The sequence below is a fragment of the Tenebrio molitor genome, chromosome 7 (genome assembly GCF_963966145.1).
Source record: "Tenebrio molitor chromosome 7, icTenMoli1.1, whole genome shotgun sequence".
Taxonomy (NCBI): Eukaryota; Metazoa; Arthropoda; class Insecta; order Coleoptera; family Tenebrionidae; genus Tenebrio; species Tenebrio molitor.
The window spans coordinates 5013508-5216718 of record NC_091052.1 but is presented as its reverse complement, the minus strand read 5'-3'; the positions used below and the strand labels follow the sequence as shown (position 1 = coordinate 5216718).

General features: G+C 36.7%; 7 protein-coding genes and 1 long non-coding RNA gene across 15 annotated transcripts; 5 read left to right on the top strand and 3 right to left on the bottom strand.

Annotated features, from left to right (window-relative positions):
• The first annotated feature begins 1569 nt into the window (after positions 1–1569).
• On the top strand, positions 1570–15683 carry LOC138134568 (putative uncharacterized protein DDB_G0271606). Of its 2 annotated transcripts, XM_069052911.1 has the most exons (8): positions 1570–1755; positions 1805–1918; positions 1971–2175; positions 4777–4850; positions 5155–5450; positions 5501–5585; positions 5758–5920; positions 13716–13851. In XM_069052911.1, the coding sequence occupies exons 1-7, from the start codon at positions 1630–1632 to the stop codon at positions 5914–5916; spliced, it is 1059 nt and encodes a 352-aa protein (XP_068909012.1). In that variant the 5' UTR covers positions 1570–1629; the 3' UTR covers positions 5917–5920; positions 13716–13851. The 2 variants fall into 2 exon arrangements, with proteins under 2 accessions (XP_068909012.1, XP_068909011.1); XM_069052910.1 differs by lacking the exons at positions 1570–1755; positions 1805–1918; positions 1971–2175; ... (2 more) ...; positions 5501–5585; positions 5758–5920 and adding an exon at positions 8062–8218 and having other exon boundaries at positions 13716–15683.
• Positions 15684–16692: 1009 nt separating this feature from the next.
• LOC138135005 (uncharacterized) lies at positions 16693–23903 on the bottom strand. The gene is made up of 16 exons (XM_069053634.1): positions 23745–23903; positions 23447–23695; positions 23228–23397; positions 22911–23177; positions 22762–22864; positions 22529–22709; positions 22215–22477; positions 21964–22136; positions 18676–18802; positions 18375–18623; positions 18160–18329; positions 17837–18103; positions 17685–17787; positions 17441–17621; positions 17132–17391; positions 16693–17079 (listed from the first exon to the last, which is right to left on the bottom strand). Exons 1-16 carry the CDS (start codon positions 23839–23841, stop codon positions 16904–16906), a joined length of 3036 nt encoding a protein of 1011 aa, XP_068909735.1. The 5' UTR covers positions 23842–23903; the 3' UTR covers positions 16693–16903.
• Positions 23904–25897: 1994 nt separating this feature from the next.
• Abi (tyrosine kinase Abl) lies at positions 25898–28839 on the top strand. Of its 2 annotated transcripts, none has more exons than XM_069054308.1 (6): positions 25898–26142; positions 26196–26672; positions 27372–27542; positions 27596–27925; positions 28058–28360; positions 28416–28839. In XM_069054308.1, exons 1-6 carry the CDS (start codon positions 26118–26120, stop codon positions 28577–28579), a joined length of 1470 nt encoding a protein of 489 aa, XP_068910409.1. In that variant the 5' UTR covers positions 25898–26117; the 3' UTR covers positions 28580–28839. The 2 variants fall into 2 exon arrangements, with proteins under 2 accessions (XP_068910409.1, XP_068910408.1); XM_069054307.1 differs by having other exon boundaries at positions 25899–26142; positions 27372–27548.
• A 2190-nt stretch (positions 28840–31029) lies between these two features.
• Positions 31030–116108, top strand: Kul (Kuzbanian-like). Its single transcript, XM_069054304.1, has 12 exons — positions 31030–31330; positions 51666–51810; positions 65175–65293; positions 90290–90904; positions 93172–93312; positions 105492–105616; positions 108100–108228; positions 112388–112556; positions 112733–112902; positions 112959–113126; positions 113178–113555; positions 113928–116108. Exons 1-12 carry the CDS (start codon positions 31231–31233, stop codon positions 114981–114983), a joined length of 3315 nt encoding a protein of 1104 aa, XP_068910405.1. The 5' UTR covers positions 31030–31230; the 3' UTR covers positions 114984–116108.
• Positions 93306–144470, bottom strand: LOC138135555 (glutamate receptor 1-like). Its single transcript, XM_069054309.1, has 8 exons — positions 144317–144470; positions 97693–97890; positions 97544–97638; positions 97360–97497; positions 94674–94894; positions 94037–94254; positions 93677–93939; positions 93306–93617 (listed from the first exon to the last, which is right to left on the bottom strand). Exons 1-8 carry the CDS (start codon positions 144380–144382, stop codon positions 93383–93385), a joined length of 1434 nt encoding a protein of 477 aa, XP_068910410.1. The 5' UTR covers positions 144383–144470; the 3' UTR covers positions 93306–93382.
• Positions 116767–119435, top strand: LOC138135552 (uncharacterized). The gene is made up of 4 exons (XM_069054305.1): positions 116767–116943; positions 117140–117332; positions 117386–117590; positions 118052–119435. Exons 2-4 carry the CDS (start codon positions 117156–117158, stop codon positions 119326–119328), a joined length of 1659 nt encoding a protein of 552 aa, XP_068910406.1. The 5' UTR covers positions 116767–116943; positions 117140–117155; the 3' UTR covers positions 119329–119435.
• LOC138135558 (uncharacterized) lies at positions 125538–127549 on the bottom strand. The gene is made up of 3 exons (XR_011161012.1): positions 127417–127549; positions 127225–127364; positions 125538–127116 (listed from the first exon to the last, which is right to left on the bottom strand). It is a non-coding gene; the product is annotated as an uncharacterized lncRNA (long non-coding RNA).
• On the top strand, positions 128326–197305 carry LOC138135556 (uncharacterized). Of its 6 annotated transcripts, none has more exons than XM_069054310.1 (6): positions 128326–128560; positions 162304–162366; positions 169928–169957; positions 189029–189122; positions 195326–195533; positions 196297–197305. In XM_069054310.1, the coding sequence occupies exons 1-6, from the start codon at positions 128464–128466 to the stop codon at positions 196462–196464; spliced, it is 660 nt and encodes a 219-aa protein (XP_068910411.1). In that variant the 5' UTR covers positions 128326–128463; the 3' UTR covers positions 196465–197305. The 6 variants fall into 6 exon arrangements, with proteins under 6 accessions (XP_068910411.1, XP_068910412.1, XP_068910413.1 ...); XM_069054312.1 differs by lacking the exon at positions 128326–128560 and adding an exon at positions 144459–144958; XM_069054313.1 differs by lacking the exon at positions 128326–128560 and adding an exon at positions 161677–161742.
• Positions 197306–203211: the final 5906 nt, after the last annotated feature.

The following is a 203211-nucleotide window of genomic DNA, read 5'->3' as shown; positions in this document are numbered from 1 at the left end:
TATCAATGTTATTTTTATTCAAAACAGAGTCAAGTATTGACGGTGTTGTCTTTTGTTTCCGTTTACGACAACATACATTCTGACATTTTCATCATTCGAAAGAGAAAAATTAATTAACCAGTAAATACCTCTGTCGAATCCAATTTCGGGACAGGTGTCGATTTGTGGACCGATGCCTCTTCCACGCCGGAGTAACTCTGAAAAGAGCTCTCGAGATGCAGGTCGTCTCGAAGAAGAGCGTCGTCTTTTTGTCCAGCTCGTTTTTACGGAACCGCAGCCTTTTTTGTAGAGGGAGAGGCGAGGAGTGAACGAAACGAACACGTTTAGAGCGTGAACGAAAGTGGACCGATTTTCGGCCGGCGTCTCCTATTTATTGGAAAGTTGGGACGACACGTGGCGCGAACGGAGCTCGCTCATTGGTCGACCAATGAGCGGGCAAAGAACTCTGACAAAACCGGAACGCGAACGATGCCCCGGTTCACTAGATAATTTTTTAATTTATTTTCAACGAAAATTATCTTGTCAGATACAATAAAAAAATAATTCACAGTTAATAGTTATTTGTCAGTCAATTATTTAACACATGAGCGATAAAACATAAATTCAGTGTCGTGGTGTTCTTTTTTTTTTTTGACATCACGAATTTGCAATATAATTTAATATTAAAATAGGTAATGTACAGTAAAGTTAGGCAACAGACATTGACCACCTTCCTTGGGAAAGAATAATCATTTGCCGACTATTAAAAATGTATTAACAATAATATGCAACCAAATTTACACAAAATAGTCACTAAACGATATTTCACTGCCGATTTCGTTTTACGTTTTTACTGTTTCTCTTACTTTACTAACGATTTCAGAAAAATATATTCGCTTGACAAAGTTTTCATTTAATTGAATTAATTAACAATAAGAAAGACGGGTTAATTTTCAATTACATAATGTTAACTTAAAATTCTAGAGGAAATTTAGAATGTCTTCAGATGTTTAAATTGTCAAGAGATTAGAAAAAGAATGTGTTTTCGTCCTTCAGTCTCAAGAACTAAAATTTTGTGACGTGATTTGCGAATGTTTTATGTAATTTTCTCTAAAAATAAACAAATTAATTGTCTTATTTCGGCTAAAAGACCAACACGTCCCCGTTTCCGTGCAACTTTTTCATTCCAATTTATAATGTTGACGGACTCCAAGCTCTCTTTAAGTCACAGTCATCTTCGTGTACTTCGTGTTCTATCAAACGTCAGATCTAGACGTAAAAAATATTTTCGCATTATTCATAACGATCGAATAAATATCTGCAGTTTACCTGGCATATCTAATTTACTTATAATTTATTGCGAACTATTTTTACTTACCATCCCGATTAGAATCGTAGGTCCTCACGAACGGTTCCAATATTTGAATGACTGTCTGACAGGGGACGGGGTTGGGGATTCCGCCACATGAATTCCAGGGGTTTTGAAATCGGTGCCCGTCACGAACAGATCGTATTCTACATTTCATCTTCCCGAAGTTGATTTCCTTTGTTGCTTTCATTAACAATTTTGCGACGATAGAGCACACCGATTTCACGCACACCAATAACATAATTGTATTTCTAGTAAAACGTGGCAGGAAATTATAAAACATGTTAGTTGACGGATCGACATCGAACAAGAAAGCTTTAGGCGAACGGATTTTCAGGGAAGGTATACAATTATGGAAGAAGCAACAAGAATTTGCACGACTGAAGAAATTGCAAGAACAACAAGAGGTAATTTGTTTGTTTTTTGTGTAGTGACAGTGGTAGTGAAGCTTTTTAGATGCGAGAGATGTTGGAGAAGTATTGTCCTTTCGGTCATGCCACCGACATGAAACCGAGGGGTTTCAGGAATTTACGATTGCAAGGCTTATTCCCTAACACGGATTACATGAACGTAGGTTGCTTTCAAGCTTTGGAGTATTGATTGTGACAATTGTGTGATTAAGGCGAAACGATTTGTGGGCACTCTGGACCTAGGTAGAGGCGGGGGAGGCGCTCCTATGGTGTCAAACACAGGGAAGAAAGTCACAAGGATGCACGAAGATCCTATGCTGCGATTTCAGTTTGGTCACGACTTGAGGAGGTGTGTGGACAACACTCTGAGGTATAAGACGACCAAGCGGGCTCAAGAGGAATACAAAAAGGAACTAGGTCAGATGTCAAGAATTACACACGTTATGTTTGCTCAAAGTGAGATCTTTTAATTACCAGAAACATAATTAGCTCGAATTAATTAACTTTCCTTATTAATTACCTCCACTGAAAAAGTGTGGGCGTAAATGTGAATAATGATTATCTCGAATTGATTTTCGGAGGTACTTGAGGAAACATAATTAGTCTGAGTTCAAAGGAACTCTAATTTGCGGTTCCTCTATTCTACTAAATGTACGTTGGCAGTTTTTGCAACGTCTACCATGTTGAGCTATTTACGTAACAAATCGTTGCCCCAAAGGGTAGAAAATATATCCACCTACGACTCCACGAGCCTAATTTGCTTCAGTGAGAAAGAACGTGACCACAAAATTTCCAATAGTTCACCTGGAGGCGGTGGGAAATATTATTACTTCATAAATATTAGTTCGGCATACATTGTTTCAATTTTGCCGAGACTGATTGCAAATTTGGATGCAGCGATACCATCTCATTATTTTCTTTTGGGAAAGTTAGAGACAACTTTTTTAATGTGAAATGCAGGTTTTCGGTTATGTTTGGCGTACAATAAAATTTATCGTTTCGAAAATACGTGCACAAATATTTTATGTTCGTCGCATTACGCATAATCTTGATGTAGGTAATGAAAGGTTCGTGTCATTTTCACGCGCCATTTTATTACTTCCCTGTTAATTAGCGTATTGAATCGTGATTTAACTATTCATTGATTTTCAGATCAATAGTGTGCAAACACAAGTTATATTCTAATGGTAGACAGACAGGAAATCACAATGTTGATTCACATCTTGTTTACACACATTTCCAACGTATAAAAAAGAACAGCATTCACGATTGTTTTAAATTCGGACTGTCTATGAAAATCTGACATTTTAGTTGGCAATATTGTGATTTGGCATAATAAATCTATTTTAGGTTATAATTGAATTGCACTAAATCAATTACGGAATTGACAATAAGACGAATATTTAACAATGAAACGTCATATGACAGGACCTGACGCCAACCTAACAAAAAATATCTTGGTCTGCTGCGTGTTTAAAACAATCGTGAACGGCTAATATTTTGCGTTCATAAAATGTTCTCTAATTTTAAAAATGAAATACTACATATTTACAATTCATATAAAATTAAATACCTATAAATGAAAACTGAAAATGTGACATAACGCTTTAACAATTGGTTTGTATTTACTAAATCCAAAATCATTCAGGCACCAATTAGTTGTATGATTTAGACAATTTTCAACATTTTCGTTCCACCTAGACCCACTTTTGAAAATTATTAAAAAATGTGGTACGCCAAATTTGGAATGTTGCGGACTTACAGTTTAATTGCTTAACAAAGACATCGAAGGGAGGTGTAAATCAGCACACATTAAGAAATACAATAGATTCCAGAGATATTTAGCAACTACGGGCAGTGTTTACCTTCGTAATAACTTTGCATAAGTGTGCCTCATAAAATCTGTTTTATGGTATTTTTTCTTTCTTAATCCCAGGTTTAATATTCTTTTTATTTAAATTAATTATTTGTTAACGGATTCACAAGCGATCGTAAATTTTCCGTAAGTTAAGCTTTTACTGAAGGACATCATTGTCCATAACGGGATGTGATCATTAGACCAGCCATGATTTCGATTTAAACAAAAAAGACAACAGTCAATAATAATAATCATTATCGACACCCACTTTTACTAATGATCAACATTAACACCTGTGCAATCCAAAAAATATTTGTTTTGAAGAAAGTGACACTGTCCAAATTTCACGCACATGACATTACGCAGTTCTTCATTCATAGATCACGTCCCGCAGCATTCAAATAAGCCACACCACATCCTGTGGAGAAAGCTAATCTCATCAGAAATGTAAACAAGTTGACTCGATATATTTTTATTTTATGAGACACGCACAAGTCGTTTTTTCAAATTTTCCATATTCAGGACAACTTGTTTCACTTCTGGTCATCGCTAAATTCGTGTCAAAATGGGTTCAATTGGTTTCTTGGTTCTTGGAAACTGGTTACGCAAGGTGGAATTTGCACTTCCCATTTCACCGGAATCGGAGAGAACATCTCAATTAAGTATCTGCTTCAAATGCCATCTCATTTCTTCGATTCCTGTGTGGTTCACTACACTGTGAACCGGTTTCTGTTAGCATTAATAACAGATTTGACATTAACACGTTGATTGATGATTTTTTTAATGCGTTGAGTTACGATAAAATGATGAAGATGATAAAGAAACCTATCACTGGAGGGTTTGCAGAACTGAGTACCTCCTGCTCGGCACCACAATATGTTTCTGTCATCTTGTCTTTATACGTGATAAATAAAAATCTCTTGATTGAAGCTTAACAAGAGATTACGCCACAAACATTGAGTTACACGTATTTATTGTGGTAACTACCTAATAATTTAACTGATACGGCTTTGTTAGACGTCAATAGAGATTAATTATTGACTTAAGACAATCATAGCATTATTTCAAAATAAACAGACACGGTGTTAATGCCATGTTAACTTTCTCGTTTTTGCCAGTTGTGCAAACAATTTTTAGCAAACACTTTTTTGTTTTTCAAGACAAACAGGTCGAAGAAAAACGGAGAAATGAGGAAAGACAGAGTTTTGAAGATGAAGAAATCCTCCAAAAACAAGTAAGTCTGTCAACGGCGCTATAACCGAATTTTGACACATTTTGAAGTTTTCGAAAACACCTCCCTGGGGCAAGCAAGGACCAGGTGGTTTTAATTGGAGAAAACCTAACACAATCGGATTGAATTTTTTAAAATCTTTGGTAAGCTACACACTGTCATGTGTAGCTTGCTGACATTTTTTTTTATTTGGAAAGTGTGCCAAGCGCTAGCAATAAATTTAATTTTTATTAGTAATAGACATAAAAGTACAAATGCCACCCACAGCGATTCGAGGATATGTGACATTTGTCGGTTTCAATTGTAGGGTTGGTCGACCGAAAAGAGACTGAAACAACTAGATATCGAACTGAGTGAGGCGAATAAGACGCAAAAAGAATTAGAGAAAACTAAAAGTAACGTAAAGAATAAAGCAAGGAAGTTTGATCCCATTTTTTACCCCTGTAAGAACGTGTATGTTGGTTCAAAGAACAGAAAACTCTCTCCCTTACCGAACGGTAAGGAAAACGGAATTGAGTTAGTGCCAATTTTGGCGAAACAGAGACGCAACCCTGTGAAAATCCCCCTCGACACTACAGACGTTACCAACCTGAAGAAAATAAAGTAAGTTTGTCTGGTAAGCTTGCACGCGAATTAAATAACGGCCGTTGCAGTCTGTCAACGCTCTGGAACAGGCAAGGCTCCTCGTATTTGCGGGAATTAACACAGCAAATGGATTACAAACAACAAAAACTTAAGGTAAAATCCATTCGTGATAAGGCGCAACTTGTTACCAACCGCCACGAATCCACGGATTTATGGCTTTATGCAAATACGGTGCAATGACAGATTTATTTTCGCTTTATCTGACAGCGCACGTGGCTGCATTTCTTGCATTCGTGCATTATCGATTACTGTACTGATTTTCCAGGAAATGAAAGTGGAAGACGACGAAACCGGCCGCCACCATTTCGACACTTGTAACGGGTTCTGGGGACGGCCAGGCCACGGCGCCCCGAAATCCGCCGTGAAGAAGCAAAAGTTGGATCGACTGCTTTATCCGCAGATGGTTCCCATCAGCGTGCACTAGCGAGGTATGTGGCAACATTTAAAAGGCGAAATTTATAAATTAGCCTCATCAATCTTTAGAGCATTTCTTTGTGATTACAGTTCCTGGTAGCTGTCGCTCCTAGCTCGAGCACCCCCAAAGTCTTTCGCTCTTTTACGGTGTTATAAAGTGACGACGTTTACGAGCAATTTTCCAGACTTGTTAGTTCAACGCTAAACTGATAATTGGTTTCAATTTAATCTCGTCCAAGTGCGCTCATCACGAATACAACGGTATGCTAAGTACACTCGCAACGTTTTAAATTTCACTCGTGACCTTAATAAGGTGAAATAGACACAAAAATTACAAACACGAGAAAAAATTGGTTTGTTGCAGTTTAGACTGTTCGGTGGTTCATTTCGGCATTGTTTGCAAAAATAGAGAGAGTTTCAAGATTAACACGACATTTTTTATGGCGCTCAATAGGAATTTCAGAGGCGAAAACTCAAATTGATTTCCCGACAGTTGCTGTCTATTTTTATCCTATCAATTTTTCAGTGATGTGTTAATAGCCCATCGGACAATTAATCAAATGATGATACAACGAACATGAGGTCAGAGGACAAATCTCTTTTAATACTACATCACTTATCGTCATTGCTAATTCATTGTTTATCCAGCCTTTACGAGAACTACACCAATTTACAACTACCTTATCAACATTTCATGCATTATTTAAGACATTTTTGTAGTAATTTATGACCGAATGGATCGTAAAACATCAGATTTATTTAAGTTTGATAAAGTAGCCGCTGACATAACCTCACAATTTCAACCTTTAGAAATATCATCGGAATAAATATCTTCATAAGGAAATTTGAACCTACATGAGTCGCTTCTGAAATAATTTTATCGCACCACTTTCAATTTTAACAATTTGCCATTTACAGATAATTTATTTATGCTTTATTGTGAACCTAGCCAAACAAATGTTTAGGAGTAAATTATAAAAACTAAAAAGTCAGCACTGTAGCTTGAAATATTTTTATCTCTCACCATTTGGTCGATAGTTTCCTTCAAGCCTTGCCCATAAACTCCTTTATATTACATGTCTTTAAACAGCTGTTATGTTATACTGCTGGTTTTACTGCCTTCATATAAAGCAAGTAAAGTTGTAGTGGTATAATAACAAAACACTTTTCCACTTTTAGACGGTATAAAGAAAATTGGATGAAAGTTTAGAAATTGTTCGCCATTTATTATTTTATTCTTCGGTATATCAAAATTTTATAGTTCGAAAGAATGGTTTCTAAAATTTGTAACAGTACGAGACGGTAGGAATCGATTCATGAAAGTTTCATAACGAATAAATTATTTTTTCATTGTTAAATAAATTCGTAATGGAATGAAATAACACCTTATCTGTGTACAGTTTAGATATATAGCCACTTGGCCAACCTCCTGTCAGTGAGTTATAATACTACAACTATAAACAATAATAATAGTAATAACTAATGACAGTTTAGAAATATAATAGGTGGATGTGCAAGGTTCTGAATGACGAGGAGTGGGTCGAGACAAATAGCAGAACATTTCACTATTTTTACTTTCTAAAAAGGAAGACTCGTAAAATGACATAATTTGAAACGAGAATAAAATAGGGCAAGGATTTTATCAGCAGGATAGCTGCTCCAGTTAATGTTTGTGTGACAAAGTCGTGATACCGTATCTGTTTTTCGATCGTATGGGAAAAGAAAGAAAGCAAAATGATTTTTTAATAGGAATAAAATTAAGTGGGAAACTAGATTTAATTTTGTATTGTTCTGGTTCAAGGGTCTGAGCAATATCGTTAAGTATACTTTCAGTAGTTTAAGCTTGTCATTGAGAACTACCGGATACTTCCCACCAGTTTGGAATTGCCAATTGGTACAAGAAAATTTGAAATTGTTCTGTTGGACCAGATTGCGAAGTGTCTACATCGAAAAGCTCTTCAAAATTAGGCAAAATTTTACATAAGACATTATTTAATCGAAAATCGATTTCCAATCGGCACGGAATATGTACCCTAATTTCTCCGGAGAAAATCTTATTAACGCAATTTAAAAGGCGCATCAGTGGACACAGTCTTGAATACGAATTTAGCAGGTAGGTGTGCCCATCACACTCTTTTAAAATAATAAGGGGGTCAGTCGCGAAGATGCGTATACCCCGGTATAGTGCTGATCTTCACCGGTGAAATCTCGCTGAATATCACTTCTTCTTCAGTCTTTGACCGACAGTGTTGGTGGGTGCTCCACAGTGTCTTCCTTGGATCATTTCTATTCACTGCACCGCAATGCGTTGGGTAATTATGAGTCTTTAATTAACATTCCCGTTCTAAACGATCACTCATTAAAACTAACCACATTAACGGATGGATTGTTTAAGTTTAATTGCGACCGATACAGAAGACTTTGTGGCGGTTAGTTTTGTTTAATCAGAATGAAGCAGTCGGAGGGAAAAGTTGAGTGTACAATGTAGGCAAATGTTTGATGAATTTCCACGATTATGGACGGGGGTGGATATCAATAAAAGAATTAATTTTTCGGTGGTTTCTGAATAGCCCACCAAGCTTTGGGTTTAATTTGACTAGAATTTACTACCGATGTGTGATTACCTGACGATCGTGAGGCTTTGAGTGGAAAACAATAATTAGAAAATTGGGAGGGTCCAATAACGACCACCTCACGAGTACTACTCGGAATGCGAATCTAAGTACGGCAAATGTATCAAACTTAGAAATTTATTTGCTATTGTAGTCAATGATGTGTACTCGCTAGAAGCTAGAGAAAGCACTTAATTTTATTATTATTATTAAATAGAGATTTCATTCTCATTTCCCTTTTCTCATGAGCGGCGCCTAATTAGCCCATTATCCACACAAACCGACCCCCAAAAGCTGCATATTTAACACCTTTAAGAAATCCAGCGCACCGGTGCATAATAGCATTGTCTTGTCACTCAGTGACACGAATAATAACTTTGGTGGTAATTAAAAAGGGTGTTGCAAGCTCTGGGTCAACCCGACAGGATGCTTTCGTACATTTTTACCTTCAACACTAATACAATCGCTTGCTGTGACACTTTCCGCTCCCAGAAATACTCAGTTCTGCAGGATGAGAACCAACTTCTTGAAAATCGAGCTTTTGACGGGTTCTATTGTAGTAGATTAGTTGAGACGTTGGTCGGAAGACTCGGACCGTGACGGATAAAATAAACGTGCCAAATTGTGCGCGATGGGTCTCAACGCCTGACGCAAGAACTATTGTCTTCGGCCGATCGAAAGTCCATAACTTTTGTTTGTGCGCAATAAATATTTACAAAATGCGGACGCATGACATTTGAGAAAAATCGCACTTGTCTGTTTGGGAGCCGCCGGTTCCCAATTTGTTCGAAGATGAGCGCAGAGAAAGTGATGGTTATACATTTAAATGCATTTCTTTATAGTTTCTCTTGTACACATATGTCATTTAGGGTCAATTTCCGAGGTGCGACTCGCGATTTTCACAATTTACTCGTAAATATGTAATTAGCGGTTTCTAAAAATGTTTGACAACAGCAACGGCACCCTAGGGCAACCTTGAGGTGCGCCGGTGTGCGAAGGTACTTTTCTCAGATGAAGAGATCTGCGACCGGAGTTGTATTCAAATGTTTTATTTTTTGATGAGACAAAGGAATTCCAGGAAACGATACCATCATGCAAATTAACTGAAGACCAGGTTTTCCACCTTTTGTTTCATCAGAGTCGGCCGCAAGAGCCGCAACATGTTTAGTAACTTTTTATCACTGTTGGCCGTGTTGTGAAAATGGAGTAGGAAATCTGGGTGATGATATGAAGCTACCGAATTTTAGTGCGGTCCGAGCATAAAAAAGTTACGGGCGATTTATGGGGATCTAGATGGGGGATTAAAAAATAAATCAATATGACGCCCACGAGAAAAGAAAAAGTGGGCTATCGATGCTGCGAACTGGACTTGGAAAATTTCGCGTGATATATTCCTAACTGGAGGATCATATTTCATTTGGCGATTTATTTTTATTATGACATTATAACAAATGATGTTTGCCTCAGGTGGTAATGTTAAATTGGGCGTTCACATGTCCGAGGACCGATTTTGTGCAAAAATCGACTGACTGTTGTTGAAATAAGTCCGGTAAAGAGCGAGGGTTCAAGCAGAGGTCAGACGTGCACCGAATGAGAGTGAAAAGAAATAAATACGTGAGTAGGCTTCGGGAACGGAATGTACGAGGTTTGTTCGAATTTGCCATTTTCACTACCACTTTCCCGGTACCGCCGCTTATAAATATTCATTGTTTTGTCACCGCCTGCGATAAATCACCGATGACATTTCCGAGATCGTTGATCTCTATGATAAGGACAATTGCAGGACTTGAGCGTTTCTTACCGCACCTGAACATCCTACGAATCGATTCCTGCTGGCTCCGCTGTCCTGCAAACCTCACTAAAATTTGATAATAATCACCTATGAACTACTTTTCGTCGTTGTGATATACCTCTTCGCATTTTTTGTCGCCTTAAAGTGTCACAATCCAAGACTAACAATACAATCACCTTTTCAAATTTACACTTTTTGCGCCACAGCTTACACAAGTTCACAAGGACAGGGGACAAAAAATAGATCTGATGAAATGAAACAAAATGCTTGTTGGAAAACTAATTCACACTGTATACACGAGTCCAACAAGCAACGAGTGTTCAGATAAATTTGTGGTCCAGCAGTTCGTGGTTTTTCTTTTTTACAAACGTAGGTCATCTTTTAAGTTGACATATCCTTCAGATACATAACCTCATTTTGGTCTATCTTGATTTGTTGTGATAAATGACAGATTGAAGTTTTCAATTCATTTCATATTATTTTCTTAACTCTTTCGACTATTTATGATATTCGTTTTGCTACTCGTCCACTTCCTCTCTTTATTTGACAGTTTATGAAGCTGCACTGTACATAATGGAAACAAAAGCAAACACCAGACAACTTGACCACAAATATTTTTGAATACACATTAGTTAAGCGGAATTCTTCCAAAACCTAATGCTCAATTGTTTTGTTGTCTTTACATTGACAATTACTGGAAAGCAGGTACAAAGAATTGTCATGATCACTTTGAGTGCAAATCTCGAAAGTTATTTTTACATTTAAAAAAAATATAAATGTCGGTTAAATTTTAGATCTAACAGATTTGGTTCAACATTGAAACCAGCGTATTTGTTAAAAAAAATAGAAAGCGAGAATTTATCACTGCGGAGAGAATTTGAACATCTGGAAGATTATCTGTATCGTCTAATTGATTTGGTGAATTAACGAACTCACCTGTTACTTGAACATCAGAATTTTAATTGAATCTGTGCTAATTGTTTAGAAATCGATGTGACATCGTAGTGGTCAATCAATTTCAACAGATTGTTCCTCTAGACATGCTTTCAACTTAATCTTTATTAATCATCGATTCGTTGACAATATCTTGAACGTGTCAGATAAGCAAACTTTCTATTACTTATTCATATTGTCTTAAAAATTATTGTACCTTAAATTGATGGTGACGAGCTGACGAGTAAGGTCATGAAAGTTGAGGACGCTTTATTGCGTTATTATTATTATTACCAAAAAATTGTCTGAAGGTAATCATAATCTCTACACGAGGATGCACGCGAGCAAAACTGAACTACAATAAATTCTCTTGAAGATATTACTGTTTGAACTTTTTCTGGCAAAACTCGTTTCCATTTCTTTTCCAAACTGTAGGAAAAAACTGTTTCTATTTTCTCACATGTCCCGTGCACATTGGCATTTTGGAAAACTAGAGGGAAGTGCTTCAAGACATTTGCCCCCAACTCATTTACTAATCAATGACGCTCGTCGAGTGAAACGACGCGGTACGATGTCATAAAGGGTACGAAATCTAGGACTTCAGTGTTACAGGAATCGATGCAAGAACACCCACTCTATCCATTTGTAAAAACACATAAATGTCGACCATTTTTGGGTGCCACTGTAGAAAACGACAAGAAACGCGGTATCCAACAGGATGCACCGCTTTCTAACAAGTCCAAACAATAAAAAATTGTTTTCTTCGAACTTTGAACTTTAGCTTAATAAAAGGAAAAGGCGTTGTCTTCACTCAGTAAACACAATTTTATTTTAATTTAAATTAAGCAAGCTTTCGAGTGAGTCGTCCGTTCTGCTGATTCCGTTGATTCCTAAAAAAAGAAAAGTAAAAAGAACCGTACGTGGCATCATAATTTCAGTAATTAAGTAAATAACACATTTTATCACAGTAAACATCAGTTTTAATACTTACACTTGCAAATTAGTTATGCACTGCACACTGCTTTATATTTGAATAATTGCTGCTCGTATTCTGACTCCAGCAACGAGATTCAAATCAAAACGAATTTAAAAATGGTTGTTAGATTTTTGCAATATTTTGCCGGCTGCACCTGCTACGTTAGTAGTTGAACGATTTATATTCAAAGTGTGTCAGTTCAGTTTACATTCAGGAAAGGGGAAAAAGACAATTAACGTATCTTGTAACGGACAGTGGAGGCGGCATTGTTAACCGGAATGTAAATAAGCAAACTATAGGTTTCGTGTTATTCATTAAAACTTCACGAAGTTTACGGGATTTATTCAAGTTGCGAAACTAAGATCCGGTTCAATTAAGAATTTCCTCTTTTCGTAAATTGCAAATATTGAATGATCGTTGCAAAATCGCGTTTTTTTGTAATTAAGGAAGTAGAGGTTCTGTCTCGGTCGAGATGAAGGCATCTCCATGCTCACAATTAATCTTTCATACAAAACGTGTGAGTTATTAACGCTAATGATTTTAGTTGAAATATGTTGCAATTTGTCAACGCCAGCGCTACATTTCAGAGATTAATTCCGTTTCATAAAAGTGCATAAGATTATGATGCAGTCGTTGAAAATTGCCATTAATTCGGGGATTATTAACGGTAATTTGCAGACGAAACTCGCATAAATTAGCGCTTTGTTGTGGAACTTTCTTCGATTTCATTACCAACAATGCGAGGACTGCCTAGAGCTCCTCGACCCTGAGAGATCAGCTCGACACGGCATTTTCAGCATACCTTAACGCATTGAAACTTCACACAAAACTTCTTAATTACACTTAGTGGGTCCTCCCATTGCCTTGTTCACGTTCATAATATGTCAATCCGGCAGAAACAACAAAGTGATGATGACACTTGTTCGTCGGATATCCGGATGTGGGTCAATGGGGCCCTCGGGTGTAGTTATGCAGTAGCAAAGTGCGTTATGGGGCTTTTAGTATCGCTTTCACTCGAATCGGAAACTCTCTTCGACCTCAGACAAACGGAATGCTTGCTTTTTATTGATATATGGATATTTTCCGTTTTCGTATTTCGTCCATGTGTTCCTCGAATATGAACGAACTTTCTTTTCACTTTGGTTCGATTTCTGCACCGTTCCATTGATATTTTAATCAACACAACTTCCACACTAATTTATATAACCATATTGTTACCCAAAATTTATTCACAAATAAGCGTCTTGACGAAACCGGACACTTTTCTCCTCAAGCATTTCTAATACAGATTTGATAACTGTCTTACGCAACGCAAGCAAATAAATTCTTCTCTATCTATTTAATTTTTTTAACTATGTAACAGTGCGACTTCATTAAGTCTAAACTTTCCCACATTGTGCTGAACTTTCCTTGAAATTTACAACTCTTGTCACGAAGTCGCTAATGTGTAACTAAAACGAATAGACATTCTTGTTTTCACTCGCTCTTTGTTTCAGGCACATTTCTTCATTCTCGTCTTGGCCACGACTTACGCCAAAGAAGAAGAAACAAACGAAGTCAAGCCACCTGGCAAGCAGTCACCTAATTTAGACGCAAACCTGCGAAGAGCACTGCTAAAAGCTTTGACCGAATTAGAAAACGAAGAAAACGAGAAGAAACAGCGCTTGTCACAGGAAAACTTGCCACATTTAGATTTAAGTGATAAAGTCGTCGAAAAAGCTTCAGCATCTGCACTTTCATTTTTCGCAAGCACTGACTCAACACCTACTACATCAAAGTCGTCAAGTACCACAGAAGAAGCAACCGCAAAACCGATAGTAGTAGTCCAGAGAAGCCACGGTTTGCAGCACAAACCCATCATAACGCTTGACAAATACAAAACGGACTCGTCGAACGAAGCCGAACAAATTCTCACTAGCGCCAGTAGCAGTTTTACTTCGGCTTCTAACAAATTGTACAGTAAAGTCGAGAGCCAGAGTCCAAATTTAGTTTCAAACGAGGTGAAAGCCACGACAAAATTTTTCAGGCTTCCAAAAGTAGAATCCACAACTGTCACGACGACCACATCGACTGAGGAAAGCGAAGCCAAAGTTGAAGACGTCCAGTTCTTCTCTGCCCCTTTGGTCGCAGCCTTCACTGTTCATCAAGACGAGCGGGGTTTGCCTAAAAGTGTGGAACCGATCTATCGTTCAAATGTTCAGAAAGTCGAGCAGAAGACGAAGGAGCCCAAATTCACGACACTGCCCAAGCAAGAATCATTGACCCAACAACACCAAGAACAGTTACGGACGCAGTTGGCGCTGCAGGAGAAGCAGAGAGCTCTGGAGGCGGAGATTTTACGACTGAAGCAGCAGCAGCAACAACAGAATTATTTGATTCGGCAACAGCAGATTTTGCATCAGCAACAGTTGCAGCTTCAGAAGCAGAAGATTTTAGAAGAGCAGACTCGCATCCTTCACAGTCAACCGTTTGTTCCCGTCACCAATCCGAATTTTAGTGTCCAGCCGACGACGCAAAGAAACGAGTTCGACGGGAACAAGCCGAGGGTTAAAGGAAGTTTAGTTTCGTTCCAGCCGAGTCTAAGTTTTACTTCTAATCAACATCCGACAGGAGTTTTGCCGCTAAACGCCCAACAACTTCCAGTTAAAAATGCGATCGATTTTCGCTCGCCCTTTTCCACTGCCGACAATTTTCATCAGTTTAACTACTTGAGTCACCAACAACCTCCACTGGAGGGTAGTGTTTCTAGTTTTAATTTAGTGCCTACGATACAACCCCAGCTGTCGCTAACTGCACCTAAACATCATCGCGTATTTAGGCAAGAGGGTAGTACTGGAAACTTCTTTTCTAACGGTTTTAACAACTTTAATAATTATTACAATCAAGTTCCGTCGCAGCAGCAAAATAACAATAGGTTCTTCAGATCGAACATCGAATCCGCCACGTCACCACCATTTACGTTCAATCGAATCCAACCCCCCGTTGTGAATCAACAATTAAATCATTTGTTGTATAATTCAGGCTTGATCCGAGGGAAGCAACAAGAGGATTTAAATATTGTTTCGAAAGTTCTTTCTTTAAATCACTACGGGGGAGATTACAAATTCAGTAGTTCTAACGTTAACGAGCAGCGAGTTTCTGCACCGCTAATCAAAAAAGTTTGAGATTTTTTTGAAAAACACTAATGGAATTTCATAGTCATACACCAGTGGCAAAATACGATAAACTGTTAAAGTTGTACGTTTATTCGGACATAGTACAATCTAATATTAAGTTATTTTGTAAATAATCTTTACTGCAACTATCTATAAAAAACTGATGACTGATTTCAACAATTAGATAGTTTGAAGAGTTTCCAGTTCTGCCAACGGCTCTATTATTTATAAAGTTATCTGTAATTTATGTTAACGATGAATCAAGTTAAATAGTTATTTGTACCTACTAATAAAAAATGATTATTGTTATGATGTTTTTCAGTGCCCTTTTTATAACTTAGTTAGACGTGTGCAGGTTTCACCGACTGAAACATTTTTACAAAAAACAAGTGTGATGGACGGAGGTCTCCAAATTAGGCATTCAGATTTCGAAAACGTTAGTGCTGCTTTGCCATACTGTGCTAAATAATGATGCTTGAAACGTGTCGATGCTGAGACTGATAATATGATGTTGATATTTGTACCATAAAAGACATCTGGTACCTAAACGTGACCTTTGCTTTTACGCATATTCTGTTGGAAAAGCGTGTCAAAATGTTAACCATTGACAGTTAAAATTATTTATTAAATGGTGTTTTTAGTGTTACTTTTAAGAAAATTAATTACCAGGAGGAAAATTTTGTGGCCTTTCTTTGAAAGTAAAATGAGTAATATTATTAATAGCATTGACGTAAAACCCATCATAACTGTGAATGCACGGATGTTTTTTATTGAATGTTGCATAAAAGATAAGAAAACGAACTGGCATGGAAAGTCACGAAAAACATCACAAGTTGATATGACGCTTATAATAACATAACTGAAAAATATTTCAAACCAAGAACTAAAGGTCTTGCAAAATATACAGGGTAGCCCAACGAAAACGAAACAAGCTTGTCGTCTGACACTAGATATTTAATTCGAATTAAATTTTAATGCGCGATTAATCCATGAATCCGAAACTTCGAGCATCGTCTTTTTGTCCAGGTTGTTTTTACGGAGCCCCAGTCTTTTTTGTAGAGGGAGAGGAGGACCGAAACGAGCAGGTTTAGAGCGTGAACGAAAGTGGGCCGTCTTTCGGCCGGCGTCACCTATTTATGGGAAAGTTAACGCGGCACGAACGGAACCCGCTCATTGGTCGGCCAATGAGAGTACAGAGTGCCCAGAAGAAATCCGGGACGCAAACGACGCCCGGGTGACACAAACAAAAAGTTTCTGGATCGTTAAAAAATTGAAAACCGTGAAGGACTTTTGGTGATACAACAACAACAAAACAATGTAAACTGTAATGGTTATAGATATGTTTTAATATGGTTTCAATGTGGTGATAATCCTTATTACCACAATTATTTACATAAACAATTAGATTGTTTCAACAGTAGTCACTGCTGTCTATATTATTTACAAAGTTATCTATAATTTATGTTAATGACGATTTAAATGACAATAATTTCTAATTGCCATCGAAGAATTATAATTCTGCGTCTTCACTATCTGGGTTCTGCCAAAATCCAAGTTTCTTTCAGCGATAATGTAACTCCAGGTATCACATCTATACAGATGGGTTTACCATTGGGCGATTTAAAGGTAAAATTTTGTAAAAGTCCAGACAAGATCAAAAACATGGTTTGACGTGCAAACGTTTCACCAGCGCATAATCTTTTTCCTAGAACCAAAAACACTTAAGGTTACTTTCAAATCGACATAAAAAAAATTACCGGCGCCAAATCCTATAGTATGGTCCTTCTTCAACAAGTTGCCATCTTCATCTAAAAACCGTTCAGGCCGGAACTCTTCTGGATCTTTCCAGATGGTTTCGTCACGATGTGCGCTCCAGATATTCGCCCACATAATTGTATTTTCTGGTATGAAATAACCCCCCAACGTTGTGTCTTGTACGCATCGTCTTGGAAGTCCCAGAGGTGTTACGGGTAATATTCTAAGACATTCTCTGAGGCTCGCTTCAACATAAGGCATGCTATTTAAAATATATTAAAATCTGCAGGTGTATTTTTGTGAAGACATACTTCTTCCGGTCGTCTAAATGCGGTAAACGTGATTGTCCAACTACTCTATCAATTTCTTCGTGAACCTTAGCTTGAACGTCGGGATTGTTTATAATGTAGGCAAAGTAAAAACTCAAGGTGTGTCCAAGTCCAATTGGGGACGGAAACATGTAGTCCAACACTACCATCAAAAGCTGAGTGTCTGGAAGTGACGTTGTTCTTAATTCTTAATCTGGATTTTATCACATTTACCTAAACCACTTACGGTCAAGGTCTACACCTTGTCTGAGAGTTTCACTGATGAATACGTCAACAAAGTCTCGATGGTGGTCATCTGAGAAGGTTTTCAAGTGATCTTCTATTATTTCCTAAAAGCATAAAACTGTCTACTTGCTACACCGACTTTGCAAGGATTACCGTCAAAAACTTTTGTATGAAGCGATTGTCTCTTACGGCTGAAGTATACCCAAAGTAATCTGGGGCCAGAAATCTTAACCATGGAGTCATACAAATTGCCCCTCCTGTTGCGTCTTCACATTTCATAAATTTTAGGGCAGCTTTCGCATATTGTCTTACTTCGTGATGGTCAAAACGCGTCGATGTTAAGACCGACAAAATAGTGTTGATAAGAGAACCATAAAAAACATCTGGTACCAAGACGTGACCTTTGCTTTTACATACATTCTGTTGTAAACAACAATATCAAGACTCCAAATTACAACACTTTAAAACCTACTTACCAAATCTTTTTCCTTGGGTTCATTTTTAAGGAAATCTATTAAATATGTTATTTCTTCTGAAATAAAATTCTCCATCACATCTGAGCGACGACCAAAACCAAAATCTCTCATATGACGCAGAGAAAATCTTCGATGTTCTTTCCATACCGGACCATCGGCGAAGAATATTCCTGGAGTGACGTTAGTAACAAACGTTTAAAAATTAAAACACGTACCTTTCAGATCACCAAAACTCCTAGTTCTCACTAGAATGGTGTCGACTCTACCTATAAATTCTTCTCTCGTTAATAATTCTTTGGATAATTCGATATTCAGTGTGACTACTGCAGGGAAGTTGCCTAGAAACAAGCCTAGGATATCAGTTTTATATTTTTTGCCAAGAGCAGCCATGGCTAGGTGAGATAGATTGTAATTTTCTTTTAATAAGAACCAGTAGCTCCCCCAAAGTGGTAGTTTTGGTGGACCTAATAAATACTTGGCGTCAAGTGTTTTCAAAAATTTCCTTTTACAACATACCTGGAGGAAAATTTTTCGGTCTCTGTTTGGAACATTTGTACACAAATAGAGTGAGCAAGAGTAATAATATTACAAGAAGTATTGATGTAAAACCCAACATGTTTCCTCGGCGTCTTGTCGACAAATACTAGCAAATTGTTTGTCTTAACGTTGTATGAAAGATAAGAAAACGGAATGGTATGCAAGCCATAGGATTAATTTTGCTTATAATTGAAAAATGTTTTAAAAGAGATATAAAAGGTGACTTTTTAAATCATCGCTGACCTATATCTGTTTTTAAATTAGTGATAAATGCAATTTTTATTTTTCAACATTATGACACTAAAATTGCATCACTCTGAAAGTTATATTTTAAAAAAATTGCACTTTTTAAAAACGATTTTTTAAAAATAATAATTAGATCGTAGCAATTATATTATTTTGTGGGCAACATATTTAAGCTAAAGTTTTTTCGATTTGTATGACTATCCGGCTTCTTATCATAAGGAATTGTAAGTATTTAAAAAAAATCTAGCACATTTCTGTGGGAGGTTAATGCACCAATATCAGAACGTAAATAATGATAAGTACTGATTCTTTATTAATTATTATTTATTAAAAAAAAAATGGTCACTTAAAGAAATCCCAGTGTTCAGTTTGACACGAATTTATTTTGCGGTTTATCAAGTAAACAAGGTTACTTGCTGATTCTAAGAAGTACATATTAAAAAACATGAAAAACAACAAGTGTTATTTTGAAATTATCAAACATTAGTAATATGTTTTAAATTGAGGATAAAATATTGACAAAAACGTCTTTATTAGTTTAGAAAAGCAAACGCATAATTTCGACATTGACTAAATTTTAGTATCAGTTTATCGTTGTATTCGCAAATATTTTAATTTATTACTGTAATCAAATCAATGCGGTCACGTTAATTGCAAAATTCTCTAATTATACGAAAGTTATTAAAAACCTTTTTAATCTTGATTGTTTGTTTTATACATACATATTTTGATAAATTCAAAATTTATTTTGCGTTTAGAATAAGTATTAGTCTGTTCTAGCACCCAAATGACGTCATTTGAGTGCTTTAATAGGTCGCTGGCGTGTTAGAATAGACTAGTAAAATTTACTGTATTGATGTTGGTAGCGTAAAGTGTCAACTGACAGACGTCAAAAAATAAATCTCGCAGAGAACAAAGCAAATTAATAAATAACAATGAATAAAACATTTAATTTTCATTCTGGGATTTGGACTTCTCCGGCTATAAATTTTCTAAAGTCTTTTGTGCAATTTGCCTAATTTTCGGCGGCGTTAGTGATAAAACTTTCTTCAGCATTCATTTTTAAACATCAAATGCGAAAATAAAAAATTCTGACGTTTTAAATTAATTTTTTTCACAGCCAGCTAAAATTATGCCACATAAAAAATGTCACCAACCACAGCAAAATTCCCTACATTTAAAATTTTAATTTTTTTATTTATAAAATGGTATAAAGCGGCAAAATAGAAAAAAATAGTATAAAAGATTCGTTGCAGAAGGTCCTTCAAGCACTCATTTCAGCCAATTTTTAAGGTATTTAAAGTTAAAATTCGCTTCAGTCTGTTTGTGTAAAAATAGTTAGTTTACGTACCGAGTTGGGAAAAATAATTTCTCTTGAGCTATGAAAATGAAAATTTATTTTATTTGAACAAATCAATATTTTTTTTACACATTTGACAATTACATGACATTAATCTAATTTGACAATTGACTAAAAGAAGACCATAATCCACTATCAGTGGTAGAACTGCTTGAACCAGATTTATCAGAATCGGAGCTGCAAAAATATTTGGTTTGGTTTTTGATGGTTCTTACATGGACACGTTTTCTATGGTGCTCATAAAATGTTGTTTTTGCTCCGCAGTATCGAACTTTAAAAAAAATCTTAGTAAAATGTATCATTGTCTCTTTCCCTTCGAATAGCACCTCTGTATCCGTTTGTGTGATGGTGTCAACATGATTTTTCAAATGAAAAACTCTAAAGGCCTCACTCGACAACATCCCTCGATGGGCCGTTATGTTAAATTTCACAGGTGGTTTATTGTTGATGCCTATCAAACACTGTCCACAGAACGGCGTTTTAAAAGTTCTTTTCTTGTTCTGAAACTCTTCTAAACTTTTTAAGGCTGATAAGTTTAGATCCGAATAAAGATTTCAATTTCAATATTATTGAAAAACAATTTAAATTTGAAAAACCTTCACATTTATTATCATTGGACATAGGAAATCGAAATGCAAAAATTGATACAACGACACTCGAAATATCAGCTAAATTGAAATCGTCAAATGCACACAGTACAAACGCAAAGAAAGCACAATAACAAGAAAAAATAAATAATTTACAATATGTCTATTCACAGTTAAGGAAATATAATAATGTTTTAGCAGATATTCGAAAAATTTCTTCTTTCTATGAAAAATCAGCGAAGCCTCATATCGGAATCAAAGATTCCGAATCTCGTGAACAGGGACAAACAGTTAGCGGTATACGTATTAACGTATTTTCTCAGATCCGAATGAAATGGTAGAACGTCTTGATCTATTAATTGCGTCAAAAAATGTTGGAAATGATTCAATTGAAGTATATAATGAATGCGTAGAAATACTTGATAAATTGTTAAAAATGAAATTAATAAAAAAGTTAGATCACAAAAGCATATTCTCGACTTTGGGCTAATTTCTTCAGACTTTTTTAAACTGAATAAATGAGTCTAATACACATTAGACCTAAAGAAAATGATTTTGAAATGAGTTATTCTGAAAACCCTATTAATTTATCTGGATTAAAAAGAGAAGTTGCTTTAAAAACAGCAAGTCTCTGGTACTTATAGTGGGGATAACATTACCGAAGAGTATAAAAATAATTAAATAAAATAGAGGTCTAAAGGTCCTCGTGAGCATAGCGAACTCAAAAATAACGAAATCAAGAAAGAAAGTATTAAATTGGTGTGGAAAATATTAAAATTACCGAGGTCTCTATCAATTTTCTTTTAAAATCGTTATTTACATAAGTTTGTATAGTAGGTATGCCTTCTACCTTAAAAAACAGGGTAGAATTCTTAATATTTTAACTGTTGTGCTGAACAGGCCCATGAGCCGAAGGCTTTTTTAATATGCTTTAAAAACAGGGTAGGATTCTTAAAAAAGTGTTATGTGCTGAAGAGGCCTTATTAGTAGTTAACATCTGCAAGGTACAAAAAATTTTCATAATAATGTAACACTAATTGAAATATAACATTTACGTACATTTTTGACTTATTCTCGTGGTTCTACCAGAATCCAGTTTTCTTTCAACGACATATTAATTCCAGGTACCACATCTAGGACTACTGGTTTACCATTCGGCGATTTGATTGTGAAACTTTGTAGGATATTGGAAACAATTAAGAACATGTTTTGGCGTGCAAATGTTTCTCCCGCGCACAGTCTTTTGCCTGCAATTAATCAAAATTTCCAATTTGTAATCGTTTACATTGAGACAAAAATTATAGACCATATGCCCAAAAACTAACCTGCTCCAAACCCTAACGTATTGTCTTTTTTCAATAAGTTACCATCCTTATCTAAAAACCTTTCAGGTTGAAATTCTTCCGGATTATCCCCCCATACACTCTTGTCCTTATGAGCTGTCCATATGCACGGTAACATGATTGTATCTTTTGGTATAAAATATCCAGCCAAATGTGTATCCTCCATGCACCGACGAGGGATACCTAATGGATTGAGTGAAAAAATTCTAACACTTTCTCTGATGCTTGCTTCCAAATAAGGCATACTATCAATGAGTCAAATTTAATTTATTGTCAGTATCCTCTAACGGACATACTCTTTTCTGTCATCTACGTTTGGCAGACGCGATCGTCCAACCACTCTGTCTATTTCCTCTTGAATCTTAACTTGCACGTGAGGATTATTTATCAGGAAGACAAAATAGAAACTTAAAGTATGTCCTATCGCAATCGGGGAAGGAAACATGTAGTCCAGCACGGTCAGCAGGAGTTGCTTGTCTAACGTTTAGTATCGCGTTAGTTTGGGTTTAAGAAACTTGTGAAAACTTACAGTCAAGCTCGACGCCTTGTTTAATACTTTCGCCGATGTAAACATCTATAAAATCGCGGTGATGATCGTCGGAGAAGGTTTCCAGATGTTCGTCGACAACTCCCTAATATTGGATTTTATTGAGTTTACAAAAAATATGTATTTGTTACCCGTAAAAACTCTAAGAGGTGTCCGTTGTCGACGACCGCTGATGTGAACCCAAAGAAATCCGGCGCCAAAAATCTCAACCACGGCGTCATTGAAATCGCTGAACCCGTTGCATCTCCACTCCTCTGGAATCTCAAACCTGCCCTTGCGCATTCTCGTAATTTGTAATTGTCAAAGCGACTGGATGCCAAAATTAGCATTATAGTGTTGATGAGGGGGCCATACAGAAAATCCGGCATCAAGACTTGACCTTTGCCTCTACAAATATCCTATCGGTCGACTTTACGATAGAGTTGAGACCAGATAATGTTTCAATTACCCGATCTTCTTTGTCCGGTTCCTTGGCTAGGAAATTTAATATTTGCTTTATTTCATCAGTCAGAAAATTTTCCACGACTTCTGAACGTCGTCCAAATCCATAATCTCTCATGTGACGCAGCGAGAAACGTCTTTGACCTTTCCAAAATGGGCCATCAATAAAAAATATGCCTGCATAAATAGATGTAATCACAAGTGCATAAAAAAATTCAGATGATACCCTTTAGTTCTCCTAAGCCTCTTTTTCGAATTATTATGGAGTCATTTCTGCCAATAAATTCGTCTCTGGTTAGCACTTCTTTGCATAATTCGTGACTGAACACGACCACTGCCGGCCCTTTCCCTAAAAACAACCCTAAAATGTCAGTCTTGTACCGTTTGCCTAAGGTTTCGAACGCTAAGTGTGCAAATTTATAGTTTTCCTTTAGCATGAACCAGTAACTGCCCCAGAATGGTAATTTTGGCGGACCTGATACATTTTTTCAATTAGACATATAAATTAAATCTTTTAATCATACCTGGAGGAAAATTGTGCGGTCTTTCATTTGCAAACTTGTACAAATATAAAATTAACAGCACTGTGAACAGAATGAGTAGCGTCGCGAAGACGAACATTGTGCTTTTGTTTACTGATTTAACTCAGTCCTTTCTTTTAATAAAATAATTGCTAAGTAGATTAATGAAAATAAATATAATTAATTAAATAATTATTATCAACACTCAAATTATCTTTTCAGATAGATTTTAGGTTTGTATGTTGTAAACAGTTACGAATCTTAGCTTCCTGATTGCAAAATGTTGCACAATTGATACGAAGTGCACTTTTCAAACATTTTTCAAAGTATTTCCTTCTATAGTTGACTCAAGTTGCAAAAAACCACTTGTCATTTGCAAGAGCATTTTTTCAATATTTTTGAAACAAAATATATTCAATATTTTCGTGATCGTAGCCGTAGAACATGTATGATATAGGGTATTGCCAGAGGTATTGTACGAGTGATAATGAGCCTGACGCAACCCACAATACATAGTTAACCTTGTTATTTATTTTATGATTTAAAAAACATAAAAAAAAATTAGCTATGCAGTTTCATAAATTTTGACATAAAGGTCATTCTCTTGGTTAAATGAAATTGTGAAAAAATGAAGAATTTTTGGGAAAATGTCTGCATATATGCCCAACCGCAAAAGCATTTTTATTATACCGTGCGATCAAATAAAAAAAAATTAAAGTAGGCGAAAATGGTGGTTTGAACCAATCAAAGCATCAGAATAACCTTTGATTTTATATTAAATATTTATATAAAATCAAAGGAATAACACAATCCAGGTAACTCGATTTTTTTTTAATTGATCGCACGTTAGCAGCTATATTGGGTAGACATAAGATTCGTCCAAACGGTCGAAATACTTGAAATTCGCACCTGGATTCTCGAGCTCGTCATGCAGAGACGGATTACTTTATATTTATTCTTTGAAGCTTTGAACTAACAAATTTAACAACAGACGCTTATGTACAACAATTGTACATAACTACATACCTAACAATTTTAAAAAATTCATTACTAAATACATCTCTGTGTAAAGCGTGCCACAATGATGTCATGACTCGTATGTCGACGCGTGTCGACGTCGCTTCTCTTTGACTCGTTTTTATAACATTTTTTTCTCTCGTGATATGCGAATTTCGTCCGTTTCGACGAATCTTATGTCTACCCAATGTACCTACTATACAAATCAGGATCATGTCTGTTTTCTTATCGTTGAAATACATTTTAATCGTATTTTAACTTTTTCGTAAATGTCAATTGTGATAAATAAAATTATTGGAAGTGGAAGCTAAGCCATCATGGATTCATAATTTCTTTTAAAAACAATACGATGTTTAAAATAGCTACGTGAACTTTGGAAACGTATTATGGGTTACATTTTCAATTCTGCCGGGTATTATGATCACTCATGAAATACCCTGCATTGTATTTTTCGCAAATTTTAACAACAAATAATACAATTGCGGTTACTTACGGAATTTTGGTCGTCACTTTCATGTCAATTAAAACAATGATGTAGTCCATGCTTTATTGTCATTATGATTGACTTTTGGAATTGAAATCCAAAAATTTCATGCAAGTTAGTCAGTGTCAAAGCGACAAGTCTTGTAAACGCAGAAAATGAGGTTACGAATACGTAACGGCCGCTTTACGTCTCATTTTAATGGAATGACAAATGACGGTCAAAATTCCGTGACCGGAACTGTACATTTTACCTAATGTTTAATTGCACTCAAATTTTGAAATTCGTTGTGGCGAGATTTGATTTAATTACTACGACGCTATTTAATGTGGCTACTGTAGAATTGTAGTTGAAAATATTATTGTGTACCCATGGGTTAAAGCCGCTAGAGTTTGTCGATGGGCAAGATTGTGCTTATTTTATTTAATTATATCATATAGGATTTCGGTATACTGAAATTTAAATGCATTAATGCTAAATGTGAATATTATTATTATTCAAACATGTGCACAAAACATCATCATTTTAAGTTGTTCGTTTGCAACAGGTAGAGCTAGATGAGTAGATGCGCTGGATTGTATGTATAGTCACCTAATTATAATTATATAATTATGATTTTGGTGTGGCGAGATTTCGGTGTAATACGCATGCGTCAATTGATTTGCGTTGCGGGTTGCCGGACTCCATTTTATGTTGGTTTTGCTTGTCAGTGGTGTGGTTTAATGAATTCGTAAAGAATTAAAATTCCATGCAATACCGTGTGTTTGTTAACTGAAGACAGCCTTAATTAAAGTCATATTACATTTAAATAAACGTGTCGTAATAAAGTCTTATCGTAGTATGTTATTTTCCGAACGCGTGTCAGCATCCTGTTTGTTATGAATGTTGGATACTACGCCCACGGTAAATAATTCGTCGTTAAGAGTAAATTATAAATTAACGAATCAACATTTCAGGCAGCCCCAGTAGAGAATCTGGAGTTGTAAGCGATTGCGACACAATGGCTGAGTTAGCAGCGTTGCTGCGCTCTGAGATTCCAGAGGGGCGCAGCAATCTAACTGATAACCACACCAATCTAGAAAGAGTAGCTGAATATTGCGAGGCCAATTACTTTCAGTCGAGTAATAAGCGCGTAGCTTTAGAAGAAACGAAGAATTACACCACTCAGTCATTAGCAAGTGTTGCATATCAAATCAACACTCTTGCTTACAATTTCTTGCAATTGTTGGAATTACAAACAGCACAATTGGCGGAAATGGAAAGTCAGATGAATCACATCTCACAAACTGTGATGATACACAAGGAAAAAGTGGCCAGACGGGAAATTGGAGTTTTGACAGCAAATAAATCAACTAGTCGACAGTATAAAATTATTGCACCTGCAAACCCTGAAAAACCCATAAAATACTTGAGGAAACCGATTGATTATAACAGTAAGTGTAAAAGTATTGTTGGGGTGACTTAAGTGCATAAGGCATTCACGATCTTTTTGGGACCGAGTTGGCTATGACCATCTAGTGATTTTGTTGGCAGTACCTCGGTGATAACTAAATTCCCTAAAGGAAATTAACACTTTTTGTGTTAGGTTAGCTTGTTTTCAGTTTAGGACTATATTTTCTGAATAGGTACATTGTTGCCAGATCTCTTAAATCTGGTCTGTACTTTTTAAATTAAATTAAATCGTTTAATAGAAATTTTTTATCGTAATAAGTGAATGATTTTATTGGACGCGACGTGAAAATTGTCCCAAGAGCCGCAGGCGAGTGGGACAACACGCCAAGTGCAATAACACTTTTTGCACGTGTTGCATACATTTTTTCTACGATCGAACAAAAAAACAACGATAAACAACAGTTCTGTCCTGTGCGTCTTGTGTGAAAAATGCAATAAACACTCACTTTTTGCACGATCGTAGAAAAGATTTCTACACACTTAACAAATCGTTTAGTTTCTTACGAATATTAAAATAATAAATCTGGCAGTGCGGTGGCAAGAAAATGTTGAACAGACAGTGACAGAAAAAAAACATTGCATCCGTTGCATCCCTGAATCAGTTAGTCCAACATGAAAAGAAAAAATCATATCCAACTCGGTCCCAAAAAGATCATGAATACCTAATAAGTAAATTTTAGTTTTTGATGAAATCGGGCATGGAGTAAGGAGCAGTGGGACTCCTAGGCAAAAGCAGAGAGGCTCTAGCCAGGGCAGCATCCAGTCCATAAGTGCCATGTCCGCAAATTCGATGGTGGGGCCTGCGCCAACAACCAAACCCCCAACACCTCCTCAAGTCTCGAGAACATCAAGTAAAGGTAAATTGGTTGTTGGAAGCACTCATTTAAATATTTGTGTGTTGTAGTTTCTGTTTCAGGGGGTACGTTGAGTAAAGGCAGTCGCGAGTACCGCACGCCCCCAGCAGTGGCCCCTCCGCAAGTCCCTAGTCATTACGCCCCCAATTACCCCATCGGTCACGCAAGACGTTCAGTTGAAAGGGGGCCAGGTTACAGCACTTTACCAATGGCCCCCAATCAACATCAGGCGATGTCGCCGCCGCAAATCGGAATGGTGCACCCCATGAACGTCAATCAGCAACAACTGCAAAATCAGCATCCTCAAACTCCGCCCCCACCACCGCCTCCGGGCAATATGGGGAGTTACATTGGGTCCGACCATCACATGAGCATGCCGCGTGAGTACACCAGATGGCGCCCTCAAAATATTTTCGACAGTAGATTGTCACAGCACCGAATATCTGATATTTAATTGATTGTCTCTTGCAGAAAACTAGAAAACTCAAATTGGATTTTTATCATTTTTGTAGCGCCGCCTTCCCCTTTGATAAATACCCAAGAAGTTCAACTATCGTCAAATCAACACCATCCGATGATGATGACCCAGCACGCGCCAGTACCGCATGGAAGTTTGGGAATGCACACCTTGTCTCATGCCCACGGACAGCGATTAGCCAGAAGTAGCGGGGCGCACTCGCCACCACTACCGCCCCCACCGCCACCGGAAGATGAGCACGAGTCTTTCGGCAGACCGCGTACTAGCGGCGTCATGCCGATAGTACCTGATGAAGAAGATTTGCCTGGATGGGTTCCCAAAAATTACATAGAGAAAGGTAATGTCCGTGAGTTTGTCTCTAAACGTATTTTATGGGATTCCCACGTTTGCAGTTGTTGCAATTTATGATTATTACGCCGACAAAGATGACGAACTCAGTTTTCAAGAAAGTGCAGTTATCTATGTTCTTAAGAAGAACGACGACGGTTGGTGGGAGGGCGTCATGGATGGAATAACTGGATTATTCCCTGGAAACTATGTGGAACCTTGTGTCTAATTTAATGTTAGGTTTCCACCATAAGCTTTATTAAAGACATATTGCAAATTAAGTTGTTACATTTAATTTAAAGTTAAAAGGAAGTACCCTGGAATCGTTATATCGATAAGATCGGGATTCTAAAATGTCTAGAATTAAAATTAAATATTTGTGTAAGCTGCATGATTTTCTTCTACTGTAGATGTAATTCCATTATTTATTAAATCATTTTGTTCGTGCATTTGTAATACATTTATAAATAATAAAATTATATAATCTTATTCGTTTGTTTTCATTTATAATCACATAAGAGCATTAATTCTTTCCGGAATTTTTTTTGTGCGTTTCAACGACGTACGCGAGGGCAAATTAGGACGTTATTGAAATGCACGAAAAATAATTTCCGAATATGAATTAATGCTCGAATGCACATTCGGTAAGAAAATCGTAACGACACAAACCCTGAAATTAATAATAAAATTTGACATCTTTGACAGCAAAAAATTTCCACTAATTAATCAGTTAGGTTGGTCTGCCTACAAAAAGTTCCCAAGAAATGTTTTTGTTGTCTTGGTTATGGCTCTTGAACTAATTTTTCTATTGGTCATTAATGAGTGTCGTACGATTTTTTATTTAACAAGTTCCAGTTGTCGACTGTCAAGTCAACGCGGAGCGACTTTTCATTTCTCTTATTGTATAGTTGGTTGCCTGCAGCATACCATAAACTAATTACAATTGGTAATTATTCCTAATTTAGACGTAACGAATGTTAATGATCTGGAAATTATTTACATTTATGATTTGTCAAGTTCGCATGTTGAACCTGGCGAAAACGGCTTGGTTCATTGTGTTTTCAATTTCCCCTTGAGGCCCTATCTTTATTAGCATAGTTGACTAGCCTCTACACCTACTCACAATAAATTTTCAGTTGGGCGAAATAAAACGCGAAAATGCTTAATCATTAAATTTTATTGCGCAATTTGGTTTTATTTCAACACAAGAATTTCCAGATCTGGTCCATCTTGCAATTGCGCATCCACGTCCGCCATAATAATCATCGTATATTGGTTCTCGTAACGACGACTAGATTGTACAAAACTTTGTGCTGATCTGTTGCATTTAAATTATTAAAAGAATATTGAAATAGCAAGAACGAGTAAACTTAACATAGGCTGGTCATGGATTGTGCCGCAACTACTGATTTAGGGTAAAGTCCAAGCTAGCAACAGCATTTTGCAATTTCCATCTGATTATTCATGCTATCACATTTTTTAACTACTTTTTATCGTGCAAGAGTATCATTGGTTGAAACGTACAGTGCCTGTTCACTTGTACTAAGCTACCTACCTTAACGCACGCTCTTTCGTCTAGACAACTTATCGATCTTCATTTTAAACGCTCCTTCAATATGAAATTTCAAATTTATTATTATAGTTATTACAAAGTTTAAGTGAAACTTCTGTTCCTCCTAACAAACTCCGATACCGAAGCTACAACTTTTAAATGTGATCATATTGAATTCCAGTTTTACTAAAAAGATAAATTTTAAAACAGTTTTCTTGTATGATGCATGCAAACTGTGGACTTAAACGATTTTGTCTCTTTATAAAACTTGCACATCCTGAATACTCTTTGCATTTCTATGAGCTAACGCACCGTGTTGCGATCACATGCCAACCAAAGAGTCGAATGAAATTCTACAGAATCAAAAAGATACCCTTTCATAAATCATAATAATCTTTCTTTCACAATTTTTACAAATCGTTTAAGAATGTTAAAAGCCTGGATAAACCCGGAGATCTGTGATTTATGGCGTGCGATTTATTTCCTGCCTTGTTGCTTGCAATATTGATCTTGAGAGGAACATTACAGTCACAGAAATGCATCGCCATAAAGCATTAACTCTCAAAATATGAAAAATTAAGTTCTTTTAAAATACAAGAAAGCGTGCGGTGGTCACAGAGTAGTGGTTTTCTTGTGACATAACAGCCATTTTGTGTGTTTGGTGTATTGTGGGTTGCGCGATTATAATTTTTTTTTTTTTTTGAAATGTGAAGATGAAAAGATTTCGTCTTTGCGAAGTGGTTTAAGAAATGGGGTACGAGTTAATCGTGCATCAAAATTTCGTCTAGTCCAACGAGTAAACACATTAAGATTTCGATTATTTGAATGGCAAATTTGTAAATTGCGTGGGCCCCTCATTTGGCGTGATTGCGTCCGTGGGTAGTCGGAGGAATTCCAGGACCGGAGTTGGACCTCATCGGTCTATAATGAAAAGAAAACGTTCTCTAGTGGAGTATCGCGCGTCGGTGTGACACAACAAAGCGAACAAAACTCTTACATTCCCTTGAATGATAATAGAAAGAACGAAATTCACCGGATTTTCCTCAATTTTGCGCAAGTACAAACAATCGTCGTCTGTCGTGCGAATCCGCCGGATCCGCATGCTACCCGTTAAACAGCAATGCAACGTGAAACAGAAATCAGTCGTTGGTGAGAGTGTCGTTGCGGAGGTGTTCCCGTCTGTACAAGAAATGCTCGCAAACTCGCGTCGGCACGGAGCGATGTCGATGCGGCCGCAACTCTTCGCCGAAGAAACAAACGAGTTATAAAATGCCGCTGACGACGGCCCCCAAGTCTCGTGAACTGAGTCGGTGTCGTCGGGAGGGACAATGTTGATGCAAGAAGTTCTGTGCGGTGTTGTGCTGGTGTTCACCTTTGCTATTGTATACCTGTCGGCTTCACCGTTAGACCCTGCACGCCACACCAGAGGTGAGTTACCCAAAATACACGTGTTCCAGAGGGCACACACACTGTCCCCCGGAAAAAACGTTGTCACGAAACGGGCTGCGTGACCAACGGAAATTCATTCCAACCAGGAAGGCCTCCGGGTCTTATTTATTACGCGATGATAGTCTCAGGTACAAATGATCGCCAGATTTGAAGAAACACCGTCACTCCGTCGACTTTTCCAATGATTTTTTCGTGCGGTCGTCCGAAGGCTAACAGCTTTATAATTATTGCTTTTACCGTATCAAAAAATGTCCGATGATGTGTGGGATGGTAAATAAAAATGCTTGGCCACATACTCATGCGGCTTCCAGGTATGTACAGTCCGAGGCAAAACACTGTCAGCATCTGTTAATTAAACCTTCTCCGTTCTCACACATAATCATCATTGTTGCGTTATTCAGGTTTGAGAACTCTTCTGTGTCGATTAATGTTGTGTGAGAGTCGTTTTGGATGTTTTTTTGCCAATTTGATAAACAAGCGACAACAGGACGTTGTTCAATGGCGACTTGCCAGAAAAATTCGTTCTCGAATTTCTAGGTCAAAATTGTTTAAATGTAAGAGGTTGTCATTCAAGTTTTGCGTTAACAGTTGAAATAATGAGCGTAATCTAATATGGCGCTCACAAGTCCACGTGTTTGTCCTAGAAAACTGAAAACAATTTGTGTATCTTGAACAATAACACAACGCAACCATTTTTGTGCAGCCACAAGAACAAAAGATTTTTAATGAAGTTTCCTACCTTTATAAAATGTTTTGTAAAGGTGAACATCATTTTGCGTCTATATGTTTGTTTTTTTTTTGAACACGAGTTGTGAAAAAAGAATTTCTGACGTATATACCTTACAAATTTTAGAATGTAAAAGTTGTTTCTGTATTTGTTACAGGAAGTTTGTTTATTGTTGGTATGTTTTCATTGCACCGAATATTTCAGGTGTTGTTAGACCATACCAGACTTTTCAGAACTATGCTGTGACATTTACTTTTTTTGTCGAGTGATGCATTGATTGATCTTATCGTTTAATTGAGATTTTATCAGTGAATATTATTTCGTTTTTTAAATGACGTATGTGAAGAAAATAGGCATAAAAAAATATAGTATCGCACAAACTAAAGTAATAGGTTGGAAACCACGGTAGTGCGTTAAAATATCACCTTACCACATTAGTGTGGTAACGTATGTCATGATGATATTAATTTGAATGTCATAAACTTTGATATTAAGTATTGACTGTAGATAGAAATATTTACGGCAACATAACGTTCGCTTAACGAGTGTTAAAGTTTTTGTAAATGTTTGAAGTCGATTAAAAAGAAATTATCAATTTTTTTGTTTAGTCAGATGAAGAGGTGTTTGTTTTATGTTTGAACAGTGTAAACAGTGACTTACACTGGCGATTTATTTTAACGAACCTAATTTTTTCTTTGTTCATTTCCAACGAGTTAATCACTTTGTATAAGGATTTTGATGTAACGTTGAAGTTTTGCTATAGATTATTTAGATAATTATGATTATGTAAATAATATTCATTCATTATTTGAAAAATGATTTGTATGACAATGGAAAATGTTTAGATAAGATAAGCGTACAGGATTATGTATTGTCCATTCCGGTTAATGTGTAAAGACTAAGATAAATACCGTTCAGGAAGATAATAGATTAAACTCTTTTGTTTTTTCCGGTTAATCTTTGCGAAAATAGGTTTAAGTATAAAAATATGTTGCTTGTACTATGTCAGTAGATCGAGATCTTAATCTACTTATGGAAAGAGAATTAAAAAGTGGAACAGTAAAGCGAGTGCGGTAGGTAATCTCTCCCATGAATGCAAGAGTTCGATACAATATTTTTTCTACAACTATCAGCAAAGAAAAACAACCAACATCAAAAGGTAAATCTAAAATTTGACGTTTCTGATCGTGGGATAACTTCAATTCAATCTTATGATTTACATAACCTAAAATTTTATTAAACGGTAAATGTTACAATGTTTCATTAATGTATGATTTTCTTTAATAAAATAATGTTTGATACCATTGTTTGAATAATTAAACCAACCGTTGCTTGGCAGATTTTTGACAGATCTGTGCCATAAAGGCCAATTTATGCCCTCATTTGGGGGCGTATAAAGACGATTATTGACTAAAATAGAATAAAATCACTTTAATGGAAGAAAATTGGATGAAGTTCATGACGCAAAGGACATTTTCTAAATGTCACAATTCATCATACCTAATACATTTTTGACTTTTGCTGGTCTAAAAAGGGCAGCGAATAAATTGGAAAAGAAATTTTTCTATGACTAGTATTTCTCGCGTTGAGGTTTATTTTCTTTGTATGAATAGAACTCAAGATACGAGCCATCATATAAAGAAAAGTGCAAAAATATCGAGGTATCAAGAAATATAAAGGCATCTTTTGTCAGTTTAGAGATGTCTGCGGTCAAGTTGATACAGTGGAAGTAAATCGTGGAAACACCAAACGACGCAAGAAATCGAAGGGTCCTCTGATGATCGAATGGTGTCATCAAGCTTAAATTATCCAGCAACAAGTATCTTCATTTTTCATTTGTAAAAGATGACGTTGGCTTGATTTTAACGAATGATTTCTTAAATACTTTCTCGCAGGCTGTGGCAATCAAACCTTCCGCTTGCAATGCATCCTGATTTTGAAAGTTTCCAAGCGAGGAATTGCTTAAATGCTGTCCATTGGAAGTTAATGAATTCAATTTTTTTTAAAACATAAAATCGCGTTTTATTTGGATTCTCACAATCAATCAAACGGAAGAGAACTTTATTTTGCTTTTTACATATTTTTAGATGTAGCTGAGACGGACGCGACTTTTTAATAATTCGTCGTTATAGTTAGATATGCATTTGGTAACCCATCAGTGAGGCATGTCTACCCTGTGGGTGCTCGATAATTTATAACCCATTGAATAATTTACGGTTTGCAACTCCGAATAGTGTCAAAATTTCGATTAAGTAATGTTCGAATAAGATAAGGGTTAATTGTATGAGAGATGTAGGTATTAGAGTCTTCTAAGATATAAGGGGACCAGCAGAATAGCTAGGATAAGATTCGTCTTTGAATGCGCTCTCCGGATTTCCTGTACATTATACATTCCAAATGTTGTTCCCGATTTCGACGCAATTTTGCGAAACGCTTCCAGTTTCTGATACATATTTCACAAGAAACTTGCTCCGCAGGAAACGTTTAATTCCCAAAATCAACAGATTCCAAGTTTTCATGTTGCATGTTCTTAGGGCATTTAAGATGCCTGCATACGTGTGCGCTCCTGCGTCGTAAATTCTATCAGAGAACCGGCTCTTGGTCGAATGCACGTTGGCTCAATTTTCAGGCAGGATGCAAAATTTACTTTTTGAATTATTAATCGCCTACACTGAACCAGTGTACAGCAGGAGGTAGCGAGGTGCGTGTTCTACACTGACATCTTTCAAGCGTTAATAGTTAAGCAACATTACAACCCACACCAAACGCAAATGATTGGTTTATTGAATATCGGAGACCATTTTGCATTTTTCAACAAGTTGTATTCAATTTTTTAACTCTGCTAAAAACCTTCCAAGTACGAAAATATTTTCGCAGACAACCGTGATACTCGTATTTCATGATTGAAACCGATGAATGTCTGCTGCAGAAAGTAAAATGAATTTGTTCGATAAAGATGTGTGTCTGTATTAAAATGTCTACAAAAACAGTATTTTGCGTTGGTTGGAATTATTTTGATTATTTGGTCTTTTGATGTCGCAGGATTCTCTTAGAATGTTTTTTTCCCATCATTTCTACCGAAAACAAAATCGAGCACATTTGAAATAAATAATACATTTAGGGATGTTTGTTTGATAAATTACGGTATCGAGGGGCGTGCTTTTAAGTCGAATCGGTATTAATTGTGTTTGCTTCCGTATTAAGCTTTTTAAATTTGGACCGGAAAATTTGATGTCGGTAAATAAAAACACTCTGCAAGATATACCACATTTTTTTCTGGGATAGGATGAAATGAAGAAGACGTTGATTTTTTAATTAATTTCGTTATGTAAAAATAAATAACACAAAAAATCGCGGATTAAACTTGAGGGTATCTGGAATTCAATATCTAAACAAAATTTACTTCAAGGAAGGAAATGTATTGCTGTTAGGGGTTCTTCTGTGGAGGAGTTTCTTTTGATAATGTCTGGCAACTGTCGTATTATTGCCCATTCATTCTTCGTTAAATGATATCGGTATTCCTGTGAATAATTTCCAGTTATGACGGTTATTTAGTTTCAAACATAAAGCGTTGGTAAATTTATGAAAAGCTTTCTTGCGATTTACTTACTTATTATTTTAGTTTCGTGATTTTTTATTTGATAAAAATATTCACATACGTCCACGCAGGAACGAAGAATTTTTTTAGTGCTTTATAGTCGGACGTAGGTTTTGCTTATTAAAACCTTCATTCCGAAATTTTATTCTCGCAAAAACCGATCATGCGAACGAATCCAATTACCTGATGTACATTTTTCAATTACTCACTAAAAGAGAAGAGTGAAGTAGATGCAGACAAATTTCACTCAATAAAGTAAAAGCTTTTGAATATTGTCGTATTTTAAAGTTCTGACGAAGTTAAAACTTTTCTGTCTCACTTATTATGTGCGGAATACTAAAGAACTTTTTTGCTCGAAAGAAACTAACAAAGCTAAAATTCCGTATTACATTGTGGGATCTAGAATTTAAAAATAATAACTGTAATTACTGTCACAAGCGATATTTCTTGTTCTCTTTAATTATTTACGAATATTATTGGGTTCGAATGATATACGCCAAGCTACAAACATTGTTGTGATCGTTGTTTTAAGTGACTTATTGTTGTGTCTTGTAAGTATACAAGTGGAAAATTTTGTTTCTAAGGAATCGACTTGTTTCTAAACCAAACTCTTGCATATTTATATTTTACAAAAGAAGTAATTTAGATCTTGTCGCATAAAGAAATATGTTTTAGTCTTATCTACCTGTGACTATCTGCTACTTTTAAGTTTTGTATATTCATGTTGGTACACGTGTGTAATGTGCAACCAAGAATGCATTTTGTTTCTGTTAATACAACACAAAATTAAGTCGTTAAGTAGAAGAATATGTAACACCGTTGTAAATGAAATAAAAAATTTACCGCTAGGTACATAAAGTTTGCAAGACGCAAACAACAAAAAAATTGTATATTTTTAACAAAACACGAATTTGCAATTCAACGATTTAATTGACATTTCCGACAGATCCTTCTAAAATATTCAAACTTTGCACTTGTAATAAATTAATGTGGCGAGAAGCAATTAAAAAAATGCAAAACGTTTCGTTTTAGTGAGATATAAATTACCAGTTTTCGAGTTCGAATTGGAAAAAATCGTAAATGTGGAAATTCGTATGGTTTATTTTATTTACTTTAAATAAATTTCGTATAAACCACCGTGAGTCACAAATATATATTTTTAAAAATTGTGAACAGAGTTGATGTCATTTCGTGTTTAATCGAATGGATTTTTGTATAAGCAAGGACAAATTTAGTGGAACATCCGGCACTGCGTCCTTAGCCTTAATGACCCACATATTAATTTAACGGTATTGGATTTCCTACCTAACAAATCAAGATTGGTAGACAAATGATACGCACTCTTAATTAAATAATTGTTGTGAATTCGTTCCATCTCGCTTCCACAATTACTTCATCGAGTGTTGTAACATCACCTTGTGTTCTTGTAATCTCTTACCAAAACAAACTACTTTCCCTTCTTGTGTCGACGCGCGAACACGATTTTAGCAATAATTAAACTGCGTGTTACTTCGTTGTTTGGCTTCGTATTCGGCAGTTTTTCATGAAATAAAAGTATATTTTCTAAAATTAGCATTTGTGGCTCGGAAATATTCTGCCCCCGGTTCGATTTATTAGGGTTTATGTGAAATTTTAATTTCAAGCAAAATCTACGAGAGAGTGGGGAGCAGGGACGATTTTAATAAAAGTGGGAATCAATAACGAAATTCCTGATTATTACCCTTATGTAAATTGGTCGGAATAATTTTTTATCATGGAGGGGTATCAGAACCGCGCGTGTTTCTCTCCAGATCCGTATTTGGCACTATTTACGTTTGGGATTAGTCTGCATGGTTTATGTTTATTAACTAGAAATAGAGTGTATGAAAACGGCCGCCGGGGACCAAATTTATCTTTGATAAACTGGTACCGTCCTAAGCCACCACGAGCAAGGCTTATTTCATTCAGAGTGCGAGTTTGACCCCATATGGACCCGGGGGTACAAATCCAAATATCGAACTGTTGATTTCTCGTGCCTACCTACTTCGAAGATAGTAGGTACGGTAGCCATGGCAACTCGTGAGAGGGTGAAATATACAGCACAATCTTGGGAAGTCGAGTTTCCGCCGACGGCATTTTCCATATATTAACTACTAATTGACGTTAATTGTAACTCTTTCGAAGTGCAGTTGTTGTGTCTGCAGGCGGCACATACGACCTGTCAAAACCGGCGCTGTTGCCGACAGCGGAGGAGTTCCCGTCCCGGAATGGGACACGAGATTATCCTTTGAAATTGGGAAATTCAAACGCGTCCGCAATTAATTCGGACAAGACGGGACGAGAAGAGATTCTTTGTCTGTCGGAGGCGAGCGTCGTTTCGGTGTCGGGAAATTTGAGGACGATGTAATGAGTAACAGGATATCCCCCTTATTTGCCTTATTTTTAAAAATGTACTCAACAAACCTCATTTGTTTCAAAGTAGGACAAGATAAAGTACTTACTGGTGTAATTTGTTCCCGTAAACTGTATTTTCCGGGAGTAAGGGATTTATAAACAGCATTTTATCTTCATGAAATCTTTATGGAATTTTACCACATTGCGACCGCTATATTCAGGATTATTCCTAATTGCACTATTTTAATAGAAACTTTTCCTCCGACCTTTCGCCGACTCGTTTTTCCAATTATTCTTGTTTTTGCAATAAAATCGTCTTGAGCATTTAACAAGCCACCCACACACACCTATCAGACTTTTATTCATGAGGCAGAAACACGTGGAAGGGTGCTTAGTTTTCGTGACGTGACAAAACGAAATTTGACAGTTCGTTGCAGGTTTTTGCAGTCTTGTACGCACGGGTGTATTGAGGGTTGCATCATCGCATCCGGAAATAGTAATTTTTCTCTTCGTGTTTGATAATAATAAAAATGCATATTTACACCGTAAACAGAATAAAAAATTATCATTTCTGCGACACTCATTAAAACTTAAATTAAAGACGAGTTCTTATGCAACGGAATTTCTTTTGATGGATCAAGAGTCGCCCTTAAATAATTAAAAACTGGGGAGAAAGAAATGGTCGGAATACATCAAGCCAGTTGAAAGGCTTTTGCATGCGTTGCGTTTTGGTCAGTAAAATGGGAGTGCTTTCAGAGTGGCGGATTTCATGAATTATATTATAAGTTCGGCTCGGAGAAGACAATTTTTTAGACGTTTAACTGTCACATACATTGTTCCGAATGTCAGAGTCGGTGTGATTGTTTCTACAAATAAATTCTGGTTTTCTAGTGTGGCGTTTCGCATCGTTTCATTGAAACTGACATCTTGTGTGGTTTTTTAAAGCTCTCTCTCTCTAAATTCTTTACGGCTTCCTTATATAGCCTAAGCGTGATTCAATTAATCACGCGACGTGACATGTTGACACTGTGCCTTCAATTGGTAATAAAATATCCGATATTTCTGGGGTTTTTAATCAAGGATGAAGACATTTCGTCATTGTGACACTTGCAAATATCCGCTGCGTGTTGCGCCAAGACTGTCTTAGTTTTTCGCAACTGTAATGGTGGAAAATTTTCTAACGGATCACCGGCGGTGTAAGTTTGCGACTTTGGGGGAACCCCCAAGCCCGCGGAGGGGCTCAGAATTATGCGATACAAATGAGCGCATCGAGATGCGCCTCGTGTTCTCAGGTGGCTCATTAATCATGGTAAAACTTAACCTTTACTTTTAAGCCGTTCCTTTTCACCATCTTTTATCTTCCCTTAAGGCAGTTCATCTTTCAGCTGAAGCGTGAACTGGCGAACAAAACATAGCGGGCGCCCATTATTCCGAACGACCTCAGCACTCCCTCTCATGGCTTCGATCAATGCATATTTTATGCTGACAAGTTGCAATCAGTTTCGCACTCTCGTGGATCTATGGATAAACTTGATTGATCTCTTCTCGTTTCGCAACTTATCAAGAAAAATTGATCTAATTAAGAAATTATTCCCGTCCAGAAGGCGAACGGTTTGACGGCGGCGAATTAATTACGGGACCGCATCAAATAAGCGCCATCGATCGTCACAAGTGCAAGAAGTCGAGCGGATAGGGCGGCCGGCGGTGTTTGCCTTTAATCAGAAAAGAAGCGAATGGTGCGGGAATTTTGACGGGGTCGCGATCATTCGTTTGATTTGGCGAGGGGACGTGGAGCAAGTGTAATGAACAACGGGGGAAGTCCCGAGAAGAGAAAACGAGCTAATTTACGCGAGATATGAGACCGTGTTGTCATATCAGCCATCGTCTCTAGGTGGTGTATATGAAAATTGAATTTAATGTCTCACTAGAATAGTGTTCAAGATTTCCTTTGGGAATCTGTCAATCAATGTTTCAAATCTGTGCTCGTCTGCCTTTATAAAACCGGAACATCCTCTAGTGGATTCTGAAAGAAAACGAAATAACTGTATCAGAAATACATTACTGATAGATTGAACAGAAATGTAGTGTGGAGTAGTTGTATTTTTCTGGAGGGAAGTTGTGCCCCCACCGAGATTAGTCCGTGGAGGGTGTAAATTGTTGAATTGTGCTTCTCCACTCGTTTTGCATCATTTCGTCTTAATTAACTGTCAAAACGAAACATTACCTGTAAACTGAGCTCACCATTCAGTGTCTTGTTTAGAGAATAAACTATTCCGATTCTTGGGGTTCGTGTTAGCTACCCGTAATTATAACCACTAACAAAGTTTCAGTTGTCGGAACGGTTGTGCTTTCTTCGTCGTTCTTTCAGTCCTATTTTTACGTTCACAGTCGTTAGATTTTAACGGTGGGGTCCAAGGAGGAGATAACTCCGCAAACTCAAAAAATTATACAAACTGATGTCGTAAAGATGAGCTCGTCCGATAGAGCTTTCCTGTTTTATAATTACACGAACAACCGTCGACTTCCTTTCTTGGTAATGGTGAGCTTTATTATCCGCTCGATGTAATAATAGAGCGCACACTTGCCGAGTCGTTTGAGTTTTACAATCAGGAGGAATCGCGGAAGGAATCGTTGCTTGTTTTCCACAGTTTGCAGTTGTCTTTGGAGGGCGCATTAAAAATTAATTGATTAGATGTGGAGTTGGAATAATTTGGCAACCGAAGACTCCACTTTCGGCCTACTTTACAGTACGAGTGTGGCCACGGAATGCTGCAAATGTAGACGCACAAAGTCCCCACGGTAATTGGGGCGAATTTTGGAGTGACATGACCCGAAATAATTCCCGAGATAACCAAGTTAAGTTTAAAAGTAGGTACAGTTGGAATGAGAATTAATGTCCATTTAGGGTAGTTACGTGTGTTTATATTTAAACAAGCTTCTTAGGCTCGAGTAACAACGATGCAAGGGACGAGTCGCTCATGATTAATTGCTCCAAAGGTGCTTTAAACACGATGCCTTTGTGGCATAACGCGATTTTGTTCGTACTTATTTGGTGTAAGAGTAGATAGTAGCGTTTTTTTTTTGGGAACAAAGCGAATCAAAACGTCATACAGAGTAGGCCCGCTCGATCGATACCTTTAAATTAGTTTAATGTTCCATGCAGGCCATTCTGAATGAGTAAGTAGCATGTTTTGAGTAGGGGTGTGTTCCATCAGCCCCGAATTATAAATTATTGTTTTAAGCTCGCAAACAATCCCAAAAAAAAACGTACTCATTAGGCGTCGCGTGCTCAAATTGGATTCACCCGTTTCGACTATTTCAATTTAATTAGCGCGTTCTGTTGTGGCAGCCGTCGTTACAAATTATCAGTTCTTGAAAATGAACTGTTGAACGTGTGCGCCAACTCTATTAAATCTCGCAGGCTCGTAAATTAAAATCGGACTGAATGATGGCGAGAACCTGGTCCCACTTTTGTTATTATGTAAGGACCACGCCTCGGGCACTCCGCGATATCAAGCCGATAAAATTTTATTGCAATAATAAGTTTAAATGTAAAATTATTTTCTCGATCGTGGAAAATATCGAGTGCAAGCCCGGGGCGGGTTTTGGGTTTTCTCCTTGTTTCGGCGATGTTTGGCGATAAATCCATTAAGTCGGAACAAAAGTTGTTGGTTTTGCTGAACTTCCATTTTGAAATTGGCCCAACTGACACAAACTTCGGAGGGATGCAATTATTTCTCGTTATGTTCCAGTTGTGTCATGTAACGTGCATTACCGAGCTAAAAATGAAACCGTCTAATTTTCAGCACGCAACTGCGCTTACCGTTTCTACTCGTTTACAATGTGATCGTGTGTTACTTAATTAAATTTCGCAATTATATAGTTCATTCATGGTTCGGATTGACCCGAAATATAGAGCTTCCACAGAAAAGCTCAACAACGTGACTTACACGAAATCTATCAAACCGGGGCAACACAGTGGTCGCTTTTACCATCATCGATTATTCGTAGCTGAAGGTTTGTACGACTGCTAATTTGATTTAGGTGGATTTTTACAAACAGATTACGCCAGTCAGTTGATAAATATTTAACCGACATACCGGACCAGAGTGGAATGCCGATCAGTTATCTTTCTCATTCATCAAATGCTACTCTAGATTTTTTTTGCCGAATTATTCCGTTTCTCTTTTGGTTCTTCTTTTACCTAAAGAATTCATGCCGCATCGGAATCTTGTTTTCACAAACCTTCAGTAATACCATCCTTCCGTCAGTTTTAGTAGATGGGCATTCAGTTTTACCACCGCTAATGCCACAGTTTATTTTACTAGAACAAGCAACACGACGCGGTTCCGTGTGCATGATTTAAAATTCTCGTCCTGCAAGTCGGTCGAGGTCATCTAGAGTGCACTGTAGTCGTTGCACTTTTTCTTTGTCGGATTAATTTTTGGTAGAGAAGGAAGATCGATGGTTCTAAAGTAGCGGCGTCACCTTCTGAAAGGGTATTAAGGCAAAGAAAATAACGTAACAAGTGGCAGTCGAATTTTTGCGCTGTTAAAAAAGCAATTTAGGGGTGCTTGTCGAATCGATTAAGCGCCAGCTTTTAATTGTGCGAATCAAATTCCGGCCCTTTCTCATGTTAATTGTAACTGTAATCGGCTCGAATCAGTTGAATAAAATCAAAAAAATTTTCACTCGGCGATTTCCATTAATTAAAGGGTCTCGGTAACCTGCGATAAGAAGGTTCGTTTTTCGTCTCCGAGGGGGAAACATTTTTCGTGGGGCGTAGACGAGAGGTGTTATGTCGCATCACATCGTATGGCATTTCATCAAGCGAATTCATTTCAATTCAAGTATATCGTGGGGATGATGTTGCTAGACTTGATTACAAACGGCTTGTCCCTCTTATTCTCTTCTGATTGCGGTGTTTCGCTCTTACTTGAAAGTGTCACCACCACGTGTCGCTCAAAAACTAATTAGCTTTCGACGCGAGGGGATTCTGCAAAAAGCTATTTCTATTTATGGAAGAATCTCCTCTGTCACCCTTCGTATTGCACTTGAAGTGAATTTATCATAATTATTAATTATTGCCCTTTTCGCCGGAACTGTTTTTTTGAGGCGATACGCCACGCTCGAAATCTATTATTTTACGAAGCAGGAATGAGCAGGGGATGTTTAATTTTGTTCATTATTAAAATTCCCACCGTCATAAATAACGTTTAGAAATGTCATGCAATTTCTTTATCACGCAACCACGTTTTGTCTACATCCAAAACGGAGTTCATTTCACTTCTTTTCGTAATGTGTTTTTCAAATCCTTCGATATTTCATCTGCGATTTTGTAATGTATTAAAGAGGCCGTGCTGTTTTAAGAAGGCGCCATTCTTCTGTCAACAGTTATTGATTGTGTGATGTTGACTTTGCTCTTTTCGCTTCCTGCCATACAACAGGAAGGAAGTGATGATTTGCCCGACCGTCTCTTTCGGAATGAAAACTTCACTGCTAGACCGTTCATAAATTTGTGCAAAAATCTCGTACCGGCGCGATCCATTCGCAAACAATTAAACGCAAATCTGACCCCTTCCTTGCAGATTTCTTAGTGGGATTGCAGGAAAAACGTAATTGAAAATGTTTTCTCCACCGCAGACGGTATTTCAAGCGTAATCCGTCAGATTTGCCAGGAATGCATTCGATCTAAGATAAAATAAATTTATAGGTATGTTCTGATGCAGACGAGGAACTGTTCTTTCGTAATGTGTTGGATAAAGAAGAACATGCCATAAATTTTTGTAAATGTTTGTCGGACCCTCCTCGGTTACGTCGGGGCCGCATGCATACACAGTTTTGGAATTCAATTCGCACCAACTGCGCGGACGTTAATTAATCTAAGCGACCGGGGCTGTTGAGGTTATATTTTATTTGTCGGTTTTTGTTGAATATTTTCCCCTAGGAACGGGGAGCTGGTATCGCTATGCTTTATTTAGGAGCATCCGACGATTTGTTTGTTTAACATTGACGTATGATGCTGGCAGCCTTCAATTTTGTGCCGATGGGCTCTTCTCACTCTCTTTTTTATTTTCTTCCATTTTATTGTTGTCAGTCATAAAGAGACATGATGGCGTTGTTTAATTGCGGTCCTGGCAATTTTCTCTGGACACGAACCAGCCTTCGAAACTTCGCTGCGTAATAAATTTTTTCGCAAGTCGGTATACTTTTACCGAGTGGTCTAGTTAATTGCATTAATAGAGCGGCAGTAATTGCCATCGATTACAAGACATCTAGAACACATCGTTTTTCCTGCTAATGAGGCTTGAAGTTTTTTTCACTCGCGCATAACCATATTTTGACGATGTGGATGCTAAACATCTCTTAGTTGATTCTTATGGTTGGGCGTAATACATCTCCTGGGAGAGGAACTTGGGTTCACTTGTGTCGCTATACAGAAAAATGGGCAACACCCACACACCTCGCTCTCCATACTTAGGTATATTTGCATAATTTTCCACTAAAATCGGTAAAACTGAAACTCGATCTTTAGTATCCGGACATTGCTGTCATAATATGTAGGTAGCTGTATTGTATATTAGCAAAACATAATAGCTAGGCTTTGGTAGTTAGGCTATTTACATTACAGCTATGTGCTTATTTTCTCTAGTTGCACAATACTCTCCAACTGAAAAGGTATTTACGATAACCGAACAGTAATTATCTATCCTTCGGGAAGTTAAACTGATACTTGATAATTTGTTGTTGGATTCAACAACGATTATAATATTCGTCGTAGTAACATTACTTGCAAGGCTGATACTGACGCAGGGAAGCTTAATTAATAATTCCACAATTATTATTAAAATGGAATTTTATTATACCTATTTTTAAAAACTGTGGCAGTGACGAAACTACCTGGAAAACCAATATAGAAATTACTATTTTTGATGAATAGGTGTTTATGCAACATTATTACCTCTGCAAAGTAAAATCATTACGAAAAAAGTAACATAGGTCGACAAAATGTGACTTCGTGAATAGGGTTTTAAAAAATGTTTGTTAGAATATTTTATAAAGGCTCTCATATAAACGTTTCTAACATCGTAGTTTGCTGTGATTTATGGTGTACGTGTGGATTTGCTGTCTCTTCTGGATTTGTAAATTTGACATTTGACGGTTGAGACTTGTCACTTTGAGATTCTGAGTCAGTTGTCTTGTGGAAGACATCACTTACTGTAATTAGTAATAAACATTTTTTGTTCGACACTGTCAGAATTTGAGAATTTTCTCCTGTGTGAACGGATTTTGATAAATGTCACAACTTGTCAAAACGAAACGTCAAACTAATTTTAAAGATTTAAGCGATTATGGAGCCTTTAAGGGGCTCGTCGAACAAAAAAACGTCGTATTCAAATCGTTCTTGTGTAACGAGCGTTTTACAGGTCTACAAGTGTCATAAAGAGCCCAATTTACACACGAACTCGTTGAATAATATACTATTTCTTGACACTTTAACATAAACACTTTCTCACTTCAGCAACAGTGAAAATGGTTTGTTCTCTGAAACAGGATACATTTATTGTAATGATTTAAAATATTCGATAATGACGAGTGGACAATTTCAGTGTTGGTCTGCAAGAATAAATACCTTCCAAAATATTCCAACCAGAAAACGTTTTTGGTGGTTCATATTAGAGATTTGTTCAGGATAAAAGTCTAAATAAAAGAAAATCACCTGGAAGAATTCCAGAATCTAAGGAAGCTGTCGAGGATTAAAAGAATGACGTTTTGCAATATTTGAACATTTTAAATACGAAGTGCTTAAATGACAGTGTGAAGACAGAGAAAGTAATTATACGTCACTGACGGAATATTGGTCAGACAATGTGCCAAAACATTTTTGAAAATAGGTGAAGAAAAATAAATGTCTAGGGCCTAGCAGCGAACACTTTTGCTCATTTGTTTTATGTGATGTTTTTTTTATTTTTCAATAAAATTTTAATCAATGAAACATTTTTTTATTTTATTTTAAACCCATCGCATTTAGGCAACCAACTGAGCACATCAATCTACGTTTAATATAGTACAGTCACGCTATGTACATACATATGTCGGCGAGATATTTCACAGGCAACTACGATGTAAGATTTTATAATTTAGATTTATAATAACCCTGTAGCTGCCCACAGAATGTCTAGGTATATTTTTTCCACCACGCAATGATCGAAAATAACCATATAAAAAAGCAAAAATACCTCAATACCTACAATATTTTTTTTTTAGAAAAAAATTCGTCCTTGACAACTACGAGTGAATGTTGTGTAATACCTTTTTGATACACGTTTTCTTTTTTCTTGAAAGGAGCGTTTTAACCCACGTTCATTTTTAGATTCCAACACTAATCTGTCGTCATATACAGAATGTCCCAAAAATGGCGTTCCAAGGTAATGATGTACGAATATATCTTTGTTTACATTGTATTACCGTTAACAATAATAATAAAAATAATTAATTTTTTGTTGGAAACATTTTTTCCATATTTTTTTCATGTACATTTAAACATCCTCGATAAGGAAGTTAGTAGTTTGTACGCCAATTTTGGGACACCTGTATGTACTGTTTGAAACTAGATCTTACTACATTACATGAGGAAAAGAATTGAAAACATGAACATAACTTCTTTCAAATTTAATCCTTGTTTGCCAGGATGTACGTTTAAGAAGGAGTGGAATAAATCCCGGAAGTTTTGTTGTTCTTCATCCTGTTGAATTGAAAATTTAACGTTAGTCGAAATTTACTGGTCTTGCACCATCCTAAGTAATTGTGTGTACAGTTTTGTCAGTAAACTTGTATTTGCACACCAAAGACATTTCCAGTTCTCCATGTTAATGTTTCAGGTTAAATAACCGTAAGGATTATGTCAAACACAAGTAAGTAGCACTTACGTCGGAGTACTTACCGTAACGTTTCAGATATTGCTCCGACCAGTCTAAGATAAAGCACAATTCACTATCGCAGGCGAGTCTAGCCTTTATATTTACAAGATACACAAACGCGCACCCCGTTTTAATGGTGAGGCGGCTTAAATTTTCTAGGCTCAGCCTTAAGAGTCAATTAAAGTAGGTGTGGAATGGCGTCGCTCGGTGATACAGTTACGCTGATTCGGAATCGGATACAGGTTCAAGAACTGTTGTAAAATGCTTATGGTATCAGTTGACAATATGTAAAGTGGAAGGCGTTTCGCTTTCACAGTGACATTTCGCCCATACATTGGCTATTATATTGTTATTGCCATTAGAAACTTCAAAGACAACAGTAATGAACTAATAAAGCATAATGCAGCCGCAACATTAAACGCCAAACTTCACGTAGCTGTGTCGAGAGCCGTTTCAAATTTTAATAGTCGCTTCCGGCGCTAATACATTTTCGTTGCAATATGAACCCGAAGTGGTGTGTAAATTCAAGGAGTATTGTCTTGGGTTTGTGTACGCGAGTATGTTAATGGTTTAATGTTCCTTCGGAAAATTTCTTTCGTCCTTCTGAATTAGCACTTCGTTCTTCACCAGCACACTTTTTAACGAGTTCAGGAAAAAAGAGAAGGAGTGAATTAAAAGATACATTTTTCATAAGTCCGCAGCTTTCTTTTTTTATTTTAATTCTGTGTGAACACTCTTTCCCTGATCGTTAATTTTACAGAGTTGTGCATGCATGAGAGGGAGAATTTGCGCTTTATAACTTGGCAGACATGTTCTACTGCAATAAATTTCCTCAATCCAAGTGTTGTAATTCTGCAATTGCCTTAACTGCAACAAATGTGCCGTACCTACTGGGTTGTCCTGTGCTGGTTTCCCGTGGGAAATGGATAACCGGTTTATTTCATAACGACCACGTTGTTTTTCCAAGCTTTCCGGGAAAAAGTGTTGCAAAATTGTCTTTGGTTGTCTGGATCAATACAAATTATCGGATTCGTTGTGATTTTATTAATTGACTGATGATTGGAGTGGGATTAGAGATTTTGGTATTCTCGATTCGTAAAAAAGTTGGGCCAACTTTGCAAGTCTCTTGAGCGGTCCGGATTATGTTTCCGGGCGAAGCTGTCCCACAGAATAATAGATACACATTACGTGCAGATTGTCCGTTTCCATTAAATCAATGGACGAGCCAAACGAAATATTCATCGAAGATATCGAACGCGCCAAGGATTCTCGTTGGGAACACACCTCTTCCAGTAAACAGACTTGATTGTATGCAAATTTAACACTTGGATGTGTATTGTAAAACATAAATAATGCAGGAGGGCCGTCTTGGAAATAATTTTGCGCCGGACTGACACTTTTAGATGTGCATCACGTGTGATACGGGGCCACTACAACCGCCTAATCTTTTATTTACGAGAAACGTTTGATCCGTGTACCGTAAAACAACCACAGGTTTCCGGAATATACGGTTTATTACTATGTCACCGGTGTTTCACGAAGACCTGAATTCTAATTTAATTATGATCACTTTACTTTGTATGGTGGAGGAGGTACAAAAGCCGCCATTAATTTAACAATGCCGCGAAAGTCACATTCTATTATTAATACGTAAGTAGGGGAAGTCGAGGGGGTTCATCTTCTCTTATTGGATAGTTAAGTAACGCCATGTCGTTATCGGAATTGCTGGAACTCCATAATTCCATTATGGTATATAGCCCAAGTTGTGCTAATCACCATTCGAAACATCGATCACAATTTGGGAACCGCGTTTACAACAAGTGTGAAGCCGCTCTTAACCGAGAAAGTTTCACCAGTAACTAATACCTCTTCGCCTTCCCCCCCAATCAACAATTTCATTCATTGTCAGTTAAAATCGCGTCTTCGGTGCAGCTTTTATTCATTTGCTTAATAAAAGATTTACAAATAGTGCCGCCCTGCTTGAACCAACTAAATTACCCCCATTAGTGCAGGTAATCTCGCTACATACGCGTATAATGTACGGAATATTAAATTTCTTGCATTGTGATGTAAACCCATCCGCAGTGTGTTTAACCGTATCAGTTTTTTTCGTCCCTAATGAATTCGCCACTAACTCTTTTCATACGGTATTTCTGGTGCATTTTGGTAAAAACTAGTATTCGTTCGGCGTGACGAGCTATTGATTTCTCGTCCGCTGGGTATACAGAAACATGTCCGTTAAAATGTACTAACGGAAGTGACAACCGGGATCAAATGTATCATCATTTTTATAAAATGAGAGACTGCTGGGATATAAAAGTAACAACATATATTACACTGTCGTGAACCGATGAACGAGGATGGATAAAGTGAAAGGACCATAATCCATCACAATTCATTACGTTCCGGTTAAAAACTAATTAAATTCTTCGTTTTTGTTTACATGAAATTTTTACTCATTTTTCGGGTGATGGAGGTCCATTTATCAAGTAAAAGATAAAAACAACTTTCAAAATTATGTACCACTAAGGAAACTTTCAGCTATACTCGTATAAAAGTTTAAACTAGTTTAGTAGATCCCGAGACGTTACTTTGTTTGCAGAAATACATAGTTTTTATTTAAAAATTCACCAATATACACGATTCATTTTTAACTAAGCGATCGATAGCATAAAGTGGTGTCAGTAGACATTATTATTAAACCTTCCTTCGATAGGTATTTTCCAGCTCTTGTAAAGAAAAAAATAAATTGTACAAGTTTACATTGTAAGGTGAGACTTAGTAAGAGTAAAAAAAAACAGACGTTGTGCGGAGGCGCTTGTGTTACCACCAGAGAGGACATTTGTTGCAAACGTCTTTGATTTACTTATACAGTGTGTCCAAAAAGTCTGGAAACACCCAAATGAAAACGTAACGCGTAAGTTTTGAAAAAAATTTAAAGACAGGCAATTAATGTTTTAAAAAGCTTTCTGCTGATAGTATCTGTTCGGTCTTTTCGATGACCTTGAAAAAGTTATGTTATAAAAAAAAAATTGGTTTTGCAGGAAATTTCTTATGTAAATTGAAATTTTTTTAAACAATTAAAAGATCTATCAAAAACGGTAGTAAAAATGCGATGTTGCTGTTTTAAAAAACCTCTGATGACATTATAACTCTTTCAAGTTCATCAAAAATAGTAAACAGATACCATCAACAGAAAGCTTTTTGAAAACGCTAGTTCACCTGTTTTTGAGTTTTTCTCGAAAATCATTCGTTTCTATTTTATTGGGGTGTTTCCAGACTTTTTGAACGCACTGTATGCCACGCAGTGCAGACGCAAACTTGAAGACTATAGAAGTTAGGTCAAATTTGAGAAAACACATAAACTGTTTCCCCAAAAAACAGTAATTTGTCATTTTTTTTTAGTTAAATTTATTGACGGCTCACGAAAATCATTTACCTTCAAAAAATAAAATTCAAAATATCTATTAAGGACATTTTCTCCTTTCATTTTTTTCTTAGTGTTGGGTAAGAAATCAAGAGTATTCAAGGCGAGGGGGTAAGAAATCAAGAGTATTCAAGGCGAGGGTAACTCTTGCAAATCCTACCATTGTATGATGGAGAAGAAACTCAGCAAGTGGGAACATCTTACACAACGCTGTGGCATTAATATTATATTATTCAATGAACGGATGATGATGCCTATTACTCGTGAGGATGATTTTGTATCACGAGCCGCAGGCGAGTGGCGTAATTCATCCGAGCGAGTAATAGTCATTATCCGCGAATAGAATACTATACGTTTTGTACGACTATGAAGAGCAATTGATAAATAAGTTTCATTATTTTATTAGACACTCTGACACTGACGTTTTAAAATTATTACTTCGTACACTACTCTGCTACTCTAAAATACAGGATTATTACAAATGTTTATTACATCGTAGTTGGCTGTGATTTACGGCATAACGGTATACGTATGGATTTCCCGCTTGTTCTGGATTTGTAATTTGACATTTGAGAGCTCACACTGGTCGCTTTACAGTTTTCGTTATTTATCGTTTTCAAAGTGCTAATTAAGGTATTCTGAGTTCGTTAGGACAGTAAAAGCGGTTTTTCAAGACTCATTCATTCGTTCATTCAATAAAGCATTAATTAATTTAATGTTTTTTTTTCCTTTATGACACTTGTGCAAAAAGCGTCGTTTTTCATGTTTGTGTCCGTTCATTAATTAAAATACGTTCATTCAAGAAAACATTAATTAATTCGACTATTTTTTCGTCTACGAAACTCGTGCAGAAAAACGTTGTTGCCTCGTCCTCATTTTATTATTACTTCATCTTCTGCAAAATTCCATGGTTCAGGAAAATTCAACGATTAGAATTTATAAATATCCAAAAATTGCTACAGCTATGTGTCTATCTGAATATAATGATTCCGACAAAACGCAGTTGCCTTTTTACATTTTGCTCTTAATGCACAAAATTTTAAAAAAGAACTGTGTACTGCTGATTTCAGGAATAAAGTCAATTCTTTTATGTACGTTTTTAATTTGGCGACTTTTTCTTCACTTCATCTTAAATAAATAGAAGTTGTGTCTTGAATTCTGCAATGCGTCTCCAGTCGAAGACTGAAGTTTCCGCCGAGGAGTTTCAGTTTTTGTAATCAACAGAATGGTTCTATTGTGTCTAACAGTTGCAATTGTCATTGTTTCAGATTTCGATTTGAACTCGTGGATAAGATATTACGAGCCAGCCCATTACGACCCCAGTTCTTTGGTCGTCCAACACAACCGTATCCGGAGAAGTGTCGGTCAGCAACGACCACACCACGTTCAATTGGACATTAAAGGACAGGACCGGTGAGTCCTTAAGCCCTAGGAAAACCAATAATGAACATGTGTCACCAGAGACGTGTCACCTAATATAGCGTCAAGCGGCATTTAACGATTTTAATATTCGACGTTGTTCTGATGTTGTTCGATTTGTTCTCGAAGTTAACCGCAACGGTTTCATATTTTGCCGCAAAGTGAAAGTTTATTACTTTTGCATTGAACCACGACCGAATCGATTGTGCCACAAAGAAGTTGGGATGGTTTTGAATAATGTAAAAAAATGAGACGTTTAAAATTCCGTTTGTTTTCCTACGTGTTGGTTTATTTTGAGCGAGGGGGTTTTCTATTGAAAACTTAATAAATTGCTCTTTTCACGATTGTTTCCATTTGTTTACCATTTACGTCGTAATTATAATTAATGACACGCCTAACGAGACCCATTTTGTTATGAATTTCTGAACAGAAGTTGAGTCGAGGGTGAAAAAACTGGAGACCGTAACAAAGATGAAGATGTTCCTGTTGGATATTTATATTCAGGCTTCATTAAAATAGGTTCTAGAATAAACTTCTTGTGACAGGTTAAAAAATGTTCTTACTTTCATTGGTCTAACCTATATCTCTGACGACGGCGACTTAAATCAATTCGGAACTTCTGGGGATAATTATGAACTTTTTTCGCTCAACTTAATTTGCTCCGACGAACTAAAGTCTTGATTCGATTAAGGAAAGCAGCGGTATTATGTCATTAACAATCGTGAAACGGCGGCTGTAATTTGTTGTTGATAATAATCAAACAAAGGACTTGCAATAAGACAAACCGTGCAAATAAATTTCTATGAAATTTAAATTAACTGGCTTCGTTTTAATTTAAATTCAATTTTAACAACGCGAACTTTGTCTTGGTGTTTGTTCGTTATTAAACGTTTTTGTTAGATTCCAAATTGAAATAAAATGTTTGTTAAACGAGCTTTATTAAATACCTACCGCCACTCGAACAACTAATTCGCTCTGCATAGAATTTAATTTTAGTTGATGGCAGAACTACTTTTGTTTTTGACAACCACGTTCTGTGGTTGTTTTACTCGAGCAAATGTGGTCCTCACGATTCTAGGACAAAACGCTACTGTTCAATATTGAAGATGTGATTTATCCATTCGGATACCGCCGAAAAATGTATCGTATTTGATGTGATAGTTTCCAGCAGGTCCGTCATCGCTCAACAGAATTCACCAGGTTTAAACTGCCAATAATTAATACAGAAACTATGTTTCATAATTCGTTATAACACTGTTTGACAGCCCTCTCAATAATTTGCCCTCTAAGTGATTGATTATGTGAGTGATGAATGCGATATTTTAACATTTACAAAGATGAAAATGTTCCACAACAAACTCATCCCTGAATATTTATCGGTAGTGACACCGACATTAGTTAAAGCAAAATTTAAATACGTGAGTCAATTCACGTTAAAATCCAGTATTTTACTGTGGTGCGCTGTAAATTATTCGGAGCGAGCTGAAACGTTGAATAAAATTGTAGTACCAACATGAAACATTTCAATAAATGTTTTTATATGTGAACGTACAGGGTTATTATAAATATTTTTTATATCGTGGTTGGCTGTGAAATTGGCCACGTAACTATACTACATTAAACGTAAATTGATGTAATTACTTGGTTGCCTAAAAACAAGGGGTTTTAAGATAATGTAATTTAATGTAGAAAATAATGGAACAAATAAGTAAAATCAAATCACCTCACAAATTTCGTATGTCTAATTGATTAAAATTAAAAAATGATAAAAACCCAAAACAAATTTTTTGTTTTAAAGAAAAATTATTTACAGCGAGGCGTCAGACACTTGGTTATTCTCCTTTTACTTATTTTCAAAAATGTTTTGCCACCATTACTATACAAGGTAACTTTCCGAGATCTACGCCGAATGGATGCAACTCAATATTCAGTAGTCACAAAATGCTAGATACCAAAAAATACAATTTAATTATCATTAATTATCGTTAATGAAAGTTATAGTTATAAATGAAAGAAGTATTACTGGTTGTATTTAAAGTTCGTCAGGGTCGGAAAATTACGCAAAACACCTTGTATTTTGCCATATTGCGGCAGGAAACACAGTATGTATCCAAATATTTTAAAATGTTTGTGGGTTTTGCTTTAGTCATTTCTTAATTCTGAACAGCTTCTCTAGATTCTGAAAGCCTTCCAGTGGTTTTTTTTCTTTATGTACACTTCCAGTCTGAAAATAATCTGTTGATTACATCTCTAATATCTGCCACCAAAGACGTTTCCCGGTTTATTATTGGAATATTTTACAAGATGTTCATTCTTGCAGGCCAACACTGAATAAGCCCGCTCGTCATTGTTGAATATTTCATTTCAATAATCAGAAATCACTTACAATAAATGTAATCCTATTTCAAGGAATAAACCATTTTTATATTGTTACTACACAAAGAAAGCATTTATGTTTAACTGAAGGTACACAAAATGTTTGTTACTCACTACAGTAACTAATGTTCTGGAGGAAATTAATAGTCTTGAATAAACACTTTTGCTGTCCTAACTAACTCAAGAAACTTTAATGTTAATTAATATTAACAATTAGTAGTGACAACTGCAAAGTATGAGGTATGAGCTGTCAAATTTCAAATTTATAATCCAGAAGAGACGGCAAATCTATGCCGTAAATCACAGCCAACTAGGATGTAATCAATCACAATAAATCATTTATAAGTGTCTTGTAATAAACAAACTAGAATTTTTGTGCTCTTAAATCCAAAGTGTGTTTAGGTTTTCCTTTTATGTAATAGATTTTCTTTTTCTGCAGGAATTAACTTGAATCTTTGTTTTTTTTTCTCTCTTTAGAACAAATAGAAAATAGGGCAATCTAGACTTTACTTACTTTGTCTGTTTTTTTGTTTTTCTACTGCTGAATAAAGGCGTTATTATTATCATGAATAAACGTTTATTTTAACCCTGTATATATCCTATGTACGACATGTCAAATATGGGTAACAATCAATAGACAGTAGTGTCAAATTGCATAAAATTAGAGGTAACTTAGGGAGGGTTAATCGAATCTGATGAAAGGGATTGGATTATATGAGTTGCGGTGTTTGGTGACCTTATCAGTACAACAAGCTTAGGAAAATGAATATATTTTCCGTTATCTGCCTGTAGAATGCTTTGCTTTAGATTCTTTGTACAATGTTTGAAAAAAAAGTCAGATTTCGAGTTTCTACCTTCAGAAGGTGAGAAATTCATTGTAGTGTTTATAATATTCCAGGAACCGTAATAGTTATTTATGTGACGAGCTTAGTAAATTAATCTTTACGGGCGCGCTGGCACTTGTTGGACGAGTGACGTAAGGAACGAGTCTCCATAAGCCAGTAAGCCCAGTAAAGATTAATTGCTAAGCGAGTTGCATACAAACTTTTATTTCCACCTTCAGCCTTTAAATTTCGTTTTTTAATTGTTATTTATGTTTATAAAAATTTTGTAATGAAAGGCGGTGGGGCAATTATACCTACGTCGTCATGGTATTGAGATAAACAACAAAAATACTGTCAGAAGTTTTGTGAAATTTGTTGCAAAAAGGAAGAAAAGAAAAAATGGCTTTAATGCCCGATGAAGACTTTCAAGGCGATTTTGTTGAAATGCAAGAAAATAACCACGGAATTACCAACGCTGCAAGTGCGGTTCTCTACTGATTCGATCCCAGGAGCGATATGAAAATGACTTTCGAAACTGATCAAAATGCATTATTAACGTATGTAATTGCAACAATTGATAGTTAGATTTGTTTGTGTTTGTAATAAACTTAAAAAAAATCATTTAATTAGTTTTGATTATTTATTTTTTGATGAGCCTTGTAAAGTCTTTACAGGTCTGTTCTACGTGCCTGTTAAATATTACAGGGCTCTGCCTGTAATTACCCATTTACTTAGTTACCACAAATACCTATAAAGTGTCATTTACTTAGAAGGTGGAAATAAAACTACTTTTACAGTTATTAGAAACTGATAAATTGAGCTTTCCCTGCAGAACTAAGGATTGTTTGACGTGGAGGTCATGATCACCCACTTGCATTTTCCATTACACTAAATGCGAACTAAAAATGAGACAATTTGTTGAGTTGTTGATACGATTTAATTTGATTACTGTGTCTTTTATCATTTTCCTCGGATCTTTCGAATTATTTTCACACTCAAGAGATCGGTAATACTCGACTTGACAGTCTTCAGCAGTAGATTTATTTATATCGCAATATACTGAAGAGCTTCGTCAAACTGTGGATTGAAGTCGGTACTTTAGTCTACATTTTAATGATGACGTTCACAGTCTGGAAGCGTCGAAGTTTTGGAAATGTATAATGTTTCGATAGGAACGTCGAGTGCTGGTTATTGGATTTTATAGAAAAATTCAATTTGTCGGCGACTTTCCGCATCGGTCATCTACGAAACAAAAACGTTGATCATCGTCCAAATATTTGAACGATCAATTATTTTTAACGAATTTGAGGACAGGAGCCGAAAGCTTGACATTAAACCGGCGCATCCACCAATTTAACGATAACTTCCTTATTACAATAACGAACGAGAGTAACTGAACGCTTGATGAAAACTCGTTCGATCAAGTTTGTCTTCGCAATTTGTGACAAGCGTGACCTTCTGATCCGTAACGAAACATGGAGGCTTGGTGGCCGATATGTTTTACCGAATTAAAGATCTAAAGGGAAAACTGACGATTTCATTAGAGGGGGCGAGAAAGTCCGCGAAATAATGAATCGTTGCGTTAGCGTAGAAATAAATGGCCACCATACACGGAAAGTTATAGCTTCGTTTTAATTTTTATTTGTTGTTTTAATAGTGTTGGGTGCGGCGTGTCGGTCTGTTGGCGTGTTTCACCACCGTTATCTGTGAAACACTAGTTTTCAGCCGATGTCCGGTCCGCAACACTAAATAAAAATATTCATGAATCTGGAACTCTCACGACCACTGTCCGCTTGATTTAGTGTCACTTGAGTCGCACCACTTGACCAAAGTCAAAGAGCGACTTTTATAAATTTCCGCTTTTGTGACTCCTCCACAGTTGTTGTCTGGTGATTATTTGCTCGTTTCGGGTCACAAACTGGCTGTAAATTGGCTTCCGAGGCCTACGCCATCAGCTGCAAGACCCAGGATATGTAAATAGCGACGAGACGACTGGGAGATATTAGATTTTGAACTCTTTCCTCTGATTAAATTGGTTTTTTTCGGGGCTTTGCCAAGATGGCTCGGCTTTCAACCGGGGATTAAGTTTGAATGGCAGTGCACGAAATTTTCCAAAGTAGCGTTATTCACGGTGTCGAAATCCGGTGTAGTGCAGCGTCATGGTACATGAGTCAGTGGTTCAACCTTCACATGACCGCTTGTACCGGTGACTGACTCCCGAGGGCCTTCACACTTGGTGTAAAATAATGCGTGTGTTGAAACGCTTAGTTCCATCATTTCGACTCGTCTCATCGCAATTTCCTATCGTTCCAGCTGGTCTGGTGGATCCGGAAAAATCGTCGACAGAGCTGGAACCGTCCCATCCATCCAGCAATTCGTTATCTGGATTCGCTAATTGAATTATAGGCCTGGATCGGACGCGATTTTTCATTCGGCACAAAAATTGTCATCGTTAATTGCGCTAATTGATGACGTGGAGCTTTTACCGCCACCCACCACGCTCCGGTGAACTAGTTCGTGATAATTTAATTAGGCATAACATGCTAATCCAACAGTGTGTGGACTCGGACAAAGAAGTGCCCACTACATGTGTTTATGGATCCACAAAATTTCGTGGAAATTCCACCTACCGTCTTTGTTGACACATTTCCACAATATCATATTCATGGAATAAACACGTGGGCCCACGAACAACACGTAAGCGGGAAACAAAATAAAGTTGGTGACCCCGAAAGCGCGGAAAATGCGAAATCGTATAGAAGATATCATCGGTAATTAAAAAATCATTTTGGCTCGGGCGTCGCGTTGAGCAACAAAGAAGTGAAATCAAATTGTTTCGGTTTGACCTCAGTTTCGACGGTTTTTAAGTGAAAATCGGTTTGCTGTCATTTCCGGAGCAAGTGAAAACTTGCCTATTAAAATATGCTTTCGCCAAAAAATTGCGAAAGTGGTTTCTTCCTACGGGCAGGAATGATTATTCTTGCAAAAACCGAGAGTACAAGAAAATTAATGTGCAAACGTAATTATTTTTCTTTTCGTATCAAGCCGCGAGTTCTAGCCAAGGTTTTGCTCAGCAGAGCATTAAAGCAAAATATTATATCTCGTATGATAAAGTTTTAGTTCACGCAACACCTCTTTTGTTGTCTTTTTTCTCGCCTTGAAGGACATTTTAACGCGGTTTTTTCTATTTAATTATTCACCTTCCGTTCCGTTCTTAAGAGATTTCTTTTAAACCATCAAACACGATTACGTTTACTTCTGGTGCGACGAATTTCATTATTACTTCGTTCATGTATTCATAAAATCTCATTTCCTTCTTAATTAATTTCACTTCTTGAAAAGTTGAAGATGATAAGTAAAGTTGACACAATGTCATTGTCTACTTCGCTAAACTACTCAACGCAGACGAGAATATTCCACAAATGAGAAATGATACAATCACTGTGAATTATTTCTGACTTCGAATCAACGTTTGTGTTAAGTTGGAGGTAATCTGTACCGAAGTTGCAATTGTTCACCTCGCTTAATGCTTATTGATGGAATGGATCCCATTTCTGCCAAGAATTAAAGACGAAACAAATCAAATTAGAACTCACGCACTGGAGTCATATAATTTAAGTTCAAGGGGGGATGTTCTCGAATTAATTATAAATTTCGTGATTTTGTTGAGCTTTGATACGAGCTTGCGCCTGTAATTAGCGAAGGAGCGGAATGTTTGTCGTTAGTTCGAAATACACAACGGCGACGGGGAGAAACAGTTTCAGTTAATTTATAAACCATGTTTGCAAGAACCGTGATACGGTGTGCTAAATTTTTCGGATTTTTTAACCAATAGAACAGTAGCAACCGGGGAATGTAGAAAAACGTAATTAAATTTTCAACCCTCGCATGCCGAAGTGAGGGCTGCCAAATCAGATTTAAACGTAGACAGCTGTACCTCTTCTCGTCCAGATAATCTAACGATTTGTTTCGGTGTGGAAGCACTCCGTTGCGTTTTTATCTGATTTACTTTTCTGCAGAATTTATAGGGGTGGGCCATAACCGGTTTCTTAACATCCACGAAGAGCATTTCGATCAAGCAGACTTACATTTTTCGACGAGCATCACCTCGATCTCGACAAATGAAATTTTACGTTGTTGCAGGATTAAGTACTTTATCAGTGGAAAATTTTCAATTTTATGGCATCGGCATCGACCGTATAAATAACTTTTTTGGTAGGTCACGCTGCCACGGTTGCCAGATAAATCTCCCATAAACTTTACACTCTTTGCTTTATACTTAATACGTGTTTGCCATCGCCATTTTTCAAATTAAGCTCCCGGTTAACATTCGTTTAACTTTGTTAATTTGGCTTTTAAGCAATTTACATCACTTCCGTGACCTTCGGCAGAAAATATGGTCGCAAAGAAATCTTTGTCTCCTGCAGTGCCCGAGTTAGGCAACCATTTATACAGGCCTGTAATAATATCTAATAAGTACCTCCTCCAATGGCGCCTTTTATTACGTCGTCGAAGTATTTCATTTTGGTTTAGCGCATATTTGTGTCGTAATTTTGCGACAATAACTTATTTGAAGCACGCCAGAGTTATTTTGATATTGGATTATTGTGTCGCTAAGGTTATTGAAAAGTCATTAATGTGTGGGAAGTAGTCGATCGATGTTGAATCTCCTAGGCGTCGTGTGTTGAGATTGCCACGCTCTATTTACTACATGGAATATTTCAGCGCATAGATGCTCCATTACGATGCACTCTCCTCGTCCAAGAATTCGACGTTTTTCCGGCATCGTCACCAAGATCTCGAAACAGTCGAAACAAACATGGGTGTAGATTTCGCAGTGTGTCGCAGTCTTGCGTGCTAAAAGAAGTATAAGTGCATGCACACATCCCATTCTCCTAAAGCCCCCTCCTGCATCGACGCGGAGGGTAACAAGTTGATAAAAAACATGTTTTATTAGGCTAGGCCTCTTAATAGCTCCTCCGAAAGTTACAAAGTTTTCAAGACTAATTGTTGCTGCCGGCAGAAGTTGCGCCCTTCAATCTTGGTACACTTCATCTTGAAACTGTAAATTTAATCTCTAACAAATTTAAGCCCCTAACGCGACGATTTACTGGCTGTTAGCCGGCCGAAAAATATTTTAGGACACATCTTATTCTTCCGATTCAATTTAGCTCGTCGTAAATCACACCTTTCGTTCGCCATCTACCACAAAAATGCGGCTACATCTCGCGTATTCAAATTCAAATCCTTAAAATAAATCCGTTCAAAACTTTAAAAGCTTATGAAAGTTTAAAGTGAGACAAGTATTTCTCCAAGAATGAAAAATTCCCGAACAAATGTTCTTTGGAGAACTTAAAGTCTGTCGGGAAATATGCTAGCGCTGTGATGTTTGAATATCGCATCGCGTTATGCGAATGTATGAATAATGTCGGCATTATGTCAGACTCGATGTTCGATTGTGGAGAAATCGAATAAAACTTTTATTAATTTGGATTCGGCCTGGTATTAATGCGAGGGATGTGTGTTGTTTACAGGAAGTTTCCATTAACGTCATAAAATTTGCACGAGCAGGATATGATATTTCAATGGAACGGCCTTATTCACCTGGCTCCCCCTGAAACGTTGATGGCGACACATTAATGCCCAAACCCAATCTTAAAATAACATTTTTGAAGTGAAAACTTCTTTAGGCGCGCCACATACATTTTATTCCCGGGCAGTGAATTAGTTCCATGCGACACGGTAAAATCGTTCGCAGCACAAGCTAAAATCGTTCGCAGCACGACACGGCAAGCTAAAATCAAGGGAGTCGAGTTTTTTAGCGGAGCGAGCGAAAAACAATCAACTGTGCGTCACTTGTCAATTTTAAATTTTCATTGTACGTTGTGTTGTGACCTGACTGACCTCAGTGCAGAGCTGCAGGAGTAACTGTATATATATACAGGATATTTCACGAGTGATAATGAGCCTGACGTAATTTAAAATGCAACCCATACTATATTTCCGAAAAAAACTGGCTACTGAAATTAAAATGGCCGGCTTTTTTTGAAAATGTATTGTGGGTTGAATTTATTATTCCATCAGGCTCATTATCACTCGTGAAATAGCCTGTATAGTTTTATATAATATAAACGATAAAGACACGACAAATATTGTAAGTTTACAGATGAATGTAGGATTTAATACGTAATTCTCAATTATATGGCTTCAACAATTCATCTATTGGAAAAATTTGTGTAGCGAAATGTGAAGAGGAAAATGGACAAATTATCATAATACAGAGTATTGGTATTGCTATGAAAACTTGTGTTGTGTTCAATAACATCCTTAAAAAAATAAAACTTAAACATCCAAACCTAACCTCACAAATTGGATTTAAATAATATTAATTATTTATGCCTTGCTCCTTATTCCTCCAAGTATTATCATCCATAATTATATATTTTTTATAGAATAGGTACCTACATATTACTTAAAATCAGTAACGAGCATCATAGAAGTTTTCACTTCTGTCGTTCGGTCTTAAGCACACACTCTTTTTTTTTAATTTTGTCTTTCAAACCAAAAATGGAAATGTAATGGACTGATGAACGGTTTTTTGTTGGCTGTAGCAATAACCAACCTTTCCAAATTGTCTAAAGTTCATCAGATACATATGTGGATTGTTTTTGCCGTAATTATTCGTCTAGACCTGCAATCAAACCAGTCAGATATCGGAGCGTAATCTGTTTTTCGTAATCTGACATTTCAAATTTGCTTTGTCGGATTCCAATAGAGTTCGTGGCGTCGAGATACAATAAAAAACTTGGGTTTTGTTCCACTTTTTCCTTGAAGAGCAAGCTGTAGGAAATCGTCATTTTAGTTTATTACAAAATTTATATTTGTCCTTTCAGATCCGTGTTTCATCCAGAAGATGAATTTGTTTGATGTTCGGATGCACAGAGAAAAGATTGTTGCGACTTTTATAAATTTTTCATTCATTTGGAATCTTGACGGAAGCGTAGAATTCACCCGACGAGTGAAAATGACTAATACAATAAAGAACCCCAAACAAGGAAAAAAAAGTGGCGGGTATTGATTTAATTGATTGGGTCTCCTTTGGAGCTTTAATTCGCAGTTCATTTAATCTTTACGATTGAGATTGAGAGATATCCGTTATTTTTAAAAGAATAAATCTCGGCGGGAAGAGTCCGCACCGACAGCTAATAGAATCTTGCAAAGAAGGGAAACGTTGACTTGGCAAACAATTTGGAACTGCGACTCAGGTTTCTTTTGAGGACGCTGGTGATTAAAATCGAGAGTGGCCGTTGTGGAGACGAGCCTCAACAAGAATTCTAATCTATGTTGGGAATTTTATTTGACTCGTAATCCCATGCTGATGGGCTAAATTGGTGGGATAGGAGCGAACCGTGAGAAGTGGCGCATTGTTCGTGGTGGCATCAAATAGTTGAGCGCTAACAACACGGACAAATTATTATTAACCTGCTTGATATCCAGGTAGATAGAGCTAATATGAAATAATAAACGGTCTCCATCATGCCCGTATTATCCGCATTATATGCGTTAGCTCGAGGGCGAAGATAACCGGAGGATCTCCTAGACATGGAATATAACGACAAAGAGAAACTGGGACGACATGACGGCCTACGTCCAATGGGCTCTGTTATTCCTGGCGCGCCTCAGCTTTACGTCAAACGTTGTTGCTTTCGTTCTCTTCGACATATTGAGCTTTTTCTGTAACACGTCTCTGTAGATATATCATCTACTCTAATCCTGGATATAAATCGGAGGACGGCGAATGCTAATACCTGCGTGTTTACATACTCCTGTCGATTCGAGAGCTTCGGATGTCTTAATTTACCTCGGCGTAAAAAGGAAGCCGGATCTTCGCTCTTTCTCGCGATATTTCATTCTACTGCAGTGCCATAATAAGGCGGTGGCAACATCCACGTTATTGACTTCGTAACGTTTGTATACAAAACGGTTTGCCACTCTATCGACTTGTAAATATTTCGTTTTTCTGTTACTTCGCTTGATGAAATTGCTTCGGGATTCGAATCTAGTGCTAATCTTTGATTGGAAGTGGGCTTTTTGCCGTTCGCTATTTTCCCGTTTTCCTAAAGGTCCATAACGTTCGCATTTTTTCCGGGATACGTCATCCTTTTTGAAACCGATAGCGGGAATTTTGCCGGCGCTTGTTGTGCTCTTCTTCACCGTGAAATTATTAGCCAGCCAGTTTAATATTCCGGATACGCTTTTCCGTGGCCGTTTCGGTATCGACGATGGCTAATTTGTTTTTGAAAAATATAAGTGTGTTGTAAAAATTGGACTTTTGCAGGCGTGCATCGTGAATACAGAATGACTCGGAGCAGTGGCGGGTAATTTAGCCGCCGCAAATGCCCGTCTACTCGGCCAATTTATATAACGGCCAGCTCGGCTCGTAATTATTTAGCAGACTGTAGCAATCAATTTCGCATTTTATGATGTTACTACCCCTTCCTGAATCTCAAAGCCTTTCAGTTTTATGTTATTCCTGGGAAGCTCTATTTTATTCTCCCCTGTCCAATGAAAAGTTCGTTTTTTCGCGAGCAGGTGCGAGCATACCTACATAAAACACCACGAAGTAGGTACGTTATGGAATATTATGTAATATAAGATTTTAAGGCTCGAATTTTCATTATCTCCTGTCTAGGAACGTAAATGTATAGGCAACCAGCATTACGCGGATTAACGTGGAATCTCGTGATAAGCTGCCGTCAAATTAAGAACCTTCACTTTTTTAAATTAATAACTCTAAACTTTAATGATCCGTGTACAAGTTCCTCAATCAAGTTATTATTCGCGAATTTTGTAGCTTTCGTCGTCGCTAGAATGTTTTATTCATTCGTCCGTCCCTTATAATTTACGCCCAAACATTAAAATATGCAAATATTTCTAAAAATATGCAAAGTAAGCAGCATGAACAAATTTTAATACATGAATACGGCAGAGAAAGTAATCGGTATAAAGAATGGAGTCGCTATTTAGGCGCGTAAAAAGGCGTCGGATAGGATTGTCAGCAGTTCCACATGCGAATTCCCGTTTATGACGTCACGCCACATGACAATGGCTTTCAAGGGGTTTCAGAAATAAGAAGCCAAACAATGTCGCATATACAGGTTAGCGTCGCTGTGCGGTCTTTCCGGGGTCAACTAGGATACCTTATCAGTAAATTGCTTTGGGCAATTTGATCCGAAAACCGACGACGTAACTTCCCGTAAACGTGTTTGTTTTCAACGACGCTTCTTTCATTCGCATTCATATCGGAGACCGTTGACAGAACAAGGTTGATGTCTTCATTCGGGTTAATTCTTCTTGGTGGCGGCGTCGTCGTCTCCAGTTGTGTCGTTCTACTCGACCGAAAAAATGTCGCTGTTGTTAAAATAAAATTTCAGGGGCAGACGTAACTGGAGAGTTCTCATCGTGACGGGATAATGCCACTAAAAACTGGAGGCCATCCTCTCGCCGAGGATAATTCCACTAAAAACTTGAGGCCATTACATTTCTGTTTTCTACTCGCACGAAAAAGGTTTTTAGCTTAATTTTTGCCCGCTTCAATTATTTTAACGGCACGTCCTCTAGCATTTTAATAACCGAGGGTCGACTGCTTCCGGAATTAATTACGGGATATGAACAATTTCTTCTTTATTGTGTGTTATGCGGATCCGGTTGCAGCGCGTTCCGGGCTCGGACCACTTAGCGTCGTGATTTATTTACCTCCAAGTTCGGGAAAGTGACTAACTTTTATTTTGTGCCGCGCTTGGAGGCCTCCACGCTTTTGTCGTCACTTTTCGACATTAAGGCTTGAAGCTGTAAAGCCATAAATACGGTTAAGTTGACGCATATTTTCGAAAGAAACTCACAAACTCATGAATACCTAATATATTCCGGCAACACAGATGAACATTGCACCAAGCTGTAAAGGACTCACACGACAATTTAAAATAGTTTACTTTGGAAAAATCCTCAAGACAACAAGTAAATATTTGTCATCTGCACAAAATTGTCTCGTGTCAGTTTTTGCTTTAGCGTTTAGCCAACGTAAGTCCCACGTCGCTTGCATTTCCAGATTTATTTTTAAAAATCCCATCTCTATTAAGGTTTTATTTTTCTTTTCAGGTTGTTCAAGATAAGACTGACTCCGGATAAGGACGTGTTCGCTGAAGACGTAACGTTTGAATCCACGAGGGGGCCCATTCGTTTCGATCCGAGATTCGTTTACACTGGGACTTTAGAAGGTAAAAATGTAAAATTAAACATTTTTGGCGACAAAGTGCCGCGCACTCTCATTTTCGCAAACTTGCCAAGTAACCAACTTCATAATGTAATGTTGCGCTAGAGGACTCTCGGTCAAACTCCTCGATCGTAGTTTTTCGATGGTCAATACAGTAATTACAAAGTTTCGGAAGCACTTAGGTCGAGACCATATAATTGTTTTGTTGTTGTTGCTCGTGGCTGTTGCGACCAATTGTCGACAACTTAATTGTATTCGTTATGACCGGTCTCTTGGAAGTTTCAGGGAGAATTTAATCGAGAGACCCATTTAGATTTACGACAACTTATTTTGTTGTCTCCCGATTTGTGGTAAATATTTTTTGGCCTTGGTTGATGAATATTGAAACGTTCTTTGTAGTTGGCGCTAAAGAGATGATAAACATGATATTTACATTTACGTCTGGTGCTTTTTCGCCATATGTTTTGGATCGTTAAACGCAAGGGAACGTTCACCGTAAGCGATTACATCGAAAGACGTTCCGAGGTATTTTCGTGTCGGAGGCATAAGGCAATAAATAAATTTGCATTAGAGACGTATTACCGTGTTTATGGAATCTGCGATTCTCTCAAGCACGTAACTAGAAAGGAATTAGTGAATAGTAAAGGGAATCACAAGAATTAAGAGGCAGTTACAATGTTGAAAGTTTCAATCTCTTTGAAATAGAAAATTACTGTAAACCTCGCAAAACGGAAACTTAAGAATAATCCGCATTAAGTTTGTTGGGAAACGTCGCTTTTTTAATTTCATTTAGTGCTAGTCAGCCGTATTCTCTGTCCTCGATAAATATTCCCCCCATAAGGTTAGGACTTAATTTTATTCTTCCGCTTATATGAAACTACGTGCTTAAAATTATTATGTTCCTGTGTTTCCTTTCTCGTATTTGTTCTTTTTGTGTCCCGAATTGCACGCCGGGAATATATGAATTTTAGTCTACTACACGACCGAGGATGTTTTTTATTTATAATTTATCCGAACAGAGTTGGTACAGTTGGGGAGGTTTTAATTAAAAGTGCCCTCTCTGAACCGTGGAATTGGAGTTATCATTCGTTAGTGATTCTTACAGGACTTGATAAAAACTTAGGTATCTGATAAAGTATGAATTGGGGGACGGTATAATTAAACTCTTTCCAAGTCTCTTAATTTAGATTTTCGTATTAAAATTGTCGGAGTAGATTTAGAGCGTCTTTCTTTCTGGCCATCTGTTATCATCCCGTCTGACACTAGTCGCTTTGTAAACGTCCAAATTTTCCAAATACAACACTTTAATACTTTTAATTTATCGTTGGAGCTTTTAAACTTTGACCCGGCCGCGAGTTAAGTTCGCGTTGATCGGTGTTAATATGCGGGGGTGGTCCTTTTTTCACTAGAATTTTAATTTTTTCCGTAAATTCTCCATCTTTTATGCAAACTCCGGTCGGTTTTATGCATATTGAAACGGCTGAAACATCCCAGGGGCGACTCCAGCTTTTTATATTTCCTTCGTTTACATCAAACGTCTGTCAAAGTTATAAAGCATGTTTTACGGTGGAACGCCGGTACTACCTCGTAATTCGGCTTTCTCCGGAGTGTGTAATTGCCCCGGTTGCGACTCTCCGGAGATCGAAGTTGCATTTGCATTTCTGCTCTTTGATCGATTTTATTCAAATTTATGGCACTCCGACGACGTTCGATGACGGAATTCGAAACCTTCCCGCAATTAAAATAAATTATTGCCCCGTTGTTGCCGAGTTTTAATCGTGTTTTCTCTCGCCACATGAGAATTTATGATGAAGTGGGAGACGATTCGATTATCGGGAAATTGGGAGAATTTAAGAACTGGAGAGGTTAAGTCGGGACCAACGGACGATTCCGTTTCGGTGATGAATATTTTATGGACGGCTGTAGGGGCGATCGTGGCTTTTGCGTCCTCTTTTTGTGTGAAGAAATATTTTCGAGGAAAAGCTCTCGACGATCTTCACCCGGCTAATTATTCATTTAACTGAATAATCAACTCGGAAATTTACGCTTACGCCATTGATTAACGTTCTGAAAGGTCGCTTTGATTTATCGGTTCGTGGCTGCGAGATCCGTGTTATGAGCTCATTAACTTCATGATCTCTCCGTTGAGAAATAACCGACAGACGTAAAAATCCCATTCGATTTAATTGGCTTGGGCAACATCCTTGAGAAAAATGCCGTGGAATTGTCAAGCGATGAATAGGGATTTTACGACATGAAAAACGACAAATGGCATCACCATGAAAGAGACGCTTTCATTTTTCATTATGACGGAAAACGAATACATCGCGCTTTACTTGCATTGCATGAGACTGATAAATAACGGAAGCCAACCTGTGCAACCCACCGTTCTTTTTTCTCTTTTTTGGATTGTTGGTAACATCAGCAGTTTGTATTTCCCGACATGTACAAGAGAAACTGATATAAGTCTTCATCCCTCTTGCACAAAAATGACACAATGGCTCACCGCTCGATGTATAATTTATTTAATTTCACTTGTATGTGCGTGGAAATTTTTTAACAGGGTCGAGAGAACCATCCCCAAATGCTCTTCGCATTCAGATTGAAAGGGCTATTGTTCATCAAAACACAACGGACTTAACTTTTGTTCGGGTTAAACGAGTGAAGTAACTGTTTTGTTTTATTGTTAGCTTTAGAAGATTGAGATTCGCTTAACCCAGCGAGCTTTTAATTACCGAAATTTTGCATAAAAGGAATATCAATTTGCTGTAAAAGCTTCCATTTGCATACACAATCGTACTTGTCTATTGATTTGCGCATAAATTACCGACTTTTAACAGAATTAACGTATCACAAAGACAAACTTTATTAAATCACCGACGAGTTGAACTGCAATAAACCAGCATTTTCTCCATTGCTAATTGTGTATTGTATGCAGCGTAAGTCCTCTGTTAATGTAGACAACACGTATTGCTAGCTTAGGCTTAACCAGTCTGAGAACTAGTTAATTAATCATCGTAACTAATACGCGGATAATAATTATCCTTCCGTCTTGGGAGAAGCAAAGAGAATGAAAAGTGGGAGGAACGTTTGATAAGAGCAAAACGAGGAAAACATTTTGTATCTGCAACGGAGTCTCAGTTTCGTTAAACACCGCATTTACATAGAAGGCACTCATCGTTTCGGCATGGGAGGTGTTATTTATGCAGAACTCGAAAGAAACTTTTTCGATTATACACAGCCATTATAAATATCAGACGATCGAACCGTTGGGAAAGATAATGTTAAAAACTTATGAAGTTGCCACTAACTGTCCGTGACTGCTGCCCCCGGGAAGCGTTTTAAATGATCGACGGTGGCCAGAGCTCTAATTGTTCCCGCCAGTTTTGCCTTCCGGCATCACGGGTGACGTCGGATAAAGCGGAAATGCTACTTTCTATGTAGGAGATAACCGGAACCAGATTTCTGTTGATTTGCGTTAGAGTTGGATGCTCAGTTTGACTTTGAATCTCCTTTGAAGTGTAAAACGGTTTAATTCAATGATGTTTTTTGTTAAGCGCCGTTTTGTGTACCGAGAGTTAAAGCAAAATTTGTATTAAGGCACCCCTAACGTGCGCCCCACTCTTTCGAGTTGCAACAGAAAGAGATTCAATTTTTAACCGCGATTGTAATTTTAATTATAATTCTGTAATTCTCAGCTCAGATTTTTCAGACAAATTATTTTAAATGCTTCAATTTGCTTTTTCAGTATTCATTTTACTTATCAACAAACAAACGAAAGGACGTGTTGTATTAGACGGACAACTGTTTAAAGTTCACGTTGCTTTGATTTAATTCTATATCTTCGCAAGTTTGAACTTTTGGAGAATTTCTCTTTCTTTCACCTTCAACACTTTTATTCCTTCCTCGGCAAAAAGGTATAAATGTTCTAATTCAATTATTTTAAATTTTGACAACACTACAATAAACTAAGAATTTTCTGTCAAACGTTAAAGCTTTATATGGCCGCAACGTTATAGATGTGGATTGGGGACATTAAGTTGGCATTACCAAGAAAAGTAACTAGGCGCGCTTATAAGGTATGTATTTGGAATTTATGACAGATTTCAAACTAACGTACAGTTCAATCACAAGTTAAAGCGACCTTGAGTTTGACAATTCACATCTAAAACGTTTTTAGTATGATACAGGATTATTCACGAGTGATAATGAGCCCGACGGAATTGAAAATGCAACCCACAATACATTGTCGAAAAAAGATGGATATTTTAATTTCATAGCCAACTTTTTTCAGAAATGTAGTGTGGGTTGCATTTTCAATTCCGTCGGGCTCATTATCACTCGTGAATTACCCTGTATATTTCTTCTTCATGATTTTTTTTTTGTTCTATTTTCCAGGAATTAAAGTTGTAATATTTGATCGCTTAAGAGTTACTACGTATTACTAATCTTTAAAAATATTATTAAATGTAATATGGATAACCGTATTAGATGTTCCCCTTTTCAACTATTTTGAACACAGTTTTTATAGTGTTTTTGATCCTTTGTTGGAAAGAATGTCAGTCTGCTGTTGATGTGTTGAAACATTAAATTCTTAGGTAGGTATTTCTAATTAGTTTCCTCGGAAAATTCACCATTTCGGAAACAAAAGATAAAATCGTCAGATCAATAGATTTTGTGATTGTCAAATGAACATAATGGGTTCGGTTGAAATAGAGTACATTATGGACTATAATAGAGCAGCAGAATTGAAATTAAGACCATAGTATCTTTGCGTGTCTTCCGACCGTAAAAAGTAAAATTGTTAGTGTATCTGAGAAAACATTTCTGGTTCCCATTATATGATTAATAAAAAATAAGGAAGCTGTCAAGTTTAATTTTTAAAAAATTCAGTTGTCGCAAAATTGCTTATTTAGTACCGGTGCTCTTTTACCTTTTGGAAGTCGGCGATTTTATTTATTTACATTTGTAAATAGTGTTTTTGTAGCAATCGCTGTTTGTGGTTGACTGTAAATATTTGACAATGAAAAAATCAATATTCGCTTCGGTTTTGTTTACCATTATTGCACTGTTTCGTTAAATGTCATTGAATTAGTTTTGTTTTATGCAGAAATGAAAATTTTATATCGCATCATTAGAGAATATGAAATGTTCGTTGCTGTCACTCAAGTGCGTTGGCGTTAACATCGTTTATGCCCAACTATTTCAGCGTTTAAATTTATACTACTACAAATTCGTGCTTTTAATGATTTTTGGATGTTTGCTTTTCAACAGAATCTGATGAAAAATTAATGTGATGTGTTGTCGGCCTCACATCTGTTTAAATTTGTTTCCAATCTTCTGCCAACTGCTTGTTCAAGTTCAAATTAAACAGGGATTGTGTTTCCTCCACCTTTAATATTTACCCATTACCCTCTAAAAAACTGGTTTGTGGTGTACACGTACCCCGGCGCATCCACCATTTTCATAGGAAGTAAAGAAAAACTATAATTCGCCACTCATTTAGTTTAAAAATTCTCACTACTTTTGATGATTCTCTGGTCATAAACTTGTCTATTTCGTGTTTTTATTAAATCTTTTATCACGAGCAAGATTTCAATTACACAAACAACGCAGTGCAAAGTTGGAATAGTATCCCGGCGCATCCACCATTTTTACTCGTCGCAGTGAAAAAATAGAGGTGTCAGATGCGCTTTATGCCGCGTTCACGTGTCAGTTTTCCGTTACACGACTTTCTAGTGGTTATTAGGTATACAAAGATAAGATTGTGGTGAAATATGATTCGTTTAAAGTTGTCTAGGCCGGCTCCGGCAATTTATCTACATTTCAAAATTCGTCGGAAAGTGGGAGCCGGAGCAATAAAGATTAATCTGCTGACAAGGCGAAGATATGTTGTTCGGGACGTGACAGAGTTGCCGGAATAACTCCGGGTCGGTAAAATAATAATAAAACACTCACTACTTCTAATCTAATAAAATAAAATGGTCGAGTCCGGCGCGGTGTGACAACGCCGGTACAAAAATAAGCTTTTAGTGTAACAATTGTGAAAGGCGTTGATGACCATTTTGGTTCGGATCTCGCCACCGGAAATGAGCTAAGCCGTAATTTACGACCGCGGCAGCGCCACCGACGCCTACTACGACCGTGCGGTCGGCTTCCGGTGAAGTCCCGGCGACAATCGCCGAATTTAACGACTGCGAGAGGCGAGTTTTACCGACGATTTTTTCCGGGGTAACATCTAAAAAAGAAAATATATTTATATTGTAATGTCGATTTATGGAGCGAGTTTGCAAAAAATGCAATATAGACTAATCATTGTTTATAGAATTGCTCCGGCGCTTGTTTGCATACATAAATTGGAGTTTTCAGCGCGTCCGGAATTCTTCCCGGATTTTTCCAGAAACCCCACTTTTGCGTCCAGAAGTCATAATAGAATTATAAGTGAGTGGAATTTAATTTCAATAAATTAAATGGTTCACTAACGGCTTTCATGTAACATTTGTTCATAATTTAATTAAATTTCGCATAAATGCCGCTTTCTGGATCTGATTTTATAATTTTATGCCTCGTTTGGAGGAGTATGTTGTAATTAATGAAAGTTGTCCGGGGAGAATAAATTCTACTGCCGCCTTTATGGTCCGTTAAATGAAACGTTTTTAAAATGGCGCCGCACGTATATCGACGTTTTGTTTTGTTGGAAGTTGCATTAATTGGGTGTTTTCGAAGACCAATAAGCAAAAGCTTGCGCCAATAAAGGAATAAAGTTAATCGTCTATGTGCGTTCAACAAATCTGTGCTGTGTGCACCCTCCATGACTTTAGATTACTTCCGCGGCATATTGTGCTCCACTAGTTATCATTCTTGTTGAAATCTTAACATATATATAGTGTAAGACGTCGCCCGAAAATGTGCTTTCATAATTTATTGTGGTTTTTGCAGCGGCGGCGCAGAACACAATTATTGCATATAGTGGAGAAGAAAAAATTCCGAGCCATAAAAGTTTAATCAGAAACACTACCGAAGTGTGTTTTTGCTAGGGTGTTCCGCCTGATGAATTGTTTTCTTTTCGTTTTTGCCGCTATAATCGCCACGGTTTGCCGTTTTGGCACAAGTCACGAGTCCTTCCACTACAAAAACAAAATAATTTTTAAACGTTAAGACACACATTGTGGACGTACGAATCTCATCGGCATTAACTCAACGTGCGAGACATAGAAAACTTTAAACGAAGTTTTCGATCTGACATGAGTTTAGTTTACTCGCTGTCGCTTAATCGAGAATTAAATGAGAAGCTCTGAAATGTAGAAAGTCTCATTATCTTGAGATTCTCGTCGAGTTCTCTTCCTTCTCATTTAAAATATCACTTTAGTTGTGATTAATTTTCGCAAAAACGATTTCCTCATATGTTGTCAAATTTGTGTATCGTGACCATTTCTCCCTTTTCAGCGAAACCATTCTGCAGCTGAAATGCCACCCCACTTTCAGATAAGACGCGCCAGTATGCCGCGGAGATCCATTTGTATCTAAGATCCCCTTTTGCTCGCTACCTTAACAACTCCACTGCAATTGTGTTTTTACCTCCTTCATTTACTCCATTGGATGGCTTCTTTTCCCATTTAGGAACCCGGAGAGCCCTCTTCGAAGCTTTGACCGAGGAGTAAACAAAATTTTAATTATTCATTCCGCCGTTTTCATTAATTGAAGTGTACTACGCGCTTACGTTGTTTTCATTTTCTCGTTTATCGAAAAGTGTGCCGTTCTGTGAAATCGCATTTAGTGCCACGTAGACGTTTGCTTTTCCACCGGAGCAATTCGGATCTAATGGGGGCTATTAGCCACATAAATCTGTGGTCGCCAACAAAGGAGACGCCTTCTTGCTTTCGCAAATTGGCGCTCTTGCTTTCTTCGATGAATACATTTCGATCGCGAGGGGAGGCCGAAAAATGCTCCAATTTTGGAATTGTCTCAGTTAAAAGCTAGCTTTTTCTGTCCTTTTTCTGGAATATTTCTACAGATATATAATCAAACTAAATCGCAAATATGTATATGACCAAAACAAAAATGTAGTAATAACAGTACCGAAACATTTCTCTTACTCCAAAGCGATGATACTTTAAATTCCATTAGCAACAAATTATGGTCATGTGCTCTTGTGAGATCAACATGATGCATTTTAAAATACAAATATATATTTAAGAAATCTCGTTAGATAAAACAAGAGTAGAAAATAATGCCTTCAAGCATCCAACATCCATGAAGAACCTGCCCTTAGGGCCAATAAAACCAAGTGCTAATAGAACTCCCGTCAAAATGAAGGAAAACATTCTCTATCGAAGTACACCCCTATATCTTTAACAGTTTGCTCACTCAAAACATTAGCACTGCCAATCGTGTAATCAAAATTTCTCACTACTATGAAATGCGACTTTACATTTTGTAATTGTGTTGTGTAATTTTAATTTGTGTCACCAAGAGTTAAAATAATTGACTTGACTGCAAATTATATCATCAACAAAATTAACGCACTATAAAATAAAAGTAATCAAAATTAGAGGACCTAAAATGAATCTCTGTGGAACATCACAACTTGCAGATCTAAAACCATTGTACTAAAGAAATTGAAGACGAAATGTGAACGAAAAAAGTGTAATAATTTGTTGCTAAAGTCAAAGGGCCGGATCACGACACTGTTATTAAACTTGCCGATAACTAAAGTTGTGATTAAAATAAACATAAAACGATATAGATTTATGCAATTATAACGTGCCAGAAAGAGATGAATGCGTCACTATCGTAATTTGAGTCATGATTAAATTTAATAAGGGTGTCGTGATACGGTCCTAAGTTTTTAAGTAATACTACACGGGGTTATTATAGATAGATGCTTTTTACGTACTATTCCGGACACGGAATCTTGGCTAAATTTTTTTAGACATTTCGAAAAACAATGGTGTAAACCAAACATTAGTGTCATTAATAAATGACAGTTATTAAAAATCACTTTGAAGTTTTTCTTGTAACATCAAAAGAGCAGGGAAATGGCATTATCGAGTCAAAAGTTGGGTTATATTCAAAAAGGCCAGTTCAACATATTTGTCAGCTAAATGTCAGTTGTGGCCAAAATTCCGTGTCCGGAATAGTACGTTTAGATTTGCCACCTCTTCTGGATTTGTAAATTTTACATTTGACAGTTCGCACTTTCATTTTTTATCAAGTGTCAATTAAGGCCTTCTTTAGCAACAATAAAAATGATTTATTTCCTGAAACGGGATACATTTATTGTAATGTTTTATTATTGAAATGGAATATGCAACAATGATGAACGGACGTAGTCAGTGTTGACCGGCAATAATGAATAACTTACAAAATATCCCAAGAAGCGTTTTCGGTGGCCCGTATTAAAGATGTAATAAACATATTTGTTCAGGCTGGAAGTGCAAATAAACCGAAAAACCAATGGAAAGCTCTCAGAATCTGAGGAAGCTCTTGAAGATTAAAGGAATGATTAGGCACAACCCACACATATTTTACAATATTTGGATGTTTTAAAGATCAAATGTTTAAACGATGGTCAGACAATAGATTTTTGGAAATAGATACCAGGAACATCGCAATTAAAATGTTTGTTTGGAAACACTACATTTATTAGGCAAAATTTGTTGTGGAGTGATTTGACTTTAATTATTTGTGACTTTTTTAAATTTAAAGTTATATTGTCATAAAACCCCTTGTTTTTAGGCAACCAAGTAATCACATCAACTTAGCTTTAGTTAGTATACAGGGTATTTCACGAGTAATAGTGAGCCCGGGGAATCGAAAATACAACCCACAATACATCAGGAGGAAGAGCCGGATATTTATCGCCTCCATGTCCAGATTCCAATGTTTTGTAGATGGCACATTGCATAACCAACTAGGATATAAGAAACATGCAGAATAACCTTGTATTGTGGTTAATAAAAAAAGTAAAATCAGTATAAATAGAATCTACCTTTAGCTGCTTATCTAGTTTGTACTTCTTACGAAGAGAGCGAAAATACAAAATGTTTTGCAGATGTAAAATATTGTGTTATAAAATGGTTATGAATTTAATAAACTCTAATACATTCACCGTTTTTGAATTTTGGCGAGATATTTATATTTGCCTGCGGCGCCCCAACAGGCGTTTTTTCGCCACATTACTAATTCCATATTATTAAACATGAAGTTGGCATAAAGCAAGATAAAGTAAGACAATAGCTCATGTCAGCGCGATACCGCTGTTGGGATGTGAATCTTAAGTTGAGGGGAACAGAGAAGTACATGACATGTCTGAAATTTGTTTAAAGATATAACTCTAATGCGTGACTCAGGATTTGTCATCAGGGCGGCCTCGCCGCCGAGAGCTTAATCTTTGCTCGAGTGTCCTCGATGTCAATGACAAGGAACCAACGAGGGGCGCGTATAAATTTTGCAAACGGCTAAATCGAGGTGTGGAATTTCAGGGGTCGCTTATTTAGGTCGGCCTCCTGAAAGTTTTTAAGGAGCGACTCGATATACAGGCGGACTAAAAACGAGTAAAGCTATGATCCTGAATATAAAAGGCCGAGTATAAATGTCGCGGTGCGGTTTTAATAGGGCATAAACCCAAACATTCAATCTCAGCATTGGACGTGCTTTAGCTTCGCGGCGCCCCATAAAATGTTTCATACCGCATTTCAGACCATGCATCTACAGGCCGTCGCTTTATAGCCGATATTAAATTCAGATAGTTGGACTACGATGTACCCATATCTGCCCCACCTGACAGTAAAAACTAACATCACAGTTGTTAATTCCGTATTAATGCCGGATTTGTATGCAATGGACCTGCCGGCGATATAGAATATAAAGCGAAAATAACGTATTTAAATATTGGACTCCGTTTTGCAACCCCATTTAATACGTTACTTCCAATATTGTCACTCCATTCGATTGGTGTCCCAGTACTCTTTGATGGAACCTTTTATTTCTCATCCGAACTGGGTTGCACCTCGCTTAATCTATTCCAGTACTAATTTATTTTTTATACCTCCCTGGTTTACTCGGCGATCCCTTAAATCTAGATGGGCTTAATCGATTGTTAAAAGCTCCCCATCGTGCCTGATACGCACGGTAAAAACGTGAAAATTTCTTTCATAAATATTAAATATGATTATTATTATTCGATACTCGGAGTTTACTCGATATATTCGCGATAATGATTCGGGGATGAACGTAAATCTTCACTGGAACCTTGAGACGGTAGTCATCGCATGTCCATTAATCTTTTATATCGTATATTTTTAGTTGATAAAAAACGTAAAAGTAATAGGAACTCATAAAAGTTAAACTTCCACTAAAATGTCTACGTGTCGGCTAGATTCCCTAATGCCTCCTGATATTCTCATTTTACGTTCAATATTATTGCTGTTGTGCTTTTATCAGTGTTCATAAACTATTATGTTTTCATTTAATGCTGAAAGCACGTACTGGAGTATTAAAAGATCGCACTAATACAGCTTTTTGTACACGCGCATGAAACCGTTACGGCATTATAACAGCCAACGTAGCAGGAATTATTTTGACAAGTTTGATTTAGTGAAGCCTCCCAATCTCGAGTGTTGCGAATTTAATTTATGTAAGCTAAACACTGGAAAGTGAAAAAACATTGTATAAATTTAAAGTAGGCCAATTAACATTAGTTATACTTTATTTCTTCTAAATAATGAACCCTTGGGAAATTTAAAGTTTGAACCATTGAGATTACTTCATTTAATTAAGTTGTACAAGGTAAGCTCTCATTAAATATAAATTTCGGCTGTATACACCCGACGTTTTTATATACAGCATTTGTTACATGTTTTAAAGTGTCAGCGCTTTAAACTTCGCCAAAATAAAGCTTCCTTGGAGCCTAGGCCATCTGAAAATTCCTCGTCTGATTTACTAAAGTAAGGTCGCCGTAAATAAACATGAATTACTCTCGCTTTTAATGAAGTATTTATATTGACTCGATCGATTTAGGATTTTTAAAAGGATTTAAAATTAACTGTACAAATATTAAAAATTCGAAGGGCCGCTGATATGAAAAAGGGTGATGTTTATTTAGCCTAACTGTTTTTCTGTTGTCTGTGGAGAAATTAAAAATCGAGGATTGTGCTACCGTCCGCTGTTGTTTCAACTTTCTTCACTTCCGAAAAAGCGAAATGAATGATTGTTTGAAAGTTTCCGTACAAAAAGTAATAACACAGAAAATTGCTTTTTCGTCGGCACCACAATTAATGAATGCAATTAATTTGGCCGTGAACAAAATCGCGAGAATGTGTCTCAAGCCTGCATACTCTCACCAAACCTAATTAAATTTGTTTCAGGGGTATCTCAGGTTTTGGTTTATTTTCTAACTGTATATGAAATAAACTCGGTCGAGTTTATCATACGGAATTCGACTCCAATATCGAATTCGGTCTCGCATAGGAATCAAGCAATATACTCTATCTTTTGGTGAATTATTACCTTTGTTCTCTCGCCGGAAGATTTTGCCTCTACTTTCCCTTACGCAGGATTCAGGTTTACCATCTCGTTCGTATCTCGAGCCGCGATTCCGACATTTGTAATATGTCCGTTCGGTATCCGAGCGGTGGGTTTTTTCTGAAAAAGCGATACCGTAACGGTTTGGGTTTCAGGATGACTGGTCCCACCCAGAAACTCAGACTTTTCGTGGAAATTTAAATTATAAAGTAGTACACTGCTCTATATTTATTATTCTATTTCTGTTTGGGACCGAGATGATGCTCGAACAAGTTTTGAATACGTGCAGCTAGGAGCCGGATGTTGGAAAAGTACTGAAAATTATACGATATTTTTGCATAAATCAGTGGAAAATCAAAAATCAGAGTCAACCGACGCTCTCCGTGGAAATTTCAAACAGGAAAGAAATTAGTGTCCGGAATTAAAAATTTCATTAACGAGGTTTTTTTAGCAGTGTGGAGGGTGCGATGTGGGAATTGTGACAAGTAGTTAATGTTTGTAGGGTCAAAGGGTGGCTGCAACGATTTGGAATAATAGATTATTGTGGTAAGTTAGTTCGAATTTCCCCCCAGTTATTTTGTGTGTGAACGACGTTGAGTTTGACAAATAATGAAGCAATTCTTTCCGACAAAAAATTCTCGTTAAAGCGTTTTATGGGAACTTTTTTCCCACAGGATTCCCCGGTTTATACATGAATAATCGCCGGATCAATCAGGGGTTTATAGTAATTGAAAACTCGTAGAAACAAATTGACAAATGCGGAATGTGGCAGATGTAAAAAGTTACAAAAGGTTTTTTTTTAACCGGAATTATAGGGAATGAAACCGTTGTGGCTCCAGCGACGAGACTTTTGATTAGTTTGCATCGAGTCGATTATTGATTTTTTGATCAACTGTTTAATAATGCAGGGGAAACGAGAAGATTATTAAAGTGCATTCGACGACGGGATTATCTAACTGTGCAGGTTTAATTTTTGATGGCATTGCGGTCCGTCCGTTCCCGATTTTTCCTCTTCCTGAAATTCATTAGTCTTTTTTTGAGTAAAAGCCTTTGTTTTTGCTCTTAATGCGCCGCATTACACGCATCTAAGTGGCTTAAATTCCAGGTGGCGTGAGCTCTCGCATTTTTATTCCATCCTGCGAATTACTCGAAATTAAAATGGTAATTTCGGTGTTATCGGATTAATCATTTTTGTGCTGTACCCTGTTGAATACAAAGCGACTTGAAATGAACAAAATGCGTCGCCGAGACTCTCCCCTTCTATCTATTGTCGCCGTTTTCTTCCTGCACTAGCATACGATCCCGTCCCCGTTCGCCGCCCCTCTCAGATAACTACGGCCAGATACACGAGTGCTGAACGGCGTTTAGACTCCTGAAATATTTCAATTTTGTAATTTTCCCAAAACAACAACTAGCGAATTGCGTAATTTTGTTTCTTCTTTTGCAAACCGTTCTTCTTTAACTCGCTTGATTCGCTTTTAATACACTTACCGGCGAACCTCCAATTTGAATTTGAGGCCTCACCTCCGTTGCAATCTGATAAATCGAATCTACCAACACCGGAAGCGGATCTTGAACGGAAGTGAGGGATTCCGCTTGCGGTCCCTAAAGGACTTCATCCACTAAGGCCAGGACAAACTGATAGCTAATCCTTTATACAGCGACCGGCTTTTTTGCCTCGAGTTATTTAGGCACTTTTCAAAATTGCCTGGCTTCTTAATCGATTTATGCACCGATAGAGATTTATTTTGTCTTCTCGGTTATTACGTATTCCACCAGCGTGGGCGCTCCTGTTTTGGTTAATTAACCTCGACCAAGATCTTTCACTTGTGGCACTGACCATAAATTCCACGGAATGAATGAGCTTAGTAGTGGTCAAGACACACTTGCATGTTTCCCAGTGATTAGTTCCCAGTTTGCAGTTAGTTACTCTTCCGAGTTGTTAATATGCTTCCAGGGAACTTCGTGACTTTTCTTTTTCATACCAATTAATTAAGACGTTGGGTAATTTAATGCCGTTTTATTGTAATTGGCGGAACTGCGTAACAAGGTGTGGTCTGATAAAGGAAGCCTATTATGTGGAAACGGTGAATTTTTTTCTTCCTGTAACGTTATGTTCCAGAAACTCTTTCTTTCTCCCAAATTTTCGCCACTTTTTCCTCTTAAAGAGTACTCCTTCGGATAATTATTTTACTTATGCGATGCCCCCAGTTAATTACACACGCAGTACATGTTTTCTAATTTAGATAACAAACCACTTAGTTTTATGCAAGTTTTTAAGAGCGGCTGTATCTCGTGAAAATTCTGTACCGTTATTTCATTTTATGGCCGAGGTAAAAACAATTTCAACTTTTTATGGATAGGGGGGATGTTTTGACGGGTCTATTTACAACAAACAAATTTAATGGCATCCAGCTCTACCTGTTGGTTAAATTACCGACACTTGCTTACAAAATAACAAACCGCAAATTGTATCAGCCGGTTAATATAGTTTGATAAGACTTTATCGTAGTTTAAATTAACCCCGGCTCCACGTACGGACGTGTTACATAAAGTTTGCGCGTTAGGGGTGGATTAACCCAGTTGCATAATTATTTCTGGACGTCATTTATTCGTATTAGTGTCGGAAGACCTCCAGGCTGCTCGTTATTCGTAGAAATATCTCTCGAAAAGAATCGTAATTAATGCTTCCGTCTAATTGGAAAATGTTTTACGTCAGCGTCGTGACCGAGAATTGTTGTGCTTTTTGCCGGAGCCATCCGCTTGTTTTGATGGAACCCTTTGAGCTACCTTGTCTAATCAACTCTTTTTGTTTGGGTGTTGTTGCGGTCTAAGTAATCCTTGTTTTACAGGTTCGGTCGGGATCTCTGGTAACGCCCTTGCAATTGCTAAATCTCATCGAATTACGCCGAAATAAACCCGAGGTTTTGTGTACGCAGCGTGCGGAAACTAAAACCGGACACGGTTTTAATTTATTGTCTTCCGTGTTGCGTATTTTAGTTCTGAATATGGCCGATGCAACAAAAGTAAAGTTTCTTGAAAATTGTGGGTGGCTTAGGTTTGTCAAGACAATTCTTGTAATTGTGCTTTTTCAACGACGTTCAGCTGGGGAGATCAGTTTTAAGAGTAAACGTGATTTATCATGCAAGGATAAAGAATTTATAGAGGGGTTATGCGGGGCAGTTTTGTTTTTAGAGTGAATTATTTGACAGTGCCGTTTTATTGTATTACTTTCAATAAATTTCCTTTGACGACACGAGTTATCAAAATACGGAGGGTACAAGGAGGCCACACAGAAAAACACAGGAAAAAATGTTTGAGCTCAAGTATTTACGTCTTGTAAATCTATTTTCACGTTGTCAGTGAGTACGGAAAGAAATAAAAGTTGTTCTTTTACTATTTTTATTGCGTATTTTATTTGTTTTGTGTAGCAGTTAGAAAAATGGTGGATGCGCCGGGTTGCCTCAAGATGAATTATTTTCAATTTCGTTTGTTTTAATATCTAAAATTAATTTTGCTTAAGAGGTCGTCGGGACAAGAAATTCATTACATTTTACATAAATTTAGTAGATGAGTTGAGCCGGAAAAGGCTTTGGGGCTGATCATTTCACACTTGTGTTTATTTAACAATTTGTTGTGAGTTTCTATTTAAAAAAAAACAAGGCCTTTAAAAATTGGTTGAATATAGTTTGATTAGTTTTGTTTTGTTTTGTTCCGGTCCCGGAATATGACTCACATACGCTACAGAATGATGAGAAACTTAATTTAAATTACGTTCCCATTTATATTCAAATTCACTTGTATTTTAATGTCGTGTTTCCCCTATCTAGAGAATACCTTCAATTACGATTGCCTTTCACCGTTTGCATAATGCGAGTATCCTTATTTTAAAAGAATGGAAGGAAAAATTGCCCGTTTTTATTAAAATGTCGTTACTTGATAGCCGGATGGATTTAAGGCAGCGCATAAGTTCTTTTATCGCCTGAGAATATCTGATTAAAGTTTTCGGAAAACCTTTTCTCCGAATGAAGAAAACATTTTGGTAATTTTCTCTTGATTACCGCGTTATGTACCACCGAACTATCGATCCACCGAATATTGTTTGCTCACTTTTATTTAAACGGCAAAAACTTTATTGTTTTATAATAAACTTCCACCTAATTATGTTATCGGATGAATGGTTTTCTATACAGAACCTTCAACGATGGTTGTGAACATTGTTAAACCGGGAAATAACATTATCTACAAAATACAATATTATGAAAATATTTGAAGCCCATGTTTTAGTTTGACCAATTAGTGCGTAATAAAATACGATAGTAACCCAATTAACGCGAAATTATTTCACCATAAATTCCCACCATAGCTGCATAATGCGATCAAGTGCATTCATGTAAGCTGGCAAAAACTCAACACTCGCTATATCAACTCAACTTTTTCCGTTATGCATGTAAATTTCGTTGTTTTTGTGTGGCGCTCCTCCACTTTGCATTTAAAAGCTCACTATGCATTTTCCTCCACTTGACGAATTGGTGACGTTCTTCAAATACGCTACATCATTCTCAAGCGGCGCTATTTTTAAAGCTTTACAAAATTGCCCGCCTTTCACGGGGAAAACTTGACGTAGCTCTAACGGCGAGTGTTTGTTTTACTTTTTTTTTCACTGAAATGACTTCCATAAACACATTAATGTAACGGACTGGAAGCGACTGTTCTTTTGGGACTGAACTGGAAGTGTGTCTTTTTGGATATGCGATGTCTGATGGTTATAATAAGAATCGAGAAAATATGGATGCAACGCATTCGATTTTCTCCAGAATGCGAAAGTTCACTTCGACGTATTCAGGTGCAGATATAGAACTAAATAAACACAATTTTCTCATAAATTTTCAAATAATCGATAGTAGGTCGATAGGGCAACGGAAATAAATATATCAGCGCAAAAGGACAAGTTTTATATTTTACGGTTCGTATCGTAAGTTATAGTGGCGTGGCATTTAAATCAACAGAGAAAGAATGAGTTATGGAGAAGATTTAAACAACTCCGAGTTCTCCAATAAACTAGTGAACCAATAAAGAAGTATTTTCCGCCAGTAAAAATTGAACTTAAAAACATTGAGACCCATGAATACCAGAATAATAAGCTCTACAATCGAGGGACGGTGTTGAAAACAGGCAACACTCCATGACTCAATGCTCTTCTGCGTCCTGCTTTCAATTATATTTTTAACATAACCTCATTTTTAAGTGTTTTTAATGGTGTTTGTACTGTTTGTAGAAAAAATAGTGTATGATATTCGCGTTAAAAGTGATTTTATTTTGTTCGAAGGGTTTCTCCACTCGCTACGCTCTTTCCGAAATCTTCCCTTCTCTCAAAATAAAATCTTACTTTTAACACTTATGTCATAAATAACTATTGTATGCTTTTAAGTTTTAAAATACTATCTGTGTTACATTTTGCTACTTTTAGAATGTGTTATTTGCAATATACGTATAGCAAGGCAGTCAAACTCGTCTCACAAATGGACCTGTTAATCACAATAGATCTTTTTGAAGCCGGTTACGTAATGTAATTTTTGGTAGCTGTCAAGACCTGTCATATACAGCAGTGGACACAAAGATATTAGAAGCGTATGCCTGGAGTGTGTTTAACTTCACTAACTTTGCAGGATTATTCCTATCTATTCCCATTTCTGCTCTATTCATACAAGTGTATAGGTAGAAACTTGAAACAGGTTAATTTTTCAATAATTCATAAAAAGGAAATCAAGGGCGGCTCTGTTAGGCTTTGTGTTAGGCTTTAAGAATATTTTTTGGCGATGTTTTGGTGCACTTGTTACAGTGAAAGTGGGTGATTACATACATTACATACATTGAAGTAAATTTTGTTTAACATACGTTCACTAGTGATTTTATAGAATCACCAACTGTTATTAGTTAAAGTTAAGAATTTTCAAAATCGATAAAAATACACAATTTTTCCGAGTGAAATATTTCCAAATCTTTCCTTTGTGATTTATTACTTTTTTTACACAGACGTACCACAAAGATGTCCTCGTTCTTGGCCCGTTATTAAAAATGTAGAACGTTATTTAAAATTTTAAAGTAGGAGTACCTGGAGGCGGACTAATAAGAGATTTACATCTTCCTATGCACTGACTCATATTCTAAAGGTTCACCTTAGCAACCTTAACCAGACTAAAGATAAACCCATCTGAATTTTTCTCACGGACACTCGGTATTAAGGGAATAATTTTGTATCGATAAATTTGACACGTTGGTTGTTACATTAGACGCACAACAATAATTTAGAGCTCTCTAGGTTTACTTTCTTTGGTTTCTTTGCAATTTGACAATTTTTTATTTTACCGCTGGCGCTGTTCCAAAGTTATTATTACTAGACATTTGTCTAAATGAAATGTAATTTTGGCGAATCACAAGCCTGTTCTTTGCTGAAAAATTGACAATAAAGCTTGCCTTCTTTCAGGGTCAATAAAATTTCTCGGCGCATAGACTATCTAAGTTAGTGAAGAACGCTTTCGAATCAGTTTTAATAATAGTCCCACGGTTCTTTTTCACGTCAGTTATTATCAGATAATTAGGCTTGGCCAATAAAATTTAGTACCGACATTTTTAAATTTACTGCTTGTCGAGCAATTTCGCTTAAAGCCCAATAAACTGTGTAACCACCGGATGTCAAGCAAGTTTGATTGCAGAATCAATTTATCAAACAAGCACTTCTGTTATACGTCATGTTCCACTAAGTTCTAAAGTAAAGTACCTTTTCATCCTTGGTATAATTATTGCCCTCGCTGCCCTCGTGCACTTACATTTCGTGTTATACGTTTCAACTTACTCAAAATAAATCCGTACCAACCGAATTAAAGTTCATTCCGCTTTGATTGCTATTCGGCATTAGAACATTGTTTTTTAGTAGGAGCAATTTAGCATCTTATCCGCTTTTGGCTTCTTGAACTTTACATTACCCTGTTAATCGTAGTTACATTTGCAGTCCGTTTGTTTGACTTACGCGAACAAATATTCGCACAATGTGGAGTTTGATGTAAGTTTTACCCGAGGGTGCAATGAGGTTACCCTTGTGTACTTTTGCAAGTGTTCTAACACGGCTAATATAGAAACACTGCGAGACCCTGAGAGAGGACTTGCAAAAACTAAGACCTCGGGGAGCTATCGCTGCTGGCCCTTTGATTTATCGGACGGTTCCTAACGTTGACACTAACTTTTGATTTGTTTTTACCTAAACAACAAAGAACTGAGCTCTTCCTCGACCGTGTATCGCTATACGTGTTTCAGTTGAGCTGTGTCATTCGTCCTGAGATATATCGTCCTGAAGGAGGAACGGAAACGTGTACATTAGCGGAGATGGTTTATTTCCGAAGATATTACATCATCGAATTTATTTTCATACAAGTTTTGAATTTCAACTCGCTTTAAGTGCGAATAATATTATCGATCACATGCGAAATCAAACTTTCTTTATCCGGGGTCTCAGTGCAGATCTTCTCCTATAAAATGTTTGTGTGTTGCCGCACCCAAACCGAATATGTTTTGATCGGATTTTTCCACCCTATTGCCACTTCTTCTTGTTTAGATCAAGAGTCGCTTTTATGTTTTTCCGGATCGCGAACGTGCCAATAGCTTAAAATATATCACACTTACCCCGACTTAATTCCGATCTGGCTCCCGAAATTTTCAATCTAATGTTATAGTTCTTTCGACAATTTGTGCCGAGACGCATATCGAATCGATGTGTTTTTGTTGTCGTGTCGTCCCTTCGCATTCTGACCTTCATTGTATGGATGTTTGGCATTCCTTGCAGCAAGCGACGAGAATATTGCTCGAGTAATCTCTTATGTGCTTAGAGCGATTCAGAAAATGACTTACATGCTGTTACACGATGTTATTTTAGGTACACGCCAAATATATTAACCTTTGTCTTGTTTTAATTTAATTAATAAACAACGCATGTGTAAATTTGTGTTGTGTTCGCGGTTAACCGCCAGAGCATAGCGGATCAGCCGAAAAATGCATTACATTTAATTTACCGCATTTTGTTACACAACAAACTCGGTTACTTATTCATATCTCGGCTCCGAGCGAGCTGCAACAATATTAAACTAAACAGATTTTAAATATTCACTCTAACATGTTTAATCAAATCTATTTCCTGCACCACCTTCAACTGCACGTCTTCACCTCGATTTCCTACAAAATTTGAATGCTTTCCTTTTCCACAGATCATGGCTCTTCCAATGCTACATCTCTCGTGAACTCTTAGGGAACTGCATTTTCCTTCTCCCATTGTTATTTTCTAAACTGTACCACTTACAAAACCATTGCTATTCTAGATCATTAAATATGTATCTACAATAATAGTTTTTGCAGATGTGATTACAGTGCGTTTTTTTTTTTTTAACTCTTGCCATGCCCCCTGTTAACTTTTGTTTTGTAGCTTTGTCCACTATTGATTTCTTATACATATATTCCATTTGTTTGCTTTTAATGTTGAATTTATCATAGATATAGTTCGTTAACTTTTAATTTACCAGTAAGGTACATATGCCGATCCTTTTTACGTCTATGAATTTTTCAGAGGGTTATTCCCATTTTTGTAGATTTTGCTGAACATAATGTATATCAATGTTTTATTATTATTAAAAGTAATACAGTAATATTTTATAATACTAAATGGCATTAATAAAATCGTTACTACTGTTACCACCGGCCCTCTGGAGTGGTCGAACTGTCAAATCCATCTTCAGGGCCGGTGTCGATATGTGGACCGATGCCTCTTCCACTTTGGAAGTCTTTTTTGTAGAGGGAGAGGAGAGGAGTGAACGAAACGAACACGTTTAGAGCGTGAACGAAAGTGCGAGGAATTTCGGTCGGCGTCACCTACTTATCGGAAAGTTGGTACCAAATACGGCGCGAACGGAGCCCACTTATTGGCCGACCAATGAACGGGCAGAGAACCCTGACCAAACCGGTATCACATACAAATTTATTGTATTCTTGGTTGCATAATTAAGAAAATTACTAGAAAAGTATTTCGGGTTGATTTTAAAACATGCAACCGGACATTGTTGCATTGTTGTATTGTTTTACGATTTCACGATGAAAAGGGACATTTCCTCTCTAATTTTCGTGTTGGGACCTTTTCCAAAGCGTGGGCATTAAGCATTAAGGTTCGCTCACAGATCTAGAATTATCTATCTATGAGAAGAAAAATCTACCTCCTCGAGTCGAATTTAATAATAAATAATTCATTTATTACTGTTTTTTTTTTAAATAAACCATTATTTACACGCTTCCGTAGATTTTTATTTACTGGCACCTAACTCTTTCCTCTTCTATCGCAGCTAGGAACTAAGAACTCGCTCTCCCACAACGCCAGAGCACCGGAGCGGACAAATAAAACGTTACGAATGTTATCTTCGAACGAGCATTTTAATTATCATGGTGGAAAACGAGTCATTACTGTTACAAAGTGAAATATCGCTAGAAAATTATACCGAGAGATTATCTAAATCTGAACTTATGTACTCATTAGTTGAATTGACGGCTGAAGTTCCGGTAACTCGTCTAGTTCCTCTGGTACCCAAAAGACCGTCGTCTTCATTTCCTTATTATTCCACATCAACATCCTATCCCAGCGGCTCTCGTTTAACTAGCCAATCTTCTCGCTTTAGCAGTGGAGGATTTAGGTACCTTTGATTTGTTTTTTCGTATTTTTTAAGTGCGTCAAGAGGGCTAGAATGTAGTTAAAAGGGCGGGAAAGTTTGTACAAATCTATTTGAAGTTAACAGTTAAAAAAACTGAAATGCATAAGCACATATAATTTATTTAGTTATAAGAAACTAAAAAAATTACCGAACTGCTTTTATTTTATTTAACAAAAAACCCTATAAATGTAGGTACTTGATAAATATGGTATAATTGGCCATTTTGTTTTAACGTTCGCGTAGAATAAATGTTCCACGAGCCATATTTCTTATGTAAACAAACTGTAGGTTATTTAGTACTTTGGCTTTAAATAAATATTTAATGCTTGCTTTTCCAGTCTTGGAGATTCTTAAACACAATTAAACAACGTTAAACCGAGGACCAGACCAGCAAAAAATTAACCGGCCAGCCTATTTGACGGGTTAAATTTAGCCTTATATGATTTAACCGGTTCAGGGCTTAACCTGGTTAATTAGCTGATGATTGATATAATATTTGACTGTTTAGTTCAACAAGAGTAATTTGTTAATTTTTTTCTGATTCAGTTGATTAATAAATAAATTTAACCTGCTAAATACTTTAACCGGTTAAGTTCTCTAGTTGACTCTTTAATTGGTTTCACTTTTTAACTGGTTTAACCATCATATAATTAACTAAGTTAACTGCTTTAATTAGTTAAACCAGTCAATCCTTACAATCCTAATCTTTGCATTCTCTTTCTCGAACATTTTTCTTTAGTTTGAGCGGTTGAAAATGATTTTTATAAATTCGAATTTAGCAAAATTTTCGATTTAGCAAAATTTTCTCTTCTACTTGTAATGCACCTATTTTATATTGTGAAAGGTGTGTTGAATTTATGTTTTAATCATAATGGTACATTTTCCGTTCAAAATTTAATTTCCCTTATATAATATTTTTTCCAGGCACGTATTGGGTTCCTGAATTTACCTCCGAATTCACTTTGTAAGCTTCTTACGGCATCTTTTTGTTGGCTTTTATTTTGACTTTTAATTAAAGTCAGAGGTTTAGCTTTTACAGGATTTAAAATCCACATTTTTTATTTGTCTCAACCTTGACCCCCAACAAGCTCTCGTCTTTAGGTAAAGAATTTATGTTTCATGTGCCTAAAGCCATTGAATCGAAAAATATTAGCTTCAACAAATATGCAAAAATATTTGTGATCTGGTATTCTGAACATTTTTGTTTCTGAACAAGCAAATCTTTTATAACGACGCTCGTTTCCATCTGAGACCATTCTTCACTCTGTCGCGCATTTCCTGTTTACATTTTATAGATTAATAATTTTTGTAGGCGTATTTTGAAGCAGGATTGTCCTTTCATGTCTTCGTTCAGCTGGGAGATGCATAAATACACTCTTGCGCTCCACAGAAACAGATAAACCTGACGTTCACAGTTTCAAAAATGTATTACTAAGAGCCAGCCTTTTGCATATTAAATGTCGTCAGTTTATTCGCTCTGTAGCCAGTGCCTGTTTACCATCAGGACTATCAGTTACAATTTTGCAAATTGCAAATTTTGCGACCCAAATTTAAAAAATCTTATTAGCTTGATGAATACAAATTGCAGCACATATGAACAATACGTAAACAGCGTTGTAGACAAAGCAATGGGCATAATCAACACCAGTGTAAATACACATGACATGTAATTTGAACCCGTGACATGCAGACGCAGCCGTCGCTTTATTATCGCCACCGCCGGCACTTTAATAACACCGCCCCTCTTCAAGCCGACGGTCGGTAAAGCTCCCAACCTATGTCATCGAATTAAATATTTCAGCCGTTTCGAACAATGTTTGAATTTCAATCAGTAAAGGCGGCGGGAATTTTTCAGATTGTATTTAACACCCCCGCAAAAAACGCCCTTCGTTTTAAGTAAAATTAAGGCCTTTCAACAATTTCCATCGAGTTTCTGTTTATGGTAGAGCTTTAATTCTTGTTTATTCTATTGATGTTTGGTGACGCCTCAGGGTTGTTTTGATTGTAGAATTTACATAATAGGGTTGCAGGGACGAGTAATTTATTCTCTGTTACTAGATTTTTAAACATATGGCGGACGCACATCTGAAAACAAAATAATACTGGGAAAAATAATACCAAGCTAAATGCATCAAGTTCGGATTTTTCCAGCGGTGAAATATTTTATGCGCTATAAGTTTTATAAATCAAAAAGTAGAAGTATCAATTTCTGTGGAGTTTTTGGAGTCGCTGGTAAGGGCACATTTGGGCTGAGCTTGCTCAATCGATAGATGCGAAAGTATTCCGGCGGCATTTTCTATAAATAGCTTAAAAGTTTTCATGTGAAATATTAATAAAGGCGGAGGGTTTTTTGACAGCCCCGTGTCGCAGCATACAGTGTGATGAGGACAATTGGGGGCTGCGAAGAGTCCTCGAGTGGAGAGGGCAGAAGTGTTGAAGGGAATTTAGTTGTTGATTTATCAAATAGATCACAATAAGAGAGAAATGTGTATAATTCAATTGATTCAGAAATACGGCCGCCATTTCATTCGTGCAGTGGTATTTATCAAAACAATTTCAATCCGAACTATTCTCTCCCGGCTCATGTGCTATTTCTGATAGGCCACTGAATAGAAATATTCCCATCGTCCCGGATGCACATTGTTCCATTTAAAACTGACATTCGATGAAAGCCGACGCATAGCTCACGAAAAGGAAAAAATCCCAAATTCTCATTGATTGTTTTGTTGCAGATGACGAATCGGCGTCGGTCCACGGCATCGTCACCAAAGAGGGACTCTTCGAAGGCACGATTTCGACGGCCATCGAGGATTACTACGTGGAGCCCGTCGGTCGTTACCTCCGACCGAACGAAACGAACCAACCCTCTCCATTTCACTCCATCGTGTACAAATCGTCCGACGTTCGAGACCTCCGCAAAGGTGCACCCTGCGCCTCCCACCGCTTGCATTTATACAATTTGGGGCAAAACACACTCGATAGAGAAAATCGCTCGGAAAAGAGGAGTAAAAGATGGCTGCTGGAGGCCGAGGCGAAGTTGCCGTACGATGATTCGACGTTCTGGCATTTGAACAAAACGAAACATTCTTTCTCGCCACCGTTCGACCTAAATCAGCCGATTGATGAAGAACTCGACTTGATCACCGCCAACAGGACTAATGTCGACGTTTCCGGTCTTATTTTTCGAAATGTCAATAAGCGAGCGACCATCGATCCGAAGAAAACAACATGCATGCTTTATCTTCAGGCAGACCATCAGTTTTTTCAGAAGTACGGGACCGAGGAAGCTTGCATCGAGGTGATGACGAGACACGTGCAGAGGGTCAACGCCATCTACAAAGCCACCGGTGAGGATCCACGTTTTTGCCTCGCTCTCGAGATAACAAATATTTTCCCAAGCAAATCCGACAGGATATCAGAAAGTGAACCGATGCCGAAGTTATTAATATTTTAAACTGCTTTAAAAGAAAATTACTGGAATTACTAACGCGGAAGGACAATAGAAAAGTTTTCCTTAGAGGAGTTTTAAAAAACTTGGCAGGCAAACGATGTTGTCTTAGCCCGCCCAATTATTTTCTCTTTAAATGCGTTCGTCGCACAGTTTTCTCTTGAACTGCGGAATAGTTTCAAATTAAAATGACTTTAGTTTCCAGATTGAAAGAAAATATTTTTCTCTTTTTTTAACCTTAGGGCCGGTGGTAAAAAATCCGGCTTAGTGTCCTGTCGTATTTCCCTCAGGTAGCATTTTCGAATTCATGTTTATGGGAACTCTTGTTTCGAAGTTCACGGAGTCTGCATTATAAAACAGTCCTCGGAGCATCTGCATAGCTTGATGCTTGCGTTATTAGACTATTTTTGCTTTTTTGCTATTGTTTACGAGAGAATAAATAAAAATGTATGTCTGTGCTCAATTTTGCGCGGAATTTTCTGCTGCTTTGTGCAAACAAATAAGACCGAGTCAACTGTATAGGTAGGAAAATTGAAGGAAATCAAATTTAAGTGGGCAAATACTGTTTGTGAAAGATTTCCGTTAATAATCTTTAACGTTGCAGGAATCGGTATGAAATTGAGTTTTTGTTTAACTCCGGTCCCAATTCGTTCGTTTAGCTTTCAATTTTCCCAAATTGCTGGTAGTTGATTAAAATACTGATAACGTTATGGTGGACTGAATCGGGGTCCGATCGAATTGCCAGTCTTAATTATTGTGTGTGTCAAAGAACAACAACGTAATAACTCCGAGTTTCCATTTAAAATGCTCTCGCACGAGCCGCTTTTCCGCGCTGCCATTCAAACCGAATTTCCTTAATGCTACCATATAAAGGCTGAAAATACAACTGTATAAATCATCCCTGCGAATAAAACACACAAAAAAGACACTGTATATGCAAATGGGATTAAAGTAATTTTATGAAATAGTATCTTTTTGTTGCAATAATGAAATGTCGTTAAAATGGGAGATGTCTCGTCGGTGGGCGCTCAGTGTCGGGATTTTCGTTTGATGTTTAGATAACGTCAATTCAGGCGATCTAAAAATCGGGATAAACTTAAACCGGGACAGAAAATGGAGATGTAATCTATTCCATAAAACGAATCAGGTAGTTAATCGGAATTTTTCGTGAAACGTATCCTCCAAGAGATAAGATAAAATATTTACTCGGCAAGAGACAATTGTGATTTTAGATTGGGCGAACTGAACACGGATACGCTTTCAGGCGAGAATTTCAAAGCTGCACTGTCCGACAAAACCCGAGTTAATATTGTTTGTTTCATACTTCACCCGCAAACGACACTTTTCTCCGTCTTTACCTCGTCGTACTATTTTTATTAAATTTTTTCACCGACTTTGAGAATTTCGCCCTAAAATGAGACGCCGCAACGATTCCGCTTGATTTTATTATCGTCCTCTCGAACAATAAATTCATATATTTCTATAGTCTATAAATTTTTATTTGCTCAGTTATGAAAGTACAGAAATAAATTTGCTCGGGCGCGATTTAAATAACGACAGAAAAAACACGTTCTTGTCACTACCACATTATAATAAATCACAATTTTAATTCCCTCGGATGCTACAATTTATCAGCGCCGTATATTTTACACTTAACAAGAGTTGGCTTAAATCGAAACACGAACATGATTCATATGCACAAAACAAAAGCTCTTCGAAAAAAACGTCTGATTTCATTTTTAAAGGCTCCAAAGTGTCAGCCGACGCCGACTCTCCTCTTCAGAAAAAATCCATTATTAAAATTGGATTTATTCACGAGGGAGACCGACACTTTTTCAGGATTTGTTGTAACATGTTTGCTTTGATACGTGATAATATAGCGTGGTCATTTCGGGAATGCGCTGATAAAAGCCCTTTCGGCGCTTATTATGCATAAGGTTCGCCTCGCCCGGCAAAGAAGAGATAAATTGTGCAGCATTTCGAAAATTAGATGTCGTAAAATAAGTACATGTCATTCTTTTTCCGGCTTAAATGGCCGGCTCTCGTTTAAAAATTCCTGACGGCAACTCTGAATAAAATTTACACTTGCACCAGTTATGCAACCAGTAATACAACCAAGTTACTTTTATTCCGGATTAGATTGTACAAGATCCAACTTTGTTGCAGATTTCAACCAGGACGGCAAAGCGGATAATATAACTTTCATGGTGAAGCGAATTAAAGTGCATACGACTGACGCCCTCAGGGATCCCCTCTACAGATTTCCCAACAATTATGGCGTCGAGAAATTCCTGGAACTTTTCTCAGGTAAGTGCTCATAAATAATTTACAGAAACAACAATCTCGGTACACACGTCCTTTACGAACCGGCAAAATTCTACTTTGTGCAAACAATGAGTTCACCTGGGCGCGTGTACCGAAAGTAGGAAGTCTCAAAGGCGAGCACCAAAAGACTAATTAACATCAAGCCGAAATACATGACCAAGAGACCCCCGATATGATCCAGGGTAACTTGAGGTGATTGTGGCAGATTTATGTTGACTAATTTCTCTCGCCGGATCCATATATACTCCAGTCGTTGAAGAATCCCCGTGCTCCTCATTTTCTGCACCCTGGGACAGACCACAGTGTTTTTACCGACTCGCTGTGTGCGAAGATATCGACAACTCACATATTGTTTATCAGCTCTTTATACTCGAAACTTTTCAGCAACAAAAACGAATTTCCCGTTTCGAATAATCTCTCCTGGCTGCTTATTATTTTACACGGGAGGTCATAATTTTTCAATATCATATCCATCACCGCTCGATTTTCCAGTATTACCAGTTTCTCGTTACACAAAATTGAAGCTAAATTCTCCGGAGAGGTTATATCTACGCAGTGGGGTCCGTTCAATATACCTCGCCAACGCGGAAGTATTTCTTTATTTTTGTTCTGCAATAATTAAAAGGCATTAGACGTCGTAAATAGCGGATTCAATTACGTTTCAATTAGCTGACAACCGAGAACGATTCATTCCAACGATACTCACTGTGAAGTTATTGTAGACGAAACTATTTGATCGCAGACAAAGTGAATGTGTGTGCTTGTTGGCGATGTCATCCAGTGATTTGAATGGAAAGGGAATGTCAAAAACAGCCAGTTGAGCAACTAAAACGGCATTCATGGCGGAGTATAACACCACCCCCAGGATTAAAGCAAACATCACTTGCATTCTCCCCGAATAACTTGACAATTTTAGGTCGAAACCTGGCAAGCATATTAATTATTGTGAATGGGGAATTTCATCAAACGTCTAGTTCTAGGAGCCATTATTGCAAGCGGAGACAGCAAAACGCCCCCTTCAAACCGAGGGTCAGACTAAATAAATTATAATCTGACGACTGAAGGTTTTTCTTATTTTTTACCCCCGGATCTCACAATATCGTACAATACGTTTGAGCAGTTGTGCTTTAACGAGAAATTGTTTTATTCATAAATTAAATTACGTCTGTGCGTTTCGAATCCGCCTCAAATGAAAAACGCTAAACGATTCGGATTGAAATAATTTTTGTTGTAGAATTTTTTAAATTCTCGCTGGTGAAAGCGGACCGTTTAGGACGCCACGTATTGCAATAATGCTCTTCGAGAGCTCTTCTTCAATCAATAGCAGAAGTAATAGGTCAGACCTTGGTTTATGAAGCCCGAAATTATCCCCAAGAAGCAGGATGGCGCTGAGACGGTCGGTTCGATTCGACAAACTGAGTTTAAAAACTTCGTCGTCAACCAAACCGCCACGGTCAGAATGGTAAACATGATGAGAGTTACAAACCAAAGTTGGGCGTCGAAAGTCTTTAAGTAAGATGATGATGAAGCTCGCGCCTCGGGCATTTTTGCAAACAGCTGGTACCTACAAGCAGAAAATTACCATATTAAAATTTTATCGGGATCATAAACAGCCGAATTGCACTCGAGTGAAGCACCGCCAAAACGAAAAAAGCGGAGTTTTTGCAGTCGTGACGCAAAAATGTCTAATAGAATTAAACTTGGCCAAGAAGTAACTCAAATTAAAGAATTAGGTTAATGGCGAATTTATCCCCTCGTGGCAGCTAAATCAATACCATTAATTCCAACTTATCAAGCGTTCAGGCGTTATGAAATATTAAGTCGACTTTTTACGTCCGAGGTTGTTATGATGAGAATGCATCGACCTTAAACTCTAACGATCAATTTGAATACTAAATGAAAACTGTTAAAAATACAAGCTTTGTGACCTGAAAGTATCATTTCTCGCTCCCTTTTATTCGAAATGGGTTGTTATTATGTTATTTCAATATAACAATCATTTTTCTCGATTAAAATTGTCTTTTTGATTGTCGATAAATTACCTAAATTTCAGTTTCATGCTTCAAACGGTTTAGGGTTCGTTTATGGTGGATAATTCACAAGATCAACGATAAAAGCATGACGACAATAATCCCCATGTTATAGCCAATATATAACAGTACCACTGAGTATAACATAGCGATTGTCATTGTCCTCCTCTAACGTTTATCATTGCTTAACCTCTAAACCAAGACAAGTTTATTGTAGTAGCTAGGGGATGTTGTATAATTTTATAACTTAAAGGGGACCACGGCTTAAACATGATGCAGTGGTAAAAGTCGGTGATCTCGTGTTTCCAACGAAACCACTGAAATTCAAAGTAGAACTCCATTTTTAAATTTAAAAAAATCGCTTTGATGTAAAACGTAAAAGTGGACAGTCGCGGCGAGCTTTTAAACAGCTCTCAGGCCTAATTTATAATAACTACAGGGTGATTCAAGTTTTACCGCCCGAGCGAAAACACACACTTTTAATCGATTTAAAATTCTCAAAAAATTCAAGGAATGATTGTGTGACGCTGTAGAACATTCTGTAAAAATTTAATTTTTTAATGGAACGAGTAAATATTTCGTTTTAATTCAATAACCGCTACATTGATTTACATTATTTTTCACTGAGAGTCCTTTCAAACATTTAGGAAAAATTTGATGTCATTGAAATCATGAAAGCATCACCGGTTTTTTAAATAAATGGAATTCGATATTAAAGTGCAAAATTTAGCTATGATTTATTATTAAATTTTGCGGTCACTTCAACAATATAGGTTTACATGGGTACATGGTACCCTTAAGAGACTAAAGAATTACTAGAAAAGTTCTCAACAGATGTTTCCCAACAAAGAGGTATTTATTTATGACACTGCAGTTGTAAATCTTCAAAAACTAATCCTTTTCTTTTGATGCGAATTTCATAAATATGTTCTTTGAATTAATTGTGAATTATGAGCGTGCACGGAAAAAAACATTTTTTTGTCAAAATAGATTTTTTTTAATTTTATGGCTCTGAATGAAGTGATACGGGAAAATTGATTGCACACGTTTGAAGCCTTACATGAAGGGAATGTAACCCTAAAGTTTCGTAATTTTTACTAATTTTTTAATAGGGTTAATCGTGCGGGCGGTAAAACTTGAATACCGGTCATCCATGACTTTTGTAGGAAATTTTCTGATCTATAAAAAGGTTCTATACAATTTTGCTGTATCTGTCGTAGTTTTCAATACGAAGACGACTGAATGTCCAAAAACCTAATTTTAAGAATTCAAAATAAAAGTGAAATCTTGGAAAATTGGATATGATAATGATTTATGTAATAGGTGCATAAAGTAGTGCTTTTTTCATGAATGGGAAGTTTTACCGTGCGAGTCATAGGCGAGTGCGGTAATTCCATGAGTGAAAATAATCACTTTATGCATGAATTCTATACAATATTTTTTCTATGACTGCTAAAACATTTGTTTGTGGTAATAGTGAAAACATAAATAAGTGCTCTTTTTTCACAGTCTTTATTTAAAAAAATAGAGACAGTTTATTAAAAGTTTTTATGTCGAGGTCAACCTTTTCCAAGTAAGCAAATATCTGAATTAGGTTGAAAACTTCATAATCATATCAAAGAGTTGAAAATGTTTCAATTATGGAACACCACGCCTTCTTATTATGACATCCAGCTTACTAAATTCAATCTCAAAATAGGAAAGTTTTAAATTAGAGTAATATGAATTACGTGATGGTGATTCTTAACTTAAGTGGTTATGGATGTTACAAGAAAAATCGAAATACATTTTTGTTCAACTAGAGTAAATCCAAGAATCTCGTCTTTTAGAAGCAGCTATTCGAAACGTTTGGATAAGTGGTAAGTAATAATGTCTGTAGGACAACCTGACTCTTCAATGGCCTTCTGCTCTTGCAACTTCTCTTTAAAGCACTTAAAAGTTAATTCTGCCGAAGCGAGTTGGAAAATCTAGTTAAATTGGTTGTAACTATACCTCGTACCAGTTGTAAAAATAGGGTTGCGAATACTTGACATTTAGGAGACCCCTCTTGCTCACCACCGCCGCCAGCATGACATCAGCTCGCCCAGAAGTAATTATCTCTAACCCGGTGTCGTAGTAGATGGAGGACACGCGACTCCTAAAACCCACCTGAGATCAAAATTAATTTTTCTTTAACGACTCACGTAAATCCGAGTGTACTTTCGATCATTTGCCACACTTCCCCTAAAAACCCCCCGAGCGTTTGTGAGTAATTGCTGGACGTGATGTACGGTAACATCTGCAATGAAAATAATTCGCATCTTCGGCATCGCCCTCCGACTCTTATACTTACATTATCGGCTACGACTCGGACGGTTTTGTCGCGAATTGAGTCTGAATTATGGGTGTAATTATTCAGTAGAGTCACGTTGAACAAAGATATAAAGTTGGAGCGGTCTTTATTCCACAGGAAAATGCTCTCGCAGTTGGATTTCACGTATTTCTGACCTTTTTTGCAGATGTTGTAGGGGACTCCCACACTTCCGTCTATCTGAAATAACATGTAACTTTTATTCAAAGGGAAACTTCGGGAAAGTACAAGTACTATGGCAAACAGAAGTTCCACGTAAAGAAACATTTTTTGAGCGCGTCGAACGAACGCTTCCTTCAGAATGCGCCACAGAAATTTTCGTTCAGTGATGATTGATAAGAACAGCTGCGGAACTTCACACGTTTTAATGTAAATTGAATGAGGTGTACTTGATTGACAACTCGTTGTGAATGATTTATGTCTGGTAAATAATTTTTGTTGTGTTTATTTTTTTCCTGGAGTTTTCCAGAATTATCTGTTTTTGTTTACAAATGGAAATTAAGAAACTTGCAGGCGCAGGTGCAACGTCGAGGTTTTGCGCAACGAAAGCTAATGGATAAGACGAGGGCCTTTAAAATTAAATTTGAGGAAGTGGATCATATCCGTATCACAGCATACAGAAATTTAATATACTAGTCTTTTATCTTCGGTAGATACCCGGCTTACTTTTTACTCAATATATCAAATGGTTCGTTCCTCATAAATTCAAAAGTAAATATTGAATTGGAGTGGCGCATTCCGATAAACTAATAATGGAGAGATAATAAATTGACGTAAATGTCAATAGGGTATGTTCTTTTAAACTAAGTCGGCCAGCATATGCAAGTAAACATGTCAGAATTAGGAAATTTTATGGCTTCCAGCTTGTGCATGGACTTGAACGTACGGATTTTATTTGATTTTGATCAAATAACTCCCAGAGTTTATTGGTTTGAGCAATTGTAATTGACTTAGCCGTTTACATAGCCTTGTTGGAAAATAATGTTGCTTCTTGTGTTTTCCATTCCTCGGTTTATTAAATCCAGAGGCGATTTGAGTTGCGAGGAAATTTATATAATAGAGATGAAAATTTTTGTAGCCAGGATGTACATCGAAAATGAAGGGTCTTCATAATTTCCGCACATTTTTCCTAAAAATGTGTATACCAAAATAAATTGGTAAATGCTGTTTTAGTCGCATAAGAATGCTACGAAAAATTTGATTACGAAGAGTTTTGGTGTTTTCGTTGGGCTTAAAATTAAAGGACGTTACTTTTCAAACAGTAGTTTTAGTAAAATTATTCGTCCGCTTTAATTAGGACTACATGAAATGCAAATAATAATGCATTAATATTTAACTGTAATTAGCAAAGAGCAGTGGAAATAACTCAGTAACTGAAAGGAAATGTAAACAATGGGTTTAATAATAAATGACATTTCAAAATTGTGTATTCAAATATTATTATAAAATATTCATCTGTTAGCAGTTTATTGTTGACACTAATTTATATTTAGGTCAAACCGGCTAAAAATTTCGATGAAATTCGGTGGATGCGCCGGGTCTTACTTCTGGAAAATATAATCTGAAGAAAGAATAAACGTGACTGCAGTTTTTATCATTTTTTTTTAAATAAAAAACGACAATTCATTACAATTCTAGGATTATGTAGTCGCAGCTACCAACCGGTTAGGTACTTTTACAAAACAATTCTTGTTGTTCATTCCAATTAAATCAAAATGAAATATTTGTAATGCTAAGATCGACATTGGAAAATTTTGTGAAAAAAGCTTTTTCGCTTGAACAAAGCTATTCACATGAAACTTATAATAAAAGCGCAAACTCATGAACAGAGCTGACTTAAAGTAGAGGTCTTGGAAAGGCATCACATGTCAAAAAATACACAGTGCTTACTTTAAATGCGAGGGTGAAAAATTAATGCAACACACCTACGAAACCACATTCAAACGACCGGAACTCCAGAACAAATCGATGGAATGAAAAATTAAACCACTGTTGGATAGAGGATTGAAACACCTTTCAAATGATGATGCATCACACGACTTGGAAATGTTTGAAATCTTTACAAATTCACGCTTTAGTTTACGTTAAAAAGCTCGATACCATTTCACTCAAATGGGGAAGGACTATTTACACTCACACCGTATATTATGTATACATCTGCCACACATGCAAAATCTGGATTTGAGTGCTTCAACATGGGATAAAGAAATATATTTGTCAATTTTGACTGATCTAGTACCGTGCCATCGAATAAAAAAAAGTCAGAGTAGGCGAAAATGGTGGTTTGAACCAATCAAAGCATCAGAATACCACAATCCTGGGCGTTGGAAACCGTCAATTGTTGTGTTTTTTTAAAGCGTAGATTAATTGGAGCATGTTGACAGCTAACCTAAAATTTAGAGCCAAAAAAATCTTTTTTTTCTTTCTTTGCAATGTTTTACATTAAAACTAGAATAACTTAACGATTCCTATTCTCAAAGCAAATATCTAAGGCCCCCTTTGCTGAAAACAAACATGTTCAATTATGTTCTGATAAAACATGAACAAATGTCATTCGTGTTAAACGGCGGGAAATTCAAACTTTACACTGTTCTAAATGGTTTAATTTTTCCAACGCCTACTCACTTATTTTGGCTATTTGGGAATATACTGCTCTTATTATGGTCACTGATGGGCAAAAAGTTGGTTTCATTAATCAGCGCGTCAAGTTTTTACCATTCTAAAAAAAATAAAATTTCCTTCTTTGAAGGTTTCGATTGCTACCAGATATATTTTTGCTCGCTACAAGTCAAAGTGAGAATAGAAATTATTTTTTTAACTCAGAAAAACAGCCTCTATGTACTTTGTTTTGTCATTTTGCAGCGGCAGCTCTGCGAGGATTAATTTTTGGATAATGCCGCAATTTCAGCACATTTCCAACAGACCAATAGAGCATCTGCTAATTCAATCGGTATTTTTTTGCAATCCGCGGCACGCATTTGTGATTACCTCAGTCAGTCGTGAATCTGAATTTGAGATAATAATAAGAACTGATTACTCGTGTCCAAAATAAATCTTCTTATCGGGGCTAGCCTTCATTCAGTCGAGAGTCTAGACTGAATGGTGGTTTACGGAACGGGGCTAATTACCTGGCATACAATCCGCATAAATAAAATACCATACAGGGCGAAGCAAGGTTCGCAATGGAAATGACGTAATATCCAGTGGAGTAATGGCGGTCATAAATTGATCCAACTATCTGTCCATGGCACGGTCTGCACCTGTCACCTCTCGTGTTCTAATGTGTCCGTCGCGTCCGGCCGGCATTAACCCCTGTTATACACGTTCGCTGAATTATGGCCGTTAGGACCTATGCGTTATAGGGGATTGAATATTAAATGGGGCGCTCTCGCCGTGTTAGCGCGAGATAACGGTCTCCAAGTTGCTCCCTAATAGCTTTATGCATTCACGGAAATGTCTGAATACGTGATAAATACACTGGCTGTATCATTCGCCGCGTGAATATTTAAACATAGGTTTGCACAGCTTGATGAAGGGATGATAAGAGACAATGCGACCGCGCGAATAGTTCCAATCCGGCCGATTCGACGCTATTTTATGGAAATGGACGGCCGGCTTTCTAAACCTCTGATTCATTGACACGTATCGATTTGCTTCTGGGGGTTTTATGGACGCATTAGAGCAAATTCCGTAATCCTCGGATCACGTTTAATCACAATAATAGTCAACCATCTGTAATAACACATCTCAATAATCTGGATCGCTCCAGTTGCGACTTCCTCCACTTGCAACATCTGCCGGGATTTTAATTGCAGCCCTGCACAGAAATAACACCTTCATTACTAAGCGGACCAACAGCGCGCCGGGTTTGAAATTGGAGAAGTCTTGAGAAGTTGTCTTTACTGTATTAAAAACTAGAACGAACTGAGTAAATACTCAAACGAACTGAAAGAGTTTAAGAGACTTTAATTTGTTTAGATCAAAGTGTTTCAACTCAATTCAGAACCCGGGTTCGACGTTTCACCTTTCTTGCACTAATTACTTTTCAATGGCATCAACTGTGAAGTGAATAAAAAACGTTGGCCAGAAATGTGTAATGAAGAGAGGTTTCAATACCAAAACCTTACCATTGATTAAACAAATTTAGTTGTTTTTCATGTGTGAAAATAAAAATGTATGTCTTGGTGGTTTATTGTAAAGTGGCTGTTGAAAAAGATATACAATGTGATCAAAAAGAAAACAAATCTGAGCAGACGTTGCACATTAGCGGTCATCTCGTAGCGGAATTCTATGCAAGTAAACTATCCTAGACATAGTTTATTTGTGAGCTGTAGAAAAAAGACAATGATAATTTCAATTTTATCTCACTTAAACTAAAAACTCTTGTTTTCTCTCCAAAGACTACTGTAAATTCTACTGATTCCTCTGACAATCAATATCCCTGAATGTTTCTTCTGCTTAGTAGTACTATTTTTAGTATGGTTTAGTACAAAGCTTCTTTATAGTTATTTTCATATGCGTAAAGCTGTCACATTACTTTTCAAGTATGTGGCCGAAATTTGAAGCACGAGGCGTTAGCCGAGTGATACAAAACAGGCCGAGTACCTGAAAAGTGACAGCGCACGTCACACTTTTCATGTTTGTTTGGGCAAAGTCGTAAAGGTATTTACGTCACCATGCATGAAACTTGGCTTCATTGAATCATCAACAATAAAGACAGCCTACAAGCAGCTGAGATGAACTTCTTGAAGGGCGAGAGGTGCACAAAAATGGATTTGTTAGGAATGAAGACGTTGACAAAAAGAAAACTCCAGGATGAGGTTGCAGAGGCGTTTAAATATCTGATAAGATTTCCAATTTCCATCTGACAGAAATGAGAGTCAAAGAAACAGTGCTTGTTAAAACTTCTAAAATACAGAGATATCCGCCTGTAAAAGGGAGTTGGTAATTAACAGAAAATGACCGGTTTTGTGATTTGACGATATTATTTACAAATAATGAATTCTATAGAATTTGGGGTCCGATATTGCTGTCAGTCATTTTTTTTTATAAAAAAAACAAAACGAACAAATAAAAGCGTAATTGGAGAACATGAAGCTGCCAACGATTTGAAAGGCTGGAATGCAGTGTACTGAAGTTGTGTCTTTATGCTAGAGCTTTTGTGTTTGTAAAGGAAACATGTCCAGATAAATTTTATTTAGTGCACTGATCGCCTCGGAATTTTATACCCACTGGCTTCATTACGCAACAGAGACTCCTTACATAACGATAACTCTCGCCCCACATTTAACACCTTTTGTCTCGGTAACCAGCTAATATAATTTATATTTTTAAACATAGCGGCACTCGTCGGTTAAAAGCCCCCCGAGGTAATTTAAATCCTCTTAATTCCTCCTCTTCCTCGAGTTCGCACTGCGTCGAGACGAGGACACTTCCATTGACTCGTCCACTTCCGCAGAGTTCGTTGATTCAGGGCGAAATGCCACGTATGGAGGACCAATTACAATATTTCAAATCCTAATCTCTAATGAGCTCGTTAATTCAGTGGCAAACTTAATTTGTCATACCCCTCGGCGTTCACGCTGATCCCGACCTGTTAATATATAACGCGGAACAGGTCGATTAATCACTCGAGGAATAGTTGCACTCGCAAATCGCCCATGTTTACCCTTGCAAATCTTCCATTAATAACTTCGTTACGACCGTACGGATCGAATAGTGACAATAAAACTAAAGTTGGGTGCTGGGAGGCGAGCCGAGTGCCCCTCGGAGTTTTAGTTCGATGGAGAAGGCAAGTAATTGCCTAATTTCCCCCAGGACTATCTTCTGTGAACTTCAAACAACCCCAATCTTATTTTCATGCTTACCATACTTGCAGCCAAATGGATTCTATTATTTTATTGCACGTTTTCAAAACTCGACAGGTGAAATTTATCCTTGTCGAAGTTGTGCTGTTTGAACAGGTTCAAGTTTACTCACACGACGCATATTTCACCGCAATCGGATTCCTCCGCCAAACCATCAAGTCCTCACTCTCGAGCAGCCATCGTGAAATTTACTTCCACCTGTAATCATCAGACCAACTAATTGTTGGCTCAAGATGGGCACCGGCGCGCTCTTTGAAGTTGAATCGAGTCGCTGCCATCTTCCAAGATGGTGGCGGCGCGCCATCTTGGGAGCGGACTCGTTTTGGTCACGTTTAACGACGTCGCCAGTTATGTTAAAAAATAAAAAGTGAAAGTGCGGGGACCTGATGAAAATTTCAAAAATATATTTCTGCTGTCCTGACGGCTTAATGTACGGACAAGTTTAATGTTTTATTCAGAAAGTAAGAGTGGCGATTTCCCGGGGCAAAGTGCTGCCTACGTTGGCTTATTTATTTTATGAGAGCTGACAGAAGTGCATTTGAGAGTGCGTGATTCCTGGGATCCCCCAAATAAGTTAAATCAATTACGCGAAATGGATGATCTCTTCCCTTCGGCGTAGGCATTTGTTCCTAAGCTAGATGCGGCAGTCGGAGGCACCGCCTTGCTTACAAGCAATTCATATAAGGAAGCCACAGCAGAGTAATTCCCGGATTTATGCAGCTACTTATTATTCCGGTCGCAATCTATCTGCTGTCGGAAAAGTAAAAGTAGCCAAAATAGCCCGGAATGATGTTGTTTAACTGCACAACTTTCCGAGGGAAATGTTTTTATATTGTAATAAGAGATATTTAGGTTTATTACCTAGAAACTTTTATAAATTGCTGCCTTTATTTGAAGGGTTTAAAGTTGTTCAGGCGGAACTTGCCACAATTGCTTCAGACATTTTCCGTAATTAAAGTTTTGTTCAGGTAAACTATTCTCTGCCCGCACAATACAAATTCGCATCAAACTTAAAACCGTCATCTTTTTTCCAAGAATATTTGTTATTTGATTCTGTACTCCCACAAGGGGATTCAAATTGGTTCGGATTTAAATTTCAGGGCGTGCTCTGACGGCGAATTGCTTTTCCTACGTCATTTTCGAAAAATCTCGCCTCCATAATCTCGTGATTTAATCAAATGTACAGATTTGTCACCCTAATAAATACCTTCGTTTAATATTTAAGACATCGCTAATCGAATTTGAAGATTTCCAAAGCTTAATCACGCTTCGCTTCGCTCGACCTGATTAACAGTAAAATTTTAGGGACAATTCTTATAATGAGGACGAGACGACTTCATTCAATTATCGATCCCGTGATTGCACATGACAGTGTTTGTCGTGCCCTAAACTGTGTTTAACACATATGAATGGCGAAATTTCGTTTGCATAACAAGCGGCGAGGGAAGCGGAAACGACTGATAAAACGCAACCATGGAAAATTTAGGCGCCAATTCTCCCACCAATTTTTCTACCATCCATCGTTATTTTCACGAGATGAAAAAACACTCGCGTCAAAGCAATACAAGCTAATTCCACTCTTCAACATAATTTAATAGGAAATTCTTAAATTTCTTTAAGGCGCTCGTAAATTTCTCCTGAAAATTGTGTCTCATATTCGAGTGATGAACGGCGGACGATGCAATCTTCTAATGAGTTCTTTCCGGTTCCAGTTTCACCCTCTCCGATGGAATCCTGTGCTTTCGTTTCGTGCCGAACTATATCGAAATGTGGGTTGACTTTTGTTAATCTCGTTAGCCGAATTAATTAGGAATTCACTCTTTTAATCGTTGTTTATGCGCCGGAAAATTATGCATTCAAATCGATGTAAGGGCTTCGATAATATTTACTTTATAAATACCGTTATTGTTCCAGAGGAAGACTACGATGCATTCTGCTTAGCCTACATGTTTACTTACCGAGATTTCGAAATGGGAACGCTGGGATTGGCCTGGACCGGCGATCTGAAGAATGCTGGGGGCGTCTGCGAGAAGAACGGGGTAAGGTCTCTCGCTACACCACCTGAACGACGTTTAAATTCATATTTACGTGAATTAATTTAATCCTATTATGCCACGGATTAAACTAAGAGTATTAGAGTAACGTTGGCCCTTTTATGGGTTAATATGGTTAAGTATTATCCTCAACTAACAAGTCTAACGTGCAGGCGATGTACCAGATGAGTGAATTTTTTTTTGCCGGCTCATATGTTGAGTAGCTTTGTTTGTTTTTTGTCCGCATAAGCTGCTCGAAAGTTGGAGCCAGGACGACTCATCAAAATTTACCGGTTGGTATGAAGCCAAGCGTCCTCTTGTCGGGCAAGAAACAGGGCGGCATGTGTGCAGTCAAAACCCGTCTAAATTGGTACATTAATAGATTACACAGTGTCTGTACCTCTACGTGTGTATGTACAAGATTACTCCATTATAATGTTATTAGCCGAGCCATGCCAGAACAAGAGAATCATTTCCAATAACACGTTCTGGTGTGCATGCAACATCCATTGAACACTCTCCATGTGACAATAGCCAGTCGAATGGTTGTAATAAATTACTTTACAGGTGTTTATTTTTGGCTTATTATCTAACTTCGGTCACCCTGTTTCGTTGTTGTAGCCAACAATCGAACATTCAATACGCAGCGAACATCGGGACGGTTTGATGTGGGGACTTCCCTTTGTCACAGTTTCACGGTTTTTCGGCACAATAATGGAAAACCAGATTCGAATTAGATAAGGGTTGATAAGTTAAATTTTAATTAGAAAGTTGAGAGGAGTCCTGGATCGATTTGATTGATGTTGGTTGCTATTCCGCACCCAAACAGACATGGTAATTTGACAATTTTCAAAGGGAAATTGGCCGGTAACATTGTTTTAAGACAAATTTTATTACGCCGACGAACGTGAGCAGTAAAATCGAACAGTAAAACGTGGTACTCGGAGGACCACGAGGAACCACCATTCGATGATCGATAACGTAAGTTTGGGACGGCGCCAATTAACCTGAGCTTTTTTAAAGCTCAATCAATAAACACCGTTCGTATTTAAAGCGCTTTACGAGCGCTTAACGCTTAATCTGGCACACCGAGAGAAATGAAATTTATATTATGGCTTTAAATATTTACATATTCATCCACACTGCATCTGTAAATTGCAAAATTAACTATTTAAATGCAACTGGGGGCCATTCGCACGCTGACAAATGTTTGTTATTTTTATGTCATCATTATTTCGGATTTAATTAATAATGTAATATTTGTTCGTGAAAATTTTATCGTGTGGGTTCAGAAAGCTTCACTCCGGTCGATAATTAATTTATCTATAATAGCTTTGCTGCAGTATCGACGATCACTAATGACAAACATGTTTACGGTGAAGCGACTAAAATTGGAATTGTAGGCCTTGTCAAGGGCGCAGTAGACGTTTCTCTTCTACAAAATGATAATGCAGTAATCAACCTAATTTAGACGAAAATATGAGATTGGAAAGGAGGCAGAGAATTTGCAGATAGTGAAGCCTTTCTCTCTAAAAATAAATACTCGGCGTTATCGAGCACTGTGCTGGCACAGCCCCAGATGTTTTTTTCTTTAATACAGATTTCTGTATTTGCTGATCAGCAATATGCGACGGTTCACTGCATGCATATGAACTGATTATGATTCATGCGGATAATAAAAATAAACGGAAAATGGTGTCGTCAGGAATTTGAGGATCGTGTTGAAATTTGCGATGAGCGAAGGAGTTGTTAAAATGCCCCAATTCGCGGCGAAGATAATTGACTGCTTCAGGACGCGACTTAAATCACGGACAGCGAAGAGAGCGGTTTTACTTCGGCTGTGACAAGTAGATTGGTTTTCGGATAAAAATTAGGTGTTTGTCTGGAATAAATTCATGAATATAAAGGAAAACACGTCAAGCGTTTTCACATATTTTCAGAATATCGTTTGCTGAATTTTCCTCTTCCAGCGCATACTTTCGGTGTTGTTTTATCGTACAATTTGTTCAGTTCAACTTGTGTCAGTATTGAATTGTTTCCAGTGGAACAAGATTATTCGATGTATTACTCACGTATCGATGTATGAAAACACTCCAAATCATAATAGTTATTTGTATCATGAGGACGTTTGCGAGCATGAGTATGGTTTGCAGTACGAGGCGTGGCCGAGTCTTGCAAGTATGAATGCTGTCAAAAACATTTAACGATCTCGATTTTGTTGTGATATGTTTTAATTTTTGCCTCAGTCGATTATGGTACTGCAAACAGGAGACAAAACATCTATCAGAGATATTACGTTCACAATTATGCGTCAATTTCCCATCTCGAGATTAATGTGTCAGCTAATAATCGCTGCAGAATCTATCAGAGCTTTGCTTTTGTACGTTTTTTTACATTGTCCCGGGCAAAGAACGAGGATAATACTTGGGCTGGTGTGATTTCATGATTTAGCAGGAAGAGCGATTATCAATCACAGATTTCAATTTCAGCATTACAGAGGCAGCATGAAATCGCTAAATACAGGAATCGTTACGTTATTGAACTACGGCAAGCACGTTCCGCCTGCGGTGTCCCATGTAACACTGGCTCACGAGATTGGACATAATTTTGGATCACCGGTGAGTATCTTATCTTGTCATTTTGTCCCGGTCTGAATCAAACTCTTTTAAATTTGGTCGTAGAGAACTAAATGAGAAACGACGCGACAGAACTGGCCGGTTTGAATAATATTTCGTTTGATTGTGAGATGACTCGTTCACTAGCGCATAATCTTATTGTATTTTCTTCGGATTTGATCGCAGTAAAAGGCATTTTCACAGCTCGAAATTACGTTTCTATGCAAAAGAGCGTTCGTTCAATCTGCGTTTGTTTTTACATTTTGGACGCTTCGGCGGCGGTAATCTTTTAACAAAAACTCGACTGGAAACTCCAACTCATTACCATTCTGCCTGTCTTCGACGTCCCGTAGAAAATTCCAATTGAACTAATTTCATCCGGATTTATTAAATCCGGACAATAAACGGACGCAATCGATGGCAGAACTTAATTTGTTCTAGGTTTGCCATGTCTGTACAGTGCTTGGACAGAATTCATAACAAAACCAAACCTCTAATCTTCGACCAGTACGTGCAGTTCCAAAACTGTTTCCACCCTTTAAAGTAAACGACGATCAATAAGTACAGTTATAACATTATTCTAAAACACACATTTTTATGCACCCGTAAGATGCACTGGTTAACAAAGTTTTTGTCACGTGAAAAATGCACTATGACCCTGACGCTTTTTGTTACGTGTGTGGCGAAGTAACTCTTAAAGCTCAAAAACTTTATTACAACGTCCATTAAACAGTCTTCCCATCTTTATTTGGTTAAAACATGGGTGACCAAGGCAAGAGTTGGGCCCGTCTCATCTGCTCTTCAACATGTGTTGGTTTTCCTACAGGATGGGCAAATAGTTCTCGTCATATGCCCTTTGCAGGTCCAATGGTTTGGAGAGAACAAAAACATCACTCAACAGACCGTTACTTCTGACAGACAAACACAACAAGGATCGTATTTAAATCCAAGGAATATCCGGACTTACCTCCGGTAATGAGGTCAGGAAAAATTATGACGAGCAATGATGACTCAGACATTAATGGCGTCAATCTATCAGAATGATCCTAATATCGAAGCACTTTTTCGCGTGAGAATCATTTATTGACACAAGAACTTGGTGCGTGATTTAACTTTGTCCATAAAGTAGGCGGAATTTCTAGAATTTAGGTTAAAAGTCTGGAATCTTCTCTATGGTAATACAAGAGTATGCTACTTTCGGGGTCACTTCGTCAGAACGAATTTAATTTTTTTTTCGCAAGAAGGAAATTTAGTATATTGTAATGATTTCTGCTCTGTAATGAAGGTACTGGATCATGAACATGATACAAAAGAGTGGCTTTTGTTCGTAGACTCTTCTAAAGTTAGCTTGAAAGCTGTACTGCTTCGTAACGGAAATAAATTTCCTTCCGTATAGTTCCTACAGTTGGCTTCAAAAAAAACGGGAATTGAAATCTGACCTAATGTGAATTGGAAATTTAATTTGTCAATTTATGTCAATTTGTGTCCGTTTGACAGTAGTATTTCTGACACATAAGTGCAGTTTTTTAACCTAAACTCTAAGAGGCCGTTTCAAACTATAAAAATTTAATAAAATCTGACAGTTCCCGTTTTTTTTTAAGCCAACCGTACTATGAGCGACAGATTGCACGTTTTTATAAATCCTAGTTCCAAAACATAACGCAGTGAAAAATACTAAACTCTCCATCTCAATTGTTTCACTTGCCTCTGTGTCTGTCTTCTGTCAAAAAATGTGCAATTTATCAGGGTACGGCGTATACCACCCAATGCGACTTATATGGAAGAGTTATATGAAAATATGTTTCGTTCTTACATTTTTGGAAAAGATCCAGTATGAAAATTGTGCCGAGACTCGAAAATCATTGCTATTTTGGTTGGATTGCAGCTTATACAGGGTGTTTCTGAAATAAGTGGATTAATTTTAACTGGTAATAGAACTCATCAAAAGAAACAATTTTTCTCTCTGCCATTTTGGCGAAAAACGTTGCGTAATGGCTTAAAAAACTAGGAAAGATTTTCCTAAAACCGTTCATATCTCCAAAACTAAGCTACCTAAAAGCGTGAAACAACCAGATTCTTACGAAGTGGATTTTTTGCTATACGGGTAGATTTGTTTGAATTTCGATTTCGGCGTTAAAACACGTTTTCTGGATGAAAATGGACGTTTTTTTCATATTAGCGCTGATCTCAATTAGCCATTGCAGTATTTAGTGGCGTAGGGCTATTTTAATGAAAAATTTTTCCAATTTTTTTTTGGAATTAAACATCGTTTTTCGGCAAAATGGTAAATAGAAAAGTTGTTCCTTTTGACGAGTTCTATTACCAGTTAAAATTAATGCACCTATTTCTGTTACACCCTGTATATGAAATTTTGTTGTTTCATGTGTGAGTGAGATAGCAAACATAGAAAAAGCCATTAGGTAATAAAGGGGTAAGTAACTTACTCCAGTAAAGAAAAGTGTGTTAAATTCTCCATTAGTTCTTACATTTTTCATTAGTTAAACCTGAAAATGTCTATTTACCCACGTTACACATTACTAGGTCTTACGGAATATTTTGTTCAGATAATGGACTTAAACAACATTGGATTTTTATGTGTGATCGTTCCTAGAGTTAGTGACGCTAAAATAAAAGCGGGGATATTATTTATAGGTCCTCAAATGAGAGAACTGATGAAAGACGAAATTTTCAATATTCGAGCAGAAATTGAACCCACTTGAAAAAGTTGCTTGGGAATCTTTTCCTAAAAGCAAGGCAAAAAACTGTCGAGACTTAAGTGCATGAACTACTGAACTCCCACAAAGCTTTGGCATACAACATGTCCCTTAAAATCTATTATGTATGTACTGCCACCGACGATCACAGCGAGAGATTTCACCAGGAGATATCGAACATAGAAGGGCAGTATCGGGGCAATTGGAGTTCTAATATGCTGGCTGACAACTCCTGTACTGTCAAGAGCATATAAATATACAGTGTGGAATAAAATGATTGACATCTAGTTACCTTTGCATTACCCTTGTAAATGCCGCTCTACAAAAGAAAAGAAAGCCTAACCTCAAAATATTCCAAATGTGATTTATTGCGAAGGGATGATATGAATGCAAAGTAGAGATTGAAATTAAAAAGGAGCTAACAAAAGCAAGTCACAGCTAGTGTTGAAAGTGGCCACCAACGTTTGTTAATTCAATTTAGTAAATTGTAACAATTGTGCAAAAATTCCGAAGCTAACTAGATGTAAATCATTTTATTCCACACTGTATTATATTTAATACGTAGCAAAAAACATTTTGCAATTTTCGACAATTAAATATTTTATCAATTTTTGAGTGCACGTTTTAAGGTCAACCGCTTTTAACCTGACGTAAAAGTGCTCTTTGGAGTCTGTCAGGCGATGATAAATTCTGACCAACACTGTACCTACGTCTAGATTTCCCATATGTTCGTAAATTTAAATATCCATGCAACAACTCATGTAAAATTGACAGCTTTGATAAATCTCCGGGAGCATTTATCACTCTCCCTCGTATGTGCATGTATGGAATATTTCAATTTAGAGTGGCGCAAAAATGTTGCGGAATATCCTCCAAAGCGTATTATAGTATCGTGCAGTGTGGTCATTAAACCGGAAATGGAAGGTTTAATTTCAGGACTTTGAAATAGCCCTAATTGTTTTGTTTCACAGAGTGGATCGAGTTTTTCATCCAAGTCCAACTGTTGATAACATTCATTTTCTTGACAAGCCGAACATCGCGCTGCCTTTTTATTGCGGAGACAATGAATAAAAACATAAATCAGGAGCACGTCAGCTCTATTAGAGCGTGCAAAGGTTTGAATATTTCCATTTTTGTGCGGCATGTGTGCGTATAAGTGACGAAATTCCCTTTTTATTCGTCCATAAAAAGCCGCGGAAACCCGGTGATACCCGCCCATCGTAAATTTCGCCGTAAATTTTAAAAGGGTATCCTTGTTAATTGTGCAAATTTATCATCGAAAGAAGCTTGAAAAAATATTTTACGTTCGACAATAAAATAACAATCCAGAGTCACCCGTATTGGCTGACTTCGACCGCCGGTTCATTATTCCGCATCAGCGCTCATCTAGTTCATTAAACTATCGAGTTAAAGAGACCGATTAATGTTGACTTTTTCATTGCATAAAGCACGACCCGGAACAGTGCACCCCCGGAGGCGAAGATGGTAACTTCATTATGTTCGCGAGGGCGACGTCTGGTGACAAGAAAAACAATAATCAGTTTTCCCCTTGCAGCCTGAAAAGCATTAACCCAGTACTTAATTTTAAAGCGCGCTCACCAAAAGGATGTTTTACAGGTAAATCACTACGCTCTTCCGCAACTTTGTTTCATTAAAACTTTTCGTTTCCAATTTAACTTTATGCTTTTGATACATATTTTCACTGTTGCTCTTGACTCCATGTCAGTTCCACTTGCCGACGTCGCTTTTTAATGACTTATTGTTTAATCCCGATTGATATCGAAAAATTGCAGAACCGCAAGCTTCCCTTTGCGGAAACGGCGTCGTCGAAGAAGGGGAAGAGTGCGACTGCGGCTGGGAGGAGGACTGCCGGGACCAGTGCTGTTACCCCCAAAGAAGATACCCCCCGATAGACGAGCCGCCCTGTCGTCTCACCCCCAGAAGCATCTGCAGCCCGTCACAGGTGCTCTTAGTTTTTTTCCGCAACCCCCACAGATTGTAAATCTAATCTGTTCTCAGGGCCCCTGCTGTACGTCCGAATGTCAAGTGAAATTCGGCGACAAATGCAGAGATGACAACGGTTGCAGGGACGAAAGTTTCTGCAACGGGCGCAACCCACAGTGTCCTCCTTCAGTCAACAAACCGAACAAGACCATCTGCAATAAAGAGTTTGTTTGTTTCATGGGGGTACGCCGTAACCATTGCAACTTTTACAAGTTAAAAACTGAATTATTTCAGGAATGCACGGGCTCAATTTGTTTGGCGTACGGTCTGGAATCTTGCCAATGTATCCCGAAAAAGGGCGACCCAAAAACTAAAGCGTGCGAGTTGTGCTGTAAACTTCCAGGGGATAATCAACCGTGTCTTTCGTCGTTTGACTGGAACGACATGCCCTATGATATACCAGACATGTATTCGAAACCGGGAACCCCCTGTAACGACTACAGCGGGTACTGCGACGTGTTCCAGATGTGCAGAGAAGTAGACCCCTCAGGACCCTTGGCCACACTCAGGAAGTTACTTTTGTCCGAAGAAAGCTTCGCGAGCTTCAAGAAGTGGATGATGGACTATTGGTACGCGGTAGCGGCGATTGTCGCATTAGTAATTGCCCTGCTGGTAAGTCCGTCGTTTTATTTTCGCAATGATAACAATGAAGAGATTATTTTTTGTTAAGATTAAAATAATGATTGAAATTCGTTGTTGGCAAATACGTGAGTGATAAAGTATCTTGAATGTAAATCCCTTGAGAGGCCCTCTGATGTATAATTTAGTCACTTAAGTCGCTGGTTCTTGATGCTAATATTTGTTTTTAATTCGTAAGCCAGTATTGTAATTCGCTTTTGTGTTTCGTTTCGTATACATAATGTTGGGATGTTCGTCTGAACCCCAGTTTTCCGTGGTTTTAGCCTTCTTCGGCAGCTCTCATGAATTTGGTCCGTGAGAGCACATTTGTCTTTGTTAACTGTATCGATTGTGAATTTGTTTTAGGTCTTAAGCACGAAATATCTCAGTAAGAAGCCAAATCTGAAACTGAAGTCGATCACGATAATGCACAGTTCGCCGACGGAGGCGGTCAGACTGCCCCCCGACGGAGAGAACGGCCAAGTAACGGTGCATCCCGCGGTCAGGTCGAAACTACCTCTGAAGCGTAAGGTGCGAAACGGGAAAGTGAAGCGAAAGCGGAAGAGCAAGGAGTCAGTCAACAACAATTTGAACAGTCCCAGCAGGAGCAAGAATTCCCCGAAGAAAAAGAAGCGAGTGTCGGCGCCGGTGGGGGCGGAAGAGAGCAGAAAGAAACCGGCAGTGGTGGACGCCGCAGTCATCGAGATACCGCACAGCAAGGTGAAGAAGTCGCCGCAAATCGCCGTCGCGAACAACAACAAGAAGAAAAAGAAGAAGAAGGAAATCATCGATTACAGCAACGTTCAAGCGGATGTTGACGGTAAAAAAGGGTTAATTAGCGCTGAGGTGCTTCATAACCCGTTGACGCCCGAGGCGGATCCGGTCGGGAAGGTCCAGAATTGGCTGCTGAAGTCCCAATACGCTTTACCCAAATCGAAGTCGACTCCTGCAGGATTGACCGATAAGTCCCGCAGGAGTCCCCACAAGCGTCCCACCATCCGGCCCCGCACCGACAAGAGCAAGTCGCACAGCGTCGGCAACATACCTAACGAGAAAGAAAAAGTTAGGTTGCAAGTGGTGTACAAACCACCGTTTAAATTTAGTGTTAAGTTGCGTAAACCGGAAAAAACTAGTGTCGTGATTGAACGTGTGGCCGATGCCAACAAGAAGACTGAAAAAAGTAAGGTCCCCAGGACAGGTGTGCTTGTGCGTACTGTGAAACAGCGTGAGCCGAAGCAGAACAGCAAGACGAGTGTTGATAATCCCGCTGTTGCGATAGACGCAGCCCCTATAGCTAGTCCGTTGCAGGTTGTTGATTCTCCCGCTACTAAACCTGATGATATTGATTCCAATATTCATACCGTCCAGTCTGATTTAGAAGTATTGTTATCTGAAAGCGAATTTCTATTTTCAGATGACTGATATAACTTTACGCGATGACCCAAATTGACTTGTTTAAGGCTGTGGAAACAAACATTCCGCACTCTCAGAGCTGCTTAACATTAAGTTTGATTCAGGTCGATGTCGCCTTCACGAAAATTTACCCCACCGAAATGCAGTGACCATCCTCGCTTAGCTGACAAGTGCCTTTATTTGAACTTTCAACACTCAAATCGACGATCTTTTGCGAAACTGCGGGCACCGAAATTTTGAGCGAAACGATTGTGCACAAATTTATTTTGCAAACACCGACACGAGTCGTCACAAAATTACGTTTTGTTACGAAAGGTATTTTGTTTTTATTACTGGGAGTTTTTGTGAAGGCGACGTGGAACGTTTTAATTAACAGTGATCACTAGGTTAAATAATTTTTACTTAATCTCTCATCCGAGTGTAAAATGAAAAAAAAACTAAAATATATATTTATTTACAAAACACCGTAACTTGATGAAACTGCTGCTTGTATGGTATTTTTACAGTGCCATTTTTGTACTGTGAATTTCGTGGTACAAATAGGACGTAGTTTACAATCGTCTCATTTGGTACAGCCACATTTCGTAAGATACTATTGTGTCAAGCAAAAAAAAAAAACTTTTAAAAATTCGAGTAATTTAGCGTGCCAAATAATTGCTTTCATATTTAAATAGTTGAAATTTATACACGCTGAAAGTGTTCTGAACCTACTATTTTGTGTACCCTTGTTGAAAAAAATGTTTCATTGTATAGTCGCATGCCACTTTCACACTAAATAAATCATTGTGACATGTGAAACAGACTACTGTCGTGTGAAGTCTGGTTCGCACCTCGCTCTAGCTTTACCTTGTGTGAAAGACGTACTTCCATTATGTTATCTAATTAAGTTAAATTAAATTAAAACAAATAAATTACCTTAAATTGTAAAATGATCACGTATATTTTGATTTTTGATAAATCTTATGGTTTAGATGTTTTTACTTTTTGTCTTTTATGTTTTATTAACTTTATTATAATTTACTGATCCATGAAGTATTTTTCTAATTAACGTAATTCGTTTATTAAAACTAAATTATTTAATTAATTACACAATTATGTAATTTACCTTTTTATACAATAAATTTCTAAAACTGGTCCAGAGCCTGAAAATTGATAATCTGAACCTTATTGACACCATTAGAGTATCTCCAGTCAAAAATACAACAACCAAGATTCCTATGTTTATTTTAGCTGCAGAAGAAGAGAAAGATAATCAATCTGCATTAAAGACCGAATTTTAAGGGAATATGTTCGAATATTTTATGCAGAATGTTTAGTAAAATAATAAGAGCAACATTGTCATAGAAAGGTGTGGCGTTATTCAATTCGTAGAAAAATTGCACCCATTTTATTACATCATTTTTAAGCTTTTATAAAGTGAAATTTGTGACAGCGTATCACAGGCTTGAACATTGGAATTCTGAAGTACATTAAGTACAATATTTGTGTGAACAGTAGTAGCAACTTAATTTTGTTACTAGAATCGAAGTGGATTCACTGAATAACTTTTTTTACGAAATAATTTATCGCAAAGATAAATAAATCTGCCCCTTTTCAATAACGTGTCTGTATTACTGGTTGCCTACCGCATGCCTTTTTTTAACAAGAATAAAAACATGAAGAAGTTATTTCCAATTAAGCAAAAAATTTAGTAAATTTACGGACATTACACTAAAGAAATCATTACGTATGGTAAGTTCTCTAATCCACCATGTGAATTATTTTACCTATTTTAGTACAAGGATGAAAATTAACTAGCTAAATGCATACTGAACTTCGGTTTTTTCTTAAAATGATAATTTTGAAATGAGAATATTATTGCCACTTGATACATGATGATAGTTCGGTTCCAAGTTGTAATATCTTTCCAAGATTATTTAAATTTTGTTTTTGTTAGGTTGGCAGTAGTTTTTCACAACCTATGAAGTAGGTACGCATTTTCAAATTTTTACATTAGTTAAGCAAGCAATTAGTTAATGTAGTTTCTGTTAATCGTGAATTCTTAACTTTGTCTTCTTGCGGAGCATCATTTCTTTCTTTGAACTGCTAGAAGCGCCGTAATTATAATGCCGACAACATTGAGGTTATGTCGACGAGAAGGGATTTAAATTCAAATTTATTTCCAGCGCTTTTCAAACAAAAATGGAGAAAACCGGTGGAAAATTTGTTTTGGAATGGGAATCACACTCAAAACAAATCACTAGAGGTTTATGCATGCTGATGGAAAGACAATGTTTAGTTGATATTGCAGTTTGTTGTGGTAGTAACACTTTGCATGCACACAAGTGTGTTTTGGCAGCAAGTAGCAGCTATTTTAAAGTAAATCGTGTAAATTCTTGTTTCAAAGTGCGACCCCAATATTACTCTTATAGGAACATCTAGAAAATAAAGCTATTGAACAGGTAGTAATAAATGGATTAGATTTTGCTGTGATGAAATCCCTGATTGAATTTATGTACTGTGGGGAGTGTGCTTTTGGTGAAGATCATCTGAAACATTTTATCGCTGCGGTAAAATTTTTCAAAATTGCTGCACTAGAAAATGTTTTTGCAGAGAATGAGTATCAGAATATCTCAGGTAAGTTACAAAATTTTATAGGAAATGAGAGGTACCAATTTCAGCACTTGTAAAATCGCACATCAAAAACGCGTTCGCAACGCAATTTTTTGCGTTGTTTTTGTTTATTTTCGTGATAATAATAAGCTCAGGGCTCACAGTAACGAGTCCATAATGTTCATAATAACGAAATTAGAATCAATATCGGAGATATCAATGTAATCAACAAATCAAATCGCCAGCCAAGGATCCATAAATCATGTAGATACTAATACATTATCATCGTTTGACATTTACCATATTAGATTACAAAATCGAAGTTATGTGTGGGGAGTCTGGTAACATAAAAATGCTCGTCAAAAAAAGGGGAGTAAAAAGTGTGCGGGAAGAATTTTTCAATATCCGGTTTGCAACAGACGAACATTTGCTTGATTAGATTTTGAACGAGAGCATTTGATTTTAACTGTGTGAACTGTTTTTAGCTGACGAAGTGTGTATTCCTCCTCCGCAATTTATATGCAAACCCCCAAAGTATCCAACAGTTTACAAACCTTTTACCAACGCTTCCTTGCCCCCAAAAATAAATTATGCCCTAAGTAATGCGTACGGCCAGCATAAATTTAAGCGAAAATGCCTTGGGAGCGAAGCCGAAAAAGCGTGTGCCAAAGAGGCCCAAGCAAGTCGAATCGCCCTGGCCAATTTACGTAAAGTAATGGCGAGCACACCGCAAGTTCACTCTTTCATCGTCGAGGAGTCCTTCAACGAAACAACCGTTGAAAATTTCATTCCCAACGTGGACGAGAATTACGTCGACAACATACACGACGTGCAGTTTGTTAATGGGAATCCGCCCCAAGTGGCCGCGAACGGTAAATCTCTAAATGTGATCCCTGTTTCCAACACTCAGGGTCTCACCGCTGATAAGATTAAACATATCTTGGGGAACGACGAGGTGGAAATTATGTTTCAAACGAGCGATGGAAATTTCGTGAACGTGTCTGATGAGGTTCTGTTGAACTTATCGAAAGGAGGTCTTCAGTATCAAGTGGTGGATGAAAACGGGCACATCGGGGAAATTCAGGAGTTGAAAACTCTGGACAACGAAGCTATTGCCAACAAAGCGGCAAACGTGGAGTCTTTCCCGGATGACCCCAGCCTGAAAAGGGAAGAGTCCTTTGATTTGAAAATAATCAAGAACCCAGACGAAATCGATAAAATAGCCAAAGCCATGCCGGAAGAATACATCGATCCTAACTTTTCCAGCGCCGCTTGCAACAAAACCAACTTGGAGTCTCTGCAACTGCACACAACTTTTAATGAAGACCTGTACGAAAATAGTTTCCACATGCAAAACGCGGAGATGTTCGAGCCGGAAAATCTGAGTATGCATTCGGATCTGATGGCGGACAACCCGATCGAGTTCGAGACCGTCAGCGATTTGAAATATAAATATTTAACGTCGAAGATGAACGCTCTCAAACACGGCAACGACACTATCAATTTGGACCCGGATGATTCATCATGTTTCAAAAAGGCCATAATGGCCGACGACATCATAACGAAAATCGGCGACAGTGCGAACGAAGATCCTCTACGCGAGACTAATGAAGTCTTGGTTATGGAGACGGATGCGCTGAAAACCACTCAGAATAAATCATCTTTGAAGTTCACACCGGACATGTTTTTTGCCGAGCTTCCAGGTAATGCGTGTACTGAAGACAAATCCAAGATTCCTGCTGCGAATGATGCTGCAAAATAAATTGTTTTTTTTAGCTTAATGAAATTTTTTATAGTTTTCGTTTGCCGCTTCAAGTTCCCACAGTTTGTTTTTAATTTAAATAATTAATAAAGAATGACTTTTTTGTACTTTTTGGTGTACGCCAATTTTTTAACAATGCAGTGTTCCAGTTAATATTACATCATCGGGGACATTAAACATTTAAGTAGTACTCATTGACATTTGTAGTAGTCGCGGTTGCTTGCCCTGTTTTTAGTACATTATTGTTATTTTTTTGTACGACGGTAAAGTTGCGTTTGCAGAGATTTCTCCTTAAAACCGCATATTTATTTAGGTGCATGATGCATATGGCAATGTCTTTACTGAAACATAAAAATCGCCACGATTCCATATATGGTAAATGCCTCAAGATTTTTTTTAACTTGGCTTCTCAATTTAAGTACATACATAGTTAAAAATTTCAAGTGACCATTTATTAAATTTAACAACTTTGCTGTACAATTGAAAATAATGAAAACAATTAAGGTGGCAGTTGTGTTGCCTTTTATAAACATTAAAAGTTGTTGAATAAAATGTCGCATTAATTATTTATTAATCACAGGAACGAGAAGTCGGCCCGAATGCTGTGCCGTGTAGTTAGTACAGGCAACAATTTTAATGATAAAATCCGCATTTTGCAAAAACTTGTCCTCTATTGAAGATTTTTATGATGAAAATCAAGACCGTAAAGGATTTTGCTAATACAATGCTCAATGTGGCTTTTAACGAGTTCAATGTCTAACGAATCAGAGACGTTTTTCTACGGTTAATTGTCTTTTTTGACATTGATTAGACTTAGTAAGGTATATTAAATCAATCGTAGAAAAATAATACGATGATATTAAAATCTCTTCATGCTCAATGAAATTTTGCGGTTTGCTAAATCCATGCGAAACGTAATTACAAGGTGAAATGTGCCTTATTTTATTTTAAAATTGGGTGCAAATGAAAAAGCGAATACATTTTATTATTTCATTAAACGAAATTAAACATGAATCAAGAGTAGCGATAGAGTCGTAGTTTTTTTCATAGTGTGGAGGTTTTTTGTCTTGAACACATAATCGAGAAACAAATCTTCCGGATTAAGCGAGAAAGTGTGAAACAGAATGACATCTTTATGGATGTTTTTATTGTTTTTGAATACCAGTAGCCAAATGTTCGATGATTGCGTTAGAGATTTTGCCCAAGATTAATTATTTTAAATCAACGAGAGAAAGCCACGGAAATGTAATTAGTTTTCTTTTTTTGTATTAATTTAGCGGTCATTATAATTCGATATATCATGTTAACCACCACACCCCGTACGCTCAGTTTTTGTAAGTGCTCTTCTAGTATTTAATTGGATTAGTCAAGACCGAGTGTGAATTCACACTTCAAGGATTACTGCCAAAATTTTCAGGTCAGTCTTGTGATATTCACGGGTTATTAACCTTTATAGTGCAAATCGTGATAATAGATGTTGAAATTAATAATAGCAATTAAGAATATTTTTCCAACGTGTTCGCTGCTAATTTTAACATTACATTTACAAGGTGGCAGTTTCGCAATTTTGGACAATCATACAATAATTCCAGGATTGCCAATGAAAATCTCAAACCGGTCGACTTTTCATTATCAATTTGGAATAATTGCAATTCCAACACAAAGTATTACACCTTCCAGCTAGCTTGTTAACATTTATTGGTCGCTTATTTTTATATAAATACAACCATGATTATCTTGTTGCAAAATTAGATCACTTGATAGATTTTGTAACGCAATTATGTATCGCTAACCGGTTGTCATTGGTGTTTGATTTGATGTTTTTTCTCCCTTTGCATTTAACACTCGGAACGTTTTTAGCAACATGCGAATCTCAGTTTTTCCATTCGGATGATTGCAAGACTTTTACATTTTTTTTTCGCAATTTGAAGACTCCGCATTTAGTCATTATAATTATATCTTTTGATCCAACATAATTGCTGCAATGTACCAAATTCGCATGTAAAGAATGTATTGGAGGTTAAACGCAACACGCGTAGGTTTATCTGCCATATCGTTTGATTTTTTCAAAAGTCATAATTTAAGCAAAAAATAGGGTCAAAGTTGATGAATGGCATTATTTATTGATGACATCAGGAGTAGTTGCCTTGGAGACCACCAAACTTATCAGAATAAAATGGCAAAATTACGCAATGATAATAATTATAAGAGCGCCCCTAGCGCCAGGACAACCCCATTTGCCACATAATATGACATCACCCAACGAACAACGAGTCATAATTTTATAAATTATTGTTAGAACAAATAATTATAATTTCATAAATTAACATTGAGCCTGTTGGCAATGTTGTGCGTGACAGATACATTCATTTCACCTAGTTAACCAGGACTGAATTGTAATTTAATCTATTTTTCATACTCACGTATGTTCTTGATAAGACATAACATTTTCATATGATAAATTTGTCGGCAGTGTCCAAATTATAAAGAAAGTTTTAATATTATGGGGTTCGGCCGTTTATATAATATGTACATCCAAATTTGTTCGTAAATTGCATGTTCTAAGTGGTAGCGGTTTTCTAAACTGTTCATTTTGTTCCTGATTCGCCCGAGCGGAAATGCTTTCAGTTACGGTCATCTTGGCCGACCAGTATGGATAACTTGGAAAATACATGTCGAAAGGATAGATCAGTGCCAGCTTTTTGCCATTTAATTACTTCTTATTTGAAAATAATCAACGGTGCTGCTGGAGTCACTCAAGCGGAAAATCATGTCTTTATTTCATTAATTGCCTCAATACAGTATTCAGCAGTGAACTTGAGCAGGTTAGGATTTAATCATCATTAGTACGTAATCGTACCACGAGTCCGCTTAGTATACTCGTGAGGAAATCGTCTACATGACGATGGAAATTGTGAAAACAACGAAACTGGACGTGAGTGTTTTATATGTAAATGCCAATACCATCTCGAATCATTAGATAATAGAACTACAGAAAAGAACCATTAGCAATAGAGAATACGATTACGTCACTACATTGTCTCTGGTGTCGCCTAGATAATTAAGTAAACATAACCTTCCTCACTTTTTAACTTTCCTTTTTTTCTTTGATCATCACATCACACCTACAGCAAGAATTTTTTCACCTTCTTGATAATTTATTTTCGTAGAAAAGTGGTGGGTGTACCGGCGAAATTTGCATAATTGTTATTATTGTAATTATTGTTGTTCATTTCCTCGTTTATTGCCTTGTTAAAATTGGGTCAATGTCTACACAAGGCTGTTATCACCATCTTTTAAATAGAGGCTCCAAATGTGAGAGGGAGCGAGACGACGAAGATCATCACTAGACAACTAGTCGCCGGTGCGTCATTTTGTATCGGGAAATGTAAAAATTGACCAGTTATCCTTTCGGCGTCCATTTCATTGAGCAAGGCAATGTACATAATGATTGGACATCCATATTTAATGAATTTGGTCCGAATCACTACACTTGGAATTCGTAGGCGACCATTCATGACACGTTCGCCGTTTAGGCAAATGAAGTAATAAAGTCTTTACCGAGACCAAAGACTTCAACGATCGGACATGGTGTCGGATTTGGTTTGCGCAAGTCACACGTGTCTGCTATCTTGACTCGTTTTTCGAAATTAAGTACACACCCAGCGGACAAAGGTTAAAGCATGTTAAGAATTCATAACGCATCCTAATATTGACAAAACAGAATAACAACTTTTAAGGCTATAACTTGGGTTAGACAATAAGTTTGCTTGCCCTTAACCTATAATGGCTCTTAAACTGATTTAATTATAAAGTTTCTTGGCATTATAAAATATGTTTACCCACTTTCTTGTTATCTTTGGAAATAATGCATATTCATAGTTGTCTATTTAATTTAGGTTAATTTTAACAAGCGTTTGAAGCTGACGATTAAGTTGATGAACAATTAAACAGTTCTCATCAAATTCTTGGAAACGGTAGCGATGTCTTATCTGTACTTCTATGAACCATTTGAAATTAACAGATGCGATGTTAATTATTGTGTCCCAATTAAAACTATTGATACTGTTTTCATAAATAATAAATAATCGATTTTTAATTATTCATAATCACAACATAACAGGTGATATATCATTAAAATTAGAAAAAAATCTTTATTAATGTCAAAGTCAGTTAATGATTATGATTGCCATACGAGTTTGTCATACCTCGAAGACGGAGGTCACTTCCAGAGGAAATATATTGTGTGATATCCAGTTAAATTTATAGGATGGACCTAACGGTGGAGTAACTGGAGGTCCATTGACGTGATATTCAAATAAACAACGGAAAGCTCTGGATGGTCATAAGTATGCAAGTTGGTCTACCAGTGGGTAATCCCATAAACGTGCTCTTGTAAATAAAAACGTAACATAGTTTATGGCACGATTACGACAATTTCTACAATTTATATGCAGTTGTTGGAAGTTGTTCTGTAAAAAGTATTTTCTCAAAATCTTCGTAAGCTGATGATAAACGGAATATTCTTTGGTAAATATTCAAAACATGCAAGATCATGATAATTACTGGAAACGTATTCGCTTTCTTGGTGTTGCAAGTATTTTGAGTGGGCAGCACACTGCATTTAAAATAATTGGGATACTTTTGTGGCAGTTTTATGAAAAAATATTGTCTTTAACATACCGAACAAATGTATAAAATTAATGTACGGAATCATATTCGGAAAGCAAAAAAGGTCCAATAACTGGGCCATGGTTACCAGCTCGAATTATTATCATACAAATGGCTCATCAATTAAATTGTACAAAGAGTGCGAAATTACCATCGATTGCTAGTACCGCATTGCAAAACTTTTGCTTGGCAGTTAAAATTCTCGAATCTGGATTGACACTTTTGTATAGAGGCGAAACCCAGACCAGAATTTTACTTTCAGTACAATAGAGAGATTGTGGTCTAGAGAAAATCTGTGGACTACTTCACCAGTTGACTACATTTTGAAAGATTTCATAATCTTGACGCTGAAGATGTTAACTAGACGGTAGTGAATCAAAAGATCGTCTTGGATTTCACTTCTTGCAGATTAATAAATGCAATTACTGCACTGGTGTTATTTTAGGTGGCATTTCATAGCCTCCACTTTCACTCTATGGGAATTTTACCTGATTTCAGGATGGACTTAATCAACATCCTGTCGACGATTAATAATTGATCGATTGTCGTCATTAGACTTTCCTTCGTACTTTTTGTTATATTTTGAAACAGTTCCTTGCCACAAACACGGAGATAAGGCGCAGTTTTACACTTTACTGCCACTTGAAAGGGCAGATAATTAATATATTATAGTGTGGAAGACAACTAAAGTTCAAGGAATTTCAGTATAGAGTTTGTAACATTTGATCTTACTCTGAGCGCCCTAAACCTTGAATTTTGCCTTCAACATGTAAAAATATTGGTTTAATCAACTGCGCCGCGGCGATTATAAAACGTAGTACACAAGGCTCGTGTTAATGCTCTTCTTGTGATTAGTCAAATGGTTTTCCTGAAAGTTAAATTTATTTCAATCGCTCTGTAAAGTTGTTTCCGGTTTAATAATTGAAAATGATAAACTGCAGAACTTGGCAGAACTGGAATGCAACAAAAACATTCCGCAGGACCTTCTCGGATTTCATATATTTTATTGGAATAAAACATGGTTAACTGTCTCCGCCTTAATATTATAATTGTAATTTATTGCAGTAAAATTAATAAAGGATTAGCTATATCTTTTAGTGACTAATAGACTTACTAACGATATGAAAGTGTGACATGATATTTTACAAGTTTTCGTATCTACATCTTCAGAACAATACTACCGTATCTGCTCTACTTTCATGTGACTATTTAAAACAATGTTTTTGTTCACATTAATTAACAACACCTTCAAGCACGTGCTAGATGATTCATTAGATATTTAAACTGTTTTTATATAACTAGTAGCACGTGTTCTTAGTTTAGTAGGTTCAATATTGAAAATTTAAGTACTTAAAAGTAGCTCATTATTAAATTTGATAATAATTAAGTCGGAATCTGTGTGCGAATTAACCAGTTTAATTAGGTGCATGCATGATTTATGATTGATGTAATCAGATAAATTAAGCAACAACACAAAACGTCTGATTCCAAGAAGCATATTATTACAAGACGAAAATGTCGACGATTAAAGACTCACGTCTGTTTCGTCGCGAATAAAAATTATATAATTTCAGTTGTATGACCCAGATTGGCAGATATCTTTAATTTTAAACTTTCTGCAGTGGATTAATTTGGAAAATAACATCCAAAGTCGATACTGTGATTGAATTTTGTCGTCATTTAATGTTTTTACTATTAGTTTGTGTTTTGTGTAAACTGTGTTTTTAAATGTTCAATGTTGCTTAGTCAGTGTTGTCGGTAATAAATATTTATAACCAAACCACTTTCAGTCTACAATACGAGCTGCAATTTCTGCTATTACATAAGATTCAGTCATTTGTAAGTTTTAATGTATTAGTGTAATGAATGGTAGCAAATCAACCGGCAGCACCTAATTGGTAGAGTCTCGTAGAAAAGAGAAATTTCTTTTGAGCACTACATCTGCATATTTATAGCCACAAGGTATAACAACCTGCCTTCTAGTACACATACCGCCACGTGATTTTTCTTACATCTGTGTTCCATGACAACTGTCAATCAGATTGGTTTTATTTAGAGCTGCACCTATTAGCCACGTTGAAAGCATTTCTTTTTGGTTGGCTTCGTCTAAAATGAAATCCCGTATTTTACTCTTTACTCTTCACTTTTCCTTTATAATTAATCCACTTGCATTCTTCACCTGTTAAATAAAATTAAAAGTATTGATTAAATATAAATTAACCTAGAAATTATTCAGCCATCGAAAGCTCGCATTCCGTTGTTTTCCCTGTTTTACTTTTTCAAACAGAATATTGTAATGTTGTTTGTTGTTGTTATATTTAACAGAAATTATTCAGTTATCGAAAGCTCGGGCTTCATTATGGTATTTTTTTCCACATTTTCAGAGAAAATATTGTTAATTATCGTACACATTTTTGTCACATTAAAAAAAAATAACTACACGAGTTCGTTTTTGCTAAGCCTTAATGAGAAGAGCTCAGTGTGAACGACAGCCGACAAACAAATTAAATCCGTGGATTTTTTTACTACATATCTTCTCCAAAAAACGAAGATTAAATATTAATTAATGCTGGAAGATAATAAAATGATTTTTTACTGTGTTGACGATAGTACAATCAATGACGAGGTTCGTTACAATATAACAAGTTAAAGTTTTTTGTTCACTTGTTGATCCACTTATATCCATCCAAAAAAAGGAGTATAATTTCGGCAGACAACTTATCGAAATGGTCTTCTCATTCGATTAGGTTTAGTAAGTTGTTTTTGTCCGATATAATTACTGTTGAAATGCGAAGAGCACCCTCATAAATAATCTAAATGGGAGAGTGCATAAGAATATTTTAATAGCTTGAGAGCAAAATCGCCCCGAGAGTGGCTATTCGCTATTGTAAATTGTAAGGGACGAGGTGGAACATAAATCATTATTTATTTACCGCTGGTCGTTATAAGCTAAAGAATTTAGTAGCTTTTAACCAACCTAGTTTAGGGGATCTTATTTAAAGCATTTAATTGCGACGTTTATGGTCCTTTCTTCTACTATTCCGTTAAGTTCCGTGTAATCCTTGGCTTGCACGACTCATTATTGCTCCAGATGGTTGTCAGGCGGGAGGTCAGTATCTGGATTGTCAAGAGAATTTTATCGAATTAATATATTTTTGACAAAGGCTTTTATGGTTGTTATAAAATAATTGAACAATTATTTGAGCCGTGAAATGAAGTACTTACCTCCCAGTTATAAAATACGTTGCTGCCATAAAGAGAGTAGATGAAACCAGAAATTATCAGCATTACTCATAAATGCTTCCTCATGAATTTGTAATAAATAATAAGCACATTGATTGCCTCTAATCTCTTAATACCTTAATCTTGAAGTAACTACATATTAATAACACAAATTTCTAATAATTACCTAATTACATTTAAATCCTGTTATCAAGTTCTAGTAATACTTTAGTAGTTCGATAAAAAGTGCTACAGTGCGACCATCACTTCATTGTAGGTGTAAAAAGCATTCTATGCACCTGTTTAGGAGAGGCAGGTAGGTATAATAAAATGTAATAATCATATTGACCTGAATAATCGATTTCGATTTCGCAGAATCCTTGGGAATCAAGATCGTCCGACCAGTAGCGGAAAAGTCAAAATTGCGAAAATGCACTCCGTTAAAGACTCCAATGGAAGGTTGTTCCTCTCATCAAGTGCAACTTGCGTTTTAATTGTGTGGTGACAGTAGAGGGGCTGCACATACCTAGAAAGTTGCCCCTCTCCAGCAGGCTTGCAGCTATCCATTCCATTCCTTGCACCGTCGATGTCTTGTTTGCGTTAACCTTCTATCTCACATGAATCGAGCTGTAATATAGTCGGTCAAACGTGTAACGTGTGTGGAGAACGGTGTGTGAACGGGGATTCCTCCGTTGTGCGCGTTTAACCTAGCCTGTGACCCACTACTAGCTGTCGACAATCACAACCACTATGAACATGAAGGCATTTGACTTGTAGCACTCTCGAAGGCAGTGTCTAGTGTCTTGCGGAAGACTGGACAAGTGAGCACGAGTTGAGAACGGTTGCCCTCGCAGTGATAATCGGCATTTCTTGTGAACCTTGACCTTACCCAAAACAGCGACCGTGTTCGAGGAACGGTGGAAAAGTACGAGTCCAACGGTGTTCAAAAATTTTCCCGACGAGTTTTCCGAAATCGGCGGTCACCATGGCAACCGATAAGCCGTTCAGGTGATGTGTGCAGATTTGCTTTCGCTTAAGAACAGTTTAATGTAAATAGCGTTAATGTTTGTTAATAATCCTTGTATGTAAGACCTCGTTGCGGTGTAGTGACATAAACACGCGTGTGTGGCAATACGAACCGAAAACATTAATACCTAATAATGGGATAAAATCAAGTATTCCGGCAGTTCTTCTGGTGGTACCTCCGTTATCAAATTTCACAGTCAGAAACGCTGTGTGAAAATGTTAAATTGCACCGATCTAGAGTGTATTCTTCATCATCACCACTACTATGCCCACCTGCATCATCTCAAACATGGAACTCATGTGGAAGAAGGAGGTAAGTACCGATTAGACCAAATTAAATCCTTGATAGTAAGAGTACTTCACCTTGAACAGAAGGTAAATCGGTTAAGATTTCCCTATTTGATCGATACTTTTGCGTCCGATCTGGTTGCGACAGAAGGCTCTAGAACCGAACTCATCATTCTTGATAAGACTCAAATTTCGCCACTTGTTTCGTTTGACGTCCGGAGGATTACGAAGTTTTGTCGTAGCAATTATTTTTTAAAGAATCTGTTATTATTTCTTCATCATTATTTGCTTGCATCAATCTACATTTGGCAATAGAGATGGACTGATTCCCGCAATTATACCTCATGTTATTCACCCGTAGTGATAAAATACTAAAAACCCCGTTTCTGTTTTCCTTGAAGTGATAAAAAAATTACTTAACATATTTTCAGTTTAATAATGTCAGTCGGTCCAAGTTGTTTTATCTTAATATTTACAAAACACCTACAAATAAGTGAAACCTTATGTTTTATTTCTATACTTTCAAAAAATTATTCGCATTTTATACTAATTAGTATACCACGTGCAATTATTATTAACGCTCTATTAAAAGCAAATTTTCAAGAGCGCCGTGTTATTATTCATACACCTAATGATACAAAATTAACTTTTTTTACAATCTTGGAGATCATCGAAGACCTACATCGGTTCAAGGTACTACTTGAAACTTTACATTTTGTGTTATAATTCAAGTCATCTTGTCAATATTGACTCTTGAGAGATATTCGGCAGCTTATCGCCATGATTGTTTAAAGAATTAAACGATGACTCTTTAGTGGCATAATAAAATTCATAACAATTGAGACATTCTTTGTTTTAATTAATGTTGAAATGAATCAGTACGTTACACTTAAACCCGTATAAAAACAGTCATATTCTTGGTTGAATTGTCGTTTCCACAAAACGAAACTAAAACAATCGGCCTTCGCTTACCTGAGTTGCAATTGTTGATATATACCTACGTCCAGGACTGTTGCTTAGTTAACTAAAGATAAGTGGTGTAAAAATGTTAATGACCTTGACGCGATAATGTTCAGTTATTTTTAAACAATTTTAAATACAAATGCGGTTTTACTAATGCAACGTTCTTATACATATTATAATTACGTACCGGACTGAGAGACAATGCCTCCATCCAAATTTTCATAAAAGCGGTTTGGAAATTTGAACCGCATCCTTTGGTTACTTAAAAAAATTTCAACGTCTTTAAATTACGTCATCCGTTTTGATGGACGTTTATTTTGGTTCAGAGGAATGACAAAATTTCCATGAAAATCAAAAACAAGTTGGACAAAGTCATAAATTACGATTTTATTTATAATAATTCCATATTATTAATGTTTATTCAAGATGTTTATTTCCGCGACACTACTTTTTCAAGTTTCGTTTGCAACATAATAAGCATGCAATGCAGTGATACCAACATTGCAGCACTTTCATGATATTTTTGTTTCTTCTGTATATTTATTCACCCCAAATCTATTCCCCACTTGTGTATTCTTTTCTCGTTTCGAATACATTTTTGTTTTTGTTTTTCGAATATGTATTTTAATGTCTTTGTTATCTCTCATGGTTGCACATGTCAAGGATCAAATTTTACCTTTTCTTCTTGTACCCCTCCAATTGGTTTCGTCAAACTTTCTCACATAGACGATAATTTCATTACATCACCTAAGTAAATTGATTTTAAGAGCACATGTCGCAAATATCGAGAGCATCTGTTAAATCAAGTTTTATTAAACCGAATCTGTGAATTGTTGCAAATTTTAATTCTTAACCGTGATCTCATGCTTTTTGTGGAAGTATAAACTCAAAGCTTTGATATTTGGTGAATCAGTTGCCAGGAACAATTAAAAAATAAATTATATATTCTTGCACTCTTCTTTTGTGAAGACTGCACCTGTAAATTTGACTGGTTTTCAGAAAGTGGAATCAAACAAATAAATCACCTCGTTCAAGGTTAAATTTGCAACTTTTTTGCATAATTTATTTCTTATAATACATAATTAATATTATATGAAGTTCGCAATTTACACATCAGATTTCTACTTCATTTAATTTTCGAATCCGGATGTTTATTTTCCTCTGGAGAACCTGTCCATCTAGAAGTAATTTTTGCTTCAGATTATGTACATTTCCGTATCAAAAATGCGAAAACAACTTTAATTTAGACATTTACTTAACACGGAAATGCAATTTTATTTTCTAATAATAATTAGTAATGCCGACATAGGTTCTGAATGATGCAATCTAAAACCAAATAGCTTCTGTGATTTGAAGTTTCTATTGGTTGTTGTGTTAAATTGTTTTTGAGTAATTCTTGTGTTCTTGTTGAATAATGTTTTTGTGGTTATTCGCAGAAATTAAAATCCACGTCCGATCGGTTATCTGATTAGACACACCTTGACTTAACATTGTTTTTTATGTTATTGATGACCGTCTGATACTGACCGGAATAAAATCCTATCACAGAAGGACATCCGGTGGACGACAAAATAAATATCACTACCTGCATTAATATTTCGATCACGTGCATTTTATGACTTAATATTACTGGAAACTCCTTGATAACGATGATAATTAAGCAGCAATAAAAGTGCTAAACCGATGGGCACAAGGAAACACCACGTACATTGTGACTCATTAATTAGTCCGTTTCAGAAAAGGCGAAGAAAGTTTTGTCATTTTGGTTGCTTAACATCTCTTAAATTAAAATGTACAATATACTGATTATATTGATGATTATCGCAATTAAGCTTGTTCATCAGGAGAAAGTGTCAATCTTTGTGGATCGGTGTTTGAAGTGGAACAAAATTAAACGCCTCATGTGTACCTACCCGAAGTGAGGCATTCTTCAAGCAAAACTTCTATAAAAAACTCAAGTAATTAAAACACACATAACACACAAGCAATTAATTTTATTATTAGCACGAACAAGACGGTGTATACATATTTTCTCGGCAGCTGTAGTCGATCATGATTTTTATCTAATTAAATTCAGTTGTAAAGTGATGACCAATTTGTTCGTACAGTGATTATATGTTTATTTGGTAAATCGAAACATGCATAAATATGGAAAATTTAACCTTTATGTTATATCAGATGCCTATTAATTAATTTTGAGAAGTCAAGGTCAATTGACCACAAACGTTCTTCGGTGACCTTCGCGGGGGTAGGCATCTTCAAATCTAACGTGTAAATTACGAACAATACGAGTGTGGGTAGTCATTGATGTTTTCCTACCGAGATAGCATAGGTCCGCAAGCGTCTACTTGCGAAGTTAAATTCATATTGGTCTTATTTTGTACTTTCTATAAACTGGATGTGAGGAAATTTTTGTTGAAGTATATCTACCCAAATTGCGTGAATTTTTCGTTATCACATTGTTTTTTACTAAAAATTTTCTAACTTTTTATGTACCTAGGGTGTATATGTAAATACATATTACCATCATTTCAGATAAGTTTCAAGTGAAATATCAAATTTTACTCCTAAAGTAAACCTGATATGCGTATTGTTTACTTTTTAAAACAAAGTTTCTGTGTTATTTGTTGCCAATATTTTTATTATTTGAGTAAAACTTTATAGGTGTTTTAATACCCTTACAGTACATTAAACGGATGTCGAAATGGTTCCAAGAAAAAAGTAAATGTTCACAACATCGTTATCGCTTCTGTAGTTTTTTAAAAAACAATTATGCTAGTTTTGAATATTTATGTGTTGTTGTTGGTAAAAACAATTAACAAGAAGAGAATCATGATGGATTCTTGCAATAGGTGCTGGGATTTACTTTTTTCCGTCACCAAAACAGGTGTAATTTTTTGAAACTAGTTTTTAAAATGATAAAATCGGGTCATTAGAATTAATAGTCAGTTTGTAACATTTTTAGTCCACCCACAGTGTTGGTTAATCAATTGGAAATTTTATGGTGGTACAGATAGATATACACAGTGAAATTTTCGTTATCTCCAGTTCCCAATGTATTTATATTTGTTTGAAGATGACTGCAAATTATTTGGAAACCAGATTGTCCGAAATATGATAAATTTGTTTCTGAAACAGTCTAAAATTGCGACATTTTGTTCGAGATGTTTCCAGTTAATTAATTGATCAGTTGTTTATTCTGTAGTTTTTTTTCCCGAGATAATACGAAATCAAACGTGTACGAATGTTGCGATTAATAAAACTAAGTACACACCATGATTGCAGTAAAACTGCAGTGTTTTAATTAAATAAAAACGCACAGATAATTACTTTCCCATTTTAATATTTACATAACAGTTCTGTGAAAAGAAAACAAGAGTTCAATATACATTTTCAGTTTTAAGTGCAGAATTACTCGTACCTAATTTCTCTTCGGTATAATGGATATATACTTGTTTGGAAACAACAAAGTGTTTGTAGTTTCGATAACGTCTCCTCAATAACCAGTTAAATATTTTTTAGAAAGTAAACATTCTCTCTTTAATTTTAGTCTTTTGTTTAAAAACTCTGGCAAAAGTTTTAATGAGAATTGAACTAGGACGTCACTCCAGTAACTATGTAGATTTCAATACACATTCATACACACTTGTTACAAAGTGAAGTACATATTTCTTGATGAGCGAAAGCTATTTTTGTAGCACCGACTTCCAAGAGCAATTAAATGACACCATTCGTACCAAATTAAGAGTATATTTAATGTTAATTAAGTTACTTTTATTGCTTCGTGAACAATGTTGTCGAGAGAGATAATTTCAGGTTATTTTCTCGTTTATCCAGATAGTACTAGTTCGAACCGTCATTCAATTAGTTACGTTTGTTGTAAATTTATTCATTTTTGACTTTTATTTGCTTTTCAAGATTTTTTTTTAAGTATGTAGAGCTCCAAGGCTGTTTAACTAATATAACAATATTTTTTTTTGTGATGGCACAATGAATTATGAATGTTATATGACTGCTGTCACATAGATAATGCCGGTCATTAAATACACATTATTGCAGCCAGGTTACATCTTTTCCCCGGTAAAATTAGGTAGATAAAACAGCCCGCCACAAAGGATCAAAAGAAGGCAAGGTTAATATCTTGGAAAGGCATCGATTAAACCAAACACCGTCTCGAAGAAAACCGTATTTTCTGCGACAAATTTACAAATACAATAACATAACCTTGTGGTTTGCGCATCCGAGGACTTCCAACAGGTGAGTACCGCGAGTACCATAAATAATTCCGATGCGGTACAGAAGAATGACCATAGCGTAGCATGCATTCAACTAACGGTAACCCTGATTTACGATGTCATACGAGGGAATGCCGAGTATTTCACCTGCGGAACGTCCGCAATTGCACTATGGTCGGTGGCAATTGTCGAAAGATGCACACTAAGTGGCGAAATTGCACCGCTAGACCATTTCGCTGGAAGATCCCTCTCGAGACTTGAGTTGCGAGCTATCATTGGATGATTGTACTAGCAATTGGCGGTAATTCAACGTATCCTCATTGCCACTCAAATTGTCGAAATCATTAACCTTCAACATATAATTCACTTGTTTTCTATTGGTACAATTGCCATATATCTCATTCGTGCAATTCATTTATTATTATTTATTTTAGTATTCTTGTAAGTACCTATGATCTTAAAAGGGTGAATTACGGGTCTGTGATTACTCTTGACGTATTTAGTTCACGGCTTGGCGAAGCACAAAAACAACGTCCAGAGACTATTTTCAGCAGATTTTATTATCATTCGCAAGGAAACTTTTTGATTAGCGTTACGTTTGATTTATTTATGGAAATGCTAGAGTACTGCCAAGTTTACAACACAAATTAATGTGACATTACAGATGCGCCAGAAACGCAAAAATCGATGCCTTCGGAAAAATATTACTTGTTTGGCCATAAATATGTTTGTCTGGATGTCAAGGTGATAATATGCTTGGTGTCACATTAAGTTTGATGGATTTTATTTAAATGTAAAAATAGGAAATCATGTTCGTCGTTGTGCGACAAAGTACAATAAAAACATTGACATTTAAAAGTCTCAGTGATAAGTGACCCTAGACACAATGCAGATAATGACAGTATATAAAAGCCATGACATTTGATGAAAACACAAAAAATCGAATCGCAATACCACAGTTGCATACCAAAGAGTAATTTAGTAAACGACGAAATCGCATTTACGACTGGTCGGATGGAAAAATACGTGTTTATTTTTCATTAAACTTTATAGAGAATGTCTTCTTCGGAAGAAAATGATCGGTGTCACTTTCATTCAAGTAGCTTGAGAGACCTGAGTAGCGTGGAAAGTTAGCATAATGAAATGCTCGATTTAGCATTAGTTTGTAGAGAGTTTGATACCTAATCGTGGTGCTAAACGTTGATACTTTACCACAGAAACATAAAATGTCTTTCAATAATATGATAAAGTCGTTTGAAGTATCCATTAAAGCTTGTTTGCCTGAGCATTTCTATTTCCGGTTCGAACGGAAGTTGATGTCGTGTGTGCTTTTTACTCACATTGATTGTATTCAAGATGTGAGACTCACATTAGATTTAGTTTCCTGACATTTTTTTATTTAGAAACGAGACTTTTCACTAGGAAGAATATTTGAAGAGAATACATATATCTCTTCTTTTTATGTGCATAATCAATTCAATGAAGAGCAAAAAATATTTCTGCTTGTTTTCTAAACTTGAGTCCAACTGGTAATTTATAACTTAAGTTTAATAAGTGTACACCATAATTAAATTGTAATTGCTGTAATATTGGCTTCAGTTTGTGAATTATGAAATTAAGAGAATAGAGGACAAAAATACATAAATAGAATACAATTATGATACGAGTTTATAAGGAAACCTTTACAGCACGCGCGACGAGTTTAAGAGCACACCGCGTAGCGGAGTGCTTTTAACGTTGCAAGTGCTTTAAATGCCCTTGTACACGTGTATCATAGGCTATTTTTTATTATATCTGCACTACAATCTGAAAATTATAATAAAAAAAGTACTTATCCGAAGTAATGTGTCATTAATCGTTGACATAGAAATGGTCAATTGTTGTTTCATAGCCATGTATATTTATTATAAATGTCTATTATCATTGTTCAAAATGTAGGTGAATTTGTTGCTATCTAAGCAACTTTAAAGCTTTAGTACTTTAAAGGGCCGATTTTGCACTCATTTTAGTATCAAAAACAGAGATTATGATTGAGATATACTCGTAATAAAAAAGAACGTAGAAATGAAAACGTCAAGGCTTTGTTTGTTTCGTCATTGGGTATATTGTTTGATGTTCAGTTTGAACATAAATGGAACAGCTAGAGTAGGTATTTAACTTTAAATACATATTACAAAAAAAACCCAGAAAGTTTTCAAAAGTGATAACGTTATTACTTTGGATTTTCTTTAATGTTTTTAAACTTTCATGGTTACAAAATATTTACAAAATAAACGTCACTATTACTGTTAAAGCGTACCAAAATCTATACCTATGGAGTAAATTTGCGTTATATCATTGTCGCGTAGGCATAGAAAATTTTGCCATATTATGTAAAAATATCTGTGTCTCTGAAATATTTGAAAGTTGCTCTCCTAGTCTAAAACTAGAGTAATCGATCTGAATTATTTATTATTATCTATTTGATATTATCTTTGATACATCTTCTAGGTGCGTAACCTAGATTGAATTTTTTTTGTCGTCGCCATATCAAGCTGCGTGATGTTTTCTAGTTGTGTTTATCGCGAACGGTTACTAGTTAACAAATTTCATTAGTAAAGGATTGTTGGCACTAGTTAGAGTTTCGCAAAATTTATCTAACAATTTTCGATTCACCGATAGAGTCATAATTTACATATTTAAATGACGAGTTAACACTACGTATATAAATATTCCAACAAGTATTTGCCTAAATTGAACGTTCGTAACTCTAGGATTGACACAATGTGGTCTCAAACCAAAAAGCCTGAAAGCAAAAGTGAAGGCAACCTAAAAGTTGACAACCTCTCGAAGTATGTTAGATTTCACACGACACATAGTTGATATTTAATTAATAAGATGATTTGTGCGTGAATCCGCTAGGAAGAGACCGATGAAGTGGAGAAAGTCCAGCAATTTCAATTTTAATCGGTAGCATGCACTTATTTATCAGAAGGACAAATGTTTTCACTGAAACGTTCTATTGTTCAGTCTTTTTTCCGGATGTGCTAATTATGTGACATAAACATGAACCTGAGAGAATGTTTCCTGTAATAACGTTACGTTTGAAGCAAGAAACGTGCTTTTCAATTGCATTTTACTGTATGCGGTCACGTTTATTCCATCTTTTAATATTAATTAGGTGTATTATGGGTGCATTGTTTGTCTGACCACAATAAAAATGTTTCGAAAGGATTGTAATTTTAGCTTTGGCTAACCAGATACTGGCCTACCAATTAAATGTTTTGAAGGATGTGTCGGGTAAAGCAGGGTGAGTCACCTGTTCATATGATTTTCTAAGGACGTATTCAGGAGTCATTCTCTCTTAATTAGATTGGTTCATCATTTTTTAACCTTACTTCACCACTACCAACTTGACACAGTATTGAAAGTACCAATTCATTTTTTGTTCAGTTAAATATTTTATGTGAACGTTAAGTGAATTGGTTTTTCAATTAAGCAACAATAACCTTCATCCATTTGTGGCAAAAAGTTGTGTTATTTTCCAAAAATTCAACTGGTTGTCATTTGTTTTCGAAACTTCCTGCATTTTCGTAATAAAGCCCTCTGGCCGTACCGGATAATTAGATATTGATTGCTAATTCCGTTGTTGCTGGAGACAGACAGCATTAACTTCCATGTCGCAAACAGGAAAACTAACGAAAGTCACATTCTCCAAATTCACAAATAATGAACGTATGTGCGTAACCGCTTTCCAAAAAAACGATTTGCTAAAATGTTATTTAACATTCGGCAGTCATTTTAAGCCAAATCATGTGAATCTCCCACTATGCAAAGTAAACTAGGCAAAAATGAATAGGGAATTCCACAATTTTTCTTGGAAAGCAAAATAATTGCCCCAATCCTCCCACATATTCTTAAACACAAGATAAATTTAAAATGTTACAAGTACTTGAAACATTACATTTAATGTGTATATTAATATACTTGTAACACGTTTCATTACAAATTTTAAACGGTATTTATGAAAAATTCAAAAAAGGATTCATTCATTTTTGCCTAGTTTATGTAAACACTGATCACGTTGTTTTGGCATAATGGGAGTCCATGATTAATTTTTTTAACGTTGGACGCACTGTTTGATTTCCGTCACTAAAGTGACATGCGAACCTATCAAAATGAACATAATATGTTGCTGAATTTCCCGCGATGTCTGAGTATTTTTCTATTGCAAACTAGTAAAACTAACAACAATGCACTTGACATTGACGCTATTTATAACCTCAAACTTAGAAAAACATAACTTAATTCAACAGACAGCTTTACTGCCAAATTAAATGCAAAATTTCTTCCCATTATGCCAAAATAACGTGAATGCATTTTACTTACCTACAGTAGTGTGCAAATTATTTAAGTAGACTTACCTACAGTTTCATTAAATGTTTACTTATGCTCTAGAGACGAACTGATTAAAATCATCATCTTCATAAAAATTTCCGTTTTTCCGTCGTTTGTTATTGATTTGTACTGCAAAATTTAAATTGTACGTATCATATTATTGCGTATTTTGATTTCATCTTCGATTTTAGAACTGATTAGATAGTGATGATTGAAGTTTTAAGCCACAGAACAAGAATTTCGCTGTTATCTTTACCACGAAACCATCGACTTATTTGTAGTATTTTTGTATTCTAACTGCCTTATTGTATGAAATTTTGAAAAAAAAAATCAAAATGTTAGGGTGATTGATTGAAGTTCGTGTCACATTTGATAGTGATGGACACAACGTGAAATTTTTATCCCAGTGTCATGGAAAAACACGAAATCTACATAATTTGTGCATATTTATGCATAATAATTTGTTCATATGGAAATTACATATCAAATGAATATTTTATCTTACAACAATTTTTCGTTTCATCAATTTCTTGCTCTTTTTATACAACTATTTTCCTTCACATACATCAACTAATCATAAGATTTATGTAATTTTTATGAATAATTAGGGACACATTACAATACAATTATGATGTAGGATTATAGATTCTCTGTAATCCAGATTATCTGCTTCACTGGAACGTAAACAACACCGAGTTGTTTTTATTGATTTTTTGAATAGTTCATCATATTTCTTTGAAGTAGGTACATACATAGTTGCCAAATTAATTACAAAATGCAATACGATAACAGATGTTCTTAATTGTAAATTGTTTACATCGAGAAAAATAATCTATCTATGTCAGTTTGAATGTGTGAATTTACAATAATCATCTGATGGATTCATTCTTGTAACTCGTTTGTCCAATGATGTTTACAATTTTTTGGTAAATTCCTCTAAGGGTCATTGTCAAGTACAATTAGTACCAACTATTTAACAACTAAGTATTAATTATACTTGACAATGACCGCATCGTAGATCGCAGCCTGATGTCTGGCTGATTTTTCAGAAAGTAAATGTCTTCGGAAATCCATTTTTTTTTCTCCCATGTTCATGACCTCTTTGTATTTAACAATTAAAGCAAATAATCATGTGATTTTTTTTCATACAAATTAAAATGAATGGTTTCGGATAATATTGATATTGAATGCTAATGGATGAATGTGTGTACACAATAAATTCAAGAAGAATGTTGAGGTGCTTCACCAAAAGAGAATATGACAATTTAAAAACAAGGTATGTTTGTTTTGCGCTGTAATTTATTTTGATTTAATTACGTGTTTTGCAACACAATTTGTGCACAAATAAAGTGTGATGATAATTTTATTTCATTATGTCTGGAGATAAGCAACTAACATATTCGTCGTGGAACAAGTCTATCGACTTTATATTCTTGCAGACGCTTCATTCCAATACGTAGTGTTCGTAGGAATCTTTCAAAAAATAAAAGTAACGGAAAACAATTAGGAGTGATGAAAGTATGATAATATAATTGTTTCGATGTTGTTTTGGAGTTAAGGACATACATACTTGTATTAGATATTTCATCAGTGACTACACAAGAAAAAATCTAGAGAACATTATCAGTGAGATAATACTGTAAAAATTATTGTAAAACGACGAACAATAGGTAATTTGTACGTGCTGCTCTACAAGAATTGGATGTTTACATTTAATTGGGTTTAAAATTTTCCTCAAAATTATAATTCGTGACCCAGACATTATTCAGGGAAAACAACAAAACAAAAACAAAAAGTTCCATAAAAAGTGATTAATGGCGTTGTAAAATCAGACAACTAGAAGAATTTCTCTTAATTAATACCATTCAAAATTATAGTCACACCACTAATGACATTGCCTTGTCTATATGTGACTCTGTATGGTCGAGGAAGTTTCAGCAATGACCTTTCTTTAGGCGTAACGGCCTCGACCTTTCAAGTGGATGATATATTCTTATCAGAACTAAAAGGTTCACGCAATTATAGCCAAATCGTGCCGAAACACCCCCATCGCATGCTCGACCCCATTCGCGATGGCTAATTAAAGAGCAAATATTTATATACAGGTAGGCAGCCATATGTAATATTAATTTCAATAATAATCAAATCGAATGTGGCGGTGTAGCTGTACTTTAACGATGTTTGTTGAATAACAAAAACGCAATTATCTTTGGAGTAACTAATAAACAAGTTAATCTCAAGTCATTGTCCTAAATTGTCACCTGTTAATGTCCAACTTAAACATAACGTATTGTCATCGGGATAGAAGTGCAGCTCGAACAATTACGGTTGTAAATCATTCCAATTGTTAAACCGCGTGCATTGATGTTTCGATGAGTATTTCCCCTTAATTAAAACCGAATTGGACGTCATGAAAATGAATGATGATAGTGACACGCATGGCGTGATTATCGAAAGTCACTGTCTGGACCAAAAAATGTGCACACAGTATAATGTAGGTACAGTGACAGGTGGTTATACGGGTAATGTTATATAATTTACAATGCTGGTCATAAAAGTCTGCAAGCAGGTTAGCTATCGACAAAAAAAATAATCAATGTCTTACATTTTAATATTAATGTTCAGTGCGCGATGGTTTTTAAATTGAACCGGTTAAGACGTCTTCCAAGAACTTGCCTCGTTACTATTTCGTATTAAAAACTAGTTACATAATTTTCCATAATATATCTATTATGAATGGATTAGTTATGATAATTTATGGCAAAAGGTGCAAATCGCTTTTGCCGGTTTTCAAGAAATTACGCAAATTATTGTAAACGTCTGTGGAGGTTCCCCTGTCAGACAGGCACATTCATCTTCCCACCGTTCCTCCAGGTAGAAAAAGTATCTAGAATGCGATTGTTTCGTTGCCTTATAATTACGTAAATTATTTGGAGAGAAATGTGGGTTCGAGGTTCATCCTGCACGGGTTCAAAAATGTTTGCAAGGTCCTGGAGGGGCGGTTCGCGAACAAGAAACGATGACGTGAATTTGAACACTACAGAAATGCGGTTCAAAGTACAGAGAGTGAACTTTGGATGGCCATTCCTTGGAAAGATTACACCGCACCAAGAAGTAGCAGGTATCATCTGCGTCACGAGCCACTCAAGTATGAATGCAAAATGTTGAAAAGTAACCGCCCACAGTACGTACATACTCCCACACTTTTTATTCAAGAAGGGATAATTTAAACAAGTGTAAGAAGCGGCAAGTACTGTCAATATAATTTACAAGAATGTAACGTTTTTTTTGCATCTTGTTCGTGGTCCAAAATAATTATAATTATTATCAGTTATGCAATTCCTTTATAGTAGTAGATGTCAGAAATGTCAACAAATTTCCCCAAAAATTGACGCAAAGATAACTCATTAATTAATGGTAGCAGGTTACTGCTCTGTAAGCTTGCGTCAATGAAAGTTGGAATCTTTGGGATTGATTCTCGTAAGGCATAAAACATCGGGTTTTAAGATCCCCTGGAGCTAAATAACACGGAAACTTGTTGCTCTAATTTTCCACATTAAGAAAAACCCATTCTGATACTCGGAAAATATATAAAAGTGAGTCGCTGGCCTACACTTTTGCGCATACATTTTTAAACCGAACAGAATACAAACAGGTTTAGTCTTGATCGGTCTGCATACTTTTGAAAGTCGGGGAGTTCCAGTGGTCAGAGTTTAAAAATTGGGAATTCATACAGCGAACGCTTTTAAAAAATAGGTGGAGGTCAGGGAATTAATTTAATCTGTTTGTCTACGAGACGATCGTCGTGTCGTAATATTTTATTTATTAGGTGATCAGATTGACGATGATTGGTGTACGCGAGAGGTTTTGCAAACGTTGAACAATTTTGCAATAACAAGTGGGATCTTCTCAAAGGACGAATTTCGCTACCAAGCCGACAACACATAAATAAAGATTGTAAAATGAACCAGAGATGATTAAAAGCGTTCACCATTTTCGCAACACTGGATCCGCATAATCTGTGTGTTTCTGAAATCTTACTTATAAATCTGTACCAATAATTCGGTTAATTTACAAAATAAGAATATTGGTTTTATGTTGCCACACATTTAAATGCCAAACAAGTAATTAAAATACTCGGTAAAAATAATAATATTTTGCATGTTGTTGCTGTATCAAATTGCATATCTTTGAACATACACTACTCAAGTTTTGTGTTATTTTATCAACACGTGCTTTTTTAGCGGCGTTTTATTGCTATATTTTTATTCAACACAATAACGATAAAAAGTACACATACATGTTACACCACTCAAACAACTGTCCGTGCCAATTATTTATCGTTAAAATCGGTTTAACGTAGCTGATAACACTTTGCGAGTTAAATTTGAAAAAGTAATTTGACAATGTAAGTTCGAATTAAGGAAGGCATAGCCAAGGACCTTCAAAATATTAATCGTAATTAATCACGCATAGTTGCTATTAATTAAATTCATTGGTTATTATTAGTTTTTTATGGCATAATGTTGCAAATCCATACAAGGAACTGATTTATAAATAGTCGCATATTATTTAAAAATAAATCACAGGTTATTTACGTCGTCGAACAAAATTTGTTTTGCAAGAATTGAATTATCAAAAAAGAAATTATCCAGCCTCCAATAATTAAATTAGTTATTATTACGATCATTATTACTTATTCTACTGCTAAATCGTATCTTTTGTGTGTAAATGGTGTAAAAATACGTCATGGAACTGTACAAACAGAACTTTAAAAATTGATCAAGTGATTCAAAGGCGACGGTGTTTGTTACTGGCGTGTTAAGAGACGTTTAATTTTATTACACGTCCTAATAAAAATATTTATCACGGTTAGAATAGGAACGATAAATATTATTGGTCCAGGATTTGATTAAATTTAAATCCTAATGAAAAACAAACTGTTTGTTTCTTATTAAATAATACTCCCACCATAAAAATGTAATGCTCGAGTTTGTTATTTTGAAACAATGAAAAATCTGTTTTTTAAATCGTCTGCGTTTGCACACCAACTTACCTTATCATTCTATTGACGTTAATTATAAAAATATATTTTCATAAAAAAACCGCTTCCTCATTTTTATGTCTAGTGTCATTGAATCTGATTCTCCGTGTTAATTAAAGATTGATTTCTTTTATTGCAAAATCTGTTTTACGTAGTGTCCAGACAGCGTTGTCGAGGAAGGAACATAAAAGAAAAAGTTTAAAATGCCAAAATACATATTCCTGAAATTGAAGGGTAATTTACGAGTCAGGTCGTGTGAAGCAATGACAAATGTTTTCCAAATGTTATCACTATCAGCTGATCAGCTCGCTTACCTCATGTGCTTATTTTACAGCCAAAAGAGTTATTTTATGAAAAAATTGCTTCCTCATTTCGATGTTGAGAGTCATTTATTGTAACGTTTATTCTGTTCTTGACTTTATACAAATTTTTAAAACGAATTACATATTTTACTAAACTCTGGATTTGTCTACTAAACTTGTAGTGGTTCTCACGGAACTTCTGGAAAAATGCCAGAATTTAGATTTTTTTAACACACTCTGAACACTACTATGCATGTAATAGAGCTCACTTTAAGTTAAAATGGAAAATAAGTCAATTTCTCATTTTTTATGTCAGCTTTTTTTACCTGTGGGAAGGTACGAGAAAGGGAGCATGATCGACATCGTATTTTTTTCTTTTTTTTTATAATGAAGAACGCCGCTGTAATTGCCAATTTGTGAGTTCGTTCCTGAAGCGGCTGTAGCTTTTCGACGCTGGGTTTCAGTCAGAGTTTCAGTCGTGGGTCGTACCCTAAACCGACCACCGGATGCGTGCAGCAAATTAAGGCAAAAAAATATATATTCGACAAGGCGGTTTTTGCAAATAAGTATAAGGCAGGACAAGGAAACGCTAAGAGGTCAGCCGCCAGCGAGAATAACAATAATTAATCCGGGGTCCGGTACCCGCGGTGAATTCCTGAAAGCTCGTCCTGCGTCCGTACAAGACGCCCCGACCTCAGCCGTTCTTGTTTGTCGCCTAACCTTAAAGGGTGTTAATTCACTTAGCACGTCTTAATTTTCCTGGTGGTACACGTCTAATTTTGCACAAACAATGTCAACAACGAGCCGATATGTAAACACTGACCTCGCGTTATGAAGATACACGCGACTGCGCCACTCACCTGTTCGAGAACGCCCCAGCATTCGTGAAGTTGCCGGTAAGCGAGGTGGTCACAGCCTAACTTCATCTCGTTAACTGGTTAACCCGAGTACTCATTTATTAACCGGCTACCTGGCCGCGACACTTCAGTACTCCACAACCTGGTCGCGAGTTACCGTAACCGCCTGTCACGTGCCGACGAAACTTGTTTATCAAATAAAAAAATATTTGAATTTCGCCGAGACCACGTGCTGTTTTTCGCTTATAAGAAGTGGAGGCTCCTGATGACAGTGATAGTGTCTTCCGCAATTCCCATGTGCAATTATCATCAACCTCGCGTCTAATCGCTGGTCGCTAAACTAACTCATCTTTTCCGTTTTCGTCGTTCCTCAATCAAGATTCCAATTTTGAGGTCTCCGGGTCCGGATCGAATCCCGGATTTATCGCGCCAATGAAACACTATCTGATATGCGTGATTGATGGCTTTTCACAATAGTTGTGCAGTTTTCCCGCGAAATATCCGCCTAATTATTACCGGCTTAGAAATCAGAAAATTCTTCGACAGTTTGGGGTAGTGCTTTTTATTTATCTAGTGTAAATAAATTCAACACCACCATGTGCACCTCGACCAGTTGTACGCCGTCTTACTACGAATACAATCCCGGTGAGTCTAATTTCTTTCGTAGCCTCGAGACTAACTCGCTATTAATTATGTAATTTTTTTCATCTGTTAATGACACATGTAGGCAGCCTGCTAAAAATAACGAAACACATGCACGCGGCAATAACGGTTTTACAATTTTCATCCATTTATTACCCAAAAAATCACCGTGTAATGCTTATCTTATCGAATGCATTCCGAGATTTAATTCACTGATAATAACTATGCCACATTGGAAGAACAGAAAATCTAACAACGCGTCTTTAAAGCGATTCTTCAAAAAAGAAGTCTGTTCTTAACTATCCAATTTGTGGAGCGTGGTACCTGATCTGAAACGTCGACATTGTAAAATCATTGACTATTCCATCTAAAAAAGTTTCTGAAATATAAAATTACTGCAAGGTCGTCATATCCGCGGAACGATTGGTTTCCTGCGATTTAAATTTTTTTCATCCATTCCGTACACTACATGCATTTAGTTAAATCCACAACTACAATATGTATTTAAAAAAAAAACAAAACCGTTACATAATGTTTGGTCAACTTTCAGATGATGCTGTGACTGATAAGATAATTTTCACATAAAACACTGTCTACATATAAATTTGTTGATAGTATAATCAAATTGTTAATGTAAATGTTTAATTACTTGGTAATTACTCATTGTCAGAACCTACATTATATCTCCAACAATACTCAACCCATCGAATTAAATTAACTATGAATCGAACGTAATAATATTGTCCATTAATTTCTATAAATAATTTTTTTGGTTAGTTGAAGCTTGCCATTTTGACTTTTGTGGATCGTTGATTTATTAAAATCTTATTCATGCCTCGGAACGATATTGTTTTGGTTGTCAATGCGAGATCCTTGGATTGACAAACCGGTTGAAAAAAATTCCATGCTGTACCATGAATTTTCACCGCTGTAAACTGAAATAAATTAAATTTGTCACAGTTCGTGATGGAAGATCAATATTATCAGGTAATTTTTTTAATGTCCTTTGAAAAATTGTAAATTCAGTAGATATATTTGGGAAAATTTTGCGCGAGGGGTAATCACAATTTTGACGAAAAAATATTTGCCCTTGAATTTTATTAACAGTAGACTAATATTATTAAGGCAGTATAATAATATTATCAGTATGTATCTGTATTTTCAGTAAACAGGCAGGTATAGTGACGGGTGCGCCTATGAGGATAATATTTGCAATATTACGTAGCAGCTAATCAACAGGTGTCAGTTCGGGGGAAAGAAATAGAACGCGCCAGCCTCCAGAGTAAAAATACCAAAATATATATTAGAACATTTTTTCATGTTTGACTGATTGTTCTAAAAATAATCGAGTTGATTGAGGAAAAGTACATTATTTGTGTGCGCTTAATGTGTTTGTTTGCAATGTCAAGGCTTTTTATTCATGCATAGCCGTTTGATTTCCTCCGGTAAATGATTTGTGGAAGAAATGTCTAGCGTGATAAGGTTATTGAAAAATAATGCATTAATAATTCATTTTTATTTTGTATTGTTGTTGGGTGTTAATAAGTGCAGATTACATGGGTGGGTCTAGGAGAACAATGCAAAATCTCAAATAGGAAATACAATCCGATAATCTTTACCGGCGGTTTAAATATTGCACTTTGGACTCATCAATTCCAGGTGTGACTAATGAAGTTTGTGTGAAAAAAGATACGATCTTTGATCTTCGTTTTATTGTTCTGTGACGTTATCTTGGACAAACACTTTGCACTGTAAATCAACACCTTGATTTATCATTTTATTAGGCGAAGAAAACGCATTTTTTGCAGAACTTGTTGTTCTTCAAGGTCGCATCAGCAGTTTACGTAACACCAGAACAAATAATTTTGGAATTTCTGTCAGAATTAATCGGAGATCTCAGCCGGAACTGGAAGTGTTGAACCGAAAATGTGAGCAATTAACCTTTATGCATAATCAAATCGATGATTTGTCGAGTGGTTTTTACAAGGCATTGTTTAACTCTTAATTTATGCAATATCGATACTTCAGTCGAAATCTCATCTAAAACCGCTTCGTAACTTGAAATATGTACCTGTTTGGAAAGGCTCGTTACGTCAAAGGTGCATCAGACTGGATCTCGTGTACAAGACATGTCGGCGCGGAGTTGAATTTATAATTGCTGGCCTAAAAATCAACGCATTCCATGCCGTGTATGGCTTATAAAATTTAAAACGAAACGAAAACAAATTGACGTGCATTGAGAGTCGGGGAGACTCCGTCTAAAACGAACAAAAAGTCGCTGAAAAATGTTTCAGCAGCGTAATATATTCAGGTATTCTTCTCTTCCAGTCCAGCTGGTGCGTCCTTCTTTGCACAATTTGTAAGCATGGCTCTCTAATGCATTTGTATCGACTTTTGACTGATTTCGTCGTCAAGAATGTGCATTCTAAACACTATCAAAAAACAGTAAACTGAATTTGCTGCTGTTTTGCATTTTGAACACAATAAAAAACAGTCACACAAACTTGTTTCTTCTTATAAACATATTTTTTACTGAACGAAGGTGGTGTTACGGTTATCTGTTTCTTAATAAGGATCAACGTGCATGCTGACGTACGTGGAAAACACAACTGTTTAATTATATAATGAGGTGTGCTTTTAGTTCATACTTTGTACTTTGAACGATGTCTACGCCTAGAACCATCATTTGTAGAAATTAGGTATAATGAACCCACAAATTTTACGAAACATGACTCAATTTATTTAACAATTTTTTTGACGTAACAGTAAGTTTGGACCATGTTTTTGACTGGAATTTTTAAACTGCATTGTGACATCCTATTATGTACCTATTGTTTTTTTTTTTTTTTTTTAATTTTCCTACGACACTATAAGAAAGATGTCAATTTCAGACAATTGAGTAGGCATGAAAGTTGACAATTTCATTCATCTGTCAAAAATCCGTGCGTTATAATAACGTACGGTTATAACGTAATAATTTACTTTTATCAAGTATGTTGCTATTTTGTTTCTCTGAAACGAACGCTCAAGAGAAACGTCAAAAATTTTCGGGCAAGTTATGAGCTATAATCTGTTTCAAAATCAAAAATCCACCAACAGTGCATTCTAACTCGAAAATACAACCGACAACGTCGCCGACTTTTGTTTTTAGTGTGTCTGCAAGTGTCAGAAAAAAGTGGGGTTATGAAAGAAAACTGTTGGACAGTCGTTTTGGTCGTAGTTCATCGTGTCTTTATTCTCATTTTATTATTTCACTCAAAAAGTATGATATGGTAGCTAAAACCTTTTTGTACATAATAATAATTTTGTGTTTCGTAAATAAACTCAACAGTTCAATGTCAAATTTTGGCGGGAGGTTGAGGCAACCCAAAAAATATTAAACTTTTTCTAGGGATTTCTTTTTTTCTGCCAACATAATTCAACAGGTGGTGGATTTTTGATTTTGAAACAGATTATACAAACGGTTATCGGCTTTGTAGAAAACGATGGATATAGATAGCGACTCGTCTATAGATATGGAATATATACAGCAGCCGAAGACACAAAAAATAATTCTCTCAACCTATTACCACCTAAATCCAGGGACATGTACGAGTTTTCCTACAAACAAGTTATGAATTGGTGAAACAAAGAAGGAGTAAAATCGTCTTTTTTTGAAAATGTACTGATAGCTTACATTGGAGAGTTATCTGAAACTGTCAAATTAATAATCTGACCATTAATTTTATTGATTCTAAAAAATAAATATATTTGCAATAAATGACTTTTTTCAGTGTCGTAGGAAAAATAGTGTACAAAACTCGCTGGAAAGTGTCGTTTGCTCGTGAGATTTTCGCACTCGGCTGGCGCCTCACTTTTCATTTTCGTTATACTACTATTAATGTTCCTGCATCGTCACTTCGCACTAGTTATGATCATACCTATTACTTTGATAAGTATTTTTGTTAAAACATGCCTTAATTAATTTTTTAAAAGTATAATAGATCGGTGATAACTACATTCGTTGATGGATTAATATATTGTTGTTTAACTTGGTTGAACTACGTTTTGATATAGTTTTCTTCAAGGTTTTCTAATCTGACACGCATTATGAAAATGGTAAAGCATTCCATCAATTGATAACATTCCAATGAAGTGTTTTAAAATGTTGTGTTAAACTTTTGTATATAGTCTCGTAAATTGTCGTTGCCGACGTGTTGCCAATATAAAATGGTATTTGCGCAATTGGAAAATTTACACTTAAACTTGTTATTAAACATTGAATTATGCTTCACCTTTGATGATATCAACAATTTTATGGAAAAATTATTTGCTCTAGCTTGTTTTCCAATATGCTGCTGGTCAATAAAGTTGCAGATAGCGTGCTATACATACATAGTGGGCCGAAAAAAACGGTACAAACTTTGTACGCTCCTCTATCTTCCTGAGTTAATAAGTTTTTTACATGATTAATATACCAGTGAAAAGCCCCATTTTTATAGAAAAGGCGAAGCCCCTTGCTTTGCAAAAGTTGTGCGTCATAACATGAACGCTTGCAATAATTCTGGTTTTGAAGGTGTTTATTGTTTAAAAAAAATTATCTCAATTAGAAGTTTACAGATATGGTTCAATATTTTTATTAGCTACCATTTGTAATCGTCTTCGCCAGTGCCCAATAATTGCAGAAGCTCTAAGGTAGCTGAAATGGGGTACAAAATTTGTACCGTTTTTTTGGGCCCACGATGTATATTGTCAGTAATATGTACTCCATTTAATTGATTGTCACCATTTAAATATTGATTTATTTTCATTGAGAAAACCGAATAAATGCTTCAGTAGCTTCTTAGTTTGAGCATTTACGTTTATCAGAAGTTACAATTTTGTGATATCTTTAAAATCACTACCTCTTCTAAGAAATTCGATTAAATTACAAAAGTAAAAATGTACAGGTGTTTTTATTTTTGATTACAAAATAAGTAAGATGTCCGACAAAGATAATTTTATGGGAACATTGAAAGATCGGATATGATTTTTAACGGATCATTTATGGTTAACAAAGAAAATAATTTACGATCCCCATACTACACTGTTATCATCAAATATCAAACACGAAACAATTACAATAAGATTGGCTTTCATGAATGTACACTTTTAAAACGATGTGTTTCCGGATGTTCTCAACCTTGACAAGTAAAATTCTCACGATTTTGCAACCTCATAAATCGTCATTAAAAATTCATGGATCGCTCTTTATCGTTTAATAGTCCAAGTCAATACTGGCATAATGAATCGGAAACCATTTGGCGCAGCATTTAAAAAATAATTATCGCTGGGTGTTCAGCCTGTTCAAAAAAGGTGAATTTTACGGTTGTTGTGTGACTTGACTCTAGAAAAAAATCGTGTTGCTTGTTTGCTTGGTAACCAACAGAGTGATTTGTTTGTGTTTTGCGTTTGACATTGATCAGTTCGGTCAAGTTTGAAAAAAGCAATTATGTTAACTTGGGAGAAAATAGGCTCTAGGGAGAGCATAGGGAAGTTTCTGCTGAAGCTACCGAGCGGAATCTTCCCGTCGTATCGCTGCGTCATCAATGTGGTGCCCGAAAACGATAAAAGCTCTAATCTGTCAAGTGACACCCAGTCAGATGATTATCGATTATCGCGACCGAAAATTTGGAAGAAGCGCCGCCGCAATTCTTGTAAGTTACGTTGCAATGAAGATGTCACTGTTAAAGACAAGTTCGTCGTTAACATTCCGCCACCTCCACCATTTCCATACCATTTGCTAAATTTAACCGACGTTGAAGACATCGAAAGACCAACAATCACAATTGAATGCCTCGCAAATGCCATGTTAAAAAAACCGACGACAGTTTCGTTCGATAGAGAGACACCTGTCCGAGACATGCTCCAAATTTTGCGAAAGAGATACTCTGCGATGCATTCGCCGACGCCCAAGAAGCCAACACTCTCCTTCTTGGACGACTACGACGACGGAATCGACCTGGATGATTGATCGCAGTTGATACAAGTCTGATTCTATTTGTTTTTAACGATGTCTATTGATACTTTTTTTCGTTGCGGACTGAAGACATTCTTCATATCCGTCATTCCACTATATTAATTAACTGTTCTTTGATGGTGACGATGATTGCGCTATTGAAAGCCGACGTATCTAATATATTACGAGAAAAAAATTGGCGACAAGCAAAGTGGCATTCCGAAGATGCATTCCGAGATACGAAAACGAAAACTGTGACGAAAATGAATCTGATAAGGCGGCGCAGTCGGAGTGGAGAAACGTGTTCTCGTACATGTTGTATATTCCCGAATAAAATTGCTAATATCTGTATGTTAAAAAATTGATGCGTTCATGGTTGGCTGTTTTAACGTAAACATCTAATTTAACGCTTATACGAACAGGTCTCAATGGACAACGCACAGCAAAAGAATGGTAACGTACTTGCGACATGAAACCGCAAATTTAAAATCATTCCTAAAGTCAATGACAAGTTGTCGTAACTGAGATTTGGACTTGACAGTCGAGGAATTTGTTAGTTGTGGTCGCTCAGACGGTCCACCTAGAACTGGTTAAGGTGTTGGAATCGATTGTGCACAAATTCAGTAAACAAAGATAATAATTTGCACTAAGTATAGATAAGTTTCATTTGCAGCACGCTAAAACAATTAACTGTATCGCACAGTTGTGCTAGTTTATGATGCGAAATTATTTCGTTTTTGATAATTTCCAAAGTAAATCGTGACGTTGAAGCCAGTGTTAGTAGACTCATGCGAAAATTTATTTTAGACTTATTAATTTCGTAGATAATGACGTGCTAATAATAAATAGCGATAATCTAGGTGTGCTGATGGTATGTGCATGTATCTTAAGCATCTTTGATAATACAGGGCTCTATTAATAGTCTTAAAACCGTTTAAAATAGATCTAGATGGGTTATGAGATTACGAACGCGAGTTCCAGACAATGAATTTTTCATTTAAGAAATTCCTTAAAGCCATCATTAATTCTTAAAATCGTTTTTAATATCTATAATTCGTCCCTATAATTTGTTATATAATTCAAGTAAACAACTTTATTGGAGTTTTTCCACGTTAAATTTACATTTTTTTGAAGTTTAACTTTGCAACAACAAGATAAAACGGCCACTGGAAGCCAAAGAACAATGACATTTTTCTGTAAAAAACCGTTACCCGTTAGATAAATACGTCGAACAAGATAAAACCGAAATAAAGGTTGCAACTCGGTATTTGAGGTTATCAGATTGGAATAATTAGTTGAACCATTGTAGTCATTAACAAAAATTAATGAATGTGTCAGCTTATTCTCTTTCCTGTTATTTGAACAAATCCACTGATGTTGATTTATGGGAATGAAACACTGGTTGTCCAGTCAATAACAATTTGTATCTTTAATTTGTTTGTGGGTAAGAATTCAAAAGCTACAATTAAATAACTCATGTCACAGGAATAATTACTACAAATGTCAAAATTATGTAAAATTTGTTTTGCAGTATTTAGCAGGAACAAATGTAAATTGTAGTTTTTTTCCAGATCAGATACCTAATAAATTATTAATCGGTTGAAGCTGAACCTTCCTGAATTTTATTGCAGAAAGATGTGGCAACTTTTGCAGGATCTGAATCGTCGCCAGTGAAAGTGAGCATAAATCCTGCCGACCTTATTCCTGCAAAAGTCGCGAGACACGACCGATGCAAAACATACAGGTTTGGCCGGGTGATGGTAGAATTTTCCGAGCTTCACCAACACTTTTACGATTCCGCGAAGACCATCCCGTGTGTTATTTAGTTGCTTCAATTAAACCATTACAAACAAGTACCTGGAACTGCTGTGCGTCATGTCTGCCGATTTGCATATTAAAAAAATGGAAAAATCGCATCTCTGGTGGCAAATCCATCGATCCGTGTTGAATCTTGAATCGTGCAAGTTTTTCCTTGAAACCCAAACAACTATCACTAATTGATCTAATTTTAATTTCGTCCAAGTGATGGAAGGTATCGGAGGTGTGGTCAAAAAATTCGAAATGCTTGTCACCCAGGAAGTGGACGGAATCAGCTCCAATGTCACAAGTTGATTCTGATTAAATGACTTAGGATGCGATGTAGTCGGCATCATCAAAACGCTGGTTTATTATGTAACATAAAAAGAGAGGTTATGCCAGCTTATTGACTTGTGGGATCGTTGAAATCTCCGCCGGCTATGTCTTGCTCCTGGCCATTGCGGTACTTACTGTTTGTCACGCATTTCGTACTTTTGCAGATAATAACGTTCGCATAACTTAATTATTATCAGAATTACTGTTATTAATTATCTCGGTAACTCAAGGCTTATATATTAATTCACAATTAATTAAGATTAGAATAATTATAACACCGTTTCGTAATAAAAGTAAATATAAAATTTTTCTGTCGACACGTTGGGATTGTTTGCAGCATAATTGTTTGATTTACAAGAATTCATTCCGCAAGGTGATCGTTGCTGCAACTGCGTGGTAGTATTAAAACTCGCTGTAGATATGTAAATTATTTAATATGTACCCTTGTAATTTCCAGACAATTTTTCACGCATACCTAACAGTAATAATTGCTGACCAACAATAATGCATATTGTTCTAACGAAGAAACCGTAAATCTTTGCTCTATCGAACTGTGCAATTTATCAGTTTTATTGACACATTCACACAAGCTGATAAATTTGTTTTCTAAAACCTTGCACGGAGTTGCTGTCCTAATAACCTATTAGAAATAAAACATAGCTGCGTTTTATATATCAATCATGGACATGCCTACACCATCAGCTTGTATCAAACAGCTTTTAATAATTTTTTTAGGTGAGAAAAATTAGCAACATTAAATTTTGCCGATTTAGTCGAAAAAAAAGCGATTCTAAGTGAAAACAATGTACATGTACGCAAATCAAGATAATGTTTTTGCAGGAGCGCAATTATAGAAATTAATTTATACAAACTCAGGTTAATGGTTATTTAGAATCATGACCGACAAATAAATAACTCAATTTGTTCTGGCGTTTTACGACAAAAACAATTTTTCGTAGTCATTTTAATTGGAATAATTGGAAGTGACTTCCTCCTTTTCAGTAACGAAGGTTTTAATTCGGGATGCGAATTAATTAAAACTGCTGCGTTAAATGTGCCACTGAAAAACGTAAATTATTACATTTACGTGGAATTGATTGATGTTTAATTAATTCCCGACGTTTTATCACAGTGTCGATTTAATCTCCGTGAAGGTTGAGAAGAATAATTTCCTAAAATGATGTTCGTGTTTTTAAACTTTAAGACGGAACTGGAGCGCGATTTCCTTGTCAATTGTTGGAGCAGCTTTTATAATCAATAAATAATTAATTTTTAATGAGATCTACTTTTGGTACTTCACCCAAAGTAAAAGGGTGTCCACACTGGTCACCAATCACAAAATTTCTTACCAATTATTGAGAAATGAGTCATGTTCAGCTGTAATGTAACAAGTGGTTTGATTATCATCGATAATATCTACGAGGAAACCGAACTGCATAAGTGCTGCTCCAGTTTCACAAGTCATATCATGGATTTAATCATATCTCCTGTTTAAATTTGTTGATGGCTCAGAAACGGATCAAATTAAGGTGATAAGTTCTTTGGTTTTATTACTTTTATTTCATCACTGTAATATCTTTCCTCTTCCTACCCTATTTCGACCAATTAAAATTGTTAAAAGGGGATCATGTGACACTTGTGAATTACATAAATATTCTCGAAATTTAATTTTTAGTAGAGATCTGTATTTCTTTTTTGAATTTGCAGATTTTTGATATCATCGATATTTTTTATGTATTAAGCATTCTTTTTGGCCCAATTTATTAATATTAAACAAGTTTTTAGCCCAAGAAAATAAGTATTGTGGTATGTTTACTTTTCCAATTAAAGAGACAGATATAAATTAGCTCATCTGAAATAAGTCGTTGTGATAAGTTTCCAACTTGATTCATTCCATTTCCCATCCCTGTTATAAATGACAACGATTTAATTAACTATTCGCATCCATTACCATTTTTTTCTTTTCCACCTTCCTCCATGTGGACAACAGTCGTTAAAACGTCTTTTTTTCGAACCAGTTTCCAATTTTGTCCTTAATTGATGGTTGATGAACAAAACAAAAGCTTCAAAGAAAGTGGTCTCATTTGAAGCTTCAAGGAACAACGATAAATTCTATCTTTACGAGGGTACCGACCCAGATGACCCTTTCTCTCAACACTCAAAAATTTTGATCAGTTTTGTTTTCCCGATGCGCAAGAGAAGACAAGTGAATGGTACTCCACCAGTTGGTTTTCTTAGTCACAAAGTAAATAACACGTGATCGTGCGATTAAAATCTGCTGATTTGCTGGCCGGAGTCTCTTTAAAACTGGTTTTAAATATCTGTAAAATTGTGAAATGAATATTTAACACTAGTCAGTGTGGGCAACCGTTATTTCTAAAAACAAATAATAACATGCCCCACAAAGAGATCAAAGAATTTCCGCAACGACGAGTCAATAATCGTATTATGCCCAATGAATATTCACTGACCGAACTTATTAAAGATAAGAACTGTTTTAAAATTATGCGGTAGTGTTGCGTAAGCAATTGGATTATGAAGTTTTTTCTCAAATTTGCTACATTATTGAAATTTTGCACGATGACGATGATGTATTGATGATAAAGGCCTTGAATGGTCGTGTTTATTATTGTATATGCAAATCATCTTGCCTTATATAAAACTATAAGATAATAATATAATGGTGTTATTACTGTAACTCACATTTGCCTTTAACATTATCAATTTCCATTGCAAACTAGCGAAGAGCCATTATCGATGTCAAGGCTAGGTAGCATCTTGCTTGGGGCGAGTTGAAACACAACAATACATTAATAAAAGCAAATATTTGTCTTGATGCGATAATGTGCAAGAAATCCATGGTTCAGTTTTCTCCTGATCGACTAATTACAGAAGTGACATTGTACCTCATTACGTACTTGCACCTACCATATTATAGAGGCTGGACCTGTTTAATATTCAAACCCAACAAAAGCAATTAAAAAATGTACATTCCCAGTGGAATTCAGTCACGTAAGTCGCCGTTTATAAATGGTGACATGAAAATTTTCAGTGTCAATGACACAGGTCCTTCCATGCTGCAACATCGCATGAATCATGAGAATTGCAAGATGCAGCGCAAATCTTGAAGTGATTAGTTGTCCTTGTTCGTAATGCACTTGATCCGATTTCTACCGTTTGTTTCCTTCCGCGTACAGACGATGGCCTTAATTTTCACAATAAGTTGAAAGTTAGTAGCAGATGGACATGATATAATAAGTCATGGTGGTTGAGCGCGTTCATTTTGCCCACTATCCTTAGGAGAAATAGTTTACCATAACGTCTATTCTCTCACAATTATCTGATCTCGTCCTTCAATTATACAATGTAAGGAGTCGTTTTGTTAAGTAACCCTGATTTAACAATTTTATTTATCTCGGCGATAAATATGAATTGTACTAAACCGTGTCTTGACTCGACTGGCCCTGATAAGGAAATTAATTTTTTTTTGACAAGGGGAAGAGCTGATAAGCGGAAGAGTTACATAAGTGTTATGATAATTTTTAAACAGTTTGTTAACAAGCTCGTTACTGTACCCCGGTAGTATGGTAGTAACTGTGGAGAGAAATTAACAAAGGCTCACCTTCTCGCCGAGGCTCAATGTCAAGGTGGAAGGAAATATACAGACTTGCTAGTCGAAGAGGATCGGTTACTGTGATGATTTCGTTTGGTCGAAGGTTTCCATTAAATGGAAACACGTAGATTGGGACGTAATAATAAACTTTTCCGTCAGCAAAAAATTCATCTCCTTCCCAAATCAGGCGACGAGATTGTCGCAACTACGAATTAATTACGTTTACACCATGTTAAAATTCTGATTAATCATTTCAAGTTCAAGGCTAAATTAGGCCGCCTATTGCGATTTTCTAAGCTTCTCTTTCCGCCTTTCGCTTTCTCACTCAATAATGCATCAGATTCTTGTCTAGCCAGATAGATTTTGTCCGCTCCAGTTTCCTGAATTTGTTCACTTTTTGTCCTTGTTTCTTTTTAAAATTCAAATTGACGATTTCGTCCCCAAACTGACAGTTTGTTTTTTAACATTGAAGTTACGACCGTAAGCGGAAAAATTGTCGGTAATTATCGTAAGTCATGTTTGGGCATTGCCTTGGATGATAAATAATAGTAACGTGCGTTGTGAAAAGAACAGGTAATTTTTTCCTGAATGTGTGTTTCGTACGGACAAAGAATTCAATCTGCCATCAGGAACTGGAGAATAATCGAAGATCTGTGTGCGCAAATTTAATTTGTTAAGTGTGAAGCATGTGCGGAGTTATGTAATGGAGATATTTGTTTTTGTTCAAGTTCAAACGGTTGTCGAACACGCGGCAGAACAATTCGCGAATTGCAACGGTGAAGGTTACCTAAGGATGTTCGTTGCTTTTGCCAGAAGGTTAATTACAAAAATACAGAAGTTTGAAGCGGACCCGGCGCTCACGTTTTGTACTCTACTAATGGTCCCGCAAGGTTCTTCGCTCGATCCTTTCCTCTTCTCTGGTTAATATCGGATCGATTAGTTTTCTCGTGTGCGCATTCAGATTAAAGTTCAAATCGAAAAATTAAATGAATGAAGCAGATTCATTTGCTCGAGAAATTAGGCTTGACTTAACTACAGAAGCAAGGGTCAACGACACGAAATTTACATTGCAAGTAATAAAAGTATTCTCATTCTTTGCGTGATGTACGAAATTTTATGTACGGTGGCGATTAAATCGCTAAAACGCAGCATTTTGTGGCTAAATATTGATCATTTTTCGCCCACATTTTTTTGAAAATATCGACTGGTGACAACGAAATACATTTTTTATTTTGATAAAGATCTCATTATAATTTCGTTGAGATTAAAAAAAACCATTGTTTAAAAAACTCTATTTACTTTTTCTATTTACACATGATTTCCCTCTTGAGAATCTCCAAAACTATTTGTTTCTGTATTGTTTCTTTTAAGTAGCGTTCGATTTATTGCACAAAGTACATTCTAAATATCAGTTTTTGAATGTAAATGCTTGCACGATATTTGCCTCAAATAGGTTTAACCGCTTCTATTTGTCTATTTTTTTACACGTCGAGTTTCAATTTGCGAAAATTGTTTTGTGTTTGAAGGTTAAAAACTGGTGTGACCGTTATCGTGTTGCACTTTTTATTTTTTCAGTGGCAATTTTGTTGGCCATGAAGTTTTACACTCGATAATAATTTATTTTCCAAGCAAAGCACCAGTACGCGGGCTAATTAAATTTTTAGGTTGTAAATAGCTGAACTCAACACACTCCAGTTTCTGTTGAGAACAATTCAAAAAAAAATTCTGACACAATTGTTATCGTACCGACAGGTTTTAACATTATTTACCAAACTACGTTTTAGACGATCCTGCTGATAAGCACAGTAGCAATAAACTCAACGGTACCATCTTCAGTAGCAAAAACTGAAACTTCTCGTCAAGATTATTTTATTTTTTTTGAATTCTTGTGCTTCAGAAGAAGTTAATCCAAACAAATGTGCTTTTGACGCAGTTACGATAATTGAATTTGGAGTGAGCAAGGTGTATACTGTGAATCACTCTTCTAAACAGTACACAAAGTACTCGCCTTGACCCTGATCTTAGTGCCTTAAGCTACATGAGTCTTGAACAATGTTTTTTGCAATGCTGGATCAATCTGTATCATTACTTCATTGTAACAGCCGATATTTCTTGATTATATATTCCAAAAGATTTGCAGATTGTATTGTATCATAGTGCTCCACAACATTATTATTAATAGCAGGTTTCCATTTTGTGTCATGTGCCCATTTTATTTACAGTTGCGCAACATCTCTAATTTAGTGTTTTCTTTTATGGATCTACAATATATCTATTCATATTTTTTTTGTTTGTTATTGCCTCTAACGACGTACTCAGCCTGCAATAAATTAAAATAATGTACGTCAACTTGTTTGTCAAGTTCCAAAATATTTGCACTTTTACATTTTCAAATGCGCGTATCTGCGACGTTTTCGAAATAGCTTGCATCAAGATTAACATTGTTCAAATGGAACTCGCCAGACTTGAGGGTACTCGTTAAATATTTCGTAAAAATTATTTTCAATAATCGAGAAAACAATGGATCGACGGTATTGCATCACTTCGGCGATGTAATCTGTGATAAAAGATAAAATCGGCAGTTGTGACAAAACGCATTAAATCTTTAACTGTCATAAATCAGATTTAATGTTGCTCCCTGCTGGCTTGAGGAAAGTAGTCGAAGAGATTAATCTGCCTTTGCAGGAGGAAGTGATATCTTGTGCAAAAATTAAGCTCATCTAATTTTTAATTCTGGAGAAAAGAATCTGACGTCATTATCAATTCTTCTCACATATCACTTTCTTTTATGAAAGAAAGTGAAAAGGTTGTATGTAAATGATTATTACGTAGCCATATTTTCTACATGACTGGGGTTAAGGTGCAAACCCATCTGGCATTTTGAAATATTTTTTCTTTTCAATTTGGAGATCGGTGTTTTGATGGAAATTTTTCAGGACCTCCTGTCATATTTAACCAAGAATTTAAAAGAATACCCTTTTAATGATAGCTTTACATTGCACAGTCATAACGCTAATAACCCACAATCCACAGTACGGCTAAACAAATATTTGCTGTTTGCCTTGTGTTAATAAATAAATAAGAAGACTGATCTTGTAATGCAACGCTAACCTTGCATTTTTTCCATGCGTGCTATGTTATAATTAGATGGAATATTAGAAAATGTCATTTCATCATTAGCAAAATCAATAACAAAGATTTATTGTGCAAGTGTCAGTAATTATTTTAACAACTGATAGAATCTACAGTTTCCGTAGTTTTCAGTAGTTGAGTGCACATGGTGCTAACAGGCTGGGAATGTCCACATTTCTCGGGCTCACTTTTACCTTATCATTCTAACAAGACTGTTTGATGCACGTCGGGAATACCGATTGAATTCTATCTAGACTGAAATAGGATTGTTGAGGTAAAAGTTTCTCCATAAATTCCCTCTGTAAGTGTTCTCGTTTTAGCAAATATGATTAACTCTTGTAAACATTACGTTAGTAGCAAGGTCTTTGAACTGTTAATTTCGACCCTTAAAAAATTCTTTTGTAACTCAACCTTCGATTTTTATTTTGTTGTTTTCTGAGATAAGGTGCAAATTGCTAAATTCCCCCACATTTAAGCAACGCTTGCAAGAACAACAATCATAAAAAGATAAGTCGATATAAAAATTCTACTGAAAATGGGACTAGGTCAAAGGAGGGGAACCCTCCTAGACGATCTGGTTTTTTCATTAATTGGAGCTTGATGGTATGTTTTAAAAATAACTGGATTTAACCCGCAAAAGATTGTCACTCCCTAAACTCTATCTAAATCAATATGACCTACCTACTTAGCTAATTGAATTTGTTCCGAGCTATTTTTCATGAGGAATTACGTGGAATCGCAGCTATTGTAAGATTTGACGGTAACAGTTCTACTTGGTGTGTTTAAAAAGAAAGGTCGTCTGTTTATTTGGAAACCTCGCGTCTAACTAGACGGAATTACCAATGCAAATAATAGAAAAGTTGACTGACATTTATGTACAGGCTGGTATCGGAAAGTTTACTTTGATCTTGTGACCCAATAATGTTATTCAATGTTTTTATAACGATAAAATTAAATTAAATCTTTGGTGTTTAGAAAAAATTTCGATTTTACCACTTATAATTTCAGCAACGGGAATAGTACCGCAATCTCTTTGATTTAAAAATTCTGGATTTAGGTAACACATTGGTAGTTGAAATTCAAAAAGGTATATTATTATACTCATATCACATCGTGAGGAAGTTCCTTAACATTGACACAGAACATAATAAAACACAACAAAGTCAAAATGTGGAGGCGAGACGCCGGTAATTATGTTGATAAGCACTGCACTATTACTTGATAGTAATATCCGTAATAGTGTATGGACTCCGGCAAAATTGCCGTGCGGCCGGGTGGTGGAGGGTTTAGATCGTAATTTTGATGTGTTAATTGTTTTTGGGGGCGCAAGAAAAAATGTTATGGTAACTTCAATTCCCATGCTTCCATTTTTTTTTTTTTGTAGATAAATCGTTCACATCTTTTCCTCGTGTCATTCCAAATTTCATTAATTTAGGTACGTTCTTTGCACCCAAGAAATTAATCGACCTACCTCAGGAATTCACAATTATCAAATAATGATAATTATCTTTCGTGTCCGAAATAGCATATTTAACTGATTTTCACGATAAAATTATCCTTTATGCTAAAAATAGAAGGCCTTAATCCAAAGGATTTCAAAAGGATTATGCACTTCCACTGCACAGGCCTTATTATTTTATACTGATAAACTTATTACTTTGGTATAAATTGATATTAACTTTAGGTTTAATCCATTGTGATGCTAATTTGATAAATAATTCCTATATACCTGCTTACCAATTTCTTAAACAGTACACAAGCAGCGCTTACTACAATCTCAAGTCCTGTGCTGTTCTAGTACTCGTATCTATTTATCTTTTTTTATCATTGTCTATAAGTGTATCACAGTTGAGTTAACTCATTCAGTTGTTGTTTTGTACTGATGAGACAGTGATTTAAGCTTGCCTATCACAATGATTTTTAAAGTCAAACGTAAGTTACTTTTACATGGACAGTTTAATTAATCTTATAGTTCAACATTTTTAGTTTTATCGACTTTTTAAATGTTACAGTTGGTGGGAAATTTACGATCTGAATACATAAATGTTCAAATAGCATTCTTACCTTCTCATTGAGATAAACTTATTAAATTTTTCTATCTAAATGTGAATGATTATTAACACGTGTATTGTAAAAGATACCTGCGACCTTTTTCGACTTACTGTTTCTTACGTAACAATATTTAGCTGTAAACTAATTTAATCCTATTACGATTTTTTAAATTGTTTGTTTTTCTTTCTCATGTGAAAATCGTGTCCTTGTCGAGGATTCATTAAAATAAATAATCAATTACCTCTCAAATTAGAACAAGGAAATTATAATTAATTTATTAACTGAACTGTGGTGAATCTGATTTTGCAAACAGTACTAATCAACAATTGGAATGAACCTCTCTTGTTTGAAATGTAGATCCGATGTAAATTGTGATCCCATTATATATTATAAGCGTTTGTTCACTCAAATTCGTTATTAACTCAATTATATTATTTTCAGCCATGTCTACCGAGACAGAGGGATTCAACGATGAGACGATACGAGGATTACTAAATGACACAGGTATGTACTTAATCTTTTTTTTGTCAGGTTTAAATATTTCAATTTTTAATAATATACAACCACTGTATAAAGGAGTTCGTAGCAAATAAGTTTTCAGAAGTTGTTTACAATTTATTTTGTCATCAACTCATTTTTCTAAGTAAATGAAAAGTTATTATTATTTTGAAAAGATTGATTGTTCATATCCGCAGGAAAACAATAGTTCCATCAAACCTTGTTGTTATAAATTTTAGCTTGTTTACGTTGTCGCAATTTTTTTATTATCTCGTGTCGTTTTCGTTTCTCCTACTCAAAACGTAATTTTCAGTGTAGCTAAGATTTTACATCTTTTAATTTACACATTACTTAGATTAATGAAATTAAATGAAGTTTAATGAAAGATGACGATAAAAAAGCAATCAATCATTAGATCTAAAAATGATTTCATTGATTTGCAAGATACGATATATAGCAAATTCTCATTTGCAAATCAGTGTACGTATTCGTACTTTAAAAAACAGTTATTTCTATTTATCGCAGTTCTTGAAAGGCTATAAAGATTATAACCTATTGTAGATCAAAATTGATTTTTAAATGACCGAAAGTAAATTCGAAATTTTGTTCAGTTATTGTTTTAGTTCGAATGAAATTATTGTTCGCGTTTGTTGCAACTGCGACAACACTTAACTGTCTGGTAGGATTCGCTGTAAAAACGATTTATGACGAAAGAAGTGAATATTTTCCGGTAATAATTAACACCGTCGCTACTGAAGGCTTATTATTACGAAAGAAAGATTCTCTCGAGTGCCAGCTTAATTGACAGCAGACACAATTGGCGGTATAACGTTTTTATTGCCACACAGTAATTGACATTTGAAACGATTCAGACACGTTTCCGATTTTCTACATCTAAAAACAATAGAAAGTTGTGGGGGTGGGCCGTTTGAAATTTGTATTTTTCCGGGTCCAGCGAACAGCGTTTACACAAAAAGCGTTCACATAGCGAACGTATAAATTACGTTATGATAAGCAAATCCAGAGGTGATTCAGATATTTTTATTTCTGCCTCACTATTCGGGTCACGGGTTTGAATTTAGGTGTGATCCGAGATAAAAATCCATGAGTTCACAATAAAAACGCGAAAACGCCAGGGACTCGTGGACTTTCTCTGCATTTAACGATGCACGAATAAAAATAAGTTTTATTTGTGCGTAAACACCTTAAAATTTGACTTTAAATAATACACATTATTAATGGAACCCTGACTTTTATTTATTATTCCATTGACTCAAATATTACGTGTTACATATTGAGGTGTCGCGAATTGTTATATGATCGTTCTTGACTGAAGGATACGTCAAAGGTTAGACGTGGTCATAGGTCGGAATCGTCTTTATGACTCTTCAAATTTACGTTTGATGGACGCTTTCTCGCCGGTTCTCTTCAAACGTTGCCGCAAATTAGACGACGGGTGTTCAAGGATGTCATCGGATTTATTAATTCTCGCCATTTCACCGCCTATCGTTTCTAGCAACAACTCAAGAGAAAAAGTTTATTGCATTTTAATTGCACGTTTCCTGAACGCTGCTGTTTTACTCCCCACGTAAAATGGCACTGTCGCGGTATTTTTTTAATTTCAGGAAACAGAATGTTCACTTATTACTTATCAGATAGTATCATTTGTTTATATTCTACTATCAGTGGCGGGTTTCTAAAGGTCGCGATTTTATTGAGAATTTACGTCACGTTGTCGAGTTTTTTAATGGTTCACTTATCGCTTCAAGGGAATCGGAATGTTCACTATTGTCTACCGCCAATAGGCAATCGTTAAGGTACTACGTTTTTATTTCAAATACATGAACAGAGAGAGTTTTTTTTATTTTTTTACGTTGGTAAATAAAACAGGATTTTTACTAAAGACACTTTATTGAATGCAGTATATATTTAAATTGTATTTTAATTGCTGTGCAGACAACTGTTATATCTTTTGTTATATCTTGTTATGTATTATCAAAGATTAAGAGAAGCTGCATGTAAAGTTGTTTATCACGTGCAAGTGTTTAAGTTATTTACTATTGACGTCTTTTGCTATCTAGAAATGTCAAGAAGAAGATTTTAGTTTCATTATTTTCATTAATTGTCGTTGTGATTTAACGATAACGTCAAAATCATTTATTGTCATTCTGACAACCGGAAACTCGCCAAGGTGCTGGATTTTTGCAAATGATTTATCTCTGAATTAGTTTAAGGCTAGTCTACGAGTAGAAACTTAATCGTCAGTCAACTTTGTACACAGAAAAATGTATAAAATTATAAACCGAAATTTTTGGATTATGGTTATTTTTGTAGGGAATCGATTATATCTGTCACAAAAAAGAAAATCACTGTGCATGATGTTCTGATTGGTTCCGATGTTGCGTATCAGGCCGCTGAACCTCCTTAATGGCAGACAACCAACATTACAGTTGGCCATCTGGTTTTCCCTGACTGATGACGGTGTTTGATGAGAAAACAATTTTTAAAGAATTTATTTGGCGCACGATTTCCACTTTTTTAAGAATATCAATTTTAATTTATTACGAACTATGCATGAAACAGAAATATGCAAATACATACGTATGTATTTTCAAAAATGATAAATTATACGGTTTGCAAAATCAATCGAGCATAAATTTGTGGCTTTAAAAAAATGAAAATATGCAATTTATCACTGTTTTTCTCATTTTTTCGGGTGAGTGCATTTTCAGTTTAAATTTGGCGCGAATAAATAATTGTTTTTATAGATTACATAATAATGATAATAATATACTTTCGTAGAATAATAATAACGTGGAATGGAAAGTTCAGGCATTGTGTTTGGAATAAAATAAAAGCGCCATTTATATTTGTGGAGCTCATTATTTTAGAAACACTTTTCGAAAGCCTTATTTTCCTTTAAATTTAATGTTTTTTTCTGAATGAAGTTATTATGTATTTAAATTGATTTGTTTTTACATCGAGGAATATACATACTTTCTTTGTTCTGATAAATAACTGAACATAATAATGTCTTACAAACTATTGCAAAATTGCCAGTTTCCTTTTTGTTGCATTTTTTTTAATGTATTCTTTGAGCAAGGTGTGTGTTATGAATTAATCTTCCGCTGTTGTTAAATCTTCAAAATGAATTCCACAAATCCGAGATTCCTTCTTCATTCTGTGGGGAATGATTTTCTTTTACTAAATTATGCCAAATTTTTTCTGGAGTTTAAGAAAAGGTGCCGAAAGGATCTTTGTCAAAACAATTAAACACTACAATACCGCGTGAGCAACAATTACTGTTTGTGTTGGCAATAAAACTGGTGACTTTCATGTCATGTTCCAAAATCATTTATTGTCAATAAAAAATTACAAAAACCAAGACGTTTAAATTTGAAATTTATTTCAGCTGTCAATAAATGACAACACAACAAACGGAAATAGGTGCAATTCATAGCATTTCCAATTTCAAGTAATTTTTTTATTGTTGCTCACGCAGTATAATCAACAAAAAAAAAAGTTAGATAACAGGCGGCTATGGAAAATAAATCTTCTGTAAGATAATCTCAAATAAAGTTGTGTATGATGAAGTAGCCACCATTTTTTTCGTTTCTAATGCGATGGGTTCTGTCGTAAACAATTAAAATAATATTCAGGAGTGAAAACCATGTATTGAATAAAATTCACATAAATATCAAAATTGACAAATGATACTTTATTAAGTTACGCCGCACGTTTTCCGAAATTTTGTTGTCCATAACCGCCAATAATAACGAGTAAAGCGACATCTGTATATGTGGAGCTAAATTATGAAATCATACCATCGGTATTCAATAAACAGTAGCAGGTAATTATGTTACCTGTCATTGCTTTTGTGTAGTAGGGACCTCTACCGGATAATTTTTCAACGCGGAACATTAGCAGATAGTTGCACAGGTTTGGGGCAAAAATATTTTTCCTTGGAGGAAATACCACGTGAAGTCGCTGCGGTCGGAGAAGTTTTGCTGTACCGTGTTGTAACTAGTGACGGTCAGGTGGCGCGGATCAAAAACAGTAGAACATTTAGATTCGTTAATGATACTGACTAGTAGATGACGCCACCACATCACAACCACGCATCCTAGATGTTTAAATTTTTTCTTTTATTACAACATTTATGGTTTGACTTAAATTTTTTCGGTCACAATTGTTTAATAGTTGTTTATTTTGGCACTTACATTTTTTCCTCGTTTTAAAATTACACATTTACTTCGAAATTAGCCTTGAGTGCGACCACCGCTAATCGATTTCCACGTGTTTATCTTGCATTTTTTAGAGATTTGCACGAAACTTTTTGTCGTGTTTGGTGCGTGTCTGTTTCGGGTAAATTATGAAGCGGTGTTGACCAAACATCGAATGCTTTTGCGCTTTTAATTCCAATGTGACTGCGAGCGCTATTAGTTTGTAGGGGTCAAGAACAAAGGCAAGATCAATTGCCCATGCAAGTGATATATATTATTTAATAATTAGTTTGAGAACGATCTGGCATCACGAAAATCATGCCAACCAACACGGTACCGGTACCACGATGTTGTCACAGTTGTTCTCGTGCCTTTTCAGAAAATCGGCACAAAGACACGGTTTCCGAGCGGTTGACCCGGAAGCCGACAGTTTGAACTCCGCCAATCGAGATGAAAATAACAAACAAGAATGGCCCCAGAAACGTGCCACCAAAACAAGTTTTTTCCGTTTACGAAAAGTGAATGAATCTGGATGGTATGCGTAAAATTACTCGTGGCCCCCGCAAGGTATTTGCATCCGAATTAAATGAAAAACTGGTTTCACGGTTTTTTCTAATTATGATCGTCCCACGTATAATTCAGATTTTTGGGCGAAAGAGGCACTAAGTGAAAACGCGCGTACGTGAGCTTTCCCTCCTGTTTGCCTATTTTTATTTTAATCGAAAGTATGTGGGAAGCCACATGTTTGTGATTCTTGAATTACTTCCATGTTTAATGAAATATTATATAATGTTAATTTACTTTCAATGTTGTGATAACGTGTTCATACATAATCATAATGGTGATGATGGCGCAATTTTAGGGACTATACATAATTATTAACGACAAGACCGGTCGCGAAAATGACTTTTTTCTGAAACACCGTTTTGCAATTCCTGTTGGCTCAGATTTTGCAAAAGGCCACATTCCACTTAACGTTTCTTTCATTTTATTTACTTTTTGCCATTTTCGACCAAGTGTTAATTTGAATTTTTCTTCATTTACAATCCCGCAACCACTTATAGCGGCGTCGCCACATTAAGTAATTTACAGGATTTTAAGTTGACTCACGGGTTAAGTGGCTTAAACCAGTTTCTATTGGTGTTTGCATAGATCTAAAAGTAATTATTTGCCTATTCAAATTTGCTACTAATTAGAATCTTAATACCGCGGCTAACCGTACAAGGCAGAGCTAAGCCTATTTAATTGTCCCAAACCACGAACCTAGTTCACACCCAATTAATTTATATTTGGTGGTACACCCAAATAAATTTCAGCCGCGACCATACCATACATATCGACTCGATAAACCTTCAGAGTATACCAGGATATGCTGGCACAGCCTTGGACCTTGCTACGAGATATTAAGATAATTCGCAAATTATCACAAGAGTCGTTCTCAAAAAATACTAATTTTTTTTATTGACGATTTTGATATTTCGTTTATTCAAACCGACCATCCTGTCGAAATTTTCTAACAACAAAGAGTTCCAAGAAACTCGCAACCGTTAGTTAACTGCAGGAAGTTTGATTAAAGCTGCGGTGTGTCCAGGAATTTTGCATATTCTCACGTGATCGTGGTGTGGAGCTTTTCAGAAAAATTACAGCGTTGGCTGTCGCGTTCTGGTTCGATCTACTCTTTGTTTTGTATTGATCGATCAACAGCGCAACATCTCCGACACAATTAAGTATCCGATCCAAAAATAAAATTCAGGTTTGTTATGGTTGCACCAGCAGATTATCACTGTTTACACGTCCGTCTTATTTTCGTTGAAACACAAAAGTATAAAATTGGCTTGTTGACAAATTAAGATACAACGCAAAATTTCAACATCAAACAATGAAGGCTGCCGCCGAGTTATTTACCAAATTGTTAACGATGTTTTATTAACAGCGCAATTTTCAATTTCAACCGACGTTCTGAAGCGACCGATTTTTTACGTCACTTCTAAAAATTGTCGTCTCTATTATAGACCACAATAATGGTGTTCCTTTTTACCACACCTGAGTTGATAAGATTGACCGTGAACCGGGTGCTTCTATGGTTAAAAAGTAGTGACGTAGACCTGATTAGTTTTTAAGCGTGTTAGACATCGGTGACGAAATTTCTTCAGTTTTCTACACGCAAGGCTTTTGCACCAACAGCTAAACCATTTGGCAGTAAACAAATAGGGTTGACGCGCATTCATTATGCAATACTTTTTCCACCATCATCACAAATTGTCATTTTTCATAATATTATGCAAGTTCATAGTCTAATTTTATCATCAGAATGATTGGCACAAACTTTTACGAGTTAAATGTGTTAAATCCGTATGTAAATGGATAAGTGGCCTCGTTTTATTACAGTTAACAAACAAGGAGGTGTTTTTGTTATTAGTTTGACGATTCGGGAATTTTCTGGTCCAGCGTTGTTGTTGGAATTGGAATTTTTATTGTTTTATCAAGAGATCAACCGGATCAAAGAATGAATTAATATATTTTCCGAAATAATCCAGGAACTGACAAGATATTTTCTAAAATTCCATAATCTCATTTTAATCCGTCTCTATCACTGATACAATCTAACTTTAAGCCGTTAATTTAATCTTATCATGATCTCGACACTAATCCCAGACTTGACGGTTCTGGTCAGTCGAATGGGCCCAACTGAAATAATTTTGGAAGGTTCATTCGCATCATCATCGAACGAGAGCATCTTCCTGGCACGGTTAATTTAAAGATATCGCATTTTTTGGACCGTTCACAGAATCACCCACACGTATTTTCGAGAAATGGGAAAACGTCAAAACAGTATCGAATGTGCTCGTATTGTTTTGTGTTTTTGACTGGCGATTAAAAATAACCGGACAAGTTTAAAAATTACGTAGATTTCGGACTTGGACGTGTCGTAGACTGCATCTTGGACGGCGTCCACGTTCGAGAGATGAACGCATCCACGAATTGTGACGCATTTCGAGAGAAAGAAGCGTCCCCTAGCCCTGACAAGCTACGTCAAATTGAAAACGAAAGCGCGACGATTATTTATCATTTTTAAATAACCCCACACGACAACGAACGCTGCAAAGGCATTAAAATAATTATCGATTCTGCTAATTGTGTGGTTGACCTACATCAATAAAAAGCAATAAAAATGCTGAAATTGCCAATTTTACATTTTTTAAACATTTCTTTACAGCACGGTAATCCTTTTTAATTGCTTTTGGTGCAAATAAAACTTGAATGAGGAAGTTTTTTTAATTGACCGTTGCACGATCGAAACTTTATGTACTGTGTAATTTGTTCATGTGTATTTTGTTTTCCAGATTCGGAGTTATCCAATCTGTCACATCTCGGTAAGTTTGCATGAGAGAGTGCAAATCATGGTGGCTTGACTCTTCGGGGGCTAACTCATCATCTTGAGACAAGATTGGGATTCATTGCATATTTAGATTTAAGTGATCGCTTCCGCTTGAAAATTGTCACAGATCGAAAATTAATTGACACTTTTCTGGTTTTGGCGGCCGCGCTGTTCGTTTGAGTAACGACCATCCTTGGTAATTGACAGAGCAGTGATCAAGTGCCCAAGAAGCCCAGTTCGTTAGCTTCTATTAGATTTCGAAGGCTACGTAAAAATATTTTCTTGGCGTGTGATTGCTCATTGACCTTAGATAAACTGCAAGCGCAATAAATCATCTTCGCTCCAAATTTTTCGCGGATTCTTCCAGAGAACACAACAACGTGGACTCGTCTCTACCTGCTTCCAAGCTTATCTAAATATAGCAACCGTGTACACGTGTCATTAACTCCTTGCGAAGGCGCCGAGGATCTTGTTAGTTTTGTTTTAACCAGTTCTTTGATTTTATTAAAGCCTTACAAGCGCACTAACGGAATCACCGCCAGATTACACGTCTGTAATTACGTCTGTATTTTTGTGGAATAAACCTCCAATAACGTCGATCGAACTCCACTAATGGAAAGCTCGGGAAGCTTGTAAACACAAACACTTTTTTGATTAGAGGAGCTTTTCGTTGTTTCAGCGACAAACAAGGGGTCGCGGTGAGTGCACGCCTGTTGGCAGGCTGCCCTTTGTCTGCGAGTATTTTTACTGCAGACACCAATTATGTAATAAAAGATAGAATTAAATTGCGTCATTTAACTAGGAAATGAGCCGGAGCAGTGAAGGACGGCTTCTCCTATCTTTTGATTGACATCCGGGTCGTGTCTTTGTCAGCCCCCGGGAGGTGTCGCTAATGCCCCATTGTCCATCGTGCGAAAATCACCAAATAAAAAAATGGGTGGCCCACAGACGATAAAATTCATGGTCATTAGCGACGAAATGTCAAGTTTTCGACGAAAAGTGTTAAATTTGCGATAAAACTGTGACGGCTACGTTGTTACAAAGATCATCATGTCACGATGTTAATTGGGCCTTGTTTCGAGACGCAATTGAGGCCAAGATCGTTATGTTAAAGCTTTGTTTGCCCAATAATCGGAGAAGAAGTGGCGCACTACTTCCAGCAGGACACAATTGATCCGCTTTTTTTTAGGGTACTATTTTCGTCAAGTTTAATGTCAAGATCGAACAGGTGGACTACGCTTTTTCTTTATATTTTATGATAATAGCCGGATTAATTTTAATGTTTTGGCTGGAATTAGACTTTTGTCGATACGTTCCAAGGCTGTGTTTAACGAACGGTATTGATTGAATTAGTTTTTTTTTCGACAACACTGACACGTTGAATAAACCCGAAAATTGGATAATCAGGTGTGCATCGACGTAGGTAGATTTTTTGTGGTGGTCGGGCTCTCGGCCAAGAATTTCTACAAATCGGAAATTTTCCTCACAATAAATAATAACGGGTGATCGGTTTTTGGCGGGAAATATTTGTGAAGATGATTTCATATCGGGACCAGCGCGGGTCCAATTATGGAGTGAACGCCCAATAAAATCTATTAATAATAAAACCTCTGCAAATAAAGCAAATAATTTACAGTGCCGGTGGCTTATTAATAAAACTAGCGCGAATATTTACAATGTAATTAATGCAATTTTTTTGGGGGATTTATCGCAAATTTCTAGTAAAATCCGATATATATAGTCTTTATGAATCATTAAAGCTACATAATGGGTCGTTACCATGAATCATAAACTCCGTAGACATGGTTAGTGCGAGATTTGATTGGGTTATTAAAAGGATGAGAGCTCACCTGCACCAACCGAAAACCCACCCTAAATGGCACGCCTTACCGGTTTGACTTGAACAGATTTTACGTTGGCCTTTCTAAACAAACCGAGACAAGGCCGTAAATGTGTGTAACAATTTTCAGGTGACGTTTAACCCAACGTCCATGCATCCCACTTACCTATCTACTTTTTTCCGCAAGTGAACCGAGATGCATTACGAAAAATGAAATATCGGTTACTAGGTAACGTCAACTGCCAGCTCCTTAACCTACATGTTTTAATGAAATTTTGGGCAAGGCAATCGTGTGAACCTTTTGCAATGGTCACCTAAAAGTCACCGGATTGCGAAACCTTTCACTCGGCGGCGCCATGCAGGCAGCACCGTCGTCAAATTGGCAACAATAACATTCGTCCTATTCGAAATGTAATTGCGATCGGTCGTCCGCGTTGGCCTTTTTCTTCGTCGAGGTGCGGAAGAGCGGCCTCGACTCGTGATTAATATCGAATCTGCATGCGATCAATTCGAAATCAATCGGAAGGAAATCAGGAAGTGTGGAACGCGAACGTGCGGTTCGTTTTCTTTGCGGATTTGCTTGAGGAATAGATTTTTCGATATCCGTGCGGTTTCCTTGTGTCACAGTTCTGCAAATAAACATGTTTAGTCAGCGGGCGCGCCGAAGACAACATCGACAGTAACCTCATGTCCAGTCGAAGGACCGGCGAGTTTTTTTTGTACGGGGTCGTTAATTGAGGCCTGACTAATTGGACGACTCGTAAAGACATCGACACTCCTCGTGGCCGACAAAGACACATCACAGGAACTAGCCGTAAAATAAAATCTAATTTACACTGAGTAACATATTTGTATTGGCCGAGATAAGTGGGTTTATAAATAAATAGGTGATGAGTGCTATTTTGTCGGCTAGGCACACGTCGGATTGTAATTAGATCTTGTAAAGGCGATTGTTTGTTGACAATGGTTCAAAATTTAGCTGTGTTTGAATTGGCTCGGGTTCTATTTCCAATCTTCCTTAATAAAAATGATGGAGTCGTAAAAGTTCTTTCGGTCGGAAACGTCATGTGGCGGTTTCTCATTTAAATCAATTTATTTGAATAATTTCATGCACAAGCACCAGACTGTTTCAACAAACACTTCACCCTTGGATGGGTTCGTAAACTCGACGGTACATTCATCCCGTGCAAACAGTCTGCAACTTTCAACAAATATTGTTTTTACGGAATTATTGCATTATAGACCGCAATTAATTAATCCTCTTTAATCGTCGCAATTTGTAACATCCGACTGTGACTATGTATTTTTTTTAAGCTTATTAATTGTTTTTTTATTAATATTATTTCGTAACTTATCGACGATAGATAAATTTGTTTACAGTTGCTAAAGAGCAGTGCGGAGAGTTTTACGCATTAAAAAAACAGGAAAAAATCTCAGATAATGGAATTTTTTCCATTTTTTTTTCTTTGTAGAATTGTCTCGACCTCGTGGTACTCGAAATTGTTGTTATCTTTTCACAATCTCGGAAAGTGCAGCAGCAACACTTTGTACATCATTAAAATAAATTTCTTGAAAGGGGCAAGAAATAGGCGTCATGCGAGATAAGCAATGTTGAGAAACTGGCTTCAACTTCCAGCAGACATTTTTGTAAATGAGTCAGGAAGCCTGCTGCGCTAATTAACCTTGTTTGGTGGTTATCTGTCGAGTTAAGTCGCAAATGCGGGAGTTGAAGCGGTCGTGAAACCAAGAAAACATTTTTACGGGCGTGAAAGAGTGAGTGCTTAAATCTGAAAAATAAATAAATAAAATTTTTACGAAAAGTTGGCACGGAACGGGCCATAAAACAGTTTGTCTTCCACATAGACACCTGTTATTGAAAAATCAAAACATTACAGCGCGCTTAAGATATTGCAGATATTTTAGTATAAATATTTTTTATTATGTGTACTTATTCAAAGCAATAATAAGCAGATTTCGTGAAGTTGTAAAAATTAAGTCCACTACCGCTGGCGCCCAAACTATTCCTATATTAATTTTATTGTGGCAAAATGTTGCCAAGGGCGCGCGGAAACATTACACATTTAAAGTGATCCGATGTTCCCACTTAACGTTTTTGTCGTTATTGTTATAAACAGATTATGAAAATTAGTCACCAATTCCATTATTGTCTGACACGGTCGGAAGTGAAACGAAAAAAGTGCCAAAAGTGAGCATCACGAGGTGGTTTTGGAGCATAGACATGACGCCCGATTTTCCATGACGTCTTCGAAATTATGTCATCGAAAATTTCAGAGCAAAAAGCCACAAGTGTCGAAAATAAACCGATGCGTTGCCAAAATTTAATAACCACTCTCCAAGGCAACCGCTCGAAAAACATCACATGTTTTTTCTTGCGGCTGATTCCAAAATTCGGGACAATTTCGAGGCGACGTCTGTCGCCAAATCTCGCACTTGGCAACAGCGTTTAATAAAAGACGACTTTAATTAAGTCGCAGTCTTGGCCAAATCCAGATTAAATGCTTTACAATGCAAGCCTGGTAAATTGATTTGACATTAGAACGTTTCATTGATTTGGTTGGACCGCGTCACAAGTTCGACCCTTATTCTCCGCAGTGGCGTCACAATGGTGACGCGTTACTTCAAAATGGCGGATAGTTGTGGGTTAATGGACTTAAAAAATTCATAGGTAATAAATTCGGCAATGGTGCATAAAGTTGTGCAACTCGTTGCAAATGAATTTGTAACACTTTCGAACAATGTCGACAAAACAACCCGGAGCTGGGGAAATGTTAGATTATTCGAAACATTGTGTTTTGACACTGTCGACACTTTTTTTATTACTTCATTTTTATTATTCCGTTATTGCTTTTATTGATATTTATTGTCGATACCGCGGATAACCCCGTCTAATCCTTTTTGCGTCAGCTGCACTCTATCCTTAATTTATACCTACCATCTACTGCGTTTTTATTATTTTTCCCAGCTGCTAAATTCAACAAACATTCAGCTTCCTGGACGTTTTTATTTTCTGTTTTTTGCCTTCACCTTTGTTAACCAAACACTCTTGATTTAAAACAATTAAAACACTTTCTGATTAAATTATTATTCGGAAAATTATTACGTTATTGTAGGTATTCTTAGCCACACAAATTCTTCCGACACTTAAATTTCCAGTTGTTTATTTTCATTTTGAAAATTGTACGTCCGTAGCTCGTAAAATTTTCAGTATTTTTCCTTTTCACGACAGCGACTCATGTCCAATGACAACAAACAAATCAAGTTGATTGAAAATATGTTTTTTGCACCTGCATAGACGAATATTGACGTACAAATATTGACGCCAATATCCATTGCATAAGGATTTCCTTTAATACCCCACCGGAAAAAACACAACACTGTTTACAACACGAGAACAACAGAAGTATATTATTACGGTAGCAAGAATTGTTATTTTCTAAATATTTTTTTCCTCTAATATCTGTTATTACAATTAACATGTCGTTTGTAAGAAAAAAATACTTCGTCTTGGAGGTAGCTTGTACCTAATAATTAAATGTTGACATAATGGGAATAAATAATCCAAGAGAAGAATCTGAAAATTAACCGAATGTTTACAACAAAAATCGTCGTGATTCAGACTTCAATAACAAACAGCGACGAACAAAAGTCAGCTAGAAAATTTGCATATGCATTTTTAATTATAATACGATATTATTGATTTTATTTAATTATGGGGAATGGTTGAGCTAATGAGTTTGAAATTAAGAATACACGCTATAATAACCTGTTCACATTTCAAGAATCCCCACCTGTTGATTTATGTTGGCCAAACAATAAATTTCCCTATTACCCAATGTAGTAACTGAAGATGATACAAGTTTGTACAACTGAAATGACAATTTGATTGCCACACTAACAAAAAAAATCAAATTTAATATTATGGAGACCAAACAAAAAATTTTTTTAAACCTAAATCGGTCGATCGGTAAAAAGACAACGTTGCACTTGACTTTTCGTTTGCTCCCTAGAACAGGATTGGACAGTGTTGCCACGTGTTGGTTCTTGGTAATGTGACCAAATTATACTTCGTGGAAACGCATTAAATCGCCTGTCAAATTTTTATGCAATTTAGCGAACCCTAGGTTAAGCATTTTGTTTACAAAATTTGAACGTGTTTACTATTTACCTGCTTTGTGAATGTCTAAAACAGTCGTTTTATGAGGTTGTTGGTCTGTCGATAGACGAATGGCGAACAAAGGACATCATTTGGGCGAATTAAATCAAATTTTCTTTCATAACGAGTCATTCTGCATGGATTCAACAGTCTCACTGTCTTCGGAGGATATATTGCGTCTAGACAGTCGGTGGATCTTTACAATCGGTCATCCCGCCAAAATTAGCGGATTATTTACGGTTTCCATGTCTTTTTTTGCGGCGTCATCTGGCCTCACGCCACAATTTCGTTTTAATAACGCAGAAAAATCGGTGATTCGAGTAGGATAACGCGAAGAAAACATATCGCGAATGGCAACAACCAATGGCTTATCGAGTCATGTGAATGATGTTCTTGTCGCAATTGAGGGAATGGAATAATCCGTGTTTGTTATTTGTGAATGATGAAATTTTAGAGAATTTTGTAAATCGACTATTGCAGGGGGTCGAGATAAATATAGCTTACTACAGTTATAATTGCAACAAGTCAAATGTTATCGCCGTTATTAATAACAAATAATAAGTTCCTCGACACACCAATTCTTTGTTGCCAAGGCGAAGTGTTTTTGGTGGTTTTTCTAGTGGCCAGGTATGTTGCGCATTAGCTGCCATCATAAACTTCCGCCGCCAAAAATGCCACGTCGAATTTTCTTTCCCACCAGGACCTACCCAAATAAACAAGGAATATTTCACGGAACACGCCCCGTTCGGCTTTCAGCCTTTTTATTATTTACAAGGTCCGCGTAATTATTTAGTTAAGCGGTTATAAACATCAGGTGCTTAAATTTAGCAGACGGAATATAAAAAATCGCATTTCACCCACTGAAAGCTATCTCGCAGGTGCGATTTTTCCTCGAGCTGCAGTTACTGCAGGAGTTCAGTCTACAACGCAGTACTGAAATTAATTACCCAAAGCAAACACATTTCCAGCAGATCAATAGATAATACGAGGGCTTTTTCGGGGAGCTTTGCGAGGCATTAAACGTTCCGCTTGTTTGTTCGAAGCTCACCTGATGGGTGTTGATTGACAAGCTTTCGGTACAGGTTTACGTTGTTACTCCAAAGCAAACGCAATAAAATGCGACGTTTTTACGTCGTGCAATAAATTCGGACATAGATGGGCGTCTAGTTTACCGACCTAACGATCATCTTAATGGTGGCAAAACTAATGCGGAGGTTGAAGCCGTGTCCCCACCGACCACAGTACCAAACACTCCAGAGGACAATGCCACGCCAGTTCACGGGGTTGTTCGACTCGGCTGGTCTCGGGGAAAACTGAGATTCTTCCTAATTGCGGTCTAATGCGTTGGAAAACATCGTTTCAATTATGTTTTTGTTCCGTCGGATCGGTGTAGATCCGGCCTAAAAGGGATCAGTGAACTTTTGCGGACCGAGTCGAAATCCGAGCTAACCGAAGTTGCAGCGTTGTATTGCGACTTGCGAGGTCACAAACCTGTGTTTCTTTGTGTCTTTTATTTCTTGCCAAAGTTTCGATTTTTTTGTGAATGAAGAAAATTCAACGGGTCGATACTGCAAAGGTGCGAAAAACTTGCTCGAATGTTGCAAAACGACACGCGTAACCTGGAAAATACATAATTGGTTTGTTAATAAAGCTAAAAACAAAACTCAGGAGTCACCTAATATTGGAATACTTTGTACTTATTTACTATGTAGGTCTGATGATTTTTTAAACTAGTTTACATGAAGTGAGTCCACAAACCAATGGCTGTTGGCTGAGATTTTTCTGGACACATTTCCATAGACAAAAACCATCGAAGGTATTACTTACATGTCATCTTACATCCTGGATTAAGCGGAAGTGATATACATATGTATAGTCATTTTCGATATGTAATTGCTATTTGTCTTTCAACACCATAAATTTTTTTCTTCTAAACACGTGGCGTCAAGTACGCCGATAAAATAAGACTTCCCCTTTGCTGTTTTATGCCAAACATGTAAAAACATTATTTTGAAAATTTGCATAAATGAATATGCGCAGGTGGAAGGTTTTTTATTTCCTGCGCTTTATTTTGGGTTGAATGGCCGGAACCCTAAACAAGTGACTTACGAGTGCTAACATCTTGTCAAGTCAATTTGGAAGAACGGCATAAAACGCAATTTTCGTTTCGTTCACGATAAGAACATTCCAAACGACAACAAACAAATCAGGTTAATTGGAAACATGTTTGACACCTGTCGGTGAATATTAGCACACAAATATTTACGAAAATCATATTTAGGTGAGGATTTTCTTCAATAATCAGCCAAATTCACAACGAGATTGTTAATTGTGCTCCATTAAAACAACAAACAACAGATGTTAATAAATTGGAAGAATATTTGCTCGGCTAATCGCAGTCCTTGGAAAATTTTTCTTTAATAGTTTTTGACAACTCTCAATTCGAGTGTTTAGTTCTCTGTGGAAAAAATATTTATGGTGGAGTTGTTGAACTTCGTAACTTCATGGTCTCTAACTCGGGAACAGTCACAAATTGATAAACTATGATATCACTTCCTTTCGTAGTTGGTAGGTTCAACAGGGAGAGGCGTCATGATCGCATGAATAATTTTTTAAGCTGTTTGAAATGAAATTTGATTCCAATCGTCTAAAAATACTTCTCACATTATTTATTTAAATCCAGCACTGATGATATATACATATGTAGTTCAATTATTTTTCATCCAAGAAATACGATTATTTATCATCATTTAAATCTGGCAATTTTAAAAGAAAAGTTTGTCTGTGAGAGTTATTTATAAAATGTGTTCGTCGGATTAGTTTTAGCCGACGATTCAAATACTCTTTTCTACATTCTGAAGTCTATCGACTGAATACTAATTGCCCTCAGTTCTATCTTTTGTGTGTTTTTTCTTTTGCAGCCGTTCCGCTGTGTCTTACAACCATCCGCCATCCTAAAAATGCAACCTTGAATTTCAGGTAGTCAATGTTATTGACCAGGTGAAAATATCGTTAGGCTTTCTCAAGGATGTGTCTTCTCGCCTTGAACCGTCTCAATTTTCCCCACGTTTCTTCGATAGTAGTTCTCTTTGTTTTACATATTGAAATGGGTATAATCGTTTCGAAACGCATGACGACGATTCATTAATTAATGAGAGTACTTACATGCGAGTTGCAATCGCTTTGACGTTGCTTCAGCTTGGAACAAACAGTTCAAAAAGCGAAATAATAACAATGTTTATAAAACAACTCGAATTGAGTAAGTGTTACATGGCCTTTAAGTGTGTAACACAAAGCAATTTCGAGTTGCCATAATTCGAAAGTCAGCCGCGTCGTCGTAACATTAAATCTGCAAAAATCCTTCAGGACTAACGGCGATTATGTCTACATAACGGGGGACAGCAAATTGTGTTCAATAAACAGTTACGACTCTGCTTTTCCTTTCTGGCGAAGAAGTCAAAGTTTTTTGTCACTGCTTCAAACGCAATAAAATTATGTTAATGAGGCTCATTGCTCGAACCAGGACATCGATGTCGTTTGCGCGCCGAATCTAAAGTCACAAACCTTGATCAACCGACAAAATTCAACTTCCAACGTACCTATAATAACTCATGTTGTTATACTCGTAGGTCGAGTTTTTCAATAAACAAACACTTGGTGATCTCGTGAAACATGTTCATCTTAGATAATATACTAATAAACAGATGACATACTCCCCCCTAGTGTGCATTTCAAGACGATAAGATCGCATTGTTTCGATTTTCTGAAAATTATTTCATGTGATCAAAAAATACACTCACGTCTTAGATAATAGTCAGCAGGTGAGATACCTACTCTAGTATCTTAGTATGTATAGGTATCTTAGCGATAAGATTTTTCAAAAAATTATTTGTTATTATTTGTTAGCAATCTTAATCGGAATGAAAAGTTCATTCAACACGAAATATCGTATCAGTTATGTTTTGAAACGACGATAATCTTGAAAAATGTTCCTAACAACCGCGTAACAGTCGTAGTACCGCGTAAAGGTTATCTGGGTTTTTTTATTTGATGGCTAGGTCACGAGGAACTTACCCACGATTTCTGACATGTAATTCCATATTACGTCAAAGGCTTCACTCGATAAGGCACACCATTTTGCGACAATTTTAAAATGGAACCGACGTCCGGTATTCGAACCTAGCCTCTCTAATCTGTTCCACACCTGCATACAAGGCTTTTATGTACTGTTGCAGGTAGGCGGATTTGTTTTATGTAGGCCATCGAGGAAACACTCTACCTCCGCTGTAGTGGGTTTCGTTCAATAATTGTTGGCAACCATAATGCCGACATTACCTACACATTGTTCAACTCCAGCATGTGTGCATAATCTCTCGTAAGATGTGCGTTTCGTAACGTTGATTATCGGTGGACCTTGGTGGCGAGGAAAAATCCACGGGTGTCATACACCACATCAAAAACCACCGCTGTTCCCACCCACACTTCATTTTTCTTCTTCCTTGGCAACACATGTGGTTGCATTATTTGATTGATAAGTGGAATGCGAAGGTTAGAGCGGAAACAATCTATTCGATCAAGATTACGTAAACTTCTGAGTACAAATATTATGATTTTTATTAACACGAAATGCTGGAGATCTCTTCAAAGGGGCGATGATATTGGTACAAGTAACATAAAACATGAGCTAACGTTCAATTTTGAAAACCGCCATTGAAATGTTTATATCAGTTCTCGCCGCCCTGACAACGCATTAATCGCTCAAAATTCGAAATCTTTTTGGAAAATTTGGCACATGGACAAGTTGCGTTTTGAGTTTGTTAATAATTGGCGGATGTATAATTTTTTTTATCTGGTTTAGCTACAACAGGTCCAACGTCATTCATTACATTAAAATCATCTTGTATTGATTATGAAAATATTGATGATGCACCTGCACGCTGATAGCGTGAGTGTGATTAGAACTCTTGAAATTTTGATTCGCGGTGCATGATTGACTAGACTGCATTGGCCAGTGTTTGAAATCGAGCTGTTAATTTAGGAACAACATTCAATTCTCGAATTCTAGATGCGGAACATAAATAACTTTTCATGGACTTAAGCCAGTGAATCGAACCAACCTGCGTTTAAAAAACAGCCTTCTCACCATGTAAATGTCCCATTGATTACTTAATTATCACTTTAAATAACTTGGGTTAGTATTTAAAACCTTTTACCTTGAGATAAAACGTGTCAAAGCATTACAATGGTGTAATCGTCGTGAATAGAGTAGAGATTTCTAAAGGAGTTAGAAAATCACCATCGAAAGTTAGACGTCGCTTCTTCCTTTCAATTACGGTTGGAAAAATGAAGAGAAAGGATGAAGATGATAAATACCACGTGAACTCGTGACCCTGTCACGGGAAATATCATTCGGAAAGTTCAACGGAACAATAAGTACACAAATAATTAATTTGGAATTGCCTCATAAATACCTTCTTAAAAATGGTGCGTCTCATATGATGACTGGTCTAAATCGAGTTTGTTAGAATAGCAAAGAATTGTAAAATTATACGAGCGCGCTTTAAATCGAGAAAATGTGATTGATTTGTTTAGGTTCGAAGGTTGCCGAATAACAAATGCGAAATCGCACCGTATTGTGGATGATAAAAGAAATTTGAAATGTTTTTTATGGTCACGTTGAGAGAAAATTGATTTATTGTGGTTGCATTAAATCTGTTACCACTTGTTACACAACCATCATATGCTTTTCTCGTGACCCAAGCAATTTCTTCAATTAATTGTGTTCTTTGATCCCGCATTATGGAACATTAAGAGATTTATCACAATCAATAATTTAACTGGGCGACGGATGCGTGTTAAATTAAAGGATTACATTGATCGAGTGACAATAAAATAGATGGGCTCCGAGCTAATTAATGCCTTTTTAATATCATTAACTATTCAACACGGCTCGGTCTTATCCATATCATTTTATGCTTTCAGAACGAGATAACTGCTAATGCTGGCCTGTCACACGCGACAACAATTTGCAACTTCACAGATAATGTTACTTTTATTGCATTAGAAGCGTCTTCTATCCGTACTTGATAAACGTCTTTGTGACCTATCAGTTTTGCAAGTTGTCAACAGTGCGTTGAGCTTAGAACGTGCTTATCTAGGCTGGAACACGGCCACATTGTAAATATTAATAGCTCCATATTACTAAATTAAAGATCGCAGATAGGGACGCTTTTAGGTGTGGAAATTATTTTCATTCGTCAACCAGAGTCATTTTTATAATGGATTAAATTGGTGAAGCGTGTTAATTAAAGTGGGGTAAAAGGAGGTTCAGGTTTTAAAAATTATTTTTACTTTAGTAAATCCCGTGTAGATGTGAATAAATATCTAGGCCCTGTTGTTAATTTGCGATAGTTACTAGATTTATGACTTTCACACTAAGACAAGATCATGTGGAGAGACGGTGTTCTCATTATAAATTAATTACATGCGCTAGATCAAAATGAATACCGCTGTCATATAGATAAGTAATTGGATTAACTACGTTTGTTGTAAATTGTGGCAAGTCATAATTCATAAATTTACAATTTACAATCGATGTTTTATGAATATTGGGTCAGTGCTTTGTTGTGTGACGAAACAGCAGAAATCTACTGTAATTTTCTAAAATAGCAGATTATTGTGAATACAGGTGGATCGACATCATCAATTATAAATAATCAATCACTCACAGTCCTAATGATCGATTAAAAACTAAAAATATGTTATCACACAATTCACCTATTTTTTATCCAACTCCATCATTCTGATTCTTGTTCAAAAATGGGCATTATCTCTTTTTTGTTTGGTACATTATCGTTACCATAAATAGTATAAATATTATTAAAAATTTGTGTTTGTTCAGCTTATCACAAATTTAGTTATGATTACTGTGTGACAAATAATTTGGTTTTCCCGGTAAGGCATGTGTAGCAAAATAAAGGTGACATACATTTCATTTAAATTTATTTCGCGTGGAAATTCTACTGTATTTTTGCACTTATTGTAAAATCCTGGCTCGGCAAAACAATTCAACAGGTGTTCTGGAAAAATTTGAATGAAGGTTTTGAGGAATGACAAGGGCTGGTGTTGTAAATCAGCCAAAGGCTTAGGGATGGTTGACACTTTACAGATGTCGTCTTTACGGACGGAAAGTACAGGGTGATTCAAGTTTTACCGCCCGAGCAAAAACACACACTTCTAATTGATTTAAAATTCTCAAAAAATTCAGAAATGATTGTGTAACGCTGGAGAATATTCTGTAATAATTTCAAATTTTTTTATGAAACGAGTAAATATTTAATTTTAATTCAATAACCGCTACATTAATTTACATAATTTTTCACTGAAAGTCCTTTCAAACATTACTAGAAAAGTTCTCAACAGATGTTTCCCAACAAAGAGGTATTTATTTATGACACTGCAGTTGTAAATCTTGATCATTTTTCGCTGCTAATGTTAAAATTGCAATAATTCAAAAACTAATCCTTCTCTTTTGATGCGAATTTCATAAATATGTTCTTTGAATTAATTGTGAATTAAGAGGGTGCACGGAAAAAAATTTTTTTTTTGGTCAAAATCATTTTATTTATTTTAGCCAACTGGTCGTAGAATTATAGTATGTATGTGTATTTTTTCCTGGTAGGCGGTTGCGCGCGCCATTTACAAAATCCTGCGACGAAATGCTATCTCCCTATTGGTTAGTGGAATGGAGTAACCAATAGGGAGGTCGCAAAGTAATAATCGCATAATTGTTTGGAAATACTGGGTGTTGGAAATTAGGATTTGATGTTATTCCAAAAAACACAGTAACAGTAGAAATGGAAGGGGATTAACAAAGAAACAAGAATACGTCTAGTAACACTAGTTGTTTGCTTTATCGACGCCGTAGCCTCATTATTTGCTACGGCTTTGCGTAGCACTTACCAACAATGCCCCGTTCCATAATAACTGAATGAATAAACATCTAAACGTTGTTGTCGTTATTTCGAAATAATTTGTTATGGAATAACATTTCACGTGTTGCCCTATTGAATCAGATGATTAATGAAATTCTAGGCCAGGCTCGAGCCTCGTCATCCGCACCGAAACCTCACGGCTTCTTTATTTATAATTAGAGTCGCTTTAGGAAAACTCTATTTGCAACATGTAAGGTCTTAACAGATGTAAATAGTGGATATAGATACACACATAAAAAATGACCCACTTCGGCCAAACAGATGCGGTTTAGAAATAGTCCCAACGTATCGTTGTATTTACGTTCAGAACCCAACGAATCGGCCAGTTTGTTGAAACTAGCAACTTTATTGTTGATCGCGGAAAGTTTCAGCAGCAGTCAGGAAGTCGGGAGTTTACGAGCCAATCTGCATTATCCACTTAAATTGGTGAAAATTCAATTAGAGACGGTGCAAATTAGCCGCCGGTTTGAGCTGGAACTAACGACTGGAAAATTCGGTCGAAATCGTTGGGAAGTTCCGTTTTTCGACGTGAAAAATACTTATTAATAGTCGGACGTTCCAGTTTTTCGGTATTTTGGGGTTCGTTGAATATTTAATGGTACACGTTGCGCCCTCCGCCGCTTGAATTGATAATATTCTTAATCGGATTCGGCACCCGATTAATTTTAGAATGTGGCAGTGTCGGTAACGGGTCGGTTAAATATTAAACAAATCCAACGCTGAAAAGTGACCGAAAATATTATACGCAAGTGGTTTCAGTCGGATTTAACCGCCGTTATAAAGCTCCCAGCAGTTCCACCGTTTCTAGCAGCAGCAGAATGATGTCATGCACAAGACTCCCATTAAAATAATTAATTAGGTAGGATGCCCAGAGGCTCGTCGTGCAGCATGCAAGCAGCTAATCTCCGTCGAGGTCGTCGTTTGCACGTGAAACGATGGCGATTCAAAAAGACGTTCAAATTTCAACTGGGATTTGTTTTGACGCGTCGCGCTTAGCACAATTTTGACCTTAACATTTTTCCTGGCGATAATGAAGCCAGAGGACGGGATTTTTTGACTTATGTAATTGTATTTGCTTAGCACGAGTGCGCTAGGTGTATGATAATTCCCGGAAGACTCGTACAGGGGAATCATCTATTCCAGTTAGTTGGGTAAACACACTCTGAATGCTAAAATCAAATCATATGGTGTGGCCATGAGACGCGTAAACTACACCTGCCTTTGAAACTGAGAAAAACTCTGACCTTAAGATCTATTTCAGGTGATTTTGTAAATATAGATCCTTGTTGTTTCCACAAAATCCATGGATCCGGATTTTAAACAATTGAGAAAAATCCCAATGCTGCGACGATAGCGATAATTACCTTCAACGCGGAAACAACATGTCGCGATGGAAATTATCGACGTCACTCTTTAAAGCCTTGATAACAGGAGCACAATGCTAATTGTTAATTATATGGTTTTCAGTTTCTGTAACGAAGCTTTTGCACGGTTTGCGTCTGTTGACTGACGTCGGTGATTACTCCTTTTTCAGAATGGAGACGTCAGGTAGCTTAATTAATTCCACAAACTCACCCAGTCCGTCGTAAATCATGTATGTAAAATGTTAAGGCGAAAATGATGTTGTGGAAGTTATTTTTAGTCGATTTTGGACAAAATATATCGATGTGTGATTTATGTTATGTAATATTAGTCCCTTATCACCCTGTATCGCAATTTAGATGCGCGTTGGATAACAAGGCAAACATAACGTCGATTGCTTCTCAAATTTACCATAGATAAGGCACTCATACCTTGCCCATATGCTCTTTACTATAAATATAACAGTATTTTGTAATTATTATGCCATATGCATCGAGTATCGTTGTGGAACGTTGTAAACAAAAAATACAAAAAAAACAACGCCAAAATATTGCATTTTTTCATGTGTCGCTTGTACACGTGCGAAACAAGGTAGAAAAGGGTCAAATAATTATCGCTTTCAAATGAAACGACTTGTATTTAAAATATCGCAGAAGATAAACAAGTGGCATTTGTTTTAATCGTATAAAAAGGAAAAACGTGTAAAGCAGTTTGTGACGAAACAATAAAAAAAGTGCTCTTTAATGAGTTATGGGACTGCTTTGTACGTCACAATTTGGAGAACGAAAATATTTATTTTAATTTTTTTTAATTTGTCGAAGCGTTGTGCATATCGTGGTTGTTCGCACCAAGCTCTGTTTGTCAAAACATAATTACCATTCTTGCATAATTGTATAGTTTTAAATGATTCAAATGACATTGTGATCAGAAGTTTTTTGTTCAAGAACAGCAAGGTCGCAATTTGTGATTTTAAATGGTTACGACGAAAGTGACAAAAAGTGATTTTACAAAGTTGTGAAGTCCGCCTCGCAGCGTCACATTATAATACGTATCAACAGGCTTTGTGGCGTGCCTTCAAGTATCTCAGGCGTCAGCCATTTTATGATCAATTTACACGAACTCCTAATCTTGGGAGTTGCCGATAAGCCTTTGCACAGCTGAGCTATCACGGTTACGCGATCCTTTGATTGTGCAAATCTCGCGAACCCTTTTTTCTTCCCGGGATGTCTCAAGGAGAACCGTGTAATTGTCACAACCGCCTCATGGTTGCATGTTTCCAAAGTTGACCATCAACAAATCAAATCCCACGACGACACGGGGGTTCGGATTTATTAACCAAGAGTCGAGACGATGCAGCTGCACAGTTCTTGGTGTCAATGCCAATAAAGAATTTGGGGCGTCTGTTAGATTATTTTTTCGCGGGATTTTCGCGGATAATCGAAAATTGACCGTTATTAAAACTGTTTTAGGAATGGATAAGGGGCGCCTTAATGGGAGTGCCTGATAACGAGTTTTGATTAGCTAAACCTAATACTCGACGCCCATGGTCACAACGATAGCTCGTTTCGTAATACTGATTCATGTTCCGTTTTGGTTAAGGAACAAGATGATTGTTCATTGTAGGCGACAGTGTGGCAACAATTCTGTAAACTTATTAACACCATATTTCGGGTAAATCATGTCGGTGAACCATAAATTAGCAGCTCTGGGATGATGGAGTATCACGAAAAAGAATTCCATTCGTAAGACAAAGATCAACACGCCACGCTACTGGAAACACCTACGCGCTCTTTTCGTCTTACAGGATGAGTTATCTTATCAAATTTACACGTGAAGTTAACCGTAAACTCGTGTTCAGATGGAGAAATAAATGATTCATCGTGTTCATTTCGCACTCACGTTTTGGAAGTGCGAGTACACACCCACGGTTGGAATTGAATATACAGATGCAAATTTATCTGAGTCTATGAATATCATCCATCAATCATGCTCCTCGTTTGCGAACACGCTCCTGAGACCATCCGTCCTAGATTGGAACCGGCGGGAAATCACGATTCTGTCACCGGAGCTGTTCAAACGAAGAAATTACATAACGTACAGTCGATTACAAATGAATCATGTGCTCTCTAATAAATGAGTCATATTTATCTTTCAACGAAAAAATCGTTTATCCGTTCTACTTTATGTTTTCGCAGAAAATCGTTCCAGTTGGGCGGTAATTCGCTCTAGTTACTGCGTTGAATGTAAAGATACCAGCTGCGACCAACCCTTGTCCAGAGGTCAGAGGTGAACAGTCAGACGCGATAAGAATGATGATCATCATGCATATTTGCTCATGTCGTACCTGCAACGCTAATGAACGATTCTCTTAATTAAATGTCGTGACATATCGTGACGATTTTTTTTTGGAAAGCTCGTCGCCATGCTGCACCCTGATCACATTTCCTTCACGTGATTCCAAGAGCAAAGTGTACACTAACCGACAGTCCAGCTCTTTACTGTCTCGTATAACAGTTTTATATTTGTAAACAAATCAATCTGAAAAGTGCAGAAAATCGTAAAAGCGGTGTTAAACTGGACCGAGAGCAGCAATTGGTGGCCCAGGTATTGCCGATGGTGTCGGTTCGTGGCCGTTAACCTTGACAGACTAGAAGAGTGTCAATGTTGGAATAAAATCAGCACCCACGAGATCCTCGTGAAAGACTGTTGTTGGAAATGTCAGAGAGACCGATCGAAAGATTTGGAAGCAAATAATTGGAGTACCATAGCGAGAAGTCCCGTGGGTCTTCTGATGGGTCATACGGTACCAGTGTCGGGAGCATGTATGGCATACGGTTGCGTCATTGCAAGTAACAACAAAAGGTGACCTAGAAACGAAACTGTATCGTAGAAACAGTTACTAGCGAAACGATACCTGAAACAATGGCACAATAACAATAAAAGTTACATCGTAACGATGTTGATTTGTTTTTTCTGTGCTTGTATGGTCGGTCGTTTTCTCCAATAATTAATTTCGTATTGATCAGATCGTGCATTTGGCATTGAACTTGTGTTATTACGATGGTAGTCGTAGCAACCAGTTACAATTTTCCATATCACGGGAGTGAATACTAGCAATAAAGATAACGAAATAAAATTGTAGAATGTCACTAAGTCAAGGATCATTCAAATTAACCTTCCAGCCCGCGCTTCCGTTTCTCCCATTAGACTCCAAGGAAGTGCCATAGAGGGGAAGTGAGTCAAATTGTGCCGTCAAAAAAGTCGCGCTCGGTATAATCGGCATTGTTTAACCTCGTTAGTTTCAACAGATAAGAAAAACTCCGTTCCATTGGTCGACTTTGCAACAGAACCAACCCGGATGCGATTTGTATTTCTGGTTGGGATCGAAATTGTTGCATAAAAGTGTGTTATTCACCTTCGGCGGGGCGAACGGCTTCTGCGATCCGGTCAGAAATAAACATGCATCAGCACCGGTCGATACCGAGGGTGACTTATATAAAGACTTATTTCGAGAGCGTCTGGTCGAAATTAGCTCGGAAATCATATTTCCAGGACGCCACATTGCGATACGTTCCAAATCCGATTCATTAATGTAGATTTGGGTTACCGTGTGGGTGACACGGACCATTACAAAGTCACACCTCGTCACCCAGGTTGCACCACCGCTGATTATAATCGTTGTTTCTCTTGTTGCAGATGCACCGAACGAAAGTTTGTACATGATCGGGGGGGTGTGCGTCGCCATGTTCATGGTTGGGGTCATCATCGTCTTGTTGGCGGTTACGATTAGGTAAGTATTGTGGACGTGTTTTGAGGCCAGGTGGAACGCATCTTATCCCCCTCGAGTCTATTTTAGAAGGGGAATGGACTTTGGTAGCAGTGAACTCTTTACGATCCAACCCAGTTTTTTCCGTTCGGATTGTCGTCGAGTCTTTTTTCATCGACGCTCTTCATAAAATGCCATCTTCACGACTCTTTCATAATGCGGTAAAAATCGAAAGTCGATTGCTGTCCAGGTGATTCGTCCAAAATACTTCTGCTAATTGGCCAGGTGATTGTTGATTGCATCTTTTCAAGATTTCTACCGGTGCAAGACACGCTTGATGGTCTAAATCATTTTCACCTTTCTCGAAATTGCGCTGTTATAGCCTCCAAGTTCGATTAAATTGAAGTAGGTGTATGGAAATTTCGGCTTCTAGAAGCGCTTCCTAGACAATTGAATCGTACTTGATATGACATCACCCTATTATCACAGCATTTATTTTTCTTCCATTGCGTTACGTTTAATAATTTTATTTACTTTGACATTTTTTGTCCTTTCGCCTTTGCAATTATATCTTTCCAGACTGAACTGGTTTACCATATAATTTACGATGCAATCAAGTACGAAGGTAAGACATTGTTTCCATTGTTTCGAACAAATTTATATCGAATCAAGTTTTAATCTCGCTTTAATCGACTTCGCTCAGATCGAATCTCTCAGCTCCCGCATGTTTACAAACACAGATGATTTTTTATTGGAATTTCTTTAGGTATTTACCTTGGGTTAAATTCGACCAGACTTGTCCTGATGCAAATAAAATACGCTTGGGGATACGTAGCTTTGCGTAATTCATAAACCCCGCTTAATTCGTAGTTTTTTCTACGATAAACTGTCAAATCATTCGATCATCACGTGTAATAAGTTACTCTCTCGGTTCGCGGAGCAAGTGTTCCGCTGTTTTTGACGCCAAAAGTAGGACTTAAAAAGTGAAAAGTTTTTCTATACACATTGTTTATAAATTCGCACGCCATCAGCAGCGTTTAGAAATTATATCCTCGAAAGTCACGCGTTACATAAAACTTTCTCGATGGTGCGATAAATGGACCGCGTGCGCTAATTATTTCGATGGTAGCTTGGAAAAGGAAATTATTTCGAGTCCGGTGTATAGTCCGGAGTCCCGGGTGGCGGCGGATTAGCTCGTCAACCGACAAAAGCGATCCTTCTGCCTGACTATACTTTTAATTGATCCAGGCCTGTGCGAGTCTTTGACAATTACTTAATGACGTAAGCTGACATCCGCTTAAAATTAAATGAGTTCATCCTAGATTACTCAGAGCGACATGCGTCGCGTTAATTCCGAGCAGGAACAGCTGGAAATTTCGAATTTTTTTCTTGTGTCGATCGTTCCGATATCAACGATTTTTCGAATGAGTGGGTGAGTGCGAATTGATTTTTATTCGATTTTAAAAATTTCCAAACGATAAGACGTCTCTCATTACGCATACATTGATTCCCATCAAACAGATTTATTTTTATTTGCTCATTCTTCGACAGTGGAAGCTCCATAAAGATTTTATGTTAGGGTTTACCCTCCTCCGTGTTTATTTTGAAAACGAGTGGAATCTTCTATGACACGAGTTGGCAGTATATTAGCGATATTTTTAAAGTAATGTTCACTCGATCAAACCTTATATAATGTGTTGTATGAATATTCAAATGTGGGACGCGAAACATTCGGCAAGTCAGGCGCCATTAGCTAATTAAAATTTAATCACTTCCAGTTGGATTGTTTTGTAAACTTGCGGTGTTTTACGTAAAATGTCGGAATTTATTTGCATAACAAATATGTGCGGTTTTGTCAAACCAGAGGTGTCGTATTTTCCCACACAATTTCCTTTTGATTCATTGAATCTAATAAATTTTTATTCAACCGAAGAACATAACCATAACGTACTACAACACATTGTTTGCAATGATTTACTACTGTAAATATAATTTTTTCCACCTTCTGTGTGTATATGGATCGTTTTATATTCATGTCATCATCTCAGATAAGCCAGTCTGTTAACATTCAGAAACCTCTAAACATCTACTACAAGGTAGAGTCAGTGATGGTTTTCACCGAAATCGATCTCATCTTCATTTTTGAAGAGTAAGTTCATACTGTTAAATTAATGTTTCTTCCTAAACGTATTAATTGGCGAAGATGGCTCGTAGAAATCTGTTAGTTCATTAATAAAACTTTCACTTGCAAATTTATTCCATTATTGACATTTTTTGCAACTAAGGACTATTACCAGTTGACGATCTTGAATTTAAACACGGTTCCACGTAGAACGTTAAAATCTCGTTTTATTTATCATTTTAATTTAAACGTCGCGACTCTTGGAATTGTGGTATGATTAAAAACGAGAATCTGCAGTATCGATCAGATTTTCAATGAATACCACTGTTGTGACTTTATCTAATCGGCACTCGACACACCTCATATTTAACAGATAAGCAACAAAAATAAAGGTAATTTGCAGAAAACTCAACGTATTTTGAGCTCAGACTGGGACAATATTGCCGCCAATAAAAGCAATGTAAATCCTTTGATGTGTCACAAGTTTAAAAAAAGACGAAAGGTCAACAGAACGTGGAATGAGAAAAAAATAAGCGTCGCATGTGTCGTCGATGCACTTTTTCGATTTTTTCCGGGCTTGTGCAAGAGTTGACGTAGATGTTATTATTTTTGGTCGATTACTACGAAATTGTTGTTTGGGTTTGGTAGTTTGGTAATCGTAAACAGAACGTTCGTTGGTCGGGATTTTATTTTTCAAAAGTTGCCGACGCGTGTTTCGAACGAACTCATTTTGTTCATTTTCATTAGCCATAACCGTTTATTTGGAAACTGATCGAGCCACAATTTCAACATTTATTACACTTGCGTCAAAAGTACCAGGGAAGGTAAACACAATTGAAGAGTCTATAAATAGGGCATTATTTTTAGCCGGTGCAGATTTTTTCTTTCTTGCATCTCGTCTGCCAGCTCGGGCCGGTTCTTTTTCGGACATCTTTGATAGGTCAAAACGGGATCTGGATCAAAACGTTGTGAGTCAAGGTGAGAAAGTCGTGAATGGTATTTTGACAATGTTTCGAAATTCCTGGCTCTTTTGAGGAATGTCCGGTATCTCGGACATTTGGCATGGACGGCAGACGCCTAAAAAGCCTGTCGGGACACTGTTTTGTTTTTGTATGCCGTACTATACGTTATGTAAGTGTAGCTAGTTGCTAAATTTACTTCGCTTTTATTTCTGCACCGTGCAATGTCACATTGGTGGGTGGGTGGCAACTGTACCTCAACACTTCGAAGCATATTCGGTCCATCTATCCAGACTCGAATCCAGACAATCGCTCTCAAAAAAAAAAACGAATTTATTTTTAAGAGGGAGCCATAAATACATATATACAAAAATCGGTTGGTGGCCGATTTATCTGTAAGATTTCGAGCGTCGACGATTTATTTCGTCAATTATTCAACTTCATTTTCCGCTAGAAACGTTTGAAAATTATTCACAGGTGAGAGATTGGACCAACCTTAACGATGTTTCTTTAAAAAAATGCTTTCAATGCGATTTTAAATTTAGAAAGTTCTCACCTATACAATCGCCTTTATTGAGAGCAGTCAAACTCGTTTCTGACACCCTTGTGACTGCCGTCCGAAATATCCTCACCGAATGCCACACGAAATTTTTCCGTGCTCTTAATCCGGTAATTGTTTGTTTTTTTGCAATTTTGATTGTCACGTTGTATTTTCCCTTCGTCTTAATCTTATCCTCATCTCTAAATCCCGGGTTTAACTCGGTGTCAAGGTAGAGTCACTTGTTGGGTGATGGCCTGAAGGCATTAAGTTGTCAAAAACAATCAAAAAAATTACTTGTAATGTGTGTTATTAGTCTAAGAGTTTCGGTTCCGGGATGTAATAAATCTGTATTTATCTGCAGCAGTGCAAAAGCTTTCCGCTGATACCCCACAATTGGCCTAGATGATGCAAAGTGATGTTTTTTCGCGGCCGCGTGTGAGAAATCCGCGAGCCGTTAAGTAGATGGACGTTCTGCAGGAAAACAGTCAATAATTGATGTCAAGTACGATTTTCAACAGTTAATGCCATAAATCTGCATTGTTTTCGCTCGGGATGAGCCTAAATATAACGATTAGCTTCTTTAAATAGATCTTGAGTGTATAGATAGCGCTTTGATTGACCTCTTTAGCTACCTATGTTTGTGCGGGCGAGATGAAAATATATTTTTTATAGGGAATGGAATTGACGCACGTGGCTTAGTCAGAAAAAAAATTAAAAGCTCTCGAGGAACGCGATTTAGAAAAAGTAGGTCCCTTACAGTCCAGGCCAGGGATTTTGCAATTTTACTGCCGACCTCCACGCAGGAAAATCCAAATTACTACAATATAAGTTTATTTCTCGTGCTGATGTAAACAGCTACTTACGCTTGAATTCTTGTACGTAATCGATTGAATAATGTTATTTTATTTACACAAATTTATATTCGTCCGTGGAAGTCGTAGCGCCGCGGTATCCTGTTGTTATTGCCGTTAGCGAGTGATTTTCGTTGAATGTTTTCGCGATAGTCCTTTCCGTGTGATCACACGACTCGAAAAATATCTCCAAGAAGTCGCTATCTTTGACCTTTCTTAATGTTGTTTGCGCAGAGACATAGACTTTCGACGGGAATCCACAACAATTGTGCAACGAGAATCGGGGTCGAATCTCTGTAGTGTTTGTTCATATTTAGATTGGAAAAATTGGAAATTGATTATCGGCAATGATTTTACGTTATTTTCGAACTCACGGTCAAACGAAAGCAATGCCTTGCCGACCACCTCTGATAACCTTCGGACCAATTTAGTGGGTTTTAATTACGAAATTAAAAATATACGTTTGAATTAGTCTCAAAATTAATATCGCCGTGCGTCATTAACACTTAATTAAGTCGTGGCATTCTTTGCACCCGAATTACTCCCCCGACAAGGTGGAAGACGAGTTTGATGACGAGAAATTCTGGATACGTCCTGGACCTACACTGGAATCTCATGTTTCTCAAATTATTTGGCAAAATAAATTTTCTAGAATATGGAATATTTTCTAACGATCTACTTGTACTCGCGGGTTTAATTTGACTGACAACAAAATTGCACTAAATGGACTTGATACGGTGACATTTTTTCCCCCTGATATCGCTGTGCAAAGTTCTAATAATTTTAACGAAACGTAATTAGTATGTTTCAATTTTTGTCATTAGCGATAAATTAATTTGGCTTGAATACTGTGCCATAGAATTTGTGAAGTTACGGAACGTAATAAATAATTTTTTAACATTTAATGGTCAGGGTCAGACACCGTAGATTTTTTGTGGTTTGTAGAAAAACTTGAAAATACAAACAAAGCTCCTCTTGAAATTATTACCTGAAGCGGGTAGGGTAGAATTGACGGTGGTTTGAAAGTCGTCTGTTATTGATCCCTTGAAATATGTTTGGATGTTCGTATTTATCAGTTGATATTTTTGTTCGTGGTTGTTTTTGTGCGGTGGGTTTTTGTTGTCCCGAGGTGTTTCCTGTTGTTTTGCGATTAGTCGGTTTTCCTGCGGTATTTCCGCGACCGTTGAAAAATCCCTCCTTGTCCATCACTTCTCAGCTGTTCCGAGCAAGAATAGTGACGACGCTTGGCTAGACGTTTGTGCTCGGGCCCCCGTCCCCTCACAGCGACAACGCCTCCTGGTGGCCTACGATAGCGTAGCGGCGTCAACGTCACTCCCAGTATATAAGTGGAGGGAGCCAGGCGAAACGCTTCAGACTCCACTCGAAAGTCGTGTTGAGGAGGTTGTTTAGCTTGCAATACAGCTAGGCCCTCAGAGTTTGATTACAAATCTAGTCATCTCTTACTCAATTTTGAGTGTTGTGTTGTTCGTTCGTCAACAAAACACCATTGCTACCAAAGGATTTCGCTAACTAGCTACAGTGCTGTGATCAGTGGCTCGTACCGCTACAAAAAACGTTCTAATTGGTGCTGATTCAGCTCTGTCGTGTCTGTGTTTTGACTCTGTCCATCAATCGCTCCGAGTTCAGGAGCCCAACGGCCTCAAAATAGCTATCTTCAGTTTTTCAACACGGAGCCCCAAAGATAAAATGGTGGGCAGCAACGGCACTATGATTGCTATCCGTCTTGTCCGCAGCAAATTGAGGAAACGCGAGGAGCACAGCAACAGCGTTCACCCAGCGGACGTGGTGCTCCACCAAACGACGCCAGCCGCCACCAACTTGAGCGCCCAGCCGCCGACGGCCCCTCAGGCTTTGCAGCCCGACCCGTTGGCGTACCGTGGGCAGTTCCTCTGGCAGTATCCCCCGCCGCCACCACAACCGTACATGTACAACAACGACCAGGTACATATATACCGCCACCATGTTTTTGCTGGAAATTTCGCCGCGATAAGACCCTCTCACGCGTCCGGCAACCTCGACACGCTAACGGAAAGCCGTTATGAAACGAGGTTAAAACGACTGAAAGTTAACATCTTTCATGCTAATTTCACCTCTACATCCGCGCTGCGACCGAATAAATCGTCCAGGAGACGCGACAAAATAGAATTCGTTATTAACAGTAGACCTTTCGTCGAATTCGGTTGGTTCGTTTGAAATTGATATCGAGGTTTTGACGTAACTCATTTGAAAGTATCATTGAATAGAGAAAGCTGCTCGTTTAAGGTCTAAACTCGAAACGTGCAGTTTGAAAAGACCATTATATTCCAGATAAAAATAGATTTGAACAACCGCATGGCGGAGGCGAACGAACCTTCCCTCCGTCTCTTTCCGTGGGAAAGAGACCTCGACAACCTGTACGATGGCGGGATAAAATGACAGAACCCAAACCGACGCGCTACCAAAACAAAGAAGTCGAAGCCTCCTGCAGGTTCGTTGACTCGAATCCTATCGATCGGAGGCACCCCTCTGAACACGTGCTCGTACGGTTTCACAAAAATAAATTCAACACGGCGGACAAATGTTGCCTTCTTCCCCTCGGTGTGGGTTGCCGCGCCAGTAAAACCCAGACGGTTCTGGTCTAGACGGGGCCCATCAATGACCCCCTTTACGGCTTATCTGGCGGGAGACGTGTTTCCGGTTTTTAACGATCGTGTTTTCTTTGCAGGATACCCTTGTGCAAAACCTTCCAACGGAGCGGCCGGGATTCGTCCGAGGCTTCCGCAAGAACTTGGGCGGTCGCTGGCGACGTCTCGTTAAGAGGAAGCCGCCGACAGAAGTGTACACCATTCCAGCCGAATTGAAGCCTCAGCTGAAGCAGATATATGTTTATTGATAGAGTCACGATGGAGTGACCTTGCCGGGTTGCCGATCCGAGCGGCCCTGGACGCGGTCACTACCAAGAGACACTTCCTTCCTGCAGCTTCTCGGCGAGGCGCCTGGAAGCTGACGTCGGCCTTCCTTAATGAGACTGATTAATATTACAAGTTTTAGTTTATCACTCGTATGGATCTTCACTCCAAATTTGACAATGGAGCTTAGGTTTAGTTCTTAGTCGCTGTAAATAAATGTAAAGAATTAGGGTTAGTCCTACTTCGCAGACTAAATTCATGAAAAAAAAAAACGAACAATTTGTGATTTTAAAGCTATAACTGCACGTTAACTTTCCGATTTGTCCGGAGAATGGATCGTGCTGATATTTTTTTTAATTAGGAAATTGTCAATGCGCTTCTCTAGATAAATTTACATTAATTTGTAGTGATTTTTAAAACAGCCTAGTTATAATATTTGTGACTCATATTGAGTTCAGGCATTCTTGAATGTTGTGATTTTTAAGTATTTTTCAGGATACACATTCATGAATCTCCAGTTTTGCTATCGGTCAATAAAACTTTGTTCTGTATGAATTATGTAGCTTATGAGAGCCGTCCGGCAATCTCATACTAGTCAGATATTGCTAAGTAATTGTATCAGACGTTAAAAGATTCTTTTTAATATTTGCAGTAAATTATTTTCAGTATTATAATTAATTTATTATGATATTTATGATAGCACAAATAATTTCAAATTGAATGATGATAGCAAATGAAAATTAGTTACCTACATATCAGGCCAATATTCATGTAAATAAAGCAATAACATAAAAATACTACAAAATAAATTGTTACTTTTTGAAATACCTGCCTTTTTATTCTCTTCTCGGTTCAACAACACCATCCAGGACAGACGGTTTTGTTTTGACAACTCTTGGACGGATTCTAAAAAGAACAACGTAGCAATTGTACATTTTTTACCCTTTGAATTTCGTAATGGATGCGTAACGCCAAGTTAGAGCCATCAAAAATTTCCACGTAACTTTGGAATAAAACCAGACATCTTTCGGCATTATTTTATTAATTAATTATAAATACATTCGTTACACAAGCATATTTTATTATCACAAATTATTTTTTTTTAAATATATGTGCATTTATTAGACGTCTTGTATATTTTCATTTTTAACACCGATCCCGTCAGAATAAATCACGCCATAACTTTTAAGAAAACATTACTTAAAAAATAAATAATATTGAAAGTACGTACCCAACATCAAAACTAACGTAATGAAGGCAAATATGGATTTATTCTGTTAAATTTTAAATTGATTTCGTTTTAAACTTGTGTACCTCGGCACCAAGTATAAACACGGAAGATAAACACTATTACCAGAGCCCCCTATTGGCGAATAGTTGCAGCAAGCAAAATGGTTGCTGGAACATAGGTTGACAACTCTAGATTATTTCACCTACGTTGAAAGAGAAAACTACATTGTTTTCAACAAAATGCTTGATCGTTAAGGAGCTCTGTAGCTCATGAGACTTGGCTTGATCTAATTAGATAACTTTTCAGTTTATAGATATCTACTTGGTATAAAATTTGATTGACCACGATTGACGTTATTGAATTACTTTTGTTCTGCAAACACCGGACACTAATAAGTGTCTGATATTTCAACGCCAATTTTGCTAAAAGCATGAGGTTTTCTATTTGCATTCGAAAATAAAAACTTTATTTAAACAAATTCCCTCGGAATCCAAGTATTTGCCTATTTGTATAACAAAGTAATTAGAGGAGAAGGACGGAATGCAAACAAACAGAAGTGAACACTTTAGAACGCGTTTCTGGTGAGGCGAAAATGTTGCGGTTGACTAAATATTTGAAAAAAAAAATCAATTTTCAAGACCGAGATGATTTTTACAATTTTTGTATCAAAAGAATTTGAGCTGACTTCAATAAGCAAAAGAGACGATAAGGGTGAATTCTGACATTAATAAATACAAGAAGATTTCACTGTGAGATGACTTTAGCGTTTGGTGTGTGACTCCCTCATCCCTATGCAATCCGCGTCGCACCCCTAGGGCTGATCCGTTTGTTAAAAAATTTCACATGATTAAGATCGGCACATCCTCCTCGGCAGACAGCTCGACAGACGGAATACCGTTGATGGAGCATCTTCGAAATTTTCGGAACAAGATTTATGTTTACTTTGCTATGATGTTGACAGCAGTTCACTCTCACAGTTCCAGTAATTGTGACGAAACTCGAGGAGACTGTGATAAATGTCAGCATTATTTCAGTGCGAGGCTTCGGATTTAAGGGTTTGTCTCGTTTTAATTTGAATGAAATTGAATCGGAATGCGTTTTCACCGTTTGATGTGTTTTCTATTACGTCGGGTGCACCTAAATTTAATTGATTTGCAGGCAAAAAAATCAACAAAATCCTTTGCTCTTCTTGCATGGCCACCGTCTATTATTATTTACTTACAAATTGTGCGGGTTCAGGTCGCGTAAATGGGACAACGGAAGGGTTCTGTCAGAGGTGGACGTAAATTTAGTGGCCATTTGTCTTGGTGATATACGGTTTCTCGTAACCATCTGGCCGCTTGGATCGCTATTATCTAATTCATGTTTTACACCTTTGTTCCCCCATCTTTTGTCAGTCGAGTTATTCACATTTTATTGGAACGGAATTAATCGCTCCCACACAACATTTAAACACCATTTATCTCTCGACACTCCGGTGCTTCCGGGGACCCAAGATAAACCCGGAAAGCTCGCACTTCTTTCTCCAAATGTTTGTGCTCCACAATTACTCCTTCGTCCCGGAGCAATTAGAACAGAAAGAAGATGTCGCAGTTGCGTTCAATGGCGGCCGAAGGTGTGGGGTGTAAGACGCGAGTGCGTGCAATATTTCACTGATGCGTTTTAATAAGACGGAAAGTTTGCTGTCACTGTCCATTTTAGTTCCATAATGGGTGCAATAGTTTCAGCTTCATTACACCCAAATCTGGATGAACTAGATTGAGAACTCAAGGTCGCAAAGAAACTGTTAAAATTGTAATATTTCGCCCCACATATTTTCCGCCGTACTAAAAACTGTTACATTTATGGTCTCGAGGGCAACAACGGTGATGTTTATGTTATCTTAATTCGTCTTTACGGCCATCTTGCCAAGGAATTTATTAAAATTCGGTCCGAACGAATTTAATTTTAAGCTTTTTATGAATTCGGAGCGCCAGACAACTTGTAAAACAAGCGACCGTGTGTGAATTATATTCCCGGTAAATAACGCACTTGACTATATTAATTTGCATATTATAGAACGCTGCTGATAAAATGCGCCCGGAAAAGCTGAATCGAGACCGGAAACGCCGTTATGACATTTTTTGTGCCGCGCGAAATGAACTTCTACCCAAATGACTTTGACGTTGCGCCTTTCACAGCAGCTGAATTTCCACGAAAGGTGGATTTTATAAAGTTGCCCCGGTAAAACTTTAATTTAATTTTTGTTTTTATTGCATTATCAAGGGGATGTTTTCCGTTAAACCGTCGGTTTAGTACTTTGTGACTGTGAATCGCTAAATCGGGAGCGAAAAAAGGGAGTGATAACGTATCGGCTCGATAAAGTTGAAATCGACGGGAAGAAAGGTTTTAATGAAAATGAAGGGCGGAAAATTAATGCAACGCGACTGAAAACGGCAGACTTTTTAATTGCTGTAGCTCTGCATTTTTTCGATGCCTCGAATATTTTCAACAGCCATGTGGACTTATTGCAGGCTATTAAGTTTTCATTAAATGTACCCAATCGATAATCCTGCGATCGTACAACTTGTCCTTCCTAATTTATTAATACATGTTGTTAATAATTCAGCCCGAGTGTCCTCCTCTTTCAGGAATTTTATTTTTCACGAAGGTAACAATAACAAAGTTGATTCGAGTGCTCGACTCTAATCGATACTTCCTTCTCGCGACCAAACACAACCAAGATTTTGCGTGATTTTAGGAAATAAATAAACTCTTAACGAGGAGTTAGCTACTCCATACCTGTCCGTTATAGTTAGATCTTTCTCTACAATACCCATTCTCTACTTTAACTTGTTCAACTGATCATATTTTCAACGAACTTGCACTAAAAACTCCGTCCAACTTTCCAAACTCAACTTTGCACGAGTAAATTTTCTACAAAAATGTTGTGTTGAGGCTCTTTTTTAGCTTTCTGAAAATTTCTCCGCAGTGAATTGTGCGCGCTACCGATCTAACTTTCCGACCACGAATATAAAAGGGATATTCCGTTTTTCCTCAAAGCCACGGCTTATATCACTGACAAAAAGTTAAATTTGTTTTAGATAATTTATTTTTTGGGCAAAAATAAATATGGGATTTCTGATTACCTCGCTTTTTGCTACGCAGCGTCTTGGAGCAGAGATGTTTCAGGTTTTCAGGTGAAAGGGTAATGCTTCAAATAACGATTCCCGCAAATAATGAAGTTGCACATGGAGTCGAGAAGTGAAAGCTCCGCTTTATTAATTTTGTATTTTGTACGAAAACCGACAAGTGAATGGTGAAGGAACTGGCAGTGATGAAAGAATGAAACCACATTGAAAATACAATTAATATCAGCGGAGTCTAAATATTTAATTTGATGTTGTCTCCGCATCGGCGTCGTCGAAAAAAAATTCTGTTCGGTTTTATTAGCTCTCTTTATTAAATTGCAAAACTTGAATTGAAAACTACTTCTGCGATTTTAATGAGATATTCTGTCGGGGTAAAAATTGTTCTGTCAAAGTGAAGCTTTCTGGATGTAAACGATAACATTGTTAATGGAAAACAAGAAAAAAGTTAAATCTTGTTGAACATGTGACACGTGCAGATTCAAAAAGCACACATTTGAATCGCCAGCATCACAAACATGTGTAGGGATTGCATTTTTAAAAGTTTATTAAATTCCTTTTACATTTTGCGAATGTAGAAATGTCGGTTGGAATTCAATACAAAGTTCGTGCTAATTGAGAGCGAGTAGAGTGTGAATTTTACGGAGAAGTAAGAAGTAGCAAGGAATTCCAGAGTGGAACGATTAAATATAAGTACCCATCTAATTGTTGATTGTTTTCTAGACAAAACCCCCAGCCCTCGGCTATCGTTCCTGCGAAGTTGTCGAAGTTCTAGTCGTAAACAACGTAACTCGATTCGAAAGCAAAAATAGAATCTCCTGATGGAACCGTCGTGAAATTGAAGTACGAGCAAATGGTATTAAGAAGACGGGGGTTGACGGCCTGGTGGACGTAATTTACAGGGGGTAATTAAAAATTAGTATGTGAAGTGCGTGCCGGAAAGGGTTATTAGTCGGTTTTATGATGCACATACATCACATGCTGGTGAATAAACCACACTAACTCCGACCAAGTATTCCGTCCAGTTTAATGCCGGTAATAAAAGCAGTGCCCTGTCGCATCCTCTGGAGACGTGGGTTGAGACTTGAACCTCGGGCTCCTGGCGTGACTGCTCCCTTATTCCCTCTCGCAAATGTTGTTTAAGCACTTTGCAGAAGTTTTCTCTCGTCTGTCATATTTTATTTTTCACCTGAACTTGCCTTTACTATTCGGACGTGATCAGAAACCCTACACGAATTGCGGGATTATGGAGTCGGTGCCATTTTGTTTGGTTCGAAATTAAGCGCGACGGGTGATTTCTTGCGGGAACATGACATCGGGCCTTGTAAGTGTCCTCCTTATCAACAAACGCGATCCCAGATCTTCTCAAAGAGAATGAAGGCCCTCTAATGTATAATCCGCATCGTTCGGATTCGTAACGCCACCCCAAATGTAGGACCGATGTTGGGCTCTCACATAAATGTAGCGCTTCCATATATTGGGGCATCGTTTTTATTCCGACTGGCTCCTTTATGGGACGAAATGTAGATCCTAAACCTGAAATAAACCTCTAACTAAGTACCAATAACATCGCCGCCAATGATAAGGGTGTACATCTATCGACGAAATTAAAACATCCCCAACCGAACCACCCGAACAACTTCTACTCTTCGCTTTGGCATTTCCTCCACGAATTTTCACGAAAACTACCATCCACATCATCTCGTTTCAGAGCTATTTATACATTTTTCAAATTATACACTTAACATAGTATTTCTGTTTTGCAAAATATCAATAATTATGCACGATAAAAATGATGATTAATGTGAGGTTATGTATTTCAAAGAAATGTCAAATCAACCTTGACCAAAAATGTTTTGTGAATAATTTTAAAACTTTTAAAAGTTTATTTGTTTGATATTTAAACTGACTTTTGCCGCGTCGCTATCAGAATAGAGAATTAAGCATGCAATTGTTGCAGTTTTAATGGATGCAAGTTGCAATTTGACGTGCGCATAGGAAAATAGCAAAATTTCAAACTTGTTAGCTTTAAATGAGAACGACATGATAACAATGACATCGAGGTATCGGACATGACAATCCTCCAGGGTAAAAATTACCAACAGGCTTTTTGATTATGAGTTTCATTACCGACCCGGTTTGTTACTCGTTATAGTCATATTGCAGTTGCAAATCATCACTCCCCCTTGTAATAATCACAAATTTTTAATCATTCGAATTGATTGATTACATATTTTCAGTGTTGTTATGAGGGTGTTGCGAGAATGCAGAATAAATGATTATTGAAGATCAAATATGTAAGTATCCTTGTAACCTCCAGTTTTTAAAAAGGATACCAATAAATAATTTATCGGCGTTGTTGGCGAAGCGAT

What these genes read in the sequence shown, in the direction of transcription:
- LOC138135556 (XM_069054310.1), top strand. Translation starts at nt 128,464, where the DNA reads ATGTTAAATTGCACCGATCTAGAGTGTATTCTTCATCATCACCACTAC. An exon ending in AACTCATGTGGAAGAAGGAG is followed by an intron (nt 128,561 to 162,303) that starts GTAAGTACCGAT and finishes TATTATTTTCAG; the next exon opens with CCATGTCTACCGAGACAGAG. An exon ending in ATCCAATCTGTCACATCTCG is followed by an intron (nt 169,958 to 189,028) that starts GTAAGTTTGCAT and finishes CTCTTGTTGCAG; the next exon opens with ATGCACCGAACGAAAGTTTG.
- Abi (XM_069054307.1), top strand. Translation starts at nt 26,118, where the DNA reads ATGAATGTTGGATACTACGCCCACG. An exon ending in TGTTGGATACTACGCCCACG is followed by an intron (nt 26,143 to 26,195) that starts GTAAATAATTCG and finishes TCAACATTTCAG; the next exon opens with GCAGCCCCAGTAGAGAATCT. An exon ending in CCATCACATGAGCATGCCGC is followed by an intron (nt 27,926 to 28,057) that starts GTGAGTACACCA and finishes TCATTTTTGTAG; the next exon opens with CGCCGCCTTCCCCTTTGATA.
- LOC138135005 (XM_069053634.1), bottom strand. Translation starts at nt 23,841, where the DNA reads ATGTTCGTCTTCGCGACGCTACTCATTCTGTTCACAGTGCTGTTAATT. An exon ending in AGGCTTAGGAGAACTAAAGG is followed by an intron (nt 23,398 to 23,446) that starts GTATCATCTGAA and finishes CTATTTATGCAG; the next exon opens with GCATATTTTTTATTGATGGC. An exon ending in GAGTTTTGGTGATCTGAAAG is followed by an intron (nt 18,330 to 18,374) that starts GTACGTGTTTTA and finishes ACGTCACTCCAG; the next exon opens with GAATATTCTTCGCCGATGGT.
- LOC138135552 (XM_069054305.1), top strand. Translation starts at nt 117,156, where the DNA reads ATGGAGAAAACCGGTGGAAAATTTGTTTTGGAATGGGAATCACACTCA. An exon ending in CAAGTAGCAGCTATTTTAAA is followed by an intron (nt 117,333 to 117,385) that starts GTAAATCGTGTA and finishes TTACTCTTATAG; the next exon opens with GAACATCTAGAAAATAAAGC. An exon ending in TGAGTATCAGAATATCTCAG is followed by an intron (nt 117,591 to 118,051) that starts GTAAGTTACAAA and finishes AACTGTTTTTAG; the next exon opens with CTGACGAAGTGTGTATTCCT.
- LOC138135555 (XM_069054309.1), bottom strand. Translation starts at nt 144,382, where the DNA reads ATGAAGTTAGGCTGTGACCACCTCGCTTACCGGCAACTTCACGAATGC. An exon ending in TTCGGGCTTCATAAACCAAG is followed by an intron (nt 94,255 to 94,673) that starts GTCTGACCTATT and finishes TATGCTTGCCAG; the next exon opens with GTTTCGACCTAAAATTGTCA. An exon ending in TCGTCTACAATAACTTCACA is followed by an intron (nt 93,940 to 94,036) that starts GTGAGTATCGTT and finishes TAATTATTGCAG; the next exon opens with AACAAAAATAAAGAAATACT.
- Kul (XM_069054304.1), top strand. Translation starts at nt 31,231, where the DNA reads ATGTTGATGCAAGAAGTTCTGTGCGGTGTTGTGCTGGTGTTCACCTTT. An exon ending in CGCCATCTACAAAGCCACCG is followed by an intron (nt 90,905 to 93,171) that starts GTGAGGATCCAC and finishes ACTTTGTTGCAG; the next exon opens with ATTTCAACCAGGACGGCAAA. An exon ending in GCGTCTGCGAGAAGAACGGG is followed by an intron (nt 105,617 to 108,099) that starts GTAAGGTCTCTC and finishes TTTCAATTTCAG; the next exon opens with CATTACAGAGGCAGCATGAA.